Source organism: Chiloscyllium plagiosum, unplaced genomic scaffold (assembly GCF_037043375.1).
Source record: "Chiloscyllium plagiosum isolate Xiang-an unplaced genomic scaffold, Cpla_swu_hap1 HiC_scaffold_1, whole genome shotgun sequence".
NCBI classification, from domain to species: Eukaryota; Metazoa; Chordata; class Chondrichthyes; order Orectolobiformes; family Hemiscylliidae; genus Chiloscyllium; species Chiloscyllium plagiosum.
Window position 1 is genome coordinate 109987769 of NW_028270139.1, and position 266542 is coordinate 110254310.

General features: G+C 41.9%; 2 protein-coding genes and 1 long non-coding RNA gene across 5 annotated transcripts; 2 read left to right on the plus strand and 1 right to left on the minus strand.

Annotated features, from left to right (window-relative positions):
• The first annotated feature begins 7115 nt into the window (after positions 1-7115).
• Positions 7116-116649, plus strand: LOC122548496 (carbonic anhydrase 9). Of its 2 annotated transcripts, XM_043687227.2 has the most exons (12): positions 7116-7366; positions 35636-35665; positions 40190-40357; positions 53325-53467; positions 58399-58491; positions 59986-60049; positions 70837-70994; positions 78175-78304; positions 87402-87446; positions 95361-95384; positions 101905-101992; positions 115926-116649. In XM_043687227.2, exons 1-12 carry the CDS (start codon positions 7273-7275, stop codon positions 115984-115986), a joined length of 1098 nt encoding a protein of 365 aa, XP_043543162.1. In that variant the 5' UTR covers positions 7116-7272; the 3' UTR covers positions 115987-116649. The 2 variants fall into 2 exon arrangements, with proteins under 2 accessions (XP_043543162.1, XP_043543172.1); XM_043687237.2 differs by lacking the exon at positions 58399-58491.
• Positions 116650-136262: 19613 nt separating this feature from the next.
• LOC122548508 (gamma-secretase subunit Aph-1b-like) lies at positions 136263-247037 on the minus strand. Of its 2 annotated transcripts, XM_043687253.2 has the most exons (7): positions 246684-247035; positions 224992-225162; positions 202428-202501; positions 182498-182620; positions 151512-151639; positions 147430-147553; positions 136263-136842 (listed from the first exon to the last, which is right to left on the minus strand). In XM_043687253.2, the coding sequence occupies exons 1-7, from the start codon at positions 246794-246796 to the stop codon at positions 136826-136828; spliced, it is 750 nt and encodes a 249-aa protein (XP_043543188.1). In that variant the 5' UTR covers positions 246797-247035; the 3' UTR covers positions 136263-136825. The 2 variants fall into 2 exon arrangements, with proteins under 2 accessions (XP_043543188.1, XP_043543197.1); XM_043687262.2 differs by lacking the exon at positions 224992-225162 and having other exon boundaries at positions 246684-247037.
• A 169-nt stretch (positions 247038-247206) lies between these two features.
• LOC148152188 (uncharacterized) lies at positions 247207-265943 on the plus strand. The gene is made up of 4 exons (XR_015759177.1): positions 247207-247384; positions 255394-255450; positions 261109-261160; positions 264685-265943. It is a non-coding gene; the product is annotated as an uncharacterized LOC148152188 (long non-coding RNA).
• Positions 265944-266542: the final 599 nt, after the last annotated feature.

The following is a 266542-nucleotide window of genomic DNA, read 5'->3' on the forward strand; positions in this document are numbered from 1 at the left end:
TTCAGTAAAGTCCGGTTTTGTTTATTTCAGATTGACAGGATCCACAGCTCTTTGTTTTATTTTAGAGAACAGGTTGTCCTAGGTTGAGTATTATGTAATAAGACATGGATAATTGGCAATGAGCAACCATAATATGATAGAATTCCTCTTGAAAATGGAGAGTTGATGTAGCTGATTCTGAGACTAGGGTCCTGAATATAACCAGAGGAATCTACGATGGTATGGGGTGTGGGTTGGCTATGATAGATTAGGCATGTTACTTGAAGGAATGATGACAGAAAGACAATGGCAAGCATTCAACTTGCACATGGGTTAGCGGTAACAATTGATCATTCCTGCCTGGCAAGAAAGCAATAGTGGAAAGTTGGTCAACATCGCTTGCAAGGGAAATTGAGATAATGTTAGATCCAAGGAAGAGGCACACACAAAAAAACAACACGCCTTCGGAATAGGAGCAGTTTAAAATTCGGCATTGGAGGACAAAGTGATTGATTAAGATAAAGAAATTAGAGTACAAGAATAAACTTGTGGGGAACAAAAAAGACAGTAAAAGCTTTTATAGTTGTGTGAAGAAGAAAAGATTGTTGAAGACAAATGTAGATCTCTAACAGTCAGAAACTGGGCAATTTCTAATGGGGAGCAAAGAAATGGCTGACCAACTGAATAAATACTTTGGTTCTGTGCCAAAGGAGGACACAAAGAACATAGCAGAGATAAAACAAAGAACTGTGGACGCTGAAGATCAAGAATGATGGGGAACACAGGATTTAATGAGAGTGAGGAACTGACAGTAATCAGTATATTAGTAGTAGAGAAATGGTTGTGAAAATCCCCACACCCTGACAATAATTTCCCAGAGTTGTTAAGAAATTGTGGATGTATTGGTGGTCATCTTCAAAGATTCTTCAGACTGTGGAACAGTTCCTTCAGGTTGGATGGTGACTAATATAACCCCGCTATTTAAAAGGAAAGTAGAGAGAAAACAAGGAATTATAGACCAGTGAGTCTGACGTTGGTAGTGTCATAATCATAGAGTCATGCAGCCTGGAAACAGACCCTTCAGTCCAGCTAGTCCATGCTGACCAAGTTTCCCAAACTAAACTAATCCCACTTGCCAGTTTTGGCCCATATCCCTCTAACCTTTCCAATTCATGTACCTATCCAAATGTATTTTAAATGTTGAGTCTGGTGTAGGTTGTAGGGAAGATGCTAAAATCCATTATCAAGGATTTTATAGCACAGCACTTAGCAAACAGTGGTAGAATCAGACACAGTCAGCATGGATTTACCAAAGAGAAATCATGATTGACAAATCTACTGGAATTCTTCGAGGATCTAACTAGGTAGAGTTGAATAGGGGAAGTCAGTGTATTTGGTTTAATTGGACTTTCAAAAAAATTTCATCAAAATCCCACATTCCAAAATGTAAGCACATGGGATTGGATTTGGGATATTGAGATGGATGGAAACCTGGATAGGAGACAGCAAACAAATAGTTGAAATAAATGGATACTTTTTCTGAATGGCATACATGGTTAATGGGGTACCAGAGAGATCAGTGCTGGAATGCCAGCTATTCACAAAATATATTAATGATTTGGAGGAGGAAACCAAATGTAATATGTCCTAATGGGTAGATGACTCAAAGCCGGGTGGAAGGGTGAGCTGTCAGGAGGACACAGAAATGTTGCAGTGTGATTTGGACAGGCTGAGTGAGTGAACAAATGTATGGCAGATGCAGTACATTGCAGATAAATGTGAGATTATCTACTTTGGTAGCAAAAACAGAAATGCAGATTATTATCTGATTGGCTATAAATTTAGAGAGGTGATTGTGCATACAGGTATAGCAGGTATATAGGTACAGCAGGCAGTAAAGAAGGCATATGGTATATGGGCTTTCACATCAAAAGGATTTGAGTGCAGAGCAGGCAGATTCTGCTTCCATCCAGGATGCGGATGTGCTGGTGTTGAACTGGGGTGGACAAAGCCAGAAGTTACATGGCACCAGGTTATAGTCCATCAGCTTTATCTAAAATCATAAGCCTTTGGAGTCCTGTTCCTTCCTCGGATGGAGTGAAGAGAAAGACACAGGCACAGAATGTATGGGCAGAGAGATCGGAAGATCATACAAATGGTGTAAGTGAGCGTCGACAGGCCAAGTAACAAGTCTCTGAAGGTGATCAAAAATGTCAAACGGTGTGAGTAAAACATCAACAGCTGAATTGCCAGTGAAGGCATGAGCTAAAATTCGATTAACTGAGACAGAGAGATAATCATAAAAAAGTTTAAAATAAGGTGGTGCTGGAAACAAACCAAACGGCTTGAATAACATGATAGGTATAAGAATCGCATGCCGAGAGTCTAACCAAAATAACAAGCGAACCAAAACGTAGAACGCAGAACATTACAGCACAGTACAGATCCTTCGGCCCTCAATGTTGCACCGACCTATGGAAACAATCTGAAGCTTATCTATCCTACACTATTCCATTTTCATCTATATGTTTATCCAATGTTTATTTAAATGCCCTTAAAGTTGGTGAGTCTACTACTGTTGCAGGCAGTGCGTTGCATGCCACTACTACTCTCTGAGTAAAGAAACTACCTCTGACGTCTGTCCTAAATCTATCACCCCCAGTTTAAAGCTATGTCCTCTCGTGCTAGCCAACAGCATCTGAGGAAAAAAGCTGTCATTGTCCACCCTAACTCTCTGATTATCTTATATGTCTCAATTAAGTCACCTCTCAACCTTCTTCTAGCAAAAACAGCCTCAAGTCCCTCAGCCTTTCCTCAAAAGACCTTCCCTCAATACCAGGCAACATCCTAGTAAATCTCCTCTGAACCCTTTCCAAAACTTCTAAATCCTTCCTATAATGCGGTGACAAGAACTGTACACAATATTCCAAGTGCGGCCGCATCAGAGTTTTGTACAGCTGCAACATGACCTCATGGCTCTGAAACTCAATCCCTCTACCAATGCACACTGGATGCCTTCTTAACAACCCTATCAGCTTGGGTGGCAACTTTCAGGGATCTATGTGCATGGACACCAAGATCTTTCTGTTCATCTATACTACCATATATCTTACCATTAGCCCAGTACTCTGCATTTCTGTTGCTCCTTCCAAAATGAATCACCTCACACTTTCCCGCATTGAACGCCATTTGCCACCTCTCAGCCCAGCCCTGCTGCTTACCTATGTCCCTCTGTAACCTGCAACATTCTTCAGCACTATCCACAACTCCACTGATCTTATGTCATCCGCAAATTTACTAACCCCATCCTTCTACACCCAGGTCATCCAGGTCATTTATAAAAATGACAAACAGCAGTGGACCCAAAACAGGTCCTTGCAGTACACCACTAGTAACTCAACTCCAGGGTGAACATTTCCCATCAACCACCACCCTCTGTCTTCTTTCAGCTAGCAAATTTCTGATCCAAACTACTAAATCTCCCTCAATCCCATGCCTCCGTATTTTTTGCTAAAGCCTACTGTGGTGAACCTTATCAAATCCATATACATCAACCACTTTACCCTCAGTGACCTGTTAGGTCACCATCTTAAAGAACTCAATAAGGTTTGTGAGGCACGACCTACCCTTCACAAAACCGTGCTGACTATCCCTAATCAACTTGTTCCTCTCAAGATGATTATAAGTCATATCTCTTATAACCTTTTCCAACACTTCATCCACAACCAAGGTAAGGCTCACTGGCCTGTAATTACCAGGGTTGTCTGTATTCCCCTTCTTGAACAAGGGGACAACATTTGCTATCCTCCAGTCTTCTGGCACTATTCCTGTAGACAATGACAACATAAAGATCAAAGCCAAAGGTTCTGCAATCTCCCCTGACTTCCCAGAGAATTCTTGGATAAATCCCAATCGGCCCAGAGGACTTATTTATTTTCACACTTTCCAGAATTGCTAACACTTCCTCCTTGTGAACCTCAATCCCGTCTAGTTTAGTAGCACTGTATCTCAGTATTCTCCTCGACAACATTTTCTTTATTGAATGTGAATACTGATGAAAATATTCATTTAGCACTTCCCTTATATCCTTGGACTCCATGCACAACTTTCCACTACTATCTACTATACAAAATCTGTACAAACTAATTAAGGTAGAGACATTATTAAGGTGACATGTGTCAAGACAGGATAGTAAGGAAGATTTTAGAAATACAGAACAGTATGATGGGGATTACATGTAGCACGACGTGGTTCCAAGATCACAGTTGAGGTGATCTTCATGGTATGGAACTTGGCTATCAGTTCCTGCTCAGTGATTCTGCGTTAGACCATATGATCTTAAGATATAGGAGTGGAAGTAAGGCCACTCAGCCCATCGACTCCACTCTGCCATTCAATCATGGCTGGTGGGCATTTCAACGCCACTTACCCACACTCTCCCGGTATCCCTTATTTCCTTGCGAGATTAAGAATTTATCAATCTCTGCCTTGAAGACATTTAACGTCCCGGCCTCTGCTCCACTCCAAGGCAATAAATTCCCCAGGTCGACCACTCTCTGGCTGAAGAAATGTCTCCTCATTTCGTTTTAAATTGACCCTCTCTAATTCTAAGGCTGTGCCCACGGGTCCTAGTATCCCCACCTGACAGAAACAAATTCCCAATGTCCACCCTTTCTAAGCCATGCGTTATCTTGTAAGTTTCTATTAGATCTACCCTCAACCTTCTGAACTCTAATAAATATAATCCAAGGATCCTTAGCAGTTCATCGTACGTTCAGCTTACCATTCCAGGGATCATCTGTGTGAATCTCCTCTGGACATGCTCCAGTGCCAATATGTCCTTCCTGAGGTGTGGGGCCCAAAATGGGACACAGTATTCTAAATGGGGCCTAATCAGAGCTTTATAAAGTCTCAGTAGCGCATCGCTGCTTTTACATTCCAACCTCTTGAGATAAATGACAAAATTACATTTGCTTTCTTAATCACGGACTCAGCTGCAAGTTAACCTTTAGAGAATCCTGTACTAGCAGTGCCAGATCCCTTTGTACTTTGTTTTTTTTTAATTTTCTCACTGTTAAGAAAATAGTCCATGCTTGTATGTTTTTTGCCAAAGTGCAAGACCTCGCATTTGCTCACATTGAATTTCATCAGCCATTTCTTGCACTACTCTCCTAAACTGTCTAAATCTTTCTGCTGTCTTCCCAGCTCCTCGTTGTTGTGTATTTTGAAGGCTGCCTTGGAGGGTACTTACTAAAAATTGGGAACTGAATGTCCTTGACCACTGAAATGTTCCCAGATTGGGAGTAAGCATCCTGCCTGGTGATTGTTGCACAGTGTCCATTCATCTGTTGCTGTAGTGACAGCATGGTCTCACCAATATACCATGCCTCAGGGCATTCTTTCCTACAGCATACGAGGTAGACAACATTGGCCAAGTCACACGAATATCCACCATGTATGTGGTGGGTGGTGTTGCTACATGTGATGGTAGTATCTATGTCGATCTGGCATGACTTGCAGAGATTGCTAGGTGGCAGGGTTGTGTGATGTGGTCGACGTTGGCCGGAAGGCTGGGTAGTTTGCTGCAAATGATGGCCTATTTAAGGTTTGGCAGTTTTTTGAACAGCCTTATACAGGGCCTTGGTGAGACCACACCGAGAATATGTGGGCAGCTTTGCTAAAGAGGGAGGACAGTAAAGGTTTACTAGACTGATTTCTGTGATGGCAGGCCTGGCATATAAGGAGAGATTTTATTGATTAGGATTGTTGGATTCAGAAGAATGAGGGGAATCTGATAGAAACCTATGAAATTTTAACAGGACTGGACAGGTTAGATGCAGGAAGGATATTCCTGATGGTGAGGGAGTCCAAAGCCAGGGGACATAGTTTAAGATTAAAGAGTAAACCCTTTAGGACTGAGATGTGGAGAGATTTCCTTACCCAGAGAGTGGTGAGTCTGTGGAATTCACTACCACAGAAAATGTATTCAGAAAAAGACCTACTTGTTCCAATTAATTGTTTCCTGTCTGCGAACCAGATTTCCATCCATTTCTATATCCCACCTCCAATCCCATGTACTTTAATTTTACACATTAGTGTGTAATGTGGGATTTTGTTGAAAGTCTTTTGAAAGGCCAAATAAACCAAATCCACTGGCTCCCCCTCATCAACTCTATTGGTTACACCCTCAAAGAATTCCATTAGATTTAGCAAGCATGATTTCACCTTGGTAAATCCATGCTGACTGTGTCTGATTCTATCACTGTTTTTGCAGCTTTAAAATCATTGATAATGGACTATAACGTTTTCCCCACAACTGACACCAGACTCACTGGTCTATAATTCTCTGTTTTCTCTCTACATCCCTATTTAAATAGTGGGGTTACATTAGCTACCCTCCAATCTGTGGGAACTGTTCCACATCACAGTCTGAAGAATCTTGGAGGATAATCACCGATGCATCTACTGCTTCTAGAACCACTTCCTTAAATACTGTGGATTGCTGATTATCAGGATCTGGGGACTTAATGACTTTAAAAGTCATCAATTTCCCACAACGCAATTTCAGTTCCTGCCTCTCACTAAACCATGTTCCCCATCATTTCTGATCTTCAGCAACTGCAGTTCTTTGTTTTATTTCTGCAACTCTTCTCCTATTCTTCTCCACCGTTTTCTTCCTGTTAAAGAATATTCACCGTTGGCTGAGGTTTCATCCTCCTATTTATACCCTCCTTTGATCTATGCTTTTCCACTGTGAAACCACTGGGATTTATTTTGTCCAGTAAAAGTATTCAAATGCCATGTTTTGAAACTAATTGGTATAACACTGTTTCCTAGTAACACATTAATGTAGAAATTTAAAAATATAAATAGAATTAGTAAACAGGACAAGAAAATCTGCTGTTCCTCTTTAAAACACCCTAAAAAACATTACCTTTAATCCTGCACTTTGTTCCTACTATTGTATCAGTGTTGCACACTGTGTGGAATCGCATTACAGGCTGTAACTCTCAGCAAAGACTTATTTTTTGCCTGCCAAAATAATGCAATGTGGACACAAGGACGAAATATCACCTTTAATTGTTGTTAGGTATTTAAGACAGCATGCCTTTCACTTGACGTTTAACACAGAAAGCATTGGAGAAGGCAGAGCCACAGAAACAGAGATCACTCAGTGCTTAATGCTAGTGAGACCGTAAATTAGCTGAATAGATTTGAGACAGCCTTCAGAGTTGATTGCAAGCTCAATTCAGGCTTTTTAAGTGAAGGCATAATAGTAGAACGCTTTATATAATGCGCAGATTATTGTTTCTGATACTGACTCAGCTGTTAGCAACTGGTACATGTGATATAAGCCCAGGTCCTGAGCAAGAAGGAAAGCATGAAGGTAAGACAATTTGTTCCTAAGTCAGGAAATGTTTTATTTCAATTGATTTGAACAGTTGTACGAAGGGGAACAAATTGATTTCCTGTATTTGTTTCTGCAATCTCAGAAATGTACTTTCAGCAAATAGCTGTTAACAATGTCAAATTCTTTTTGATAAGAAAAGGAATAAAAGTTTAAAGATTTGTATAAGTTTAAATTATGTGTTGGAATTTTCGTTAAATTTTAACAAGAGGTGTGTGGAACTCAGTTACCGAGCCACCCAGTCAAATGTTTCAAAGGCAGACTGATACCTTAAAAGTATAAAACAATCTGACAGGACTTTTGTATATAGCTTCTGTACAGTGCAATCACTTCAGTTTGTGAAGGCTCAAGACTGCTCGAGAATTTAAATTGACCCTGTAAGTGCAAATGTATTTATTCACCTCCAAGTGATCATTTGTTGTTCGTATTGGTTACTAGCTGTTGCTGAATGTATACAATATGTTCTACTGTTTCCATATAATCAATTTTTTTCACTGATCAATTTATCTTGCATGGTCCTTGTAATAACATGCACAAATAAGAATCTACACAAGTACTTAAATAATCAGACATTTCAAAGAGTATAGGAGTTGGGATGTCCTGTTCTGCCTGTGCAGGACATTGGTTAGGCCATTTATGGAATACTTTGTTCAATTCTGGTCTCCCTGCTATAGGAAAGATGTTGTTAAACTTGCTAAAGTTCAGAAAAGATTTACAAGGAGTTTGCTGGGGTTGGAGGGTTTGAACTATAGAGAGAGGCTAAATAGGCTGGGGCTATTTTCTCTAGAGTGTTGAAGGATGATGGGTGACCTTATAGAGGTTTATAAAATCATGAGGGGCATGGATAGGATAAATAGCCAAGGTCCAAAACTAGAGGGCATAGGTTTAAGGTGAGAGGGAAATACTTAAAAGGGACCTGAGGAGTAAGCAGAAGCTGATGCGTGTATGGAATGAGCTGCCAGAGGAACTGGTGGAGGCTGATACAATTGCAACATTTAAAAGGCATCTGGATGGGTATATGAATAGGAAGGGTTTAGAGGGATATGGGCTAAATCCTAGAAACAGATTAATCTAGGATATCTGGTTGGCATGAACGAGTTGGACCGAAGGGTCTATTTCCGTGCTGTACATCTCTATGACTCTGACTTTCGTCATGGGTGTTCGTGTGCGCATGTATAGGAAAATGTATGAAAAGTAGTCAATTAAAGCAAATATAGAAAGAATAAACTCTTTTAAGCTATGGAAAATAATGCAGATGATCACCTGGCTTTGTACATCAAGATATCATCAACTATATTTTTAAAAATATTGCAAACCATTTTGGGGGGTATGAACATATGGACATTTTACCATATCAGGTAGATTTAAAAGATCCCACTGTTATTTGGAGAAGAGCAATCAAATTTTCCTGGTATCCTGGCCAACGTCACTCAGATTTCCTGGTTTGGTCTCATTGTCACTTATGGGATCTTGCTATGCTTGAGTAATCTGCCATGCTTCCTTACATTTTCACAATATGACCACTATACAGTAATAACTAGTTGTGAATAATTTTGAGGTTTTGAGGTAATGAAAATTCTGTATAAATATAGATAAGTATATATAGTGACACTGTGTAGCGCACACACACAACTATTTTGTCTTTAAGTTTAAATTCATACTTAATGCTTTTTTTTTGTTTTGTCTGTGTTGTAATCTCTTTCTCTACTCCTCTCTCTATGTTCTTCCTTCCTTGTTTGGATCTCATTTCAATTCAAGGCCTAAAATTGGTTAGGATAAAAAAAAAGCATCAACTGAAAATAGCCACTAACTGTCTTGGTGAATCTGAGAGCTTTTTGATATTGCGCGCTCTTAGTAGCTGTTTTGAAACCTGATCGGACAGTCATTTAAACTTTAAAGGGTTCTTTTCCACTTCTCTTTCTTCACTTGTCTTTCTCTTGAGTATATTAACTTGTGTTGATAGTTGAATGCTGGTGTGTTAACATGGAGTGGTTGAATTTAAATGGGTGCATTTAGCGGGAAGCAGAGATGAAATGCAGGACATAAACCGCTGAGGGGAGCTCTGTGTAAGGTAGGGCCATTTTACCTTGTGTCTTGCTTGAATAAAACAGGGCAGATTCCCACACACCCTTCTGGTAAGAGTGACATTATGGGTGGCAGACAGGGAAAACATTCCAGGCATAAAGGAATGATTCCTGACGTAAAATAAGCACTAGGGTGGGCAACTGGGAGCCAATCCATTTCCATGCTTCTGTGATGCTATTGCCAGGAGAGAAGACCAAGATTAGGGACATGTCCGGATAACTTGCAGATCCGGGTAAGGCCTTCCAGTTCCTCCCCATTCAGGAGGTTTCCAATGCAAATTAAATCCAGTTCACTAATCTTTCTCCAATCTCTCAGACAGCTGCCATGGTTCAGCTGTCCTGGTTGACACTTCAGTTGGCCTTCTGATTCTAAAAGTCAAAAACCTATGGCCGTGCTCATTAGACTGGGCTTCCAGGTTTGCAGAAGGGCCCAGCCACCTTTCCTGGTCTCCGATATATTAAGAAAGCTGTGGTGTGAGGATTTGGAGGCAATATTTGGGAGCAGTGGAAACAATCAAGGAAAGAAATTGCTCTGTTTTAAGAAGATCTTAAAATCTACTTGAGAGTTTCAAGGTATAAAGGGCAATTGCGAATTTAATAACCTGCCAAAATTAAAAACGTCAAAATCTGTAACAAATTTTGTCCTGTCCTAAGCCCACAAGACATAAGAGCAGAATAGACAATTCAGCCCATTGAGTCTGCTTGGCCGTTCAATGAGATCATGGCTGATCTGATAATCCTCAACTCCACTTTCCTGCCTTGGCCCATAACCCATGATGTCCTTATTGATTAAAAATCTGTCCACCTCAGCCCTGAGTATACCTGATAACCCAGCCTCTACAGTAATTAATTCCACAGATTGACTGCTCTCAGGAGAAATAATTCCTCCTCATGTCTGTCTTAAATGGGCCACTCCTAAATTCTGAATATCCAGTAGAATTGCATTTTTCTTGTGCTTAAAATGGGTCTTTATGAGGAATTAATTAATTCTTCAGAACACGCTTGGGTTTGTTATTGAAGCATCAAATATAGTTATCCCATCATAGGACTTGTGCAGTAATGAGCAGTGACCGCAGTCAGATCAAAGGCACCATACTGACAGCAGACTGCAGTACTCCATTGGCTGTAGGGTGCTTTGAGAACATCATGAATTTATGAAAGGCAATAAATAAATGCAATTTTTTTTTAAGTCTTTGCCTGAGACTGGTAGATGCTGAGTGACAAGTGATGGTTCAACCAACCCACCATAGAAAATGTTGTTGACTTTGGACTGAGAAGCACTTGCAGGAGAGTTATGAGATGCTTAATGGAGGAATTTCCATGAAAAGCTGCATGAGATTGGCTTTAGAGTGGCTAATCACACGCATAACCTGCCAGTGGTCATATAGCTGTAATTTCAGAACAAAGGGTCAGAAACTAATCCCAAAGAAAAGGTTTAGGCCTCCTCTCCCTCAGCTGAATACAAAAGATTATTACTCAGTGGTCTCCTTCTACCCTTGCCAGTTGGCCTTTCCTTGCATCAGTCTTCATGGTGGAAGACATGAGTGAATCTGGGGGCAGAGGTGTATTTGGTAGCCATTACCAAGGAGAAGGTGCTAGAAAAACTGAATGGTCTGAAAGTGGATAAATTACCTGGATCAAATGGACTACACCCAGTGTTCTAAGGATATAGCTGAAGAGATAATGGAGGCGTTAGTGGTGATCTTTCAGGAATCACTAAAGTCAGGGAGCATCCCAGAGGACTGGAAAATTGCTAATGTTACTCTCCTATTAAAGAAGGGAGTGGGGCAGAACATAGGAAATTACAGGCCAATCAGCTTAACCTTGGTCATTAGTAAGAAGGATGAGCTTTCTGAATACTTGGAAATGTATTGTAAAATAGGAGAAAGCTGAAAATGTGTTGCTGGAAAAGCGCAGCAGGTCAGGCAGCATCCAAGGAGCAGGAAAATCGACGTTTCGGGCATGAGCCCTTCTTCAGGAATGAGGAAAGTGTGCCAAGCAGGCTAAGATAAAAGGTAGGGAGGAGGGACTTGGGGGAGGGGTGTTGGAAATGCGATAGGTGGAAGGAGGTTAAGGTGAGGGTGATAAGGTGAGGGTGATAGGCCGGAGTGGGGGTGGGGGTGGAGAGGTCAGGAAGAAGATTGCAGGTTAGGAAGGTGGTACTGAGTTTGAGGGTTGGGACTGAGACAAGGTGGGGGGAGGGGAAATGAGGAAACTGGAGAAATCTGAGTCCATCCCTTGTGGTTGGAGGGTTCCTAGGCGGAAGATGAGGCGCTCTTCCTCCAGCCGTCATGTTGCTATGGTCTGGCGATGGAGGAGTCCAAGGACCTGCATGGGAGGGGGAGTTGAAGTGTTGAGCCACGGGTTGGTTGGGTTGGTTGGTCCAGGTGTCCCAGAGGTGTTCTCTGAAACGTTCCGCAAGTAGGCGGCCTGTCTCCCTCCAATCACAAGGGATGAACTCAGATTTCTCCAGTTTCCTCATTTCCCCTCCTCCCACCTTGTCTCAGTCCCAACCCTCGAACTCAGCACCACCTTCCTAACCTGCAATCTTCTTCCTGACCTCTCCACCCCCACCCCCACTCCGGCCTATCACCCTCACCTTATCACCCTCACCTTAACCTCCTTCCACCTATCGCATTTCCAATACCCCTCCCCCAAGTCCCTCCTCCCTACCTTTTATCTTAGCCTGCTTGGCACACTCTCCTCATTCCTGAAGAAGGGCTCATGCCCGAAACGTCGATTCTCCTGCTCCTTGGATGCTGCCTGACCTGCTGCGCTTTTCCAGCAACACATTTTCAGCTCTGATCTCCAGCATCTGCAGTCCTCACTTTCTCCTAAAATAGGAGAAAGTCAGCATGGTTTCATCCAGGGGAGGTCATGCCTGACAAATCTGTTAGAGTTCTTTGAGGAAGTAATAAGCAAGTTAGACAAAGGAGAGCCAATAGATGTTATCTACTTGGACTTCCAGAAGGCCTTTGACAAGGTGCTGTACAGGCAGTTGCTGAGTAAGATAAGGACCTATGGTTTCAGAGGCAAGGTGCTAGCATGGATAGAGGCTTGGCTGTCTGGCAGAAGGTAGAAAGTGGGAATAAATGGGTTCCTCTCAAGATGGCAATCAGTGACTAGAGGTGTTCCACAAGGCTCAATGTTGGAACCATAACTTTTTACTTCATACATTAATGATCTGGATGAAGGAACTGAGGGTATCCTGACTATATTTGCAGACGATACAAAGATAGGTGAAGGGGCAGGTAGTATCGAGGAGGCAGGGAGGCTGCAGAAGGATTTGGAGAGGTTAGGAGAGTTGACAAAGAAGTGGCAGATGGAGTACAACGTGGAAAAGTGTGAGGTCATGCACTTTGGTAGGAAGAATAAAGTGTAGACTATTTTCTAAATAGGGAGAAAATTCAGAAATCTGAAGTGCCAAGGATTTGGAAGTCCTAGTCCAGGATTCTCTTAAGGTTAGCTCTTGGTTGAGTCGATAGTTAGGAAATACGATGTTGGTATTTATTTGAGAGGACTTGAATATAAAAGCAAGGATGTACTTCTGAGGCTCTATAAGGCTCTGGTCAGGCCACATTTGGAGTATTATGTGCAGTTTTGGGCCCCATATCTCAGGAAGGATCTACTGCCCCCGAATCAGGTCCAGAGGATGTTCACAAGAATTATCTCAGGAATGAAAGGCTTATCATATGAGGAATATTTGAGGACTCTGGATCTATACCAAATGGAGGTTAAAAGGATGCTGGGGGATTGAATTGAAATTTTCAGAATACTGAAAGGCTTGGATAGAATGGCCATTGGAAAAATGTTTCCATTGGTGGGAGAGAGTAGGACCCGAGGGCACAGCCTTAGAGTAAAGGGAAAACCCTTTAGAATGGAGACAAGGAGAAAATTCTACAGCCAGAGCGTGCTGAATCTCTGGGATTCATTGCCTCAGAAGGCTGTGGAGGCCAGGTCATTGAGTATATTTAAGACAGAGATAGGGGTTCAAAGGTTACAGGGAGAAGGCAGGAGAATGGGGTTGAGAAACACATGAGTCATGATAGAATGGCAGAGCAAATTCGATGGGCCAAATGGCCTAATTTCTGTCCCTATGTCTTATGGTTTTCCTATGGTGCCAGAATGGGAAGCTGACTGAGTATTTGCATAAGTTCTGAATGATAAAACCTCCTGTACCTCACACAAGTGACGTTAGAATGGTTTGCTGGTTGCTTCTGCATGTGCAGGGCTGACTTCCACCTGGAGTTAAAAATGGGCTTTATCCAATTGATGCAAATTAGAATAAATCATGACCCGTAATAATTAAAGGCAATGCCAACCATGCATTGACCCACCAATTAACTGAATCAATTATAAAATAACAGCAGAAAATGCTGAAACAAAAACAGGTGTTGATGGAATAGCTCAGCAGGTCTGGCAGCATATATGGAGAGAAATCGCTCTGTTTCGGGTCCAATGACCCTTCTTCTGATCTAATAGAAAAGACTGGATTCGCTCAGGAGGCTGCCTTCATCTGTGGCAACAGGAAAGCAAATGTTTAAAATTGGAAATGCCTCTAAGCAAAGTGAGGAAACGGGGGGACCAGAGGATACATTATGATGCCTTGTGGTATTTTTGGGTTGATGGTGCAAAAAGTGATGGTCGATTACTTCAAAAACAATGTCTGGTCGAGGTGTAACTGGAATGTGTAGAGTCACCACCAAGCATTGCTAGGGGCTCAGTGCTGACTCTGGAAAGCTGTAAAATGCCCATTTAAAAGATCTTGTGTTGAGATTATTAGAACAGTTTAGAAAACCATGTTCAGACACATCAGACTAGTAGTGGAGTGAAGAATAAAAATGATGGGCTATTGGATGCTTTGGTCATTGCTTGAGGACTGAATGAGTGACTGCTTGACAGAACATCTCCAATGTGCATTTATGCCTGCTGCTAAACCATGCTCAACCAAATCTTGTGCTTGGACTCAAATCATGCTATTATAAAGTGCGCCTGACATAAAATATACAACAACATTGAGATTATGCTTGGTTTCCCCCCAGAGTAGAGTTAGCTCCGAATGCAGTATTGTAAGTTAAAAGACCGAGAACTCAACCACCGTTTATTTGGAAGGACTAGTTGGCACCTCGAATGCTGAGAGGGAAGGACGTAAAAGAGCAGATGCTGCACCTCCTGTGTTTCCACGGAAGGATGCAATGGGGAGGTGTAGATAGGTTTGGGGGAATGATAATAGCAGACATGTGGGAAATGGAACAGAAATAGTTGAGGGCCCTATGGTGAGGATAATCCTCTGTTAAGAAAAGGGAAGGTTTAGTATAGTAAACTGCACGACCAAAACAATTGGGAGAATGGAGTATAGTCCTTTTTGGGAAGCCAGACAGGAGGAACATTGGAAAATGAGAAAGGAAACCAAGCATAATCTCAATGTTGCTGTATATTTTATGCCAGGCGCACTTTATAATAGCATGATTTGAGTCCAAGCACAAGATTTGGTTGAGCATGGTTTAGCAGCAGGCATAAAAGCTATATTTTAGGAACAAATTTTGACTTAATGGAGATGAGAGATGTGGAAAGGCAAAGATGTTTAGGCAAGGAATTCCAGGGTTTAGTGCCTCAGCAGCTGGTCAACACGAAAGCCATTTGCCATATGCCAAGACCTCTGGTTCTGCAATTAATGGTTCAGTTTTTTAAACTTCTCACGCAGAAGCAGGCTTATAAGCAACATGGTCTGGATATTTTAAAAAGGCTTAACAGGCAGGAGAAAGTATGTGAAGTGTCATATCTCAGATTCAGTCAGACCCTTTGGATTGATTACAGAATGTGGCCCTACAGCTGCATAAACATTTCAGTGTTTTTGTCTTTTCTAATGGGAAGTGATGCAAAGGAATAAGAAAGAAGGAAGAGAAGCAAAATAGATACCTAAAGAAAGAATGAAAGACTGGTGAACCTGTCTCAGGATAGTCGAAAGCATCCCATCACTCTGTATCTCTTTAGTAGCCTCGTTAAGAAATAATATGTAAAGTACGATTTTCTCTTTTGGGGAGAGGAAGTTTATCACTTAGATTTTGTCACTTGTGAAGTATGAAGTTTTCAACAGTAACTTGATATAGTTGTATTCTACAGTAGCCATTATTATTCATCAACAGTAGAATTAAAATCATATTTCAAGGATCCTGATTTAAGATTTTCAGGCATTGATCAATTCAAGCAAGACTTCATCAAAAACAATAGATCTTCCTGTTTTGTTTCATCCATGGGTATCTGGCTGTGTTCTGCGGGAATAAACAGCTATCACTTGACCTGTTGACTTTAACAGATGGAACAGATGTACTACTAAGACTTTATAAAGCTCTGGTTAGGCCCCATTTGGAGTACTGTGTCCAGTTTTGGTCCCCACACCTCAGGAAGGACATACTGGCACTGGAACATGTCCAGCGGAGATTCACACGGATGATCCCTGGAATGACAGGTCTAACATATGAGGAACGGCTGAGGATACTGGGATTGTATTCGTTGGAGTTTAGAAGATTAAGGGGAGACTTAATAGAGACGTACAAAATAATACATGGCTTGGAAAAGGTGGATGCTAGGAAATTGTTTCAGTTAAACGAGGAGACTAGGACCCGTGGACACAGCCTTAGAATTAGAGGGGGTCATTTCAGAACAGAAATGCGGAGACATTTCTTCAGCCAGAGAGTGGTGGGCCTGTGGAATTCATTGCCACGGAGTGCAGTGGAAGCCGGGACGCTAAATGTCTTCAAGGCCGAGATTGATAGATTCTTGTTGTCTCGAGGAATTAAGGGCTACGGGGAGAACGCTGGTAAGTGGAGCTGAAATGCGCATCAGCCATGATTGAATGGCGGAGTGGACTCGATGGGCCGAATGGCCTTACTTCCACTCCTATGTCTTATGGTCTTATGGTCTTATGGACCAAAGCAGACTGTTCACATAATTGTCTTCTTTCTGCATTCTATGGTTTTATGGCTAGCATTCGCAAAACTATGCACATGAAGTGACAAGAATACAGAACATGCTACCACGTGGAGAGGTTGATGTGATTGGGCACCAATTCATCCAGGATGTCTCTTGATGAAATGAGAGGGAGAAGGGGTTACAGAAGAAGTCGTTGGAGAAGGAAGGATGGAATTATTCACTCGGGGCTTTGCAAAGCCCCTGTCCATGGCCTTGTGAGCTGACAGAGCTTCATGGTGGCAGGCTACGCAAAGCCCCCTCCCCTACTGCCAGCCCCACCTCCATACCAACAGTCGCCATGGCAACAAGGCCATAGTGCAGCTGTAGGCCTCCTTGAGGAGGTGCTCCCTCCTCTACAATAGTGGTCTGGGAGCCCTGGCAATTTTGATTTTACCCATTTTATGAATTGGTGCTGAGAATCTTTCTCTTGCCTGCCCACCAAGCTGTCAGTGCCTCAGGGCTACAGAAACTTGTATTACCCCGCCAACATCCAGGCAGGCCAAGTCACCATAATTGCTCAGGGAGTACATCCTCTAACCATTTGTCGGATCATATAAAAATCGGGTGCAGGACCACGTCTGACATTATGTAGTCAGGAATCATATTTGATTCCAAAATTGGGTCTTGGTCTCAAAACAAAAATGCTGCCTCTAAAATTTTATAACATTTAAACCTTCAAAACAGTACCATCAGTCTAACCTCAAACTTGGCACCACATCCACACAATATTTCATGAGTACAGCCTTTTTGGAATGTGAATGCCTTCTAAAATTTTATTACAGAATTATTAGATTAGATTAGATTCCCTACAGTGTGGAAACAGGCCCTTCGGCCCAACAAGTCCACACCGACCCTCCGAAGAGTAACCCACCCAGACCCATTTCCCTCTGACTAACACACCTAACCTATTGGCAATTTAGCATGGCCAATTCACCTGACCTGCACATCCTTTGGACTGTGGGAGGAAACCGGAGCACCCGGAGGAAACCCACGCAGACACGGGGAGAATGTGCAAACTCCACACAGACAGTTGCCTACCGGAAGCAGTATACTTGCTTAGAATTTGTTCAATGAATCTTTGTCAACAAGCAATGAGGTCTGTCTCAAGATTACCCATGTAATCACACCCAATATTCTTGTGGGGGAAGCCTGGAATGAGGGAAAGGTGCTTTGGGATAGCATGGTGGCTCAGTGGTCAGCACTGCTGCCTCGCTTCACCAGGAGCCTGAGTTCGATTCCACCCTCGGGTGACTCTATGTGGAGTTCGCATATTCTCCCCGTGTCTGGGTGGGTTTCCTCCAAATGCTCTGGTTTACACCCACAGTCCAACGATGTGGAGCTTAGGTTGATTGGCCACACTAGATTACCCTGTAGTGCTGGAGGATGTGCAGGCTAGGTGGGTTAGCATGGAAAATACAGGGTTACAGGGATAGGGTGGGTCTGAGTGGGATGCTCTTCAGAGAGTTGGTGCGGACATGATAGGCCATACAGCCTGTTTCCACACTGTATAGGGATTCTATGATGCTGAGTGGTGTCCTCCAGTTGGGAAAGTAAAACATACAATAGTTTCGCTGTTACTTTCTGAAAAATCTAAAGGAGAAATCATGCTCAAAAGTATCTCCCCAAATATCACCACAAAATAATTAACACGCATATTAAGAACAAGTTTTAAAGTCTCAGGAGTTGATTGAATAGCTGATAGTGCTATTACTGTTGCTGAGCATTATTCCTTTGTTATCTTTTAACCATGCTGTCAAATGTAAAATTTACATACATCACAACAAAGGGTAAAGAACACTTTTACTGAATTAGAAACCTGTTACTGAATATTGGGACTTAATCATCTTCAAAATGCATCTGGTATTTCTTGATATATAAAACTGTAAAGTTGTAGATAATTGCCAATTCTGCACTATTGGATTCTGGGCAATACTGCCCTTGAAGGTGGTGGTGAACTGCCTCATTGAATTGAAGTCCATCGGGTGTAGGTAAATCCACATGCTTTTAGGGAAGGATTCTGATCCAGTGACAATGAGGAGTGGCAATAGAATGCTGAGTGGCTTGGACAGGAATCAGCTGGTGATGCTGTTATGAATATGCTGCCCTTATCCTTGCAGAGGATATGGGTTTGGAAGGTGTGTTTGGGAGGTGGGGGGGAACTGTGATGAGTTGCTGTGGTATAACTTGCAGATGATAAGGACTACTGGTACTTTGCATTGGTAAAGCAGTGATTGTTGAAAGTGGCTGGTGGAATGCCACTGTGGACTGCTTTGTCTTGGATAGTATTGAATTGTGTTATTGAAGCCGTAAATGAAGTGCATTCTACTGCATTCCTGAATTATGCTTTATGAATAATGGTCAGCGACTGGCAACTGAGATGAGTTTTTAATGTAACTATTATGCTTAATCATAAAACTTAGAACATAGAACATTACAGCGCAGTACAGGACCTTCAGCCCTCGATATTGCGCTGACCTGCGGTACCAATCTGAAGCCCATCTAACCTACACTATTCCATTTTCATCCATGTGTCTATACAATGACCATTTAAATGGCCTTAATGTTGATGGGTGTACCACTGTTGCAGGCAGGACATTCCATGCCCCCATTACTCTCCATGTAAAGAAACTACCTCTGACATCTGTCCTGTATCTATCACCCCTCAATTTAAAGCTATGTGTCTTCGTGTTAGCCATCACCATCTGAGGGAAAAGGCTCTCAATGTCCATCCTATCAAACACGCTGATTATCTTATATGGCTCAATTAAGTCACCTCTCAACCTTCTTCTCTTTAACGAAAACAGCCTCAAGTCCCTCAGCCTTTCTTCATAGGACCTTCCCTCCATACCAAGCAACATCCTAGTAAATAGGTGAAAGTGAGGACTGCAAATGCTGGAGATTAGAATCGAGAATGTGAAGCTGGAAAAGCACAGCAGGTCAGGCAGCATCCGAGGAGCTGGAGAATCGACATTTCAGGCAAAAGTCCTTCATCAGGAGCATCTTAGTAAATCTCCTCTGAACCTTTCCAAAGCGTCCACATCCTTCCTATAATGCAGTGACCAGAACTGTGAAGAAAGTATTTATTGCATGGGGTAGAATACATTCTGGTCTAAAAAAATTGCCCTGTGTCTAAGCATCAACATACTTTTTTCCCCTTTGGCAGGATTTAATTTTTCATTTCACATTTTTATGGAATTAGGAAGCTGGGTGTGTAATTCAGTCTAGTGCAAATAGAGAAGGCACAGAAATTGGCAATTAGTTTGCAATAGACAATGACTAACAGATAAAAACAATGACTGCAGATGCTGGAAACCAGATTCTGGATTAGTGGTGCTGGAAGAGCACAGCAGTTCAGGCAGCATCCAAGGAGCAGTAAAATCGATGTTTCGGGCAAAAGCCCTTGGGAAAAAAGTATACTTAGACACAGGGCAATTTTTTAGACCAGAATGTATTCTACTCCATGCAATAAATACTTTCTTCACAGTTCTGGTCACCGCATTATAGGAAGGATGTGGACGCTTTGGAAAGGTTCAGAGGAGATTTACTAAGATGCTCCTGATGAAGGACTTTTGCCTGAAACATCGATTCTCCAGCTCCTTGGATGCTGCCTGAACTGCTGTGCTCTTCCAGCACCACTAATCCAGAATGACTAACAGATAATAGATCACTTGTCCTTTGATTTTCATTGGGAACAGATAGTCTCTATGCTTGCTTGTAGTGTGATCCATGCAGACCATTAGGAATTGTCCTCATACAAGAATCTAATGTGTGAGTAAAACATATGTCAATTCAAGTGCATCAAAACTGTAGAGAAAGAATGTCTTTTTATTGCATTTTCATGGCATCATGCCATCATAAAATGTTTGCAAATCAATGATTTACTTTAAAAGCAGTCTGTGTTGAAATGCAAGGCAACTAAAACAGCTCCAAATTTTCTCAAAACAACATCTCACAAGAAACAATGAAGTTAAGTGAGCAGATAACCTGTTTTAGTTTGTTGATTTAAAGGATAAATATTAGCAAGGCAACTTAGCTTTTCTTCAAATTGCAACTTAGAATTTCTTTTTTTGATATCCATCTGTTAGTTGAGATTGCACGTGTTTTTTTTATGGGGAGGGAGTGGAATGTGGTTGGGTAGTGGTGAAAAAAATGACAGCAAAAGTAATTGCATTGGATTGGCTGTCCAATGAGTTCCCATCTCTGACTTTTTTTTTCAAACTAAAACATTCAAATTGGTGACTGCAATCTACCCATAAGTAGCTGGAATTCAGTTTAAGGCCAATTTAGAGGCAGTTTAACCTCCAGCCCCCCAACGTGAGGGAAGGTGAGAGCAACAGGCCTCTGACCATCTGGAGACAAATGCTTGCAATCGTTTGCTCATCACTCACTGAGAGAGAGAGAGAAAGGGCATGAGGAACTGGCTGCCAGACCCATCAGTAGTGTAGTACCTCTGCCTGTGCCTCTTCTCCTTTCACCTTAGCAGCATGTATCATTCACACTGGGTCACCCAGACACTCTGCTTTGGCCCTGCCCCTGTTCTCAGACCATTCCAGTTCCCAAGCACTTGTCGAAACGGCTTCTTTATTTGCATCTTCTAGGGGAGATCATTCCCAATATCGTGTTGTATTCAAATTCTGTTTGTGAATTGAAAAGGAAAGTTCAGCCCAATTGTCTCTGTTTAACACTTCACCAAAAGGCGTAATCTCCAACCTCACCAAAAGGCGTAATCTCCAACCTCACCAAAAGGCGTAATCTCCAACCTCACCAAAAGGCGTAATCTCCAACCTCACCAAAAGGCGTAATCTCCAATAGTGCAACATTTCCTCAGCATTGCTCTGAAATGTCAGTCTGGATTAGATGCTTGGATTTCAAGAGTAGGATTTCAAACTACTCCTTTGAGGTGGGTGTGTCACCCCTGAGCCAACACATACCTTTTGAACCTGAAGTAGACCTATGAAAACTCGGGTATAGTTTTCTAATTAAATTCAATACTCTATCAATCACAAACGCCAACCTTCCATCTAAAGAATCCATCTACCAGGCCTGCTGTCAAGGAAAGGCCACCAGCATTCTTAAAGATCCATCCCACCCTGGCAATGCTTTTCTTCAACCTCTACCATCGGGGAGAAGGTACAGAAGCCTGAACACATGCACCGGCCGGTTTCGTAACAGTTTCTACCCTGCTGTTGTTAGAATACTGAATGGACTCACAAACTCTTAACATTCACCTGTACCTGTGTTTTCGTTTTTGCCGCTGTTTACCTATTATTTACTGTCTATGCTACTTAACTCTGTGATCTGCCTGTATTGCTCACAAGACAAAGCTTTTCACTGTGCCTTGGTACACGTGACAATAAATTCAATTCAATTCATTTCAATCCAGTCAAGTAAGGGAATATTATGGTTGTTTAGCCACTGCTTAGCATTGTAAAATTGAGATTGCATTATGAAGTACTTCATTATGAAATTGTTTAGTTTCCTAGATTTGACAAGAGATTAAAGTGTTAATATCTTTATTAAAATATGTATAGAGAAATTACAATCTTGTGCCTTGAAGGTATGTTTTACCAATAGCTCACAGCAAACTTTCAACATAATGTTGACAAAAAGATGGTAGTCAGGAAAGTACTAGCACATAAAAGTAAGCCATTAATATTCATATTTGAACAATTTGTTCTACACAGATTAATTCTGATAAACTCTGCACATTGTTGGCATTCATGTAGCCAGTGGTGAGAGCGCTAAGAAATTCCCAGCTATGCAATGGATTCAGAAATCCAAATGGCCATATCCAGAACCATTTGTTCAAAATTTCTCCAGTGTTGTTCAGCTGCATTTATGGTAGTAAACCTTTTGCTAATATACCAAGACTTGCGTCATTAAGGATTGTTGCACATGGTTGATGTGAATCATGATACTGATCAAAATGGGCTACAATTATTAACTTATTTTCATGGACCATTAATAATCTGTTTTCAACTATTACTATAAAAGCTTAAAAATCATTCTTTAAATGTATTAACTGGAGTGAGGAACAAAATAACCAGCATAGAAAATCAACATGAGTGACTTTTGCACCAGTTCAATAGTATAGTTGTTGCAAATACTTTGAGAATTAATCTCCAAACATTATTGTACTTCAATGACATCAATCAATTGTCTGAAAGGAACATTCAATAACACTAATTCAAAAAATGGAATTCAAAAATCAATCTGCCTGGTTTAGATTTAAATAACTTATAGTTAACTTCCAGATTTTAGAGAATGCATCTCATTGATTAATTCTCTATGGTACACATCTATCAATCAAAGTAAAAAATTGCACAGCACCACGTTATAGACCAACAGGTTTATTTGGAAGCACTGCTTTTGGAGCACTGCTCCTTCTGAAAGCTAGTGCTTCCAAATAAACCTGTTGGACTACAACCTGGTGTTGTGTGATTTTTAACTTTGTCCCCCCGAGTCCAACACCGGTACCTCTAAGTCATCTAAAAATCAGTCTACTTGACAACCAATAAGCACTCTCTTCTCATACAGTACGAAATGTTATTTTCCCCAATGACTTTGATATCTTTTGTGCCACTTCAAAAGTATCCATTTTAACCCTTAGTAAGTATAATTTAGCAAGTTAGCTTGGGATGGCACAGTGGCTCAGTGGTTAGTGCTGCTGCCTCACAGTACTAGTGTCCCAGGTTCAATTCCAGCCTTGGGCAACTGTCTGTGTGGAGTCTGCACATTCTCCCTGTGTCTGTGTGGGTTTCCTCCCACAGTCTAAAGATGTGCAGGTTAGGTGAATTGGCCATGCTAAATTGACCATACTGTTAGGTGCATTAGTGAGAGGAAAATGGGTCTGGGTGGGTTACTCTTCAGAGAGTTGGTGTGGACTTGTTGGGCCGAAGGGCCTGTTTCCATACTGTAGGGCAACTAATAACACCATCAGCTAAGTGCACTTTTATACACAATCGGGCATTTGTTCAGCTTCTGATTTAGATCTAACTTGGAAGTTAATCTGTATGTCAGAACTTGGTGACCAATTCTGTGCTCCATTTGATTTATCTCTGCAAAGAAGTCTTCCTGCCAGTACTGGGATGATGCCATATCTGAATGTGATCATAATCTTTTGAGAAAACAACATATCTCATTTCTCAGCTGCTGTACTTTGCTAATGCCTTAGACAGTTTAGACATTACCTTGAAGGTAAAATGGAAGATTCCTGTGCTTCACAGCTTTTTACAACTTCTCTGTATGAATTCCATTGCTTGCAGCTTTAATAAACAGTTCCTCCATTAATCATAGTTTTACTGAATAGTTCTTGTACCTCATGGTTTAAGTGAATGATTCTTACCTTTTCATGGCAGCTTTAATAAAGGATCACTCATTTTCCAAAGCCTGAATTGTCTCCCAAATTTTCTATTCCAGTTATGGCAGGTCTGCTTAAGCTTTTAATCTGCCTAACTTTGCATAAAATCTAAAGAACCAGGCAATTTTCTGGGGACTTTGGTTCAAATCCAACCAAATGGTGAAATTTGAATTTTTAAAATCTAATGATCACCACGAAACCATTGTTGCAGCATTTACATCAACCTTTTCCTAGTTACAAACTATTCTGAAGAATGGTCATTGGACCTGAAGCATTGATTCATTTTCACTTGACTATGCTGAATATCTGCTGCAATTTCTGTTTTTAGTTTCACGAGACATTTTTGTAGAAGGTCATCTGGTTCACTAAAGTCCATTAAAAAAGAATTTCTGCCATCTAGTCTAGTCCCACAGCAATATGATTGACTCCTAACTGCCCTCTGAAATGGCCTAGCAAGCCACTCAGTGGTATAAACTGCTTAAAACATTTCAAAAAGGAATTAAAGCAGATGCAACAGCCAACAATGAGGAAGACACCAGAAATGACTTTGACAAATACAGTTCTGTTGACCCACTAAAGCCTCTTTACTAACTTCTGGGGGCTTGAGCCAAAGTTGGGAGAGCTGTCTCTCAGACTAGTCAAGTAACAGTACAACAGTCATACTCTTGGAATCAAACCAGAGAAACATTGCCTGAGATACTGCCATCACCTGGATATGCCCTGTCCCACTGGTGAGTGACACTGGGAGTGTACAGTCAGAAGGAAGTTATCCTAGGAGTCATCAACATCAAGTCCAAACCCCTTTTAAATGTAATGGCTTAAGGTCCTTTACAAGTGGGGGTGGGTGAGGGCACAGGGGTCAGGTACGTCCTGTTGTTTATAGTGTACCATTCTCCCATGGCTGATGAATTCATAGTCCTCCATGCATGAAGCACTGAGGATGACAAAGGCATAGAATGGACTTTGGGTGGGGATTTCAACGTCCACTACAAAGAGTGGCTTGGCACCACTACAACTGACTGAGCTGGTCAAGCTGCTTGACTGGGTGTATCACAAACGGTGAGGGAATCTGAGGGAAAAATATACTTGGCCTCAGCTTTACTGATCCGCCTGCCACACTGAATCTATCCATGACAGCATCAGTACGAGTGACCACAGCACAGGCTTCATGGAGATGAGGTTCTGTCTCCACTTTAAGAATGTTTTCCATGTTGTGTAGCACACCACCATGCTAAACAGGATAAATTTCAAACAGATTGAGCAACTCCAGACTGGGCTTCCATGAGGCGCCAGGGCCATCAATAGCAGTAGAATTGTACTTAAACACAATCTGAAATCTTATGGTCCAGCATATCTACCACACTATTATTACCAACAAACCAAAGAATCCACACAGTGGGGAAACAGGACCTTTGGTCCAATAAGTTCACAGTGACGCTCGGAAAAGTAACCCACCCAGACCCATTCCCCTACCCTCTATTTACCCTTAACTAATGTACCTAACCAAACATCTCTCAATGCTATGGGCAATTTAGCACATTTTTAGATAGTGGGAGGAAACCCATGCAGACGTGGGGAAACTGTGCAAACTTCACACAGATAGTCACTTGAGGTTAGAATCAAACTCAGGTCCTTGGTGCTGTGAGGCAGCAGTGCTAGCCACTGAGCCACCGTGCTGTTCCATGCTTCAATGGAAAATGTAGGAGGGTATGTCACTCCAGGTAAACCCAAATGTGAGGTAGGGTGAAGCTATAAAATAAACAACTGTGCGCCAAGCAGTAAGTCCGGAGTGGTAGAGAGAGAGCAAAGCAATTCCACAATCAATCTGATCTGGTGTGCTGCCACTGGTAAGGGATGTGAATGATGGTGAGACCACTTCAATGGCCAATTAATTACGGTCTCTTCCCACCATTGTTGCCTCTGTATCACTGGCACTTGGGCCCTCTGCTGTGTGGTGAGAGCCCCTCTGTGACCTGTGGCAATGCCAACCTGCCAACCCTCCATATTAACAATGACTTTCTGCCCATAACCACCAATATCAGCCAGCCCCACATCCAGCCTTTGTTGGGTCCTGCCTGACTGCCCCTTGTCTGGTGGTGAGACTGACATTCATCAATGTGTGTCTATCTGCTGGGTCCAGGCCAAATTTTTGTGGCACCACTGGGATTGCACTTGCCCAGCAACATTTGGAGGTGGCCTCTCATCCCATTTTTAAAAGGACAAGAGGCTTGACACAACTCTTTCGCCGCAGGTTGGGGAGGTGACATTGGCACAAAGGTCATTGGAGAGGCTGGAACAGTGTTGTCTGGCTGCCCTGAGAAAATGCAGCCCTTTGACTGACATTTACAGCCAGACAACATTGCCCATTGCTCACAAAACTCGACTGTTCCTCAACTCTGAAACAAAATCATCAAGTTCTTCATTTAATATCTTATGTGCCATTCAATTTTCCAGAATGTCATTGAACTGCTGTCTAACTGAAGCCTGGCACAGCTTTCATGGCAGCTTAAAGTGGATGAGTATTGATTTCTTATAAAGGAGAGAATAGGAATGTTCCCTAGTTTCATCGAGCATGCGGCCCTTCAGATTCCAGCTGGTCACTAGAAGCTGAACAATGTTCTGGTAAACATAGTATTGGTGCAGTCAATGTTGTTACCTTGAATGCAGGAACCAATTATGCTCAAAATCCTAGAAGCAGTCTTGAGGCAATGCCTAAGTTCTGCTTTTGGGCTCAACCATACAATATTTGAAATTTTTTTACATTCATTCAGTGTCAGCATCGCTGGCTAGGCCAGCATTTATTGCCCAACTCTTATTATTCAGAGGGTAGTTAGGAGTCAACCACATTGCTATGGGTAACGGGTAGGCTAGACCAGGTGAGGATGGCAGGTTCCTTCCCTAAAGGACATTACTGAATCAGATGGGCGAGAGATCCATCAACAGAGCCAAGATGATTCCAAGTGTAAAAGACTGGTTGCAAGCATTAAGGTACTGGGGTGTAGAGTTCACAAGGAGGTCACCTGAAGTCTGTGACATGAAGGCAGTGGGAGTAGCAATTTTTAGCTTATGGGAAGTGGGATTTAAATAGGTTTAATTCTCTATAAATAGAAGAAAGACAGACTAAAATCAACCCAGTGCATCACAGTCTACATGTTGATTAAAAATAACTGGAAGGGATCTGAACTTGTGATTAACACGACAAATTTTGGATATGAAGCCATACAGTATACAAAGTTGTTCCTCACCCACATTTTGTCTGCAATTGGAAAAATCATAGAGACAATTGGAAAATTACTGCTGAGATTTACCCCTCGTGACTACACTCTGAAAACAGCAGTTAAACATGAAGCAAGCACATCATGTTGTGTAACTTCGGGCACAGATCATCGCTACAAGGCCAATAAAAACACTGCCTATTGTGATCACAAGCAAAGGTTAGGACCAAGTCTAACAGGTAAGGTGCAAACACATTTTTAAAATAAAAGAATTCACAGGAAAGTTTCTATACAGGTCTTTCCAGTGGAAGGTGTAATGGACACATGGACTATTAATTCTGATCAATCTCCTGTGGTCTTGCATGAGAATATGGCAGGCACTGTCTTTTGGTGAATATTTGACAGGATTGATGGGGCTAGGAGTCTGAGCTATTTTAATGATAGGCTTTCATTCAAGTGGGTTTGGAAAACTATTGAAACTGATGCACCATTCACCAATAGCTTGCTGATGAATGCTTGTGTGGAAAATATCCTCCCACTCTTCCTTAAATCTTTTCTGCAACACACTTTTTATCCTCATCACATCTGTGATGTAGTAAATTTCATGTAAATTGTGACGCTGTAATTGATCACATGACTCCAACATCAATAAAGTAAAGTCCCCATTGTCCTACTACACTGTAGGGCTGTTCTCTTATCAGAGAGAGGTGATTGGTGGTGGTTTAACCTGAGGGTCACCAATGCCTCAGGTGAGGGGAAGAGGTTTAGAAGGAGAATTGAGCCCATGCTGTCGGCATCATCCTGTGTAACAAATCAGCCAACTAAGCTAACCAACCCCATGCAGCATCAGTAAGAGAAGACTGGAATGAAAATGTGAGCATCTGAGAACCTATCGTGAAGAAATATAAATGAAGTAGTGCAACTGTATATGGGTGTTGAAGCTTTATTTACTGATAAGGAGCAAGGAGCTTCAAGATAAAGCAATATTTTCTGTCACCTCATCCTCCCTTTATCTCCTTCCTTTCCTAACACTACTTCTTTCCCACCATTACCAAACCCACCTTTCAACCACCAACTTACTTCCTATATTTTGCCCTCCTCAGCTCATCTCACAATCAACTCCCCAATCATTCTTTTCAAGCCCTCCATCCCCCAACTCAAAATATCTGCTGTCTCTTTCTCTCGCAAAGGATATCTCCCCATTAATCTCTTTCTCTCCCTTTAGCTTCTCTTAGCCTGATTCCTCCAAAGAATCTTGACCAAGCAGTGGAGGTTCAAGCTGACAGTGGAGATAACAGACAAAGTGAGATTCAATATTATTATGTACGCTCATGTGGAATCAAAAAGCTAGTAAGTTAAGCAGAATTTGCTCAAGACTTTGCTGAGGCTATGATTACAATACTGGCTGCAAATAAACCAGTTTATTGACCGTACAATACTTGCAGTTTTGTGCAGCTACCAAAGATCAGTTTTAATCCAGAACCTTTCACTAGAAGTCAGAGGCAATAATATTTTTTCTAACAAAGTGTAAAAGGATAATAATAAAGCTATTCTGAGGTCTGGACCTCCCAAATGAAATGAATGGCCTCTTATTGTGGTGTGACCTCAACAATTCTATGAAATGGATAATACTTGTGCACAAATCAAAGCTGTTTTCCTGACTGTAGGTTTTTTATTTAAAAATAAGAGTATATTAAACAAAAGTGCAGTGAAGTCTGCTTAAGGCAAAAGAGACCAATCATAGTTTCCATGCAATCCACTTCAGTTCACCTGTTTGAACCCTCTAGGTCAGTTTAATGTATTGTGCCCTCAGTGTGGATTTATTTGTGTGCATTTGAAATACGTTATTGTAAGTCCTATGGGGCATGCATTTTCCACCCATTAAAATTCATGAATGTAAATTTGCGCAAGATATACTGAACACAATGTCATATCAGGAGTGCAAATTTGCATTGCCGTTAATGTTGTATGAATTATCCAGCATATTTCCATAGCTGTCAATTTACTAAAGCTATCAGATCTGGCTATTTAGAAATATTATTGATGAAGTACTTATTTCTTCTTATACTTTCTTGATGCTATCAGAATCCTTCTGATGCCTTGTAATGTACACAGCATACTCTCTGTCAAGGATCTGATATCTGACATGGTTTGTTTTAGTTTCTGGTTGAATTATCAATTTAATCTTTTTTTTAATGTGGTCACATTCATTCCACATATATTCTTTGGTATTTCAATCAAACATGCCAGCAAAAGTTTATTTACGCATCTGATTTGGAGCAAACAATATTAAAGATGTATGTTTCAAAGTCTCCTTGATCTCTTTCATGTGGCACTATGGTGATTTTATAATGACAAATTTCATTATTTTCAGTTATGCTCTCATTGTTTCCGATATATCTGCATCAAGCCAATGTAGTTATCTCAGCATACTGTCATGGTGAGATTTGAACAACTGGTGAGCTCAAATCCCACCATGGCAGTTTAAGAATTTTACTTAAGTTAGGGACCTTCCTTTGTTTCAAACACCTCTACTTTATACTCAAAACTCTCTACCTACCTTTATTTAAGCTAATATTATACTTTAAAAACTGTTTTAAAAACAAAAGACTCTGCAGATATCTTTTAGTCATTGGCTGTTTCCGTTAGGACCATATCATGTTTTGAACTCCACAGACTGAGAGTGTGTGTGTGTGTGAAAACAATTATTCTCATGATGATTCAGGTTGCTGTGGGAGAAGTGTGAAGATTCTATTTAGCAGAGGTTGCAGATGTGATGTGTACACAAATAGAATCCAAAAAACCGCCTGACGATTTTTATAATGTCTCCCATCTCCATCGGCTAATGACTTGTGACTCCTCGCAATACTTGGAGAAAACACTGATATCAAGAAACAGTTGGAGGTACTGGATACTGAAGGCTGTGGGGCCCTAACAACATTCCAACAACTGAACTGAAGACTTGTGCTTCAGAACTTGCCACTCCCTCAGCCAAGCTGTTCCAGTACAGTTACAAACTGACATTTGCACTACGATGTGGAAAAGTGCCCAACTGCCCTGACCATAAAAAACAGGACAATCCCAACCCGGCCAATTACCGCCCCAACTATCTACCCTTAATCATCAGTAAAAAGATGGAATGTGTCATCAAAAATGCTTTCAAGCAGCACCTGTTCAGCACTAGCCTGCTCAGTGACGCCCTATTTGGGTTCCACCAGGGCCACTCAGCTCCTGACCTCATTACAGCCTTGGATTAAGCATGGACAAAAGAGTTGAATTGGAAGTGATTACACCATATGTCATGGCAGGATTCAAACCGGGGTCCTCAGAATATTACCTGGGTCTCTGGATTAAAAATACCACTAGACTATCACCCCGCTGTGTAATCCAGTTGAAACCTAGAAGATCTTGGTGACTGGAAAAATTGTATATCTGGAGGATATTTCTACTGTAAAGGAGACTAAATCTTGAGGACATAGTTTTACAATAAAATATTTCCCTTTTTAAGATGGATGAGCAGAATTTTTTTGTTGTTTTTAGCTTGAGCAATTCTCTTCTCCAGAGCTTAGTGGCAGCAGTGCCTTTAATTCCCTTACAAGGCTGAGTTACATTTCTGGTAGACAAGGGAGTTTGGTGGGGGGAGAGCAGACAGAAAAGTGAAGTTGGGACCACAGATTAGCTGTGATCTTTTATTAAATGGCGGAAGTATCTCAAAGAGCCAGATGTTTACGTCTGCTTCTACATTCTGTTTTGAGCAATAACGATGTTAATGTAATGCTAACCTTGCTGACCCCACATTGCAACTTTGTTTTAACTATTCTTGTTGCAGATGGTACCATGCTCTGAGACTGATCTTTGCTGACCAGATGTGTCCTTTGTAATTCCTTGTGGTCTCTGTGGGTTTATGTGTTTTCTCAGGACCTTGCACTAGGGGCTGAGAACAAAGGTTCATGACATTGCCACACTAGTCTGTTTCTATATGGAGTTACATGGATGTAAGAGTTTTAAAAATATTTTTAGAACTACTTCTCTCAAACTCAAAATAATGCTCGATATAGTTGAACAAAAGATGCACTTGGATAGTCAACATATTAAGTGAGGGGAATTGCACATTGATAAGATAAAAGAAAGATGCTGGAGATCTGGAACTAAAATAAACTTAGCAGATCTGGCAGTATTGGGGAAGAGCAAAATGGAGTTGATATATTGAATTCAATGTCACTTACATTGGTAAGAGACATATTTTCCAAATGTTGAAAATTATTGAAGGAATTGGTGATTTCTTCTCCTTCTGCTTCTACATGAATCAGCAAAAGTATAGATAATCCTGGAGACACACTCAAAATAACTTATTTTGTGCCAAAGTCTACCCCATCAGTTATATCCTCAACTGTAATAAATTTGTCAATGATTTATGTTAAGTAATACTATGCTAATAAGGAACTTGGAAGGAATGCCGACTGGAGTAATGCCACAGATTCTGTTCTGAATGAGGAAGCTTCGATGTCCAATGGAACAAAGTGTGTATTACTATCTGAGTCCACAGCCATCAACATCCTGATGGTTATGATCAGCTAGGAACTAAACTGGGAAGCCATATAAATACTGTAGCTGCACTGCAGGTCCACAGAGGATGAGAATTGTGTAGTAAGTGACTCAATGCCTGACTCCCCAAAGCTCATCAAAATACATAGTGGGAATGTGATGGAATACTCTCCCCTTGTCTAGATGAGCATTGCCCCAAAACCACAAGTGTGATGCCATTCCAGCAAAAGCACCAGTTTGATTGGCACTCCATCCATCACCTGAAACATTCACTCTCTCCTTCACCAAAATGCAGTGACACCAATATATATCATATACAAGATGTACCACTGTAATTTTATCAAGGCTTCTTTCACAGCAATATACAAAACCTGGTGACCCCCTACCACTTAGAAGAGCAACAGAATTCCACCACCTGCAAGTTCCCTTCTAAGCCATGCATCATCTTGAGTTAAATATATACCCTATAACCTCCACAGTCCAAAAACCAATTGCTCAAAATACTAATTTGTCCAGAAATTTCTTGAGCGAACCCTGGCAAGGTACAACATCATTTTTGTGCTTTAGGGAGCAGAACATATAGTATTTGGATAACTAAAATTATGTTAATTACTGCTTTATTGTATTTTATCACTGCTTGATGCTGCAGGTAATCTGTTTTCTGCTTCACAAACGTTTGGTTAGGCATTCTAACATCCTTCCTTCTGTAATCCATACATTTGTAAAATTGCAATGACTAACCCCAAAAATTTCAAACTGGAAAAAGTTGTAGAGGTGGCAGTGGTGGGTGAACCCACTGCAGAAATAATCAGGGGATGCAAATTTGCAGAAACTTTACAAGTGGGAGAGACAGCAACTGCTGGTGGAATCACGAGCTGTTTCTCTCCCATCTAAGCCTCACAGTGAATAACAGTGGTGATTGGAGGGGCAGCAAGCAGTTGGGAAGCTAAGTGGCAGTGGTGAGTAGATCATAGGGGTGTGACAGTGGGTGCTGGAGGGATAGAGAGAGGCTTTGACTGGGCAGAGGCTGCTGTTGTCTTGGGCTGGGGTGAGTGGATGATGAAATTGTCCATCACAGCTGAGGTGGGGGTGTTGGGGGCAGCTAGGTTCCAGGGCTGGTGGGGCTGCTGGCCCTGGGACTGCCCACTAGGGGGCAATTGTCTGGTTCAGAGGGATTCTACTGGTGAATTTTAAGGGGGATAGAGACTGTAAAGGTGGGAGAGGGAGCCTCCAAGGTGGTTTGGAGGGAAGCTACAGAAGTGGTTGGATTGCAGGGGTGAGGGGTAGAAGGAGGCTGCAAATACCCTACCAACAAGGGATTACTACCTTCCTGTAACCAAGGCTAACTGTAAACCAAGAAAACCTGATTTCACTGCGGTAATAAATTCCTTAAAAATGCATGCAAGAATCTCCAGCTCTCTTGCCTATGTTCAGGAACTATAATTTGGAGGGAAGAATGCAGCAATACTTTAGAATAGAAAACACTGTCAATTATTAAATTTTAAATTTGAAACTAGGAGCTGAGATGGAGTAAAAAGTGTAGTCACAACAGGAATGATGTCCTGCAGCTTTATTCAGAAGTGACGCAAGGCATTAGGTGTGATGTCATCAGTCCCCAAAAGGGATGTTCAGGTGATTTTTTTTCTCAGTTTTTTTTGTTAATAGAAACTTTTTACTTATTCCTGTTGCACTAATTTAATCTGTTGGTGAGAAAATTAGTGCTTTTCTTAGATGTTCTGGCTTTATTTTCAATGGAGGATTCATAATTATTCAAGATATTGATGAATTTTTCCATCTCTGCTTCTGTCTGAGTGCCATTGCCCCATATGTTGAGATGAATAAAGGCATGTTGTGACGAATTACTGAGAATAAAAAAGAGACGCCCAAATACCAAAAAGATGCCCTTGAAACTCAAGAGGATCCATCTTAAAATGATTTTTGCCCCCAGTGCATCAGCATTTGTCCTATGTCACAAAGGTCAAAATTGTGGAACTCTAACCCTTACAGCACTGTGTAGGTCCACTTAAACCACCTTCTCCAAAGCATTGCATGACCAACCTCATGATGGCTTTGTTGTGAATGCTTGGTTCAGCTCCAAAACTAATGAAGTGACTCTACCCAGGAGCTGATTGTTTACTCAGCTGCAAAGGAACTGTCTTTGCTCTGTTTGACAGCTTTGAGCTTGCAATAACTTGTCTCTCCTTCAAGCTGTTTTCCAATGTCGTTGCGTCCACTTGGACACAAATTAAGAGGAATTAATTGGATTTTAAAAATTTTTCAGTGGGACATCCTCTGGTGGTGTTTGTTTTTTCTACAATATCAAAGGGGCTTTCTTTCAAGGGAATGTTGAAAGGGAATGTTAACTCCTTTCTCCTTAACTCTTCTTGAGCATTTCAAAGTTTGTTTCTGAACATAAAAACTGAAAGAACTGTGGCTGCTGTAAATCAGAACCAAAAACAGAAGTTCCTGGAAAAACTCAGCAGGTCTGGCAGCATCTGTGCAGAGAAATCAGAATTAACATTTTAGATCAGGTGACCCTTCCTCAGAAGGGGGAGAGTTACCGGACCTGTTATGTAAACTCCGATTTCTCTTCACTGATGCTGCGAGACTTGCTGAGCTTTTCCAGCAACGTCTTATTTTGTTTCTGAACATGGTGGGAGGATGCAAGGGATGCACACAAGAGGATTTGGAGGACACATAGGAGATATGAGGAAGATGTAGGCGCATGGGGAAATAAAATGAGATGCAAAGATTATGGAGTTGGCAGAAGATGAGATTTACTGTTCTGGAAGAGCATGAATGGAACTGGGGCAGTGCCCAAATAAACAGACTGGGCCTTTTTACTTCACTGGCTACACTATCAGCCTACCTGCATTACAGGCTTGGGAGGTATCAGGCCCCCTCTCAAGCTTGCAGCAACTCCCAGGGGAACAAAATACCTGGTGAGTGAGTTCAATTTTAGAAATCCGGAATGGGACATCAAGAAGCAGCCTGCCCATAATTTCGGAGCGGTGGACAAAGCATTTCAGAATTTATCCTGAATTTCAGAACTATGGACTTCTATCTAGATTCGTTGGGTGTCAGGAACACCTAAATGGATAAAGTTTTTCACAGCACCATGAAAAATTATATCATGAAATATTATCACTTATGGACCATAAAACGTAAATTTTGGTACCACAGAAACCTAGCCATTCCTTTTAATGAAATCAGAAAGACGTTGACCTTGTCATCAACTCTGTTTCTACTTCAAAGTTAGGAATGCAAACTAGGGAACAAATATGCCTTTGGAGTCCTGTGGTCTATTTCTATTTACAGAAACATATTTTCCTAAAGTTTTCATTTATTAGTGTATGGTAAATCCTTTGGGTCAAAAATCCCACAGTGCCAATGCACCACGATTTCCAAAGTTTGGGTTATTTAAACAATTGCATTGGTAGGCCGGGCCTGTAGGGGAGGTCCACCCTGCTGAGAGAACCGTAACTCCAAGTAACTGATCCTTCTACAATTGTTTTCTCTTTGCCTTTCGGATTAGAGGCTTCAATGTAAATCCATGTGGTGACCAGGTCTGCTTTCAGCAGCTGTTGGTCAGAGGATTTTAGGGGAGAATTCACTGCGTAGTCTGTGAGTGACCTCCTGGAGACATCCTGAACATGCCGCATAAATAATGGTATATGGCAGAAATGTTTTCCCCATAAGGTAATTTGAATAGTGTAAAAGGAGCAGAAACTCTCCAATATGAATTTCCTTTGTTTTTGAACTCTGTTGCATTAGGATCATCCCAAAGAGTATCAAACATGCACTTTATGATCAGAATCAATTACATGCACTCAGCAGTAGGTCTTTTTCAAGCCCTAGATGTTTATCCCAAACGATAAACAAAAAGACTAGGACAGTAATAACATTTGTTTTATCGTGTAAAATGGCCTGTTTTGGCCTGATAGGTCTTACCGCTAAATGCTGATAGGACTTTTAAAAATTGCTGTTTGTAACTACTCTTCAAATTTGTTATCTTTCTTGGTAAACAGCTGTTGACATGCTAACAATTCTTTTTCTGTTTTCTTCCCCCAAGGTAAAACGCTTGCCCATTGGAATTATGAAGGTAATCTCAGCTGTCTGGATATGTAATCTGATTCGATGTTAATCTTAACAGTTAAATCAAAGGTTAATAATTGATGGACAGCAGCTGCTTGTTTAACATGAGCTGATGTTGTCTCTTAACTGCATGAGTCAAACAACTAAGCAGCTATACTGGGGAGTTTTCTTTTACTCACTCGTAGGATGTGGGCATCAGTAGCTGCCCAGCATTTATTGCCATTCCCAATTGCCTTTGAGAAGGTGGTGAAGAGCTGACTTCTTGAACCACTGCAGTCCATGTGATGTTATTTGACCCCCAATACATTTGGCAGGAAATTCCTGATATTGACCCATTTCCTGATGGGCCTCTCAATTGGCCTGTAACACCTTGACTGGATGGCACAAAATCCTGTTCAGATTTTTTCCATCAATGTTATGCTTGCTAATGGTAGGAAATTCCCAATGTAAGCTCTGTCTTGCTAAGCCACTTCTGATGTCTGAAATGTTGTTTGTTGTTGTAGAGAAGGTATCTTCATTTAAAAAAAAGTTAGCACCATCAAAACAGGCATGAGGGCATATTTACCACTGGGGTGGGAATACGTTGGCTCTGTAGCCTTAATGACAACTCGTGTAAGGTCAGTTTGCAGAGATGTGAAAGTGAAGTGATACTTCAAATAATTCATTTTTGACTTTTTTTTGGCAATGATCAAATCAATAGGGGTATATGTAGACAATAAGGTGATTGACAGTCAAGCTGCTAACTGCCTCGAGTAAGGGGCAGAGACTTTAGGGATCAGGTCGTCTCATCGAGCTCATCTTTCTAACACCACTTTTTGAGTCAGGAATACATGGTATCTTCATCAGAAGAAATGTCCTATCCAACCTTTAAGAATGTTCTAAAATTCAATGAGGTTACCTCATTCTTAGATTCTAGGGAACAGATAAAACAATCTCACCCAACCCCAGGATTAGTCTGGGATGAACCACTGTTGCATTCTTACTGGAGTAGGTAGATTGGGAGACCAAACTATATGCCAGTTAAAAACAAAATACTGTGGATGCTGGAAATCTGAAAAAAAACCAGAATATGCTGAAGAAACTTGGCAGGTCTTGCAGTATCTTTGGAGAGACAAACAATTAATGTTTTGAGTCCAGTGTGATTCTTCAACAAAACTGTATTCAGTATTGCAGGAATAATCTTACCAAGGCTGTATCTAATTGGAGCAACACATCTTATTTTTGGAGAAAGTGAGGACTGCAGATGCTGTAGATCAGAGCCGAAAAGTGTGGTGCTGGAAAAACACAGCAGGTCAGGCAGCATCTGAGGAGCAGGAGAGTCGATGTTCCGAGCATAAGCTCTTCATCAGATTCTTGATGAAGACCGTATGCTTGAAAGGTCAACTCTCCTGCTCCTCAGATGCTGCCTGACCTGCTGTGTTTTTCCAGCACCACACTTGTTGACATCTTTCATTTTGACCATCATAGTTAGGGTATTGAAGTACAATGTAGTACATACTGCCTTTATTGATGTTGTTTCACCTTCATGGTAGCTTTTGTTGACTTGAAGTTGGACATTCAGGCCCCTTTGAATATCAACACTTCCCAAACCCTCGTTTTTCTGTCAGGCAAGTCAGAAAGTTTCACAAGTTGAGCTATTTGCCTCTGGACAAATTCTAACATTTCATTTGCAGAGCTTTAATAAAAAATCGATTGGCAGTGATTAATAATAAGTAAAAACAATGACTGCAGATGCTGGAAACCAGATTCTGGATTAGTGGTGCTGGAAGAGCACAGCAGTTCAGGCAGCATCCGAGGAGCAGTAAAATCGACGTTTCGGGCAAAAGCCCTTCATCCTCCCACTTCCTCCACACCAAAGGGGTAGCCATGGGCACACGTATGGGCCCCAGCTATGCCTGTCTCTTTGTTGGCTACGTAGAGCAGTTGATCTTCCCTAATTACACCAGCACCACTCCCCACCTCTTCCTCCGCTACATTGATGACTGCATTGGCGCCACCTCGTGCTCCCGCAAGGAGGTTGAGCAATTCATCAACTTCATCAACAGATTCCACCCTGACCTTAAATTTACCTGGACCATCTCTGACACCTCCCTCCCCTTTCTGGACCTCTCCATCTCAATTAATGACGACCGACTTGACACTGACATTTTTTACAAACCCACTGACTCCCACAGCTACCTGGATTACACCTCTTCCCACCCTACCTCTTGCAAAAATGCCATCCCATATTCCCAATTCCTCCGCCTCCGCCGTATCTGCTCTCAGGAGGACCAGTTCCACCACAGAACACACCAGATGGCCTCCTTCGTTAGAGACCGCAATTTCCCTTCCCACGTGGTTAAAGATGCCCTCCAATGCATCTCGTCCACATCCCGCACCTCCGCCCTCAGACCCCACCCCTCCAACCGTAACAAGGACAGAACACCCCTCGTGCTCACCTTCACCCTACCAACCTTCGCATAAACCAAACTATCCCCCGACATTTCTGCCACCCCCAAACAGACAGACCCCACAACCAGGGATATATTTCCCTCCCCATCCCTTTCCACCTTCCGCAAAAACTGTTCCCTCCATGACTACCTGGTCAGGTCCACGCCCCCCCCTACAACCCACCCTCCCATCCTGGCACCTTCCCCTGCCACTGCAGGAACTGTAAAACCTGCGCCCACACCTCCTCCCTCACCTCCATCCAAGGCCCTAAAGGAGCCTTCCACGTCCAACAAAGTTTTACCTGCACATCCTCTAATATCATTTATTGTATCCGTCGCTCCCGATGCGGTCTCCTCTACACTGGGGAGACTGGACGCCTCCTAGCAGAGCGCTTTAGGGAACATCTCCGGGACACCCGCACCAATCAACCACACCGCCCCGTGGCCCAACATTTCAACTCCCCCTCCCACTCTGCCGAGGACATAGAGGTCCTGGGCCTCCTTCACCGCCACTCCCTCACCACCAGACGCCTGGAGGAAGAACGCCTCATCTTCCGCCTCGGAACACTTCAACCCCAGGGTATCAATGTGGACTTCAACAGTTTCCTCATTTCCCCTTCCCCCACCTCACCCTCGTTCCAAACTTCCAGCTCAGCACTGTCCCCATGACTTGTCCTGCCTGCCTATCTCCTTTTCCACCTATCCACTCCACCCTCCTCCCTGACCTATCACCTTCATCCCCTCCCCACTCACCTATTGTACTCTATGCTACTTTCTCCCCACCCCCACCCTCATCGAGCTTATCTCTCCACGCTTCAGGCTCACTGCCTTTATTCCTGATGAAGGGCTTTTGCCCGAAACGTCGATTTTACTGCTCCTCAGATGCTGCCTGAACTGCTGTGCTCTTCCAGCACCACTAATCCAGAAAGTGATTAATAATAATTAATATATTGTGAAAAGAAACTCTTGACAGCAGACCTAAATTTAATCAAATATGCATTGACATTAAATGTTTTCAAATAGGCGTATGGTGTCACTTCCATCAAGCTCTAGCTATCTGTAGTGAATGTAGTACAATCTAATCAACAAGCACTGTAACTCCACACCATTCAACCCATAAAGGTCCCAGAATTGGTCTGTGGTCTGTTCCAACTGTGCTGATCTTAGCTAAAATGTGTTTAGTTGGTCTTTGTGCCTCTAGTTTAGGGAAAGGAACTCTTCCTGTTTTAGATCTGCTAGCCCAATTGGAGATGTGGATATCAGATGAGGGTTGAAACTTGCTCAGCTGTGATGGTCTCTATGTTTTTAAATAACCTGTTGCATTAAGGAATCACATACCATGAAGAGAATGTACCATTTTGACATAGAGTCAGAGGGCACCCATGGGAATGGTGACAATGTTTTGGCAAACAATTAGCCAATGTTGGCTAAGATCTTGTATTGCAAAATAACACAGCTCCTGCCTGCAATTTCCCACCCATTAACTTTAATAGAGGGGTTATATAGGGCAAGGCAATATTTTCTTGATGGGCATGAAGGGCATCACGTTGGAATTTTATTTCCATATTCCAGTTGAGTCAACACCTATGGGATGGGAAGGAAGGGGAACAGGATGTTTGTGGTAAAGCTACTAAAATATACAGTAGTAGGAAAAATGCTTGCTTTAAAAATATCAACAGATTGACAAATCTAAGTCAAAGTTGTTAAAGTTGATAATAATAGTACATTATGTTTTAGTGTAATTTGGTCTACTGTTTACTGAAGTAAGATTAATTATGGTCTATTTAATGTAATAGCTCTTGGGAATATGGGTGGTCATGTTGATGTGCCAAATGTTAATATATTTCTTAATCTGAAAAGAGTATTCGTCATCTGGTTAGAAGTTGTTCAATTACATCAATAGCTGTGTAAATTAGAATGTAGTGTAAATGTGTTAAGCTTTTGTATAACAACTGTTCCAATTGGAATTTTTACCCTATGAATTCATTGTGTACACTTTAACCTCCAAAAATACACATAATAATAAGAATACATTTGCAGCCCATCTATTAATTTTAAGGAATCATACCCAATGGTGGTTTGTGCTTTTGTTTTCCTTTTAGATCAAGACTGGGTCAAAGGCTATCCATATTGTAATGGGGATGCACAGTCTCCTATTAATATCGACACTCGAAAAACCATAGTCAACAAAGAACTTCCTTCAATCACTCTTGAAGGATACAATCTAAAAGAAACTGAACAGCTTGATTTATCTAATAATGGGCACACCGGTAAGTGTGAAATCATGGTTTTCATCTTTGCATATCATTTAAATTCATCATAGAACATGAGTAAATGGAGATGGGGTGCATAAAAGGCATTGAAGTGTTCGATCAGCCTGATCATATTGAATGGTGGGGCAGACTTCACAAGCTGAATGGTCTACCCCTGCATTAGATTATTTTGACAATAAAATCTAAATCTTAAAATCTAATACCCACGGTGGCTGTTCCATTATTTAATAGGCTTATGGTTAATATAAGACCTCAACTCCAATTGACCCCCTTTCTCCATATCTGGAGTTTATAAGTCATTGTCTTGAATATCATCAACTACAGATTATCCACAGCTCTCTGGGATGGAGAGTAAAGATTTCCAAATCTTTCAGCAACAATATTTCTCCACATCTCAGTCCTAAATAGTCAATGCTAATCCTGAGATTATCACAAAAAGTAACAAAGAACTGTGGATGCTGGAAATCAAAAATAAAAACCAAAATTGCAGAGAAAACTCAGCAGGTCTGACAGCCTCTGTGGAGAGAAAGCAGAGTTCACGTTTTGAGTCCAGTGACCCACCTTCAGAACAATTCTGAGATTATCACCTCTAGTTCTAGAGGGAAACAGCTTACCATCAACCAATCTGTCCCATCCTGTAATAATTTTATGTATTTCAATAGCATTGCCTCATATTCTGCTAAATTCCTGAGAATGTAAGCCAATTCTATTGAATCTTTCCTCAAAGGACAAACGTCTCATCCCATGAATCATTCAAGATAAGATTATGCACAGTGGGGGTGATATATTGTGAAATCCAATCATATCCTATGAGGTGCAAGTACATAGCTCCTTGAAGATGGTGTCACAGGTTGACAGCGTACTGAAGAAGGCATTTGGTATGCTTGCCTTTATTGGACAGAGCATTGAGTATAGGAGTTGGGAGGTCATGTTGCAGCTGTACAGGACATTGGTTAGGCCGCTTTTGGAATATTGGGTGCAATTCTGGTCTCCTTCTTATTGGAAGGATGTTGTGACACTTGAAAGGGTTCAGAAAAGATTTACCAGGATGTTGTCAGAATTGGAGCGTTTGAGCTATAGGGAGAGGCTGAATGGGCTAGGGCTGTTTTCCCTGGAGCGCAGAGCTGAGGAGTGACTTTAAGAGGTTTATAAAATCTTGACGATCATGGATAGGGTCTTTTCCCTGGGGTGGGGGAGTCCAGAGCTAGAGAGCATAGGTTTAGGGTGAGAGGGGAAAGATTTAAAAAGGACCTAAGGGGCAGCTTTTTCACACAGAAGGTGGTACATGTTTGGAATGAGCTGCCAGAGGAAATGGTATATTTACAACATTTAAAAAGGCATCTGGATGGGTATATGAATAGGAAGAGTTTACAGGGATATGGATCAAGTGCTGACAAATGGGACTAGATTAAGTTAGGATATCTGGTCAGCATGGAAGAGTTGGACCAAAGAGTCTGTTTCCGTGCTATACATCTCTGACTCTATATCCCTCATGCTTCAGATAGAAGTAATACTGATGATATTTTGGGAAATATCATTGATTGTTTTGACCAGGCAGGTCTCTCGTATTTACCTAGATTATAATAAAAATGGTGGCTGGCAGGTTTGCGTTCGGACTACTCTCAAAACCCACTGTTGCCTTTATAACAATATGACTTCTGGCTCATGAACGATACCACGGAAGATGCTATACCTAACACACATTGCATATCATGCTGATTGTTCCCCATTATAAAATTGATACACTATGTTTCCTCAGCAGGGTTACAATTTCAGATTAAGAAAAGCAAATTGTAACTGAGCAAATATGGAGTGCACACATCAACATGTAGCAAGCAGTAATCTATAATTTCTGAAAGCTCAACAGCAAGGAGCACATGAAGCATCGATTTTAAAATTGCTCAAAAGTCAGCTGACAACTCCTTTTTTATAATTATCTAGTGTCAGAAGTAAGATTTATAAATCAATAAGGACAATAAGCAAATATTATGAGCATCTGATTATATCATAATACTGTGTCTTAATGTTTCTGATGTTCTCCATCAGAGTTCAGTTTTTGAGCCTTTCCAAAGCCTTCACTCATGAAGAAACTAATACAATAATAGGCACAGCTTAAGCATCCATCAATGTCTGAAATCACAGGGTTCAAAAACGATGAATATTAATGTTGGCCAGAATTTTATCACACCATTTGTTTGTTCATTGAGAAAGATGAGCTGAAGAAACTCGTAGGATTTGATCTTTATTTCTCTCTGTGGAAAAAGTGTCAAAAAAGCATGAATCATAGGCTTTGGAACTTAGCTGAGGTAACATGCAAAAGAATTGGAACCTGTTAAAAATCCATACTGTCTGCTTTATCAGGAACGGGGTGACCTGTTTCAACTGATAGGAATTCTGCTTTCCACAAAGATGTATACCTGACTCCAAGTACCCAGCCTTTGGAATAATCTGCATAATATTTCCAGGTTCCCAGGGATTAAGGGTAGCAAGTGGCTAAAGCAAGCCTTGGTGACCATCCACAGCCAAAGCTTACTGCTAACCTCAACGTAAGTTCACAAACAGAGAAAAAACTTGTGTGCATGAATCCAAGCAAAATAGAACCACTGAATACCAAGGCTAATCAAACAGTACCTTACATTTTAGTTTTATTATGGTTATAATGGGCAGATATTATACTGGATGACATATTTCCCTTAATATTGCTGCAAGGGCACAATCACCAACAGATGTATGCACGTATGAAATAGGAGCACAAGTAGACCATTTTGCTCCTCTGATGCTCTGTCTATTAATAAGATCATAGTTCATCTATTGTATTTTCAATTCTACATTCCTGTCTACCCACAATTTCCCCTGACCAGCTAGAATCTATTTGGCTCTATCTTAAATATGCATTGACCCTTCCTCTATCCTCTTTGGAAACAGAGGGCTTCAGGGTTACATAAATCTCAGAATTTCTCCTCAACTCCATTCTTAAAGAATGGTATGAAATTTTATACAGTGCTTCCTAGTTCTGGACTGACCAATACCAGGAAACATCATCATCTACTTGTAAAGACCATTCATGATCTTATATATTTCAGAGAAGTCACCCTTCACTCCTGTAAACTCCAAAGGAATCAAGCCCAACATGACCAACAACCCATCTTAAATATCAAATTTGTAAATTTCCTCTGAACTATTTCTAATGCATTTCCATCATTCCTTAAAGAAGACCAAAAGCACACCCAGTATTAAGGATGTGGTCTCACCAATATCCTTTAAAATGGAGAATCACAGCCTTACTTTCACGTTCAATTATGTTCTTCATAATCAAGAAGACTAGGGGAAGGTTGATGTTTTGAGTTATACCTGCAGACTAGGTTTTTCTGACACACCCACCAGAACATCGAAATCCCTCTGGAGCTCAGAATTCTGTAGCTGTCCTAAGTTTTCCTAATACTCCACATGTTTATTCTTCCTGCAAAAGTGAACAACTTCACATTTGCCAATTTTGACAGTATTAGGCAAGAACTTTCAAAAGTTGAATGGAGACAGATGTTCACAGATAAAGAGACGGCTGGAAAATGGAAAGCCATCATAAAAGAGATAGCGTGAGTCCAGAGGCAGTCCTGTTAGGGTGAAAGGAAAGGCTGGTAGGTGTAGGGAATGCTGGATGACTAGAGAAATTGAGGTTTTCATTAAGAAAAAGAAGGAAGCATATGTCAGGTAGAGACAGCAAACATCGAGTGACTCCTTAGAAGAGTGTAAAGGCAGTAGGAGGATACTTAAGAGGGAAGTCAGGAAGACAAAAAAGGGACATGAGATAGCTTTGGCAAATAGGGTTAAGGAGAATCCAAAGAAATTTTATAATACATTAAAGACAAAAAGATAGCTAGGAAGAGAATAAAGCCCCTTAGAGATCAGCAAGGTAGCCCATGTGTGGAACCACAGGAGATGGGAGAGATACTAAACAAATATTTTGTATCAGTACTTACTGTGGAAAAAGATATGGAAGATATAGACTGTAAGGATATAGATGGTGACATCTTGAAAAATGTCCATATTACAGAAAAGTAAGTACAGGATGTCTTGAAACACATAAAAGTGGATAAATCCCCAGGACCTGATCAGGTGTACCCAAGAACTCTGTGGGAAGCTAGAGAAGTGATTGTGGGCCCCTTACTGAGATATTTGTATCATCAATAGTCACAGGTGAGGTGCCAGAAGACTGGAGGTTGGCTAACGTGGTGCCACTGTTCAAGAAAGATGGTAAGGAAAAGTCAGGGAACTATAAACCAATGAGCCTGACCTCGGTGGTGGGCAAGTTGTTGGAGGAAATCCTGAGGGACAGGAATTATATGTATTTGGAAAGGCAAGGACTGATTAGGGATAGTCAACATGGCTTTGTGCGTGAGAAATTATGTGACACAAACTTGATTGAGATTTTTGAAGAAGTAACGAAGAGGATTGATGGGGCAGAGTGGTGGACGTGATCAATATGGACTTCAGTAAGGCATTCGACAAGGTTCCCCATTGGAGACTGGTTAGCAAGGTTAGAGCACATGGAATACAGGGAGAACTAGCCATTTGGATATAGAACTGGCTTGAAAGTAGGAGACAGAGGGTGGTGGTGGAGGGTTGCTTTTCAGACTGGAGGCCTGTGACCAGTGGTATGCCACAGGGATCAGTGCTGGGTCCACTACTTTTTGTCATTTATATAAATGATTTGGATGCGAACATAGGAGGTATAGTTAGTAAGTTTGTAGATGACACCAAAATTGGAGGTGTAGTGGACAGCGAAGAAGGCTACCTCTGAGCACAATGGATCTTGACCAGATGGGCCAATGGGCCAAGAAATGGCAGATGGAGTTTAATTTAGATAAATATAAGGTGATGCATTTTGGAAAGGCAAATCAGGGCAGGACTGATACACTTAATTGTAAGGTCCTAGGGAGTGTTGCTGAACAAAGAGATCTTGGAGTGCAGGTTTATAGCTCTTTGAAAATAGAGTTGCAGGTAGATAGCATAGTGAAGAAGGCGTTTGATATGCTTTCCTTTATTGGTCAGGGCATTGAGTATAGGAGTTGGGAGGTCATGTTGCGGCTATACAGGACATTGGTTAGGTCACTGTTGGAATATTGTATGCAATTCTGGTCTCCCTGCTAAGTAAAGGTGCTGTGAAATTTGAGGGGTTCAGAAAAGATTTACGAAGATGTTGCCAAGGTTGGAGGATTTGAGCTATCAGGAGAGGCTGAACAGGCTGGGGCTGTTATCCCTGGAGTGTCAGAGGTTTATAAAATCATGAGGGGCATGGATAGGGTAAATAGACAAGGTTTTTCCCTGGGGTGAGGGAGCCCAGAACTAGAGGACATAGGTTTAGAGTGAGAGCAGAACGATTTAAAAGGAATCTAAAGGGGCAACTTTTTCATGCAGAGGGTGGTGCATGTATGGAATGAGCTGCCAGAGGAAGTGGTGGAGGCTGGTACAATTACAGCATTTAAAAGGCATCTGGATGGGTATATGAATCGGAAGGATTTATGGTCCAAGTGCTGGCAAATGGGACTAGATTAGGTCAGATGATTAGATTAGATTCCCTACAATATGGAAACAGGTCCTTCGGCCCAAAAAGTCCACACCAACCCTCCGAAGAGTGACCCACCCACGCCCTGTATTTACCCTGACTAATGCACCTAACACATGGCCAATTCACCTAACTTACATAACTTTGGACTGTGGGAGAAAACCGGAGCACCTGGAGGAAAACCACACAGACACAGGGAGAATGTGCAAACTCCACACAGGCAGTTGCCTGAGGCAGGAATCGAACTTGGGTCCCTAGTGCTGTGAAGCAGCTTTTACCTAGCAATGCTAACCACTGAGCCACAGTGCTGCCCCAAGATCAGCCTGGATGAGTTGGACTGAAGGGTCGGTTTTCGTGCTGTACATCTCTAACTCCATGACTCTACCTGCTAGATGTTTGCCCACTCACTGCATCTGTCTATATCTGTCTACAATGTTCTTATGCCTTCTTCTCAAAATACATTTCTAACTATTTTGGTATTGTATGCAAGTTTTAGCTCCCAGTACCTTCACCCACCTCATCAAAGTCATTGATGTAAATTTGAAAAAGGTGAGGTGCCAGCAAAGAACACATGGGACTCTACTCATCACGTCCTGCCAATCAGACAAAGATCCATTTATGCATATTTTGTTTTCTACCAGCCAGTCAATCCCCTATCCACATCAGTATATGACTCCCTACACCGTAAGCTTTTAATTTCTGCAATAAGTTATGTTGTGGCACATTATCAAATACCTCTGGAAATCCAAGGTTAGCACATTGACAGGATCCCCTTTCTGCACGCCATGTGTTACTACTTCAAAGGATGCCAACAAATTGGAAAAATAAGGTTTTTCTTTGATAAACCCATGGATTCTTGATTAGTGGTGCTGGAAGAGCACAGCAGTTCAGGCAGCATCCAAGGAGCTTCGAAATCAACGTTTCGGACAAAAGCCCTTCATCAGGAATAAAGGCAGTGAGCCTGAAGCGTGGAGAGATAAGCTAGAGGAGGGTGGGGGTGGGGATAGAGTAGCATAGAGTACAATGGGAGAGTGGGGGAGGGGATGAAGGTGATAGGTCAGGGAAGAGAGGGTGGAGTGGATAGGTGGAAAAGGAGATAGGCAGGTAGGACAAACCCATGCTGACTCTCCCAGGTTACTTTAAGTATGCAGCTGTAATTCCCCATGACAGAGGTCAAGCTAATTGGTTTGTAGCTTCTTGTCTTCTGTCCCCCCCCCCCCCCCCCCCACCCCCCCTTTACTGAATGATGTAACTCTGCCAATTCCAGTGTCAGGCAATGCATCCACTGGAAGTACATTTGCCATCCAAATTTATCGTAGTCAAGCAGAGGAGATGATAGAACTATTGTCTAGTTCCTCCTTTTAAAACAATTTAGACAACTCCAACTAGAGTATTTATGAACGAATTTACCCAGGCATCCCACAATACTGAATCCGTCAAATCAGTATGAACACAAGCTAGTACTGATGCAAAACAACCCCAACTTTATTAGGAAACAGTGCTATCTCTAATCTTGTTCAGCCGTTTAAGTTTACAATACTTCCCAAGTCTCTGGGACACCCACACCAATCAACCACACCGCCCCGTGGCCCAACATTTCAACTACCCTTCCCACTCTGCCGAGGACATGGAGGTCCTGGGCCTCCTTCACCACCACTCCCTCACCACCCGACTCTGGAGGAAGAACGCCTCATCTTCCGCCTCAGAACACTTCAACCCCAGGGCATCAATGTGGACTTCAACAGTTTCCTCATTTCCTCTTCCCCCACCTCACCCCAGTTCCAAACTTGCAGCTCAGCACTGTCCCCATAACTTGCCGTATCTGCCGATCTTCTTTTCCACCTATCCATTCCCCCTCCTCCCGCCCCCGACCTATCACCTTCATCCCCTCCCCCACTCACCTATTGTACTCTATGCTACTTGCTCCCCACCCCCACCCTCCTCTCATTTATCTCTCCACTCTTCAGGCTCTCTGCCTGTATTCCTGATGAAGGGCTTTTGCCTGAAACGTCGATTTTACTGCTCCTCGGGTGCTGCCTGAACTGCTGTGTTTTTCCAGCACCACTAATCCAGAATACTTCCCAAGTCTCTTGTAGATTTGCACAGTTGTGCTCTCTCTGTCTCTGTAGGACTGCAAAGCCTCACATTCCCTCATGCTCTCTCTCTACACACAGTCAGTGGGTCTCTGCCTTTAGTCATGCTGGTTTCCTCAGGAGGCCCAAGAGGATCCAAGAGAGAAGTCTGCAGGTGAACCCTGTTTTTACAGCTTTTTGGATAGTTTTCTGGGTCTTTCTATAGTTCTGACCAATCAGGGAGACTCCCCTATTTGTTTGAAACATATCAGTCATTTAAATGGCATGTTTGTGTAGCAAGACCCAGTGCCTTTCTGTCTGTACTCACCTTTAGTGGATAAGTTATTGGAGATATATCTGCCCAGGATAATACTTGCTTTTTACATAATGCTAATATCATTAGCACCTGGCTATTGAGTTTGCACTGTGTCTGGTGTGAGAGCTTTTGTGATATCAGATTTTCACTTAGTCAATGTACACAGCATCCCTTGCTGTTTGGCCAAGTTAGCAATCTCTCTGTTTTAACAATGAATAGGCTGCTACATAATGCATTCACAAAGTAAGACACTACGTTTTAAGAGAATGCTGGTTTGGCAAATATAAGGGGGTAATAGTTCTGGAAGGGCTGTGTCATTATTCAACTTAGAGGGTATAAATTAATGTATAAATAAAATGAATTTAGATGTATTACTTTAAACAGAGTATTTTGATAACTTTTGCACAGATATTTGGTTAATGAAAAGGTAAGATTCAAATTAGTTTGTTCTTCTTAGATCGACATATGAACAGAAATAGCTCTTCAATCTCTTGAGCTTCTTTCATTATTCAATTACCGAATGCCAAAACTTACATTTTTTTCCCCAAGGCCTTCATACACTTCATACACTTAGCTAACAAATATCTAATAGCCTTTTACATGCCCATTGGTACTTCATGGTTGTGAATTAAAATTCATACTCTGAGCAAATGTGATGCGCGCTTATTTGATTGTTGTAGGTCAGCAGTTTGTTTTTATGAAGAAGCTATTTGTTTAAATGATTTTCAAGTCCCTCCAAAGTGGCAGACAGGAACAGGAAATTCCAAGTGCATTACTCGTTATGAGAGTCAGTGCCATTTCCTTTCCACTGCTATACAAATGGCAGATAGAACAAGTATCTTTCTTAATAAGTGTCCAATTGATACTGTAGCCAGCAGTAATCGATTGGCTTTGGCGGAAACCTCTTTGTGGCTGAATAAATAGAAACATTTTAACTGCATCCATCAGATTTACCTATTTTAAAAAGTGAAACAAAAGCAAACAGTTCTCAAGAAGAGTTACTGGTTCTCAAATGTTAACTCTGCTTTCTCTCCACAGATGCTACCAGACCTGCTGAGTCTCTCCAGCAATTTCTGTTTTTGTTTCAGATTCTTCTACTTAAATATGGTGGAGAAATTTAGAGACATTTTTGTCATTTTAGTGCAAAAACATGAGCTATTATTCAGATCATTCGTCTGGTTACTTTGTAAAGTGAAAAGTGCATGGTCTTCTCACACTCCACTAAGCATTTCCAAATCCCTCCCCTATTAGCGCCATCACATGAGCAGTTTTAGTCATAGTCATAGAGATGTACAGCATGGAAATAGACCCTCCATTCCAACCTGTTCAAGCCGACTAGATATCCTAGCCTAATCTAGTCTCATTTGTCAGCACTTGGCCCATATCCCTCTAAACCCTTCCTATTCATATACCCACCTAGATGCCTCTTAAATGTTGCATTGTACCAGCCTCCACCATTTCCTCTAGCAGTTCATTCCATACACGCACCACCCTCTGTGTGAAAAGGTTGCCCCTTGGGTCCCTTTTATATCTTTCCCCTCTCACCCTAAACCTATGCCCTCTAGTTCTGGACTCCCGAACCCCAGGGAAAAGACTTTGTCTATTTATCCTATCCATGCCCCTCATAATTTTGTAAACCTCTATAAGGTCATCTCTCAGCCTCTGACGTTCCAGGGAAAACAGCCCCAGCCTATTCAGCCTCTCCCTATAGCTCAAACCCTCCAACCCTGGCAAAAACAACCTGTATGAAACTAAACTGCCAACTGCATAAGTTTGAAACTGCTTCATACACAAGATTAATCAAAATATGACTCCATAATCAAGCCAGCTCTTAAAATGACATAAAACAATTACTTGAACAGAAAAGCAAAACAATTAACTATTTTGACAAATGATGTGGTTATATCACAGTAAAATTGCATTCAAATGTAACTTTGCCATTATGATGGTCTAACTGTGGTGTGTATGAGGGAACCAAATGATTGTATGTATCTACCTCTGGTAGATAAAGAACACTTTTTTTTCCAAACCACTTAAAATTCTAACTGCACCAATTCTGAGCTCATCTCTTAAAAACACCTTTCCACTTAATTTCAATATTGATGTCCCTTTCTCTACTAATCCTCACAATTTCCCTATTTCTGCAGCAGTGAAACCTCCAATTTATCATGAGCACCAGGTTATAAAATCAATAATTTCATGTGGGACATGTTGAGAAAAAACAATAATTCATAATGTATTGAAAATCTTATTTTTGTGAATATCTGTGCTGGCTGGAAAATCTTATTACTTGTTTTTAACTTTACCCCTTCTACAATTAGGGGAAGCTTTGTGGTATTATCATGGACTGTTAATCCAGAGGCTGAATATTATAGCATGGGGACCTGGATTTAAAATGCTGCCATGGCATAAGTTGGAATTTGAATTCAATGTTTTAAAAATCTGGAATTAAGAGTCTTATGATGACTGTGAATAGATTGTCAGAGAAAGACCCATTTGGTTCACTCATGTTCTTTTGGGAAGGAAACTGCAATCATTACCCAGTCGAGACTACATGTGACTCCAGACCTACAGCAATGTGGTTTACTCTTAACTGCCCTCTGGGAAATTAGGGATGGGCAATAAATGCTGCCTAACCAGTGACACCTTCATCCTGTGAATGGATTTTGTTCTTTAAAATCCGATCTTCGTGTGTACAGTAGGTCTAGCAGCAGCTGTGGAGAGAAAGCAGAGTCAACATTTGACATCCAAAGACTCTTCTTCAGGTTGTTAATTCTGCTTTCTCTCCACAGATGCTGTCAGACCTGCTGAGTTTCTCCAGATATTTGTTTTTAGTTTCAAATTTCTAGCAGCCAAATGAAATAGTTCAATAAAGGCCAGTGACCCCATCACCAAATCACTCTTTATTTACATGTGCCTTGTACATTGACAGCACAGTTCTCTTGTTCCTTGTCTAAGTTTATAGTGAGAGCTGTTGTAAATGAGTCAAAATATTGTACAGTGTGATAGCTGAACTAAAAATGGGGAAATGGCATTCCTTGATTCAATAAGCCCTTGCTTCACCTGAAGCAACCGTAAATAAGATTTAACAGAGTATTGAGTCAGAGTATTGAGTACAGGAGTTGGGAGGTCATGTTGTGGCTGTACAGGGCATTGGTTAGGCCATTGTTGGAATATTGCATGCAATTCTGGTCTCCTTCCTATCGGAAAGATGTTGTGAAACTTAAATGGGTTCAGGAAAGATTTACAAGGATGTTGCCAGGGTTGGAGGATTTGAGCTATAGGGAGGGGCTGAACAGGCTGGGGCTGTTTTCCCTGGAGCATCGGAGGTTGAGGGGTGACTGTATAGAGGTTTACAAAATTGTGAGGGGCATGGATAGGATAAATAGACAAAGTCTTTTCCCTGTGGTTGGGAGTCCAGAATGAGAGGGCATAAGTTTAGGATGAGAGGGGAAAGATATAAAAGAGACCTAAGGGGCAACTTTTTCACGCAGAAGGTGTATGGAATGAGCAGCCAGAGGAAGTGGTGGAGGCTGGTACAATTGCAACATTTAAGAGGCATTTGGATGGGTATATGAATAGGAAGGGTTTGGAGGTTTATGGGCTGGGTGCTGGCAGATGGGACTAGATTGGGTTGGGATATCTGGTCGGCATGGACGGGTTGGACCAAAGGGTCTGTTTCCATGCTGTACATCTCTATGACTCTATTTAACAATCATCTGTTTTGTATATCTCAGATTCTGAAGTATAAATTTATTTCACTGCATATAAAGTTGTGTACAGTGTTATAAAAACTAATATCTTCAAAAGTGTGAGAAGGCTGATATTAAAGAATAAAAAAGACCATTGAAACATTACAGCATGACAGAAGTGTTAGCATGGGAGCAAAGAGGTTTATTGAAATGACAAGCCACGGTTATTCCTGCAGTTAGAATGGAGGTCTGAGTCACCCAGTCTGCATTTAGCTGCACCAATGTAAAAGAGATCACATTGTGAGCTGCAAATGTAATAGACTAGGTAGAAAGAAGTCCAAGGGAAATGCTGTGTATTTGGGGTCTTGGACAGTGAGGAGAGAGGGGGCTAACAGATATGTGTGACACCACCTTCTGCGATTTTACATGGGTAGGTGCCATGTAACACTTCTTCCTCGGCCCAGTGGAGTGTTCACAAATGAAGAACATCACAAGTTCGAAGAGCAACATCTCATTTCCATTTAGGCACTTTATAGCTTTGAGGTCTCAACAGTGAATTCACTAACTTCAGAAACTAATCATTTTACGTCTGCCCTCTATTTTTCTCATTTATTCTCCCCCACTACTACCATCCCTCACAGCCATTTCATGTTTGTATCTTAATTAGTTTATGCTTAGTAGAAAGGACAAATTCTCTCCCTTTCACACCATAATTTACATCCTTTTTTACTTTTCTCTGCACTTTTAACAATCCCTTGGTCTTTTGCATTAGTCCTCTTGGTCCTCCCCAGCCCCTATCAAATGTTTAGAAAATAATTTATTTTCTAGCATCTTTCCATTCTGAAGAAGAGTCATACAAGACTTGAAAGATGAACTGTTTCTCTCTCCACAGATGCTGCCAGACTGGCTGAGTTTCTCCAGCATTCTGTGTATTTGTTTCTGCAGTATTTTACTTGATAAAATTATCTTGTTGGGCTAGACTGCCTGTTTCTGGGCTCGAACCTCTAACCTTTATGTAAGAATTTGCTAATGACTCCTAAACATGAGAATGAATTGTTTGTGAATATTTTCTAAGTTCTGGGAAATATTCTTTATTTCAACATAGCAATTACCTTGTTCATGACTTTTTTTTTGATTACAAAGACTCACCATCCCAAAATACCTGTGATACTAAGGTGGACCTGTGTGGAATATAACGCGCGGCACCGGTTTGTGCTGCTTAGTAATGTTGATTGAAATTGTAAGAGAACATTCACGTGATTCCATCTGGTTTAATATAAAAGGACAGTAACATTGTTGCACTTTTTGTTTTTTTCTCAAGTTCAACTTTCACTCCCAGATTCAATGAGCATAAGCGGTGGTTTCACACAGAAATATCTCGCATCTCAGCTGCATTTTCATTGGGGATCAGAGAGCACTCCAGGATCTGAGCACACAGTGGATGGTACCCAGTATGCTGCTGAGGTAATACTGTTGGCCTTTGTTGATTTTACTATGCAAAAATTGGTGATTATTTTGTTGATTCATTACAGTTTCAGTAATTATTTTTCATTTGGATTCATTTTAAAGAAAAACGTCTTAAAAATTTAATATTTTTTTTTAGTTATGGGCTATACCACAACTGGATAAATGAAAGAAAACCATTGCAGCATGATGTTGTCATAGAATCCACATTGAGGCTCACTGCCTTTATTCCTGATGAAGGGCTTTTGCCCAAAACGTCGATTTCAAAGCTCCTTGGATGCTGCCTGAACTGCTGTGCTCTTCCAGCACCACTAATCCAGAATCTGGTTTCCAGCATCTGCAGTCATTGTTTTTACCTCATCTTTAGACTGTGTTGGAGGAAACTGCAGCACCCAAAGGAAACCCATGCAGATTTAGGGAGAACATTTCCTGAGGCTGGAATCTAACGTGAGTTCCTGGTGCTGTGAGGCAGTAGTGCTGGCAGCATGATGTGTGGGTGGCACGGTAACTCAATGGTTAGCACTGCTGCCTCATAGCACCAGGGACCTGGGTTTGATTCCCATCTTGGGCAACTATTTGTGTGGAGTTTGCACATTCTCCCAGTGTCTGCATGGGTTTCCTCCCACAATCCAAAGGTGTGCAGGTCAGGTAAATTGGCCATGCTAAATTGCTCATAGTTTTAAGTGCATTAGTCAGGGGTAAATATAGGGTTGGGGAATGGGTCTGATGGCTTTTTGGGCCAAAAGGTCTGTTTCCATATTGTGTGGAATCTAATCTAACCACTGAGCCACAGTGCCAACTGCATCTTCCAAAGATGATGGTCTTTGAAAGATGTTATTTCTGTGCCAAGTGCCCTTTGCCAGTTGTAAGATGCACCGTAGTTGCTACCATGGCCAATGGTCATTGAAAATTGATAGTTAATATTGGAATAATTCCTCATTGACCATTTTAACAGGTGCTCAAAGTTACAGTCTGGAATATGACAATTAATTACATTCAACCTTGCTTTAGCTAACAACATCCTACTGCACAGGGCACATTAATCTGAAGCCCAACATCATACAGCATGTGCAGGGAATCTGTAGGGCAAGTCTGAATTCCATGTTCTTGTTCTGTGATGTGATTTTCTGAAAGAACTCAAGGTGTCACAAACAAGAAGAATATAGGTCTTGTTTCCCCCTTGATTGTCAAGATGGCTAACCTCAATATGAAGTAAGCAACAGGTTCTAACTGGGAGGAATGGTTTGTGTGCATTTTTTGTTAAAACGTTATTTTTTGCATGTGCAAACTGCAATTTAAGAAATTGATCTATAACTGAATTCAACATTCAGTGAAGTATTGCTTACTATTTTATGCTGAATGTCATTTAGTTTTTTTGAAATTTAGGAACTTTTTAAAAAGCACTATTTGAAATTTATTTGTCTTGCATGCATTTAAGACAGTTCACAAGAATACCAGACGTACATTTTTTATATTGCATGAGAAGAGTGTGCGAATGAGCTGGCAGGCTGACTCTGGCAGAGTATTGCCATAGAGAATGGTCTGTATTTAATTCTGTAATGAGAGTGAATCTAAACAGAAGAAATGACAATGGTACGAGAAGCGTTGGCTATAGATTGGGGAGCATTACTAAAAGGGATGACCATGAAAAGGCAATGGCAAACATTCAAAGAGCGTGAGTAACCTACAAAACGTGTTCACTCCTCCCTGGTCCAAAGCCTGTAAGGTAGCCAAACCATGGTTTTCAAGAGAAATTAGAAAGTATTAGACCTAACGAAGAGGAATCCACATTGGCCAGAAAAAAAACAGACCTGAGAAGTGGGAGCAGTTTAGAATTTGAGAGAGCAGGATAAAGGAGGGATTGAGAGAGGGAAAATAGAGTATGAGAGTAAGGCTGCGGGGAGCAAAACAAAACTGCCTGTAAAAGTTTTCTTGTGAGAAGAAAAAAGATTGGTGAAGACAAAAGTAGGCCCTTTATGGTCAAGCAGGGGAATTTCTAATAGGGAACAAAGAAATGGCTGACCAACTAAATAGATTTGGTTCTGTGTTCACAAAGGAGGACACATATAATATACCAGAAATATTGGAGAACGCAGGGTTTAGTGAGCGAGGTGTTAAAGGAAATCAGGATTAGTAGGTAAATGGTGAAGGGAAATTTAGATTGAAGCCTGAATTCCCAGGCCCTGATAATCTACATCTCAGAGTATTTAAGGAAGTGATCTTAAAAATAGTGAATGCATTGGTGGTCATCTTTTAAGATTCTATAAACTCTGGAAAATTTCCTTTCGCTTGGAGGTTAGCTAATACAACCCCACTTTTTAAAGAGTGAGGTAGAGAGAAAACTGGGAATTATAGGTCAGTGGGTCTGAAATTTATAGTGGGGAAAAATGCTAGTGTCTATTATTAAAGATTTAATAACAGAGCATTTTCGGGGGGAGGAAGTGGCAGGATCAGACTGAGTTGGCATGAATTTGTGAAAGAGAAATAATGCTTGACAACTTTATTGGAACCCTTTGTGGATGTAACTAGTAGGGTTGATAAAGGGAAATCTCTGGATATGGTTTATTGGACTTCCAAAAGACTTTTGACAAAGTCCCACATAACAGACTAATGTATAAAATGTAAAGCACACATGCTTGGGTTGGTATATTGAGATGGATAAAAAACTGGTTGGCAGACAGGAAACAAAGTGTAGGAATAGACAGGTCTTTTTCAAGTGACAGGTAGTGACTAGTAGGTACTGTGGGAATGTAGGCAAGGACCCCAGCTAATCTCAATATATATTAATGATTTAGATGAGAAAAATGTAATATTTCAAGTTGTAGATGCTGGGTGGGAGGGTGAGCTGTGAGGATAAGGCAGGAATGCTTTAAGGTGATTTGGATAAGCTTAGCAAGTGGGTAAATAGATGCAGTGTAATGTGGATAAATGTGAAGTTATCCACTTTAGTGGAGGAAGGCAGGTTATTATCTGAGAGAGAGAAATGTGCCCATGTACCCTAGTCACTGAAGGTAAGCACACAGATGCAGCAGTCAGTAAAGAAGGCAAATGGTATGTTGACCTTCATAGAAAGAAGACTCAAGTACAGGAGCGGAGATGGCTTGCTGCAATTATACAGGGTCTTGGTGAGACCCCACCCAGAATATTGTGTTCAGGTTTGACCTCCTTTATCTGAGGAAGGATATTCTTGCTTTGGAGGCATGCAGTGGAGATGTATGAGTTTGTACTGGCTAGGTTTCTTTCACTAAAGTTCAGAAGAATAGGTGGTGGCGCCTAGAAATCTATAAAGTTCCAGAAGGCTATGCAGGGGGGGATGCTGAAAGGATGCTCACAATGATGGTGGGTAGTTCAGAAGCAGGGGTCACTATCTAAGGATACAGTATAAACCATTTAGGACTAAGATCAAGCAATATTTCTTCACCCAGAGTGAGTCTGTAGAATTCACTACCAGAGACAGCAGTCAAGGTGAAATATTGTATGATTTTAAAAAGGAGTTGGATATAGTTCTTGGAGCAAAAGGGATCAAAGGATAAGGGGGAAATGTAGGAACATAACTTCATAATAATGGCAGAGCAAGTTCAAAGGGCCTATTCCTGCTATTTTCTGTTTCTATGAATCAGTTACAGAATGCCTGAATGACAGTTAACTGCCAAGCGTTGTTTAAGTTTAAACCAGGTGTGTTGACCCTGTTGGGTTAAAGAATTACCCTGAAGAAGAACCAAGCAGCATGGGTGCCACCATTTTTAGTTTTCCAGGTATTTTGGCCTTCATTGCAAGAGAGTTTGAGTTCAGAAATGGAGACCTTTCAGTCCAGTTATACAGGCCCTTGCTGAGACTACATCTGGAGGAGAAAGTGAGGTCTGCAGACGCTGGAGATCAAAGCTGAAACTTTATTGCTGGAACAGCACAGCAGGTCAGGCAGCATCTAGGGAACAGAAGATTCGACGTTTCGGGCACATGCCCTTCTTCAGGAGTATTGCATGCTGTTTTGCATACCCAAGAAAGGATATACTTGCCATAGAGGGAGTGCAGCAGATGTTCACTAGACTGATACCAGGGATGGCACAATTGTCCTATGAGGAGAGATTGATTTACTTGCATTGCTGTTCATTGGAGTTTAGAGGAATGAGAGGGGATCTGATTGAAACATATAAAGCTGTAACAAACTGGGTAGACAAAATACAGTGAGATATTTTCCCTGTTTGAGGGGGGAGCTAGAACCAGGAACTACAGTCTCAGGATATATATTCTCCACGTACTCCCCTGTGTTTTTTTTCTACCACAAAAGACTATGGAGGCCAAGTCACATGAATATATTCAAAAAAGAGCCAGTTTTTGATTTCTAAAGGCACCTTAGAGAATTGGCAGAAAGTGGGAATATGCCATTGAAATAGACAATCAGTCATTGGGTGGCACGGGGGCTCAGTGGTTAGCACTACCACCTCACAGCGCCAAGGACCTGGGTTCAATTCCAGCCTTGGGTGACTGTCTGTGTGGAGTTTGCACATTCTCTCTGTGTCCACGAGAGTCCCTTCTGGGTGGTCTGGTTCCCTCCCACAATCCAAAGATGTGCATGTTAGGTGAATTGGACGAGCTAAATTGCCCATAGTGTTCAGGGATGTGTAGGTTAGCTGCATTGGTCATTTAGGGTCTGATTGGGATACTCTTTGGAGGGTCGGTTTGGACTTAGTGGGCCTAGTGGCCTGTTTCCACATTGTAGGGATTCTACTATGATAATCCTATTGAATGGTGGAGCAGGCTCGATAGGTCGACCAGCCTACTCCTGCTCCTAGTTTAAGTTTCTGTGAAATGTCCTGGATCAAACTCTCACTGTAAAGTAAAGACAATACACGCCAGTAGCTAGAATCATTACAGTGGGGCTGAATTGCCTACTCCTATTCCTAGTTCTTATGTACTTCTTATTGCTGCAGATGCACATTGTTCACTTTGCTGCCAAGTATGAAAGTTTGGTCAATGCATCACAGAAAGCAGATGGTCTCGCTGTTCTGGCAGTATTTCTTCAGGTAAAGTGCTATCAAGATGAGGTTTGTTAATTTTCTTTGGGAGATCACTTTTTAACAAGAAATATCCCTTTCAATTCAGTTTCTTTGTACATAGCAGTTTCTTTGTACATATTTTGTCTTTTTCCTGCAATGTTTGAAAGCTATGATCGTCTGTTAATGCTGACATAATTTCTCCTATTTTTGTTGTGCAATTCCACCTTCAGTGAGCCCTTGTTCATCTTGCATCATCACAATTCAACCTGAAATACCACCTAAGTTTTTAACTACTTTGATTCGGCTCATGCCTGTATAACAGGTCCTCAACTTTGCTTCCTCAATTGTAAAGGTTTTCAAGCCTTTCCTCCATCCTCAAACAATGCAGCTCCCACACACTGAGGCTTTGGAACCATGTTCCTCTAAAAGTTGTGGAGCAGAGTCCGAGTATTGGGTGGATCTGTTCTTAGTATGCAAGTGGGAAATAGATAATTGTAGTATGTGGCATTGAGTTGCCATCAACTTAGCCATGATTAGCCATTAAATGGCAATGCAGGCCAAATGGTCTATTCTTGGTTCTAATTCATAAGTTCATACATAACAGAAAATCAGGAGCAGCAGCCAGCCTCAAAAGCAGGTGTCAACAATAATAACTTCCATTAAAAATATTTTTCAAATTTAATATCCCAAGGCATTTCATCAGAGGCATCATAAAAAATGGGCCAAATGCTGACAAAAGGAACGAGATCAGTTGAAGATAACTGGTCAGCATAGACGAGTTGGACCGAAGGATATGTTTCCATGACTCTAAGTCATGTTAACTCTTCACATACAACCTACTCTTAAAGTGTATTTTATTGTCCTTACTAGAAGTTTCAATTAACTTTTCATAATGTTTTTTCTCATTTGGGACCATTTTGCATTAGGAATATTTTTTTAAAAATATGAAATCAAATGTAAAACTTACAAAATATGCATTTTTAGGTGAAGAAATTGTTCCAGGTTTTGCTGCTCCATCTCACAAATGGGTATTTTCTGTAGTATCAGTAGTTGATGTCTATTTAACTGCAGCAAAAATAACATTCGCAGTGTTCTGTCTGACAGGGTCTGATAATTGTGGTTAGATAGTGAGCTGACAGATTGGGGAGGTCGGGGACAATACCTTGTTTAGCCTGATGAAAACAATCCTGCCCTCCTAGCCTTCAGCAGTGCTATGGAGATAGTTTACATGTTGATGCAAACTTTCCTGCTTCCATTTAGGCTGCTAACATTCCCACGACCTAGAAAAATCAGCCACCTACACTTAAAAATGGGCTGATGATCAAAATGGACTGGCAATCAAAATGAAGGTGAATGACCTTTTGGTAATAATTAGCCAAGCTAGTCCCCAGAATTAGGTTCAGTATTCACGCTGTGTAGCACTTCACACTGGAAAAGAGCTGGCTCAAGGTGAGTATACCTTAGCTTTTTTTTGTTATGTAACCTCTGACATTTTCCTAACCTAATGTGTTTATCTTGCAGGTTGGAACACAACATAATAAAAACTATGATCACATATTTGATAAACTTCAAGATATTGCTGAAGGTAATTGGTCAGTGCAAAATACAATTGGCCTGCCATATGTGCAATCAAAAGTATTTGTCTTTTTATATTTGAGGAACAAAATTCGAATTATTGTTTTATTGCTGTCAATTTAACTCATCACATTGAGCTGACGTTGAGTCCAAGTCATTCTGAGGTCACAAGACACCAATGACTTTCTTGAGCTTTTTGTCGCTGCCAGGTATCTGACGATAAGAGCCTAATTTCAATTCAGTCAATTATTTCCCTTGGCCAGAAGTGGTCCTACCAGCAGCTTGTCACATCCCTACACTGAGTCCATGTTTTATCTGATTGGCACCAATTTTCCAACTCATTGTGTACATTCAAAATGCAAAGTATTGCAGATGTTTCAATTGTAGAAACACTCTGCAGGTTACACAGCATCAGCAGGGTGAATTTTCAAGTTTGATATTTCAGGTTTGGAGACTTCCTCTGAACTGGAAGATATTTTGGATGAACAGCATTGTAAAAATGATGAGCACAAGTGGAAGGAGATTCTTCTGGCACCTAACCACCCTAAACCTAGCTGCTGGCTACCTTGTTAATTGTTGCTTTTAGTCTTTGTTCCCATATTTACTTACATTTTTTCCACATGTATCTCTGTTGCCTCTATCTTTAGGGCCGTTGCCAAGGTTTTTGTTGCTGACACTGATCCTATCAGTTAATTATGGAGCTAGTTAGCAATATCTTATCAGAAGCATACAATAGAGTTGTGGGAGACCACTTTAGAACTGACGTTCTCTAATGTTAGTAAGGGAAGGGAACACAGCCAATTTGGGTTTTAAAAGTCCATCCAGACTGGAAGTACAAATACTGTTGTTAGACTGAAAGTGTTCCAAATGATTTTTAGTTGTTCATTGTAATGCTTTGGGCCTTAGATGTTGTACTGGGACAAATGGTTTTTCTTTTGATTTGAAAGGTTAGATTGAAACACCAATTATCTGATGTCCCCATTTTCCTCCTTTTTGAAAACATCGATTTTGTTGATGGGTCATAAACATCAGATTTTTCCACTCTTTTCATAGTTTCATGTACTAACTCAGGTGAACTGGTTTATCTGTGTGTGTGTAAATGATCACTCGGCGTCTGTTGCTGTGACAACAGCACTTTTTACCTGTTGTTGTATGGAGTGATGGATAGTGATCAGTAGAGGCTTTCTCATTGTTTTCCATCACATACCTGACCAGAAATCTTCCTTTGTGCTTGTTACCTGTCTTTGGCATCTGGTGGATGCATTTACCTGCTTGGCCAAATCACTTTGGCCGTCAAGTCCTGGAGTGGAACTTGTATGTGGAACTTGTGACTCAGAGGCAAGGATGTCATCCCCTGTGTTAAAGGACCATCTTATGAGCTATATTGAAAACTACATTGACTTTTTTCTTCCAAAGGGAAGAATAGTGGCTACTATTATGATTTTATGATATTATGATACAGATGGTTGTGCTCACAGCCCAGATCATCATGGAAGCCAACCTTCGATCCATTGACTCCATTTATATGGCATACTGCTGCAGAAAGGCAGCCAACAAAGACCCATCACCCTAGTAATGATCTCCTCCAACCTCTTCCATCAGGCAAAAGATACAGAAATTGAACACATGCACCAGCAGATTCAGGAACCGTTTCTTTCTTCCAGGTTGTTATTAGACTGTTGAATGAACTCTCTATCCTCAAATAATGCTGGTCTTGCTAATGTTGATCTTGCCAAGTGCAAACCCTGTGCGATGTAACCTGCATGCCTCTGTCCAAGAGTTTTTTTCACCATATGATTTGTATGTCCTTGCTTACTGTACAGCGCGTAAACCAAGGTACATGTGGCAATAAATCAAATCCAATTTTAAAAAACATATACAGCTGGTCCTTGATGATCAACTGCAGCCAGCTTCCTGAAATCTCTCTGCAATCCACAAACACCAATAATGTTGGAGTTCTGAAGCTTGCTTCAACTGTACAGAAGTCTGGTGGGACCTCACCAAGAGTACTGTATGAAGTTTGAGTCTCCTCAATCTCAGGAATGATCTTATTTCCTCAGAGGGAATCCACCAATAGTTAACAAGACTTCATTCTGGGTTGATAGAACTGTCCTGTGAAGAGAATTTTCACAAAAGGAGCCTTTATTCTGGAGAGTTTTAACAAATTAGTGGTAATCTTATTGACATTTACAAAAGTCTTTCAAGGAATAGACAGGGTAAATGCTTCATCTCGAACCAGGGTGTACAATTTTAAAAAGGGAATGTCATTTGGGTCCAAGCTGAGGAGAAATAATTTTACTCTGAGGGTTTGGAGGTAAATTCTGTAAGTGATGAGACATTGGGTATAAATGGGCTGCAGTCAAGGCCCCTGGGTAAGGATAGTGCAGTTGCCAGAGGGTTAGGATTAGGGCTCTGTTGAAGTGAACTCAGGTGACGACATTTGATGCACAGCCTACAGAAGAATACTAACCAATGTGCACAGCAAAACACTGGGTGCATTGGGAAGCTGATCAGAAAGCTATGGTCCAGCACTAACTTCAGAGTATGGACTGCACCGTTTCCAGCCAGGATGTGGTGAATAACTCTGTTTACATACTTTTGGATTCAAGCATGATGCAGGGTCTGGCTGATGTGACATCCCCAATTCCAGCAACTGCAACTCAATGTCTAAATGTTGCATTGGAATAGCTGGCTGCTGCTGTCTTGACTCTGGATTACAGTGTTATAAAGGCCCCCACAGACTGTCCCAACAATTTATCAGTCAGTCCGCGAACAGGTCACTTAGGTCCTCCCAAAGAAGAATGGCTTCATGGAGCATGCCCCTGCTGTCCCTTCTCAGGATGACAGTGCTCATTCTCCCACCCCTTCCATTCCAATGCCCCCATATTTATATTGCCCTTCAGCTAACCAGTCCCAAATGCTGTCACCCCTGATAAGATGGTACAGGCTACAAACAGGCCTTCCAAGTTCACAGCTACATGAAATCCCCCTCCATTACCATCTGCAGTCTGCCCCTGTGAAAATCAGCAACATTTCACCAGCCTTACTACAGCTATTGTGGTAACACTGCATAGCAGGAAGGCAGCTCACCACCACCTTCTCAGTGGCAAATAGGATCAGGAAACAAAATACTGGCCAGCCAGCAATCCACACCCTACAAGTGAATTTAAGAACGAGACCAGGACAGGCAGAAAACAAGAACTAAGGAAATGCACAAGGTTGATTACTGACCTCCAAGTATAATATCGCATGTTATCATTTATACACACAGTTTGGAACACTTGTTTTGCTGATGGTTTTATTTTTGTAATTTTGGCCAGCTGGATGGTGACATAATGGGAGCAAGGTGAGGCACTACTCCTGAATTTGGAATTGGAGCTGTAATTCCTCACATCATATTTTCTTTTGCTCTTTCACAGGATTGGCTAATACTGGCCATACCCACAATTATTGCCTGTCCCTAATTGCAATTGACCGGAGTGGCTTAATGCCCATTTTAGAGTTCAGAGTCGTGTGTTTGACTCTGAACCTGGAGTCAACCGTCAGTCAGTCCAATTAAGGACAGCGATTAAAATTACCATTTCAATGTGGGGAAAGCTCTTAACAGGAATAGAGTTGGTCTCCTGTGTTCGCTTTTTGAGCTATGGGCTGTGTAAACAAATGAATCCCATAAGGTGAGACTTACTGGAGAAGATAGCAGACCACAACGAGTGAGACTCCCTCTGGAGAGTAAAGAAGTTGACAACCAATCAGACTTCTGATGTTGTGTGGTCATTTTGGAGGTTGAAGAGAAGATCTGAGGAAGATTGCTGCAAGATGAAGGAGTCTTGGAAGGTGCCTGGAAGGTGAGCACATACATAATTGTAGTTGCAGAGGAGTTGAGGATTAGAATTCTTTCCTGTGCAAGGATCTCATTATCTGGTGCAGAGCCTTGATGTGCACATCAAAATAATTTCTCCAGTATGTGGGGGAGTCCAGCATTGATGGTCCAATGTGCCGTGACCTTCATAAGTCCATGCATTCACAACTCTTACACAGAGAGTTGTGAATGCATGGAATGCGTTGCCAGCAGTGGTGGTGGAAGCAGAATCATTAGGGGCATTTAAGTGACTGCTGGACATGTACATGGACAGCAGTGAATTGAGGGGTGCATAGGTTAAGTTATTTTATTTTACAATAGGATTAATCCTCGGCACAACTTCGTGAGCCAAAAGGCCTGTTCTGTGCTGTACTTTTCTATGTTCTATGTCTGTCTTCATTTGAATGTGCTGTCCAGCTCTTTTCAAAGTGTATTGCCCAGTGAGATGCAAGATGGCATGTAGTTATTTGCACAATACCACAAATGTCTGCATTTGATGCTTGGAACATATGAGAAATAAAGAAGGTGTGAGCTATAATGAACTGGAAGGCTATAAACCGTGCATGGCGAGAAGGTTTTAGAATCATAGAATCCCTACAGTGTGAAAACAGTCCACACCGACCCTCAGACCCATTCCCCTCCCCTATTATTCTACATTTCTCCTGACTAATGCACCTAGCCTGCACATCCCTGAACACTACAGGCAATTTAGCACGACCAATCCACCTAACCTGAACATCTTTGGATTGTGGGAGGAAATCAGAGCACCCAGAGAAACCCACACAGACATGGAGAATGTGCAAACTTCACACACACAGTCATCCTGGGCTGGAATCGAACCCAGGTCCCTGAGCCACCATGCCGCTGATTGTGGTGTGAGATCTTTGGTGATGAGGGCACAGATGGCTGCTGTCATCCAGCTGGGTAGTTACTTTGTTGTGGCGATATGGGGGTATGGGCTGCCAGCTGGAGAAACCTGTAAGATCCCATGTTGGCTGTCTTTGAGATGGCTCCCATCCTGTATCCCTATCAGGTTAGTGACAGGCTTTTCTCCATGGATCAAGGATCCCTCAGAAGGAGGTCCTGCCCTCTGAGAGCCACTGGCTAATCAAAGGTTGGCTGCACTCCTGTATTCAGCAGTACTTCCAGAAGCTGTGGTTTCTGCTAGTACTAGTTCCATCTGAGAGCTTTGATTGTGGAGGGATCGAAGCACAGCCAAGTTATTGGTTAGGAGGGTGTTGTGGAGTGGTGGGTTACAGGGAAGGAAGTTGACAACAAGGGGAGGACTGAGGAATATTAAAAGTACTCTGACAGCCATTTTCCTCATACACACCTGCCATTGTAAATCCACTGGGTTTATGGCTCCATTCAGTATCCAAGCACTAAGGACTCATTGTCTCTGCCAACTTGCGTAGTACTGAGCTCTCATATTCCCAAGGTCTGTAATGCTGCCCTCTAATGTCTTAACAGTTCTTGCCTCTACCAACTTCTTTCAAGTTGAGAGTTTCAGATGCACACAACCCTCTGGGTGATAAAACATTTCCTCAAATCCCCTCTAAACCTCCTGCTCCTTAGCTTTTAAACTGTGCCCCCTGGGTAGTGACCCTCTACAAAAGGGATTAGTTTCTCCCTATCTACCAAGTCTATACCCCTCAGAACTTTTGTACACTGCAGTCTGATCCCCCCTTTAGGCTTCTCTGCTCTATGTAAAACCACCACAATCTATCTAGTCTCTAGCCCATAAGTGCAATTCCATAAAATTGTATTTCCATTAATTACAACATAAAGTTACAATGGGAATTTAAGGCAAGTAATTATTTTTCAGCTATTGATGCTAATTCCCCTGGACGTTTTGCTGATCTTTCACCAACATTAATCCAGGGATCTGTAGAAAGCCCCATGGAAATTCAAAGCAATCATTTCAGCAAGGCCTGTACATTTCTGCACCTCAGTGCATTGACCTGTTTCAGTGCACTGGCTGCTCCTTCCCACAGATGAAGTCATTTATATGAATTTGACAAGATTACCTTGGTGCTGATATGATTAAGTGACAAATCATTTTCTGAGGCCCTAAATAAGCAGGAGGATAAAACGATGTGTAGGTTACAAGACTGTGCACTCCAAAAACAGAATTTCTCTCTCAAACTCTGGCCAACCAACAGACTTGGAAATCCTATCCATGAAAGACAGTTTCCCAATCAGTTGAAGAAGTGAGGAGTTACTGTCAGGCCTTACTGTCAGGTCTTACTGTCAGTAATAGGCCAAACTAGTTCAAAATGGACAGAACGTCTGACCGAGGGAAAAGGTTGGAGAAGGGAACTAAACTTGCTGTGGTTTGTTTTGTTTACATGCCAATACACTGACAGTTTTTGAGTCAAACGTCTATTCTTTTGCTAGTGTTCCTCATGCACCACTGCCTGTGTGTCTCAGCAGTTTGATGTTAAGTGTATTGTAGTTCAGAATGCTGATGGTAAACGCCAGCATTGCTGCTCTGATAACATGACAGATAACACATTAACCTGCACGTAAAGAACTTTGAGATAAGGGCATTGAGTTTCCATAAAGATCATTTTTTTCTCTCTCTGGTTCAGATACTTGCTGGTTATTTTATCAATTCCTTAGTGAGTAGACTTAAGGATTCCAGCTCAGCCTCCAGCTAAATATGACTCTAGTCAAAATTTACAAGTGTGCTGTTGCATGCTGTCCATCACGACGTCATTCTAAACATGTTGTGTTTGTACAGGTACACCTAGTCTGTTGTAATCGCCATTTGCACCCTGCCCCTCCCCAATTGTCTGTAAATCATCAGCCATCATCTTCAGTATCTCAAAATTTCCCCAGTTCTCTACAGTAGGTTTTCCATAACCACTGACTCCATCTGTCCCCTTGGCAACTCTGAGACTAAATCAGTCTGCTTCCTGTCATGTTAACGGTTTAATAATCAAATGTTTGTCAAGGATTAATTAACTCTGTGAGTTAGTTTATTTACAACAGTAAAACTAATTACAAGGCTAACAAAATCGATTGATTTGCGTGTGCAGCTTTCAGACTCTAAGGAGACTGACAGGAAAATTCACAAGTTTGTATAAGCACAGTAAAGTTCTAGAGTCCTTAACAGGAGAGCTTTCTTAAAGGCAAAGTGCACACCTAACATTTAGTGGTAGGTTTGACTGAGATGCTCATTGGCCAAATACCCACACCATTATTGAGACTACCCATTTGTACCTTTGTAACATCGCTCAACTTTACCCTCATCTCAACTCATTTGCTCATCACCTCTAAAGATAAAAATTCCAATAGACACTCAGCCCTCAGTAAATTTGACATTATCCAAATTCTGCCACACATGTCCTACCTTGCAGCAAGTTCCATTCACTTATATATCTGTTGATCTGTACTGGATTTGGTTAAGAAATGCTTCAATTTTAAAAGTCTCAAACTCATCGCCTATTTCTTCCATGCCACCTTTCCTATCTCTAATCTTCTCTCATTGTGACCTGTTAACCCAGTTGTTAGCCATATTTCAGCTGGCAAGGCTCTGAGATCTGGAATCCTCTGTACAGACCTGTTTGCCTGTCACCCCAATTTCTTTAAGATGGTCCTTAATACTGTTTCCAACTAGGCTTTTGCTCATTTATCCTGATCTCTCATCATGTGTGTTGGTGTCATAAAAGTGAACAATGGAGATACATGGGTGTTTTTCTGGTTGGTGATCAGAGGCTTGTGGTGTTCCTCGGATCAGTGTTGGGACACCATTTAATTAGATAATGTGGAGTTGTGGACCAAGTGTAGTGTGTCAAAGTTTGCATGTGACACTAAGATGAGTGGTAGAGCTAAGTGTGCAGAGGACACAAAGTCTGCAGAGGGATATAGATAGATTAAATGAGTGTGCAAGGAGGGTCTGGGAGATGGGGCACAATGTTGGAAAATGTAAGGTCATCTATTCTGGACGGAATAACAGCAAATGGACCATTATTTAAATAATGAAAAAAATGCAGCATGTTGCTGTACAGAGGGACCTGGGTGTCTTTGAGCATGAATCACAGAAGGTTGGTCTGTCAGTGCCACAGGTAATCAAGAAGGAAAATGGAATATTGTCCTTCATTGCTAAAGGGATGGAGCTTAAAAATAAGGAGGTTAAGCTACAGCTGTACAGGGTGCTGGTGAGGCCACACCTTTCATACTGTGGACAGTTTTGACCTTCTTACTTGAAAAAGAATGTACTGGCACAGGAGTGGGTACAGAGGAGGTTCACTAGGTGGATTCCAGAATTGAGAGTTGGCTTATGAGGAAAGACTGAGTAGACTGTGACTGTACTCAGTGGAATTTAGAAGAATGAGTGGGGATCCTTATAGAAACATATAAAATTATGAAGGGAATAGATAAGATAGAAGCAGGGAAGTTGTTTCCACTGGTGAGTGAAACAAGAACTAGGAGGCAGAGCCTCAAAATAAGGGGGTGCAGATGTAGAAGTGGAACTTCCTCTCCCCAAGGGTTGTGAACCTGTGGAACTCCCCGCTCAATGAAGTGGTTGAGGTGACCTCAGTGAATGTTTTTAAGGCAAAGATAGAATTTTTGAACAGTAAAGGAATTAAGGGTTATGGTGAGTGGGCGAGTAATCACTCATCTTGGTGTCATCTGCAAACTTTGACACACTACACTTGGTCCACAACTCCACATTATTTAATTAAACGGAGTCCCAACACTGCTCTCAGGAACATCACTAACATCTAATTGCCAACCAGAAAAACACCAATTTAACCCCACTCTTTGCTTTTATGACACCTGTACACATGATGAGAGATCAGGACAAATGAGTCCATGAAATGATCAGCCATGATCTTATTAAATGGCAGAGCAGGCTCGATGTGCCAGATGGCCTACTCCTGCTCCTAACTCTTATGTCCTATAACACTCCTGCAATGTTCCTTGGGACTTAAAGATGCTATAAATCCAAGTTGTGATTATTATTGAAATATGCAGTATATATTGTGTATTTAACTCCTATATCAAGAACCTGGAAATAGAGTGGTGCTGGAAAAGCACAGCAGTTCAGGCAGCATCCAAGGATCAGGAAAATCGACGTTTCAGGCAAAAGCCCTTCATCAGGAATACAGGCAGAGTGCCTGAAGGGAGGAGAGATAAATGAGAGGAGGGTGGGGGTGGGGAGAAAGTAGCATAGAGTACAATAGGTGAATGGGGGAGGGGATGAAGGTGATAGGTCAGGGAGGAGGGTGGACTGGATAGGTGGAAAAGAAGATAGGCAGGTAGGACAAGTCATGGGGACAGTGCTGAGCTGGAAGTTTGGAACTGGGGTGAGGTGGGGGAAGGGGAAATGAGGAAACTGTTGAAGTCCACATTGATGCCCTGGGGTTGAAGTGTTCCGAGGCGGAAGATGAGGCGTTCTTCCTCCAGGCGTCTGGTGGTGAGGGAGCGGCGGTGAAGGAGGCCCAGGACCTCCATGTCCTCGGCAGAGTGGGAGGGGGAGTTGAAATGTTGGGCCATGGGGCGGTGTGGTTGATTGGTGCGGGTGTCCCGGAGATGTTCCCTAAAGTGCTCTGCTAGGAGGCGTCCAGTCTCCCCAATGTCGAGGAGACCGCATCTGGAGCAACGGATACAATTAATGATATTAGTGGATGTGCAGGTGAAACTTTGATGGATGTGGAAGGCTCCTTTAGGGCCTTGGATGGAGGTGAGGGAGGTGGTGTGGGCTCAGGTTTTGCAATTCCTACGGTGGCAGGGGAAGGTGCCAGGATGGGAGGGTGGGTTGTAGCGGGACGTGGACCTGACCAGATAGTCACGGAGGGAACGGTCTTTGCGGAAAGCAGAAAAGGGGTGGGGAGGGAAATATATCCCTGGTGGTGGGGTCCGTTTAGAGGTGGCGGAAATGTCGGCGGATGCTTTTACCTTCTTATATCAAGAGCTCTGGCTGGAATCTGTTTCTACATTATGGCTTTAAGCCACCTCTGAGTAACTGTTGAGAATGTATTTAAGTTGTTAAATCCCTAGAGTGTGGAAAGAAGCCAATCGGCCCACTGAGTCCACACTGATCCTCCAAGGACCATCCCACCCCTATCCTATCCTGTAACCCTGCATTTCTCATGGCCAATCCACCCAGGATCTTTAGAATGTGGGAGGAAATCAGAGCACCCAGAGGAAACCCACATAAACTCAAGAAGGTAGTTGCCTGAGGGTGGAATTGAACCAGGATCCCTGATGCTGTGAGGCAGCAGAACTAACCACTGAGTCACTGTCCTGCCCCACGGCATGACTGATTCTCTTGTGATTCTTGTGAAGAAAGCTAACACTTCATCTTCTTTTTTCTGTCTCTTCTTCCTAGATCTCTGTTCCCATTCTTGCTCATTTAACTTGCTTCTCCTGTTTGTTCCTGAGTGGTCTCTCACCCCCTCCTTGCAGAAATCCAATTAATGAGCAATATTTTGGGCGAAAGCAGAGTTCTGTGGATGTATCTCTGTTTAAATCTCAAGAGTTACATTCTCCCATTCAGCACATGCCATAGCTGCTCAGAAACCTGGCAGGGATAAAGTTGATATAATGGTATGTGGTTTGGATAAAAGATGTTACCACATCAGACCAATGTGGTGTACCTCACCAGACTGCAATTTATTTTAGTCCTTTTCAAAGGTTTATTTCACAGTTTTTTAAAAATGTGACTGAGGTGGCATTCATTTAAATTAATATTTTAAAACATTTCAAATAGATGAAATTAATTTGTGTAACTTAAAAATAGGTTTAACATGAATTGTTTTGAGGTTGAAGTCAACATTTTAAAGTATTTATGAAGACAAACTTACAGTAGTAAAATAAATGCATATCTTTGACTTGATCTCAGATTTTTATAGTCCGTTTCTGACATTTAGATCTTTCTTGTATGCTCTCTACATAGAACACATTGTTTTGCTTTGATTCCTTTGTAGGTGCCACAATAAAAATTCCTGGTTTTGACATAAGCACACTGTTACCCAGTCAGCTACACCACTTTTTCCGCTATACTGGATCTTTGACAACGCCGCCCTGCTTTCAGACAGTTACCTGGACCGTATTCAACGAGGTTGTCCTAATTTCTCAAGTACAGGTACTTCTGCAACTACCAAAGTTAGTTTAGCTAATAGTGAAATAGCATCAAAGTTAGTGTGTCAGCCAATGCCTCTTATTTTTCACCCATTATTACCTGAAGTTATGTGCACAGCTTGCATTTAGCAGTTGAAAGATCTGATACAAGTTCCTACCTCATGGTTACAAATCAAAAAAACCCATAATGGAATAGACTGAGGAACCATATAGCTTACTTCTGCTCCTTATTGCCTCAATGAGACCTGCTTTCTCCTTTACTATCTGTCAATGTTGTACAGTTGTCTTTTAAGATTTAGTTTAGCATCAATAAGTAATGCTAATGTAATAGTACTTAACACCATCGCAAAATAACTCTTACAATGTTTAAGTTAATCAGTTGTAATAGCAGAGTTAATTTAGCAGATTCAGGGACAGGATTTAATGCTCCATCTCAGATGGTGCAGGGAACAAGTTAAATCCAGTAGGTGGTCTACCATGACCTACCCGTCTGCTCCCGCCTTCACCACATCTATACTAGCTGCAGGGTAACCTGCGCATTAATGAATCATCAAATCAGCCATGATCTCATTGAATGGTGGAAAAGACTTAATAGGCTGAATGGCCTACTTTGCTTCTATGTCTTTTGGTCCTATGGACATGGGACAATTGAAAGTGGATCTTCCAGTTGTTAGTGGCATGTAACCTAAGGCAGGAGAGACCACACAATGCAGGCAAACTATACAGCATGGACTGGCGTGAGAGGGCTCACCTTTTGACACCTCCATCCACCCAGTGACTATTCTTCCTGATGATGTCTGAAAACCCAACCTAGCTAACCTCACTGACACCTCCTCCCCACCCCCCAAGCACTACCGTGACCCCTCGCCCCCCCCCCCCCCCCCTCCCCCCACCATCATGTGCAAAGTTCCAAACAAAGGCAGCTTGCCACCTTGTTGTCCAGGCGCAATCCTGGCAATGACCTGTAGCCCTGTCAGCACAATTGGGCAATGACAGCTATACTATTGATTGGCGGATATTCTCAGTTGGCCATTAAATGAGCGTAGGGCTTTCTGAGTGAGATTCATACTGACCCTATAAGTGGAGGTTCAGGTGGGGACCACCATACCCTGGATAATGTCTTTTTCATTACTTTAATGGCAACAATGCTTTGGCCTAGACTGTTGTCTTGATGCAGAGCACTCCTGGTCTGGCATGGATACCAGAAGAAATTGGGAATCCAAAATTTCATGCCTCAATCCAGCATTTTTCATTATTGCAGGGGCAGGATTGTGGTCATTTAAATAATTTTCTTCCTCTGCTGAAATTAGATTTTGGATTCCTGTTTTCCCCTTGAACATATAATGTAATGGTTAGATGAGCGATGAGCTGGTCTGCTTACAGTGTACTTCATTTGTATTGCCAGGGTGTCCTTTTGGAGAGCTGAGATTCCCCCATTGATATGGTCCTGGCACCATAGACATATGGACAGGAATTCTCTTGGCAGGAATGGGATTAGCCATCCTTTTGAGGTTGGGGATCAGGAATCCTTTGGGGGGATTGTGCAAATGCCCTTTGGGGCTAAACTGTGGAGCTGATTGTGCATAATCCCCTTGGAACTGTCCAACTTGTCAAGACCTTATAAGAGTTGCCTTGAAGTGTCAACCTGTCAAGAAGTATCAAAGTGTTTTTATGAATGGGAATTTTTTTTCAGAAGTGCAATATAGAATGTTAAATTAATCTTTTTGTTCCCATATGCATGGGCATATGAATACTGAATTCATTAGATGGTCAGTGAAGGGTGGAAAGGGTGGTAGATGGAATGCACTAAATTTCCATAAGAATGTGAGGGGCCAAGGGAATGAGTAGAGGACATGGTGTTATGAAGGTTTATGAGGGAAGAGGGCATTAGGTTCAATGGGTTGACATGGTAGGGTATGGGGTCTGTCTAAGGGAGAGGGGTGAGCAGGAACAAAGCTTTATTATCATGTCTATTCTTAAACATTGAGTACAGCACTGGAGCCCTGAAGTAGGTTTTCTGCCCTTTGCCTGAAACATCCATTTTCCTGCTCCTCAGATGCTGCCTGACCTGCTGTGCCTTTCCAGCACCACCCTAATCTTGACTTTCTGCCAGTCCAGTTAGTCTGTTTCTCCAGATCAGCAGATCGAAATCCAGCCTGCCTTTCCACCCGGAGTAAATATCCAGACTCATGAAAGAAATTGGGGGAACTAATGAAGTCCATGTGACTCCTGTGCTAGATTCCCAGCTGTTTTAAGCTGGGAAACCAATAATCAGAATGGGGTGGATTTTTCATGGAGACAAATCAGCCTCCAACAACCTCAATTAGTTAGGACACTGCCAATCAGAATTCTGGCTGCCCCACTGTGATCTCTCTCTCACATGGCTCTTATGGCACAGTGGGAGTGTCCCTACTTCTGAACCAGGAAATCTGAGTTCAAGTCCCACCTGCTCCAGAGGTGTGTAATAACATCTCTGAACAGGTTATCTTTTTTAAAAATTGGCTCAAAATGGGGCATGTGCCCCCAACATGGAAGAAAATCTTGTCCTAGAAAGCTGCTATGCAATCTGATTGGCTGGCAGCCTCTGAAAGCCCAATAGTGCCAAAACAGAGTGGTGGCCACTGCTGGAACTACAACTGGTCCCAAAGAAGAAGAGAAGATGTCACCCATAGTTTAAATAAGTCACATAATTTTGAGCAGACTCTGCTGGGAGACCAAAATGATGGAAGAGTGGCATGAGGGGATCAGAGTGATGACAGGATCGAGGGTGTATGATTAGAGGAGGCTTTGAAGGAGGGAGTGGAGAAAAGCTTCCTGATGGGTGCAGTGTTATGGTTAAAAGCTTGTTTCATTTTTCCCCATAGTCTTAAAAAAAATTGCAGCAGAGATGGATTAAATTTCTCACAGGCAAGTTAATTACCCTCTTAAGGGACTCAATAGACCTGAGGATGATGGCAGTGGAATTGAACCATAGGATTTGCACCCAGATTGATATCTTCTCAATTACAAACCTAGTTCACAATAAGGGGAAATTATGATCCAACTATCAGGGCTGGATTCTATCCCATGACCTAACTGGAACCTGATTCTCCAGAAAACTTGAACAATTAGACACACCAGCACTGTCTAAAATGCTGATAGAAGGAACAATTGCATTGTGTGTGAAGCTCATCAATAGTTATAGAAGGGCTACAAGTACAGAAAGAGGCCATTTGGCCCCTCATGTCTACATTAGCTCAATACAAAAGCAATTCACCTGTGCCGGATCCCTGCCTGTTCCCCTAGCCTGAAAAATACTTTAGCTTATTATCCAATTCTCATTTGACAGCCATGATTGAATCTGCCTGTGTCATACTCTCAGACAGAGCATTACATCATCTCTTAGCCACTCACTATGTGAAAACCTATTTTCACTGCCCTGCTTGTATTCCACAAACACTGCTGGAAAGTCACTTCCAATTCTCTATGGAGTTCAAACCTGGAGGGTATAATTTTAAGGTAAGAGAAGAAAGATTAAAAGGGACCTGAGGGTCCCTTTTCTCTCTCTGAACGTGGCTCATTGGTGGAAAAAACTAATGACGAAATGGTAGATGCAGGTACAGTTACAACATGTTAAAAGACATTTAGACAGGTACATGAATAGAAATTGTTTACAGGGATATGTTTACAGGAAAATGGATTAGTTTAATTTGGGAAACTTGGTCGGCAAGGATGAGTTGGGCCAAAGGGCCTGTTTCCATGCTCTGACTCTGTAACTGTATCTGCACCTACCATCAGCTGTACAATTTCTCAAACTCAATTGATCAGGCTTAAAAATGGATTTACCTAAACTGCATGATTTCTTCTATTCGAGGGTGGGTAGGCCATGGTTTAGTAATAAGGTTGTTGCATTATGTGACAATACTGCTCCTTTAACATGGTTATGTTGTCCATTTTTTTTCCAGTGAGGTTGCAAATGACACCGGCTCTGAAAATTCCAGGTTTGAAGGGTTTTAGGGCCAATTTGGTTATAGCTAACAGATACTGCCTCCAAAAAAAAGCTTTCAAATTTAAAAAAAAAACTTATACAATGAAAAGGGAGTGGCCAGTTCTCCCAGCTCAGCTTTTCTCTGCTTTTAGTGAATAGCCAGACCAATCATGCAGCTGTGAAGCTGCTAGACCCAAAGAAGCTGAACCTCTCTCTCTCTCTGACTTCTCTCCTGTAAGAGCCTGGGTTTGATTTTACCTTTTGTGCCAAGGGGTGTTTATGGGGATTGTTGCAAGTATTTGGAACAGCATCATTAAGTGGGGATGATCTGTTGGGTTTTCGGATAGGCTAAGTTATTCAGTATTCTGTTCCCTTTTGTTTGTGCTTCATTCAGTGACTCTTGTAAATAAATTCTGTTTTGCTTAAAACTAAGTGGTTTGACCAACTGCACCACTCCTGGAATATCCGCATTATATCTGTTTAAAACAATGACCAAAGTTAGGGTCTGGGCTACTGAAATGTTTTGAGGGGGTCTGACCTGGTCCATAACAATTAGCAATACAGAAACTCAGATTAATGTTCTGGGCTCATGGATTGGAATATAAAGCTAGCCTAACAATGGCAGTGTTGGGAAAATAAATGATCCGCTAATTTCCTTCCTCTCAGGGAAGCAAATCTGCCATCTTTACTTCGTCTGGCCTATATGCAACTCCAGACCAATAGTAATGTTAATGGCCTTTTGAAATAGCTTGGAAAGCCCCTCCATTGTGTCAGACAACTACAATGTCTAAAGAAAGTGACAAAATTGAATGGACCACCCAGCATTGATCTAGGTATCAGAAATGATATTGGCAAAAACAGCCTTGACGTGCCTTCCATACCAATATCTGGGGTCAATGCCAAAATAGGAATAGCTTTCTCTCAGACTAATCAAGAATCAACCTGACTAAATTAAAGTTGTTAAAACATATTATACAGACACTGTCCCAGACAGCACCAATAAGACCCTTTGGAAAAACCCGTCCAAGCAGTGTTAGTGATGGTACAATGGTATACAATCAGGAGGGTTTGCCCTGGAGTCTTCAACATTTGACTCTGGATCCCATGAAATCTCATGGTACCAGGTCAAATATAGGCAAGGAAACCTCCTCCTATTACTGCTTACCACCTCCCTTCAACTGATGAATCAGAACTCTTCCACATTGGACACCAATTGGATGAAACACTGAAGATGACAAGACACATAGAATCGTCTGAAAGGGAGATCTCCATGCACCATTAGGAGTGGCTTGCCAGCAGCACTACTGATCAAGCTAGTTAAATCCTAAAGGACACAGCTGCTAGACAAAGTCTGCAGCAGTTGAAGGAATTAACAGGAAAAATATACCTCACTTGCCCTCACCAGTATGTCTGCTGCAGATGTGTTTATCCATGACAGTGTATCGTAGAATCCTTACAGTATGGAAACAGGTCATTAGCCCAACAAGTCCACACCGACCTTCTGAAGAGTATCCTAACCAGACCCATTCCCCTACATTTCCCCTGACTAATGCACCTAACCACACATCTCTGAACACTGTGGGCAATTTAGCATAGCCACTTCACCTAGTCTGCACATCTTTGGACTGTGGGAGGAAACTGGAGCATCTGGAGTAAATCCACGCAGACACGGGGAAAATGTGCAAACTCTTTAGATTACTTTCAGTGTGGAAACAGGCCCTTCGGCCCAACAAGTCCACACCGACCCATTGAAGCGCAACACACCCAGACGCATTACCATATATGTACCCCTTCACCTAACACTATGGGCAATTTAGCATGGCCAATTCACCTAACCTGCACATTTTTGGACTGTGGGAGGAAACCGGAGCACCCAGAGGAAACCCACGCAGACACGGGGAGAATGTGCAAACTCCACACAGTCAGTCGCCTGAGGCGGGAATTGAACCCGGGTCTCTGGCGCTGAGAGGCAGCAGTGCTAACCATTGTGCCACCGTGCCGCACTATTTTTTATTTTCAACATCCAACAAACTAGGCTCTAATGGTGTAGTGGTAGTGTCCCTATCTCTGATCCAGCAGGCCCTGGTTCCGGTCCCACACAGACAGTTACCCAAGGCTGGAATCAAACCCAGGTTCTTGGTGCTGTGAGACAGTAGTGCTAACCACTGAGCCGCTGTAGGTAAGAGCATAGCACAGACCTTGTGGACTCTTCTTATCATGTTGTGTAGCACTATCAGCGAGAGGTAAATGGAAGAAACTTCAAGCAGATCTAACAACTCAAAACTGGGCTTCTGTGATAGTTGTGGGCTAGCAAAGAATTGTGTTCAACCACAATTGATAACTCATGGTCTGGAATGTACCCTCACAAGCCCACAAGTTTGCTTGATGATGCCCCTAGCTATCATGACATACTTTCAACCTGGTGAAGATACAGTAGAGGACTTAGTAAGCTTCATGGCAGAACTAGCATTTGATAGATAAGACTAAGCAATCTTACAATCATTTGGATCAGATTTCACCTGTACAGTCCTGCCATCTCCAGTCATGAAAAGTAGTGGACAGTTAAACAACAAACAGGAGGAGGAAGCTCCACAAATATCCCCACCCGTAATCATGGGGGATCCCAACACATCAGGTCAAAAGACAAGGCTGAAACATTTGCATTCATCTTCACCTAGAGGTACCAAGTGGAGGTCCATCTTGACCTCCTCCTCAAAAATAATATCCTGGAACTCTCTTCCTAACAACACCAAACCTGGGAGTCCCTACACCCAAAGACTGCAGTGGGTCTTGAAGGCAACTTCCTCTAGGGCAAACTGGGAATGGGTAATAAATGCTGGCCTAGTTAGTGTTGCTCACATCCCTTGAACCAATTTTTAAAAGGTTAAATATGAGATCGCCTTCATTAAACTCAAATGGGTGAACATAGATGAGGTTGATTTTGAGATTTTAAATTTTCCACCTCTCATCTGACTGCAATTAAACTGCTTTTCAGTGTTAAAATTACTCCCGTGGAATCCACAATAAGATTAATGTATTCTCTCACAGTTCTATAAACTTAAGACTATATAATATTGGAGCATTGCATGTGAAGTTTAACTATGAACTATTATAGGGATAATTGTAATAACTTACTGATTCTACACAGATTCTAAATACATTTTCTATCAATTTATCTGAAAATGGTTACTGAAACTGTACCCTGTCCTTTCTGCAGCTGGAAAAATTGAAGACCAGTTTAAAGGCTAACCATCACACGTTGGATTCAAACTTTAGACAGGTTCAGCCACTCAACAGAAGGAGTGTATTTGCTTCCTTTTCATCACTAACATCATCACGAAGCATAGGTAAACAAGTAACTAGTTAATGATTACATCTTTTGCTTTTCAGCTCTTTCTATTTGCCTTTCAGTGCTGATCATTTCCAGGTCAGTTGAAACTCACTCACTGAAAAATATGAGAGATAGAAACTAGTCACTTCTGATAAAGAATTCAAAAGGATTTCCTCCTAACTGCCATTTTACAGTTATTTCTGACTCACTGAGGGGAGGTTTTCTGACCCTGATAATTTAGACATTGCGTCAAATTTGAGGAGTTGTGGAAATGACTAGCACTTTTTTTTTGAGTCAAAACAAATGTTGCAATCTATTACAGATTGAGAAAGATAGAGCTCAATGGACTATATTTGCTGACAATTTATCTGAATATATATCTGCTGTTATATAGTGAGTGTGAGTAAAATTCTGAATATTGCAAACTATTTTTATATTAAGTTATAGGTGTAGTTTGTATACTTGAATTACCTGGTTTAAAAGAATTGTAACAATCCCTGAAGAGAACAGTTACATTTTTAAAAAAGAAATTTGAGCTTCCAGTTTGAAAAGATGACAAGACCAGATTTAATGTTTTTAAGACTTTTGAGTAACAATGACTTAAGTTTTACATGTTTTGCAGCTTGAACTTTAAACTAAACTATTGAACAAAACTTTCCCCTTTTACATTTTAACCCAAACCATCTCACGTGTGTGCTCTCCAACACATCCCTGACATAGTGATTCAGTTTTCCTGGAACCAGTCCAAAGTGATTGCAGAAGGGCAGGAGATACATGGAAACACATTTCCCTCCAAGCTACTCACCACCCTCACTTGGAAATATATCGCCATTCCTTCACTGTTGCTGATCCGAATCCAGGAATTCCCACCCCAAGAGCATTGTGGGTTAACTCATAGTAGGTGGACTGCAGCTCAACATCACCTCCTCAAGGGCAACTAGGGATGGGCAATAAAATGCAGGCCAGCAGTAACACCCACATCCCTCGAGTGAATAAAAAATATTGATTCTTAGGTCCTACAAGTTTACTTCCTTTTTTTGATGAACTTTAACTCCAGAACGCTCTCACAGTGAGGGTTTTTCTCTAGAATTTTTCCCTTTAGTTCAGTCTGGGTGAATCTTCCAGCCTCTCTTTCTTGATTTTTTAAATTCTCATTAATTTGGTCTTCCCTGAGCATGAGCTCTCACCAATGTTCCAGCATGGTCGTCCCCCCCCACCCCAGGCGCATCAAGTTATCTTTGTAGTAGTTATATTAGATATTTACAAATTATTTCTTTTTTATATCTTTTACATCTCAATACTGTTTGAACGTTCATGTTAGTCATTCCCAGCCTGAGTTTGAGACAGGTGAGCTCTGAGGCCTCTGTACCATTCTGTAACTACAATGATTCAGACACTGTGTCTAATGATTTTCAGAGTACACAGCCAACTCCAAAACTAATATCAAGGAAATGTCGGTGGGGTTTGCTATGCAATTTCAGCTGCATTGTGTCAATGACCTATCCCAGACATGGATTTTAACACCATTACAGATATTAAGACAATTGTGTGGCTTCATACCTGGAACAATCACATTTCAGTCCGGCACAAAATAATAGGTTGAATGTTTCACTAACGATTACTGAAAAGAGGCAACCTGTTCTGGGTCTCAAGTGATACATCAGCTTATTATTTAAATCAGATTCAAGTTGAATCTTCTGAACGGCCTTATTTTACCTGACTCTGTAAATCTTTCTTGGGCTAGTAAGACAATATTGGGAAGCTGAAAACTTGTATGTAGAATCATAGAATCCCTACAATGTGAAGTGGACCATTCAGCCCATTGAGTCCACAATGATGCTCTGAAGAGCAGCACACCCAGACTCAGCCCCTACCCTGTCACCCTACATTTCCCATGGCTAATCCACCTACCCTGCACATCCTGGACACTATGGACAAATTTAGCAGGGCCAATCCACCGAGTTTTTTTTCCCCCATATTTTTGGATTGTAGAAGAAATCGGAGCACCTGGAGGAAACCCACACAGACAAGGGGAAAATGTCTGTCTGTGTGGAGTTTGCACAGTCGTCTTAGAGTGGAATAGAACCTGCATTTCCCTATCAATTCATCGAACCTCTGACACACTTCTTTTTAATCCTTTAGTTGCTGGATCTAGCAGTATTCATTTGGAACAGCACTAGTTTGAAGTTAATGTAACAAACATCTACTGCAATTTACTACGTTATAAATGCAAATCGTTGTTAATATGTCTGTGTCATTTATAGCTTGAGGATTGATCTAGCCCATGAAAGGTATATCTGTCCCTTAACATTTCATCCAGTAAATATGAGGAAACAGAAATCTGTTTCGACATAATGTCATGCGCAGTCAATGCAGAAAAAACCTAAAACACAATACCTAATGAACAGCAGCCACAAGTATGGAGTAAAGCATTAAATACTTGGATGTCTCTTTTTCCGTTGGCATCATGCATGTTTTTTAAGCATATATGTGCTCTGAAACCCCTGATCCAATTACGGCTCTCTCCCCCTCACACTCTGATGGATTGCTCTGAGACACAAGGCCTCTTTACATAGTCTCATCCGTTTTGACACATTGATTCAGTTGAAATGTAATATTATTGCAGTTTCTTCTCTTTCTCTCCAGAAGTTACCAGAAGGCAGAACTCATGGAGTTCCCAGGAGCAAATGCTCTAAGAAGAAAGCTGAAATATTTATGGTGCCTCCTCCCTCTCCTCCAAATGGAGAAAGATGTCTTTTCACTAACATTAGCAAATATCAACATTTAATTCCCTGGATAAGATCATGATGTTTTTGATTGTCCCAAAGCATTTCACAGCCCAATTATCTCTGAAGTGCAGTTACATGCAGCTGCTATTTTATTTGGCTGTAGACCTGAAACGTCAACTTCTCCAACTCCTGATGCTGCCTGGTTTGCTGTGTTCATCCAGCCTCCTGCCTGTCCATTTTGGATTCCAGCATCTGCAGTTTTTATGTCTCTAAACAATTTTATTTGGCTGGGCAGGGCCTCGGGATAAAGTTAAGAATTCTGCTCAGAAAGCATGGCTGAATTTTCCTTCCTGATCTCAGGGTTGATGAAGCTAATTATAGCAACTCAATTAATTGTTGTCAGCCAAGAACTGGACTTTGCTCATCAAGCCTCTATGATTTAAGCCATTCGTTTCCCTTGAGCCACGAGTTCATATAATGAATCATACAATGGTTGCAGCCAGGAGGAGGCTCATCACACAGTTAAAATCAGGCCTTTACCTCAATGTTGGTTAATGCCTTTAGTCTGAGTATCAGTGTGACTGTTTTTACTGTTATAGCTGAGAGTAACTTCAGTTTAGTCATTGGCCAATTATCATTTTTAATGTGGTATAGACAATTGGTAATACTGCAATTTATCAGTTAGGAAACTACTTATGGCCCTTAATGGGTACCGTTTTGTTCAGTCAGTAGCTAAAAATGATAATTTAATTGATTTATAGCATCAGTAATAAAGGAAAATTGATAATTTTTATAGTTACACTCAAGTATTGCTAAACAGACGTTTTGAGAAAATATTGTGACTTGCAGTCATTTGGATAATTCACAAGAAATATCAGTGTAAAGGGAAAACACATTTTGTACAGTATATGAGAAGAGTAGCAAATTTTAATTCCATATTAAGGCACTATATCATTTCCACACCCTGAAAATCCTCGACTTACGAGCACAGGTTAATACATAAATGAGAGAATGACTCATTGGTTCTTACACCTTTTACAAATCTATGACTCACAATCAATAAGTTTTATAATGACTATAGGGACCTGACCTTCAACTTGAAATAACTGGGTGTGTTGCCTGATATATATACTGTGGCAATAGACTGAGTTAAACTTCCATCCCATGCACTTTGGGTTAGGCTCCTAATTATTAAAGGAAAATGTGACACTACATAGATTTATTACTTCAGTTATTATCTACTTGTATGGAATTTTCCAGCCTTTATTGGGAATCATTTTTCCATCATCATTTGCAGGAAACTTGTTTTTGCTTTGCTTTGTATCGCTCCAGTGTATCCCTCCAGACTTGGATGCCTGAAGCCATAAAGATTTACATATCCCTTCATGGTGCCATGTTTCCCCAACAAGGCTAGTGCCAGTTTAGGACCTGACCATAGAACCATAGAAATGAAACAGCACAGAAGAGGACCATTTGGTCCATCTTATCCATGCCAACCCAAAGACACCCAGATGACCTTTCAAATTCCATCTTCCTGCACACGGCCTTTAGTCACAGCACTTAAGGAGAACCAGGATCTGTACCTTGAGGGTCTTTGCCTCTATTACCAGCTCAGGAAGTGAATTCCAGACACACCCACCCTCTGCGTAAAAATATTTTTCCTCCCGTCCTCTCTAATCTTTCTGCCACTTAGCTTGAATCTGTAATCTCTGTTTTTATAAACCTCTCTTCCAAGGGAAATAGGTTTGTCCTGTCTGTTCTGTCTCCACCCCTCACAATGTTATGTACCTCAGTCATGTCACCCCTCCGCCTTCTCTGTTCCAAAAAACACAATTCCAATTTCTCCTCATAGCTACAATCCTCCAGTCCTAGCAACATTCTTGTAAATCTGCTCTGCATTACCTCCTGAGCAATTGTATCCTTCCACTAATGTGGTGACCACAACTACACCTAGTACTCCAGTTGTGGCCTCCTCAGTGTCTTTAACAGTTTCATCACATCCCTGATTTTGTATTCTATATCTCTGCTAACGAAGGAGAGCATTCCATATGCCATTTTTACCACCTTATCTACCTGTACTGTCACCTTTAGCCACCTGTGCACTTGCACACCAAGAATTCTCACTTTGTGTATCCCTCTCAGTAAATTGCTTTTTTTTGTGTATTCCCTTTTGTGTATTCTGTGACCTCCCTAAATGCATTATCTTGTTAGAGTTTAATTCTTTCCTGCCCACTCCTCCAACCTTTGTTTCTCATTTTGGAGCTTACAGCTATTCTCTACAATTTCCTCAGACCCCCATATTCAGTCTAGATTTTTAATGTATCAAACTGACAGCCAGGGTCCCAACACTGAGCCCTGAAAAACACCACTTTTGAAACAGCCTTCTATTTGTAAGGTCAGCCATCAATCATTACTCTTTGTTTCTTATCACGAAGCCAACTTTTGGATCCAATTTAACACATTACCCTGTATGCCATGGACTTTTACTTCTTTAATGTGGCTGCCATGTGGGACCTTGTCCATGTGGATTTTAGTAAGTTATTTGACAACATCCACTGCACTACCCTCGTCGATCCTCCTTCTCTCTTCCCTAAAGAACCCAATAACATTGTTAAAACATGATCTTTCCTTAACAAAGCCGATGTAATATTAAATTAGAATCAGGATCTAATTTGACACAAGAAATGCAAAACTCAGTGAGGGCCTTGGTGTTGAGAAGTGGCTTTGCTGGCTGGACAAACACACTTGCCAAAATTATCATGGGGTCATGTACTTGCATACGGTTGAACAAGCTATTTCCACAAGCACTGAGTTCAAATTGAGCCTAATGTTTTTGGATATTTACACCAGATCGTCCATGAACTATACATTCTCTGAACCAGAAAATACTCTAATCTGTCTCTCTTCAAGGAAAATACAGTGAGACTCTATGGTTGGACAGATATCCTCAGTAACTGTATTTTTACCTTGAGATTACTAGCACATAGTAGGCTTCTCCATCTCCACTGGAGAATTGAACCAGATTGGGGGTGCTTTTGCTGCCTTACTACTAAATAAAAATAGTATCATTTACCCGAGCATGAAGCTGCCTTGTCTCCAGCTGTAATGTTAAGTGCTTAAGCATATCGGGCAAAGTGCAGTTCTGACTATAATGAATTGAAACCCAGTCCAGTTGTAACTACACAACTTCTAAACTGCAGAATGTTCAGAGAAAACTCCCGAATCACAATTCTATACAGATGGGATGCTTGACTAGGAGGAGGTGTTGAGCAAAGTCATAACTGTGTGACACTTAAGTGAGACTGGAAGATGAATGTATCTTTGAGAATCTTTGAAATGTTTCCAGCTGTTACATTTCTTGTTTGCAACTTTACCCCATGTTGTCCATTCCACACCCTCTTTATTTATTGCCCATATAACTATACAAGTTTCAGAATGACTCACTGTTACGGTTTTATACTGTGGTTTATAATAGGTTATTCACCTTGAAAATGCACTAAACACAGTTGCAGATTATTACAGCTACTTTGTTTCAGTAAACAATTCTTTTTAAACTTGATAGGCTCTTTGGAAGAGTTGCTTGATGCCTTTGTTTGATTTAGTTACAAGAATTGAAATGCAACGACAAAGAAATATTTAAACAACTTGTTTTTTTTAAAGCATTAAAGGAAACCTATGCTTTAAAATGTTTATAATCAAAGTGAAGACTGTGATTCATCCCTATTTAGGTTCAAATTTTGCTGCAAGACTTTTTAACACCATTTGTTTAATATATTTTGGAATATATTTATAACCCCTGAGGTGAATTCAATATGTTATCACAACAGGAATTTGAACTACCACTCATGTGTAATTTTTATAACTGGGGCCTTGGAGGGCTTCTTTCATTTTATTCAAAATCAAGTAAATACAAGATTATACAATGGTTTGAGTAAGTATTATAAAATTTCAGTGTGTTCCTGTGTCACAGACAGTGCTTTTATACTTGGTGATTTTCTTATTTCTCATTCTCCTCTTACATAACACAATGAAGTGCAGTCACTACAAAATTACTATTGAAGAGGAGAGAGAGAGAGAGAGAGAGCGAACATTCGGGGACATTTTGACTTTCATTGAATTTCCGGTGGTCTGTGACAAGTCAATGTATTCCCATCCATTGTGACAGAAGCTTCCAAACGTTTAACAGGCCATGCTTCATGAACAGGGTGCCACTTGATTCCCTGATGAAAGGTTTGCTGGAATTGGCAATCCCTTGAAAGCTTTGGGGATAGAAGTGGGTGAAGGGATCTGTACAGAAGGGTCTCAGGGAGGAAAGGGGTGTCCAGGATTGGAGAGACCTGAATTTGTTAGTGTGAGTGCCAGGGAACCACTCCTACACCTTCAGCTCAACAAGCAAATCCCAGATCCCACCCTATTTGGAAGTTTTTCCTACTTTGCAACAGGTTTTAGCCAGTGTTCATCTGGTGGGACAGCTGTCTGCTCAGGCTGGAGTTAAAATTATATTGGGACGTAATTGACTCCTGCATCTCTCTATTCAAAGAAGAGTTCTTTTGGTTTTGGACAGAGCTAGAAGTCAAAGTAGAGGCCATCGCTGGTGGGATCATAATGGCTTTCTGCTGTAAATGTGGTGGCATGGGCTTAACTGTCAGGTTTAAAATAGACACATTCATTTTCTGATATCCAACATGAATTTAATGCAGCTTTTTAAAAAAAAAAATATCAGCATCCATGATTGTACATCGTTCATGTTGGTCCGTGCAGAGCAGTAGTAATGCCAGATACTTGTGGATCCATTGTCAAAGAGTAACTTCAGTAAAGGTAGAAAAGGAGCAAAGAACATTAGCAAATAATGCAGTTTTTTTGAGTTATTAGTACTATCTGCTCTTGAACTGCGCACCATGGTTTTAGAAAGCCTGACTAACCACAAGAAGTAAAGATTAGTACCTCATCTGGGACTTTCTGCTTTGGTGATACCTGTTGTAATAGTAGCAATGGTGAGCTTTGCTCTCTGCCCACTGGCTCTGACCTATGTGGCATTCCTGGATGCCAGCTTATTAATATGTCCCTGTCAGCAAGACTGTATGCAGTGACGTTAGGCAGGCCGGCAGCTGCAGAAAGTGGATATAAACTTGTTAAATGGGCAATAATACAGAACACTGGAGAAACTCCGCATACCTGGCAGCATCTGTAGAGAGAAGTACAGTAAATGTTCCAAGTCTGGTATGACTCGTCTTCAGACAATATGCTAAATGGGCAATTGGCAGCAAACCTCCAGGGACAGTGCGATCTAGATTGTGTCAGACCAGCCCGATATTTTCAGAATCAGATAAGTCAAATGAGATGGCTATAAAGTGGGAGGTCAGGGCAGCATGAAATCACAAAGCAATCTGACCATGCAATAATGCAAGCACCATCATGTAGGCACTGCCACACTGGTTATTACATGGGGAAGTGCCCTTCACAGGACAGCCTGTGACTGCAGCTGTGTGCCATTGACCCCTGCTGTGCTGGGATTGGATTTAAAGGAGGCCAGACTTGGCCCCTCCCTCCAACACTGAGGGTCCAGGTTTCTGCTGGACTCTGGACTCTGGCCAAACCAGGGAACCCATCACCATCAAGGAGATCACAACAGTATTGTCAATTTACCCCCAGGTAGTCTCTTTAATACCTGTTTGGGCAAGTACCTGATGCTGGACTCATCCCATCTTTACTGACAGACATTTCATTAAATTCACTGTCCTCCCATCTCCATGTGACTGACTGAGATTCTATCCCAAGTCTGGAAAATTTAACACCTAGTGTCACTATATTGCAGACTAATTTTAATCTTTCCAACATATTTGGATGAGTAAGTTCATGAGCACTATGTCTTCAGGCACAAAACCCCGTTGTGGCAGCATCAATTTTCCCAGTTAATCTTCCACCTCTGCCTGATCCAGGGCCATCACAAGACTGGAGCCAAATACACTAGAATGTATTTCCTGTGGTCTTTGGAAGGGGTCAAGTGACCTTTTCCATTTTACACTTTCTTAATTCCACACAGGACAGCATCAATTGTAATAGAGAAATTCACTTTATTAGATTCTGTTTTAAATCAAATGCATGAGGGTCATAAAGTTAAAATGCAGATTTTATATCATTCTGTTAGTTTGCTTCAATTGTTTTAACTGGTTGATCATAGGCCATCAAGATTTAGCTAATAATTAGCCAAAAGAGAAAGTGTCAGTGACCAAATTGAGCCTGTGCTTATAAAATTGCTGATTAATTACATGTTTTGTTTTGATTATATATTCAGCTCATTTAATCAGATTTTACTAGTCAAGTACAAAATTAGAGAGACCCATCCAGCACTTTGAATAATGCAGTGTCTTTTTACATCCACAGTTCCAAACGTTGGTTTTACTGAGTCTGATGGCAATGACAATTCAGGTATAGTAATTTCTAGATTTATTCATGAGTCGAACAGAAATTGTTATAGTTAAATTATGCTTCCCTTGAATTTTTTCTGGAATTATCTTCTATGTTAACATAACCTGTAAGAAAGATGCATTGCAATTCAATATCATTGTGGATGTTTTGTTTCACACATCCAATCAGCTCTGGTGAAATAATGCGACCAGGTTTTTAGAGATGGCTACTATCAATTTATAGCATCATAGAGAGAGGAGTCATAGAGCATGGAAACAGACCTTTCGGACCAACCAGTCCATGCCGACCATAATCTCAAACTAAACAAGTCCCACCTGCTTGCACTTGGCCAGATTCCTGCAAACGTTTCCTATTCATGGATTTATCAAAATGTCTTTTAAACCTTGTATCTGTATCCATCACTTCCTCTGGAAGTTCATTTCATACACGAACTACCCTGTGTTTTAAAAAAAGAAATAGTTTTGTTCTGCTCAGTTACTTCTGTTTCTCATCCTCTATGTATCGCTTCATGTTTGTTAACTTCAAGTGACTGGAGGTCAAAATGTTATTTCATTTAAAAGCACTTCTTTTTGATTCATTAATGTTAACCCATTTAGAATCCCGATGTCACTTTGCATGCCCTTAGCTCACAGGACATATTTTTGAGAAAAATGTGGTACTTCAGCAAAGAACAGCATGAATCCTCACGGCTGCCCAGGATTCTATTGGGAACTGAGAACAACTTCCCAGGCAGGAAAACCATCAAAATTAATTAAACACAGTAACGCATTTTAGATGCAAAACGTTTGAGGCTCCACAATGGTGCATGTGATTGCAGGGTATGTGCTGTCTTTTGATTAATAAGATCAACTTATTGTTTTGACATTTGAAAAAACATGTTGTTTATTTGTATAAAACATCAGAATTATTAGATAAAACTGTTCCTATTAGCAGAAGGGTTGAGAACTGGAGAACCCTGTTACAAGGTGATTGGCAAATGGCTCGACAGTGACATAAGTGGAAATATTTTGCTCAGTGAGTATTAAGGATCTGGAGTACACTGTGTTAGAGGTTGTTGGAGGCAGATTCAAACAATGCTTTCAAAAGGGAATTGAATCAGAACCTGAAGAGAACATTTGGAGGCCGGTGGGAAGAGGGTAGCAAAGTGGAACTAGATTGTGGATTTTTTTTGAGAGAGAACTGGCCTAGATGTAGAGGATAGATTGGCCTCTTCATGTGCTGAATGATCCTATGAGGCTCCTTTATCACTCAACTCCTAATCATGTCAACAACAAACTGGTACCTAAAACCATCTTATTTTGAAATGTTGTCTCACTGTATAGGGGAATAAGGCAGTCACTTGAGCACACTGGTTGGTTGAATGACCTTATTCAACTTCACATAAAAGCTTAACAAGGGAGAAATATTAACCAGGATACCAGGACAATTCTCAACTCGTATGCAGATCGTCTGAATGATAGAAACAAGAAATTTGAGCCCATTGCCTCTGAGTTAGACGTGAATAAACAGTAAAACTTACAGCAAATTTTAAGATCATAAATGGTATGTGCTCTAATCTTAATGTACAGCAATAAATAGTCTTGTAGCGTTGTAATGAACTCCTTCAAAATATACATTGAGCAGAGAGGTGGCAGTCTTTTGTTGAAGTATTTATTGTTCTTCTGAGTCATGTGTTTACCCAGAGATGCTCTGGTACAAGGCCAAAGGGTTGAGGAGAGAGCAGGCTGAGATGAATAGTTTTTTACATGTAAGTTATTGAATGTATTTAGTTTGCTTGCTGCTCCATAGGCTGACATGAATTGGATGTCATATAAATTAACTATGGCAGTAAACCTTACCTTGAACTTTGCCTCAAGTCCAAACAAGAGGATGAAAATGTTATAATAAATCTACTGTAGTTTCCTGTAGCCCTTTTCTTCTGGTTTAGTTCTGAAGCTAATTCATCAAGTCAAAGTTAATTAACCGAAGAGAGAGAAATTGGTGAGCAAGGGTGAGTGATTAAGCAAGATTTTCCATACAGGTGGGGATGGGCCAAGGAGCGATCTGCTGTGGCTTCAGAATCAGATACTGTTCCAAAATAAAATATTTCCACCCCTATTTAGTTGGGTCGATACAAATGATGTTGCATATATGACATGAACATTGCTAAAGGGGCAGATGACATTAGGGAAAGCACCAGATAAAGCAGTTATTTTCAAAAAAATTTTACTGTTACTCTGCCAGTCACATGACTCAGCGTGTGACTAACGCCAGATGCAAATTTTTTCCTCCCTCACCGAAAGACAGGCTATCCTGTATAGTTATGAATACTGTCAGCAAAACATCCTGATTATGTACATGAATGATGAATCAGGGTGATATGAGTAGGCTTGGCCTATGATATGTGGCATTCCGACTGGATAAAAAAGCCCCGCCATTTTGGTGGGTGTTCTAATCTGCCAAATTGCAATAGTTGGGTGAATGGTTTTTAACGTTGAAACTGATTGTTTTCAAAGCTCCTTTGCTGTTCAGTGTATTCCCTAACACTTTTTTGATAATGCATATGTTTGCAGACTGAATCTGGTGAATCATATGACAGAGTCAAAGCCCATGAGAGAATTTTAATATTATTAGAGAATCTGAAGGACAATATTAATTATAGTTGATCTGCAATATTCACAATTGTCTTACTAGGAAAAAGGATGTATAAGAAGTATATGGAGGCCAAATTTCCCTTGGCTGATCTACTGGACTTCAGTGATTAAAGGGTTTTGAAAAGATTTACAAGGATGTTGCCAGGGTTGGAGAGTTTGAACTATAGGGAGAGGCTGAATAGGCTGGGGCTGCTTTCCCTGGAGCATTGGAAGCTGAGAGGCAACCTTCCAGGTTTATAAAATCATGAGGGACATGGATAGGGTAAACAGCTAAAGTCTTTTCCCCAGGGTAGGGAAGTCCAAAACTAGGGGCATAGGTTTAAGATGAGAGGGGAAAGATTTAAAAGGGACCTGAGGGGCAATATTTTCATGCGGAGGATGGTGCATAAATGGAATGAGTTGCCAGAGGAAGTGTTGGAGGCTGGTGCAATTACAACATTTAAAAGGCATCCGGATGGGTATATGAATAGAGGGATATGGGCCAAGTGCTGGCAAAAGGGACTAAATTAACTTAGGATATTTGGTCAGCATAGACGAGTTGGACAGAAGTTTATGTTTCCGTGTTATACAACTCTATAACTCTGAATTTGTAGCACCAAGTTGGTGGAGTTGCAGATGGTGAGGAGGATTGTTAAAGGTTTCTGTGGAATATAGAATGCAGATTTGGACAGAGAAATAGCAGATGGAGTTTAATCTGAACAAATACGAGGTGTTGCATTATAGAAGATCAAATTCAGGTGTAAGTTATACAATAAATGGCTGAACTCTTAGGAACATTGACATACAGATGGATCTGGGTGTGCAGGTCCACAGATCCCTGAAAGTAGCAACACAGGTGGGTAAGGTGGTCAAGACACATACAGCATGCTCACCTTCATTGGCCTGAGCATCGGATATCAAAGTTGTCAAGTTGTCACAATTGTATAAAACTTTAGTTAGGCTGCCTTTGGGATATTGCGTGCAGTTCTGGTTGCATGGCGACCAGAAAGATGTGGATGCGTTGGAGAGGATGCAGAGAAGTTTTCCCAGGATGTTGTCTGGTGTGGAGGGTTTTAGGTATGAGGAGACGTTGGATAAACTCAGATTGTTATCACTGGAAAGACAGAGGCTGAGAGAGATCTACAAAATTGAGGGCCGTAGATAGGGTGGATAGTCAGAGCCTTTAAACTCAGGATGGAAAGGTCAACTACAAGAGGGCACAGGTTCAAGGTGAGAGGGGAAAGTTTTAGGGGAGAATTGCAGGGAAAATGTTTCACACCGAGAATGGTGGGTGTCTGGAATGCACTGCCAGTGGAGGTATTTAAGGCGTACCTTCATAGACACATAAACAGGAGACTAACAGAGGGATAGTAGCCACTTATGGGCAATAAGTAGCAGGTTTAAATAAGGACTCGGGATCAGGCAGGCTTGGTGGACCGAAGGGTTTGTTCCTTGTTCGTTTTTTTCTTTTAAAGTACAATGGTAGTTTACCAGAGTGACTTGAATAAACATTGTCACTTGGATAAGTAACCTTCTATCCTTGGTTGGGAGAAGCTTGACCCTTTAGAAGGGCATGGATATGGTTGCATGGGCTGGAGGCGGGCCTTCCCACTTGCTTAGCCTTCAAGGGAGCTGGAGTAACACTGGAGGCCAGTAGAGGTGAGAAAGTTTATCATGACCTCGAGGAGGTGCATTGAGTGGTGTGGAGGAAGGGGAGGATGATTGTGAACTCAAGATACTTGTTTAGATACTTATTTCTTTAAATTTGATATATATTAGACAAATCCTAGCAAGCACTGGAAAGTGCCAGTCTGGCATAACTGCCAAGAGTTTTCAGGACTTAGTGTCTGAAAGTTGTTAATCTATTTAACCAAATCATCTCTCTCTAATTAGACAGCTATATTTTATTGAGATAAACTGACTTTGCCACTGGGAAATAAAATTAATGCAAATTTTCTCCCTCTCTAACTTGCTGAGAACAAGTAGCCAGTACAGGTAAAGGACTGAAGCTGGAGTCACCTTGTCAACATAGTTTAGGAAAACTCCAGGTTATGTCCAAAATATTTCTTTCAGGAAATCATCATTCATAATTTGACTAGACCTTCAGAATGCTAATAATTTAAATACACTCAGCTAATTTAGGTAGTGTACATCACTGTTAAAGCAATTAGCAAACATTAAGTTTGATGAGCTGAACATAGTGATACTTCTGTTAGTAACACTGAGGTAATGAGGCAAAGATGTTGGTGGGTTTTGCAGTCTTGGTGTCGGCTTTCTGGAATGATGATTATGTCTGTACGTAGTTTTATTGTGGTCGCTGTTATCAGGTTGGGTGCAGCTTTGTAACTATTTCAAACAAGAACTTTGTGAGTCATGAATGCTGCTCTTTCTGACTGGATACTCTCAATGTCAGGTCATGTGGTGATTTAATTTCAGTGACCCTCAACTGAATGTATTCGATTGGATGTTGTAGACTGACAGACTGCTGTCCTGAAATATCTTTTAATCACAGCAGAACATTTCCCGTAGGCTTCCCTCTGGCACTCACTAATCCTTCAGACTAGGTAAATTGGTTCATTGCAGCCTAGAGACAAAATAGATTTGCAACATTTTTACCTCCAGTTTTAACTTCAAACTTCTCCCTTTACACATCTCTCTTTAATTGGCCAACTCTGACTGTAGTATATTTACATAAATGGAGATTTACACAAGACCTCACCCAGTTTGGGTTGAACAGTGAAATATACATATTCTGTCATGGCTACACAAATGGTTTGAAATGATTGGTAGACTGAAGCCAATTGGCTTTCAAGGATTAATTCATTGTTAGAATTTTGCACAGCCTCAGGTGCAGAATTTCATGTACAAAGGAAGGTGAAAGTAGTCCATAAGTGGGATTTATGGAAAGTAAGCAAAGTCAAATATACAAATCAAGCAGATGGATGAACTACTAACTCCATGGGATGAACAATTGATATGAACAACAAATAGCAACATAAGGGAATGGGTCTGGGTAGGTCACTCTTCAGAGGGTTGGTGTGGACTTGTTAGACTGAATGGCCTGTTTCCACACCATAGGGGTTCTTGATCTATGATATGAGTCCAGACCTACAGCAATGTGGTTGACTCTGAACTGCCCTCTGGGCAATTAGGGATGGTGCCTGGATAGTGACGTCCTCATCCTGTAGTGGATAAAGAAAAACAAAACTCCCCATTTACAACTGCAGTTTCTCATTACCTTTCCCACTTACCTGGATGGGTGCAGCTCCAACGACGCTCATGAAGGTTGACACCATCCAGGACAAAGCCCACTTGATTGGCATCATATCCACCAACACTCAGCAACAGTGTGTACCATCTACAAGAGGAACTGCAGAAACTCACCAAAATCCTTAGACAACACTTTCTAAATGCATGACCAGTTCCATCTAGAAGGACATGGGTGGCATATACATAGGAACACCACCCGCCTGCAAGATCCCCTCCAAGCCATTCGCCATCCTGACTTGGAAATACATCGCTGTTACTGGAGTGTTGCTGGGTCAAAATTCTGCAATTCCCTCCTAAAGGGAAATTTGCATCTATTTGGGTGTGGACTGTAGTGGTTTTAGAATGCAACTCACCACTAGCTTCTCAAGGGCAAACTAGGGACCGGCAATTGAAAAATGCTGGCCAGCCAGCAACAACCATTTCCCATGAGTGAATGGCTTGCATCACTAAATTATTGGACACCCTACATTTAAATAATCCTTAAATCAAGTGACCACCTTTTATGAGAAGAAAGTTTGTCTGCCACAGTCCACTAGCCATGGGTAAATTGAGAGTGTGACACAGTGAGCAGAGATCTGACACATCTCCACAAACTACTCTGATCAGGATCACTTGATGTGTCGATGAAATCCTCATCAAAAAGTCTGAGATGGAATGTCAGTGGACCATGAAAGAAGAGTCAAAGCTATCCTCAACAAGGATTATCAATCATTTTCTTTTAGGGAATACCGGAACAGAGAACCTAGGCATGTTTTTTTCTAAGTGCTTTCACAGTGTTAATATCCTCAAGGCCTCATTGGTGAAGTGCAGCATTCTCACAGACACCTGAGATTCATTGACCCAAGACCGTACAAAATGGAGGAGGCGCATCCGGGAATATGTCAAGCACCTCGAGACTTGCAGTTGAGGGAGAAAATGGAAGCCAGGCAAAACCAGCGTAAAGAGCACACTGCCATACCAATGCCCCACCCACTGTGACCACCAACGGAGCCTCTCGTAGCTGCATCAGTCTGTACAGCCACCTCTAGATTCCCCCTGAGAGTGGAAGAGAGTCATTCTCGTCTGCAAGGGGCTGCCAGTGACGATGAATATCCTCAACAGCTGAAGTTGGGAGCAAATAGCTCAACGTAGGCCAATAAGAGAAACTGGGGCTGCTTTCTTTCAAATAGCTAAGCCCACGCTCTTATATCTTTATCCAGCGGTATCAGTTTTATATATTTATGCATTTATTTGTAAAATAATAGCCCATATCTCAGATAATATTCAATTCTTAAAACATTGCTATTGATATCTGACAACTTGATAAAGCAACTGGAAAATTTACCTTTTTAAGGATTTCAAAATACATATCTAACTTGGGAACCTGTCAACTTGGACAGGAAAAAGCTGCTTATTTTTTACTGATTCCTGACAGGGGCGGGACTTTCAGCTTGGTACCGGATTCCAAAACATACCAGATCCACAATGTTCGAAATTACGTCAGTTATTTATAATCTGTCATTAACTGACAAGATGTAGATATTTTCTTTCTTTCCCAGAAATTGATGTGTTAAGAGGTATTTTCAAAGGTAAAAGCTTGACAAATTGTTTCTTGGCAATGTTTATTAAATGGTGTATTACCATGATACCATTTATACTCAAGTAAAATTTGAATTTCTAAACTCATTCTTTGGGTCAAAATGTAAAGTGTCGACTTGTACATAAGCTAGATTTTGGTGAGTTTGAAATCTACTGTGTCCCATTGCTAATGTAGAGTTTTGCCAACCCCACCCCCAAAATTAGTACAATTGGAGCCAAAAGATTTTTATTCTTGACTGAACAGCCATTGTCAATGGTCTGCTCGTCTATGGTTTTATCAGTCAGGGGTTTACAGCAGGGGGTGGGTTTGACTTAATCACCGAGCTGATGGTAAGTGCAAAGTGTTTGAATTTAAAAATTGGAGATTAAATTATTATACACGAGATCGACCGTTTTACATGTGTATATGCAGCAATTTAATTGTGTGTAACTTCTATTTCTCTTTTCAATTCAGCAAACGGCAACCATTTCACTTTAGGTATGTATTTTGAAATTCAGTGCTTTTATTCTAAAGAATTTTTGGACGGTAAATAATTTTTTTAACTGGTAGTTCTAACTCAATGGTGCAGGTTCTTATTTGACTAAATGCTTCATGTTAGCAGATGTCTCTCTTCTGCTAGGATAATATTTACTTTGTGAAATATTAACTAAAGGATCTAAGTTTCATAAATGTGTGCAGTCTTTCAAGTTTGTAGCAATAAAGAAAGATTTATAGCAAGATGGAATTTTTTTTTGTTCCAACAGTCAAACATAAAACAAGCATTTTCAATTTCCTCCAACAACAAAATATTATATCTAAAATATTATTCTGCACTTTTCAAAATACAATTATCCCAATGCAATTCAAAATTGGAATAAACATCAAACCATTGGGGAAAGAGTTTGGGAGAGAGCTGATCTGATGTAAAAGAAAGATTTAGAATTTTTTTTAGAATCCCTACAGTGTGAAAACAGGCGCTTCGGCCCAACAAGTCCACACCAACCCTCCAAAGAGTAACCCAACCAGACCCATTCCCCCTACCCTATATTTACCCCTGACTAATACACCTAACTCTCACATACCTGAACACTATGGGCAATTTAGCATGGCCAATTCACCTACTCTGCACATCTTTGGACTGAGAGAGGAAACCAGAGCATCCAGAGGAAACCCATGCAGACACAGGGAGGATGTGCAAACTCCACACAGACAGTCGCATGAGGATGGAATCGAACCTGGTTTCCTGGTGCTGTAAGGCAGCAGTGCTAACCACTGAGCCACCGTGCCACCCCAAACTTAACAAGGGAAGTGGAGAAAAAATGTGAAAGGTATCATCTACAATGAAGTTGGCATCATTATTTCAGGATGCCAGCTATGGGTGCGACAGTTGATATGACAAAGCCTGTCTTCACATGCACCTGCTTGCTGAGACCAGAATATGGGCTGAAAATGTGTTGCTGGAAAAGCGCAGCAGGTCAGGCAGCATCCAGGGAACAGGAGAATCGACGTTTCGGGCATAAGCCCTTCTTCAGCCCTTCGTCGATTCTCCTGTTCCCTGGATGCTGCCTGACCTGCTGCGCTTTTCCAGCAACACATTTTCAGCCCATATTCTGGTCTCCGCAAGCAGGTGCATGTGAAGACAGGCTTTGTCATATCAACTGTCGCACCCTTCTTCAGATTTCCTGAGGAAGGGCTTATGCCCGAAACGTCGATTCTCCTGTTCCCTGGATGCTGCCTGACCTGCTGCGCTTTTACAGCAACACATTTTCAGCTCTGATCTCCAGCATCTGCAGACCTCACTTTCTCCTCAAAGAGACCAGAATATGTCCTTCTCTCCTTTTAGATGCATCAAGTGATTGTTCCTGAGGTGATGAAGCAATCCATTCTGCAAATTAATATCTGCAGCATGTTCCTCCTTTTTAGTTTGTACAGTCATTTTCAACTTATGACTGTTGTAGTGTTATTGACATTATTTTCTTTGGCTTGAGTGTCAGATTTGTGATTTGTTGAGTTAGAAAATAGAGAAATACCAATATTGAGAAAGTAGTTGCCAATCTCAGATCTTTAAAAGTGAGAATTCAGAAAAACCACAGAAGTAATTACGGGGAACACACATCTTGCAAATCCATCTCACTAAAGTTCACTTTGTGGTTGGGAGGGGGTGCATCCATGGCACCCCTAACAGTGATACCAGAAACTCCATCAGGAGTTGGCTGATCGGACACAGTGCCAGATAAGGGGTGGCACGGTGGCTCAGTGGTCAGCACTGCTGCCTCACAGACCCGGGTTCAATCCCCAGCTTTGGGTGACTGTCTGTGTGGAGTTTGCACATCCTCCCCGTGTCCGTGTAGGTTTCCTCCGGGTGCGCCGGTTTCCTCCCACATCCCATGTGCAGGTTAGGTGGATGAGCCATGCTAAATTGCCATAGTGATAAGTGCATTAGTTAGGGGAATGGGTCTGGGTGGGTTACTCTTCGGAGGGAATCTAAACTAATCAACTCCTGGTAAAATAGTGCCCTGAGACTCCATTACAGAAGAGACTTCCCTAAAAAGTAGTTTTGACTCCCTGTTTCTTACCTTTTGCCTTTGGTACCTTGATCCATATCTTGAATCTCTAAATGGGCTTGATTTTAGTTTGAACAAGGCACAAACCCATGCCACTACAATCCCGCATCCTGACTAAGCAGCTAGAATAGGAGCTAGGATAAAGTGAGGACTGCAGATGCTGCACAGTCAGAGTCGAAAATCGTGGTGATGGAAATGCACAGCAGGTCAGGCAGCATCTGAGGAATGGGATACTTGATGTTTTGGGTGTAAGCCTTACATCAGGAATGTGTGGGTGGGGATAGGGGGAAAGTAACTGGGAAGGCAATAGGTGAGTGCAGGTGGGGGGTAATTGTGATAGGGGAGGATGGAGTGGATAGGTGGAGGGGAAGGGAGATTTGGAAACTGGTGAAATTGATGTTGATGCCATATGGTTGAAGGGTCCTGCGACATTCTTCCTCTAGTTGTCGGTTGGTTTTGATTTGGCGATGGAGGAGGCCTAGGACTTGCATATCCTTGGGGGAGTTGAATTGGTCAGCCACAGGGTGGTGGGGCTGTTTGGTACATGTGTCCCAGAGATGTTCCCTGAAACACTCCACGAGTTGGTTTCCTGTCTAGAATAAGAGTGCCTGACCTAGAGATTCCCAATTGTATCATCTCTTATTGAGTGTGGGCTCCAGACTGGGATCTCTTTCCAGAATACATATCCACTTGAAGGTCAAATGTAGCAAGTCCAGACCTTAATGTTTGTGGCATACGTTAATAATTTAATGAAGATGTCAGAGATATTATCAAGCAGTTTGCAGATGACCCAGTAATTGATGGTGGAAGTGAGGACTGCAGATGCTGAATTAGAGTCAAGATTAGAGTGGTGCACCGCAGGTCAGGCAGCATCTGAGAAGCAGGAAAATCGATGTTTTGGGCAGGAGCCCTTCATCGGGGGTGGAGAGATAAATGGGAGGGGGTGGGGCTGGGGAGAAAGTAGCTGAGAGTGCAATAGGTGGATGGAGGAAGGGGTAAAAGTGATAGGTCGGAGAGGAGGGTGGAGCGGATAGGTGGGAAGGAAGATTGGCAGGTAGGACAGGTCATGAGGATGGTGCTGAGCTGGAAGTTTGGAACTGGGGTAAGGTGGGAGGAGTAGAAATGAGGAAACTGGTGGTCCATATTGATGCCCTGGGGTTGAGGGTTCCAAAGCGGAAGGTGAGGCTTCTTCCTCCAGGTGTCTGGTGGTGAGGGAGCGGTGATGGAGGAGGCCTAGGACCGGCATGTCCTCAGCAGAGTGGGAGGGCGAGTTGAAATATTGGGCCACGGGGCGGTGGGGTTGATTGGTGCGGGTGTCTCAGAGATGTTCCCTAAAGCGCTCTGCGAGAAGGCATTGAGTCTCCCCAATGTAGAGGAGACTGCATCGGGAGCAACAGATACAATAAATAACATTTGTGGAAGTACAGGTGATACTTTAATGGATGTGGAAGGCTCCTTTGGGGCCTTGGATGGAAGTGAGGGGGGGAAGTGCGGTGGCAGGGGAACGTGCCAGGAGGGGAGGATGGATTGTCACAGAGGGAACAGTCTTTGCGGAAAGTGTATAGGGATGGGGAGGAAAATATATCCCTGGTGGTGGGATCTGTTTGTAGGTGATGGAAATGTTGGCGGATGATGCAGTTTATTAGATTACTTACTTACTTAGATTAGATTACTTACAGTGTGGAAACAGGCCCTTCGGCCCGACAAGTCCACACCGACCCTCCGAAGAGCAACCCACCCAGACCCATTCCCCTACATTTACCCAATACTACGGGCAATTTAGCACGGCCAATTCACCTAACCTGCACATTTTTGGACTGTGGGAGGAAACCGGAGCACCCGGAGCAAACCCACACAGACACGGGGAGAATGTGCAAACTCCACACAGACAGTTGCCTGAGGCAGGAATTGAATCCGGGTCTCTGGCGCTGTGAGGCAGCCGTGCTAACCACTGTGCCACCGTGCCGCCCAGTTTATGTGGAGATTAGTGGAGTGGAAGGTGAGGACCAGGAGTTCTGTCCTTGTTACGGTTGGAGGGGTGGGGTTTGAGGGCGGAGATGCGGGACGTGGATGAGATGCATTGGAGGGCAACTTTAACCACATGGGAAGGGAAATTAGGGTCTTTAAAAAAGGAGGCCATCTGGTGTGTTCTGTGGTGGAACTGGTCCTCCTGGGAGCAGATATGGTGGAGGAATTGGGAATTCGGGATGGCACTTTTGCAGGAGGTAGGGTGGGAAGAGGTGTAATCCAGGTAGCTGTGGGAGTTGGTGGGTTTGTAAAAAAGTTTGGAGTTGAGTTGGTCATCGTTGATGGAGATGGAAAGGTCCAGGAAGGGGAGGGAGGTGTCAGATAGTTCATATGAATTTAAGGTCAGGGTGGAATGTGTTGGTGAAGTTGATGAATTGCTCAACCCATGGCACCAATGCAGTCATCAATGTAGCGGAGGAAAAGGTGGGGAGTGGTGCCGGTGTAACTATGGAAGATGGACTGTTCTACGTAGCCAACAAGAGACAGGCATAGCTGGGGCCTTTACGGGGGCCCATGGCTATCTCTGGAAGAAGTGGGAGGATTCGAAAGATAAATTGTTGAGGGTGAGGACCAGTTCAGCCAAATGAATGAGTGCCAGTGGAAGGGTACTGGTGAGGACATCGGGAGAGGAAGAAATGGAGGGCTTGGAGGCCCTGGTCATGGCAGATGGAGGTGTAGAGGGACTGAATGTCCATAGTGAAGATGAGGCATTGGGGGCCAGGGAAACAAAATCTTGGAGGAGGTGGAGGGCGTGGGTGGTATCCCGAACGTATGTGGGGAGTTCCTGGACTAGGGGGGATAGGACAGTGTCGAGGTAGGTGGAGGTGAGTTCGGTGGGGCAGAGAATAATGAGGAGGATAGCTGTAAACAGCAGGAAGAGGTCAACAGATTGGTCAGCTGCGCAGAACACTGGCAAATGAAATTCAACCCAAAAATGTCAGGTAATACCCCTAGGGAGAGCTAATAAGGCAAAGAATTGCACTATGAATGGTGGGAACCTGGAAAATACTGAAGATCAGTGTGACCATGGTGTACGTATCCACAGATCCCTGAGGGTAACAGAACAGAGATGAGATAGTTTAGACGACATATAGATCCTTGCCTTTATTAGCCGGGTTATAGAATGCAAGAGCAAGGAGATAGGAAACATTATGAAACTGAATGAAACACTGTATATAATTGGAGAGCTGGGTGCAGTTCTGGTCACCACATTGTCAGAGGGATTGTGATTGCACTAGAGACGGGGTGCAGACGAGATTTGCCAGGCTGCTGCCCATTCTGGAAGGTCTCCACTCTAATGAAAGTCTAGATAGTCTGAGGTTATTTTCCTTGGAGCAATGAGGATTGAGAGAGGACCTGATAAAGATGAAAGAGACTATAAAGGGCATCAATAAGGTGGATAGGAAAATAAATCTTACCATGAGTAGACAAATTAATAACCAAGGCATGAAGAGAAGGCTAACAGGAAAGATGAGGAGAAACCTTTTTCACTCAGAGTTTCACTAGAACTCACTGTCTGAGAGACTGGTTGAGTCACAAACCCTTGTAACATTTAAGCCATATTTAAATGTAGTCTCCATGGCTTTAGTCTAAAGGCTGAAAAATTGAATTTGTGTAATCAGAATTTTATTGACGACATGATGGACTGAATGCCCCCCTCCTATGCTGTAAATACCTGAGTCACCTATGAGACTCCTGCCAGACCCTCTGGTATGTGTCTATTTGAATGACCAACTAATTCTGGGACTTAAATCCTCAGAGAGCTCAATATGTCTGCTACCTCAATAGGATCTGTACCAGACCTCTGCCTGTTCTCCGCCTCCCCGGCCTCCCACCCTTCTGCAGTTGGGGGTGGGGGTGGGGCAATCAAAAGTCTGTTGTGAAAAAGAGGTATGTATGTGTTACAAGGAAGTTTCACTAACCCTCAAATAGTCCACTCTGTCACATTATAGCAAAGTAGAAACTAGTGACCATCTGTGAGCAAGGAATCGAGGCCTTGCTGCTAGAGTTTTCATAGTCGGATGAAATAGGCTGAATCCATCAATTGCCTGTTTCAATATTAGAGAGTTTGAATGGTGTTAGAGGGTCAAGAAGAAAAATGATGTGAGTTTAAAGCTGACAGGTCTGACTAAAAGAAAGAGACAATATCCAGTTGTACAACTTATGGTATGGCCTTTATCATTTATCATCAGGAGTGTTCTAGGCCATCAGGACAGCCTGTAGCAGTTTTCTGAGCCCCACCTACTCTGCTGTACTGACACTTGCTCATGGTCAGGACGCAGAACAGCAGCTGACGGAGAACATCTCTCGAAAGAGCTCTCCCTCAACACCTACCCCCAACCTAAGATGCATTGTCTTTGAGGAAGGTCAGGGCCTTTTGTCTTGAAACAGAAGTTCTGATCTTATATGTCTGTTATATTCTGTAGGTGATACGCTGGCTGTTATATTTGGGACCTTATTCGGATGTACTGCTTTGGCATTTGCGGTTTATGTGCTGAAACAAAAAAAACAAAGGTGAGAAGAGTGGATGCTTTTTATAAATTTCCGAAATTTGTAGAAACCTCGGTATGATTTAGTACCACCAATTAATCTATTCAAACGTAAAGGGGACATTTTTTTAACAAGTGTATAAAGAAGCAATAAGAATAAAAATGATGGCTTACCACTGGCTGATTCATGAGGAGTAGAAAGGCACTCATTGTCAGACAATTATGATCCCAGTCAATCTAATACTGGACAAGTCTGATCCCAAAGACAAATCTGGCTTTGTGGATGGTAAGTTTTATTCTTTTGCAATTTCTTTAACATGGAGTACAGTCACTGTTCACACAAAGCTGCCATTATACATTTAACAAAGTACTTTAGTCTGTTGTACAAATAGCTGACAATTTTGAAAGATCTTCTCATAAACAGCATCATAACAATGATTTAACCCTTTTTCTAAGAAATGTCCTTCAGTAAAGTGAACTATCACTTCTATCTTTGGTTGAGTAAGAAATGTCAATATGACAAATTCACAAGCATTTCCTTTGGCAACTGTCTGCATGTATGGCCCTCTCCATCTCTCCATGGGACACACAGACAAGGGGACACACAGACAAGCTAACACATTGACCTTTTCATCCCTAGAATCTGAGAGAAACTCGGGGCTTTTCTAGCCCTACCTAATTTTTAATTTTATTTACTCTTGAGCATTTATTGCCTGTCCCTAGTTACCCCTGAGAAGGTGGTGGTGAGCTGCCACCTTGAACCGTTGTAGTCCATCTGCTTTGGGTTGACCCACAATACCATTAGGGAGGCAATTCCAAGATTTTGACCCAGAAACAGTGAAGGAGTGGTGATAGCAGGTGGTGGTGTTCCCATATATCTGCAACCCTTGTCCTTCTAAATGGAAGTGGCTGTGGGTTTGGAAGGTGCTATCTGTGGATCTTTGCTGAATTTCTACAGAGCATCTTGCAGATAGCATACACTACAGCTACTGAGTGTTAGTGGTGGAGGGAATGGATGCAGTGCTAATTCAAGGGATTGCTTTGTCCTGGGTGATGGAAAGTTTGTGTTGTTGGAGCTGCAGCCATCCAGGTATATGGAGAGTATTTCTTCACACTCCTGACTTGTCCCTAGTAGATGGTGAAGAGGGTTTGAGAGTCAGGAGGTGAGTTCCTCACCACTGTATTCCTAACCACTGACCTGCTCTTGTAGCCATTGTTTATGGAGCAAGTTTTGAGAAGGTTTGTAGCTCAGGTTGAGGTTTTGGATGTAGGTTTGCTCATTGAGCTGGAAGGTTCATTTCTAGATGTTTCATCACGCTACTAGGGAACATGTTCAGGGAATGGGTCTGGGTGGGTCGCTCTTCAGAGGGTCATGTGGATGTTGGGCCAAAGGGCCTGTTTCCACACTGTAAGTAATCTAATCTAAACCTCATGCAAAGCAATGCTGAAAATTCTTGTTTTCTATTTATATGTTTGGGTTTTTTTGGGGGGGGTTGGTGATGTCATTTCCTGTGGTGATGTTATTTCCTGTGGTGAAGTCACTTCCTGTTCCTTTTCTCAGGGGGTCGTAGATGGAGGTCTAACTTGATGTATTTGTTGATAGAGTTCTGGTTGGATAGCCATGCTTCTAGGAATTCTTGTGCGTGTCTTTATTTGGCTTGTCCTAGGATGGATGTGTTGTCCTAGTCAAAGTGGTGTCCTTCCTCATCCATATGTGAGGGTACTATTGAGAGAGGATCATGTCTTTTTGTGGCTAGTTGGTGTTCATGTATCCTGGTGGCTAGTTTTCTGCCTGTTTGTCCAATGTAGTGTTTGTTACAGTCCTTGCACAGTATTTTGTAAATGACGTTAGTTTTGCTCATTGTCTGTATAGGGTCTTTCAAGTTCATTAGCTGCTGATTTAGTGTGTTGGTGGGTTTGTGGGCTACCATGATGCCAAGGGGTCTGAGTAGTCTGGCAGTCATTTCCAAGATGTCTTTGATGTAGGGGAGAGTGGCTAGGGTTTCTGGACATGTTTTGTTTTGTTTTGTTTTGGTTTGTTGCTGAGAAACCAGCGGATAGTATTCATTGGGTACCCATTCGTGGAGCAAGTCTTGTTGAATTTCTGGTCAATGGTAACCCCCAGGATGTTGATATGGGGGATTCAATGATGGTAACACCATTAGATGTCAAGGAGCAGTGGTTCGACTGTCTCTTATTGGAATTGATCATTTGTGTGGTGTGAATGTTCCTTCCACTTGTCAGCTCAAACCTGGATATTGTCCTCCTCTTGTATATTTGAATATGGACTGTTTCAGTATCTGAGGAGTCACCAGTTGTGTTACAGTATCATTTCAGCTTTGGTGGCAACAGAGATATCAAAACTGAAACTACCCTTTTGCTAGTGTGTTTCTTTTCATTATACTGAACAGAACCTGCTTGTAGACTCTAACCTCTCTCTTTTTCCATAAGTTGTAAAAACTTGATTTAGTAAACACTTTGACCACTATCTCCCCAAGTAGCTTATCTAGTCATTTAGCTTAAGTCACATACTTTTAGATTAAATTCCCTACTGTGTGGAAACAGGCCCTTTGGCCCAACAAGTCCACACCAACCCCCCGAAGAGTAACCCATCCAGAGCAATTTCCCTCTAATTAATGCACCTAACACTATGGGCAATTCAGCATGGCCAAATCACCTGATTTGCACATCTTTAGACTGTAGGAGGAAACTGGAGCACCCAGAGGAAACCCACATAAACACAGGGAGAATGTGAAAACTCCACACAGTCTCCTGAGGCCGGGATCAAACCCAGGTCCCTGGCGCTGTGAGGTAGCAGTGCTAACCACGGAGCCACAGTGCCGCCTTTCTTGGGGATTCTGGTTGAACTCACTGTACAGCGTTACTCTCTTACCTTTTGATCTTTTAAAAGACAAGCCACCTGCACAGAATCAAAGCCAAAAACTCATTGGCCTCTATCTTGTAAAACAAAAAGTCCCAAATAATAGAACAGTTAGAACATTACAGTGCTGTACAGGCCCTTCAGCCCTCTATGTTGCGCCGCCCTGTCATACTAATCTGAAGCCCATCCCACCTACACTATTCCATGTACATCCATATGCCTGTCCAATGACAACTTAAATGCACTTAAACTTGGCGAATCTACTACCGATTCAGGCAAAGCATTCCATACCCTTACTACTCTGAGTAAAGAAACTACCTCTGACATCTGTCTTATACCTATCTCCCCTCACTTTAAAGTTGTGTCCCCTTGTGTTTGCTGTCCCCATACTTGGAAAAAGGCTCTCCCTGTCCACCCTATCTAACCCTCTGATTATCTTGTATGTCTCTATTAAGTCACCTCTCAACCTTCTTCTCTCTAACAAGAACAGCCTCAAGGCCCTCAGCCTTTCCTCAGAAGACCTTCCCTCCATCCCAGGCAACATCCCTAGTAAATCTCCTCTGCACCCTTTCCAAAGCTTCCACATCCTTCTTATAATGCGGGGTGACCAGAACTGTACACAATACTCCAAGTGTGGCCGTACCAGAGCTTTGTGCAGCTGCAGCATAACCTCCTGGTTCCAGAACTCAATCCCTCTATTAATAAAGGCCAAAACACTGTATGCCTTCTTAACAACCCTGTCAATCTGGATGGCAACTTTCAGGGATCTGTGTACATGGACACAGATCTCTCTGCTCATCTGTACTCCCAAGAATCTTACCGTTAGCCCAGTACTTTGCATTCTGATTACTCCGGCCAAAGTGTATCACCTCACACTTGTCCACATTAAACTCCATTTGCCACCTCTCAGCCCAGCTCTGCAGCTTATCTATGTCTCTCTGCAACCTACTACATCCTTTGTCACTATCCACAACTCCACCGATCTTAGTGTCGTCCGCAAATTTACTAACCCACCCTTCTAAGCCCTCATCCAGGTCATTTATAAAAATGACCAACAGCAGTGGACCCAACACCGACCCTTGCGGTACGCCGCTAATAACTGGACACCAAGATGAACATGTTCCATCAACTACAACCCTCTGTTTTCTTTCAGCAAGCCAATTACTGATCCAAACTGCTATGTCTCCCACAATCCCATTCCTCCACATTTTATATAATAGCCTACTGTGGGGAACCTTATTGAACACCTTGCTGAAATCCATTTACACCACATCAACCAGTTTACTCTCATCTACCTGTTTGGTCACTTTGTCAAAAAACTCAATAAGATTCGTTAGGCACGACCTACCCTTCACAAAACCATGCTGACTGTCCCTGATCAGATTATTCTTTTCTAGATGGTTATAAATCCTATCTTTTATAACCTTTTCCAACTCATTACCAACAACTGAAGTGAGACTCACTGGTCTGTAATTACTAGGGTTGTCTCTACCACCCTTCTTGAACAAGGGAACCACATTTGCTATCCTCCAGTCCTCAGGCACTATTCCTGTTGACGATGACGATTTAAAGATCAATGCCAAAGGCTCGGCAATCTCCTCCCTGGCTTCCCAGAGGATCCTAGGATAGATCCCATCCAGCCCAGGGGACTTGTCTATTTTCACACTCTGCAGTATTTCTAATACCTCTTCCTTGTGAACCTCAATCTCTTCTAGTCTAGATGCAAGTATCTCTGTATCTTCCTTGCCAACATTTTCATTTTCTATAGTGAACACTGTCGAAAAATATTTTAGTGCTTCCCCTATCTCCTCTGACTCCATACACAACTTCCCACTATTATCCTTGATTGGCCCTAATTTAACACTCGTCATTCTTTTATTCCTGACATACCTATGGGTTAATCCTGATCCTATATAATGATATAATATATACCTTCATCTCAATATGCAATTTAAGCTATGCTCTCAGTAGAGTTTAATACCTGAAATAAGGTCTCACAGTATCACACAGGAGTATGTTCTTTGAACCTTTGGATGTGGGTGTTGCTGGCTGGGCCAGCATTTATTGTCCATCCCTAGTTGCCCTTGAGAAGATGGTGGTGAGCTGTCTTCTTTATTCGCTGCAGTCCACATGCTGTGGGTTGACCCAATGCCAATTGGGAGGGAACTCCAGGATTTTTGACGCAGCGACAGTAAAGGAACTGCAATGTATTTCCAAGTCAGGATGGGGAGTGGCTTGGAGGGGAACTTGAAGATAGTGGTTTTCCCATATAGCTGCTGCCCTTGTCCTCCTAGATGGAAATGGGTGGGTTTGGAAGGTGCTACCTGAGGATCTTTGGTGAATTTCTGCAGTGCATTTTGTAAGTAGTACACACTGCTCCTACAGAAATTTGATGGAGGGAATGGATGCTTTTGAATGCTGTGCCAAGCAAGCGGGCTGCTTGTTCTTGGTGGTGTCAAGTTTCTTGAAAGTTGTTGGAGCTGCACTCATTCAGGCAAGTGGGGAATATTCTATCACCCTGCACATTCTGAAGCAGAAGTCTTCAGGACTTTTGCTGGAACATTGTCCGAGTTTGTAGCTTTTGCCGTATCCATTGTCTCCAACAGTTTCTTGGTGCCACGTGGAGTAAATCAAATTGACTGAAGGCTGGTATCTGCAATGCTGGGGACCACAGGAAGAGGCGAAGGTGGATTATCCACTCGGCTCTTCAGGCTGAAGATTGCTGTGAATGTTTCAGCCTTATCTTTTGCTCTGATGTGCTGGGCTCTTCCATCATTGAGGCTGGGAACATTTGTGGAGCCTCCTCTTCCAGTGAGTTGTTTAATCACCCACCAGCATTCACAACTGGATGTGGCAGGACTGTAGCCCTTACGTGTGATTCATTGGTTGTGGGATTGCTTAGCTCTGTCTATCACTTGTTGCTTACCTCACCTTCAGGTATGCCTGGTGCTGCTTCTGGCATGCCCTCCTGCACTCTCCATTGAACCGGGGTTGATCCCCTAGCCTTATGGTAATGGTTGAGTGGGGGATATGCAGGGCCGTGAGATTACAGATTGTGCTGGAGTACAGCTCTGCTGCTGATGGCCTGCAGTGCCTCATGGATGCCCAGTCTTGAATGCCAGATCTGTTCAAATTTTGTCCCATTTTGCATGGGGGTAGTGCCACGCAACACGATGGAGGTTATTCTCAATGTGAAGGCGTACATCATCTCCACAAGGACTATGCATTGGTGACTCTTACTGATACCGTCATAGCCAGATGCAACTGCAGCTTGGTAGGTATGAGGTCAAGTATGTTTTTCCCTCTTGTTGGTGACCTCCCCACCTGCCACAGACCATGCCGAACAGCTCTGTCCTTTAGGACCTGACCAGTTCAATCACTATTACTGCTGCTGAGCCAGTCTTGGTGGTGGACAATTTGTGCTCTTGCCACCCTCAGTACTTCCTCTAAGTGTTGCTCAACATGGAGGAGTACTGATTCATCAGCTGAGGGAAGATGGTACTCAGCAGGAGGTTTCCTTATATTTAACCTGGAGCCACAACACTTCGTGGGGTCAATGTTGAGGACGCTCAGAGCAACTCCCTCCCAACTGTATACCACTCTACCGCCACGTCTGCTGGGTCTGTCCTGCTGGTGGGACAGGACATAGTCATACTCATGAAATCACACTTTACAGACACCTCTCCCAATGTTAGCATTCGCCCTCAGATGTTAGTAAGGAGGATTTTGCAAGGTTGACAGGACTGTTTCTGCTTTCTTTTTCTGGTGTCGAGGTTGATGCCAGGTGTTCCATCCAGTTTCATCTATCTTGCGACTTTGTAGCGATTGTAGTGACTTGTGAGACCATTTCAGAGGGCAACTGCAGGTCAACCACATTGCTGTGGGTCTGGAGTCACATGTATGCCGGACCAGGTGAGGATGGCTGATATCATTCCCTGGAGAATATTAGTGAATCAGATATGATTTTCTGACAACCACCAATTGATTTCATGATCATTAGATCCTTAATTCCATATTTTCTTATTGACCTCACCATCTGCCATTGTGGGGTTTGAACCTGGGTTGCCAGAACATTATTTGGGTCTCTGGATAAATAGTCTAATGGTAATGCCATTAGGCCATCATCCTTCAACCAAATTGCACAGGAGCAATCTTAGACTTGGACTTAATCTGCCTCCAGTCCCTGAAATATTTTCAGAACCCTTAGGCTGAATTGCACAAGTCATGGTGGTGGGGCTAGGGCAGGTGCTAATTGATGACATTGAGGGTGGAATTAGGAGAGATTTCTTTGCTCTCACTGCTGCCCATGCCTCCTCTTTGATGTTTGCCAACAGCCTGGTGGAAGTCACTTCCCTGAGGGTCCAACCCCATCCAACTCCCTCAAAGCTGGAGGCACAGGCATCAAAAGAAACCGCCCGAGTGAGGATTTTCCCGAAATCTGTCTATCTCCCTTTGGAGCTGCTGAGGTAGCAGCTGCTGGATCTCTCTCTGATCCAGAAACATTGGGGTGTCTCTCACACTACCTTCTTTATTAGAATTAATATTCGGAGAAAGCCAACTCGGAGACTGCCCCCACACACATCGCTGTGATGGTCTCGCTTCTGGCAAATGAGACCACCGCTTGTTCCAGATATTTGGGTCTCAAAATCTGTAGACAAATGCCTTTGATGGTTTTGTTATTCACTTCCATCAAATGGAATCCTTTCCTTCCTTCATGGTGTAGAAAGCCAACTGAATGAAATGAATTAAACATCCCTAGGGCAGCTGCCCACACATTTTAATGTGCTTTGAGCTAGAGGTCAGCTTCCAAGTAGAAATTAGTTCTCCACTTATTATGTCAGGTCAAAGGCAAAACATTTCATGTCAAAGCTATTACTTTTGAGACAACTGCCTTCCTTACTGGAAGGCCAACCACTATAGATAGCAATTTTTATCAGCTTTCTTTAGTAACCCTGTAGGTTTTTGAAAACCTGATGCATTTTACCAAACAATCTTGATTTTGAAATAGTTAGCATAATTGCTCTCCTTTGGGCCAAGGTTCGACAGGTTCCCCACTGTAGACTGGTTAGCAAGGTTAGATCAGATGGAATATAGGGAGAACTAGCCACTTGGATACAGAATTGGGCTTGAAGGTAGAAGACAGAGGGTGGTGGTGGAGGGTTGCCTTTCAGACTGGAGACCTGTGACCAGTCGTGTGTCAGAACGATCATTGCTGGGTCCACAGCTTTCCATCATTTATATAAATAATTTGGATGTGAACATAGAACATATGACACCAAAATTAGAGGTGTAGTGAATAGTGAAGTGGGTTACTTTAGAGTGCAACAGGATCTAGATCAGATGGGCCAACGAGCCAAGGAGTGGCTGATGAAGTTTAATTTAATCAATGTGAAGTATTGCATTTTGGAAAGGCATATCAGAACAAAATGTATACACTTAATGGGAAGGTCCTAGGGAGTGTTGCTGAACAAAGAGACGTTGGAGTGCAGGTTCATAGTTCCTTGAAAGTGGATTCCCAGATAGATAGGATAGTGAAGAAAGCATTTGACATGCTTGCCTTTATTGGTTGGTGCATTGAGTATAGGAGCTGAGACATGTTGCAGCTGTACAGGACATTGGTTAGGCCACTTTTGGAATATTGTGTGCAATTCTGGTCTCCCTGCTATAGGAAGGATGTTGTGAAACTTGTAAATGATGATGAAATCATTCCTGATGAAGGGCTTATAACCGAAACGTCGATTCTCCTGCTCTCAGATGCTGCTTGACCTGTTGTGCTTTTCCAGCACCAGTCTTGACTCTGATTTCCAGCATCTGCAGTCCTCACTTTCTCCTAATCTCTTCTGAACCCTTTCAAGGATGTTGCCAGGTTTGGAAAGTTTGAGCAAAGGGAGAGGCTGAACAGGCTGGGGCTATTTTCTCTGGAGCATAGGAGGCTGAGGGGTGACCTTATCAGAGTTTATAAACCCATGAGCAGCACGGATAGGGTGAACAGGCAAGGTCTTTTCCCTGGGGTGGCAGAGTCCAAAATTAGAGGGTATAGATTTAAGATGAGAGGGGAAAGATTTTAAAAAGGACCTAAGGGGCAACTTTTACACACAGAGGATGGTACATGTATGGAATGAGCTGCCAGAGGGTGGGACATTTACAATATCTAAAAAGCATCTGGATGGGTATATGAATTGGAAGGGTTTAGAGAGATATGGGTCAAATGCTGGCAAATGGGACTGTATTTATTTAGGATATGTGGTCGGCATGGGCAAGTTGGACCAAAGGGTCTGTTTCCATTTTTAAAGTTATTTATTCATTTTATGGGATGTGGGTGTTGCTGGCTGGCCAGCATTTTTATTCCACACTGTACATCTCTCTGACTCTGACTTTTTAATGGCACTACCAAACCAATCCTTTCACAGTCAGTTAGGGATGAGTTCCAAATGGCAGCATCACCCTGAGCTCTACAAATGTTTTAAATAAAAATGAATTAATCCTTAAGTGTCAGCAAACAACAGAGTTTCTTTCTTCAGTGAACAGATTGCGTCCCTCTGACAATGATGTTTTTGACAGTAAACCACCTTCACACATATAAAGCAAGTACAAAGTCAACAAAGAAATTAGTGCCTGTATTTTCCCAGCCCCATGAACAGTGGGATTGGAGCTGCCCCGGGACTGGGTGAAAGGTGGCACCATGTTAGGTCAGATCGCCGATGTATTTGAATCCTGTTTAACATTCCCATGCTTTAAACTCTGGAGTTCAAACTTTGAGGAACAGCAATTGATTGATCAGTGAGTGGCCTCCTAGTGGCCACATTCAGATTGCAAACAGCATTACAAAATAAAACCGGCTTCTTTAAACTCTGGAGAGGTTTCCCCTCTGCTCTGTTCTGAGGGACCCACCAACTCCAGCCCCACGTAATATTTTATTTCCATCCATATCTCTGGTGGCAACTCAAATGGAGGCAGCCTCATGATCTGCCTCGTTTGGGCCCAATTCTCCTGCTCGAGCTTCGAGAGCTGAGGTTCTAATTGGTCCTGCAATGTCAGGAGCCTGCCTGTGTCCCCCTTCACTAGAGCAGGCAGCGTAGGAGAACTGCTCCTGGCTGATTGCACCAACTCTTTTGCTGCTGCCAAGCATGCGATTGGGACCCGCAGTGTCATGGTCACAAGGTCTTTAGTACAACCCAAACCCAAAATTGAGTTTATTTTGTAATAGACAATAGGTGCAGGAGTAGGCCATTCTGCCCTTCGAGCCTGCACCACCATTCAATATGATCATGGCTGATCATCCTTAGTCAGTATCCTGTTCCTGCCTTATCTCCATAACCCTTGATTCCACTATCCTTGAGAGCTCTATTCAACTCTTTCTTAAATGAATACAGAGACTGGGCCTCCACTGCCCTCTGGGGCAGAGAATTCCACACAGCAGCCACTCTCTGGGTGAAGAAGTTTCTCCTCATCTCTGTCCTAAATGGTCTACCCCGTATTTTTAAGCTGTGCCCTCTGGTTCGGCACTCACTCATCAGCGGAAACATGTTTCCTGCTGCCAGAGTGACCAATCCTTTCATAATCTTATGTCTCAATCAGATCCCCTCTCAGTCTTCTAAACTCAAGGGTATACAAGCTCAGTCGCTCCAGTCTTTCAGCGTAAGGTAGTCCCACCATTCCAGGAATTGACCTCATGAACCTACGCTGCACTCCCTCAATAGCCAGAATGTCTTTCCTCAAATGCTGTAATGCTGTCTGCAATCTGAATGCTAGGTGAAAGTGAGGACTGCAGATGCTGGAGATTAGAGTCGAGATTGCTGGAAAAGCACAGCAGGTCAGGCAGCATCCAAGGAGCAGGGAAATCAACATTTCGGGCTAAAGCCCTTTATCAGGCTTGAGGCTGGGAGCCTCAGGAGTGGCGAGATAAATGGGAGGGAGGTGGGGTAAATGGGAGAAAAGATTCCTCATTCCTCATGAAGGGCTTTTGCCCGAAATATTGATTTTTCCTGCTCTTCGGTTGCTGCCTGACCTGCTGTGCTTTTCCAGTACCACACTCTCGACTGTAATCTGAATGCTGCCCCTAGGAGGTCATTCACTGTTAGCTGAGGTAAATGGGATCATAAGATGTATCTCACGCTGATCAGTCAATTGCTGTTCCTCGAAGTTGGCTAAGTCTGCAGGACTGTTTTGTAAACAACTATTAAAGCTATTAACACTGATACAAACTTTTTTTTAAGATCTATCCAAATGTTCAAACCTAAACTGAAGTGACAGGCAGTTCTCATGCTGTCATTCCTACCCAGCACTCTTTCAACATCATTATATAAACTGAGTTTCACGCGGAAGGGGAAATTAGACTCGCTGGTTATTTGTGAAAACTGCATGTGCTCGAACATGACAAATGAAACACAGGGCAGTCAGGTCCAGGAATTGAAGGATGATCATCTTCTAAAACTCAACTTATACTGACGTCTAAGTTCCTTATTCACACTTCCTGGCTTTTGTTTTGTGCTTATTTTTATTCATTAATGGGGGTATTGCTGGCAGTTATTATTGCTCTAGGGAAAGCAGTGGTGTCAGGGCCCATAGTCTTGCAGTATCCAGTGCCTCCAACCATTTGTTCATATCATGTGGATTGAACCGAACTGGCTGAAGACTAGCATCTATGATGCTGGGGACTTCAGGAGGAGGTCATGATAGATCAGCCACTTGGCGCTCTGGCTGAAGATTGTTGCTTAATCTTTTGCACTGATGTGCTGGGCTCTCCTGTCATGGAAGATGGGGAATGTTTGGGACCCGCCTCCTCCAGTGAGTTGTTTAATTGTAGTCCTGCCACTCACAACCGGATGTGGCAGGACTACAGAGTTTAGATCTGATCCATTGGTTGTAGAATCGCCTTTCTTTACTGGTTTCTATGTATGCTGTTTGGCAAGGAAAATGTCCTATATTGTAGCTTTCCCAAATTGACACCTCCATTTTAGCTATGCCTGGTGTTGCTCCTGGCATTCCCTACTGCACTCTCCATTGAACTAAAGTTGATGGTTTGATGGTAACTAGAGTGAGAGATATGCTGGGCCATGAGGTTTCAGATTGTGTTGGAGTATGATTCGACATTGGCTGAAGGCCTACAGTGCCTCATGGATGCCCAGTCTTGAGTTCGTTTAGAAACAAAAACAGAAATTGCAGGAAAAACTCAGAAGGTCTGGCAGCATCTGTGGTCAGAAATTAGAGTTAATGTACCAGGTCAAGTGACTCTTCCTTAGAACTGAGTCCTTGAGTTCTGAGGAAGGGCCACTGGACCCGAAACGTTAACTCTGATTTCTCTCCACTGATACTGCCAGATCTGCTGAGCTTTTCCAGCAATTTCTGTTTCTGTTTCTGATTTCCAGCATCCACAGTTCTTTCAGTTTTATTTATTTCTTTTAGATCTGTTTGAAATCTATCCTATTTAGCACGATGGTGGTGCCACACAGCACATTGGAGGGTATCTTTACTCTGAAGATGAGACTTCATCTCCACAATGTCAGTGTGACAGTCATGTCTAACAATACTGTCATGAACATGTGCATCGGCCACAGGTGGATTGGTGAGGACAAGGTCAAATATGATCTTTTCCCTCTTGTTAGTTTCCTCCCCAATTGTAGCAGACCTAGTCTACCAACAATATCCTTGAGGTTTTGGTCTATAGTGGAGCTACTGAGTCACTCTTGGTGATGGACAATGAAATTTCCACTTGCCTGGATGGATGCAGCCCCAACAACGTTCAAGCTTGACACCATCCAGAACAAAGCAGGCCTCCAGCATCTACTCCGCCCTGCACCACCAGCACTCAGTGGCAGCAATGTGTGCCATCTATATGATGCACTGCAGAAAATCAGGCTTCTTTGACAACAACTTCCAAACCCATGACCACTACCACCTAGAAAGTCAGCATCTATGTGGGAACACCACCATCTTTCCAAATCTCTCACCAACTTGATCCAAACATATTGCTTTCCTTCAATGTCATGGGGACAAAATCCTAAAACTCCTTCCCTAATGACGTCTGAGTGTCCCGGCACCACACAGTCTGTCGTGCCTCCAGGAGGCCACTCCAATGGCAATAAATGCTGGCCCAGCCAGTGAATCCCACACATCCCAGGAATCAAGAAGAGAAAAGCCCAGATTAGGTACTGTACCCTGTGACACCCTGTAGTCAGTATTCAAAATGCAGAAGATTCCTCAGCTGGAGAGTGGGCAGTGAATTGGTTAACAAGAGATTTTTTTTGCCCATGTTTGACCCAATATCATGAGACTTTATGGGATTCAGAGTCAACGTTAAGGGCTCCCCACCTGTAAACCATTGTGTCAATCCCTCTGTTGGGTCTGGCCTGTCAGTGGAGATGGTGATGGTGGCTGGGGCATCATTTGTTTGTAAGATATGATTCTGTGGATATGACTGTCCAACAGTTTCTTTTACTAGTCTGAGACAGTTCGCTTAATTTTGGCATGAGTCTGTAGATGTTAGTAAGGAGTATTCTTGCCAGGTTCAATAGGGCTATGTTATGTGTTGTAATTTCCAGTGCCTTAGTTGGTGCCATATGGGCCATCCAGTTTCATTCCTATTGCAGAATTTCGAAAGTGTCTGGTACATTGATCAAATTAGTTTTATTTCCATATGAGTGTAGAAATTGAATGTCAACAGCCACTTTTTATAATGAGCATGAGTAAATCATGTTCAAGGTCTCACATAACATAGCATGTGAACAGAATGAAGCAAGCTCTTTTACTGATTGTCTCCTTTTCTTAGCCCAAAGACACAGACATTATTTGTCTATAAGTGCTGATTCAGCTGTCACACAAGGTGATTTAGCATAGACCCAGAAATTAACGTCCTTCTGATGTGCATGTCTGAGGCATTTATGTATTAATATCCATTGATGCAGATAACTCTTATCTATTGAAAGTATTGTTAAAGAGAAAGAGCAACCAAATTAAAAAATTGAACTTCAACCTTTTGTTGAATCTGTATACCTTGTAAAACAATGCATCAGTTTTCTTCTCTTTGATTCCTTTCACAGCAATGTTCACTTCTTATTGCAAACTTTGTTTTTAACAGATCAAACACTGAAAGAGGACAGAAAGTAATCTACAAACCTGCTGCTACAATGGAAGCGTGAGAACTCAGCAAATCTGTTTACCAGCAGAAAACCTGGAATCAAACTTGGATGTTAGAGCAGAAGTTAATGATTCCTCAAGAACAAATTACCTGTTTGTTATTTGTCCTGTTCAGAACTTTAGCTTAATGCAGTTGAAACTATTTCTGAATAACAATTATTCTGTACAGTTCTAGAAAGGGGTCATGCTTTAATAAAATTCTGCATTGTAATATGTCACGATCTGAATACAATGTAAAGAAATGCAGTACTTAAAGAGTAGAGCTGTACAGCACCAGGGCAACTTCACTGAGGCTATTGATTGTTCAGATACTAGGAGACTGGTAAACAATTTTGATCAGTTGTGTAAGACAGTTAACTTTACGTTCATTATTGTGTGCTTATTTTTTATATGCAATGTGATATACAAGGGCACAAGTTTATTTACTGTATGACACAGGATATCACATACACTTTCGGTGGTGGTGGAGGATAATGTTCAGTGCTTGGGTATATTTAATTAACAAAATTGCAGAAACAGAGTTGAACTGTATATCTGTTTAGTGAAGTATAATTTTGGGAGGAAAGAGATGTGCACAAAAATGTATTTGTATCTTTTCCTTAGTTTGACCTGACGACTCTGTAAAGTGATATAAAGTCAGTAATAACCTCTACTGGAAGAAATTGCATGATGGCTTTGAGAAATCCTTTAAAAAGCATTATTGTAAACCATAACTGACAGCAATGACTGTCTAAAACAAGATTTTTGTTGGAGTAAAGGAAACTATAATCACAAATCAAGAGATCACCCTCAGGACAGTAAGACTATAACTTGCATTTTCATAGTATGGTTTATGACAAAGTCCCAGGGGCTTCACTAATTCAGCTAGACAGGGAAATATCTTCCAAGAAAAGAAAATTTAGAAAAGTTGATCACTAGCAAGATAATAAAAATGGGTTTGCAGAGGCATGGAAAGGGAGAAATGGTCTAATGAATGATTTTCGGGAGGGCGTTTGAAGTTTTTATTCATTCACATTGTTGTTTTTGACACGACCAGCAGTTATTGTGTATCCCTAAGCCAGAACATAGTAGTGAGTGACCTTCAAAAACCACTGCACTCTGTATGGTTTGGAGGGAGAGTTTCAGGGATTTGACACAGAACAAACAATTACATTGTTTTAAGTCAGGATGGTATGTGACCTGGATGGGTATTGCTTGTTCAAATGTGGGGTCTTCATAGGTGTTAGAAGTTACAGGTTTGCAATGTACTGTCAAGAAAGCTTGGCAAGTTGTTGCAATGAATCTTGTAACTGCTCCTGTGCAATGGTGCAGGGAGTGAATGTTGAAGGTAGTGGATGTGGTGCCAATCAAATAGCTATGTTATCCAGGATGATGTCAGGTCTCTTGAATCTTATTGGAGCTGCACTCAGCCAGGGAAGCGTGGGGTATTCCATTACATTCCTGACTTGTGTCCTGTAGATAAGTTTTGAGGAATCAAGAGTTGAGTTTCTTGCCACAGAATGTCTAGCCTCTGACCGGCTCTTGTGTTTGAGGCTGGTCTAGTATTTTTAGTTAATAGAACCAGGATGTTGTTCGTTAATTATCCGTAATGATAATCACCATGAAAGACAAGAGCAGATGATTGGATTATGTTTTATTGGAGATGGTCATTACCTGGAACTTCTGTGGCATACATGTTGTCTGTTGTTGAATTTTCAGAGTTGGCACAGATTTCTTCAGTAATTGGGAAGTTTTGAAAGAACTGAACATGGTCAGTGAACATCCCTAATTCTAACCGTGTATTAGATTGTTTGAAGCAGCTGAAGATGGTTGGCCATAGGACAATATCCTGAGGAATTTCCAACATTAGTCATGGGAAATACACGATTTTGGGGCAGCACGATGACTCTGGTTAACACTGCTGCTTCATAGTATCAGGAGCCTGAGGTCAATTCCACCCTCGGACGACTGTCTGTGTGGAGTTTGCACATGCTCCCTGTGTCTGCGTGGGTTTTTTCCGGGTGCTCTGGTTTCCTCCTGTAGTCCAAAGATGTGTAGGTTAGGTGAACTGGCAATACTAAATTGTCCATTGTGTACAAGGATGTATAGGTTAGATAGATTAGCCATGGGAAATATGGGTTTCAGCAATAGGAAAGGGATGTGAGTCTGGGTGAGATGCTCTTTGGAGAGTCAATGTGGACTTGTTTGGCTGAATCCCCTGTTTCCACTGTAGGGATTTTAATTCTAACTCCATTTTGATTTAGGCCCCTCTCCCTCTTCCTCACCTTTGATAGTCTGCATTGCCTTGGACAGGCTTTGCATGTAAATTAGTCAATTGGAAAACACGGGTGATTTTGTGAGGGAAAGAAAACTATTTAGTTCCGTGGATCCAAAGAAAAAGGGAAAAAAATATCCTGTGGAAATGAGGGCTCTTGAACTACAGTGGTAGTGTGGACTCACATTCCAACTGCTTCAGATGTGTGCATGACATATCCGATCAGGTTGATTGGAAAAAATATCTCCCCTGGGAAAACCCTACAGTAATGTCCTGCGGATGATGAATCATTGGTGTTAGGTGTGACTCCAACCAATGGAGGGCTTTCCTCCTGATTCACATTGATGTTGATTTTTCATGGGGCCCCTTAATGCGAGTCAACAGTAGCATTCTCAACACACCTCTGGGATTTAGCCCTTTTGATTTTGTTTGGACCAAGCATGGATGAGGTCTAAATTCAGATGGCTTCAAAGCCCTTCTACCAATAAAGATGCAAAGAAACAGAAGATTGTGCAAAAGAGCTGAGTCAGAGGATTGTAAAGGATGTGTGAATGGATGCAAGGCTGAAGGAGGCTGCGTGGTAAAGTTAGACAAGGTGTGCCAGGATACAGATGAGTTCATTGCCAGGAAACAGACAAGGAGTTTATAGTTTTAATATTGGGTGGAGCCAGTACAGGGCAACAGAAATCAGGGTGATAGGCTGAATTTGGAGAATAAGCCAACTATTTGGCTTTTAAGTGACTTTTTAAAGGAATTGTTTTGAGCACTACTTCAAAAGTGAACAAAGCATTTTGAGATATGAGGTGGTTCATGTCAATGTTAGAGACTGTGGGTAAATACCATTTGTTTTCATTGTTCGGACCCTAAGGTTGAGGAATTGGTTTGGAGAAAGTGAGGACTGCAGATGCTGGAGATCAGAGCTGAAAATGTGTTGCTGGAAAAGCGCAACAGGTCAGGCAGCATCCAAGGAGCAGGAGAATCGACGTTTCGGGCATAAGCCCTTCTTCAGGCAATCCTGAAGAAGGGCTCATGCCCGAAATGTCGATTCTCCTGCTCCTTGGATGCTGCCTGACCTGAGGAATTGGGTTGTCATGCTAAGGTTGTTCAGCACCTTGGTGAGGTCTCTGCTGTCACCCTGTTGTAGGAAGGATATTATTAAACTGGAGGAAGGTCAGAAAAGGTTTATCAGGATGTTGCCAGGAATGGAGGGTTTTAGATATAAAAATAGACTGGAAAGACTGGGATTTTTTCCACTGGAGTGTAGGTGGGTGAGGGGTGACCTTATTGAGGTTTCTAAAATTATGAGGGGCATAAATAAAGTGAATAAGAAGGATCTTTTCCCTAAGGTGGGAGAGTTCAAAACCAGGAATTATATTTTTAAGGTGAGAAGAAAGATTTAAAAAGGACACGAGTGGGAAACTTTTTACACTGAGACTAATTCGTGTGTGGAATGAACTGCCAGAAAAATTAATGGTTGCAGATGTTGTTACAATGTTTAAAAGACATTTAGCTAAGTCCGTGAATAGGAAATGGATAGAGGGATATGGGCCAAACGCAGGCAGGTGGGTGGGACTAGTTTAGTTTGGGAACATTGGTGGCATGGACTAGTTGGACTGAAGGGTCTGTTTCCATGCTATACGAATCAACTAATAAAGTTCTGTTCCTGACAAGTGCCTTCAAGTTATTAATTTTTGCTTGCAAGTTTACATTTGCCTCTTATTGTAGAGTTAAAAATCACACAACATCAGGTTATAGTCCAACAGGTTTATTTGGAAATACTAGCTTTCGGAGCGCTGCTCCTTCATCAACTGCATTTTACTTTGGTGGAGAGCTTCAGATTAGGAAAGGCTGCAGAGAGGGCGGGGGTTTAAAACTGGGACAAATTACAGTACATCGGGGACTCAGTGGGGGGGCAAGCATTTAACTCCAGTGCACTAGGCCATAAGCACACAATTCTCCTGAGAGAGAGCAGGATGCCAATGATCATTTTGCTAACCACTTCAGATTGGAATGTTAAATGATGCCTATCTCACTGGTTACTCTCAGAAGGTAGGCACTCTGGGTGGCCTACAGCTTCACCTCCTTTAGGTTTACCGTGGACTCCTCCAATTTCTCTAATTGTGGTGAGTCCGCTTTTAAGATCAATAATTCTCCTGTTGATCAACAGCCACAGGGTGCATCATCAGTGTCCAGGGATTGAACTCTCTAATCCAGACTATCCAGTATCTATGGAGAGAAGACAGAATCATGTTCCAAGTCCAGTGACCCTTCATCAGAACTTGCTTCTGACCATCATTGGCCTTCCGCTTTCTCTTCACAGACGCTGTAAAACCTGAACAGTTCCTCCATCAATTTCCGTTTTTATTTAAAATTTCTAGTTCTAGATATCCACAGTTGTTGGATTTATTATTTTGGATTCTCCAGTGTTATTCCTTATCTCCTTGTTAATCCTTTCTCACTTGTAAAGTGTGAGCCAGCAGATTCAAAGCCTTACCAGTCCCATCAAGTATCTGAGCTGAAAATGTGTTGCTGGAAAAGCGCAGCAGGTCAGGCAGCATCCAGGGAACAGGAGAATCGACGTTTCGGGCATAAGCCCTTCTTCAGGAAGAAGGGCTTATGCCCGAAACGTCGATTCTCCTGTTCCCTGGATGCTGCCTGACCTGCTGCGCTTTTTCAGCAACACATTTTCAGCTCTGATCTCCAGCATCTGCAGACCTCACTTTTTTCATCAAGTATCTGACCTACCTGTGTGCTGTGTCAGTGCACATTCAGGAGAACTCCACACCTCGACAAACCAGATTTAGCCATTCTTGCTGCACATGGCAAGGGCCTAGGGTAGATTCTTTTTCAAACAAAAAGAATTTGTGAGACAAGATAAGAATCTTTATGATAAAAGTGTTCATATTCTACACACTTTTTATTTTGTTGTTTCACCCGTTGGCTAGGATCATCCTATCCCTCCCTCTCTGACATCCAGGACCTACACTGCACTAACTTTATTCAGCTCCATTGTCTCTCCACCTCTACAGATGTCAGTTGTGTGTTCTATAGAGGACCAACCGCCCCCGCCACCTCACCCGCAGTTCTCTGCCTGCCCTGAGTGAGCTGTGTACTCAAATCTTGCTAAGTGAAGAGATGCAGAAAGGCAAGCATTCATTGAGTGGATAGATGAAATTGATGAGTGTGCCGATGAGAGAGAGATAGGACATAGGACATAGGTTGCCATTGTGTGCTGCATACTGAGCTGAGGAAGTACATAGATGGGGAGGGATGGGAACAACTACAGCTAAATTAGGTGATGACGATGGAAAAGATTGAACAGGCAGAGAGTGTGTTCGAACTCACCTTTAACCTTCCAGATTGATGCCTTGCCCCAGAACTGACAAAAAGTCACCAACCTGAAACTTAAACTCTGTTTCTCTCTTCCATAAATCTGCTACGTATTTCAAACATTTCCCTTCTTTGAATTTTTGATCTCCAGCATCTGTAATATTTCACAATGGACCCTTGTAGGTCTGCTCATTAAAACCCAGCACACATTTTGCAGTCTTTACGGAGCAGGAAGAATTCCTTTATCTGACCAAAATAAGATGGACTTAGCAACAAAAAAAAAGAGATGCAATCAGTTCAACTTGCTGCTGGTTTTCAAGCTAATTCCCCACTGTAATACTGCAGAAAACTGTAGGAGAGTGAACTTCTTGTGGACATTGTCTCAACTGTTTGCTATATTAAACCAGTAAATTGTTGAGATACAATTCAACCATAAACCAACTGAATAGTGGAACAAATTTGAGGGGCTGAGAGGCCTGCTCCTGTGCCTGTGAGGAATACGTGCTGGAGGCTCACCTGCACTTTTCATGGTGTGTTTGCAATATTTATGCTGCACTGTCACAAAACTATGGCTCACAAATCAAGCCCAATACCTTTTAACAGAAGGACCATTAACTTCTGATTTGCTGTGGGTCGGTCTGCCACTGATTGCATTGAGAAGGAAATATATTTCAAGATGTTTACGATGCATTTTTCTGGTACTGGAGTTGGTATTTGCTGCCAGGATAGAGGGCATAGAAGCATTAGCGATAACACAGAATGCCAGCCTTTATCACTCACTCACCATCTGCTATTGCCACTGGTGCTCCCCATGGTTAATGGAAGCCTGTTATTCTTGCCCTGGTAATCCATTCTCTCTAATGCAATCAGGGCCCCTGAGTCAACCAAAAATCAGTGCCCTTTAGGTTCATAGTGAAATTATTCCATCTGAAGCAGCATAAAACATCACCATTCTCTAATGGAATTTGTCATTTCTAACAATTTGCATTTACTTTGACTGAAGTTTCACAATTCTCTAAAATATTAAAATGTTTTTCCGTTGATTTTATTATTCATAATTATTTTCTAACACTTTCTGATCCTTCACTAGTGAAACAGAATGGTGTAGGTGGCATTGGTTCACAGTTGTATCAGCAATATTGTTTGAGATGTTGATAACAAATTTAAAAGCTAAAGGAGGATTGCTGCTTCTCTGCTTTATCTGGGATGAACTAAATGGTGGGAACAGATGGTGCATACTCCAAACCACTTGTAGTTTAGTTTAATCTCCCACAGAGGACGCAGGCTGGAGGTACTCTCAATATGGTTTTACTTCCTGATTTTCAGGTTTTATACTCTTCCTAAAGACAGGAAGGAAATGAGTGTGAAATAACTTCAATCAAATATGTGTTTTCACAGATCAAAAATAAAACAGTGTGTTCATAAACAGTAAACGTCACATTAGATTGCACTCAATGGTAGGGCATTCGGAAATTGTACCGGCTCTATAACCTTACTATTTCTTAGCAAGCGAGGAGCCTTCACCTTATACTTGACAGTTTATACTGTAGTCGCATATGGACACGGCAGCCAATTTGCACACATTAAGATCCTACAAACAGCAATGGGATACATGACTAGACAATCTGCTTGTTGAGGGATAAATGTTGACCTGTTTACTGGAAGAATTCCTTGCTCTTGTTCAAACAGTACCATGTTATTTTCACATCCATTGAAACAGAAGACAACTGCAACAATGAACAAGGGGCTGCCCAGGAGAGAACAGTGAAGGAAGAAGATAGTTGTTAAAGGAGGTTACACAGTCTGGGAAACATTCGAAAGTCATCATTGTGAACCCCACACAGTTTGATACTTGTGTGATGCCAAGATAAAGAACATCACTTACTGGATGCAGAATATCAGGGAAGAGAGAATGAGACAAAGGTGGTGGCCCACATTAGTAGCAATGAATAGAAAGAGTAAGCATAATGGCCCTTGGATCAAAGGATCAGACTTTCAAGATGTAGAGAAGAAATTATAAAGTAGACAATAAAATATCGGAGCAGAATTAGGCTATTCAGACCATCGATTGTCCTCTGCCATTCGATCATGGCTGATACATTTTTCAACTCAATTCTCCTGCCCTCTTCCTGTAAGCTTTGATCCCCTAACTAGTCAAAAAGCTAAGCAGGACATTGAAAATAGATATCTCTGGATTACTCTTAGTGCCACATGTTAGTAATAGCAGCAATAAGAAAGTAGAGAGGGTCAATGCATAGCATGAGACATTGAGGGAATAGGCACATAATAGAAATGGGCAGGTTGCACCCTACCAGGACTGGAGCCTAGCATCTTCATGGGGGAGGTCCACTATAGTTGGTAAGGGTTAAGCTGAATTAGCAGGGGTTGAGGAGCAGCATTTAGAAAATGACATGAATAAGATGCATAAAGTAAGAGCATTGGTGAGAATAAGCTTGTAATCCTTGATAGGAACAGACTAAGAAGGCTTATGAAGAACACAAGTCAAAGAGCTGAATGTAAAAGGAGGAAAGTTTTGCTACAACTATTTAGTGTATTACTGTAGCTGGACCTGGAGTACTTTGTACAGTTCTGGTCAACTTACTTCACGAGGGATACACTTGCTTGGATTCATTTAGCTAATTCTTGGGTGAAAGGCTTGACCTTGGTTGAAAGTTGAGTGGGATGGGCCTTTCTCTATTGGAGTTTAGAAGGTCAAAGGTTAATCCTTTTCAAACACCCACAATTCAGATGTTTGACAGGCTGAGAGGATGTTTCTTCTTATGGGAGAACTGAGAATATAAGAGATACAGTATAAAAATAATGGGTCTTCCATTAAAGATGGAGAGGAGAAGAAGTTTCTTCTTTCCGAGGGTCTTTTCTCTTTGGAATTCTTTCTCCACACACAGCAGTGGAGGCTGGATCATAGTCAAAACAAGGTAGACTTTTTTTATTGACAAAACAAAAGGTTACGGATAACAGCAGGTCTGATGGGCCAAATGGTCTGTTCCTGCTTCCTTTTTTGTTACATCGGAGAGGTCTACAAAACATGCACTTGTGCTTGCGGCTCATCAAACATATTATTTGATAATGCATACAACTGTGGGAATATGATGTAGTGACAATAACTGAAAAATGGCTTAAATGACGAGGATTGAGCAATTAACATATGAGAAGATCAACCATTCATAAAAGGTGAAGGCAGCAAAAGGCAGATAAGATGGCAGTATTGGTGAGAAGGTACATTGTGGTATTGGGTAGAGAGGATTTCCTCAAGGGGGCAATAACAGCTGAGAAGAAAGAAAAATATAATCATGCCGCTGGGTCATGAAGGTAAGGGCATGAAGCTGTATAATGCATACTAGATTAATCTCTCAAATAAAATAAATTGATTTGGGGAGTGAAGCAGAAAATTATACCCGCAAAGAGAGGAATTTATCATAAAAAGAAACCCAAATATCTTTTAACGTGTGTGCAGTAGTAAGGTTGGGATGAGCCCCTATTGGGACAAATAAGGTAATTTCTGCTTAGAGGTCACAGAATCACTCCTTGGACCCAATGGGACACATCCTAGGATTTTAAAGGAAGTGCGAGCAGCAGCGAAGGTAAGACCGTTTGGTTTTAAAAGTACTTACCGGTAGCGGGCAGCTGTGTTTTTTTTTCTCTTTCACTCTCTCTTCACAGAAAGAGCGGGAGCACCAGGGGGAAGTGACGACGACCAGAGGGGCAGCCGGGAAGGAAAGCGGTGAGTATTTATACTCACCCTTCGAAGCCGTCGGTCATTTCCAGTGCGAGCAGCAGCGAAGGTAAGACCGTTTGGTTTTAAAAGTACTTACCGGTAGCGGGCAGCGGTGTTTTTTTTTCTCTTTCACTCTCTCTTCACAGAAAGAGCGGGAGCACCAGGGGGAAGTGACGACGACCAGAGGGGCAGCCGAGACCCGGAAGCAGTTAGTGTAAGCTTACCTGGGTAGGTTTTTTCCCCCTTTAAAAGCGCGAAGGAGCTCCTCCAAGACCATGTTAGGGAACTGGAGCTGGAGTTGGATGAACTTCGGATCATTCGGGAGGCAGAGGGGGTCATAGATCAGAGTTATAGGGAAGTAGTAACTCCAAAGATGGCAGATAGATGGGTGACAGTGAGGGGGACTGGGAGGAAGCAGCCAGTGCAGGGACCCCCAGCGGCCGTTCCCCTCAAGAACAAGTATACCGTTTTGGATACTTGTGGGGGGGGTGACTTACCAGGGGTAAGTAACGGGGCTCAGGTCTCTGGCACGGAGCCTGTCCCCGTTACTCAGAAGGGAAGGGTGAAGAAGAGCAGAGCAGTAGTAATTGGGGACTCGATAGTTCGGGGCACAGATAGGCGGTTTTGTGGGAACGAGAGAGACTCACGTTTGGTATGTTGCCTGCCAGGTGCAAGGGTACGTGATGTCTCTGATCGTGTTTTCCGGGTCCTGGAGGGGGAGGGGGAGCAGCCCGAAGTCGTGGTCCATATTGGCACCAACGACATAGGTAGGAGGAGTGCCGAGGATGTTAGACAGGCTTTCAGGGAGCTAGGTTGGAAGCTCAGAGTTAGAACGAACAGAGTTGTTGTCTCTGGTTTGTTACCCGTGCCACGTGATAGAGATTCGAGGAATAGGGAAAGAGAACACTTAAATGCGTGGCTACAGGGATGGTGCAGGAGGGAGGGATTCCGGTTTTTGGATAACTGGGGTTCTTTCTGGGGACGGTGGGACCTCTATAAACAGGATGGTCTACACCTGAACCTGAGGGGCACCAGTATCCTTGGGGGGAGGTTTGCTAGTGCTCTTGGGGGGGGTTTAAACTAACTCTGCAGGGGCATGGGAACCCAGATTGTAGCTTCAGGGTGCAGGGCCTGGAGTGTAGGGAGGTTAGGAACATGGCATCAATTTCAAAGGAGGGTGTCTGTAAACAGGAAAGTGGCTTGAAGTGTGTATACTTCAATGCAAGAAGTATACGAAATAAGGTAGGTGAACTTGCAGCGTGGGTTGGTACCTGGGACTTCGATGTTGTGGCTATTACAGAGACATGGCTAGAACAGGGACAGGATTGGCTGTTGCAGGTTCCAGGATTTAAATGTTTTAGTAGGGTCAGAGGTGGGGGTAAAAGAGGGGGAGGTGTGGCATTGCTTGTCAAAGATAGTATTACAGTGGTGGAAAGGACGATGGATGAGGACTTGCCATCTGAGGTAGTTTGGGCTGAGGTTAGGAATAGGAAAGGTGAGGTCACCCTGTTAGGAGTCTTTTACAGGCCTCCTAATAGTCCTAGAATCATTGAAGAAAGGATAGGGAAGGTGATTCAGGAGATGAGTGACAGTAATAGGGTGGTTGTTATGGGGGACTTTAACTTTCCTGATATTGATTGGGAAAGCTATAGCTCAAGTTCGTTAGATGGGTCAGTGTTTGTTCAATGTGTGCAGGAGAGTTTCCTGACACAATATGTAGACAGGCCAACAAGAGGTGAGGCCATACTGGATTTGGTTCTGGGTAACGAACCAGGCCAGGTGTTAGAATTAGAGGTAGGTGAGCACTTTGGGGATAGTGACCATAATTCGGTGATTTTTACTCTCGTGATGGAGAGGGATAAGTGTGTACTACAGGGCAAGAGTTATAGCTGGGGTCAGGGAAATTATGATGCGGTGAGGCATGACTTAGGATGTGTGGCTTGGAAAAGTAGACTCCAAGGCAAGAGTGTAAATGATATGTGGAGCTTGTTCAAGGAGCAACTATTGAGTGTCCTTGATAATTATGTACCTGTCAGGCAAGGAGGAAAGGGTCGTGCGAGGGAGCCGTGGTTTAATAAGGAATTGGAATCCCTTGTTAAATGGAAGAGGGCGGCCTATCTCAAGATGAGACGTGAAGGTTCAATTGGGGCGATTGAGAGTTATAGGGTAGCCAGGAAGGACCTGAAGAGAGAGCTAAGAGCAGCAAGGAGGGGACATGAAAGGTACTTAGTCGGTAGGATTAGGGAAAACCCTAAGGCTTTCTATAGGTATGTTAGGAATAAAAGAATGACTAGGGTAGGAATAGGTCCAGTCAAGGATAGTAGTGGGAAGTTGCGTGTGGAGGCGGAAGAGATTGAGGAGACACTGAATGAATACTTTTCTTCAGTATTTACTCAGGAACAGGGCATTGTCTTCGATGTGAATACTGAGTCACAAATAAGTAGAATGGATGGCTTTGAGGTATGTAGAGAAGAGGTGTTGGAAATCCTGGAAAAGGTGAAAATAGATAAGTCCCCTGGGCCTGATGGCATTTATCCTAGGATTCTCTGGGAAGCAAGGGAGGAGATTGCAGAGCCATTGGCCTTGATTTTTATGTCCTCTTTGTCTACAGGAGTAGTGCCAGAAGACTGGAGGATAGCAAATGTGGTTCCCTTGTTCAAAAAGGGGAGTAGGGATAACCCTAGTAACTATAGGCCGGTGAGTCTCACTTCTGTTGTGGGCAAAGTCTTAGAGAGAATTGTAAGGGATAGGATTTATGCACATCTGGATAGGAATAATGTGATCAAGGATAGTCAGCATGGTTTTGTGAAGTGCAGGTCGTGCCTCACAAACCTTATTGAATTCTTTGAAAAGGTGACGAAGGAGGTTAATGAGGGGAAAGCGGTAGATGTTGTATATATGGATTTTAGTAAGGCGTTTGATAAGGTTCCCCATGGTAGGCTACTGCAGAAAATACGGAGATATGGCATTGAGGGTGAGTTGGAGGTTTGGATTAGGAATTGGCTGGATGGAAGAAGACAGAGGGTAGTAGTTGATGGCAAAGTTTCTTCATGGAGTGCTGTCACTAGCGGTGTTCCGCAAGGATCTGTTTTGGGACCATTGCTGTTTGTCATTTTTATAAATGACCTGGAAGAGGGGTTAGAAGGTTGGGTGAGCAAGTTTGCGGATGATACGAAAGTCGGAGGAGTTGTTGACAGTGAGGAAGGATGTGGCAGGTTACAGCAGGATATAGTGAAGCTGCAGAGCTGGGCAGAAAGGTGGCAAATGGAATTCAATGTAGCTAAGTGTGAGGTGATTCACTTTGGGAAGAATAACAAAAAGATGGGGTACTGGGCTAATGGTCGGATACTTGGTAGTGTGGATGAGCAGAGGGATCTTGGTGTCCATGTACACAGATCTCTGAAAGTTGCCACCCAGGTAAATAGTGCGGTGAGGAAGGCATATGGCGTACTGGCTTTTATTGGTAGAGGAATTGAGTTCCGGAGTCCTGAGGTCATGATGCAGTTGTATAAGACTCTGGTGCGGCCGCATCTGGAATATTGTGTGCAGTTTTGGTCGCCATACTATAGGAAGGATGTGGAGGCACTGGAACGGGTGCAGAGGAGGTTTACCAGGATGTTGCCTGGTATGGAAGGAAGATCGTATGAGGAAAGACTGAGACACTTGGGGCTGTTTTCATTAGAGAAAAGAAGGTTTAGGGGTGACTTGATTGAGGTGTACAAGATGATTAGGGGGTTAGATAGGGTTGACAGTGTGAACCTTTTCCCGCGTATGGAGTCGGGTATTACAAGGGGGCATAGCTTTAAATTAAGGGGGGGTAGATTAGATTAGATTAGATTAGATTACATACAGTGTGGAAACAGGCCCTTCGGCCCAACAAGTCCACACCGCCCCGCCGAAGCGCAACCCACCCATACCTCTACATTTACCCCTTACCTAACACTACGGGCAATTTAGCATGGCCAATTCACCTGACCTGCACATCTTTGGACTGTGGGAGGAAACCGGAGCACCCGGAGGAAACCCACGCAGACACGGGGAGAACTGAAGTTAGGGGTAGGTTCTTCACTCACTCAGCGAGTCGTAAGTTCATGGACAGAGGTCAGAGTCGAGTTAGGTGGGCTTGGATCGGCGCAACATCGAGGGCCAAAGGGCCTGTACTGTGCTGTATTCTTCTAGCTACAGAGGTAGTCGATGCACTGATAGTAATCTCCCAGACCTTTAGGTTCTGGAAATGTTTCAGAGGATGAGAAAACTGTCAATGTAATACCGTCATTCAAAACCAGACAGAAAAAGCAAGTAACTATAGTTCAGTTAGCTTGACATCTCTCATTGGGAAAATCTCAAGAGTTTATTACAAAGTATGTATATAGCAGAGCATTTATAAATTCATAATAAAATCATAATAAAGTCAGCATGGTTTCATGAACAAAGAAACTTTACAGCGCAGGAACAAGCCCTTCGGCCCTCCAAGCCTGAGCCGATCCAAATCCACTGTCTAAACCTGTCGCTCAATTCCTAAGCATCTGTATCCCTCTGCTCCGCACCTACTCATGCACCTAACCAGACACATCTTAAATCTACTTTGCCTACCTCTACTACCTCTGCTGGCAACGTGTTCCAGGCACCTACCACCCTCTGTGTAAAGTACTTGCCACGTGTATCCCCCTTAAATATTTCACCTTTCACCTTGAAAATGTGATCCCTCGTTATTAAATCCTTTATCCTGGGAAAAAGCTTGTCTCTATCTACCCTATATATACCCTTCATGATTTTGTAAACCTCAATCAGGTCCCCTCTCAATCCCCTTTTTTCTAATGAAAATAAACCTAACGTACTCAACCTCTCTTCACAGCTGGCACCTTCCATCCCAGGCAACATCCTTGTAAATCTTCTCTGCACCCTCTCCAAAGCATCCACATCCTTTTGGTAATATGGCGACCAGGACTGTACGTAGTATTCTAAATGCAGCCGAACCAATGTCTTGTACAATTTTAACATGACCTGCAAGTTCTTATACTCAATACCCAGTCCAATGAAGGCAAGCATACTATATGCCTTCTTGACCACTCTATCCACCTGTGCAGCAACCTTCAGGGTACATTGGACCTGAACTCCCAGATCTCTCTGCTCATCAACTTTTCCCAAGGCTCTTTAGTTTACTGTATAATTCGCTCTAGAATTAGACTTGCCTAAATGCATCACTTCACATTTGCCTGGATTGAACTCCATCTACCACTTCTCTGTCCAACTCTCCAGTCTATCTATATTCTCCTGTATTCTTTGACAGTCCCCTATGCTTTCTGATACTCCACCAATCTTTGTGTCATCTGCAAACTTGCTGATCATACTAACAGTGCCCTCTTCCAGATCATTTATGTATATTACAAACAACAGTGGCCCCAACACTGATCCCTGTGGAACACCACTGGTCACTTTTCTCCATTTCGAGAAACTCCCTTCAACTACTACTCTCTGTCTCCTGTTGCTCAACCAGTTCTTTATCCACCTAGCTAGAACACCCTGCACACCATGTGACTTCACTTTCTCCATTAGTTAGTCGAAGGTGAAGGTGAAATCATATCTGAGAAATTTATCATACTTCTTTGACAGGGTACCAGGTGGGAGATATAAAGAAAAACCAGTAACTGCAATATATTTGGATTTCCAAAAGGCCATTCAATAAGGTAAAACACATAAAGCTTTTTGAGGTAGTATATTAGTATGGATAGAGGATTAGCTAGATAGATGGAATAAATTCAGAAAATATTTACAAGGATGTTGCCAGTGTTGGAGGATTTGAGCTATATGGAGAGGCTGAACAGGCTGGGGCTGTTTTCCCTGGAGCATGGGAGGCTGAGGTGTTACCTTGTAGAGGTTTACAAAATTATGAGGGGCATGGATAGGATAAATAGACAAAGTCTTTTCCCTGGGGTGGGGGATTCCAGAACTAGAGGGGATAGGTTTAGGGTGAGAGGGGAAAGATATAAAAGAGACCTAAAGGGCAACTTTTCACGCAGAGGGTGGTACGGGTATGGAATGAGCTGCCAGACGGAGTGTTGGAGGCTGGTACAATTGCAACATTTAAAAGACATTTGGATGGGCATATGAATAGGAAGGGATTGGAGGGATTTAGGACGGGTGCTGGCAGGTGGGACTAGATTGGTTTGAGATATCTGGCCAGCATGGACAGGTTGGACCGAAGGGTCTGCTTCCATGCTGTACATCTCTATGACTCTAAGGGGGACATTTTCAGGAAGGCAACCTGCAACTAGTGGACTGTCACAGTAATCAGTGCTGGAGTCACAATTATTTACAATATATATTAATGACTAGGATAATGAGTGAATGTGCTACTGCCAAGTTTATGCATAACACAAAAATAGGTGTGAAGACATATAGTGAGGGTAGTTGTCAAAAACTTCAAATGAAATACAATGTGAGAAAATATGAGGTTAAGCACTTTGCAAAACTGCTGGTTTCTGAATAATAAGTAGTTCTGCAGCGAGACTTCTGTTTCTGGTGGAAATCCTGCTTCCTATTTATTAACAACCAATAGATCAGCAAATGTGTGTAGGACAGCCTGCGTGCCCCAAGGGTTAATATCCTGACCCAGCTCCATTACTTTTCAGCCAGGAACAAGGAAGCCAGCATCTCATAATTCAGCCCATTCCTCATCCCTATGTATTTTTGAAGCCCACACCCAAGGTGATTTTCTGCCATCGTCACTGTGATACTATTTAAACTCTTCAGGCCAAAATGTTTCCTAACATTACACTCAACAAATTGCAAGGTTCTATTCTTTGCCTTCACACTTCCATGTTAAACTAATTTCTCTATTCGTATTTGTCTTCAATTTCATCTTGTTCCAATTAACCAAGACACCTTCAGAATTTTGATAAGTCCAGTTACCCTATTGCTCTCCTCAGTAATTACAACTTGCCAATTTGTGTATTTGAAAATTTCTATGGCATTTGGTTTAAAGCTGAGGCACGTTGTTAGTTAGTTCACTGTCTGAATTGATTACTGTTGATTAGTGCAGTTCTCTAACATTCTACATTAGACCAGAACTGGGGTGGCATGGTGGCTCAGTGGTTAGCACTGCTACCTTGCAGCACTAAGGACCCAGGTTCAATTCCAGCCTTGGGTGACTTTCTATGTGGTATTCTCCCTGTGTCTACGTAAGTTTCCTCCCACAATCCAAAGATGTGCAGGTTAGGTGAATTGGCTGTGCTAAACTGCCCATAGTGTTCAGCAATGTGTAGGTTATGTGCCTGAGTCAGAGGGGAATGGGTCTGGATGGGATATTCTTTGGTGGGTTGGTGTGAAGGGCCTGTTCCTACTCAGTAGGAGTTCTAAGCCATATCAACCAGCTCTTCCTAATTGATTGCTGTTGAAACAAGTTGTGTTTCTCCTGCTATTATACTTCAGGGCTTCAAATACACCATGATACATCTCTTACCCATGTGAGTGATTTGATTTATTTTTTGATCAGTTTTACCTAATAACATGCTCAAGTCAAAGGTCCAGCTGTATTCATTATTCTGAAATTTGGAATTTCAGGTCTCGGATAATTTTATACAGGCTGTTGAGAGAAGCCTGGGAACTATAGACTGACAACACTGACATCAGTGATGGATACGTTATTGGGACAGATAGGATTAACAGGCATTTGGAGAGGCATGGACTCATTAGGTATAGTCAATACGGCTGTGTATGTGAGAAGTCATGTCTCGCCAACTTGACTGAGGTTTTGAGGACGTAACTACTGAAGGTTGTTTTCCAGACTGAATGCCTGTGACCGGTGGTGTTCCACAGAGATCAGTGCTGGGGGCACTGTTGTTTGCCATTTATATAAAGGAGTTGGATGAGAGTTTAGGAGGCATGGTGAATAAGTTTGTGGATGACACCAAAATTTGTGGAATATTCGAAAGTGAGGAAGATTATCTCAGATTACAAAAAGATCTTAATCAATTGGGCCAATGGGCTGAGGAGTAGTCAATGGAGTTTAATTTGGATAAATGCAACTTATTTCATTTTGATAAAACAAACCAGGGCAGGACTTATATGGTTAATGGCAGGACCCTGGGTAGTGTTGTAGAACAGAGGCACCTTAAGGTTCAGGTACATAGTTCTTTGAATGTTGTGTCACAGGTAGACAGGATGGTTAATAGTGCATTTAGCATGCTTGCCTCCATTGTTCAGACCACACCGAGTATGGAGCTTGAATGTTGAGCTTTTGCACAACATTGGGGAGGGCACATTTGGAGTACTGTGTAAAGTTCTGGTCGCTCTGCTATAGGAAAGATATTGCTAAATTGGACAGGGTTCAGAAAACATATACCAGGATGTTGCCAGGACTGGAGAGTTCGAGTTATAAACAGAGACTAGGTAGAGTCATAGAGATGTACAGCATGGAAGCAGACCCTTCGATCCAACCTGTCCATGCCGTCCAGATATCCCAACCCAATCTAGTCCCATCTGCCAGCAACCGGCCCATATACCTCCAAACCCTTCCTATTCCCATCCAAATGCCTCTTAAACGTTGCAATTGTATCAGTACTCACCACATCCTCTGGCAGCTCATTCCATACACGTACCATCCTCTTTGTGAAAAAGTTGCCCCTTAGGTCTTTTTTATATCTTTCCCCTCTCATCCTAAACCTATGCCCTCTAGTTCTGGACTCCCTAACCCCAGGGAAAAGAATTTGTCTATTTATCCTATCCATGCCCCTCATAATTTTGTAAACCTCTATAAGGTCACCCCTCAGCCTCCGATGCTCCAGAGAAAACAGCCCCAGCCTGTTCAGCCTCTCCCTATAGCTCAAATCCTCCAACCCTGACAACATCCTTGTAAATCTTTTCTGAACCCTTTCAAGTTTCACAACATCCTTCCGTTAGGAAGGAGACCAGATTTGTACGCAATATTCCAACAATGGCCTAACCAATGTCCTGTACAGCCGCAACATGACCTCCCAACTCCTGTACTCAATACTCTGAACAATAAAGGAAAGTATACCTTCTTCACTATCCTATCTACCTGCGACTCAAGGAGCTATGAACCTGCACTCCAAGGTCCCTTTGTTCAGCCACACTCCCAAGGACCTTACCATAAGTCCTACTAAGATTTGCTTTCCCAAAATGCAGCACCTTGCATTTATCTGAATTAAACTCCATCTGCCACTTCTCAGCCCATTGGCCCATCTGGTCAAGATCCTGTTGTAATCAGAGGTAAACTTCTTTGCTGTCCACTACACCTCCAATTTTGGTATCATCTGTAAACTTACTAACTGTACCTCTTATGCTCACATCCAAATCATTTATGTGAATGACAAAAAGTAGAGGACCGAGCACCGATCCTTGTGGCACTCCACTGATCGCAGGCCTCCAGTCTGAAAAACAACCCTCCACCACCATCCTGTCTTCTACCTTTGAGCCAGTTCTGTATCCAAATGGCTAGTCCTCCCTGTATTCCATGAGATCTAACCTTGCTAATCAGTCTCCCATGGGGAACCTTGTCGAACGCCTTACTGAAGTCCATATAGACTGGGATTTCTTTCCACTAGAGCATGGAAGGTTGAGGGGAGACCTTACTGAGGCTAGTAAAATGTTGTGGGGGATAGATAAGGTAAGTAGCAAAGATCTTTCCCTTGGGTGGGATGATGAGTTCAGAATTAGGGGGCATTCTTTTAATGTGAGAGGAGAAAGATTTAAAAGGGATCTAAGGGGCAACACTTTCATACAGAGGATGGTTCATACATGGAATGAACTACCAGAGAAAGTGACAGATGCAGGTAGTTACCATATTTAAAATATATATGGATAAGAAAATGAATAAGAAAGGTTTAAAGGGATACTGGCCAAATGCAGGTAGGTAAGACTAGTTTAATTTGGGAAACTTGGTCAGCATTGCCAAGTTGGACCAAAGAGTCTGTTTCCATGCTGCATGAGTCTATTTCTTGTTTTTGGATACTGTGGTCATGTGCATTACCAACCTGAATTAGATTCATTCAATTTTGTACTTAACATCCTGAATACTGAGCTATATCAAGTTTGCTACAAACTGTTCTGTCATTCATTTTGACAATCACTGTTCATCATCATCCAGGAAAAGGAAAAAGAAACTGCAAATCCTGCAAATGTACAGGTCAGTTATCCTCCGTAATGGGAAAAGGCAGGTAGTGCTATTTTATGTACATATCCTTCATCATGTTGAATGATGAGATAAGCAGTCAATCAAATGCTAAATAGAGAAGCTGTATGAAAAGATAATCAGTGAAATAACAGACATAAAAATGACAAGTGAGACAGCGGAACAATGAAAAGTGCCTGAAAAAGCCAGTGACAATCTCTATAAAATAATGGAACTGGAAAAGGTTCTGTATAATATGATTTATCCAAACAAGCTATTTTCAATGGGCAGAGGTACTTCTACCCAAATATCATGGTCTGAATTTTAGGGAAGGGCTAGGACATGGCTTGGAGAGGGGGGTTGCTGTAATGTACTGAGGAAGATGTATTGGTAAGCAGCCATCATTTCCTCACAATTACTTCTGCATCAGCAGTGGAGAAGATCAAGGACAGCATCCACAGGCCAACACAGTCACAAATTAAAGGCCTCTTCACGCTGGCAACACACTGAGACCTGTCTGACTGGCTTGGGGCACTCACCTGGATGGCAGGGCAGATGTGGCATCCTCATCTACTGGGCACAGACCCAATTCCAGTGATGCTGCCGAGCAAACTCCAGTCCCAAGAATGTAGCATGATATCTAAAGTTTGATAATAATGTTGGCATTTAGACCAATCTCAAAATCTACTTAGGCTCCAGGAGCATTGGGCCAAGAACAAAGCTCAATGTTTGCCCTCCCCCACACAGCCAGATGTCTGTAATCTTTCCAACAGTTTCAGGTAGCAAATAAACACCAATAATAATCCAGCAAAGGTCCACTCAAAAATAGTATTTCATTATCAGACTTTATTATTTAATGCATTGATAAACATGACTCATGATAATGTCAAAATAAATGACTTCAAAGGAAACTGTAATAAAACCCTGGTGTATGAATTGTTCCAGATCCACAATACACCTTATACATTTACCCTGGGATACTGAGCACTGCATAAACAATTTTCAGAGAGTACCATTTCCAGGTTGTATAAGAATTACATTTCTAATTTATAAAAAGCAAAAGCCCATCAGTTACCACAAAACCTAAAATTTCCCATCCCCAATCACTGTGCAATGCTTTGTAATTGCAAACTTTTCTGTTCAGTAAAAAAAGTTTTCTTCCAACTACCCACACAGAAGCATACGGGCAGTCCCACAAGTGTTGAATAGAAGAACAATGGATTCCTGTCTTCTGTTTAGAATTGTTCCCTGTAAATAAAATTTGCAATGGTATTGCTTCAACTGTTTTCAAGGCTGCTGTTAGTATTCCAGCACTGTGCAGTTTCTGGCAAGATCACATCCTGGAACAGTGGTATGTGTTTCTATCAGGAGCCAGCCTGTGTCGCAATACTATTTGTTTTCCTTACCTGAAGCAAAGGAGAGAAAAAGAATGTTATCATATTCCTAGCAACAAAAATGCCAGCTCGCTTCAGCGGCAGCATCACCTTCAGAGTTAGAAGGTTGTTGGCTCCACCTCCATGTGAACATAGTGTATTTCATTGAATATCATTATACAAAAGGATGGCTACATTCTTCAAAGTGTCATTTTTCAGATGCAATTTTACTTTGTAAAAATCAAGTGCCTGTTTGTAGGTGGATGTAAATGAGATGAAAGTATTTGGAGAACAGGTGTTGTTTTCCTGTGTCCTTAGTCGACATCACTAAGATACATCACCAGATCATTTAAATCAGTATATTTTATTGCACACCTTGATGTCTGCAAACTTGTAACAGCTTCTGCCTACAAACCAAAGTAGCCACCTTTCAAATGTAATGTACTGACCACATAATTTGCCTTGTCCTCAGAACATGTAAGGTGTTATAAAAAGATTTTACTCTCTCCCTTTTCTTTGATACTGAGAGGATAGCTTCTAGATTTTCATCTAAACTCTTCACTAGCTTCCATTCAAATGTGAAAAGCAGGCCTTTCTCACTTTCTGCTCAGGCATGAGCAATCAAGCTTGTCAGCTGGAGCAAACTACATTAACAGAACATTGTCGATCAACAACATATCATACCATCCAAGGACAGGGTATAATAAGAGTCAAGAGGGTCTGGTGAAAATGGGGCCCTTAGAAAAACTAACCATAATGCAGAAAGACTCCATACAATAAATGGATCAGTTCTATTTAAGCACTGCCTATTGTGATAAAATGTATTTAATTGTTACTGTAATGTTAAAATTCGGTTGGTTGATTTCTTCATATACTTCAATTATCATTTTCCTTTGGATGGATCAGAGATGGGGGGGACAACACTGTTCTTCCATATTAGCCAGGTTTCCCCATTACATTTATTGGTGCCGAATTTTATCCACCCATCTCATCACTCTCCTTACAACTTGCTTTCCAGCCACATAATAATCCACTATGCCTCCTACCTTAATATTGTCTACCATCCAAACCAGTTCCATATCGAAATCACAGATGTACACAATGAATAACAGTTCCAGAAACAAAGTGAGTCGAACACCAGTGCCCATGTAACATACACCACAATAAACACAGTAGCATGGTAGTTGTGTTATTGGACTAGTAATCTAGATGTCTAGACTAAATATCTGGAGATGCGAGTTCAAATCAAATTGGGGAATTTGAAACCAGATTGTTAAATAAATCTGGAATAATTAAAAAAGCTAGCATCATTAATGGCGAGCAGGAAACTGCAAATTATCAGATAAACCCATCTCATTCATTAATGCCCTTTAGGGAAGAAAATCACAATTGTTACAGCACAGGAACAGACCATTCAGCCTGCTGCCTCTCAGCTTTCCAGATGAGAAAAGCATCTTGCAGCACCCCGCCTTCTCACCATAACCATGTACATTCATCCCTTTCAGATAATGATTCAATTTCGAATGCCTCGGGTAAACATGCCCCTTCCACAGCTCAGGCAGTGCACTGAAGATCTTAACCACTTGTTGTGTAAAAGGTTTATTTCATGTTGCTTCTTTTGCCAATTAACCTAAAATGCATGCCCACTTTTTCTTGAATCTTCCCCAAGCTGGAACAGGTTTTCTCTAACTTCTCTGTCCAGATCCATCATGATTTGAATACCTCTATCAAAACTTCGCTTACACTTCTCCAATTAATACTGCCCTAATTTCTTAAATATATCTACATTATTAAAGGCCCTTATCCCTGGAACCATTTATTCTTCTTGAATATTACTAATTTTATAGTTAATTATATATCATTACTGTATCAATGTAAGCTCACATTTTTAAAAAGTCTGTGATCCATAATGTGACAACTCACTCACCTCATTTATCTCACTATTCATCTTTCTAAAACCTGCCCTATTTAAATCTAGTGCTCAGTTATCACAACTTTCACTTTCTATTTATACCATAACCCTCATCACATAATCAACACTTAAGAATACTCATCAACATGTAACTCATTAATTAATGCATTTCTTACATTTAGATCTTATCCCATTCATGACTTGCAGAACTACAAATATATTACTTAAGGAAGATGCTCTGCATGGATCTTAAGAATTCAACTGCCATCCAACATTTACTCATCCATTATCCATCAATGAATGGATAATTTGTGTTTACAGACTACGTCCCCAGACTATCAACAAATTTCCTTTTTGTTTTTAAAACTTCCTTCTCATAATTAGACAGCAAAGATATAACTGTGAGGAAGAAAGACCCAGGAAGAGGATAAACCATTCAGGGTTAACCAAGTAAAGGAATATACCAAATTGAAAGAGAAAACATACAACGTGTAGAGTTTCACAAAGGTGGTCTTTTTTTCTAATAGCTATTCCTTTTCTCAAGGATACCGTGTCCTTGATTTTCTTTCAAAGGAGTCCTAAAACATACCGGCTCCAAATTGGCTGGGTTTGGTACAGAGATGAAAGGGTATTGGGAGGCCTTTTTGTTTATATGTAAACAGATGAGACTTTCGGTTAGAGTTTATGTTTTAGAAGTGACCTGTATAATGAAAGTGAATGGTCAGTTCTGGAAGTTAAAGTCTTGGCTGAGTCAGTTCAGCAGTGGGCTGTGTGGAAACAGGCTGCTAGACTCTCTCTCCTTCTGCCCTTCTAACTTTGACCTGTAAGCTTCTGTTTCAGTTTTACTCTATGTTTAAGGGTTTGTTTATTGGGACGGTTATGTATTTTATGAAGAGCATAATTAATTATAGTTTGGCTAGACTGGGTTCTGTGGGCATTCTATATTCTGTTGCTTGTGTTTCATTCCATGATTTTGTGAACAAATTTTTGTCTTGTTTTAAAACCTGGTAGTCAAACTAGCTAACTGGGTCTAGGTAATTTTCACTGCATATTTACTGAAACAAATTGCAAAGTTACAGTCTGGGCTGCCTGCTTAAGAATGTTTTGATTGCTCTGGCTGAGTCCATAACAAGAGTCATATAATCATACAGTCATACAGCACAGAAACAGACCCTTCGATCCAACTCATCCATGCCGACTAAGTTTCCCTAACTAAACTAGTCCCACTTGCCTGCCTTTGGCCTTTATCCATTACAAAGGATGTAATAGCAGAATATTTATAAATATGTAATAAAATCAAGCATAGTCAGCATGACAACAGAATGGGGAAATCATGACAGTAAAATTTATTCCAGTTGTTTGAGGTGGTAATAAGCAGGACAGATAATGGACAAGTCGGTATAATCTTTCAAATTTCCAAAATGTTCAATAAAGTACTGTACATAAAGTTATTTAATAAGAGCCCATCATTTTGAGGGTAATGGTTTAGTACATTGCTGGATACAGTACACAGTTATATCTTTGCTGTCTAATTATGAGAAGAAAGTTTTAAAAATAAAAAGGAAATTTGTTGATAGTCTGGGGACATAGTCTGTAAACGTAACAAATTATCCATTGTTCCTGCTCTTAAAAAGAAGAGAAAGGGCATTGGGTGATTATTTGGAAAGAAATGGTATGCACCATGGGAAAAAGGCAGGAATTTAGAAACAAGGCAATAGAACTGGTACAGGCAAGATGGGCTGAATGTCCTCCTTCTGTACTGTAACAATTTTGAGATTCTGTAAATAACATAGTTAGAGGATTGTCTGAATAACAAAACACAAAGTTGGTATAAAGGTGGTATTTTCAGGATAGCAATCTGTAACTAGTGATGTGCCTCAGGGATCAGTGCTGGGGCCACAATTATTTACAACACGTATTAATTACTTTGATCACGCACATCACCAAGTTTGTGGATGATACAAAAATAGTTGGGAAGGCCAGAAGACAAAGAATCTACAGAGGCATACAGACTGGTGAAGTCAGTGGGCAAAAACTTAGTAAGTGAAATGCAATGTGAGCTTATGCACTTTGGCAGGAGGAGTAGAAGAGCTGAATACTGCTGCAGCATGGAGGGCTTTGGAGATCCTTGTACATGAAACATCAAAACCTAGTATAGAAGTTCAGTAGGCAATTCAGAAGGCATGTAGAACATTGACTTTTATTTCAAAGGGAATGGAGTATAAAATAGGTATATCTTGTAAAGCTATACAAGGAATACATCAGGTATACTGTAAACAGTTTTGGTCCCTTTATCTGAGGAAAGATATACTGTCAATGCAGGCAGTCCAAAAAATGTTCACTAGATTGATCCCAGGCATGGAAGAATTTCTTAGGAAAAGCTGAGTAGGTTAGACTTATAGTCACTGGAGTTATGAGGTTCTTAGGTGGCTTGACAGGATTAAGGCAAAATTGTTTCCCTTGTTAGAGTATCGAGGATCAGAGGGTATAAATCAAAATATGGAGTTAAGACAGAGATGAGTATTTTTTTTCTCTCAGCTAGGGAGTCATGAATTCTTTATCACAGTGGGCTATTGAGGCTGGTATGTTTAGTATATCAGAGGCTGAGACAGACAAATTTCTAAGCATTGAGATAATCAAGCTTATTGGAGAAGGTAGGAGAGTTGAGGATTATCAGATCAGCCAGACAGGACAGACTCGAAGGGCCAAACAGCCTACTTCTGTTCCTACATCTTATGGTGTTATCGAGCATCAGTACTGCAACCCAACTAGATTAACAATCCCTTTTGCCAACCCATCCTTTTTTATATAATCATAAGTACTCTATAAACAACATATTGCTACCTTTTCTGATATTGCTACTCCTGGCTTTTTTTTCCAGATCCTTTCGATACTGATACTATTAGAGTCAATAATAAAGGGGCATGATCTTAAGGTGAAAGGAAGGAGGTTTACAGGAGATTTGAGGAAAACAGTTTTCACCCAGAGGGTGGTGAGAGACTGGAATGCACTGCCTGGGAGGGTAGTTGAGATGGAAAATGTACTTAGACGAGCACATAAAATGTCATAACGTTCAAGGTTATGAGCCATGTGCTAGTAAGTGGCTCTAGTGTAGATTTAGAGTAGTTTTGTCAGTATATACTCAACGGGCTAAAGAGCATCTTCTGTATTCTATGATTCTATAAACTGACCAATTCTTTTTTCACACCTACCAAATTTATAGCCAAGCCTTAGTCCTAACAAAATTGTGATATAATTGCTTTCTCACACTCTGACCACCAAGATAAAGGTTCTCTGTCTATTCCGTCTGTATACAATGTCACTTTTCCTTTGAATGTTTGTTCACACTAAAATTGAATTCCTTTGTTTGTCTTTTCCCTGAAGCCCATTGCAATGTTCCAACTGATATTAGTTTAAGATTAAAACCTTTAACAAGTTCAGAACAGATTCAATAACATATATTGACCTAATAAGCTGTTGGAGATATTTTCATTTTGAAAAAATATGCAAGACAGTGAAGTTATTAAATATGGGGGACTTCAGCTATGGGGATAGATTGAGGGAACGGTGATTGTTTTCCTTGGAGGAGATTGAAGGGAGATTTGAAAGGAACACTAAAAATCACAAAATATTTTGACAGAATAAAGAGTGAGAAACAGTTCCTTTTGAAGTAAAGGATGAGAATCAGTAGACAGGGATTGAGACTTAGTGTTATCCTTACAGAGAGGGGTATGAACACAATGGGTCAAATGGCCACCATCTATGCTGTAAACAATCCACAATTCCATACCCAACTGTGAAGTACTTGAGCAGTGAGGCAATATGGACAGAGCTCAGAAATAGGAAGGGTAGGATAACAATGTTGGGGCTGTACTGCAGGCCTCCCAACAGCGAGCATGAGATAGAGGTACAAATATGTAAACAGATAATGGAAAGATGTAGGAGCAACAGGATGGTGGTGATCAGAGATTTTAATTTTCCCAACATTGACTGGGATTCACTTAGTGTTAGAGATCTAGACAGAGCCGAATTTGTAAGGAGCATTCAGGAGGGTTTTCTAGAGCAGTATGTAAATAGTCCAACTCAGGAAGGGGCCAACTCATGTTGGGGAATGAGCCCGGCCATGTGGGTGACATTTCAGTTGGGGATTATTTTGGGAATATTGATCACAATTCCTTAAGTTTTAGAATACTCATGGACAAAGATGAGAGTGGTCCTAAAGGAAGACTGCTAAATTGGGGGAAGGCCAACTATAGCAAAGTTCAGCAGGAGTTGGGGAATGTGGATTGGGACAGCTGTTTGAAGGTAAATCTACATTTGATATGTGGAAGGCTTTTAAAGAAAGGTTGATCAGAGTGCAGGACAGACATGTCCCTGTGAAAATGAGGGATAGAAATGGCAAGATTAGGGAATGACAGGTGAAATTGAGAGACTAGCTGAAAGGAAGCATACATAAGGTCTAGGCGACTGAAAACAGACAAAGCTTTGGAAGAACATTGGAAAATAGGACCAATCTGAAACGAGGAATGAAGAGAGCAAAACGGGGTCATGAAGTATCTTTAGCAAACAGGGTTAAGGACAACCACAAAGCCTTTTATTCATATAAGGAGCAAGAGGGTAACGAGAGAAAGGTTGGCCCACTCAAGGACAAAGGAGGAAAATTATGCGTGGAGTCAGAGAAAATGGGTGAAATTTTTAATGAGTACTCTGCCTCGATATTCATCAAGGAGAGGGACATGATGGATGTTGAGGTTAGGGACAGATGTTTGATTATTCTAGGTCAACTTGACATAAGGAAGGAGGAAGTGTTTGGTCTTCTAAAAGGCATTCAGGTGGACAAGAACCCAGGTCCAGATGGGATCTATCCTAGGTTACTGAGGGAAGCAAGAGAGGAAATAGCTCGTGCCTTAACAGATATCTTTTCAGCATCATTGAACACGGGTGAGGTCGCAGAGGACTGGAGAATTGCAATGTTGTCCCCTTGTTTAAGGAGTATAGCAGGAATAATTCAGGCTATTATAGACCAGTGAGCCTGATGTCAGTGGTAGGGAAGCTGCTGGAGAAGATACTGGGGGATAAGATCTATTTACATTTGAAAGAAAATGGGTTCATCAGTAATAGACAACATGGTTTTGTCTTACCATCTTAATAAAATTCTTTGATGAAGTGACAAAATTGATTGATTAAGGAAGGGCTGTGGATGTCATATACATGGACTTCAGTAAGGCATTTGTTAAGGTTACCCATGGTAGGCTTACAGAGAAATTAAAGTCACATGGGGTCCAGGGTGTACTAGCTAGATGGATAGAGAACTGGCTGGGCAGCAAGACATAGAGCAGAAGTGGAAGGGAGTTTTTCAAAAAGGAGAACTGTGACCAGTGGTGTTCCACAGGGATCACTGTTGTTTCTGATATACATAAATAATCTGGAGGAAGGCATAGGTGGTCTGATTAGCAAGTTTGCAGATGACATTACGATTACTGGAGTAGCAGATAGTAAAGGGGACTGACAGACAATGCAGCAGAATATAGATACATTGGAGAGTTGGGATGAGAAATGACAGATGGAATTCATTCTGGGCAATTTCGAGATGATGCATTTTGTAAGATCCAATTCAAGAGCAAACTATACAGTAAATGGAAAGGCCCTGGGGAAAGCTGATGTACAGAGAGGTCTGGGTGTTCAGGTCCACTGTATCCTGAAAGTGACAACGCAGGTCGATAGATTGGTCAAGAAGGCATATGGCATGCTTCATCGGACAGGGCACTGACTAAAAGAGTTGACAAGTCATGTTACAGTTGTATAGGACTTTGGTTTGGCCACATTTGGAATACTCCATACAGTTCTGGTTGCCACATTACCAAAGGATGTGAATGCTTTGGAGAGGGCACACAGGAGGTTCACCAGGATGTTACCTTGTGTAGAGGGTCCTAGCTCTGAAGAGAAATTGAGTAGATTAGCATTATTTTCATTAGAAAGACGGAGGTTGAAAGGAGACATGATTGAAGGTCTACAAATTCATGACCGGTATAAACAGGGTGGATAGCAAGAAGCTTCCCCCCCCCACCAGAGTGGGGGACTCAATTACTAGGGGGGTCACAAGTTCAAGGTGAGGGGGGAAAAATTGAAGGGAAATATGCATGGAAAGTTTTTTAGGCAGAGAGTGGAGGAAGCCTGGAACGTGTTGCCAGCAGAGGTAGTACAGGCAGGCACGATAGCATCATTTAAGATTAATCTAGACAGATACATAAATGGGCAGGGAGCAGAGGAATATAGATCCTTAGAAAATAGGCGAGAGGTTTAGGTAGAGGATCTGGATCGGTGCAGGCTTGGAGGCCTATTCCTGTGCAGCAATTTTCTTTGTACTTACTACTTCATTTTATTTTTACTTGCATCCATCAATACTAAATAAATCTTCCATTTTTCTACCTAATTATATTTTTATCTGACATATCTAATTTAGATAATTTGCATTGAAACCTCTGATCACTTGAATCCTTTGAATATAAACCATTTACATAAAAGAAAAAAGGGGAAGAGGTACCAACACCAAGAATCAAGATATTACTTAATCCCAATCCCCTGCCTATATACGTCCTCCATTGGGTACAGCTGCTAAGGCACCAAACTCTGGAGTTGCCTCTAAACGACCCGCCCTTTCTACTTCTTACTCTTCCTTCAAAACAATCCTTAAAATCTACCTCTATCAGAGTCTTGGTCATCTATCCAAATATCTCCTTACATACATTGGTGTTAATTTTTTTTCCCATAGTGCTCCTACGATCTATTCTGCTAAAGGCACTGCACAAATGCAAATTCTTGTTTTGCACCCTTCAGTCCATTTCTTAGTTATTTCTAGGGTTTACCAAGAATCCTTATAGTTAAGGGCTTTGCTAATGGCCATTGGCATGGAATTTCATCCAATGCCTTTTGGAAATGGAGGTGCACCAGGTTTGCAATCTGCTGCGTGCAACTGGTTTCGCTTTACCTCAAAGAAGTCAAGGAAATATGCTCAGGTAAAATCTTCCTTTTCTGAAGCCATGATGACTACTGCTTATGTTAGTTTGCAAGATCATTTCTAATAACTAGAATGGAAGCAAGATGAATGGGTCTTTAGTTGTTTTGTGGTTGTCTTCCTCCATTTTTTGAACTTCCAGTCAACCAATAGCTTTCTCGTATCCAGTGACAGTTTCAGAATGGTATCAATGTACCAATACCTAAGTCTCCTCCAAAGCATTTCAACATTTCAAGATAAGAGTATTATATTCTTAGAGTCAGGGTTTAAAGGCTTAGATTTAATCTAAGATTTCAATCTCATTTACATAACTGGTCAAACAGAGCCTGTATTCTCTGGAATTTTGAAGAATGAGAGGTGGCCTCAATGGAAACTAGGAATACACAGAGTAGATGCAGGTAAGGTGTTTCCCCAAGTTGGAGAGCCTAGAACCAGGGGCCAAAATGTAAAAGTAAGGGGAATGCATTTATGCCCCAGATGAGGATTTTGTTTTCCACACAGAAAGTGGTAATCTTTGGAATTTTCTATCCCAGAGGGTGGAAATAGCTTAGTTTTTGAGTATATTTAAAATGAAATTTAATAAATATTTGATTACAATGGAGTAAAGGGTAATGGGGATAGTGTGAATAAAAGGCAATGAAGTGTTTGATCAGCCATGATTACATTAAATCATGGAGCAGATTCAATGGGCTGAATGCCCTACTCCTAGTGCTAGGTCATGACTGACTTTGCTTAGCTTACATCTATTTAGGGATGGGATGTTGTGAATATCTGATGGAAGCAATCGTTCAGAATATTGACTTTTGGGTTTGTCTTCATTTTCAAACACATCTGTCATTTATTTTCACTTCTTCTCTAATTACCATGCTTTCACTTTTACACATGTCTACACTTTCATCATTGCAAATAACTGTCGCGGCTGCACTATTCCTAGATATCTCTTTATCTCTCTGTTCATTCCTTTAGAAAGTCTTTGTAATTATTATCGACAGTGAACTTATTCTTCCTCTTCCTCAGAATTTGTATACACTATACTTCCTCTTTATTTCATCTTTGTCTTGTTTAAGCTCAAGTTTATCCACTTTGACCTTGGTCATTCGAGGAATGTATTTATCATTACACCCAGCATTATTTATTTAAAGATATTCCATACGCCTAGATGACGTACAGTGATGGATAGCAAATTGCACACAAAGTGAGAGCTCATTTATCTTACTTTGGAAGCATCTTCTCAAATAAAGCTTAGTGACCAATACTGCATCTAAGTGTGGTCTTACTATTGAATTATAATGGAATCTAAGTAATATTTAGAAAATCAGGTTCCACTATTTTGGTAATGTCGATCAATATTCACCCTGCAGTGTTTTTTAAATCTGTTTTGACAAAAAGTGATAAAACCACTTGGTTTCCAAGTTAATTCTGTATTGCTTTCTACTTTACAAGCACCTAACGTACAAATTTTCATACGTCATCAACAAATATATTTTTCCAAAAGACTGTACAACTGACCTAAAACTTTTTACATCCCTTTGCTCCCTACTTTAGCTTCTCGTGCAAAAGTTGAAACATTTTTCTGTAAAATGCTTCTAAATGGTTGCTATTATATAAAAATGAAGACCTTTATTAAAACTAACATGGGTATTTCTGATAGGATTATAATCGTTAATACAAAATTTAAATAAGATGGACTTACACATGAAGAAGTGTTGAAGATTTTGCAATGATCCACCTGCTGTAAAGTAAGCCCAAGTGGCCATAAAAGCCATAATCATGTATGCTGGAATAAGGCTGCCTTCATAGATTGGATTCAGAAACGTCTGTAGGATTGCAAAGAACAAACACTGTAGTCTGATATGCCGTGTACAGTTATGTCTACTGGTTAGGCTGAAATTGTAGTATAAAATAACAATTATGTTGCTGAACAGCAAACGACATGTTTGGCTTTAAAATTAGACGAATACATGGACAAACGGATCTTGAACATTGTGGAATTTTTTAAAGAGAATCTCAAGGACACATTTTCTAAAACAGCATAGGGTGTAGATGCAAGCTATAAAATTTGAGAGCATGGTAACTTTAAATTCAGTTTATATTTAAATTATTTTACTAAAATTTAGGTTTGCATGACCACAGCAATTGTTTACATGCAACAATGCTTGCAAGGAACATTCCAGTAAAATAACTCATACCAACAGGGACATTCCCTCCATGACACTCTAGTCCGCTGCTCCTCCACTCCCAACCCCTAGACCATAAGATCTAGAAGCAGAACGAGGCCATTCAACCCATCAAGTCTGCTCTGCCATTCGATCAGTCTGATATGTTTCTCAACCCCCATTCTCCTGCCTTTTCCCCATAACCTTTAGTCCCCTTACTAATCTAGAACCTATTTATCTATGCCTTAAATACACTCAATGACTTAGCCTCCATGGCCCTCTGCAACAATGATTTCCAGATTCACCATCCTCTGGCACAAGAAACTCTTCCTTATCTCAGAGCTGAAGAGTTGGCCCTTCGCTCGGGTCCTATTCTCTCCTACTAGTAGAAACATCTTCTCCACATCCACTTTATCTAGGCCTCTTAAGTTTCAATTAGATCCCCTTTATTCTTCTAAACTCTATTGAGTACACACCCAACGTCCTCAACCATTTGTCAATAGCCAAGCCTTTCCTTCCCAGGATCAGTCTTGTGGATCTCCTCTGAATCCCTTACAAGGCCAGCACGCTCTTCCTTTCATACGGGGCCCAAAGCTGCTCACAATACTTCAAATGCAGTCTGTCCAGAACCTTATACAGCCTCAGTAGTTTATCCCTGCAACTGTTTCTAGCCCTCTTGAAATGAATACTAATGTTGTATTTGCCTTCCTAATTGCCAACCAAACCTGCGTGTTAACCTTAGGACAACCCTGAACTAGGGTTCCTAAGTCCCTTTAAGTTTCAGATTCCCAAAGCTTTTCCTCATTTAGAAAACAATCAATGCCTCTATCTTCTCACCAAAGTGCATAAACTCACATTGTATTCCATCTGCCCATTGTTTGCCCATTCTCCTAGTCTTTCTGAAGTCTCCCCACTTCTTCAACACTATTTGTCCCGCCACCTATCTTTGTATCCTACCTCCTACCTCCTCACATTCCTGCCGCACCTTCCCATTCAATCACAAAAGGTCCAGAATTTGCCTGTTTACCTACTACCTCCTCACTACCCAAGGTTTCAGACATCTGGGTAAATCAATGATTTACCTGCACTTCATTTAAATTAGTCTACCATATCTGCTGATCACAATGTGTTTTCCTCTAGATTGGGAAGACGAAACACAGACTGCTTTGTTAGGTACCTATGCTCTGTACATGAAAATAATTCCAAGCTTTCAACAGCCTGTAACTTCAACACACCACTGCATGCCCTGGCCAGCGTCTCTGTCTTAGGCCTGTGGCAGTGCTCCAGCAAAGCTCAGCACCAGCTGGAGGAACACCCCACTTTGCACCTAGGTGCCTTACAGCCCTCGGGACTCAATATGGAGTTTAACAATTTCAGAGCATGAACACTTTCTTCCATGTTCGTTACCCCACTATCCCAGTGGCTGTTCTGTACGAGTTGCTCCCAATCTATTTTCAACTATTCCCAGTCCCTATTAGCAGCCATCCAGCATTTCTCATTTTCCTGGCTTATCATCAGCAATCCTTTTATTTGCCTCTTCTTTTTCCTCTCTCTCTGGGCACCATCTTCATCTATTCAACTCAATTCTTGTGCGTGGTAGATGGTGGGAGATTTTGAGGAGACAGGAAGCAAATTACTTGCTTCAGGATTTCCAATCTCTGAATTGTTCTTGTAGTCACTGTGCTTATATGGCTGGTACAATTCCATTTGTGGATGACGGTGATACCAAAAATATCCCTGGGACGAGGGGCTTAGTCTAAAAATTAGAATTAAATCTTTCAGCAATGAAATTTGTAAATAATTCCAACACATAAGAAAGTAGTTTAGAAATATAAATTCATGTTTTCAGAAGCATTAAGACAGACAAACTTAATTTTTCCTAACAAAAGTCTGTCATGGTAAATATTAAAGGTGTTAAGAAATATAAAGATATCACAGATCAGCCGTAATCTCAATCAATGAAAGAGCGGTTTGAGCAGCCAAATTACCTATTCCTGTTTCTATATTCCTATGGGAATTCTCAATTTATAATGGTACTTCAGTACTAGCTATTCAAAATATAATGTCATTTAAATGATAGGAATTTAATCCTTGATTTTAATCGAGTTCACTAATAACAAAGTGTGGCAAAGAAATAATGTAATAGACCATGTGATTAAGGAAGAATTCTGCTAGAGTTCCCACTCAATTTTCAAGTGACCTTTTGACAACGCTAGTCGGACTATGGGCCTTTGCAGATGCAACAATCTCTTCTCTCCTCCCCTCCCAAACACCCAGTGAAAATTCCCGTGCAATTCCACGTACACTAATTGTGCTGTAGTCTATTCTTTCTGTAGTAGACCTTCCCTGTAGCATTGTGTATGTACTTAGAGTCATAAAGATGTACAGCATGGAAACAGTCCCTTCGGTCCAACCTGTCCACGCCGACCAGATATCCCAACCCCAATCTAGTCCCACCTGCCAGCACCCGGCCCATATCCCTCCAAACCTTTCTTATTCATTTACCCATCCAAATGCCTCTTAAATATTGCTATTGTACCAGCCTCCACCACATCCTCTGGCAGCTCATTCCATATACGTACCACCCTCTGCGTGAAAAGGTTGCCCCTTAGGTCTCTTTTATATCTTTCCCCTCTCACCTTAAACCTATGCCCTCTTGTTCTGGACTCCGCCACCCCAGGGAAAAGACTTTGTCTATTTATCCTATCCATGCCCCTCATAATTTTGTAAACCTCTATAAGATCACCCCTTAGCCTCCGACGCTCCAGGGAAAACAGCCCCAGCCTGTTCAGCCTCTTTCTATAGCTCAAATCCTCCAACCTTAGCAACATCCTTGTAAATCTTTTCTGAACCCTTTCAAGTTTCACAACATCTTTCCGATAGGAAGGAGACCAGAATTGTATGCAATATTCCAACAGTGGCCTAACCAATGTCCTGTACAGCCGCAACATGACCTCAACTCCTGTACTCAATACTCTGACCAATAAAGGAAAGCATACCAAACTCCTTCTTCACTATCCTATCTACCTGTGACTCCACTTTCAAGGAGCTATGAACCTGCACTCCAAGATCTCTTTGTTCAGCAACACTCCCTAGGACCTTACCATTAAGTGTATAAGTCCTGCCAAGATTTGCTTTCCCAAAATGCAGCACCTCGCATTTATCTGAATTAAACTCCATCTGCCACTTCTCAGCCCATTGGCCCATCTGGTCAAGATCCTGTTGCAATCTGAGGTAACCCTCTTCGCTGTCCACTACACCTCCAATTTTGGTGTCATCTGCAAACTTACTAATTGTACCTCTTATGCTTGCATCCAAATCATTATCAAAAGAACTGCAGCAAATAAGCAGACAGCTCATCACAACCTTCATGAGAGCAATAAATGCTAGCCTGGTCAGTAATGCTCATAACCAAAAATAATATCAAATAAAATATTTAACAGTAAGATCGTTCACACTTTTCCATTATTGCAAAACAATTCTGAGATCATGTGATAATGAATACTCAACACAGAAACCACCAAATGACACATCATACAGAAACAGTTCTGGCACAAATATATATGTTTCAGACAATGTGCACATTAAATTAAAATATATTTAAGAGTAGACATCTCACCAGTCCTGATACTAGCAAGTGTGTTCCAATAACTGATACCACAGCGAACCATCGTTTCTTCTCAAATCCATCAAAGAATATTACACTCCAGAAAGTATGCAGCAAGATGATGGCCATGGTCATAAAAGCTGCAATAAAAAGAAAGTAAATTGAAACAGTGAACTGCAGAAAAACATATTGCAAGAGAGCATCTCAAATGTATAAACATGTATCCTGTTAACACTTTTCTGGCAGTGAATAATGCGAGGAAGAATTTGCACATTTTACAGTAATAAGACATTCTATTAGGATAAATTCAGTCATAAAACAGAAGGTGGAGAAGAGACAAAATGGAATATCTATTCCCAATACATTAAAGATGGCATCTAAACCATTTGCTCATCTGCAACCAACTTCCCTGACACAGTGTATGCCTCAATCTGACTGCTGTTCAAATTGCTTCTAGGGCTGTATGTTCTAAGACAAACTGGTGCGACTTGGTTTGATGTTGGTTTATAGGTGCTCAGACTTGCAGTTGTGATGTTTCGCCATGACCAGTGCCTCATTCCAATTAAAATGCAACTGTCATAGATATTTGCCTCTATGGTACTGTTTGCCTCTGATGATTCTCTTGCGCCATTTTAAACTGAAGAATGGGGAATAGATATGGATTGACTTCTTCCACTTTCTGGCAGGATCACATTTTAAAGTTGCTTTAATGGTCACCCTGTTGCAGCCTCTAAGGAAGGCTGGTGTGATCTTGCACATGTACATGTAGCGCTCCACCTAGTGGTAGCATTGCTACAATTAGATTTTAGATTTTATCGTCATGTACTCAAGTACATAAGTACAGTGAAAAGTGTATAATGTTGCCACAAATGGTGCCATCTTAGGTACCAAGGTACCTACAAAAAGCTTAGTACAAAGTAGTAAGAGAAATGAGAGTTAAAAAGTTAAGCATTACTTCATAGAATAGCAGAAAAATAAAGAAATAGTTAATAAATAACATTAAGTCTTTCGTAGTTTAAACTAGGAAAATTAAGGAATAAGTTGAACATCTTTGAGTTCTCCACCTGTCTCACTCTGCTGTCTGTTCTCGATGTTGTGGCTGCAGATACCATCGCTGCTGTAGCGACAGTCACCTCTCCAATCTCCCCCAGTGCCTCGGGAACATACCCAATCCAGAATCCACTTGCACACTGAGCCAAAACACCATGAGCTGCTGAAAGACCAGCCGACAAACTGCCTAGAAATCAGGCTGAGAGCCACCAAGACACCAGGCTGGGACCTGCCATGAACTGCTGACAGACCAGGCTGGGACTCGCAGGGAGAAGAGGCTGAGAGCCACCCAGAGACCAAAGTGGGAAGAAAAGACAGTAAAAAAAGAGAAGGATCTCTAGTTAGAGCATCCTACTCTGCTACCATCTTCACCGGATGCTTGCAGACAAGGTAAAATTGGGTTTGATAATGTAAAGATCGTATAATTTTATATTCCTGTATTTTTGACTGAAATAGGCAAGGACAGTTTTAAACAAAACAAGGATCGTGGAAGATATTGATACACTTTTAAAAAGCAAGTTACCAACAGTAACTGTAAGTTATGCTTACATTGTTGTTTGTTCAACCAGTGGGAGAAGTTTAATTGCAGAAAAACTGGCGTTAGCGACTGTGTACAAATGGCATTCGATTAGATTAGATTAGATTCCCTAAAGTGTGGAAACAGGCCCTTCGACCCAACTAGTCCACACCGACCCTCCGAAGAGTAACCCACCAGACCCATTCCCCATATTTACCCCTGACTAATGCACCTAACTCTATGGACAAATTAGCATGACCAATTCACCTAACCTGCACATTTTTGGACTGGAGGAGGAAACCGGAGCACCCAGAGGAAGCCCACGCAGATACAGGGAGACTGTCCGTGTGGAGTTTGCACAGTCTCCCGAGGCTGGAATCGAACCCGGGTCCCTGGCACTGTGAGGCAGCGTGCCACCCCATTCAACCAACAAGTAGCTGATTGACAATTGATCACTCCAAACATCAATGTCAAAGGCCTTCTCTGCCTGTCAATGACTATATGATTGGCTCCCAGATGACTAAATAGCCTGTTGGTGCGAATGGGACAGCTGAAGCCTTCAGACCTCCTGAAAGGAAGGTGCTGTATTAAATACCTTAGAAAGCCAACTTAGTTTCCCCCTACCAATTGCTATAAGCTGTTGCTTTTAGTCAATGAATCAGTGAGTGACTTTATAATTTGTGAACCAGTTGCTTTGAACCTCCTGCAAGGAAATGGAATACATTTGCAGAAGAGAAGAATCAATGAACAGCAAGTCCTGACATGCAAGAGGATTATCTCAGTGAACACTGTGAAACTGAGTTCCAAGATTTTCCTTCCAATCATAGTACCAATTATGTGTCTATCTACAGGTGTGTCAAGGGGTGGGGGGAGTCAACATTTCATAACTGCTTAATTCTTGCTGTACACACTTTGTGCTGTGCACCCAAGTCTAAATTGAGGAATTTGGTATACTTTTATAAAATCTTTTAGATACTACGAATAGCTAGATTTCCAGTATGCTACTCCAGTGAGATTTGACAACTGCACCTGTTGTTTGGGTGTCACGTTGTCTCTTAATGTTCTGAAATGTTTCCCCCACAGTGCACCCTTCACTTTTGGCATGAATCCGGCTGAATGCCATATTAGTGTAAGATCATGAATACTCAACATCTGCCAAAAATATGATGCCAACCACGCTATGGATCTGGAGATACATACGTCACACAGGAGAGGTATGGAATGTTTTTTTACCCCAAAGGATATTAGTGAACTAGTTTGGTTTTTAGAATAATCTAGTGGCTTCGTGATCACTATTACTTATAATAACTTTTTGTCCCAGATTTATAATCCTCAACTATTGTGGTGAAAGATGAATTTATGACACTGCACTATTAATCTAATCTCTTACTTGCTAACCAGAGTCGAAAAGTGCAGTGCTGGAAAAGCACAGGTGGTCAGGCAGCATGCGAGGAGCAGGAGAATCGACGTTTCCTGCATAGACCCTTCATCAGGAATTGATGAAGGGCTTATACCCTAAACTTCGACTCTCCTGCTCCTCTTGATGCTGCCTGACCGGCTGTGCTTTTTCCAGCACTGCACTTTTTGACTTCCATTTCCAGCATCTATAGTCCTCACTTTCTCCGTAATTGCTAACTGGTAAATTAAACATTATGGTACCATCCAGAACAAAGCAGCCTGCTTGATTGGCACCACATCCACAAACATTAAGTCCCTCCACCACTGACACACTAAAGCAGCACTGAGCATTATCTACCAGATCCAATGCAGAAATTCACACAAGTCCTTCTAAATCCACAATCATTACCATTTAAAAGAACCAGGGCAGCAAATTCCTCTCCAAGCCACTCACCATCTTGATTTGAAAATATATTGGCATTCCATCAGTGTCACTGGGTCAAAATCCTGAAACTCTCTCCCTCATGGCATTGTTGGCCTACCTACAGTGCACAGACTGCAGCAGTTAAAGAATTCAGCTCACCACTTTGGAAGGCCATTTGTAGATGGGCAGTAAATTCTGGCCCAGTCAGCACACCCACATCCCATGACTGAATTAAAAAAAAACTCAGTCACTATTGGTTACGTAGCTCAGTAGACATCATGAGCAGTGCTTTCAGCTGAACACCAACACAGTAGCCCGTTGGCATGGAGTAACGATTGTTCTGCCTGAACTAATCTGTGAGCATGTGCTGAGCAGGTCGCAAGAGTCACGGTGACATGCCATGTGCTGCACAACCTTGACATCCTGACAGAACAGCTTTTGCCATTAGCTGTCAAACAAGAAGCTGAGGAGCAGGAGAATAAGGAAGTAGCGGTGGCAGAGAAGAGGCAGAAAACATGTACAGGGAAGGCATCCTGCAATCTGGGCAGATCCACTCCAGCATGAGGCTTTCTGTAGACAACCAATTCAAATGAAATACCGTAGCACCTCGACATACAAACGACCCCGTTCACGAACAAATCGGTTTACGAACAGGATTGTACGTAAAATTTTGCTTCAACGTACGTACGAAATTCAAGGTATGAACGAAGGTACGAACGCAAAAAGCCCTTGTGCGACCACGTGGTTTCATTGTTCTGCTTTGCTATGTGCTTGTTGAATGCAAAAGCTCTCGGGCCCCGCGTGATCTCATTCAGTTTGTCTTTGGCGCGTGTGCTGTGAACAGCGTTCGTTGCTACGTCCAAGCATTCTTAAGCTACCCGAACAACGGGAAAAATTGATTCAGTTTGCAAACTTTTCGGTTCGCGAACCGGGTCCCGGAACGGATTAAGTTCGTAAGTCAAGGCGCTACTGTACCAGTAATCAGTAAAGGCAATAAATGCTGACCAGTCAGCAACATTCCTCGCCCAATAACGAATTCAAAAACCTCAATGACAATTTCTCATGCATCAACCAACCTAAGCCCATATGTTAGCTCAGGCACCAACTAGTACATTATTCTCTTTCCCAAAATGTAAAGATTACAAACCACCATAAAATATATATTCTAATTCCAATTTAAAAGCGAAATCATGCCACCTAAAAATAAACAAATCACCATTATGCATTCCCAAACACCTTCCTTCCACGTGCCTGCTTTTACACAGTGCTACTCCAGAGGCAGCAATATGGCTGGTGGGAAGTTGCTGTCTTTCATTACAGGGAGATGGCAGATGATTTTGAAGGTCAACATCAAGTACCTCTGAGTTGACCACACTTCCACGGTGGAATGGATGGGTTTCAATCTCTAGTAGGCTTTATGGCACTGTGTATTTTGGTATGTGCACCCCAGTCAACCGAGAGACTGACTCCACTGAATTTTCCATCTGAGTCCTTTGCAGCAGAACTAATGCAAACGCCTAGCTCATTGGCAAATGTTGCTGTCCTTTTTTCCCCTCGCTGGTAGCTTCACACTTGTGCCCAGAAGTTGAATTTCAGACTGTAACAAATTAGCAGCAATTTGGGCTGGCTGGTCAGGGGCATTAACCAGGTGGGTAGGGACCTTAGCGTGACTGCCATCATCTGAAAGATGGCAAAACTTTGGTTTCCACGGAGCACTGCCCACTCTTCCAGTGCAGCTCCTAGGTACTCCTTGCTGGAGGATAGGTTACTACACTGATATGGCACTCTGAAAGCCCCTTTGAACACAGAGGTTTAATGATGGTAAAAGCCTGAGCTTCCTTTCAGCAAAGTCACATCGTATACCTTCAGCTTTTCAAAAAGCGGAATTTTTTGCAGCTGCTGTATTTGTTATCTAAACAGCTCTACATATCTTTTTCCCCATCATCATTCAGGTTATGCCGCACAATGGAAGTGAAGACCATCAGCCAATAGGCACTGCATCACAGTTGGTTCCACAGTATGCACATGGAGTTGACCACTCTTCCACGGTGGAATGGATGGGTTTCAATCTCTAGTAGGCTTTATGGCACTGTGTATTTTGGTATGTGCACCCCAGTCAACCGAGAGACTGACTCCACTGAATTTTCCATCTGAGTCCTTTGCAGCAGAACTAATGCAAACGCCTAGCTCATTGGCAAATGTTGCTGTCCTTTTTTCCCCTCGCTGGTAGCTTCACACTTGTGCCCAGTGTTGCAAGATGCGCAGAGCCCTTCACAATGCACTCTTCTAAATTATGGGCTGTGGAAGCAAACTGATGGATACAAGAGTGAATTCATGTGCCTTTGCCTTTTGCATTCTGATCTGCCTGGACAAGTTACAGCTTATCATATTTGAAAAGGAAAAAAACAAATTAATGATTAGATTCAATACTTCATCTGAGCTGCATGTGCCCAGCAAATTAGAATATAGCATGTATGGCAGAAGGCTATGGAGGCCAAGTCACCAAGTGTCTTTAGGACAGTGATTAGTTCTTGATTAGTAACAGGATCAAGAGTTACAGGGAGAATGCAGGAGATTGGGGTTGAGAATCACATTAGTGCTTTGAATACCAGTGGAAACATGATGGGTCAAATGGCCTGTATCCTATGGTGCTATAAATAGACTACACGACCAAATGCTCCTTGTGAGGTCTATAATCATCCAACAAATTTAAATGCACTATGCAGGATAACAAATAGGTCACACACAGCCACTATAAATTAGAGGGAACAACAGTTCCATGTAGTTAGGAAAGCAGAGACATTAAGTGGTATATGTTTACATCATCTGCAACTTATAAGCCAAAACAGTTAGGGATGAGGGAGAACTGATTAGGCAAGAGAATATCATCCTCAGTATCTACAGCCCTCCACTAGAAGTCACATCATCAGCAAGGGTCCTGTTAATGGCCAATAGCCTCTTTTCCATAGAGAATTCTAATCTCCAGTCACACTCTTCCACCTCTAGTTTGTTCCTGTTGGCACTAACTGAATGCCAACTTTTCTTGCGAGAGAGAGGGGAATGTGTTGGTGATATTCTGAAACTTGCTTGTGGCTGCCATATGCTTGCCATGGTTGGACAGCTGACAGTAAGTGGAAGCTGACAGATGTGGGCGTGACAAACAGAAATGCAAGGAGATGAGATAAAGATTAAAAACATTTGGCATGAGTTTCTTTATTTTCTAATAGGATCACCGGCCTGGTCTGCTATTGTTACGCATCCCCATTTGCTCTAAACTGTGTGGTTTGACACAGTTAAGAGTCAACCACATTGCTGTACGTCTGCAGTCACATATAGGCTAGACCAGGTAAGGATGACAGATTTTCTTCCCTCAGGATAGTAATAAACCAAATGAGTTTTGACAACAATTAAGTAAAATTTCATGGACATCTCAAGTGAAAGCAGCTTTATATTCTCAAATTATTAGCTGAATTTAAATTCCAGTACCTGACAATTATGGGACCCCAACCTCACTATCAAACCAGCAGACAAGGGAGGCGCGGTAGTAGTTTGGCGCACCGACCTTTCCACTGCTGAGGCCAAACGCCAGCTCGCAGATACCTCCTCCTACTGTCCCCTTGACCATGACCCCACCACCAAACCATCATCTCCCAGACCATCCATAACCTCATCACCTCAGGGGATCTCCCATCCACCGCCTCCAACCTCATAGTACCACAACCCCACACCTCCCGCTTCTACCTCCTGCCCAAAATCCACAAACCTGACTGCCCCGGCCGACCCATTGTCTCAGTCTGATCCTGCCCCACCAAACTCATCTCTGCATACCTCGACACGGTCCTGTCCCCCTTAGTCCAAGAACTCCCCACCTACGTTCGGGACACCACCCACGCCCTCCACCTCCTCCATGATTTTCGCTTCCCCGGTCCCCAACGCCTTATCTTCACCATGGACATCCAGTCCCTGTACACCTCCATCCCCCATCACGAAGGACTCAAAGCCCTCCGCTTCTTCCTTTCCCACCGTACCAACCAGTACCCTTCCACTGACACCCTCCTTCGACTGACTGAACTGGTCCTCACCCTGAACAACTTCTCTTTCCAATCCTCCCACTTCCTCCAAACGAAAGGAGTAGCCATGGGCACCCGCATGGGCCCCAGCTATGCCTGCCTCTTCGTAGGATATGTGGAACAGTCCATCTTCCGCAACTACACTGGCCCCACCCCCCACCTTTTCCTCCGCTACATCGATGACTGTATCGGCGCCGCCTCGTGCTCCCACGAGGAGGTTGAACAGTTCATCTACTTCACCAACACCTTCCACCCCAACCTCAAATTCACCTGGACAGTCTCAGGTTCCTCCCTCCCCTTCCTCGATCTTTCTATTTCTATCTCAGGCGACCGAATCAACACGGACATCTACTACAAACCGACCAACTCCCACAGCTACCTGGACTACACCTCCTCCCACCCTGCCCCCTGTAAAAACACCATCCCATTCTCCCAATTCCTTCCTCTCCGCCGCATCTGCTCCCAGGAGGACCAGTTCCAAAAACGTACAACCCAGATGGCCTCCTTCTTCAAGGACCGCAATTTCCCCCCCGACTTGGTCGACGATGCCCTCCACTGCATCTCTTTCACTTCCCGCTCCTCCTGAGCCCCGCCCCTCCAACCGCCACCAGGACAGAACCCCACTGGTCCTCACCTACCACCCCACGAATCTCCATGTACAGCATATCATCCGCCGTCATTTCCGCCACCTCCAAACGGACCCCACCACCAAGGATATATTTCCCTCTCCTCCCCTATCAGCGTTCCGTAAAGACCACTCACTCCGTGACTCCCTCGTCAGATCCACACCCCCCACCAACCCAACCTCCACTCCCGGCACCTTCCCCTGCAACCGCAGGAGGTGCAAGACTTGCACCCACACCTCCCCCCTCACCTCCTCCAAGGCCCCAAAGGAAACTTCCATATCCGCCACAAATTCACCTGCACCTCCACACACATCATCTATTGCATCCGCTGCACCCGATGTGGCCTCCTCTATATTGGGGAGACAGGCCGCCTACTTGCGGAGCGTTTCAGAGAACACCTCTGGGACACCTGGACCAACCAACCCAACCACCCTGTGGCTCACCCTCCCACTCCACCAAGGATATGCTGGTCTTTGGACTCCTCCATCGCCAGACCACATCAACACGACGGTTGGAGGAAGAGCGCCTCATCTTCCGCCTAGGAACCCTCCAACCACAAGGGATGAACTCGGATTTCACCAGTTTCCTCATTTCCCCTCCCCCCACCTTGTCTCAGTCAAATCCCTCGAACTCAGCACCGCCTTCCTAACCTGCAATCTTCTTCCTGACCTCTCCGCCCCACCCCACTCTGACCTATCACCCTCACCTTGACCTCTTTCCACCTATCGCATTTCCAACGCCCCTCCCCCAAGTCCCTCCTCCCTATCTTTTATCTTAGCCTGCTGGACACACTTTCCTCATTCCTGAAGAAGGGCTTTTGCCCGAAACGTCGATTCTCCTGTTCCCTGGATGCTGCCTGACCTGCTGCGCTGTTCCAGCAACACATTTTCCATTATGGGACTTGAACTTGCATCCCTCAAAAATTATCCTGGACTTTTGGATTATGGATTACATTATGTCTGCACCATATCTCCTCCTGACTGTAGGCAGGTGAACAATTGGGGGCATGGTAAATTAAACAGTAGCTGAGGTTAATGGTACAGTTGTTAAAAATAGAGCACTTGAAGATGTATACACTGACTTGTCCACCTATGTGAGATCATAAAACATCCAACGGCATTGCCACAAGGTCCTCAACGCTACACTCTGATGCTACCCTGGTGTTAACTCTGCAATTATCTGTACCTAATCCTCTCATACAGGGCCTCCTGCCCTGTGTATATAGAAAGTTGGGAAAAGCACAGCAGGTCAGCAGCATCCGAGGAGCAGGAGAGTCAACGTTTCGAGCATAAGCTCTTCATCAGGAATTTGGTGGGGGGGGGTACCCAAGGGAGCTGAGATAAATGGGAGGGGGTTGGATCTGGGGGGCGGGGAAGGTAGCTGGGAATGCGCTAGGGAGATAAAGTTGGAGGTGAAGGTGGTAGGTTGGAGGGGAAGGTGGTTGAAACTTTATTGCTGGAACAGCACAGCAGGTCAGGCAGCATCCAGGGAACAGGAGATTCGACGTTTCGGGCACAGGCCCTTCTTCAGGAATGAGCAGAGAGTGTTCAGCAGGAGAAGATAAAAGGTAGGGAGGAGGGACTTGGAGGAGGGGCGTTGGAAATTTGATAGGTGGAAAGAGGTCAAGGTGAGGGTGATAGGTCGGAGTAGGATGGAGGCGGAGAGGTCAAGAAGAAGACTGCAGGTCAGGAAGGCGGTGCCGGGCTGGAGGGATCCGGCTGAGACAAGGTGGGGGGAGGGGGGATGAAGAAACTGGTGAAGTCCAAGTTCATCCCCTGCGGTTGGAGGGTTCCCAGTCGGAAGATAAGACGCTCCTCCTCCGACCGTCGGGTTGTTGTGGTTTGGCGGTGGATGAGTCCAATGACCTGCATATCCTCGGTGGAGTGGGAGGGGGAGTTGAAATGCTGTGCTACAGGTTGGTTGGGTTGGTTCGTCCGGGTGGCCCAGAGGTGCTCTCTGAATCGCTCCGCAAGTAGGCGGCCTGTCTCCCCAATATAGAGGAGGCCACACCGGCTGCAGCGGATGCAGTAGATGATGTGGGTGGAGGTGCAGGTGAATCTGTGGCGGATATGGAATTTTCCTTTGGGGCCTTGGAGAGAAGTGAGGGGGGAGGTGTGGGCACAAGTGTTGCACCTCCTGCGGTTGCAAGGGAAGGTGCCGGGAGTGGAGGTTGGGTCGGTGGGGGGTGTGGATCTGACAAGGGAGTCGCGGAGGGAGTGGTCTCTACGGAAAGCTGATAGGGGAGGGGAGGGAAATATATCCTTGGTGCTGGGGTCTGTTTGGAGGTGGCGGAAGTGACGGCGGATGATGCGCTGTACATGGAGATTGGTGGGGTGGTAGGTGAGGACCAGTGGGGTTCTGTCCTGGTGGCGGTTGGAGGGGCGGGGCTCAAGGGCGGAGGAGCGGGAAGTGGAGGAGATGCGGTGGAGGGCACTGTCGACCACGTCGGGGGGGAAATTGCGGTCCTTGAAGAAGGAGGCCATCTGTGTTGTACGTATTTTGAACTGGTCCTCCTGGGAGCAGATGCGGCGGAGACGAAGGAATTGGGAGAATGGGATGGCGTTTTTACAGGGGGCAGGATGGGAGGAGGTGTAGTCCAGGTAGCTGTGGGAGTCGGTTGGTTTGTAGTGGGAGCAGATAGATGGAAAGGAAGATGGACAGGTAAGACAGGTCAAGAGGGTGGTGCCGAGTTGGAAGGTTGTATCTGGGATAAGGTGGGGGGAGGGGAGGGGAAATGAGGAAACTGGTGAAATCAACATTGATCCCATTTGGTTGGAGAGTCCCAAGGTGGAAGATGGGGTTGTTTCACGCATGTGTCCTGGAGATGTTCTCTGAAGTGTGCGGCAAGTAGGCATCCTGTCTCCCCAACATAGAGGAGACCACATCAGGAGCAACAGATACAGCAGATAATGTGTGTGGACGTACAGGTAAATCTCTGACAGGTGTGTAAGGCTTCTGTGGGGCCTTGGAGAGGAGTAAGGGGGGAGGTATGGGTGCAAGTTTTGCAATGCTTGCCGTAGCAGAGGAAGGTGCCCAGAGGGAGGGTGGATTGGTGAGGCGCATTGACCTAACGTGGGAGTCGCGGATGGAATGGTCTTTATGAAATGTGGATAGGGGTGGGGAGGGAAATATATCCCCTGGATGGGTCTGTTTGTAGGTGGCAGAAAGGGTGGAGGATGCAATGTAAACAGAGGTTGGTGGGGTGGAAGGTAAGGGCTTGAGGGGGAGGGGGGGAGATCCTCCTTGTTGTGGTTAGAGGCGTGGGGTTAGAGGCCGGAGTTGCGGGAAGTGGATTAGATGTGCTGGAGGGCATCATCAACTACATGGGAGGGGAAATTGCGAAGGAGGCCTTCTGGTGGGTTCTGTGGTGGAATTAGTCACTCTGGGAGCAGATGCGAGAGGGGCGAAGGAATTGGGAATAGGGATAGCATTTTTAGAGGAGGCAGGGTGGGAGGAGACATAGTCCAGGTAGCTGGAGGAGTCAGTTGGTGTGTAGTAGATGTCCATTTTAATTCGGTCACCGTTGATGAAGATGGAGAGGTCCAGTAAGGGGAGGGAGGTGTCCGAGATGGTGCAGGTGAACTTAAGGTTGAGTGGAATGTGTTCGTGAAGTTGATGAACTGTTCAGCCTCCTTGTGGAAGCACAAAGTGGCGCCGGTACAGTCATCGATGTAGTGGATGAAAAGGTGGGGAATAGTGCTGGTGGAGCTTTAGAAGATGGACTGTTCCACGTGGCTTCAACTTGTGTTGCAAGTTGTGACAATCTATCGCTATCAAAAAGAGAAAGATCCTTTAGAGACAAAAGATAAATCTGATAGCTAAAGCGATTTAGGAAATTAAAAATTACAGTAAGAATGAAGGGTTTCAGACACCTAGCATATAAATGAATTTTCAGAATTTTATTTAAGTAAATCTGAATAGGAATTAAGGAATTCTCCCACCCTTAAGAACTACCCCCTTCCCATCTTCAAGGGCACCAGCCAAATCTACAAATCTGTAACAACTGGAAGGCTAAAGGCAGCAGACCCATGGCAAACTTGTTGCCTGCAAATTATTTTCTAAACTACAAACCATCTTGATATGGAAACAAGCACCATTCTGCAGGGCCAAGATCCTGCAACTGTTCCCATGGATGTGCCTATATCACTTGTACTGTTATTCTGGTATAAGTTAATTACCTATACTTTGGTGCACTGGCACAATTTCAACATCCAATCAGATCAGATGATCTGATCCTTCCAGGTATTATGTACCACGTGGAAGATACAATACAGAACTGGAATGGGAGGACAAGTGGCATATAAAATTTTATGTGGAGATGTATGAAGTAATTCACTTTGGTAGGAAGAACGTGGAAAGGCAATATAAAAGGGTCAATTCTTAAGTGGCTACAGGAGCAAATGGACCTGGAATGTATATGCAGAAATCACTGAAGATGGCAGGACAGGTTGAGAAAGCAGTTAGTAAAGCATGCAGCATCATTCGTTTAAAAACATGAGGCTATGCACCATGGTAGGTGCAAAATGTTTCTTAAATTGTGAGGTTGGAAATGTCTAAAGGGTCATGGGTGTCCTTTGAATTGTCTCTAAAGGCTAACATACACTTGCAGCGAGCTATTAGGACGGCTAATAGTATGTTAGACTTTATCATAAACGGAAATCTAGTGTCAAATGAGGCTTTCAAAAAGGAACTGGATTATCGTGAATTTGAGAAGTAGGTAGGGTATGGGGAAAAGGCAAGTGGGTAAATTTCCAGCACAAACATGATAGGCCAAATGACTTCCTTCTGTGCTGTAGCCATTGAGATTCCGAAACAGCACACATATTAAAATGCATCATGGTTGGCCTGAAAACTCCTCTAGGTTGGAGAGACTGCTGCATGGTGGCATTGACTGGGAAAAAAAAAAAGAACACAAATTGCTGAGGCAGATGTTACGGTGCCAGCAAGAGTGGGAAACGTGGTGTTCAGGGTGATGGGATTAAGTGGGATACAGAATGTTGGTTTGCTGACAGCAGGTTGAGATGCAGAGGTAAAGTCAGCAGACAATCTATGGCACATTGAGCCTCACGCTGGCCTGCAGTAGATTTGTATTCAAAGCATTTGCATGTTATGATTACTCACTAACATAGACATTGTCTTTAATAAAGTCCTAACTTCAAATGGGCACAAAAATCCCACTCAGATCACATCTGTACGAGTGGTACGTCCGAGATTAGCGGTTTTCCTGGTTTAATTCTACAATGCAAAAAGAGAGAAGTAAAAGAATGGCAGGCTCAGGATCAAAAACAGTGAGTCAATGGTACAGTTGAGAGCACAGGCAGTGGAACAGGGATTCATGGGAGGAAAGAGGGTGGGTCAGGGAAAGAGGGTGGGTCAGGGTCACAGAGGTCAGAAGTGGGAAGGGCCCTGGTCCTGGATGTGGTGGGGCAGTTCAGCTGGTAAGAAAATGAGGGCTTTAAGTCTAATGCCAATACTGTCTAAATGCATGCCAATCTCAGGTTGCTGGCTGGAAGAAGTTTTACAGTTCGCCTACTTATTTCAATTATCCCACCAAGAATGATCTCGGAAAGACAATGTCCTTTACAATGCACAGAAAGGGGGGCCAGCTGAGCACATTCAGCCATGTCCCTTGGAATGATGAACACAACACAACACTCAGAGTGTTCATTCAAGAACATTCAATAAAGAGTGAAACCAACCCACAACAGTGTTTTTTCCACAGTGAAGGACAACTTCCCTGTAACCATCAATGCATGTCAGTATATTTAGCAGTCTGACTAAGATAGTCTCAATAAATAAGGATGGTGCACACATAAATAAAGTGAAACCAATATGATGTGATATATTTACAGTGAAATTTAAATTGAAAAACACCCATATCACTTTTGTGCTCTAAATTAGTCTTAGTTTAATAGCAATAGAACTGGGCAGGAACGTTTGGATCATGACATAGAGCATCTCCTGATTTGGCCAGGAAATTCTTCTACTAGTGACTGGCAGCTGCAGCGTCATTAGCTTATGGCAGGTTTCACTGTGGAAAAGCATTCCCATGCAGTCACGTGCAAGATTCAATGCAAACAAAGCTGAGCAATCATATACCACTGACAAATTTGAGTATCACTTTGAGTCAAAACTTGTGACGAAAGAGGAATGTAATTTATTTAAACATAAGACTATAACTTTGATGATGGGTATAGCTACATATTCTATTTGTCATAAGTCTATATGCTTCTTGATGCATTCTGTATTATCTAGACCTGTAATATTTCAGATGAAATTCTTGTATCTAAGTAACGAGCAGTCTCCATTTGCTAGATTTGAAAATTGCTGATTGGTAATGATTATGTGAGGTTCAAGACTGAGATATAGTCTCATTGACTATAGAGGTTTCACTTATTTAAGAGGAGTTGTTTGTGAAATAGGCGGTGTGTATGCACAACCTTTTTGAGAAAGCCAGATCAATGACAAGCACGATATTTTGGACAAGTCTGCCTGTATCTTGTCCAGATATCATAATTCTTCAAAGGCACTAAACTTTCTATCTTAGGAGGAAAAGACTGCTAACCCATGATGTCTTTATAAGCCATTCAATTTGTTCCACTCCTCTGTCCTTTCTCCAAAGCTCTGCCTAGATTTTTTCCGAAGACATATTCAATTCCCTTTTCAAGACTTACTTTTTATCTGCTTCCATGTTTTCAAGCAATACATTCCAGAACACAGCAAAATGCTGCAGACAAATCTCTATTGCCCTTAAATTACAAACTTCAGGGTTATAACAAATGATTTTAACGTTTTGGAACAGTCCATTTAATTTTGGGTAAACTGGAACAGTACAGGGAGTGCTGTTGTGAATTATGCTTTAAGGCCCAGATTGATTTACATCAAGGAAGGTACAGGTTATTACCACCTTTGAATAGGTGCCAGTGGGTGGGTGTGTGTGCAGTGGGAGATACAGATGGGTGTAAGGGCAAGAGAGAGTGGAGACAGAAAGAAATGAGCATGTGAGAAGGGAGAGAGAGGGGAGGAGACTAGGGAATGGGGGTGGGAAGGGGAGAGGGACAGATATCAGGTGATGGGAGAGACACAGGAAAGATATGGTGTAGAATACAGGAGCAGGAAAGTCTTGTTGAAACTTTAGAGCATTGGTTAGTCTGCAAATGGAACACAGTTTGATGACTAGAATTGCACACATTCAGAAGGATGTGAATGCATGGAAAAAGGTGCAGAGGGAATTCATTAAGATGTTGCCTGAGTTGGAAAGTCTCAATTATAAGAAGCATCACTGAATAGGATGTCTTGAAGCAAAAAAACGCATGCCAGGAAAATTAGACAGCACTGGAGCAGCATTACCTGAATTTACTATTTTGGGATCAATCTTATTTGAAGGCACATGTACTTAGCTATGAATGCACCAAAGTGATTCTGCAAATTCACAATGAGTAAACTTGTAACATCCGTAATTAGCATTCACAATAAGGATGATCATTTCAGTGGTAATTAAAATCATTTCCATTGTCAACCTCTGCTTTCATTTCTTTCCAGGCTTGACATAAGGATTACTGCCATATCAGACAATATGCTCCTTGCTTATATGTCAAAAACGCGATGCTGCCCAGTTCAGCACAATCCACAGTATTATTTCAAAATGAATGCTAACAGTAGGGTGACCACACAGTTGTATTTCCAAAAGCAGATATGACAGCCAACACCTATCAGTAGTTGATCTAGATGGCCATCCATGCATCATGTGTTCAAGTACATGCATAAGATGGATTAGACTTGTTGATTATAATTGACAGCTGCATGACCTTGAGTAAGTCCTGTGATGGGTGACTCACATTCCTGTATGTGCCAAAGATGGCACAAGCAACTTGTTTTTAAGAATGTGTGTTTCATTTTGAATCATTGGACTTCCCTTCAGACCGGGATCGCGAATGGTGCCAGGAACAAACCTAAGACTCCAGACCAGCCAGTGATTGATGAATCCCCGATGGGCAGAAGGGCGAGAGGATTATTGTTTCTTCCCTTTCTCTCTCATCTCTATTTACTTAATAAATGTTCATATTTAAGTACATTTACAATGTTGAGTCTTCTCTTAACTACATTTAACTGAATCTGAAGAACCATTTGGATACACTTTGTGAACCAAGATAATATAATGACCTTATGTTCTTTACAGATTTAAGTGTGCAAGGATGGCACAGGCAGCTTGAGTAATTGGTATGATGAAAAAAGGGTGCAAGAATAGCACAACATTAAACATTGACAGGCAACATTGACATGCAGAATTGGATCATACACCTAGCAAACAGCACTGCTGGTTAGGCTTACCTTGGCAACTTTGTTGTAGCCACCCTCAACCAATTGTCTGTATGCAGATAGTATAAAGCACTGATAGCAACTGCATTGCTATCCTTACAGATGTAGCATGATTGCACACGCTACATGCAACCACATACAAACCATCAAACAAGGTATTTATCAAAGCCTGTACCCTTCTTAGATGCAAGATTTTTGCTTTGTAAATTTATTTTGCCAGCCTCTTTTTTTTCCTGCCTTACATCCTTTGTAAACACTTAAATCATGTTTCAAGTATTTACACTTATAAAGTCTGTTAAGGACAGCAATGGTTTTCCCTATAAGTAATCACTAACCTTTTAAATTCATGCAGTTGCCCTTGCTTATCCAGACTAACTTCGCTTTTTATCTCATAACTCTTACTATCTCATGCCTAATAATATTTAAATGACTATAGATGGACGGATAACAAACTGAAATATTCCCAGCCACAGCTTAGTAGTGGATGCTGCTGTGACTACAGGCAGAACAATGAGGAACACAACAATAGATCCTCAAGCAGGATAAGTCTGGGTGATTGGCAGGGACAGTTTGGGATTTTATGGAGGGGAATGGGAGGGGCCCTAGTCAAGCATTAGAATACACTACATTAAAAACAAACTGGTCAGCTGAACTAACATTCCTCTATTTGGAACAGTTGATTTTTAAAAAATCATTCATGAACCGTGTGTGTCACATGTATTGCCCATCCCTAGTTATCCCAGAGGTGGTGGTGATGAGGCACCTTCTTGGTCAGCTGTGGTCCATTTGGTACAGCTACCACAATGCCCTTAAGATGGAGTTCCAGGATTCTGAACCAGCAACACTGAAGCAATGGTGATATGTTTCAAAGTCAGAATGATGAGCTGATTGGAGGGGAATTTGCAGATTCATGTATCTGCTGCCCTTCATCTACAGTGTAGTGATTGTGGGTCATAGAGTCATAGAGATGTACAGTATGGAAACAGACCTTTCGGTCCAACTCGCCCATGCCGACCAGATATGCCAACCCAATCTAGTCCCACCTGCCAGCATCCGGCCCATATCATTCCAAACCCTTCCTATTCATACACCCATCCAAATGCCTCTTAAATGTTGCAGTTGTACCAGCCTCCACCACTTCCTCTGGCGGCTCATTCCATACACGTACCATCCACTGTGTGAAAATGTTGCCCCTTAGGTCTCTTTTATATGTTTTCCCTCTTATCCTAAACCTATGCCCTCTAGTTCTGGACTCCCTGACCCCAGGGAAAAGACTTTGTCTATTTATCCTATCCATGCCCCTCATAATTTGTAAACTTCTATATGGTCACCCCTCAGCCTCCGACGCTCCAGGGACAACAGCCCCAGCCTGTTCAGCCTCTCCCTATAGCTCAAATCCTCCAACACTGGCAACATTCTTGTAAATCTTTTCTGAACCCTTTCAAATTTCACATCTTTCCAATAGGAAAGAGATCAGAATTGCACGCAATATTCTAACAGTGGCCTAACCAAAGTCCTGTACAGCCACATGACCTCCCATCTCCTGTAATCAATACTCTAACCAATAAAGGAAAACATACCAAACGCCTTCTTCACTATCCTATCTACCTGCGCCTCCACTTTCAAGGAGTTATGAATCCGCACTCCAAGGTCTCTCTGTTCAGCAACACTCCCTAGGACCTTACCATTGAGTGAATAAGTCCTGCTAAGATTTGTTTTCCCAAAATGCAGCACCTCGCATTTATCTGAATTACGAAGGCCATCACCAAGGAGAAAGTGTTAGAAAAATGGAAAGGTCTGAGTGTGAATAAGTCACCTGGATCAGATGGACGACAGCCTAGAGTTCTGAAGGAGATAACTGAAGACATAGTTGTGGCTTTAGTAGTGATCTTTAACATATCACTGAAGTCCAGGAGGGTCCCAGAGACTGGAAAATCACCAATGTAACATCCTCCCACCCCCGTTTAAGAAGGGAATAAGGCAAAAGATGGGAAATTATAGGCTGATTAGCTTAGCCTGACCTCAGTCATTGGTAAGATTGTGGAGCCCATTGTGAAGGATGAGATTTCTGAGTACTTGGGAAGTGCATGGTACAATAGGGCATAGTCAGCATGGTTACATCAAGGGGTGGTCATGCCTGACATAGCTGTTAGAGTTCTTTGAGGAAGTAACAAACAGGTTAGACCAAGAAGATCCAATGGACGTCATCTATCTGGACTTCCAGTAGGCCTTTAATAAGGTACTGCTCAGGACACTGCTGAGTATGATGACGGCCCATGGTGTTAGAGGCAAGGTACTAGAGTGGATCAAAGATTGGCTGTCTGACAGAAGGCAGAGAGTGGGGATAAAGGGTCTTTCTCAGGATGGAAACCGGTGACTACTGGTGTTCCACAAGGGTCAGTGTTGTGACCATAACTTTTCACTTTATACATTAATGATCTGGATGAAGGAACTGAGGGCATTCTGACTAGGTTTGCAGATGATACAAAGATAGGTGAAGGGGCAGGTAGTATTAAAGAGGCAGGGAGGCTACAGAAAGATTTAGACAGCTTAGAAGAGTGGGCAAAGAAGTAGCAGATGAATTACGTGGGAAAGTGTGAGGTCATGCACGTTGATAAGAATAGAGGCATAGACTACTTTCTAAATGGGGATAAAGTGCATAAATCTAAAGTGAAAAGGGACTTGGGAGTAATCTGGGAGGCCCAGGAAAAATTCATCCCGAAGAAAAAGAAACATACTAAAGGGGTGTTTATACTTGGAGTTGGGAAAGATGAGTGAGATCTGATTGAAACTTACAGAATACTGAACGGCCTGACAGAGAGGATGTTGGGAAGATGTTTCCCTTGACAGGAGAAATGAGTCGTCGAGAGTGTGGTGCTGGTAAAGCACAGCAGGTCAGGCAGCATCCAAGGAGAAGAGTCAACATTTCAGGCAAAAAGGAAGGGCTTTTGCCAGACTCTCCTGCTCCTCAGATGCTGCCTGACCTGCTGTGCTTTTCCAGCACCACACTCTTGACTGATCTCCAGCATCTGCAGTCCTCACTTTCGCCTAGGAGAAACGAGGAGGCAAGGGCACAGCCTTAAGGTAAAAGGAAGACCATTTAGAATGGAGATAAGGAGAAACTTCTTTAGCCAGAGGGTGGTGAATCTGTAGAATTCATTGTCACAGACATAAACTGTAAGTTTACCTTAAGAGAAATCTGGACAAAGACTCCCAATTCCCTTTGCACTTCAGATTTCTGAATTTTCTCCACATTTAGAAAATAGTCCATGCCTCTATTCTTCCTACCTCACACATTGTATTCCATCTGCCACTTCTCTGCCCATTCTCCTAACCTGTCTAAATCTTTCCACAGCCTTCCTGCCTCCTCAATACGAATTGCCCTTCCACTTATCTTTGTATCATCTGCAAACTTAGCCAACATGCCCTCACTTCCTTCATCCAGATCATGAATGTGGAGGCCAGGTCATTGAGTATATTAAATTTTTGACTGCCATGGGATCTAAGGCCAAAGGGAGAAAGCAGGAAAATGGGGTTGAGAAACCAGTCAAGATTGAATGGCAGAGCAGACTTGATGGGCTGAATGGCCTAATTTCTGCTCCTCTGTCTAATGGTCTTAAATACAAGTAGATAAAAAGAAATACGATTGCTGGAAACACTCAACAGGTCAGAAGAGGACAGGATATGATTAATATTTCAGGTGGCCTTTTGTCAGAATTCTGATTTGGACAGTGTGAACACAGGTTCAAAATAGAGACAGTTCGTGTCAATAGTACTCTATTGTTTCTATAATCTTATATCAAACTTTCAAGCATTATATGACTGCTTAAACAGTGCTTATTAGCTCCATACAAAAGACTTACTTTAAATAGTATTTGCAATGTGGGACTGCTGTTGTGACCATTCTGCATACTCAAGACATCAAAAGGATGTGGAACCAAGAGGTGCAGTAATGTACCCTAGATCAACATGAAAGCCAAAAGCCACTATCATAGAGTCACAGAGATGTGCAGCACAGAAAGAGACCCTTCAGTCCAACTCGTCCATGCCGACCAGATATCACAACCCAATCTAGTTCCACCTGCCAGCAACCGGCCCATATCCCTCCAAACCCTTCCTATTCATATACCCATTCTAATGCCTCTTAAATGTTGCAATTGTACCAGCCTCCACCACCTCCTCTGGCAGGTCATTCCAAACACATACCACCCTCTGCGTGAAAAAGTTGACCCTTAGGTCTCTTATCTCTTTCCCCTCTCACTCTAAACCTATGCCCTCGAGTTCTGGACTACCCCATCTTAGGGAAAAGACTTTGCCTATTTATCCTACCCATGCCCTCATGATTTTGTAAACCTCTATAAGGTCATCCCTCAGCCTCCGACGCTCCAGGGAAAACAGCCCCAGTACATTCAACCTCTCCCTACAGCTCAAATCCTCCAACTTTGGCAACAGCCTTGTAAATATTTTCTGAACCCTTTCAAGTTTCACAACATCTTTCCAATAGGAAGAAGGTCAGAATTGCACGCAATATTCCAACAGTGCCCTACTAATGACCTGTACAGCTGCAACATGACCTCCCAACTCCTGTACTCAATACTCTGACCAATAAAGGAAAGCATACCAAACACTTTCTTCACTATCCTATCTACCTGCGACTCTGCTTTCAAGGAGCTATGAACCTGCATTCCAAGAGCTCTTTCTCCAGCAACACTCCTTACCATTAAGTGTATAAATCCTGCTAAGATTTGCTTTCCCAAAATGCAGCACCTCACATTTATCTGAATTAAACTCCATCTGCCACTTCTCAGCCCATTGGCCCTCTGATCAAGGTCCCGTTGTAATTAGATTAGATTACTTACAGAGTTGAAACAGGCCTTTCGGCCCAACAAGTCCACACCGCCCCGCCGAAGCGCAACCCACCCATACCCCTACCCCTACATTTACCCCTTACCTAACACTATGGGCAATTTAGCATGGCCAATTCACCTGACCTGCACATCTTTTGGATTGTGGGAGGAAACCGGAGGACCCGGAGGAAACCCACGCAGACACGGGGAGAATGTGCAAACTCCACACAGTCAGTCGCCTGAGGCGGGAATTGAACCCGGGTCTCTGACGCTGTGAGGCAGCAGTGCTAACCACTGTGCCACCGTGCCGTCCAGTAATCTGAGGTATCCCTCTTCGCTGCCCACTACACCTCCAGTTTTGGTGCCATCTGCAAACTTACGAACTATACCTCTTACGCTCGCATCCAAATCATTTATATAAATGACAGAGTAGTGGACCCAGCACCTTGTAGCACTCCACTGGTCACAGGCCTCCAGTCTGAAAAACAACCCTCCATCTTCTACCTTTGAGCCAGTTCTGTATCCAAATAGCAAGTTCACCCTGTATTCTATGAGATCTAACTTTGCTAAGCAGTCTCCCATGGAGAATCTTGTTGAATGCTTTACTAAAGTCCATAAAGATCACATCCACCACTCTGCCCTCATCAATTCTTTGTTACTTTTCAAAAATCTCAAGCAAGTTTGCGAGACATTATTTCCCATGCACAAAGCCATGCTGACTATCTCTAATCAGTCATTGCCTTTCCAAATACATGAAAATCCTGTCCCTCAGGATTCCCTTCATCAATTTGCCCACCACAGAGGTCAGGCTCACTGGTGTACAGCTCCCTAGCTTGTCCTTACTACCCCTATTAAACAGTGGCATGACATTAGCCAACCTCTAGTCTTCTGCCACCTCACCATAACTCCACGCAATATTCCTATGACTATCGATGATACAAATATCTCAGCAAGGGGCCCAGCAATCACTTCCCTAGCTTCCCACAGAGTTCCAGGGTACATCAGATCAGGTCCTGGGGATTTATCCACTTTTATGTGTTTCAAGACATCCAGCACTTCCTCCTCTGTAATATGGACATTTTTTGCAAGATGTCACCATTATTTCCCTACAGTCTATATCTTCCAGATCTTTTTCCACAGTGAACACTGATGCAAAATACTCGTTTAGTATCTCCCCCATCTCTACGGCTTCCCACAAAGGCTGCCTTGCTGATCCCTATTTTCTCCCTAGTTACCCATTTATCCTTAATGTATTTGTAACAACCCGTTAGATTCTCCTTAACTCTATTTGCCAAAGCTATCTCATGTCTGCTTTTTGCCCTCCCAATTTCCCTCTTAAGTAGATTAATACTCTAAGGATTCATTCGATCTATCTTGTCTAAACCTGACCTATGCTTCCTTCTTTTTCTTAACTCAACCCTCAATTTCTTTAGTCATCCAGCATTCCCTATACCTACCAGCCTTTCCTTTCATCCTATATTGTCTCTGCATTCTCATTATTTCAGTTCTGAAGGCTTCCCATTTTCCAGCCGCCCCTTTACCTGCAAACATCTGCCCCCAATCAGCTTTCGAAAGTTCTTGCCTAATACTGTCAAAAATGGCCTTTCTCCAATTTCGAACTTCAACTTTTAGATCTGGTCTATCCTTTCCCATCACTATTTTAAATCTAATATGGGTGGCACTGCTGCCTCACAGCGCCTGCGACCCGGGTTCAATTCCCGCCTCAGGCGACTGACTGTGTGGAGTTTGCACGTTCTCCCTGTGTCTGCATGGGTTTCCTCCGGGTGCTCCGGTTTCCTCCCACAGTCCAAAGATGTGCAGGTCAGGTGAATTGGCCATGCTAAATTGCCCGTAGTGTTAGGTAAGGGGAATATATGTGCATGGGTGGGTTGCGCTTCGGCGGGTCGGTGTGGACTTGTTGGGCCGAAGGGGCTGTTTCCACGCTGTAATGTAATGTAATCTAATCTAATCTAACAGAATTATGGTCACTGGCCCCAAAGTGCTCCTCCACTGACACCTCAGTCACGTGCCCTGCCTTATTTCCCAAGAGTAGGTCAAGTTTTGCACCTTCTCTAGTAGGTATATCCACATACTGAATCAGAAAATTTTCTTGTACACACTTAACAAATTCCTCTCCATCTAAACCCATCTAAATTCCTCTCCATCTAGCCAGTCCCAGGCTATGTTTGGAAAGCTAAAATTCCCTACCATAACCACCGTATTAGTCTTACAGACAGCTGAGATCTCCTTACAAGTTTGTTTACCAATTACTCTCTGACTATTACGGGGTCTATAATACAATCCTCAGGTAGAATGCAACATAAAATGGAAACATACAATCATCAATTTCTTATTTCTCAGTTCCATGTAAATAACTTCACTGGATGTATTTCCAGGAATACCCTCCCTCAGCATAGCTGTAATGCAATCCCTTATCAAAAACGCACTCACCCTCCTCTCTTGCCTCCCTTTCTATCCTTCCTGTAGTATTTATATTCTGGAACATTAAGCTGCCAGTCCTGCCCATCCCTGAGGCATGTTTCTGTAATTGCTATGATATCCCAGTCCCATGTTCCTCACCATGCCCTGAGTTCATCTGCCTTCCCCTTGCATTGAAATAAATGCAGTTTAATTTATTAGTCCTACCTTGTCCCTGCCTGCCCTGACTGTTTGACTCGCTTCTGTTCTCAACTGTACCAGTCTCAGATTGATCTCTTTCCTTACTATCTCCCTGGGTCCCATCCTCCCCACCTTACTAGTTTAAATCCTCCCGAGCAGCTCTAGCAAATTTCCCTGCCAGTATATTAGTCCCCTTCCACTTTAGGTGCAAACTGTTGTGAGAAACAAAGCTCACACACTTCAATAATTGCAGTCCGAGACAAAATCTGAATCAGTAGTGTCCTTTATTTTTACACTTGCAAGTGGGTGCGATGTCCAGTGCCAAGCAAGGCAGAGGACAAAACACACCAAATTCAACAAACTCTTGATATTTATATAATTTGGTTCCTATTTTTTTTTCTTATTTCATTGTTTTTCCCCCTGTTTACATCCTCCATTTCCCTAAGACTCGTCCCACCGCTCCTGTTATCTCTTATCTTATCCGGCCTTGTCTGTGACAAAATTTCAGGCCTCACAAGGCCGTTTGACCTCATCCCACTGGTCAAACAGGTCATTGTTAGGCATATTCTTTCTTCATCAGTATCTACTCTTTCCATCTGGGCTTCTCCCGAGACCACTCTAATCTTTATGACCTCTTTAATTAGGGTTTGTTCCTGTGTCTCTGTAAAAGTGGGAGACCTACTTTTTGTACAGGCTTTCTAGCTTGACCGCATCCCCTCACAACATCTTATCTATTTGCCCATAATAGCTACCATTGTTTTGCAATCACGTTTCATGCTGACATACAGTTTTTAGCTAATACAAAAACAATTATATATTTCCTCCACATGTTTCCATTCTTGTTGACTCAGCTCATGGCTAAAACAATTACACACTGGTGTGAGTTCATTCACCTTGTATCAGAAATTATAATTGCAGAATTGCAGAAGAAACATTAATTTACCTATATCCCACACCGTCCTTCTTGTACAGGTCACTTCTACCCCAAAAGAGATTCCAATGGTCCAAAAATGTGAATCCTTCTCCCATACACCAGTTCTGTGGGTGTGGAAAGTCCTTTCTAGGGAGCCTTGATCATGCCTTGCTACTAAGCATACTGCAGATGAATGTGGTCCAATCAAGTGGGCTCTTTTGTCCTGGCTGGCATCAAGCCTCTGGAGTGTTGCTGGAGCTCCACTTATCCAGGCAAGTGGGAAGTATTCCATCACATTCTTGACTTGTTCCTTATAGATGGTGGACAGGATTTGCAAAGTCATGAGATTAGTTACTCACTGCAGATTTCCTAGTCTGTAACCAGCTCTTGTAGCCACAGATTTTATATTGGTTAATCTGGTTCAGTTTCTTATCAATGGTAACCCCAGAATGCTGATAGTAGAGGAATCAATGAAAGGAATGTCATGGGATGATAATTACGATTCTGTCTTCTTGGAAGTGGTAATTGTCTGCCACTTGTGTGATTCAAATGTTACTTGCCAGCTCAAGAACTTACATATTAACATGTTCATGCTGCATTTGGACACAGATTTTCTTCTAGTATTTGAGGAGTGCGAGTGGTGATGTACGTTATGCACTCATCAGCAAACATCCCCATTTCGGACTTTATGCTGAGGGAAAGTCATTGATAAATAGCTGATGATTGAGCCTTGGATATTATTCCAAGGAACTCCTGTAGAGATGTCCTGGAACTAAGATGGCTGATCTCCACAAACACGACCACATTTCCTTGCGAGTATCAGTATGTTAACTACTTGAGTATGCCTGTCCATTGAAATTTAGTTTAAAACTGGGAAAATTTCTATGTTGTAACACCCTTAAAAATATACAATTTCACTTAAACTATGCCATTTGTGCAAAAGTCATTAGTTCCTCATCTAGCTAGAAAACCAAGCAAAACCTATATGCGCTAAAACCCTGGCTGTGGTAAACAGAGAATGAAGCAGCTCAAAGTGCTGCCACATTGTCAGCATTTTAACATTTGTTTCGATATTTGGGTTGATATAAATCCTAGTAGCGAAAAGTACTGTTGTATAGATAAGGCTTCTGCCAGTTCAAGTGCAGAAAGGAATTCAATGGTATCATTGATACAAGGATGACTGATCACTAGCAGTTTATGCTGCAACCCAATCCAACCACCAATCAGAATTCAGGGGGTAGTCACTCAGTGATATTTAAAGGAATCATCATCTTCCTGGAAGAGATTGGGAAAGAATTTGTCCCCAGTAATACCATAAAAGGGACAGCATTCATCAGCCTCACTTAATATACAGTATCATTATATAACCAATAGTGAATTCAGCACTGCCTGTTTAGTGCTATTACCAGAAACAAATTTTTGCTCCAGCCTGCCATTTATTTTGTAAAGTTCACTTTAATGAGTTTGCTGTGAGATGTGTAGGTTATAAATTTGCACTGCCAAAAGCAATGTTTTGCTTCTCTCTGCTCCTGATGAAATTCTCTTCTGCATTCAAGTTCTTGCTGCAATTCCTTGAGAAGCAGCCACACTGCCTGATTTTGTGCGTCCCAAGTTGGTGCACTGCCATTAGGAGGTACTTTGCACTCTTGCATCATATTAACCAGGTGTTAATGAAAATTTCACAAGTATCCCCATTGTTTCTGCCCATTTTCCACATGGGTACACAATCATTCTAAAGATATTGGGATTTGGATAGATAGATAGTTAAAAGCCAATCCAATCCCAGGTAGAATGCAACATAAAATGGAAACATACAGACTTGCAAAATGTCGACAAAAATACTCCGGAAACTTCGAGAAATTCAAGGTGCTCTTGTAGAATAGTACAAAATTACAGAACAACTTCACAGATTGAATGCTGAATGGCTGTTTCCCCAACAAAACAATCTGAAAGGACTCAAGTCCAAATTTTGCCTTTGAAGCCATAATCATGATGCAGGCCATTTCCAGGCATGATGATCTCATCTCCTGCCTGGCAATGCCTAACTACGCAGCCTTCGTGGAGGAGTGGTTGAGCAATCCAGAGTCATGGCTGCCAGCTTCAGCAGGCCAGAGATGGTAACAGGCAGCAAGGCTAACCTCTATTCATCAGGGCATTGGTCTAGTTCTGTGTTAAGGATACTGGAGAAACTCAGTTTTGGCAGCATCTATGGAAAGGTAAACAGTTAATATTTTGAGTCCAATATGAATTATCTTCAGAACCAGTTCTGAACCTGTAATAGGCACATTCAACTTTGCCTCTCGTTTCCTGCCCACCCACTCATTTCCTCACCCTATCACCCACTGCCTCCACACCCCCAAACTACCCACCCCATGCCCACTCACCCAGTATCTAGAATTAAGAGAATTCATGACCTTTACAGTGACATTAGAAAGTCTTTGGAAAACCAAAATAACTGTCAAAAATGACCAAATATCCTTTTATAAATTTCTTCATTCTCCTGTGTTAGGAGCGTACACAACTGTCAAACAAAACAAAGCTTATACTCCTTGACAGTTGTGACAGCAACCTCTGTTGTGCTGAGTCCATTACTTGAGCTTGAAGCTTCGTCAAATGCTCATAATGAGATTCTAATCCTAGCTATATAAACAAAGCTAAATATATTAAAGCTTTAAAAATTGTTAAATGAAATGGCATCTTCTACACCTTTTCAAAGGCTGAAACATGCCTTCTGCTGTTAATCAATGTTTGTTACAACAAAGGATCCATGTGACACATTAAAATCTGACAAATCTTCAGAAAAGCATTTTATCCAGTGTATGCTGTACTGTAATGCAACTGAGCACTTTCACAATGCTGGTTAATTCAATTGCCACTTAAGGAAAAAATCACTATCAGTTCATTAAGAACATATTTAAATTATTATACTACATCTAATTATGACAAGACGTGGACAACTTTTAAAGACAATGTTAAAAGATTTTTGACTGCACAACAGAATTCCTACGTTATTCAGTACACTTCTGACCCGATATAGAGTCATAGAGATGTACAGCAAGAAAACAGACCCTTCTGTCCAATTCATAATGGCAGATAGTTGAAATGAGATTGCAATTTGGAATTCTCCATTTCTCCTTTTCCCTGCCTGATGTGGGTTTGTAGAAAAGGATATTTCTCGGAAATAGGTTGAATCTTTATTTTGTATGTTTATGTCAAAATCTTTAATTGCGTGATAACTTCTTGTTTGGTATCATGAACTTGTTCACAAAAGGCTGCCAAATTAAAATATGTTGTGACTGATGACATCAATGAAAATAAAGTGTTATTTCTGTATTGCACACCATAATTCCCTTGGCAAGGTGTTGGATATGCATTTTCGGCACATAAGTATGCCCAGCAAACATCTCTCTTTTTTCTGTATTAGCCAAAAATGTAGTGTAAAACTATTCTGACAGCCCTCAGTACATAGAGAAAAGATGTCATACTGTTGACAGGCGGCACAACAGCATTGGGGACACTTAGTTATGCTCCACCATATATTAAAGTCAGAGTGAATTACAGCAGTCCAAAATGTGAACACTTGGGATTATTTAACAAGTGGTCATCCAGCCCAGACTTGCAATACTTGAAGCATAACATCTAACGTGGGAAGGGATTATGCAATTGGACAACACTTGCTATGAATTATACAACAGCCAATTGAGTATTATCAGTAATAGTCGCAATGTAGTTCATTTACATTTGCTAGAATCTACATTCAGAGACTGGGACATCACCCCCCAACCATAATACGTGTCACAAACACATACCTTCAAACTTAAACTCAGTTCCAGTTAACTTTATATGTGTACCATAAGTGAATCCACAGTTAACATCCACCATTTGAACACATTTAAGTACTCAATTACCATAAAATGAACAAGGATGCTGAGGAACATCCATTTAGTAATGTTCCATTACGAATAAGTCACCATCAAACTACAGGCATGAAATGGAATTGTATTGTGAAAAAGGAAAGGTAAATGGATAGAACTAGGGTTGCCAACTCAGATGTTTCATCACTTGATTCTTTATCTGCAGCTGCCCTGCCCCCACACTTCCATTACTGTTTCACAAATCACTCCTTTCTCACTTCAATTTAAACCTAAGAAGACTTTTTGCTTATCTTACAGAGGATTCTTGACTATCAATGACATCATTATATAGTCCAGATGAAACAAAAATTTACCATATAAAATTAAAAATAGATGGGATTCTGGGAAGCATACTTACTGCTGGTCAGCAGACAAGAAACAAAGAAAAGGAATAAACAAATCATTTTCCAAATGGCACGTAGTGATTTGTGAAATACTGCAGGGATCAGTGCTTGGACCTCAGCTACTCGCAATATATATTAATGATTTAGATGAGGGAATTAAATGCAATACAGGCAGTCCCCCAGGTTGCGACAAGTTTCCATGCTTGATTCAGTTTGTACATATGTTGGAACAATGCAGGATCTGTAAAATGGCTGTAAGTACGTACAGGAAACAATTATATGTCAGATCTTTAAAATTACATCCTGCAAATTAGTGATCCCCTGCATCTCCAAGCTTGCAGATGACACAAAGCTGGATAACAGTGTAAACTGAAGGGAGGACTAAGAAATACTTCAGTGTAATTTAGACAGATTGCATGAATGGGCAAACGTATGGCAAATGAAGTATAATGTCAATAAATCTGAGAGTATCCACTTTGGGAGTAAAAACAGATTATTATCAGATGGTGATTGATTGGGAAAGGGGGAGGTGCAACGGGACCAGGGTGTCCTTGTGCACTAGTCAAAGTAGGTATGTATGTGCAACAGGTAGTAAAGGCGGCAAATGGTATGTTGGCCTTCATAGCAGTAGGATTTGATACAGGAACAGGCACACCTGGAGTATGAGTAGTTTTAGTCTCTTTACTGGAGGGAAGATATTCAATGGAAGGAAAGAAAATTTACCAAAGATGAATCCTGGGACTCACACATGAGAGGGGCTAAATCGATTAGGACTTTATTCACTGAAATTTAGAAGACTGAAGGAGGTTCTCATAGAAACTCTAACAGGACTGGATAAGATAAATGCAGGAAAGACATTCCTGATGAGTAGAGAGTCCAGAACTAAAGGTCACAGTCAAGGAATACAGGGAAGGACATTTATGGTTGAGGGGAAGAGAAATTTCTTCTCCCAGAGAGTGGTGCACCCGGAATTGAGGACACAAAATTAAATGTTTGCAAGGAGTCAAGACATCTTTCTTAGAACTAAATGAATCAAAAAGATAAGTGGATAAGTGGGAACAGGCCACTGAGTTGGATGATAAACTGCCATATTGATTGGCAGATCGGGCTCAAAGGGCCGAATGGCTGATTCTTGCTCCCTTTTCTATGTTTGTACAAGAAAACTGTTTAAATGACACTAAAAACAAACATTTTTAATGCCTTATGTCACCCCTTATTAACACTGGTCCCTGGAGATGTTAGGGCAATCCTAATGAGTTGATAACCCTAAACAGATCAGATGTAACTGCACAGGAGAAATAACCATAGAGTTAACTTAAAATCCGTCAGGAGTTTGTAACCTGAAAGTGCTAATGCAAATCAAACCACAAAGGCCCAAACAAGTAAAATGTGAATCATCATGGTTAGAGGTCAAGTCTTCATGTCTACTGACCGGAGATATTAGCAACAGCAATATAATCACATCCAGCCTTATCGTGCCATGTGCACAATATCAAAGATAAAAATGTAGAGAACAAATAAGTAACCTGACACTCCACTGATTTGGAAACAATTACAGATAATAACAGGGGTGTGCAAAGACCTACCACACTCAGAACAAACTCTTCTAACACAAATCAGATTAGTCAATGCCTAAAGTATGCAACAGGCAGAAGAGATTCCTTTTGGTGGTTTACATTTGTAAAATCAGCCCAACTAAACACTGCTGCAATTTTCAGCACCAGCAGTATGAAATCAGAGCCCTGTCTACAACTATATTGAATGATATTTCAAGGACTCTCTCATTCAAGTGAAAAAAAATAAATTACCAAATATATTTTACTAAAACATTCAACCAGACCTTTTAAATATAACTTTCTAACAATCAGTTAATTAACTTATTTATTTTGTTAGAAAGCTAATATTTGATAAAAAAAATTTGTATAGCAAACTAAAGCTTTGGTTTTGCAGGGAATACCTGATGTGAGGAAGTAATACTGAGAATCACGGAAGATTCCCACAGTTCCTGGTCCCACCGAGCCTGCAAGTATGTTGACCACAGAGAAAGCTCCACTCATTATTCCAAATCCGAGTCCTGCCACTGAAAATATAGAATGATTTAAATTTTAAAACACTTGATTATGAAAATGGACAAATTACTTTCTTGTGAGTCAAACACACATCAAAACAAAACATGAATCTTATTTCTCAATACGTCGTAACCACCCTTACAATGACTATAGTCTCTGGTTGCACTGTTGCCTTTCCTGTGACATGCACATCCAAGAAATTGTAATAGAAATTTTTAAGCAGGATAATGTTTCCTATTTTTCTTGGCTAATCATTACTTTGTAGTTTTCCTTTTTTTTCAAGGAACAATTTGAGTCATTTAGTTTTGCTCCAAACAAAAACCTTATGTAGGAAATGATGGGCAATAGTTATCTTTGTAATCTTTATGACTGACAACTACAAGATACCCATTTCCCTGACTCAAATAATGCTGCTACATGATCAGTTATCATACAATCTGATCTATAAAGAAACATCTGGAGTCTAACCGATACCTCCACTTTATTGCTGCTAATAATTAAGTTAGTGTTCGAAGCTGAAGATCGTCAATACATTTTTTTCAGTCAATGGCTAGACATTCGAAATTTTAATATGCTACAATCACCGCAGTCCTTCAAACGATGATTCAAAAATAAAGAAACGTGACCTGATCAGATCAGAAAACTCTTGTACACATCGATCACCTATCATGGCCTCATGATGTCCTCTAGCAAATTGTTACAAGTTATTTTGAAGTACAGTCACCACTGTAATGTAGGAAACGTGACAGCCAATCGGCATAGTGAGTCACACAAACAACAATAAATAAATGACTAGATTATTTATACTTGAATTTTAAGACAAATCTTGCCAAAAACACTAAAAGACTGTTATTGTACTACCATTGCTCCAAGCTTGACATTTAAACAAGAAGAAAACTCTCTCTTTCCACTTTATGTAATTTAAGTATAGACGATAGTGGAAGCAATGGCATTGTGGTAATTTCAGTAGACTAATAATTCAGGGGTGCAAACTAATATTCTGGAGACACAGGCAGCTGGCAGCATCTAAATTCAATAAATAAATCTGGAATATAAAGCTAGTCTCAATAATGTTAACCTGAAACTATCAATTGGTATAAAAGTCCACCTAAATCACCATTAGCTCTTAGGAAAGGAAATTTGCCACTCCTACCGGGATGCTTACATATGACTCCCAATCCATATCAATGTGACTGGCTTTTAACTATCTTATGAAACGGTTTAGCTATCCATTGTGTTCAAGGCTAAATTAGGGTGAGTGGTGCCCATGTCCCAAAAAAGAATAGAATAAAACAATAAAGGATGTATATTTGTGCTTCCCTTTTCACTGTCACATTAATGTGCAATTTGAGAGAAAAGATCCATGCCAAACATTCTTTTGAACTAAAGCATAAAGAAAAACAAATAACAAAGTTTAAAAAGATATTTGGCCAAACGCAGTCTATTCTTTTTAAGCTGCTTATAAAAAACCAACATGCCTTTTAATAGTCATGATTTTATTCAGTTCACTTGCACTTTTCAAAAATTAAAACGACATGAAGTCACCATTTGTAAATAGCTCAAAACTGTTCAGCAAGAAATTCCCATTTTAAGCTGAATGACTTGCGTCAATAGGAAGTGTTCAAATTATGTCTCACTGTTAGCCTTCAGTTAAACATGTGGCTTGTCACACAAATATTAAAAAAAAACAATGTTTGCAAATTGAGCAACTGCCCCAAAACTGGGATTAACTTAGTAAACAGTGATAAATGCATCAGCAGAAAATGCAAAACATAGAACAGAGAACAGTATAGACCCTTCAGCCCTTGTTGTTGTGCTGATCTTTTATCCTACTCTAAGATCAAACTAACCTACATAACCCTTCATTTTACTATCATTCAGGTGCCTATCCAAGAGTCACTTAAATGTCCCTAATGTATCTGACTCTACTATCACAGCTGGCAGTGCACTCCACACACCCACCAATCTCTGCGCAACCGAACCTATCTCTGACCTCTCTCCTATACTTTCCTCCAATCACCTTAAAATTATGCCACGTTGTGATAGACATTTCTGCCTTGAAAAAAAAATCTGACTATTCACTCCATCTATGCCTCTCATATTCTTATATATTTCTATCAAGTTGCCTCTCACCCTCCTTCGCTCCAACGAGAAACGCCTCAGCTCCCTCAACCTGTCTTCATAAGACACGCACTCCAGTCCAGGCAACATACTGGTAAATCTCCTCTGCACCCTCTCTAAAGCTTTCACCTCCTTCCTATAATGAGGAACTGTACACAATATTCCAAGTGTGGTCTAACTAGGGCTCTACAGAGCTGCAGCATAACTTTGCTGCTCTTAAATTCAATTCCCCTGCTAACGAAAGCCAACACACCATTTGCCTTGTTTACAACCCTATCAACTTGGGTGACAACTTTGAGGGGTCTGTGGACATAAACCCCAAGATCCCTCTGTTCCTCCACACTGCCAAGAATCCTGCCTTTAACCTTGTGTTCTGCATTCAAATTTGACCTTCCAAAATGAATGATTTCATGCTTTTCCAGTTCGAACACCATCTGCCACTTATCTGCCAAGTTCTGCATCCTGTCAATGTCCCATTGCAACTTACAACAGCCCTCCACACTATCCACAGCTCCACCAACCTTCGTGTCATTGGCAAACTTACTAACCCACTCTTCCACTTTCTCATCCAAGTCATTTATAAAAATTAAAAAGAGCAGAGGTCCCAGAACAGATCCCTGCTGACCACCACTGGTCACCAAGCTACAGGCTGAATACTTTCCACCTGCTACCACCCTCTGTCTGCTACAGACCAGCCAATTCTGTATCTAGAGAGCCAAATATCCCTGTATCCCATGCCCCTTTACTTTCTCAATGAGCTTACCATGGGGAACCTTATCAAATGACTTGCTAAAATCCATGTACACCACATCCACTGCTCTTACTTTAATGTGTTTTGTCATATCCTCAAAGAACATGTGAACTAGGAGCACAAATGGGGAATTCAGCCCCTCAAGGCTGCTCCATCATTTAATATGATCATGGCTGATCTCACCTTAGCCTCAATTCTACTTTCCTACCCGCTCCACATAACCTTCAACCCATTACACTAGTAAAAAGTCTGTCTCTTTCCTCAAACTGATTCAGTGCCTCTGTGTCCACCGGGCTCTGAGGTCGTGAATCCCACAGTTTCGTGAACCTTTGAGAGAAGGAATTCTTCTTCTGTTTTAAATCTGCCAATCTATTGCCTAAAACGTCTCATTTTAGATTGCATCAGAAGGGGAAACAATCATCTTTAGCATCTTAAATGCCTCACTTAAATCCCCTCTCATTCTTCTAAACTCCAGCAAGTAAAAATCTAAACTGCTCAATCTCTCTTCATAAAACAAATCTTTCATTCCAGGAATTAATCTAGAGAATCTTCTCTGAACTGTCAAAACATTTCTTTTGCGTTGGAGACAAGCACAAAATTTGAAATATTTAAATGTTACATAATAAATTAGATAGCTTTTTGTTTAATAAAGATTTGACCTTAGTCAATGAGTGTGTGTTGGCTGGATGTGATTGTAGCTCAACTTGATAAAATCAGGCTTTTCTACAATGCAATAGATTTTCTTCTACAAGTACATAACAGGCTGGCGATTAGGCTCCAATAGACTGCCAGTGTCTACACTAGAGCTTATAGTTTATAGTTAGCTTGCTGGGATAAGAGGAAACATTCTCAAACCACAGAGAGCACCGTAAAGGTAGGTACTTCATGGATCTAGCCTTTCCTGCCTCATTTCATATGCCAGGCTTCCTGAAATTCACCACTCAGCACAAGTTAAAAGCAGAAACAATTTTATGTGGAGGAACACATGCACACAAAAAAGTTTAACCAAATTATTCAAGTCCCAAATGCAGACCTGTCAATCAATCCTAGTCCTGCTTCTCTCAAATCGAAAGGTTGATCTAAAGTGGAAATGTTTTAGTTTGTCTTCCCATTAAACTCAAACCCATCTGATCTGGGGTTTAAATATTATGTTTAGCAATGCTTCAAATAAATCTTTGAGGTTATTGGCAATTTAAAATGTACAGAGGTCAGTTTAGTATAGCCTTAAAATCAAAAACACCCAGAAACCTTCCTCTTAATATTTCACAACGTTTCTCATTTTTTGAGAAATTAAGATGGACAAAAAATTTAAAACTGATAATTTATTTTAAACTTACAATGTAAAAGAAATTGAAGAATTAGTGTGATCTGCCAATCTTCAAAGCTGTAAATCCAGAGTTCATAGCTGCTGTCTTTACCATTGCCATTATCTACAGACTTTATATTTCAATCCAGATACATTTAGTCACAAGACTGCACATTACATGGAGCAGTGGCAGGTAAATAAGCAATGATCCATCATTTCCATAGCAGGATATCAAACAATGTGTGCTGGCCTCTACATAGGCTTGCCCTTGCATGCTTACATTTTTCAAACTTTTGTGTTGGACATTGCCAAAGGTACAAGCTGACAACATCACCGTAACAGTAAACATGACTCTAGGATATTACTGAACCAGACAGGTAACTGTCTAGCTTTAATAAATCAGATTGTGAAATGAACAGTACAGGGTACAGAGAATGTACTGCCAGTTACAGTGGACAAATTCAATGTCAGTACCTGTACTTAAAGACAAAATAAGAAAACGAAAAGGCTGGATAAAGAGAAGGAGAAAAAGATTATTACAAAGGAAAATGAAAAAAACTTGCATACTAATAGTTCAAATAATAATTCAAACCTCAAGGAATGAGTTTGCACAATTGTAGTATTTTATTTCAGTATTGTAGAGGTTCGCTAGCAAATAATCATCATATCATGTCTTGGAATCAGAGAGTCCATGGAAACAGACCCTTTGGTTCAAGTTGTCCATGCTGACAAGATATCCCAAAATAATCTAGTCCAATTTGCCAGCACTTGGCCCATATCTCTCTGAACCATTCCTACTCATATACCCATCCGGATGCCTTTTAAATGTTGCAATTGTACCAGCTTCCACTGTCATTAGAAGTGCAGTCAAACTGATAACATAGGGTGAAATTAATTGGCAATTACCATGCAAATACAATACATACATGTTCAACATATTTCAGTGGTGAAGCAGATAGTAAGAAGCCAGTTTTGCAAGGTAATGGAACATTTCAGACGAACACTTGGATTTCTATGTTGAATTTCATATTTACACTATCCTAAAGTTGCTGTAGCATTTGCACCTAAATAACAGTTAGCACTATTAGCCTCACTATGAATTAACAGTGTTACTGGCCACATTTTTGAAAACTGAATTCCAAGTTTTATTATTTAACCTATTCCATGGAAAGTACATGCAGAGAAACCTCGAATATCCGGCAAGACTGCAAGGTCCCGATGCTTGGCTAAACTATGTTATCCGGAATTCGTTTAATCAAACGAAATGCTCCCCGCCCGTGTCCTTTAAATAATCGAGGTTCCTCTGTATCTGCATTTCAAACAAACATCAAAGTGCTGCGGACTTTGCAGTATCAGCACATAGTTGTGATTTTATTCAGCAAGACTGTAAGTAGTGTTCAGCAATAAGTTTGAAAAGTGTGGGAACAACAAAGACATCTACTCAAAAAGTAATAAGTTAAAGCACAAATAAAATGCAATAGCCTTTATCAAACAACAGCTTAAATACGATTTCAGAAGTCGTCAATGTCATCCCCTCTGTTCCTGCCTCAAGGAAAATGGCCCAGAGTCAGACATACCAGCCAGCAGTGGGATATTACAGGTCCGCCTGCCTCTGCAACTGAATTAAAATTCTACCCACCTTCTCAGTTTCTCTCAGAACAGATACTGCAAGACCAGCTTATTATTTCCTGCAAATTTTTATTTTTATTTGGTGTGTCACAATCTCCACAGAGACCAATAAATTATTTGAATTTCCAGAGACTGGCTGGAAAGATCACACAATAAGATCTCACGTTTTAAAACTTTTACAGAAACTAACATACTTAAAGTAACAGACTCCCAACACGTTTTTGTAGGCAACCCAATTCTCTAACAAAGAAAATAAAGTTCTCATTTAATTTTTAGAATGACTGAAAATTACCTGCCATGGTTATATTTTACACTGTTCCTCAACTGCATACTTCATTCTCTCAGAATAAGTCCAAAAATATTCTCCGCTCCCAATGGTCTGCTTCCTTTTTCCTTTCCCAACCAGTCAACTTTAAACCCCAGAACTAACCGCTATGGTGAGTTTACAGTGAAGATCTGTTCCCTTTAGCTCAAGATCACTCAACCTGAACGTTAACGGATTTCTCTCCGCAGACACTGCCAGACCTTCTCAGCTTTTCCAGCAATTTGTGTTTTTACACACGATTACGGCCTCCTTTAAGTCTTCAAAAACTTTTACAATATACAGCCTGAGCTCCCACCCACATTGTGCATATTGAATAACAGGCCAGCATTTTGTCTGCTTCACGAACAAGACTCACTATCTTTTTAATCCTGCTTCTTGATAGCAGTTTGACTTGAGTTGTGAGGTTGCCACTCAGGTGGATAGAGCTTGTAAGGAGGCCTATGATGAATGAGCGTTCATTAGCAGAGGGATTGAATTCAAGAGTCGTGAAGTGATGTTGCAACTGTACAGGACTTTGGTTAGGCCACATTTGGAGTACTGTGTGCAGTTCTGGTCGCCTCACTTTAGGAAAGATGTGGAAGCTTTGGAGAGGGTGCAGAGAAGATTTACCAGGATGTTGCCTGGAATGGAGAATAGGTCGTACGGGGATAGGTTGAGAATGCTAGGCCTTTTCTCGTTGGAATGGCGAAGGATGAGGGGTGACTTGATAGAGGTTTATAAGATGATCAGAGGAATAGATAGAGTAGACAATCAGAAACTTTTTCCCCGGGTACAACAGAGCGTTACAAGGGGACATAAATTTAAGGTGAAGGGTGGAAGGTATAGGGGAGATGTCAGGGGGAAGTTCTTTACCCAGAGAGTGGTGGGGGCATGGAATGCGCTGCCTGTGAGAGTGGTAGAGTCAGAATCTTTGGTGACCTTTAAACAGCAATTGGATAGGTACATGGATGGGTGCTTAAGCTATGACAAATGTTCGGCACAACATCGTGGGCCGAAGGGCCTGTTCTGAGCTGTATTGTTCTATGTTCTATGATATCTTAGGAAACCTGATAATCTGATATATTATACAAAAAGTGCTAGGGAAATTCATCAGGCTGGCACCATCAGTGGAAAGAGGAACAGTTAACATTTCAAATCCAATATGATTCTGTTTCAGAATTGAAGGCAGCAGCTGGAAAATGATGGGTTTTACACTGTTGAAAAAGAAGATAGGAAGAGCAAGTTGAACAGATGGTAAAAGTGTCCTCGAGCAAAAGATAAAAGAGAGCACTAATATTAGTAAAGATGAAGGCCGAGTATTAATGATTGAAGCTAGTTGCCTTGGAGAAAGTAAGACATGGGAGAAATTGTTTAAAATAAGAACAAGCTCAGCCAGATAAAGGGTAGTGTTGGTGTATGGGACTGTTCAGGCCGCAGTTCAAGATCTGAAAGAACCCTCAGACTATCCAGATGGAAGGGATAGAGGTGTAAAAGGATTGCATATCCATTGCATGGAAATTTTATAGTTGATATAAACCATCTGAAGAATCGTGAATGTGGATAGATGAGATTGGATAATATACATCATGGCTTTCACCTGACCTTCTTTTGCAAAGCCTAACACCAGGGTAATGTGAAAGACATGGGCCTGTGTCCAGGTACAAATATTAATTCTCTATCTTTTAAAATTACGACTCCACTCTATCTTGGGTTTACGCAATCAATTCAATGAACGATTTTTAAAACCTGATTGTCTATGAGACTTGGAGGCAAACAGTCTATCCACTGTCAGCACAGATAATACAATCAATCTCCACGGATTTGAACATTTTGGCACTCTACCAATAAGTCTCTTGACATGTTCCCCTCTTACACTACAGCAGCCAAGCCACAGGGATGCTTTTGGGTAGAAAAGACAGCAGGCCACATTGCGTCATCACTCCTCCATTTTACTTTATATAGTAAGACTGTAGAAATTGAAATGGGAGTCAACCAGTCAGCCTTTCAGCCCCTCAAGCCTTCGCCACCATTCAATAGGATCATAGCCAGTCTGACATGCCTCACATCCACTTTCTTGCCCTTTCCTCAGTACTCTCGATTCCCCTATTAATCAAATCCATCTTTATCAACCTTAACTATAAACAAGGACTCTACCCTCACACATCTCTGTGGCAAGCAGTTCCAAAGACTCTTAATTCTCTCAGAAGAAATTTGTCCATGTTTCAATCTTAAATTGGTGTCCCCTTATTATGCCCTCTGGTACTAGAATCTCCCAGGAGAGCAAACATCATCTCAGCACGTACCCTTTCAAGCCCCTTCCGAATCCTATATGTTTCAAAGACACCAACTCTCATTCTTCTAAACTCCAATGAGTCCCAAACCTGTTTAATCTTCATTCATAAGACAATCCCTCCATTCTGGGATCATCCTCGTGAACCTTTTCTGAACTGTCTCCATTGAAAGGATTTATTTCCTTAAATACGGAGACCAAAACTGTCCACAGTACAACAGATCTAGACTCACCAGCATCTTGTACAGTTGCAACAGGACTTCCCTATTCTTATACTCCAAGAGACAGTCACAAAAAATAATCTAAAAACTTCTGTATTTGTAACTGATACCGAAACAGGTAGGAATTTCAAGAAATTCGTCACAAATTCAGTCAGTGGTCAGGGACAGCAGGGTGTGACTGCAAGTGAGGTAGTAAAAGGATCCAGGTAGAGGAGCCTCAGCTATTGATCTTATCCAACAGGTACGAGGTACTTGCTCCCTGTGTAGAGGAGGAACAGAGCTGTAGGAAGGATGAACCAGCTAACCATGGCACCATGGTACAGGCCATTCAAGAGGCGGGGAGTTGTAGGGGATTCCATAATTAGGGGAATAGATAGTAGCCTTTCTAAGTAAGATTGAGAGTCCCGCATGGTATATTGCCATCTCTGACTGATTTGAATTGATATTGGAGAAGGTGGGGGAGCATCCAGTTGTTGTGGTCGGGACAAACAATATAGGCAAGATTAGGAAAGAGGACCTGTTTAAGGATTATCAGGAACTTGGTATAAAATTAAAGCACAGGTTCTCAAGGGTTATAATGTCTGGATTACTGCCCGAGCCATGTGAAAGTTAGCATAAGGACGTGAGAATAAGGGAAGGAAACATATGGCTAAAGAGGGGCAAAGAAGGGTTCCTTTTCATTGGGCACTGGCATCAGTATTGGAACAGGAGGAAACTGTACTATTGGGACATTGTCCACCTGAAGTGACTGGTACCAATGTTCTAGCAAAAAGGGTAAATAGGGTGGTCACAGGGCTTTAGACTAGAAAGTGGGTGGGGGGGGGGGGGGGGGGGGGGGGGGGGGGGAAAGGGACCTTCAATAAGTATAATGACCAATGGGAAGCAAAGCTGCAGGTTAACATCTGTGGAGGAGGATCCAATTGCATTGAAAAATATGAAAATAAAGGAGAACTCAGGAGAGGTTATTAAAGTCTCCAGCAGACAAAATAGAACAGTGGTCAGAAAGGGTAAGGAATCAAACTTCAAACACACTGGATAAATGAATAACAATGACCGAGAGACGGTCAATACAAGGCTGAAGGTATTGTATCTGAATGCCCGCAGTATTCGAAATAAGGTGAATGAGCTTGTGGCACAGATCGAAATCGGCAGGTATAATATGGTGGGCATCACAGAGACATGGGTGCAAGGGGATCGGGACTGGGAAAAGATGGGTAGGTGGGCAGAGGGGGTGGGATTGCCTGGTTAGTAATAAATGAAATTAAATCAATTGCAGCTAACGAAGTAAGGTAGGATGATGTAGAATCTGTGTGGATGGAGTTAAGGAACCACAAAGGTAGAAAACCATAATGAGAGTTATCTACAGGCCTCCAAACACTAGTCCACAGAAAAGGTGTGTAAGAAAGGCAAAGTTACAGTGACCATGGGGAAGTTCAATATGCAGGTGGACTGGGAAAATCAGGTTGGTAGTGGATTGCAAGAAAAGGAATTTGTGGTATATCTACGAGATGGCTTTTTGGAGCAGCTTGTGGTGGAGCCCATGGGGAAACAGGCCACACTGGAATTAGTGTTGTGCAATGAGGCAGACTCAATAAGGGAGCTTAGGGTGAAGGAACCTTTAGGAGGCAGTGACCATAATATGATAGAATGAACTCTGCAATTTGAGAGGAAAACGGTGGAATCAGACGTGACAGTATTACAGTTGGAGAAAAGCAACTACAGAGGCATGAGGGAAGTGACCAGAATTGACTGGGAGAGGAGCCTAGCAGGAAAGATAGTGAACCAGCAATGGCTGTAATCCTGGAGGCACAGCAAAAATTCATCCCATGGAAAAAGAAACATACAAAAGGGGTGGCACAATGGCTCAGTGGTTAGCACTGCTGCCTCCCAGTGCCAGGGACCCGGATTTGATTCCAACCTTGGGCAACTGTCTGTGTGAAGTTCGCACATTCTACCCGCGACTATCTGGGTTTCCTCCACATACGCCAGTTTTCTCCCACAATCCAAAGACGTGCAGTTTAGGTGAACTGACCATGCTAAATTGCCCATAGCATTCAGGGAAGTGTAGGCTTGGTGCATTTGTCAGGGGTAAACATAGGACAATAGAGTTGGGGAATGGGTCTGGATGGGTTACTCTTTGGAGGGTCAGTGTGGACTTGTTGGGCCAAAGGGCCTGTTTCCACATTGCGGGGAATTCTATGATAGCTGACTAGGGAAATCAGGGACGGCATCAAACCAAAAGAGGAAGCATATAATGAGATGAAGGGCAGTGGGAAGCCAGAGGATAAAGACAACAAGGACAACAAAGAAAGAAAGAAAGAAGGGAGAAGATTAAATATGAAGGTAAACTAGTCAATAATATTAGGAAAGATTGAGAGAGATTCTTTGGATATATAAAGGGCTAAAGAGAGGCAAAAGTGGACATTGGCCCACTGGAAAATGAGGCGAGAGAAGTAGTAATAAGGAACAAAGAAATAGCTGAGGAACTGAATAAGTACTTTGCATCAGTCTTCACAGTGGAAGACACGAGTTACATCCCAAACATTTGAGCGTGTTGGGGAGGACAGAGATGAGTATGGTGGCCATCACCAAGGAGAAAGTGTTAGAAAAATGGAAAGGTCTGAGTATGAATAAGTCACCTGGATCAGATGGACGACAGCCTAGAGTTCTGAAGGAGATAACTGAAGACATAGTTGTGGCTTTAGTAGTGATCTTTAACATATCACTGAAGTCCGGGAGGGTCCCAGAGACTGGAAAATCACCAATGTAACATCCTCCCACCCCCGTTTAAGAAGGGAATAAGGCAAAAGATGGGAAATTATAGGCTGATTAGCTTAGCCTGACCTCAGTCATTGGTAAGATTGTGGAGCCCATTGTGAAGGATGAGATTTCTGAGTACTTGGGAAGTGCATGGTACAATAGGGCATAGTCAGCATGGTTACATCAAGGGGTGGTCATGCCTGACATAGCTGTTAGAGTTCTTTGAGGAAGTAACAAACTGGTTAGACCAAGAAGATCCAATGGATGTCATTTATCTGGACTTCCAGTAGGCCTTTAATAAGGTACTGCACAGGACACTGCTGAGTATGATGACGCTCCATGGTGTTAGAGGCAAGGTACTAGAGTGGATCAAAGATTGGCTGTCTGACAGAAGGCAGAGAGTGGGGATAAAGGGTCTTTCTCAGGATGGAAACCGGTGACTAGTGGTGTTCCACAAAGGTCAGTGTTGTGACCATAACTTTTCACTTTATACATTAATGATCTGGATGTAGGAACTGAGGACATTCTGACTAGGCTTGCAGATGATACAAAGATAGGTGAAGGGGCAGGTAGTATTAAAGAGGCAGGGGGGGCTACAGAAAGATTTAGACAGGTTAGAAGAGTGGGCAAAGAAGTAGCAGATGAATTACGTGGGAAAGTGTGAGGCCATGCACGTTGATAAGAATAGAGGCATAGACTACTTTCTAAATGGGGATAAAGTGCATAAATCTAAAGTGAAAAGGGACTTGCGAGTAATCTGGGAGGCCCAGGAAAAATTCATCCCGAAGAAAAAGAAACATACTAAAGGGGTGTTTATACTTGGAGTTGGAAAAGATGAGTGAGATCTGATTGAAACTTACAGAATACTGAACGGCCTGACAGAGAGGATGTTGGAAAGATGTTTCCATTGACAGGAGAAATGAGTCGTCGAGAGTGTGGTGCTGGTAAAGCACAGCAGGTCAGGCAGCATCCAAGGAGAAGAGTCGACATTTCAGGCAAAAAGGAAGGGCTTTTGCCAGACACTCCTGCTCCTCAGATGCAGCCTGACCTGCTGTGCTTTTCCAGCACCACACTCTTGACTGATCTCCAGCATCTGCAGTCCTCACTTTCGCCTAGGAGAAACGAGGAGGCAAGGGCACAGCCTTAAGGTAAAAGGAAGACCATTTAGAATGGAGATAAGGAGAAACTTCTTTAGCCAGAGGGTGGTGAATCTGTAGAATTCATTGTCACAGGCATAAACTGTAAGTTTACCTTAAGAGAAATCTGGACAAAGACTCCCAATTCCCTTTGCACTTCAGATTTCTGAATTTTTTCCACATTTAGAAAATAGTCCATGCCTCTATTCTTCCTACCTCACACATTGTACTCCATCTGCCACTTCTCTGCCCATTCTCCTAACCTGTCTAAATCTTTCTGCCTCCTCAATATGAACTGCCCTTCCACCAGTGGGCGGCACAGTGGCACAGTGGTTAGCACTGCTGCCTCACAGCGCCAGAGATCCGGGTTCAATTCCCGCCTCAGGCGACTGACTGTGTGGAGTTTGCACGTTCTCCCCGTGTCTGCGTGAGTTTCCTCCGGGTGCTCCGGTTTCCTCCCACAGTCCAAAGATGTGCAGGTCAGGTGAATTGGCCATGCTAAATTGCCCATAGTGTTAGGCAAGGGGTAAATGTAGGGGTATGGGTGGGTTGCGCTTCGGCAGGGCGGTGTGGACTTGATGGGCCGAAGGGCCTGTTTCCACACTGTAAGTAATCTAATCTAATCTAATCTAATCTAATCTAATCTTATCTTTGTATCATCTGCAAACTTAGCCAACATGCCCTCACTTCCTTCATCAAGATCATGAATGTGGAGGCCAGGTCATTGAGTATATTAAATTTTTAATTGCCATGGGATCTAAGGCTACAGGGAGAAAGCAGGAAAATGGGGTTGAGAAACCAGTCAAGATTGAATGGCAGAGCAGACTTGATGGGCTGAATGGCCTAATTTCTGCTCCTCTGTCTAATGGTCTTAAATACAAGTAGATAATAAGAAATACAATTGCTGGAAACACTCAACAGGTCAGAAGAGGACAGGATAGGATTAATATTTCAGGTGGCGTTTTGTCAGAATTCTGATTTGGACAGTGTGAACACAGGTTCAAAATAGAGACAGTTCGTGTCAATAGTACTCTATTGTTTCTATAATCTTATATCAAACTTTCAAGCATTATATGACTGCTTAAACAGTGCTTATTAGCCCCATACAAAAGACTTACTTTAAATAGTATTTGCAATGTGGGACTGCTGTTGTGACCATTCTGCATGCTCAAGACATCAAAAGGATGTGGAACCAAGAGGTGCAGTAATGTACCCTAGATCAACATGAAAGCCAAAAGCCACTATCATAGAGTCACAGAGATGTGCAGCACAGAAATAGACCCTTCAGTCCAACTCGTCCATGCCGACCAGATATCACAACCCAATCTAGTTCCACCTGCCAGCAACCGGCCCATATCCCTCCAAACCCTTCCTATTCATATACCCATTCTAATGCCTCTTAAATGTTGCAATTGTACCAGCCTCCACCACTTCCTCTGGCAGCTCATTCCAAACACATACCACCCTCTGCGTGAAAAAGTTGACCCTTAGGTCTCTTATCTCTTTCCCCTCTCACCCTAAACCTATGCCCTCGAGTTCTGGACTACCCCATCTTAGGGAAAAGACTTTGCCTATTTATCCTACCCATGCCCTCATGATTTTGTAAACCTCTATCAGGTCATCCCTCAGCCTCCGACGCTCCAGGGAAAACAGCCCCAGTACATTCAGCCTCTCCCTACAGCTCAAATCCTTTAACTTTGGCAACATCCTTGTAAATATTTTCTGAACCCTTTCAAGTTTCACAACATCTTTCCAATAGGAAGGAGGTCAGAATTGCACACAATATTCCAAGTGGCCTAACCAATGACCTGTACAGCTGCAACATGACCTCCCAACTCCTGTACTCAATACACTGAACAATAAAGGAAAGCATACCAAACACTTTCTTCACTATCCTATCTACCTGCAACTCTACTTTCAAGGAGCTATGAACCTGCATTCCAAGAGCTCTTTGTCCAGCAACACTCCCTAGGTCCTTATCATTAAGTGTATAAGTCCTGCTAAGATTTGCTTTCCCAAAATGCAGCACCTCACATTTATCTGAATTAAACTCCATCTGCCACTTCTCAGCCCATTGGCCCATCTGATCAAGATCCCGTTGTAATCTGAGGTAACCCTCTTCGCTGCCCACTACACCTCCAGTTTTGGTGCCATCTGCAAACCTACGAACTATACCTCTTACGCTCGCATCCAAATCATTTATATAAATGACAGAGTAGTGGACCCAGCACCGATCCTTGTAGCACTCCACTGGTCACAAGCCTCCAGTCTGAAAAACAATCCTCCATCACCACCCTCTGTCTTCTACCTTTGAGCCAGTTCTGTATCCAAATAGCGAGTTCACCCTGTATTCCATGAGTTCTAACTTTGCTAAGCAGTCTCCTATGGAGAATCTTGTTGAATGCCTTACTAAAGTCGACAAAGATCACATCCACCACTCTGCCCTCATCAATTCTTTGTTACTTTTTCAAAAATATCAAGCAAGTTTGCGAGACATTATTTCCCATGCACAAAGCCATGCTGACTATCTCTAATCAGTCATTGCCTTTCCAAATAAATGAAAATCCTGTCCCTCAGGATTCCCTTCAACAATTTGCCCACCACAGAGGTCAGGCTCACTGGCGTACAGCTCCCTAGCTTGTCCTTACTACCCCTATTAAACAGTGGCATGACATTAGCCAACCTCTAGTCTTCTGCCACCTCACCATAACTCCACGCAATATTCCTATGACTATCGATGATACAAATATCTCAGCAAGGGGCCCAGCAATCACTTCCCTAGCTTCCCACAGAGTTCCAGGGTACATCAGATCAGGTCCTGGGGATTTATCCACTTTTATGTGTTTCAAGACATCCAGCACTTCCTCCTCTGTAATATGGACATTTTTTGCAAGATGTCACCATTATTTCCCTACAGTCTATATCTTCCAGATCTTTTTCCACAGTGAACACTGATGCAAAATACTCGTTTTGTATCTCCCTCATCTCTACGGCTTCCCACAAAGGCTGCCTTGCTGATCTTTGAGGGGTCCTATTTTCTCCCTCGTTACCCATTTATCCTTAATGTATTTGTAACAACCCTTTAGATTCTCCTTAACTCTATTTGCCAAAGCTATCTCATGTCTGCTTTTTGCCCTCCTGATTTCCCTCTTAAGTATCCTTAATACTCTCAGGATTCATTCGATCTCTCTTGTCTAAACCTGACCTGTGCTTTCTTCTTTTTCTTAACTAAACCCTCAATTTCTTTAGTCATCCAGCATTCCCTATACCTACCAGCCTTTCCTTTCACCCTTTCACCCTATATTGTCTCTGCATTCTCATTATTTCAATTCTGAAGGCTTCCCATTTTCCAGCTGTCCCTTTACCTGCAAACATCTTCACCCAATCAGCTTTCGAAAGTTCTTGCCTCATACCCTCAAAGTTAGCCTTCATCAAATTTCGAACTTCAACTTTTAGATCTGGTCTATCCTTTTCCATCAATTTTTTAAAACTAATAGAATTATCGTTGCTGGCCCCAAAGTGCTTCCCCACTGACACCTCAGTCACCTGCCCTGCCTTACTTCCCAAGCGTAGGTCAAGTTGTGCAGCTTCTCTAGTAAGTACATTCACATACTTAATCAGAAAATTTTCTTGTACACACTTAACAAATTCCTCTCCATCTAAACCCTTAATACTATGGCAGTCCCAGTCTATGTTTGGAAAGTTAAAATCCCCTACCATAACCACCGTTTTATTTTTACAGATAACTGAGATCTCCTTACAAGTTTGTTTCTCAATTACTCTCTATTAGGGGGTCTAGAATACAAGCTGAAAATGTGTTGCTGGAAAAGCGCAGCAGATCAGACAGCATCCAGGGAACAGGAGAATCGACGTTTCGGGCATAAGCCCTTCTTCAGGAATGAGGAAAGTTTGTCCAGCAGGCAAAGATAAAAGGTAGGGAGGAGGGACTTGGGGGAGGGGCGTCGGAAATGCGATAGGTGGAAAGAGGTCAAGGTGAGGGTGATAGGTCAGACTGGGAGGGGGCGGTGGGGGCAAATCCCTCCTCCCTACCTTTTATCTTAGTCTGCTGGACAAACTTTCCTCATTCCTGAAGAAGGGCTTATGCCCGAAACGTCAATTCTCCTGTTCTCTGGATGCTGCCTGACCTGCTGCGCTTTTCCAGCAACACATTTTCAGCTCTGATCTCCAGCATCTGCAGACCTCACTTTCTCCTCAAAGAGGTCTATAATACAATCCCAATAAGCTGATCATCACTTTCTTATTTCTCAGTTCCACCCAAATAACTTCCCTGGATGTATTTCCAGGAATATCCTCCCTCAGCACAGCTGTAATGCTATCCATTATCAAAAATGTCACACCCCTCCTCTCTTGCCTCCCTTTCTATCCTTCCTGTAGCATTTGTATCCTGGAACATTAAGCTGCCAGTCCTGCCCAACCCTGAGCCACGTTTCTGTAATTGCTATTATATCCCAGTCCCAGGTTCCTGACCATGCCCTGAGTTCATCTGCCTTCCCTGTTAGGCCCCTTGCATTAAAATAAATGCAGTTTAATTTATCAGCCAACCGTGTTTGCTGCTTTGTCCCTGCCTGTTTGACTCGCTTTTTTCCCCAACTGTACCAGTTTCAGACTGATCTCTTTCCTCTGTCTCCCTGGGTCCCACCCCCCACGAACAGCCAAGTTTCTGGCATTGAGACTGGCTCCAAGGCAACGAGGGGTACGTCGGCTTCCAAGAGATCAATTATGTTAGGGGATTCTGTAGTCTGTGGCCGCAGCGAAAAATCAGAATGGTGTGTTGCTTCCCTGGTGCCAGGATCAAGGATATCTCAGAGAGGGTGCAGAATATTCTCAAGGGGGAAAGGGGCCAGCAAGAGGTCAATGACATAAGAAGGGAAAAGGTCGAGATTCTGAAGGGAGATTACAGAGAGTTAGGTAGAAATTTAAAAAGGCGGTCGTCGAGAGTAGTAATATCTGGATTACTCCCAGTGCTACAAGCTAGTCAGGGCAGGAATAGGAGGATAGAGCAGATGAATGCATGGCTGAGGAGCTGGTGTATGGGAGAAGGATTCACATTTTTGGATCATTGGAAGCTATTTTGGGGTATAAGTGACCTGTACAAGAAGGACGGATTGCACCTAAATTGGGAGGGGACTAATATACTGGCAGGGTAATTTGCTAGAGCTGCTTGGGAGGATTTAAACTAGTACGGTGGGGGGTGGGACCCAGGGAGATAGTGAGGAAAGAGATCAATCTGAGATTGATACAGTGGAGAATAGGAGAAAGTCAAACAGTCAGGACACTCAGGGACAAGGCAGGACTAATAAATTAAACTGCATTTATTGTGATGCAAGATGAACTCAGGACATGGTTAGGAACATGAGACTGGGATATCATAGCAATTACAGAAACGTGGCTCAGGGTTGGGCAGGACTGGCAGCTTAATGTTCCAGAATACAAATGCTATAGGAAGGATAGAAAGGGAGGCAATGATCTCCTGGTCCCTTTCCCCCGTGAGAACATTCTGCACCCTCTGAAACCTCCTTGACCCTGGCACCAGGGAGACAACACACTATTCTGAATTTTCACGACTGGCCACAGAAACATCTGTCTGTGCCTCCGACTAGAGAGTCCCTTGGAACCCAATATACTCCTCATTACAATAGAGCCATTCTCAATACCAGAAACTTGGCGGTTCTTGCTACATTGCCCTGACAATCCATCACCCCTTCATTTTCCAAAAGAGCATACTTCTTTGAAATGGGGATAACCACAGAAGACTCTTGCACTACCTGCCTACTCTCTTACCTTTCCTGGAGTTAACCCATCCATGTGACTGTATGTGCAACTTTTCTCTCTTCCTATAACTGCCATCTATCACATTCCTTTGCTCTTGTAAATTCCTTAGTGCCTCTAACTGTCGCTGCAACCAATCCATTCGATCTGATAGGATTCGCAACCAATGGCATTTATTGCAGATATAATCGTCAGTAACACATAAACTCTCCCTAAACTCCCACATCTGACAAGAAGAGCATATCACTTTTCTAAAGGCGATTTTTCGTCTTCCAATTACAGACTCAGGAAATAGCACTGTCTTATTCCTCTCCAAAACACAGCTCCAGGCTAACTTAATACTTATGGCTTATATTTTTAAGTTTAATCAGGAGACATATCTCAATAAAACATAAGCAAGAAATAATCCACTTTACTCACTACTGCAGACTGACTCTAAGGCCACATTTAAAAATATTCACTTAACTGTTTCTGTGCTGTGACCTCTCCCAAACAGGTTCCTCTAATATTAGTTGTGAATTTCATGTTTGGAATGTCTCTTGGAAAATTAACAACGTCCAGCGATACATGAATTCAAACTGCAAAGGCAGTAACTGCGCAGGTTCACTGCTATGTCAGTTAGCAGCGTGGGTTTCTTTTTCTCTCTAATACACTGACCTCACCTGCTTTTGCCTGTTCCTCCCCCTTTCAAAAGTGCAGTTGTTTTGACTTCTTTTTTCTCCAAAAGTTCCAAAACAATGCAATAGCATATAAAACAGTCATTGCTGCTCCTGGAATTTGAGGAAATCACCTCCAACACCTAAAATACCTCAAAATAGGAGCAGCTTGTTCCAGCCAGAGATTTTTCCTGTACTCCATCATGGATTACCCAGAATCCACAACCAATCACCGGCATTCTTCCTTTCAACTGCTTCTTCAACACTCCCATCCTGATCACTATCTTGAGGCTTCCATTAACAAATTCAATGGTGAAAACTGCTCAAACAGCTGAATGACCCAGTCCTATTCTATACTCATTTTTCTTAATTTCCACTTCTTTACTGTTCCATTGCATAGCATGCTATTTGAGGCTATACTTTAACTCAGAGCCCCCTAAAGAGTTCTACTCTTGTGCTAGAAAATCTTATCACATACTTACTTATTTTTATTCACTCATGGGACATGGGCATTGGTGGCTGGCCAGCATTTATTACTTGTCCCTAGCTGCCTTTGAATTGAGTGGCGTACCAGACCATTACAGAGTATAGTTGAGAGCCAACTACTTTGCAGTGGGTCTGGGGACACATTAAAGGAAATAAATCATTTCACTGGAGACTGTTCAGAGACGGTTCACTCTGGTGATTTACAGAAGCACAATTTTAAAAGAAACAAAAAAAATTAAACTCATTGCCATCTTGCGTGTTTGGGTTATAAGACCCAGCTCAATATGTATGCTTTGCTGCAAAAAACTGTTGTGAAACATATCTACAGCACACAATACAATGAATTTTACAATAAAATTCTGTCTCACCATAGGCCATTTGCTGGACTGATAGGGGTGACTTCCCATCTTCATTTAGTGCTGCTAAGCCTTCATTTGCCTTTCTAAAAGAATAAAAATGTTACTTATTAAACATTCTTAAGAGGTGAATTATTATGTTACTACAGAAGTAGGCTAACAAATAAAACATAGCATTTGAATTTTCATTGATAGTGTTCAGATTTCTCAAGTCAAACACTGTATCGTACCGAGTAAGCTTGAGTAACTTAAAATTTGAACCATACTTTGCAATCTAATATAAATCATGCGTGCTTCAGAATTTTTATGAAGCAAATAATTGATCCAAGATCAAAAAATTCCAAGGAAATAAAGTATACAACTGATTATGCAAAAAAAGTCAAATATCGAGCACATTGAGTGTTTTTCTCACTTCAGCTTTTCATAAACTAATGTTGTCCTGAGACAATGCCAAAAGGCCTAATGCTGTTCCATCATCTAATTCAAACAGCAAGATTCCACATTTGAACTAAGACAAAATGTGCCTGCAAGATACTAGATGATAAGGAGCACAATAGACCTTACCTGATATCTATACACCGAATTGTAGCATGAGCATGACAGCAATTGAAGGTGAGGGTCATGCCGGAGTACAGAATTCAGTAATATGATCTGGAATGACTAATGCCGATTTTGTCTTATTGCCTTCAGTTTATAGCATTACAAGACAGAACATGGAGTGCTTTATCACTGTCTAAATTACATTATAAGTAAAATTGCATGTTTCAATCTAAAGCCATATGAAAAAAAAAGCTACATTTTCATCCCTGTGTATCACTAACAACAGATCAGATATCTGAAAACTTCGTAGAAAACTAAGAAATTCACATTCTATAGATTTCAAAAAGATTTTGCCCTCATATCCTGCCTGTATACAGAGGAACCTCGATTATCCAAATGAGATGGGCAGGCACTATTTTGTTCAGATAATTGATTATTCGGTTAATCGATTCAATGCCTTTCCTCTGAGGGTCGGAGCTTTCCATTAAGCCTGCTCCCCGTTCAGAAAACTGAAGCACACTGTGTGCGACGCCCCACCCCCAGTCCCCGCATGCCCACACCACCTCTCCAGGACAGCTGGAGTGGACACCAACAAGACTGCTGCTGCTGTGTTTTGGGGATGGGGGGGGTGGGAGTCTCCAAATCTCCCTCGCGCGCACGCACGCGCGCGCGCACGCACACACACACACACACGCACGCGCACGCACACACAAACTTACTGACAGTCTCCACATTTGCCCTGTACAGGACAAATGATGGAGAGATCATCTGGGGAAGGGGGGATTAAGGGTACACCCTGTGTAGAACTCCAAAAAAAGTATGGGGAGAGAGGGGGGGGTATGAGGTCAGTCATTTAGAGACGGTGCTTGTGCTACCATCAGTCCAGGACTGTACTTGGCAGCACTTTTAATCACTGTAAACAAAAGGCGTGATCAGTGTTGCACACACGTTTTTGATATAATGTTTCTGTCAGGACCTAGAGACCTCCTTTGGATAATCCGATTTTCAGATAATTGATAATCGAGGTTCCATTGTATTGAGAAAAGATCTATTGTGTTATATGGCACTATCTGTGGGAAAGACTTCGAGCAAATCTTGGAAACTCATTCTTGAGTTACATGAGGCACTGTGGGCCACCAACAGTAGCAGAATTGTACTTTAATACAATCTGCAGTCTCATGGCCCAGCATCTCCCCCACCCAATGCATCTTGTAGATAGTACACACTACTGCTACTGAGCCTCATTGGCAGGTGGATGGATATGGTGCCAATCAAGTGGGCTGCTTTGCCCTGGATGGTGTTAGGTTTCTTGACTGCCATTGGAATTGCATTCAACCAGGCAAAAGGGGAGTCGGAAGTGAGTTTTCGTTGCAGTATTCCTAGCTTTTGACCTACTCTTGCAGCAGGTATGTTTATGTGACGACTCCAGATGAGCTTCTGGTCAATGATAACCATCAGGATGTTGATAGTGGGAGATTCAATGATGGTAATGTGGTGGTCAGATTGTCTCTTTTCCGTAATGGTCATAGCCTGGCATTTGTGTGGCACAAATTTTACTAGCCACTTGTCAGTCCAAGCCTGGATATTGTCCAGATCTTGTTGTGTTTTGTTCCAACCTCATAACATCAGTGTTTTTCCTCAGATTTAGCCTTACTCAGGAAAGTGTTAATCACCATCTTGTTCTCTGACTTGGCCTTCTCCTGCCCACCATGACTCACACAGGGCACTGATACTGATGTCATTGTGCTGGAGTTCTAGGGCTTTGAGAGCAGTGAGCATTCAGTTCTGCTGTTCCAGGAGCTTTCCTGGAGGTACCTGATATCATGGGATAAGAGATCCATTAAAACTGATTAAGAAAAAGACTGCATGTCCATGTTTCTGGACAGACTCCCAGGAGCATGCAAAATAGCAAAGATCCATATAAAAAGCAAAGATGAAAAAATAGGCACAAAGATAAAATTAGAAATGAAATACTATTATTACTTTGCAGAATTATTGATAGATGCACGAGATCACAGGAAGAGAAACAGTGATATCGCACAATGTTACAACAATATCGTCGCAGAGAGAAAGTTAATCTGCAAGATTGTCAAATGGTGAGAATAGTGAGAATGATGGAGACTAAAACACAGGTAACAGCAAATGTAGTTAATTCACAAACTGATCCTCCTAATATCTGACTAGTCAGTACCAAAGTACTGAGGCAGTTCAACACTGCATTCTTGTACTTAAAAGAAGGATAATGGAAAGATCTAATGAGGTTATTTATGGATTTCAAATAAATCTGTAGATACACCTGTGTGCACAACTTTGGCCAAAAAATGATGTGGATATGGAGGAATCAGTATCAGTAAAACAACATCCCTATTGTTTAAGCCCAGAAAAACAAGCTCAATTGGAGCAGAGATTTGTACATCTTAGAAAACCACTTAATTCAACCTAGCCAAAACAGGTGCAGTCCTCCTTCTTAAATGTGACAAATTTGACAAGTCAACTAGATTTGGCACAGTGCATGCAGTATCATAAACAGATTTGTGCCAAATTTTTCAGTTAGAAGATTGTATTGATAGGGTTGGCTAGTCCCATTTATCTCAAGAGTAAAGAGGTATTAAGCTTTTATTGCACCAAATGGGTTGCATTGATGTTGAGTCATGTCATTCAGGTTTAAAATCATTCCAGCTACATTTCAAAGATTTAGGAACCAAGCTGTCACTATTCTATCCAAGTAAATCACACAATTGGATAATGCTTTAATATACTGTGCTGTAAAACTTGGGAAGAAAATATGAAACAAATGGAAGCCTAATTCAAACAGTTACAATCAGCTGACTGAGCAACACATCTTGCCAGTGAGTCTGAGAAAGCAAGTGTACATTACCCAGGACACAAAGGTCAAGAGGCAGTGTTATCAAGAACATTAAGAGCAAAGATAAAATTTCTGCTTCCGAAAGCAAAACAAGAAAATCATGAGATTCTTGGAGTTGTGTGGGTTTAAATGGTAATTTAATGCAATTTCAGCAGAACAGCTGCCTCCATCAGATTTTTTTTTACAAATAACAGGCAACGGTAATATGCAGAGAAGAATGCCAAACAGCTTTTGAGAAGCTTAAAGCAATCCTAAAGACTAAATCAGTGTTGGTCACCCCTGACATCAGTAAAACTTTTAAAATGGAGCATGTGCACCACCCTTTGCATGAAAAAGTTGCCACTTAGGTTCCTTTTAAATCTTTCCCCTCTCACCCTAAACCTATGCCCTCTAGTTCTTGACTCCCCTACCCTAGGGAAAAGACCTTGTCTATTTACCTTACCACTGACCCTCATAATTTTGTAAATCTCTAAGGTCACCCCTCAGCCTCCGACGCTCTAGGGAAAACAGCCCCAGCCTGTTCAAACCCTCCAAACCTAGCAACATCCTTGTAAATATTTTCTGAAACCTTTCAGGTTTCACAACATCCTTTCTATAGGAACGAGACCAGAATTGCACACAATATTCCAAACGTGACCTAACCAATGTCCTGTACAGCCGGAATGTGACCTCCCAACTCCTATACTCGATGCTCCGACCAATAAAGGAAAGCATACCAAAAGCGTTCTTCGCTATCCTATCCACCTGCGACTCCATTTTGAAGGAACTATGAACCTGCACTCCCAATGTCTCTTTGTTCAGCAACACTCTCCAGGACCTTAAGTGTATAAGTCCTGTCTTGATTTGACTTTCCAAAATGCAGCATCTCACATTTATCTAAATTAAACTCCATCTGCCATTCCTTGGCCCATCTGATCAAGCTCTCGTCATACTCGGAGGGTAACCTTTTTCACAGTCCACTACACCTCCAATTTTGGTGTCATCTGAAAACTTAATAAGTGTATCTCCTATGTTCATAGCCAAATCATTTATGCAAATGACAAAAAAACAGTGGACCCCATTTAAGCTGATAATAATCATTTGGCCTTTGTAGAAAAAATTGAAACTCAATGTTAGATTATTTTGTTGGAGCTTGTTCATTTAAACTTATAATAAAGGCATTGCTCATATCACTGGAAAAGATAATATAATTGCCACAAATGTAATATTGTAAAATAGTTTGAATATTAAAGGTAGCATTAACTGGCAGAAATCCTATATAGTGAGTGAATGACAATGAAATAATGTAACATTTGTTTTTTTTTGTATTTATCACATGTTACATTGTAAAGACAGACATTTCTTGTGGCGTTTCATCTCCCAAAGGAGATGAAATGCCACAAATGCAACATTCCCAAAGGAGAATGTTAGAAACGCACTTTTTATTGACTTCGAGATTTGGAATCTGGATTTGTTTGGACATTACTGGGTTGTAAAGTATTTACCATGTGATTGATTAGAACTGGAAAGTCAAAACAATAAAGACGACTGTCTACTGCTGCTTACAAAAAAAGTGACTTTGGAAAGCTGTGTCCAACAAAGTTTTCAGAGAGATAAGCATGGCGTTTACTGTTGTGGTTGAGTAGACAGACCTGAAACCGCTAATGGATTTATGTCAGCGTCACCGAACAACAGCCTGTAAACTGAGTGCTGGGTATACAAGTCTGGAAACTATGGGCAGTCAATGGAGGAGAGGACAAGCAGATCGGTCTTTCTCAGACAACAAAAATCAGACTTTCGGGCTAAAAGCAGCACCCTATGCACTTCTTTCAGCCAAATATTTTGAAACTTTATCAGGTTTGTTTCAAACTATCAGGATTCTCAATTGTTTTTCATCTAAATCTGAAATATGGTCTGAAGATTTTTGTTTATTTTGAGACTGTCAGCATTTGGAACTCATCGACAAGAATTCATCAACAAGGAACCGGAAGAAGTCAACCCATTTTGACGGCTTAATACATCCCTTGATCTTCCCTTTTTTGCATAATGTTTTTCACACCGATGATAACTCTGAAGAGTTGTGCATCTTTGTAGTATCTGGTAAAAATGTGTGCACATTTGGGATTAAGGGGATGTAGTTTAATTCACAATAGCTTGGATGATAGGCACAGTTTACCATTTATTGAGGAATAGGTTTGTCTGTAAAATGTATTTTTTTGTATTAATTGAAAGGTCTGATGAAAGTCTCTTTTGGATGTAGATTTGCTCACTGAGCTGGAAGGTTCATTTCCAGACGTTTCGTCACCCTACTAAGTTACATCTTCAGCGGGCCTCAGGCGAAGTACTGCTGAAAATTCTTGCTTTCTATCTATATGTTTGGGTTTCTTTGGGTTAGTGGTGCCATTTCCTGCGGTGATATCATTTCCTGTGGTGAAGTCACTTCCTTTTTTCTCAGGGGATGTAGATGGGATCGAAATCGATGTGTTTGTAGATAGAATTCCAGTTGGAATGCCATGCTTCTAGGAATTCTCGTGCATGTCTTTGTTTGATTTGTCCTAGGATGAATGTGTTGGCCCAGTGTCCTTCCTTATCTGTACATAAGGACACTAGAGAGAGAGGGTCATGTCGTTTTGTGGCTAGTTGGTGTTCATGTATCCTGGTGGCTAGTTTTCTGCCTGTTTGTCCAGGCAGATGAAATGAACCTTGCAGCTCAGTGAGCAAATCTACATCCAGAACCTCAACCTGAGCTACAAATCTTTTCAAAACTTGCTAAAGTCTCTTTTACTTAGCAGTAATAATGAGAAACAAATTGAACATTTTTGGTTACTGAAAACAACATTACACTTTTGTTACAGGTATGGAGTGAAGGGTTCAATATCCAGTGCACTCACCCTACCGGTACACAATTTACTGGAATTCTGTTAATTAGTAACCTACACTGGGGATGAAGGGGAATTAGTGGATGCACTGCAATTAGAAATCCACAAGGCATTTGATAATGTGCCATGCGAAAGTTTTTTTATGTGATGTGGGCATAACTGGCTGAGCCAGCATTTATTGCCCGAGTTGCCCTTGAAATTGTTGTGATGTGCTGTCTTTTTAAATAACTGAATCCAATTTGGTGGAAAATGAAGACTTATTCTGTAAGGGGCAACATAGTGGCAAGACGTTAAAGTAAGAGTTGGCATAAATTGGCCTTTTCCTAATGGGCCAGAGATAACAAGTAGCATACAACAGGGATCAGTGTGGAGCCTCAAGTCTTTACAATTTACCTTCATCCAAGTCATTTATGTACTCAAGGTATGGAGTAAATTTGCTGATGACACAGAAAGATGGAAAAATAACGTGTGAGCAAGACATAAGGAGATATCCTCACGCACAAATCACAGAAGTCTTGTTTGCAAGTACAAGAAGAAATTTAGTGAAACTAATAGAACGTTATAACTTATTCCAATGGAATTCAAATATAAAGTAACGGTAGTCCTGCTTCAATTATACAGTAAATGTAGGCCTCATTTGGTGTTCTGCATTTAGTGATCTTTTATTCCAAATATTAACACAAATACTGAAGGCATTGCTACTAGGTGACTATCACTTAATAAATTCGAGAGAATGAAAAAGAAACTTCTCAATACCAAGAATAACCCCCAAAAAATCAAAAGGTAACCCTCAAGAGTACTAAAAACATTTGTTTTGACCCCTGCTACAATTAATTAAAATAAACAAAGATAACAAAATCATAATTTTAATCTAACGGTTATAGTTTGGTGATATGGAAACATCTATGGAAACAAACATACATAACCTTCTTTGCACCTAACACTGTTTATTCAGCAAGCAATAATATTGTACAGTCCATCTCTATTGTAGTTACTGCAGGTATATCCACCTTGAAGAAATTCTGCCACGTGTAAACCTATTTTCATTTGCTAATGTTGTATTAAACTTAAGTTACTGGCCAGAATCATCCATATCCTCCTCAGCCAGTCTCAACACACAGATTGTAGTGAAGATGTTATAAGCGTACAAATTAGATGTTTTTACATTATATAATAGGTTTCAAGAACATTATTTGAAGAGATAAAAGGTGCAGATTACAAGTTTCTTGAACTTAATTCTACCTATTTCTGAAACTATTTGTCTTACAATAGCACAATGGCAGCTTGTAGAATAATGTTCATAATGGAAAAAAATGTTTGCAAAGAACTATTAAAAAAACTGCAAGTTTTCAAAATCAATTGACATTCATAAAGCCTGTTTTGCAAAATGGAACAGTCTAGTGTCATCCTCTACTCCATGACTTCTGCGATACCCTTTACTGCAATGATGGTGTGGATGAAATGTTTTATCACACGAATGAAACAATCATATTGTAGTCATAACAAAAATACATAAAGTGAATTCCATGTTTTATGCCACAATAACGAAATCTGCTTAAAATGAGCTCCTAATTTTCGCAAACAAAAAATGGTGAGACTCAAATTATCCTATGAATCTAGCACTACTATACTGAACAATTCAGGAGGATCTACACAGACCAACTCAGATATAAGGATTAACAGAAATTCAACCCAAGTCTGACTGAAAGATGAAGGAGCAAGGGAGAAGGTGAGTGTGCAAGTGAGTGAAGACAGCTCAATATCTGTATTAAGTTGGCAAGTAGATACATTTTATTTCTGAAAACAAAATCTGCAAAGAACTCAGCTTAGCAAAGAGCCCTGTTGAAACACTGGACAAGCAGAGAAAAAAGTAAGACCAGTGTCAAAGATGAAACATTGATCAGAAAAAAAGTACATACTGTGACTAACAATCATCTTCATGCTACAATCTTTAAATAGCAAGAGAAACATTACAGCATCACGTAAGTTGTAATGCACAAAGACTGAAAATCTGTCTGTCATGACCTAGAACTGAGGAATGTTTTGTGACAGCTAACACAAACAGCATGTAATAAAAAATGCACGAATAATTAAGTACAATTTATGTAACTTAAAAAGGAACTAAAACTATGTTCAATTGAAATGTTGCTTTTCTTGTTTTCTATTGAACAAGATACCATACCAACTATGGTGAACACGTGACAAACTTTTACAGTGACACTAAAGAGGCTTGTATTAATTAAATTGTTACAACATGGGATAAACTCTCCTGCTTAATTTAAAACCAGCAACACAGAAAAGATTTTCCCGTGCAGTAATCTGTGAGGCCAAGAATTATTTAAAGTAAAAATTAACAACTTTATTTCTTAAAGTATAACAGAGAATAATTAACTAACAACTATTTACAATTCCTTACTCTAACCTATCTATTACCTTCCCTTCTATAATACTAGTCTGATAAAGCTCCCAATTAAGATTTAGAAAACAACACTTCTTGTCTCAAAACCAGACAGCTTTCAATTTATCTATTTAGATGTTCCTGTGTCTTTTTTTTCTTCTTTTTAGGAATTTCTGTTTCACAAGTACTGATCAAAAAAGGTACTTTTTAGAGAGCTATTTTTCAGGTAGTCTTTTACCTCCTGGTACTTGACAATTCTGGAACAATGGTGGATATTTCTGTGTATAATGCAGAAGTTGCAGGATCAGTTCATTCCTAAAAGCAAGAAAGATCCCAGGAGGAGGCATGGGCGGCCGTGGCTGACGAGGGAAGTAAAGAAACATATAAAGTTAAAAGAGAAAAAGTATAACATAGCTAAGATAAGTGGGAAAACAGAGGACTGGGAAACTTTTAAAGAGCAACAGAGGATTACTAAGAAGGAAATACGCAGAGGAAAAAGGAGGTACGAAGGTAAACTGGCCAAGAATATTAAGGAGGATAGTAAAAGCTTTTTTAGGTATGTGCAAGGCAAAAAAATGGTTAGGACAAAAATTGAGCCCTTGAAGACAGAAACAGGGGAATATATTACTAGGAACAAAGAAATGGCAGAGGAATTAAATGGGTACTTCAGATCTGTGTTCACTGGGGAAGACACAAGCAATCTCCCTGAGGTAACAGTGGCTGAAGGACCTGAACTTAAGGGAATTTATATTTGCCAGGATTTGGTGTTGGAGAGACTGTTAGGTCTGAAGGTTGATAAGTCTCCGGGGCCTGATGGTCTGCATCCCAGGGTACTGAAGGAGGTGGCTCGGGAAATCGTGGATGCGTTGGTGATTATTTTCCAGAGTTCAAAAGATTCGGGGTCGGTTCCTGAGGATTGGAGGGTGGCTAATGTTATACCACTTTTTAAGAAAGGTGGGAGAGAGAAAGCAGGAAATTATAGACCAGTTAGTCTGACCTCAGTGGTGGGAAAGATGCTGGAGTCTATTATAAAGGATGAAATTACTGCACATTTGGATAATAGTAACAGGATAGGACAGAGTCAGCATGGATTTATGAAGGGGAAATCATGCTTGACTAATCTTCTGGAATTTTTTGAGGATGTAACTATGAAGTTGGACGAGGGAAATCCAGTAGATGTAGTGTACCTAGACTATAAGAAAGCTTTTGATAAAGTCCCACACATGAGGTTAGTGAGTAAAATTAGGGCGCATGGTATTGGGGGCAAAGTACTAGATTGTATTGAAAATTAGTTGGCTAATAGGAAACAAAGGGTAGTGATAAACGGCTCTATTTCGGAATGGCAGGCAGTGACCAGTGGGCTACCGCAGGGATCCGTGCTGGGACCACAGCTTTTTACAATATATGTTAATGATATAGAAGATGGTATCAGCAATAACATTAGCAAATTTGCTGATGATACAAAGCTGGGTGGCAGGGTGAAATGTGATGAGGATGTTAGGAGATTACAGGGTGACCTGGACAAGTTAGGTGAGTGGGCAGATGCAGTTTAATGTGGATAAATGTATGGTTATCCACTTAGGTAGCAAGAACAGGAAGGCAGACTACTACCTCAATGGAATCAATTTATGTAAAGGGGCAGTACAGAGAGATCTGGGTGTTCTTGTACACCAGTCAATGAAGGCAAGCATGCAGGTACAGCAGGTAGTGAAGAAGGCTAATAGCATTCTGGCCTTCATAACAAGAGGAATTGAGTACAGAAGCAAAGAGGTGCTTCTGCAGCTGTACAGGGCCCTGGTGAGACCACACCTGGAGTACTGTGTGCAGTTCTGGTCTCCAAATTTGAGGAAAGACATTCTGGCTATTGAGGGAGTGCAGCGTAGGTTCACGAGGTCAATTCCTGGAATGGCAGGATTACCTTACACTGAAAGACTGAAGCGACTGGGCTTGTATACCCTTGAGTTTCGAAGATTGAGAGGGGATCTGATTGAGACGTATAAGATTATGAAAGGATTGGACACTCTGGCAACAGGAAACAGGTTTCCACTGATGGGTGAGTACCGAACCAGAGGACACAGCTTAAAAATATGGGGTAGACCATTTAGGACAGAGCTCAGGAGAAACTTCTTCACCCAGAGAGTGGTGGCTGTGTGGAATGCACTGCCCCAGAGGACAGTGGAGGCCCAGTCTCTGGATTCATTTAAGAGTTGGATAGAGCTGGGCGGCACGGTGGCACAGTGGTTAGCACTGCTGCCTCACAGCGCCAGAGACCCGGGTTCAATTCCCGACTCAGGCGACTGACTGTGTGGAGTTTGCACATTCTCCCCGTGTCTGCGTGGGTTTCCTCCGGGTGCTCCGGTTTCCTCCCACAGTCACAAAGATGTGCGGGTCAGGTGGATTGGCCATGCTAAATTGCCCGTAGTGTTAGGTTAAAGGGGTAAATGTAGGGATATGGGTGGGTTGCGCTTCGGCGGGTCGGTGTGGACTTGTTGGGCCGAAGGGCCTGTTTCCACACTAAGTAATCTGTAAGTAATCTGTAAGCTCTCAAAGATAGTGGAATCAAGGGTTATGGAGATAAGGCAGGAACAGGATACTGATTAGGAATGATCAGCCATGATTATATTGAATGGCGGTGCAGGCTCGAAGGGCTGAATGGCCTACTCCTGCGTCTATTGTCTAATTCTCCTCTCAACTGTTCAATTTTCCCCCTTTTTATATCCCCAAAACATCGGATTGTGTCATTGAATTTAGTATATTGACAATTTTAAAAGCCAAACTGGATTGGAGTTTGGTATTTTTCAGGGTATAATTTAAACCGATTGGCCAAATTCGAATTTGTTTTTGTCTCCAGGCAATGAGCTAATCGAGTTGTTCGACCATGTGTTACCTTATTGAGAACACTTGGTGCTGTGTCCAGTAGTTCTGCTGCTTTTAACTCTCAAAGTACACCCACATCTTCATAAAGTTCAATTGTACATAAAAACAAAATCAATAAGAAAAGGCCTGACTCTGAATAATATTCATGCGCTTTGCTGATGGAAGATTCCATTTTTAATTTTTGATGCTAGATGAACTTGCAATCAAGCATGTCAAAGCCTTCAAAGTGTCAGTAAAGTGTAGTCATTTTATTTGGAACTTGTTTCTTTCACAATATCATTCTACATAAAGGTTCTCACAGATGGAGGACAACATAATCAAAAATTTTTAGGCAGACACTCAAGTATTCATTAATGTCTGTTATTATAGCAATCATCTATTCATAAAATTCTTTATTACTGTTTACTTAGTGCTGAAAACAAACTGTGCCATTAAATAAAACAATGCATATCATGCAGCAAATAAATAGCTTATGAATACTATTTTAAACATAGAAGATAGCAACAGGACTGGGAGATGTACTTCAGAGACTTGCTTACAGAACTGCTAAATGTCAAATGCTTGTTAGTAATATTTCAACCGTGGAGAATGTAAAACTGCAGAGTAAATATTTCAATTTTCAATGATAAATGATCACCTAAAAACAAGAAGATAAGCCAAGCGCATGTTGGGTTTCATAAACTGAACCATAATACAAGAATCAAAAGAGAAGGACAAATTTGCACAAGAAGTTGGTTAGGCCACAATTGGAGTAGTAGGTCCAGTGATTGGAATTGAACAGTAGAAAGGATGTAGAAGTTAGAGAATGCACAATCTAAACCTACTGCAATGTTATCAATGTTGAATAATTATAGTTATTAAAAAGTCTGAAATAATAAAAATGTAAGTTAGCTCACTGAACTGGAAAATTTATTTTCAGACATTTCGTCACCATACTAGATAACATCATCAATGAGAGGCTCTGGTGAAATGTTCCACCTCTCTATTTTAAGGTGTTGGTTTCTTAAGGTGGGTGATGTCATTTCTGTTTTTTTTCCCAAGGGAAGGTAGGTAGGATCTAAATTGATGTGTTTATTGATGGAGTTATGATTAGAATGCCATGCTTCTAAGAGTTCTTGTGCATGTCTTTGTTTCACCTGTCCAAGGACGAGTGTGTGGTGTCCCAGTCAAAATGGCGTCCTTCTTTGTCTGTATGTATGGAAACTAGTGATAGTAGTTAGTGTCTTTTGGTGGCTAGTTGGTGTTTGTGCATCCTGATGTCAAGATTCCTGCTTGTTTGTCCGATGTAGTGTTTTTTTTTTTACAGTTCTTGTATGGTATCTTGTAAATGACGTTAAGATTTGCTGGTAGTATCTAATAGATCCTTTAGTTTCATCAATCGCTGTTTAAGTGTGTTGGTAGGTTTGTGGCTGCTTGTTCAATGAGCTACGTCACACTGCAGCACCCAAGAACTACAAAAAGCAGAAGAAAAATATCTATACAACATTTTCAAATAAAACTGATACCCAATAAACACAATCCGCCGATTCCTCAGAATCAAACCCAAACAAGCAGACACAACGCAACCAAATACTATAGCCACATTACCTTACATCAAAGACATATCAGAAATGACTTCCAGACTACTCAGACCCAGGGTAGCCCACAAACCTACCAACACAAATAAATGTGGTTTCAGTGAGCGGATGCAGAAACAACCGAGAAAATGTTGATTTTTTGGAATAATTGGATTAAAAAAGAAAAGTTTAAATATAAATTAAGCCAAGCTGGGTGTGTTTGATGTTTAACAATTTTGGTTTGTTAAAATACTGGTTCAGAAAATCCTTTTAAGAACTGTTTTGCCTTGTTTGCCTTGTGGGCTGTGTAGTAGGACAGATTTTGTTTTTACATTGAAATTGTACAACATTATGTCCTTTTTAAAATTATCAAACATGTAATCTTAAAATTAATTGATTTGAGTGCCTTGAGCCCCCTAATTTGTTTGAAATTCTACAATGCCTGTTTTTAAAAAAAAAGTTGGGTCAGTGGTCATGCTGTAGCCAAATGAGAGTATTGTATTAAAATATCTTTGCTGAGTTTTAAATGCAGTGTGTTCACAAAAAGAAGAGTGCATTTTGAGTTTGATGTTTTGTTAAGATTTTCTAGAGAGTATTTGAACTTGAGACTGAGCTGCCTAAATTCTGTTAATTATTGTTCAGACATCTTTGGCCACCTTCATATTGCAAATTCATAGAATATTGATCTCTACCAAAGTTGCCACTGTAATTCCAACCACTTTATTTGGGAAGTTTCATTTGGAGAACATATTTTAAAATATTTAGCATTTGTTTCCCACGAGCATTTAAGATTTAAATCTGAACAGAAACTGCCTCTTTAATTGCTAAAGCACAGGAAACATTTTGTTGTTTCCTTGCTGTTCTAGATTTTTGAAATACTTTTCTCGATAGCTTTCACATTAGCCAAGTATCAATTTGTTAAAGGAAAATAATTTTTGATTAACCTGAATGGGGCCCCCGAGGGTTTGATTTTAGTACCATTCATTGTTGTTTGTGATTGACGGAATTGGTTTGACAGTACAATTTAGAAGTTTATGGATTGTATAAAACTTGATAATGTCATAAATAGTGAACAGACTAATCGACTTCAGGAATTCAAAGAATGTTGAAATAGGCAGACAATTCAGTGTAGTTAAATGTGTGACTGTCTTCATGCTGATAATGACCTTGGCAAGGAAGGAATGAGATAGAAAATGCAAAGATACTTTCAACAGCTAACATCTTCTCTAGAGTTTCTCCATTCACAGGTAAAGCACACCTTCAGACCTCCGCCCACCCCTCTTCAACCTGATCCAATGGATTCAATCAGCTCCCCAGTCATAAGCATGAAAGGTTAAGGTAACAATAGTGAAGAGGAGGTCAGTATGCTTTTTGTCAGTGGCCTTCCTACTGACATTAAACTACATGAGCTTTACCTTGTCTTTTGATCATTTAAAGGATATGAAGGTTCACTAATCAAGCTAAAATCACAACAGCCAGTTGGCTTTATCGCATATAACTGCTGCTTCTGCTCCTGCTCTGCTAAGAATGCTGCAGTCACCTAGTGTGCTGCTGCTCCACTGCACACTCAGATATGCTGGTATCCTCCATCTGAAGCATCTCTGCAAGGACGAACATCTCGTCAGTTTTGTGAAGTATTTAACTGCCCTTATGCAAGAATTCAGATTTCTCAGTGGAGTGATGCAAGAACAGACTGAATTTTGTTTTCAGGTTAGACTTTATTCAAAGAGATTTTGGTGAACTGGCTTGTTTCCACTCCACTTAAAATGGATGGAGTGGTCACTACAAACTGTGGATTTAAGAACCTTACTGGTGAATTTTTTTTTCCCACATGGGAGGATTCTTCAAACTCTAATTACTGTAATGGACTAATAATTTTTTGTTATAATCAAATACTGGCTGTCAGAGCCTTATGAAAGCTGTTAATGCCATTGGTTATCAAGGAGGGAATGAGGATGTTTAGAAGGTATAAGCTGGCTGGGAAAGAGTTAAGTTCTGAGTTTTGTGAAACAAGAGGTTCAGCCAAGCATGAGTCAGATCAGAGAAAAATTTACAGTTGACAACGGGGTGCTGGAGGCAAGGGTAATGGGTTGACAAAGTGGAAAAGCATTCTTTATGTAGAGCCATTTCACAATATTGGAAGCATGCAGCAAGGTCAGCTAACAAGGGGAAAAGTATCCATTGTATGAATCCAGTTAACAAGGTTAAGAACATTCATTGTATAACAGTAAACAGCTTGGTCTCTGCTATTGATACTCGTTGATTGTAACAGTCACCCAATTAATATGTATGTTGCCTTATCTGGCTGCTGCTCCCTGTAAAATGACTATATATTTCATTGAGAAACTGCTGCTCCAGAGGAGACCGTGAACTCATGTCTCTGAGTACATGGGCGAGCGTTCTCACTCCCTCCAGGGCCCGGAATAAAGATAGAGGAGGTAAAGCCACACTGTGTCTCTGAGCGTTTTGCTTCGACTCTGGGGGGAGCTGGACGACACCACTTTCACTAGTTTCCATATATATAGACAAGGAAGGACACCACTTTGACTGGGACAACACACACATCCTAGGACAGGCAAAACAAAGACACACACAAGAATTCTTAGAGGCATGGCATTCTAACGAGAACTCCAAGAATAAACACATCAATTTAGATCCTATCTACCTTCCCTTGAACAAAAAAGAACTGAAAATGACATCTTAAGAAACCAAGACTTATAAATAGAGGAGGGAAATACCACCAAAGCTTCACTGGGAACACTCACTGATGATGTTACCTAGTACAGTGACAAAACATCTGAAAAAGAATCTTCCACCTCAGCAAACTAACTTACATTAGGGGTTTAGATAGGGTCGACAGTGAGAATCTTTTTCCACGTATGGAGTCAGCTATTACAAGGGGGCATAGCTTTAAATTAAGGGGGGGTAGGTATAGGACAGATGTTAGGGGTAGATTCTTTACTCAGCGAGTCGTGAGTTCATGGAATGCCCTGCCAGTAGCAGTGGTGGACACTCCTTCATTATGGGCATTTAAACGTGCATTGGATAGGCATATGGAGGATAGTGGGCTAGTGTAGGTTAGGTGGGCTTGGATCGGCGCAACATCGAGGGCCAAAGGGCCTGTACTCCGCTGTATTCTTCTATGTTCTATGTTCTACATACTTATCATCAACCTGAGTTACAAATCTTCTCAAAAATCACTAATCTGAAATAATCAGATTCTCAGAATTATGAACAATTTCCTTTAATTGGGATGCAAGTGATAAGGAATCATCCATTCCACTCCCCACTCCATCCACAATTCAACAGTAGCTGAAACCCACATCTCCCCTCAGCTCAGCACTCCATAAGAAGCTAATCCTCATTCCATCCATTCCTAGATATTTTCACACACAGCCACTCACTCCCTCCTCCTATTGCTGGTCACACCCAAAGCCTCCAAATCCCACCCCACTAAGATATACTCACAACACTCCACTTCCCCTCTCATAAATGCTCCTACACAGCCCTGACCACACACTCCCCATTCTCCAGGCTGAACAATGCCACACTCATCTTCTCCACCCCATACACAAACACACATACACACAAAGCTCCAACCAAAATTCCTCCTGCTCCTCACTTGCAAAAAATGCTCACAATTCCTCCCTCTAGCAAGCTGCAATGTAGGTTAACTGCATCACCATCCGGAATCTGTCAGCTGCTGGCCAATGACAGAGGAATCAGCCATTTTGGGGTATTTGGTGGTTGAAGAAAATGAGCATTGTTCAGGGTGATGGGGAGAGGGAAGGAAAGGATGAGCATTGTTAGGAGCAAGAGCGGAGATTAACATAGTCAAGTGGGCGAGGGAGTTCGGGAGGCTGGTCAATATTGCCAAAGGAGAGTGAGAATTTTGGAGGTGATGAGGAACATTGGGGGCTGAGGAAGGGGCCAAGTATTGTCACAGGAGGTAAGGGAAGGGATCAGCATTGCTGGGAGTTAAGAAGATGCTGTGAAAAGCTATGGGTGACAAGCTTTTTAAAAACTCTGTAAATTGGTGGAAAGGCCATTCATACTATTGCTCTGCACCAGCTCTTCACATGACCCCATCATTACCGATAAGAGTCATAGAGCTGTACAGCATTGAAATAGACTTGTTGATCCAACTCGTCCATTTGCCAACATTTGGCACATATCCCTCCAAACCCTTCCCATTCATATATCCATCCAGGTGCCTTTTTAAATGTTCCAATTGTACTAGCTTCCACCACTTCCTCTGGCAGCTCATTCCATACTCGCACCACGTCCTATATGGACAAAGTTGCCCCTTAGGTCCTTTTTCATATCTCACCCTAAACCTGTGCCCTCTAGTTTTGGACTCCCACCCCAGGGCAAAGACCTTGACTATTCACCCTATCCATGCCCTTCATGGATTTTATAAACCTGTAATGTAAACCCTCAGCCTCCAACACTCCAGGGAAAACAGCCCAAGTCTATACAGCCACTCCCTATAGCTCAAACTCTCCACTCTGGCAACATCGTTACAATTGTTTTCTGAAACGTTGCAATTTTCACAACATCCTTCCTGTGGCAGGGAGACAAGAATTGCACATAGTATTCTAAAAATGGCCTAACCAATGTGCTGTACTGCTGCAACATGACCTCCTAACTCCTATACCCAATGCACTGGCCAATAAAGGCAAGCATACCAAATGCCTTCTTCACTATCCTATCTGTGACTCCACTTTCAGCAACTATGAACCTGCACTCCAAGGTCTCTTTGTTCAGCAGCACTGCCCAGAACATTACCATTAAGTGTATAAGTCCTGCCCTGATTTGCCTTTCCAAAATGCAGCACATTTATCTAAATTAAACTTCATCTGTCACTCCTTAATCCATTGGCCCATCTGATCAAGAACCTGTTGTAATCCGAGGTAGTCACCTTTGCTGTCCACTGTGCCTCCTACGTTCACATCCACAAACTCATTAACCATACCTCCTATGTTCACATCCAAATCATTTATATAAATGATGAAAAGCAGTGGACCCAGGACCGATCCTTGTGGCACAACGCTGGTCATAGGCCTCTAGTCTAAAAAACAACCCTCCACCATCACCCCTCTGTCTTCTACCTTTGAGCCAGTTCTGTATCCAAATGGCTAGTTCTCCTTGTACAGAGGAACCTTGATTATCCGAACACCAATTATCCGAAAATCGGATTATCCAAGGAGATCTCTAGGTCCCGATGGAAACATTACGTCAAAGACGTGTTTCCAACAGTGATCGTGTCTTTTGTTTACAGTGATTAAACAGGCAACTTCTCCAAATGGCTATCTGCCCGCGGTCTCTCTCTCCCCACACCTTCTCTGGAGTTTTACACAGGGGTCTACCCTAAACTCCCCCTTCCCCATATAATCTATCCAACATTGGAAGGCAAAGGTGGAATCTGTCAAAAAGCTGCAGTAAAAAGTTGTGTGTGTGTGTGTGTGTGTGTGTGTGTGTGTGTGTGTGTGTGTGTGTGTGTGTACGTGCGTGCACGCTATTTGGAGACTTACCCCTCAAAGGCAACTGCAGAAGTCTTGTTGTTGGTGTCCAGTCCAGCTGCCCCGGAGAGGGTCTGGGTAGCAGTGCTGGACGGGGACAGAGGGGTGTGCAGGGGCAATGTTGGATGGGATTGGGGGCAGGGTGCAGTGTTGGGGACGGGAGTGGTATTGAACAGGGTTGGGGACAGGGGGCAGTGTTAGATGAGGTTGGGGGCGGTGTTGGGGGTAGGGTCTCACGCACTGTGTGCTGCTGCAGTCTTCTGAACGGGGAGTAGATTTTTAAAACTCCAAACCTTAGAGGAAAGGCATTTGATCGGTTAACCGAATAATCAATTATCCAAATGAAATAGTGCCCGCCCATCACGTTCGGATAATCGAGGTTCCCCTGTATTCCATGAGATCTAATCTTGCTAACCAGTCTACCCTAAGGAATCTAACTGAAGTCCACATAGTTCACAGCCATCACTCTGTCTTCATCAATCCTCTTCATTACTTCAAAACAAAAAACTTAACTTAGTGAGACATAATTTCTTATGTACAAAGCCATTTGACTATCCCTAATCAGTCCTTGACTTACCAGGTAAACGTAAATCCTGTCCCTCAGGTTCCCCTCCAAAACCTTGGCCAGCACTGACGTCAGGCTCACCGGTCTATGGTTCCATGCTTTTCCTTACTTTTCTTAAATAGTGGCACCACATTAGTCAACCTCCAGTCTTCCAGCACCTCACCTGTGGATATCGATGATACAGGGAGCCCAGCAATCACTTCCCTAGCTTCCCACAGTTCTAGGCTACACTAAATCCAGTCCTCAGATTTATCTACCTTTATGCATTTTAAGATGTCCAACACCACCTCCTCTGCAACATGGATATTTTTCAAGACATTGCTATTTATTTCCCCTAGTTCTCTAGTTTCCATGTCTTTCTCCACAGTGAACATTGATGCAAAATACTCATTTAATATCTTCTCCCATCTCCTACAGTTCCACACATAGTTGGCCTTGTTAATCGTTAAGGGATTTTGCTCTCTTCCTAGTTACTCCTTTGTCCTTGATGTCCGTGTAGAATCCCTTTGGATTCTCCTTAACACGATTTGCCAAAGCGTGCCAAATTCTCGCTATTTTGCCTTACCCTAGCATATTATTTATTTCCAAAACGTTGCTCAATACCTTTTAGAATGCCTCAATTGAACACGTGTTCACCACACTTTCAGGTACTGCATTCAATAGTCCAACTGCTAGATGTGTGAAAATGATTTCTCTTGCATTCCATCTGTTCATTTTGCAAATCATTTTAAATACTTTCTTGGTTCTTGATAATTTCACTATCAAAAATAATTGTTATCTACTCTATCCACACCACTCATGACTTTGAAAACTATCAGATCTCCTCTTAGATTTCTTTTCTTTAAGGACAATAGCTCCAACCTCTTTCAATCCATCCCCATAACAAATTTCTCACGCCTGAAACCATCCTTCTAAATCGCTTTTATATTCTCTCCAATGTGTTTATAATCCTTGTGTCATGTAGAACTGTACATAATACATTGGTTAGGGTCTAACAAATATCTTAAACAAATTCAGCATCACCTCCTGGCTCTTGTACTCTATGCCCTTATTAATAAAACCAATATTATCTATTTTACTAATCGCTCTCTCAAACTGTCCTGCCACCTTCAATGTTCTATCAATATATGCATCCAGGCCCCTCTGCTCCTGCACAGCCTTTAGAATCATATCCCCAATGTTATATTGTCTTTCTATTTTCTTCCAACCAAAATGCATCACTTCACACTTCTTTGCATTGAACACTGTCTGCCACCTACCTGTCTATCCACACCAACAACTTGTCCATATCTTTTTGGAGTTCTACACTGACCTCCTCACAGATTACAATTCTTTCGAGTTTTGTGTCATCTGCAAATTTTGAATTTGTCCCCTGCAAGCAAAAAATCTTGATCATTAATATAAATCAGGAAGAGCAAAAGGTCCTGATACCAACCCTTGGTTAATGCTACTACAAACCTTCCGCCAGCCAAAAAATAACTATTGACAACTCTCTATCGTGAAGCCAATTTTGTATCCACATTGCTGCTGTCCCTTTTACTCCATAACATATTACATTCCTCACAATATTTTGTGTGGACTGTACCAAACACTTTCTAGAAGTTCACGTACAACACATCAACAGCATTGCTTTCATCTTTCTGTGAACTTTTCAAGAAAACTCTAGCAAGTTAAACACAAATCCCCTATTTAGAATTCCATGCTGACTCTTCCTAGTCAACACAAGCCTTTTTCCATAAGACTACTAATTCTATCTTAAATAATTCTTGCCAGAAGTTTCCCCACCAGTGGTTAAACTGACTGGTTTAATTGCTGGGCTTATCCTTAAAACCTTTCTTCAACAGGCCATAATGTTTGCCTGCCATTCCGAAGAAGGGTCACTGGGCCCGAAACGTAATTTATTTCTCTCCATAGATGTTGCCAGTCCTGCTGAGGTTTTCCAGCAATTTCTGACTTTGTGTCTGCAATTTTCCAGACTTCTCACATCTTCACCAAGTCTACTGTAGACTGAAAAATAATGACCAATGACCTTATGAGAAGCTTGATAGAAAAAAGGTGTATAAATCTCCACTGCTGTTAATGCTTCATATCTTGGCCTCACAACACTACTCTTTAAAAGGGAGCTGGAAGCAGACTGCCCTAAGGATCCAGCATGAAAGGATTAGTGGGCAGTTCAAATCTTATTAAAATGATAGGCATAGACTCTGCAGCTAACCAAAAGATCTGGATCACTGGGGTGGAGGGAGAAACCAGGAGGATTTGTTTTGGAATTTTAAAAATTCTTGCCCAGAATATGGAGAGTGGGTTGCCTTCTTAAATAAATCCCAACATCTACTGCTTTTGAAGAAGTCATACTTAAAATATTAACTGCTTTTCTCTCTATAAATGGTGTCAGGCCTGCGGAGTTTCTCCAGCACTGTCTGTGTGTGTTTCAAGCTACCCTTTCAAGCCAAATAGATTCAGTCACAGAACCATCTAGTACAGGCTACTTAAAACTGTGACATCATCTTTAGCTCATAATGCACACCTCCTCTTTTCCCTTCATTTTCATTGCTCAGTCCACAGCAATGAGGATCATTAAAAACCCAAACCTGGCCTTGTTTCAATCATGGCATATGATAGCAACTATGTCACAATGTTATGTACAATTCATTCCTGCAGCTTTGCAATTTTTTTATTAATTAAATTGTTCTCTGACATATATACAAGTTAATAATCCCATTACTTCTTTTCATTAACTAGTTCCTGTAATTTTGGAACTTTGCTAATTTTACCATCTTTAATATCTCTCCATCCTCCTATCTCATTTCTTCTCCTTTCTGACTTCTCGGCTCCAGCTAAATTAGTCTAAGCCCTCCTCTACAGTACAAGTTAAACTCAGAGAGAACATTGGTTCCAACTTTGTTCAGATATACGATCCAAGTTACAGTTTTGTGTTGCGCCAGAATATGTCATAATGCCCTAGGAATCTGACACCCACATTTATTCATCAATTACCTCATCCTAATGCAACACAGTACATAAATCTTATCATCACACTCAAGAGAAAAAACACTGCATCCATCAGGTGAATACATCACATTCATTCAGTAATCTATCAACACATGCAAGAAAAGTGCAAAAGGTAGTGGAGGAACCAGATCAGAGATGGACTAGCAAATACAGTTCCACTCACTCCAGATTGGATATACTACAACCAAGTGGTACAACTACATTTCTCAGTTAGAGATGGACAGGTAATGAGCTCTGATATCACTTCGTTCACTTGCAAACAGATGAGTATTCAGCTGGTGATTCACACCTCACAAGTGAACATAACCAGATCCTTATGGCAGAGAAGTTTATAATCCAGCAGATGGGAGTATTGAAGTGGTAATTTGTAAATTATACATACCTTAATAGTTTGTAGTAAGCAAACCGAAAAACTTCCTGCAGTAATACAGAGAACATCACACCAAAGATAATGAGAGATTTCTGGAGTTCTGCATCCTTCTCATTGCTGGCCTTTACAGCAATGAACCACACTAACGAAGACAGCAGCAAGGATAGTAACCAGAAAAATGCCCTGCAACGAAGATATCATTCAATTATTAAATGGCATAAATTAACAAATTCAATAGTATGTTAACTCGCAGACAATGATTTTGCCTGCAAGGCTCCAGGAAATATTTCAGTGTAGGAGGACAGCATGATGGTAAGTAACACCAGGCTGGTTTTTGGTTTAAGGCTTTTGCAGATGGTGTATAATGTAAAAATGAAAGTGCCATCAGAAAAACAAAGCAAAATTACTGATTAATGCTGAACGAAAAACATGATGTAAACGTGTTTCTAGTTTCTCAAAAGATATCTGTATCAAATTCAAAAGATAGTATTGTTAAATAACTGTTTAGCTCCATTCTGATGTACGTTCTAAGCTATTTAGCCTTCCACTGACTGTTTCATCTCCATATTCCCTCAATCCAGGGTTGAATTTACTTCTGCATTTACAATTCTATCTCAATACCATAAAACAAATACCAAGGTTTATAAAATTAAATAATTTGCTATTGAGAAATCATAATACAAACCCAGAACAATCATTCGCTTTCATTCAACTGGATACTAATTTGTTTTAATTATATCATCAGTCTTTTTCTTCCTACTAGTAATATTGATGATTTGTCAAAAAAATTGTTAAATTTTCTTACTGGATCTGAAAAAAATATTTTGACCTCAGATTTTCTTTACAAGATAGTTAGAACATAATAGATAATGTTGAAGTTATGAATAGAAATTCCTTACACATAAAAAGCTGCAAGTGAAAAGAACAAACGAATCACATGTAGTAGACAAAGCCAGTGGCCATTGTCACTTCTTGACAGAAAAGATTTCACCCAGACAAGTTTATCATACAAAATCTTAGAGAAATTGGAAAAATTGACATTTGTGTTTGGTCTTATTGTGGATTCAGTATAGAGTCATAGAGATGTACAGCACGGAAACAGACCTTTCAGTCCAACCCGTCCATGCCGACCAGATATCACAACCCAATCTAGTCCCACCTGCCAGCACCTGGCCCATATCCCTACAAACCTTCCTATTCATACACCCATCCAAATGCCTCTTAAAACACTGCAACTGTACCAGCCTCCACCATATCCTCTGACAGCTCATTCCATATACCTACCACCCTCTGCGTGAAAAGGTTGCCCCTTAAGTCTCTTTTATATCTTTCTCCTCTTACCCTAAACCTATGCCCTCTAGTTCTGGACTCCCCGATCCCAGGGAAAAGACTTTGTCTATTTATCCTATCCATGCCCCTCATGATTTTGTAAACCTTTATAAGGTCACCCCTCAGCCTCCGACGCTCCAAGGAAAACAGCCCCAGCCTGTTCAGCCTCTCCCTATAGCTCAGATCCTCCAACCCTGGCAACATCCTTGTAAAGCTTTTCTGAACCCTTTCAAGTTTCACAACATCTTTCCGATAGGAAGGAGACCAGAATTGTATGCAATATTCCAACAGTGGCCTAACTAATGTCCTGTACAGCCGCAACATGAGCTCACAACTCCTGTACTCAATACTCTGACCAATAAACGAAAGCATACCAAACGCCTTCTTCACTATCCTATCGACCTGCGACTCCACTTTCAAGGAGCTATGAACCTGCACTTCAAGGTCTCTTTGTTCAGCAACACTCCCTAGGACCTTACCATTAAGTGTATAGGTCCTGCTAAGATTTGCTTTCCCAAAATGCAGCACCTCGCATTTATCTGAATTAAACTCCATCTGCCACTTCTCAGTCCAATGGCCCATCTGGTCCAGATTCTGTTGTAATCTGAGGTAACCCTCTTCGCTATCCCCACTACACCTCCGATTTTGGTGTCATCTGCAAACTTACTAACTGTACCTCTTATGCTCGCATCCAAATCATTTATGTAAATGACAAAAAGTAGAGGGCCCAGCTCCGATTCTTGTGGCACTCCATTGTTCACAGGCCTCCAATCTGAAAAACAACCCTCCACCACCACCGTCTGTCTTCTACCTTTGAGAGAGTTCTGTATCCAAGTGGCTAGTTCTCCCTTTATTCCGTGAGATCTAACTTTGCCAGTCTCCAATGGGGAACCTTGTCAAATGCCTTACTGAAGTTCATATAGATCACATCTACTGCCCTAATCAACCTTCTTTGTTACTTCTTCAAAAAACTTAACCAAGTTTGTGAGACATGATTTCCCACGCACAAAGTCATGTTGACTATCCCTAATCAGTCCTTGCCTTTCCAAATACATATACATCCTGTCCCTCAGGATTCCCTCCAACAACTTGCCCACCACTGAGGTCAGACTCACCGGTCTATAGTTCCCTGGCTTGTCTTTACCGCCCTTCTTAAACAGTGGCACCACATTTGCCAACCTCCAATTTTCCGGCACCTCACCTATATCTATAACTTCAAGGAATATAGCAGACTAGGACGCCAGGCAAAGAAGTGAAAGGGGTTTAGAAAATAAAATGCTATCCATGGCATTGTCACAACATTAACTTCCTACTTCTCTTATACAAGATACAAGATAGAAAAATCCAGATCTAGAAGATGCTCCCAGAAGCAGATCTAACAGCCCCTCTGGGGCTGGGAAAACCAGTCAATTGCCGACATTCCTCCTGAAGCACCCCATCATGCCTGTGATCCAACAAATGAGCCCTTCATAAAGCAGCTCCAATAACGGAATGTCTTTGATGAATTTGGATAAATATGATGTTATGAATGTCTAAGGGGTACTGTACCTATAAGAGAGTTCAAAGCTAGCAAGGACTTAGGGAGGCAGAGAGAGTGCAGAACTAGGTAACAATATAATGCTTGGCCAGAACAGCTAGCACTGGCTGGGTTGCTATGAGACAAAAACAAATTCAAATTCAACCAATTTAAATTCTGCCCCAAGATACCAAACTCCAATCAATTTCGAATTTGGTATTTTGACAATATTAAAATCAATGAAACGATCCGATGCTTTAGGGTATAAAACCGGAAATAATTGAACAGGCGAGGGAGAACTGCCAAAAGACCAACAGATTGCTAGTAAGAACTCTCTTAGAGGTACCTGTTGAAGAGATGGAGTATGCACAGAAAAAAACATCACCAACCTGGACAGCAAATCTACAGAGGAAGACACAAAGTGAAGATTCGACAGCTGACTGGTTTTGAGATTTGAATTTTTTGGTAAATCTTAATTGGGAGTTTTAACAGACCAGTATTGTAGAGGGGAAAGTAATAGTTAGGTTTGGATAAGTGAGTTGTAAATAGTCGTTAGTTAATATTCTCTGTTAGATCTTAAAAAAAGTTGTTAATTTTTATTTTAAATAGTGACTTTTGGGATAGTTCTTTGCCTCTTGAATTTTCACAGATTACTGCAGGAGGTAAAACTTTTCTGTGTTGCTGGTTTAAATTAGCTGGGGGCTGGGGTTATGTCATAACAGTTTGGGGGCTTTCGTCCGAGGTTTAGACAGATTTGAATAGATTTGGGGTACAAAAACGCCCGGCAGATTTAAACACCTGCAGGTTAGTGTCCTAGATCTTTAAATAAAACGTAGGTGAGGAAGTTTGTTTAATTTCAGTTACTTGTGGTTGATTAAATTAAAAGTGAGAGACATGGCTCTTAAAATTGCTAAAGAGGTTCTGGGATTTGAAGATGATTCTCAAATTTGCCAAGAAAGTTTAGAAGGGAAAGAAAAAGGCCATACTTTTAGAATTAGCAAAAAATTTGGATTTGGGATTAACCAAGGACAAAAGTAAAGCTGAAAATCTAAGGGAGTTACTCAAACACTTTGGCGTGTCATCAGCATCCTGATGAAGGGTTTTTGCCCGAAACATCGATTTTTCCTGCTCCTTGGATGTTGCCTGAGCTGCTGTGCTTTTCCAGCACCACTCTAATCTTGACTCTAGTCAGATGAGGGATCAAGAGATTATGAAGAGGTTAAACAGGCTATTTTATGTGCTTATGAATTGGTGTTAGAAGCATATAGACAGCAGTTTAGAAACATAAAGAAGGAACCAGGTTAGACTTATGTTGAGTTCGAAAGATTTAAACTTGGTCATTTTGATAGATGGGTGCATGCTTTAAAAATAGGTTGGACCTTTGAGGCTCTAAGAGAGCTTATTCTGCTGGAGGAGTTTAAAAACCCGCTTGCAGGTGATAAGAATTCATGTGGAGGAACAGAAAGTTCAGGAAGTGAGAAGGGCAGCAGAATTAGCAGATGAATACAAGTTGGTGCATAAGACAAGCTTCCAGCCAGAACGTTGTTCTGTGAGGGATAGAAGTTGAGAGAAGGGGAGCTCCTACACTACTGAACCAAGAGTAGAGAACACTGGTAAGAGAGTGGAAAGGAGGTGAAAGGCCTCAGGTGTTTTCACTGTCATGGAGTGGGACACAGAAAATTACAGTGCTGGTGGTTTCAGAACGGCACTGGGAAAAGGTGTTTTCACTGCCAGAAAGTGGGACACGTAAAGTCACAGTGCTGGTCGTTAAAGAAAGGCACTATGGGACAAAATGTGCTGAAGGAAGCTAAGCCAGTGGCATTGGCGAAGGTAGTAAAGGAGACCTCCAGTACCAACTATTCAAGGAGTTATGGATAACTTGGGAATAAAGCAATTCAAATCTACTGTGTACCATCCGGAATCGCAGTGTGCACTAGAGAGATAGAATCAAACACTAAAGACCATGTTGAGGGCTTATGGTCAGGATTATCCAGATGATTGGGATAAGGGAGTTCCGTTTGTACTCTTTGCAATCAGAGATGCACCGAATGAATCCTCCAAATTCAGTCCATTTTGATTAATTTTTGGGCATGAAGTCAGAGGACCGTTAAAATTGATTAAGGAGAAATTAATAAGTCAGAATTCAGAGACCACGCATTTGGGAATATGTGTGAAATTTTAGAGAACGATTAAATAGAGCTGGAAAGTTGGCTAGACAGCATTTAAAAGTATCACAGTATACAATGAAACATGAAGTGGATAAGAAATCACAAATTCGCAATTTTGCAATTGGGGATAAGGTACTGGTGTTACTTCCAGTGACAGGTGAGCCTTTAAAAGCAAGGTTTAGTGGACCGTATCAAGTTGAGAGAAATTGAGTGAGGTGAACTACTTGATAAGTACTCCAGATAGGAAGAAGTGTCACAGTGTGCGTCATTTGAATATGCTCAAAAGGTATTTTGATAGGAAAGGAAAGCAGGAGGAGAAGGTGTGATTACAGCAAAGAAGGAAGAACAAAGTTCAGAGGATTCTGACTTGGACATTCCTCAAATCAAATTGGACAATGAGGAAGTTGTCAAAAATTGGAATAAATTACCTTCCATGAGAAAATCGAAATGACCTGAAAGAGTTATGACTATCACATGGGGAGATATGTGGGAATAAACTGGGACGTACTAACCTAATTGTGCATGATGTAGATATAGGAGATGCTGTTCCGATTAAGCAACATCCTTATGGGCATAATCCTTTAAAGTTGGCATGGGTTCAGTGCATGCTCCAAGATGGCAAAATCAAAGTGAGTTACAGTGACTGGAGCTCACCCATAGTCATGGTGCCAAAGCCAAATGGTACCCAACGGTTACATTAGATTACTTACAATGTGGAAACAGGCCCTTCGGCCCAACAAGTCCACACCGCCCCGCCGAAGCGCAACCCACCCATACCTTACATTTACCCCTTACCTAACACTACGGGCAATTTAGCATGGCCAATTCACCTGACCTGCACATTTATGGACTGTGGGAGGAAACCGGAGCACCCGGAGGAAACCCACGCAGACATGGGGAGAACGTGCAAACTCCACACAGTCAGTCGCCTGAGGCGGGAATTGAACCTGGGTCTCTGGCGCTGTGAGGCAGCAGTGCTAACCACTGTGCCACCGTGCCACCCACATGTGGACTATTGCAAAGTCAACGTCGTTACAAAGACTAAAGCATATCCAATTCCATGATTGGAAGACTGTGTCAAAAAAGTGGGACAAGCAACTTACATTTCTAAGTTGGACTTGCTCAGAGACTACTGGCAAATACCTCTGTCAGAGAGAGCAAAGGTGATTTCGTAACACCAAACGGACTATTATCAGTTCAAAGTCATGCCATTTGGTATGAATAACGCTCCAGTCACATTTCAGAGACTGACTAATAAAGTCATTGCTGGATTACCAACCGTGTGGTGTACATTGATTACCTGGTGGTTATTAGTCACTCACCGAAGGAACATTTACCGCATTTATCAGACTTGTTCGGTTGACTTCGGAAGCCAGGCTTGGTAGTAAACCTAGCTAAAAGTGAATTTGTCAAAGCCCAAGTCACCTTCCTGGGCCAGGTTATTGGACATGGACAAATGGCCCCAAGATATACAAAAACGAAAGTGAATGAAAAATTTCCCACACCATCCGCGAGAAAAAGCAGTAATATGGTTCTTTGGATTGAGTGGATTTTATCAAAAGTTTGTGCCAAACTTTAGCAGTGTGGCTGCTCCACTCGCCGAATTGTTAGAAAAGGGCAAGATGTTTCAGTGAACAGCGGACTGTCAAAAGGTATTTGACAGCCTAAAAACTTAACCACTGCCCCAGTATTAGCCACACCGGATTACACAAAACCTTTCAAGGTGACTATCAATGCCAGTGACGTGGGTGTCGGTGCAGTGCTCCTGCAGGAGGATGAAGAAGGGATAGAAAAACCCATCGGGTATTTTTCCAGGAGATTGAATGTTCATCAACAGAAATATTCAACGGTGGAGAAAGAGACTTTAAGCTTGGTGTTGACCTTACAACATTTCAGTGTTTATATTAGCAGCAATGCATCCTGAGATAATCGTATACACTGATCACATTGACATTTGTGGAAAATTTAGGGACAAAAATGCCAGACTGTTTGGAGCGTGTTGTTACAGCCATTCAATTTGACAATTGTGCATGTGGCAGGTCATGAAGATGTGATTGCCAATGTGTTATCGAGGCTCGAATGAGATACAGAGGCATTCGTTTGTGGGTGTACTGCAGCATGTGGTTGTGCATGTTTATAATTAGTATAGTGTGTATGTATGTTTAGACTACTAACCGAGTTTTGAAGGGTTAAAAATGAAGCCATCTTTTGGTATTGATGGATTTTTTAAAGGGGGAAGGTGTCACAAAGCTAGTCCCTATTTTTCTAAAAGCTGTTTCTTGGCGCAAGGACACTCCGTCCTTGATCTTTTTTTCAGACGGGTAATAAACCAAACCGGGCTCCAATCACTCTTATTTGGTACAGAGATGAAAAGGATTTTGAGAGGCCTTTTGTAAATAGATGAGACTTCAGGCCAAAGTGGTCATGTTTTAGAAGTGACCAGTATAGTGAAAGGGGACTGGTCAGTTCTCTAGCCGAGCAGTTTAGTTTAGTTCAGTTTTGAATTGGTGAGGAGTTGAACAGTGAGCTGTTGGAAACTCTCTTTCTCTTTCTGCCCTTCAACTTCAACCTGTAAGCATGCATTCCACTTATACTGGTTTTTAAAGGGACTTTGCTTATTGGGACCGTTGTGTATATCCGGAACAGCATGTTTAAGTCTAGTTTGGATAGACCGAGTTCTGCAGTGGTTCTTTATTCTGTTTTTTGTTTCATTGCGTAATTTTGTGAATAAATGTTTGTCTGTTTTAAAATCTGGTAGTGAATCTAGTTAACTTACTCTGGGTAACTGGATGTAGATTTGCTCGCTGAGCTGGAAGGTTCATTTCCAGACATTTCGTTACCTTACTAGGGAACATCTTCAGTGGGCCTCAGGTGAAGCACTGCTGAAAATTCCTGCTTTCTATTTATGTGTTTGGGTTTCTTTGGGTTGGTGATGTTATTTCCTGTGAAGTCACTTCCTGTTCCTTTTCTCAGGGGGTGGTAAATGGGGTCTAGCTCGATGTGTTAGACTTTCCAAACATAGACTGGGACTGCCATAGTGTTAAGGGTTTAGAGGGAGAGGAATTTGTTAAATGTGTACAAGAAAATTCTCTGATTCAATATGTGGATGTACCTACTAGAGAAGGTACAAAACTTGACTTACTCTTGGGAAATAAGGCAGGGCAGGTGACTGAGGTGTCAGAGCACTTTGGGGCCAGCGACCATAATTCTATTAGATTTAAAATAGTGATGGAAGAGGATAGATCAGACCTAAAAGTTGAAGTTCTAAATTGGGGAAAGGCCAATTTTGACGGTATTAGGCAAGAACTTTCAAAAGCTGATTGGGGGCAGATGTTTGCAGGTAAAGGGACGGCTGTAAAATGGGAAGCCTTCAGAAATAAGATAACGAGAATCCAGAGAAAGTATATTCTTGTTAGGGTGAAAGGAAAGGCTGGTAGATATAGGGAATGCTGGATGACTAAGAAATTGAGAGTTTGGTTAAGAAGGAAGCATATGTCAGGTATAGACAGGATAGATCGAGTGAATCCTTAGAGTATAAAGGAAGTAGGAGTATACTTAAGATGGAAATCAGGAGGACAAAAAGGGGGCGTGAAATAGCTTTGGCAAATAGAATTAAGGAGAATCCAAAGGGATTTTACAAATACATTAAGGACAAATGGGTAACTAGGGAGAGAATAGGGCCCCTCTATCACTTTTATGTACGTTGCTAGTAAGAACTCTGAGAGGTACCTGTCGAAGAGGGGGAGTTTGCACAGAAAAAAACCATTGACAGCAATCTGAAGAGCAAATCTATAGAGAAAGATACAAAGAGAAGATTCGACAGCTGGCTGGATTCTATTGGAAGTTTATTCCAAACTTTAGCAGTGTAGTGGCAATGTTAACCGATTCAAAACCTTTCAAATTTCCCATCGACCTAGTGATGAATTTTTCGGTAAATCTTAATCGGGGGTTTTATCGGGCCAGTATCGTAATGGGGAAGGTAATACACAGGGCAAGATAAATGAGTTGTAAATAGTTGTTAGTTAATATTCTCTGTTTCAAAGACATTTGGATAAGTACATGAATAAGAAAAGTCTGGAGGAATATGAGCCAAGCACAGGCAGGTGGGACTAGTTTAATTTGGGATTATGGTCAGCATGAACTAGTTGGACCGAAGGGTGACTAAGCCATGAGACATCAGCCCAAATTACATTGTAAAATTCGTTCTTATAGTATATTTATACCAACAATTAAACCATAAAATAGGAACAAGAGTAGGTCATAAGGTTCTTCGAGGCTGCTCTGCCACGTGTGCGAGCAAGCAGTCAATAAATACAACAGAACACCAGCAGTATTAAAAGAAAGCTCAAAATCAGGAACTGGAGTTATTGTCCAGGAACACAAACACCACCTGATACTTGAGAAACAGTTGTAGCTGATGAGAGTGCGCCATGAGCATGCAGGCCAATGCCCCTGACAAAGATTAGGCTTCAGGCTACAAAACGTACTTTCTGGCAGATGGCTCGATAGGCCAGTTACATTATGAAACTTAACACCACTAAAATCGCTAAAAATATTCCACATAAGATCTGTTTTAAAAAATATCCACCCCCAAACTAGCAAAGGAACTAATGAAAAGTAAACACCAATGAAAAATAAAATCCTGTAGAAGAAGCATTTAATCACAAAGTCTGAAACTGAAATATGCAAGCTCAACATTTGGGTCAGGTTTTCAACTATGCATCATAAAACCTGATGAAAAATGAATAAACATGCACAATCATTATCAACATGTGCATGTGTATTTTCATATAAATGCATTTGTGGGATCAAGTTCAGTTTTGATGTCTTCTGCATTCAAATAACTTGTTAATATCCACTTCCACAAGTAATGATCACTTGAGTGAGTTACCAAAAGGCACTAACACCTGGGAACTATTGCTCCTTAAGTTGTCAAGACAGGACAAATGACAGACAGGCAATAGCATTTAAAATGTTTCAAGAGGATCACTAAATATTTACTAGGATGTTGCCAAGACTGGAGGGTTTGAGTTATAAAGAGAGACTGGATAGCTTGGGACTTTGTTCCCTGAAGCATAGGCAGTTGAGGGTGACATTGTAGAGGTTTTAAAGTCATGAGGGGCATGGATAGGGTGAATAGCAAAGGTCTTTTCCCAAGGGTGTGGAAGTCCAAAATTAGTGAGCATATTTTAAGCCTTCAAGGAATTCTGTGGTGTGTCTCTGTATTGCCTATGCTAGGATGATTAAAAGGGATCTGAGGGTCAATGTTTTGGCACACAAGATTTTTAGTGTGTGGAATGGACTGCCAAAGAAAGTGGTACAGATACAGTTACAACATTCAAAAGATATTTCGACAGGGACATGAACAGAAAAATAGAGGAATTACCAAACGCAGGCAAATGAGGCTTGAGTTCTTGAGAAGATTTACAGCTCGGGTTGTGGATGAAGTTGTGGATTCATCGCTGAGCAGGTGTGTTTTTCTGCAAACTTTTCATCGCCTCGCAAGGTTACATCATCAGTACAGCTTTGATCAGGTGTTGGTGCACTGTCCTGCCTGGTGTTTATATGTCTCTGTTTGTTGGTACTTCTGGTTCTGTATCTGAATGGTTTGCATACAGGGTCAAGTTCAATGTGTCTATTGATCGAGTTCCAGTTGGAATGTCAGCCTTCAAGGAATTCTGTGGTGTGTCTCTGTGTTGCCTATGCTAGGATGGTTACATTAGGATGGGGCTAGATTAACTTAGGGACCAAAAGGACTGTTTCCATGCTGTATGGCTGTATGACTCTATGAAGCTGTGTAAATACAGTTGAGATACTAGTCACCCAAGATCTAGTTGAATGGCAGAAACAGAACTCAATAATTTCATTTTATTTCTGTGCACCATGGGTGAATGCAAAAAAAATCACATGGGATACTCTAATCTGAAATCAATATTTTTCCTGCAACCAACATCACAAAAGCGAATTATGTGGTCTTCATCTCACTGGTGAAATGTCATTTCCTGCGTATACATTAATGACACCCATCTCTTCTTTACCAATAGGTCTCTCAATTCCTTCACTGGTGCTAAAATGTTAACTGTTTGTCCAATGTTGAGTATTGGATGGGCAGAAATTTCCAACTAAACAATGGGAGGATTAAAGCCATCATCTGTAGCCCATCTACTTTGCTCCTGAGCCACCGGCTCAGTCCAAGCCCCTGACAACTAATGAAACTGTCTCTTTGTAATGTTTGCATCATAGTTGACCCCAAGATAAGCTTCTAACCATATATGCATTTAATCATCAGGACTTAATTCCAATTCCATAATGTCACCAGAATCCATTCCCATCTTAACTCATTTACTGTTAAAACCATCCTTCTTACTTTGTAACTTCCAGATTGGAGAATTCCAGTTTTGTAAGTTGATGGGATCCAAACTCAGCTATCCATCCCCCAATTAGGATCAAACCCTATAGCCCAACAGATTCTTGCTTGTTGACGGACATTGGCTCCTTGTCAAATGCCATCTCAATTTTCAAAATCTATCCTGGGTCGTGCTCTTCCCTCCAGGACCATTCTCTTTTTTTCCACCAATTCTGGCCTCTTCCTGAATTTGTTTGTTCCAGATTTGGTTCTAATTTCTGGAATTTCCTCCGAAACTCTTCTGCCTTACTTTCCTCATTTTAAAAAAACACCTTAACATCTGCCCCTTTGGCCAAGCATTTCATCTACCCTAATAGTCCAAATGACTTCCTGTCATCTTTTGTTTTCTAATGCTCCTGTGAACATTATATAATGTTAAAGGCACTGTATAAAATCTAAATGTCAATAGTCTAGTAGTGCATTTGTGGGACTTCATGGTGTGCAAATTGGCTACCACAATTTTGAACATTACAATACTTGAAAAATATATCACTGACTTAACATATTTTTACATTCTAAACACATCGAAACTTAGTGAAATTTCTGGGTCAGCATGTATGAGTTGAGTTCCTGATGACCATTACAAAAGGGAAGTCACGCAATTAAGCAATGTATTGCAACAGAGTTGCCTCAGTAATTAGAAACAAAGTGCATTTCAGGGTCTCAACCACACAAATGTAACTGGGAAAGATTTACTCAGATATATGACCCTCATGTGGTACAGTAGAAGTGTCCTTACCCCAGACCAGGAAGCCTGGGTTTGAGGCCACCTGCTCCAGGTATGTAATAACATCTCTGAACAGGCTGATTAGAAAAATAGGTTTTTTTTTGTTAAATCAGAGAGTACTAGAGACCCCCAGGTTCGATAGCCTCCAGTAGAAGAGAAATAATTTTTTTTAAAAGTCCTAAAATGGCTTCTTTAAAATTGATAGGCCACTCCAAATCTGGTGTCCTTAGGTGGCACATGGACTAAGCTCCACTGCTTTGTACCCAAATTTCTCTTTGAATTTTTCAATTGGTATGAAAAACAAATGTGCACATTTAAGAAATCAATCAACTGTCAGACAGGCATCAAATTAATATAAGTCTTAAACACAGAATTGTTACAACACAGAAGGCAGCCATTCAGCCCAATATCTCTAGGCTGGGTTTCTGAAGAAGAATCCCATCATCCCACTCCCCTGCCTTTTCTCCCACTGTCTTCAACTTTTTTTTCCCCTTTTCAGGTAATGGCCCAATTCCCATTTGGAAGCTTTGAATGAATCTGCCTCCACCACACTTGCAGACAGCACATTCCACACTTTTTTCAAGGCAATATAAGTAAAGGTTTCTAATTATCGCCATTGCTTATTTTAAACCTGTACCCCCTTGTTTTCAATCTTTCCACCAATAGTAAGTTTCACCTGATCGATTCTATCCAGATCCCTCAATTTTCAACAGCTCTATCAAATCTCATCTGAATTTTCTCTGATCCAAAAGATGCAGTTTCAACTTCTCCAAACTTTCTATCCACTTGAGATTCCTGACCCTGGGGCCATTTCAATGGATATTTTCAGCAATCTCGCTAATGCCTTCACATTTTTTCCCAAAGCGCAGTGGCCAGAACTGCAAGCAATTACCTAATTGTGGCCAAATCAATGTCTTCCTAAGGTGAGACATGATTTGGAGATGCCGGTATTAGATTAGATTAGATTAGATTAGATTAGATTACCTTACAGTGTGGAAACAGGCCCTTCGGCCCAACAAGTCCACACCGACCCGCCGAAGCATAACCCACCCATACCCCTACATTTACCCCTTACTTAACACTACGGGCAATTTAGCATGGCCAATTCACCTGACCTGCACATCTTTGGACTGTGGGAGGAAACCGGAGCACCCAGAGGAAACCCACGCAGACACAGGAAGAACATGCAAACTCCACACAGTCAGTCGCCTGAGGTGGGAATTGAACCCGGGTCTCTGGTGCTGTGAGGCAGCAGTGCTAACCACTGTGCCACTGGGGTGTACAAAGTTAAAAAATCACACAACACCAGGTTATAGTCCAACAGCTTTAATTGGAAGCACACTAGCTTTCGGAGCGACGCTCCTTCATCAGGTGATAGTGGAGGGCTCCCTGATGAAGGAGCATCGCTCCGAAAGCTAGTGTGCTTCCAATTAAACCTGTTGGACTATAACCTGGTGTTGTGTGATTTTTAACTAAGGTGAGACATATTGTTATGCTAATGCCACTGGACTCAATCTAGGGGTCCCAAACTTAGGTTTGGTGGGACACTGACATCAACTCCACTAAAGCACCTGCTAGAGTGTAAATTCAATTCTTCTGGAATTGGAAGTTAATCTCAGTAACGGCAATCATGACAATGATCATTCAATATCATAAAAATAAATCTGGTTCCCTTAGGAACCAACTTTACTGGGTCTGGCCAACTTGAGACTTAGTAGTGTTGTTGACCTTAAATGCCCTTTGAAATGGCTGAGCAAGCCATTCAGACGGGCAATCAATGCAGGCTTTAAAGCATAAAGAGGGAATAAAAATCAACATAACCTTCCTGCTCTTGTAAGCTATCTATCATCAATGCTAAGGATGGTATATACTTTATTCTCACCCTCTTAACCTGTCCTGTAACCTTAAATTACTATGTCCTTCTCTCTTTCATCCCATCTACAAATGTTCTCTATTTTTTACTGTCTGCTTGTACCTTCCTAGCAAAATGAATCACTCTACAGTTCTCTGTATCAAACATCATTGCCACCTGACTGTCCATTGCACCAACTGACAGTCTTTTTCAAGTTTTCAACCTCAGTGTTCGTAACATTTCAAGATTTCATATCATCCACAAATTTTAAATTTATGACTGGAGACTGAAATTTTTCACTGATATACATCAGGAAGAGCAATGGCTCTAACACTGACCCATGTGGAACTCCAATACAAACCTTTTTCCAGTCATAGAAACATTCACTAACAACTGCTCTCCAATTCTGGTCACTCACTCAATTTTTTAATCCATGTTGCTACTATCCCTTCATTTGATCATAATCAGACATGGCAGATCTTAACATAGACAAAATCAAAGCTTGCTTTAAAAACTCAGCAGATCTGGCAGCATCTGTGGAGGGAAAGTGGAGTTAACGTGTCAGGTCCAGTGACTTGTTCTGTACTGATTGCAGCAAGGAAAAGATTGGTATCTATGATAGAGAAAGGTTGGGGACTCACTGGACCCGAAACATTAACTCTGCTTTCTCTCCACAGTTTTTCCAGCAATTATTGACTTTGTTCCTGTTTTCCAGCATCCACAGTTCTTTGGTCCCTTTGTTCAGATCTCAACATGAAAATTGGGTCACAACTTGCATTTTACAAGTACAAGACAAAAAGCCTTGTGGTGAATATTTCCCCCTACTGCAATCTGTTTGCCCTCAACTGACCTTTGCGTAATTTACTTCTATTTCTGGAAACATAAGGTAGAATTGAAAACAATTTGGCATGCCATGCTTGCGCTGGCCTTCTAAAAGGGCAATCATGCAGGGCTGCGCACTCTTGCTTTTTGTCTGTTATAACTGAAGTTTCCCCTCAAGTAACTTTCAAAGTTTTTTTTTAAAATGGAATCAGCTTCCGCCACCAGTTCATGTGGAACATTCCTTAAGCCAACTACTCAATGAAAAAAATGTGCATATTTTCAATGACTTGACATCAACAACCTCAGATTATTAAATAACTTTGTGAGCAAATTATTTTATTTCCATTTTATCAAAACATCTCATCATTCTAACAAACTTTCAACCATCTATGTTCCAAGAACAGTCTGATTTCTTTCAACTTCCTCAAAAGTTGTTCATCCCAAGTAACAGCTTAATGAAACTACTGTATCTTTTCCAAGGCTTTTTATATTTTTCATTGAAGTGCCAAGCCAAAAACAATCCACAAGATTCCCAGATAATTTATGAAGTCCAAACATTAGTGCTACTTTTCTAATCTGTGACATTTTTATAAAGGAAAGTAACAACAATTCTGTGTGGAGTTGGCATCTCCCACAATCCAAAGATGTGCAGGTTAAGTAGATTGGCCATGGGAAGTGCAGAGTTACAGGGATAGGGACCATTTTTGGCATACTATCTTTCAATATTAATCCAGTGAAATGCAGATTTTCATACTCCATGTTCCTGTCCTATTGATCATTATGTCCATTATTATCAACCTGACACTGGAAACTATTTTCATGATTATCTTCTATGCAGTACTTTTTGCATCAGTGTTAAGACTTCAAAATGCTACTCTCAACATTCGAGTCCACATGCTTTATAAGATAATCCCTCCCCCATTTCCTCAATACTGATCTAACTTTCCTCCAGACCTCTGGTACAATGAGTATTGAAAGACTGTGATCAATATTTCGACGACTTCCCATTTTGGTTCTTTCAAAAACCCAGGAAAAATTCACCCAAGTGACATAACTTTCCTAATTTTAAGCATTTAATTATTACATCTTGCCCATATTTTTCCTGTGGGAGGTTTAAGTGTAACCTTCACGTCATATTTCTCAAATGTGAAGACGGATGTACTTATTTAATGCTTTCAACATACTCCGTGGTTCGTTAGAAAACTATTCACATTTTATACATTTGTTAATTCACTGATGACAGCAAAACATTTCTCAGATATCAAGATAGAAATTTAAGGATATGTTACTGGCCTATCAAAATATATCTACCGACTATCTACCAACCTGAATCTAATTAATGGAATCTATAATAGAATGACGCACAAGCTGAAGACAGTAAATTGGGGAACATTACTAAAAGGAATGTCAGTCGATAAGGAATGGCAAACATTAAAAAGTGCCTGGAGGAACTGCAACAATTGTTCATTCCTGTCTGGCACATTCTTGTCAAACGAAAACAGGAAAGGTGGCCTGACTGTAGTTAACAATGGAAATTAGGGATTGCATTATATCCAGGGAAGGGGTTTACAAAATGGTCAAAAGAAAACAACACATCTGAGGATTGGGAGTTTAGATTTTAGCTAAGAAAAATATAGGTATTGATTAAAATGGGGAAAATACTGATAAAGTACAAGAGGAAACTTGTGAGGAATGTAAAACCGACTGTTAAAGCTTCCATAGGTATGTGAAAAGACAATGATTAGTGAAGACAAATGTAGAACCTTTACAATCAGAAGCAGGGTAAGTTAAAATGGGGAACATGCCACAAAAATGTTGGGGAATGCAGGGTCTAGTGAGAGGAGGAACTATAGGAAATCAGCATTAGTGGGGAAATGGAGTTAGGAAAATTGATGGGACTAAAGGCCCATAAATCCACAGGGCCTAACAACCTAAATCCCAGCACAGCCAGAGAAATATTGGATGCTTTGGTAGTCATCCTTAAAAATTCTGCAGACTTTGAAACAGTTCCTCTGTATTGCAAGATAACTCATGTGACACTACTATTTTTCTTAAAAAGGGATAAAGAAAATAGGGAATTTATAGACTAGTTAGCCTAACATCAGTAGTAGGGAAGATGCTTCAGTCCATTATAAAAAATTTAAAAGCAGAGTACGTAGAAAACAGGAACAAGACTGGATAGAGTCGGCATGGATTTATGAAAGGGAAATCATGTTTGAGGATGCAACAAGTAGAAATGATAAGGGAGAGTCACTTGATGTGGTTTACTTGGACGTTCAAAGTTTTCAATAAAGTACCACATAAGAGATTGAAGAGCATAACATTGTGGGTAGTGTATGACTTGTAGAGAAAATGGATTGGCAGAAAGGGAACAGAGTAGAAATAAACAGGTAATTTTCCAAGTGGCAGTCTGTGACTAGTGGGGTACCCAGGGATCAGTGCTTGGATCCTGCTATTCACAATATATATTCAAGAACTTTAAATGTAATATTTCCAAGTTTGCAGACAACACAAAGCTGGGAGGGAGGATAAATTGTGAGGAGGATAGAGAGATGTTCAATATGATTTGTACAAGTTGAGAGGGAAAGTTCATGGCAGATGAGGTTTAATGTGAATCAATGTGAGGTTGTATACTTTGGGAGCAATAACAGGAGGCACATTGTTATCTAATTGATGATTAATTGATAAAGGGACATGTGTAATGAGCCCTAGGACTCCTTGTACACCAGTCACTGTAAGTAAATATGCAGGAGCATCAGGCAATGAATGCAAATGACATGTTGGCCTTCATAGTAACAGGGTTCGAGTACAAGAGCAGAGTGGTCTTGTTGCAATTATACAGATGCTTGATGAGATCACCTTTGGAGTATTGTATGCAGTTACAGTCTCCTTATCTGAAGGATAATCTGGCTATGGAGGGAGTGTAACAAAGGTTTGCCAGACTGATTCCTGGCATGGCAGGATGAAGACAGACTGGATTAATTAGGAAGACATTCACAGAGGATCACATAAAAACCTACTAAATTCTAATAGGACTAGATAGGAATAAATGCAGAAAGGATGTTCTTGATAACCTGGAAGCCCAGAACCAGGGGTCACAGTCTAAGCACATGGGGTCGGTCATTTAGGACTGAGATGAGAAATTTCTTCATCCAGAGAATGAGAGACTGTGAAATTCTCTGCAACAAGAAGCAGTGAGGCTAAAATGTTGAATATTTTCAAGAGGGAGTTACATGTAGTTCTTGGAGCTAGTTCAAAGCGTTTTGGGAGAAAGTAGAAAACAGAGTACTGAGTTGGATGATCAGCCCAGATGATATTGAATGCTCAAAAGGCTGAAAAGCCTACACCCGCTCCTAGTTTCTGTTCTCAATTGGAAACTACGAATGTGGCACTTTGAAGTTGGTGGGGGAGCATAGTTTATCAAGGGTACAATTACACAGTCAAGTTATGTCTTGTGTATTTTTATTCTAATCAACCCATAAGAAGACCAAAGGAAAACAATGCAACACTGCATGCTGTAGGACTTGTGCAAAGGCATGTCAATAGAATATTCTATGCATGTCTCACATCTATTAAAATGATGTGGCATATGTGGAAAATGGCAGCTGGAAACTTTTCTAACATATTTAACTGAAGAAATTTTTCTCTTAATGGTACTGCCTTTTTTGGTAAGATTGAACAATTTAAATTCGACCACATTATCTAAATAAAGCTTATTTGATTTCCACATTGTACTCATTCTGTTCAATAGAGATGGATGAGTGAGGCTCCACTCAGCTATTCTCCCATATGGATATTTCTTCAATTGATCAGATGATTTAATGAAAAAAGATCAATTAACTCATCTCTCCAGTTCTCTTACTGAAACTTCAGAGTAAGAAGTGCAGTTCTTTTTACATGCTCAATATTAATTAAAAGGGTATTAGTTTAATCTAAAGACTTCACCTCACCTCTTAACTTCATTTAATTTGGCTGCTCGACAAAAGAACAGAAGCATTTTCTTTTGGATTATATCAATTACATCTCACCTGACAAAAAATAATGAGGATTATCGTCATTACTAACATCATATACACCATTAATCTCAGATAACACACATCAAATCATAAGGTCCTGGAATGTTACATAGCCAACGGCTTTCAAAAGCTAGAAAAACTGAGCAGACCAGGTAGCAGCGGAGACAGAAACAAAGTTGATACTTCAGGCATTTGATCTCTAAACATTAGTGACAATGGGCGATAAGGCCTGGGAATTCCTTAAAGGCTGAACTGTTGCAAACGCTAAAATCAGAGCAACACATGTATTTAGTAATGTTCTAAAACACTTAGTTCAGCCTTGTTAACAAGTATTTCCAGATCGCCTCTGTATTGTACAGAAATACAATAACACCACTTCATCCACTGAGGTGGTATTTATAAATTGATCATTATCGTCCTTCAGAGAGTTTACCCTCAATATTTGTTCTACTGCCCCAACTCCAATTTCCATCAAGATCTCTGAACATGCTGTCACTTCCCAAAACTACCCACATCTCTCCCTGTACCCTATTTAAATCCATTTTATCAGCTTTCTGCTTTTGCCACAGCACCACGGATGGTCACGGATGACGCTCAACGTGACTATGAGCAAGTGTATATTATCCAGCCTAAAACTCTGCCAGTCAATTATTATGCCTCTTCTCCACTACCCAATGTGATAGGCAGTCTGCCTTCCATTCCATGGAGCTGAAGCCACAAGTTCTCCAGCAGAGGACTTATTTTGTCCACTTAATTTCAGACTTCCCCTAACAGTGTCTGCTCCCCACATATCCACTTCTTGCCATTCTGACATGATTCACTGACTGGGTCAGTATCCATATGTACTGAACTTCTTCACCAACTTTCAAGGCCAGTTGTTCAACATCCTTTTTTAAAGCTGATGTTTCCTTCGCTAAGCACTGAAGAATTACAGCATCATTATAGGACAAACTCTTGCCCACAGTCGGATCCCCCATTTCAGTCTCAGGCGGAATGAGCTTCTTTGCAGCTTCCTATTCCAACTGAGATTTTCCACCCTATGCCCACTCCATCAAAATGACTTACTTCCACATGCACATCATCATCCAGGTTTTCCTCTACCTTGTTCCATCTGCCATTGATATGCACATCCATGTCTTTGCTGGCAAGGCTTAGCTGCGCTGATGCTTTACTGACTGGTTATCCAATCTTCAGCGAACTTCAGCTTGCCCAAATGACACCTCTTCATATTTTAGCATGAACCAAGTCCCAATATTTACACTGCTCTATACTGGCTTCCATTCCCCTCATGTGGCAACATAAAAGTTCGCAATATTGGGTTTAAATTCCTCATGCTTTATTTTCCCTCTCAATCGTTCTAAACTCCAGTGATCTTACAATCACACCTCAAACTCTATTTCTATAACTCTGCTTCATGTACATCCTCACTTCCCTCTACATCACCTATGTTAGCTGTTGTGTTTTCTATAAATCCCTCAAGTTCCTTCCTTCCTATAGCTTCCTCCTCAAAATCTACCTTTACGACACTCCATTTGATTATGCCTTTCTACTTTCTCTTTTTTCAGTTCAGCTTCAATTTTCATGCTTATACCTTCAGGAAATGCCTCTGGGCATTATCCAGGTTAAATGTAAATGTATAAATGTAATCTGTTGCAGCACCAGCACTGCCAGGGGATGCAACAAGACAACTTTACATGACCAGCTTCCATTCCACTATGGAAATCTTATAATTCAAATGAAATCTATGACTTTTAAATGGGGAAGGAATAACATCTCTATCATCTGATCTAACTAAACATACATTCTAAGCTAGCTTCATGTGAAGACAACACTTGATCTTCTTTAAATAAGGAAAGAAAATCACAGTGGAATGATGAAGGGAGTGTGAAAGGCAAGAATTTCAAACAAAAATATTTTTCACTAGATTTTAGTTCTTCTTTAAATTTTCTAACATATCACTAGTTTTAAATTCTTTGTGAGCTAGCAAAGGTAGATGCTGGTTCTAAATCATACAGTTCAAGCATTCAAAGTTTAACAAGGAAGAAACAAAACAATAAATCACAGGAAGAGGCCAAAGATAGGTTGACATGAAACAACCTGGTAACTAGTGAACAATAGGAGGAAAAAAAACTACACAAACCCCTATAGAACTAGACAATGGGGAAAACAAAAGAGTTGGTGCAAATTGAAATCTGCCAGTAGTTCCCATGCCATTCTAACCTTTTCAACATGTTGGCCAGCCAAATCTCATTTTACAAACAAGGTCACGGTTTTTTTTAATACGAAACGATGTGTCAACTTGTTCTATCACACAGAAGTGGGGGAAAAAAACTGTCTGATTAATTACCACGCCAGAAAGTTCCAATCCCAGATGGAGAGCAAACAATCTCGATACAGAAAACTTGACTTTATTTTTTTTAAAAAAAAGGTGAATGACAGATTTTATAGACAATGTTAGCTGAAGTGACAGCCAGTCTGCTGGGAGTCTGGCCCGAACTCAAAATTCAGCTCCTTTTCTGAAGCTTCCGATGGACTTATCCACATTCAAGTTTCATGGGCAGCAATGGGACCATGGACTGGGTGCAGACAAGGAGCACCTCTGATTGGAAAAAGCTCCAGAAAGGGGGTCAGGAAAATAACGCAAGAAGTCACGTTCAGATGCAGCTTTGTATTTGTGCTGACGGCCGGACGGACAGATTGCTCGGCGCGAGATAAATAAAAGCACTCGCCGGTCGCAGTGTGCGGCGTTAAATAAAAAAGTACCCCCCGGTTGATTAAAGAGCAGTTCCAGAGCATCGATGAGAATGAATCTGAGGAGGGGACTGCGACAGAGGAGGGACGGCAGGCCGGCCCCTGCACCAAGCTTACCCGGCGATCAGGATTATAACTCGGAGCGGGTCCTTGGCGATGGTGAAGATGAACAGAGCCAAAGCGGGACCGAAGGCGATGAAAGTGCAACCGAAGAAAACAGCCACGGTCATCTCGTCAGCAGCGAGCCCGGGGGGCGCAGCTCCGATCCAGTACCCGGGACATGACAACCCGCTCCGCTGCTGAGGCCGGGCGAGGGTGTACGCTGCTGTCCGCACACGCTCCGAGGCTCAGCGCCAACACCGACAATGGACCTGCTCTCGCCTCCGGCCTCTCCCCGGGCTCCTTGTCCCTTCACCAGAAACAAAAGGCAATCCGCACACCAGCGGCCTGGACGGGGAGGGGGGGGAGGGGCGGCTGTGCCCCGCCTCCACTGCTCCGCCCGCATCACACCACCCCCCCGCCCCGCGTGGGAGTGACCCCCACATCTCGCGAGATCAACCCGCGAGGGGAGCAGGGCAGAGGTGGCGCGCCTGCGCACATCTCACATGATTTGGTACCTCTACTTCAAAATCAGCTTAAACTGCCTCTGGTGCAGCTATGTACAAGGCACGCTCAGCGTTGCGATGAAACGCTAGGCACTTGCTGAGATGGGTGTGGATTCCAGCAACATCAGCCAAGGGGAGTGTATGTTGGAGTAGTGGAAAGTAGACTGGGCACATCGTGTACATGACCATAGATCATTGAAGACAGCAGGACAGGTAGGTAGGGTGGTTAAGCAGGCATATGGGTAGTGTCAAGCCGTTGATGACCAGAGCAAGGAAGTTACGATGGAACTGTATCTAGCATTAATTAGGACACAGCTGTGTAGTTCTGGTTACTACACTATAGAAAGAATGTGATTGCACAGAGTTTGCAGAAGAGATTCACCAGGGTGGTTCCTGAGTGGGAGCAATTCAGCTATGAAAAGCAACTAGAAAGGCTGGTATTGTTTTATTTAGAACAGAGGAGCCTGAGGAGAAGTTTGATTTGAGGTGTACACGATTCTGAGAAGTATAGTTTAGGTAGTTTTAAGAGAAACTCTTCCTGTTAGTGTAGGGGTCAGTAACCAGGGGCCATATTTCAATTTAAGGAGCGCTATGTCTAGAGGGGATTTGAGAAACAGAGTCATAGAGATGGAAACAGACCCTTCGATCCAACTCGTCCATGTCGTCCAGATATCCCAATCCAATCTAGTCCCATCTGCCAGCACCTGGCCCATACCCTTCCAAACTTCCTATTCATTTACCCATCCAGATGCCTTTCAAATGTTGCAATTGTACTAGCCTCCACCATTTCCTCTGGCAGCACATTCTATACACGTATCACCCTCTAGAGAAAAGACCTTGTTTATTTACCCTAACCATGTCCCTCATGATTTTATAAACCTCTATAAGGTCACCCCTCAGCCTCCATCGCTCCAGGGAAAACTGCCGCAGCCTGTTCAACCTCTCCCTATAGCTCAAATGCTCCAACCCTGGCAACATCCTTGTAAATCTTTTCTGAAACCTTTCAGGTTTCACAACATCCATCCTTGATCAATAAAGGAAAGCATACCAAATGCCGCCTTCACTATCCTATCTACCTGTGACTCTACTTTCAAGGAGCTATGAACCTCCATTCCAAGGTCTCTTTGTCCAGCAACACTCCCACATTAAGTGTGTAAGTCCTGCTAAGATTTGCTTTCCCAAAATGCAGCACCTCGCATTTATCTGAATTAAACTCTATCTGCCACTTCTCAGCCCAATGGCACATCTGGTCAAGATCCTGTTGTAATCTGAGGTAACCTTCGTCGCTGTCCACTACACCTCCAATTTTGGTGTCATCTGCAAACTTACTAACTATATCTCTTATGCTCGCATCCAAATCATTTATAAAAATGATGAAAAGTAATGGACTCGGCACCGATCCTTGTGGCACTCCACTGGTCACAGGCCTCCAGTCTGAAAAACAACCCTTCACCACCACCCACTGTCTTCTACCTTCGAGCCAGTTCTGTATCCAAATGGCTAGTTCTCCCTGGATTCCATGAGATCTAACCTTGCTTATCAGTCTCCCACGGGGAACCTTGTCAGGCACCTTACTGAAGTCCATATAGATCACGTCCACCACTCTGCCCTCATCATTCTCTTTGTTACTTCAAAAAACTCAATCAAGTTCATGAGACATGATTTCCCACACACAAAGCCATATTGACTATCCCTAATCAGTCTTTGCCTTTCAAATGCATGTACATCCTGTCCCTGAGGATTCCCTCCAACAACTTGCCCACCACTGATGTGAGGGTTACCGGTCTTTCGTTACCTGGCTTGGCCTTACCACTTTTCTTAAATAGTGGCATATGTTAGCCATCCTCCAGTCTTCTGGCACCTCACCTGTGACTATCACTGATACAAATATCTCAGCAAGGGGCCTAGCAACCACTTCCCTAGCTTCCCACAGAGTTCTAGGTACACCTGATCAGGTCATAGGGATTTATCCACATTTATGTATTTGAAGACATCTAGCACTTCCTCCTCTGTAATATGGACATTTTTCAAGTTGTCACTATCTGTTTTCCTACATTCTATACCTTCCATGATTTCCCTACATTCCATATCTTCCATGAAGCTCAACCTTCTTGAGGGCAGCAGGACAGATAGGTAGGGTGGTTAAGCGGGCATGTCGGATTAGTCAAGACATTGAAGACCATAGCAAGGAAGTTTTGATGGAGCTGTATCTAACATTAATTAGGACATAGCTGAAGTACTGTGTGCAGTCTGGTCAGTACGCTATAGAAAGGACGTGATTGCACAGAGGTTGCCGAAGAGATTCACCAGGGTATTCCTGACAAAGCAACCCCATTAGTTTGGCACCTCTGTCCACCATTCACACCCTTTGCCCTTGACATGCACTACTAATAGCATGTACTTTCCACAAGATGCACTGCAGTAATGTACCCAGTCTCATCTGACAGCACCTTCCAAGCATTTGATATCAACTGCCAGGTTTAGCAATTCTTGGACACTTTGCCAGAAAAACAGGGGAGTATGTGGGATGGTATGGGTTTGGTGGCTCCCATCCTTATACTTCAGGTTTGCCTTGTAAGCTTAGCTCCCACCCTCCCTGCCTAACCTCATAAGCCTGCCAAGAGTCCCATAGAATAATAGAGTGATTCAGGACAGAAAGAGGCCTCGAGGCCAAATGTGTCCATGCCAGACATCAAACAGCCATCAGCTTGAATGCCACCTTCCTAGCACTTCACTCATAGCCTTGTTTGACGTGGTGTTTTCAAGGGTTCATCTAAATTGTTCTTAAACATCTTGAGAGTTCCTGCCTATATTACCCTTTCATGTAGAGAATTCTGGATACCTACCACCCTCTGGGTAAAATAATCTTTTTCTCAAATCCCCTCTAAATCTTCTAATCCTTAAAACTGTGCCCTCTGGTTATTGTTCCCTCTACTAATGGGAAACAACACTATACTTTTTAGTCTCTCTTCATAGCTGAATTGTGCCAGCCCTGGCAACAACATGCTGATGAATCTCTTCTGCACCTTCTTTCATCCTATATTGTGGTGACCAGAACTGCACACAGTATTCCAGTTGTGACCTACCTAATGTTGCTTACCAGTCCATTACAACCTCATGCTTGTGTATCAATGCCTTTACTAATTCCATATGCTCACTGAATCACCTTACCTACTTATTGTGCCTTCAAGGATATATGGACATGCACATTGAGGACCTTGTGTACTTCCTAAGGCCCTACCATTCAACATGTACTCTCTTGCCTTGTTAATTATCCAAAAATGCCTCACTTTGCATTCTTAAGGATTAAATTCCATTTTCCACTATTCTGCTCCTCTGACCAATGGAAGGATTGGACAAGCTCCAGCTGAATCGTTCTACTCTGCATTGTGGACCCCACTAGGGTCTCCCCCAGACTCAGATTCCCTCCAAGGTAAAAAGCCCCTGTAAAAACCAGACAGATGACAGTACTCGGAGAAAGTGAGGACTGCAGATGCTGGAGATTAGAGTCAAGATTAGAGTGGTGCTGGGAAATGCACATCAGGTCAGGCAGATCCGAGGAGCAGGAAAATCGATCTTTTGGACAGGAGCCCTTCATCAGGAATCCAAATGAGAGTGCTGGTTAGCTCTGCAGCTCCCTCATGCTTAAGTATCCGTGCATACATACTGTGCTACTCCTTCACTGCGCAAATCCCAAATAAGTTCAAGGAATGGGAAGAGAAGGCCTTAAGTAGTCAATCCCTCCTTACATAGAGAAGTATGGGACAAATAGCACACCAGGAATGCAAGAACTAAATTTCAGGACAATTCTGGAAAATTTACGATCACTTGTCAACCCATCTATCACCTAAGAGGACAAGAGCAACAAGTACATGGGAACACCACAACCTGCAAATTCCCCTCCAAGCCACAAACCATCCTGACTTGGAACTTTATCACCTTTTCTTCACTGTCACCAGGTCAGAATCCTGGAACTCAGCCTAACAGCCATGTGGATGTTTCAAAACTACGTAGACTGCAATGATTTGAAGATGTCAGTGTTGGACTGGGGTGTACAAAGTTAAAAATCACATAACACCAGGTTATAGTCCAACAGGTTTAATTGGAAGCACTAGCTTTCAGATCGATGCTCCTTCATCAGGAGATTGCAGCGCTCCAAAAGCTAGTGTGCTTCCAATTAAACCTGTTGGACTATAACCTGGTGTTGTGTGATTTATAACTTTAGACTGCAATGGTTCAAGAAACGACTCACCACTTTCTTAAGGGCAGTGAGGGGTGGGAATAACTGCTGCCCATCCAGTGACATTCATCACATTAACAATTTTTTTAAAACCCTGCTGGTAATAATATTAAAAACTTCCTAACTGTTTTTTAAAACACAAAAACAAAAGCAAACAATGCAGATGCTGCAAATCTGAAATAAGTCTTTAGACTTGAAATGTTAACTCTTTTTTTCTCTCCAGACTGCCAGATCTGCTGAGATTCTCCAGCATTTTCTGTTTTCATATTTTGTGAAACAATTTTCTTTTCCAAATCTGTGCTGATTCAGTCTGGATGTGTTATGACTCTCTGCTGCTATGTCTTTATTAATAGATCCTACCATTTCCCTACAATCAATGGTTGCCTATAATTCATAGCTTTCACTATCCTGCTTTTCTTGAATAGAGCAGTTATGTTTGCTACCTTCCAAACATTGGAATGTTCTAGAATCTGAGCAGGTTTGGAAAACCAAATTAATGCATCCATCATCATCAATCCAGATGGAAGCTGAAACGTTATTTCTCCCCTAATAATGCTGTGTGATCTGTTGGGTTTTTCCAGCTTTTCTTTCTGTATTTAAATTTATCCAATATCTCTTTTGTTGTATTATTTAAAGCCTTAGGATGTTTAGAATTAGGTCCAACAATTCCTTGATGATAAGTCATATTAATTTGTCCTGTACTCTAAATAATAATATTCCAAGTTCCTCAGTTTCACCAGACACTTCTTCCAGCAGTTTTTTTCTGTATCTTCTATCAGATGTTTTCAGTATCAGGGAATCAACAGGCAATGGGAATGAACAAGAAAGTATTCCTTTAACTCTGGCTCTTGTGCTCCCCTGGCTGTGCCGTTAGTATCTACAATTTAGAATTTCTTCTCTAAGTCTTCATCTTTTCCCTTTAATCCTTACAGTCCACCTTCATCATCAATCCTTTCAGACCAGATGGGCCAATGGGCTGAGAAGTGGCAGGTGGAGTTAAATTCAGATAAATGCGAGGTGCTGCATTTTGGGAAAGCAAATCTTAGCAGGATTTATACACTTAATGCTAAGGTCCTAGGGAGTGTTGCTGAACAAAGAGATCTTGGAGTGCAGGTTCATAGCTCCTTGAAAGTGGAGTCGCAGGTAGATAGGATAGTGAAGAAGGCGTTTGGTATGCTTTCATTTATTGGTCAGAGTATTGAGTACAGGAGTTTGGAGGTCATGTTGCGGCTGTATAGGACATTGGTTAAGCCACTGTTGGAATATTGCATGCAATTCTGGTGCCCTTCCTATCGGAAAGATGTTGTGAAACTTGAAAGGGTTCAGAAAAGATTTACAAGGATGTTGAAAAATGTGTTGCTGGAAAAGCGCAGCAGGTCAGGCAGCATCAAAGGAGCAGGAGAATCGACGTTTCGGGCATAAGCCCTTCTTCAGGAAACTTTCCTGAAGAAGGGCTTATGCCCGAAACGTCGATTCTCCTGCTCCTTTGATGCTGCCTGACCTGCTGCGCTTTTCCAGCAACACATTTTTCAGCTCTGATCTCCAGCATCTGCAGTTCTCACTTTCTCCTTTACAAGGATGTTGCCAGGGTTGGAGGATTTGAGCTATAGGAAGTGGATGAACAGCTGTTTTCCCTGGAGCGTTGGAGGCTGAGGGGTGACCTTATAGAGGTTTACAAAATTATGAGAAGTCGGGGTCGGGGAGTCCAGAACTAGAGGGCTTAGGTTTAGGGTGAGAGGGGAAAAATATCAAAGAGACCTAAGGGGCAACTTTTTCACACAGAGGGTGGTACGTGTATGGAATGAGCTGCCAAAGGATGTGGTGGAGGCTGGTACAATTGCAACATTTAAGAGGCATTTGGATGGGTATATGAATAGGAAGGGTTTGGAGGGATATGGACCGAGTGCTGGCAGGCGGGACTAGATTGGGTTGGGATATCTGGTTGGCATGGACAGTTTGGATGGAAAGGTCTGTTTCCCTGCTGTACATCTCTATGTCTCTATCTCTTTGCCTTGATGTCTCCTTTTTATTATTGATTGATTTTGGGATATTTTCTCCATTTGAAAGGTGCTTTTTAAATATATCTTGTTATTGTAGCAGTTCATTTTTATTTTTTATTCTGGCATGGGTTGTTGGCATCACTGGCAAGGCCAGTATTTGTTGCACAATCCCTAACTGCCCTTGAACCGATTGGCTCTCTAGGCCATTTCCAACAGCGTTTAAGAAACAACTACATTGCTTTGGGTCTGAAGTCACATATAGACCAGACCAATTAAGGTCGAAAGATTTCCTTCCTTAAGGCCAGTATTGAACCAGATGAAATTTTACAATGATTGACACGTGGTCAGCATTTAGGTTTTAATTCCAGATTTTATTGAATCATATGTCATGATTAGACAAGGTGGGTTTCAATCCCCTATTCCCAGAACATTAGCATGAGCTCTGGATTACTACAATGCTACCATTTCCTCCATTCTTGTGTTTCCTTCTGCTTCTCTGTATTGCAACAGTATATACCCCTCTAATTGATTAGATTGGCTGTAGGAACTCCTGAATCCATCAAATGTTCTCTCATTCTTCATTAGGTTTAGAGTTGCCTGTGTTTATTTTCTCACCCTTTAACCTGCTTCCAATCTGCTGCTATCTTACCAGTGTCCAGGGATTCCTCCTTTACAACAGTTGTCCTTCTCCAGTGTTTAAGTGCTTTACTGTGATTACTGTCTACTCCTGGAATTTATTTGTTTCAGTCTAGTTAGTCTTTCTGGAAGTCTCATCTGATTTGTAAGAATAATTGTTGGTTTCAGTTGAGATATTTTGTTTGCAAGGTAGAGGGTGTTCTTCACACGCTCTTAATAAATTCTTGGAGGAATTAGATTGTTTACTGTTTCAGCAGAACACACATTTGAAGTATTGCCGTTGGTTTAGTCATGATGTGGAGGAGCCGTTGTTGGACTGGGGTGGACAAAGTTAAAAATCACACAACACCAGGTTATAGTCCGGCAGTGCTCCGATAGCTAGTGCTTCTTAATAAACCTGTTGGACTATAATCTGCGTGATTTTTAACATTGGTTTAGTGGCAGTGCACTTGCTTTTGAGTCTGAAGTTCATGAGTTTGAGCCTCATTATAAAGACTTGAGTATTGAATCTAGGCTGAAACCTTAATGATGTACACTGAGAATGCTGCATTGTTGGAAGTGCTAGCTTTCAGGTTTTTTGACAAATGTACTTTGTGGCACGGTTGCTCAGTGGTTAACACCATTGCCAGCACAGCACCAGGGACCCAGTTTCAATTCCACCCACAGGTGACTGCCTGCTGAGGTTTCTTTTAGGTGCTGTGGATTTTTCCCACAGTCCAAAGATGTGCGGGTTAGGTGGATTGGCGATGCTAAATTACACGTTGTGTCCAAGGATGCGCAGGCTGAGTGGATTAAACAGTGGGAAATGCAAAGCTACAGTAGCTGCTCTTTGAAGGATTGGTGTGGACTTGACGGGCCAAATGGCCTGCTTCCACACTGTAGGGGTTCTATGATTTTGCCAAGAAAGATATCCTGAGTAAAACTTGTTCCTAAATATGATGGAATTTATAGCTGCTTTCCAGCATCCATTGCATATCGAGAGTACTGCTGAGTTCCACATGTTCTCACAGTCAATAATTACCTGTAATTAAGATGAATGATGAAAATTTAGTGAAATATGGATAAAGCAATTATGTGAGATACTGTGGGAGCCCTTGAACTCCACTAGCATTATAACATCTACCCATTGGTGGGACTGGAAGTCAATGACAATTAGTTGCTCACTTAATAATGGAAATTCTGTCAGGATGCCACTTAGAGGCATGACAGGTGATGTTGAAAATACAGAGTGCGCAAAATGCATACTGAATTTTAATTTGTTGCTGTCCTCTAACATCTTTCTTTAATTTAGCAAATAAAGTGTCATAATTAAAAAGTGGAATCACTGTGCATAAAACTTTTCACAGCAGAGAGCAGCGCGAGCTGGGTAGAAGTGAAGTTGGAGTGCAGAGCTAGTCGGGAAGGTAAGTGATTGATATTGAAGAACTTACCTCGACACCAACGGTCTTTTCACAGCAGAGAGCGGCGCGAGCTGGGCAGAAGTGAGGTTGGAGCGCAGAGCTAGTTGGGAAGGTAAGTGATTGATATTTGAGTGGTGTGTTCTAGACCCCAGGCCCTACATAGTAGGGCCTCCCTCCCATCCTCCTCCTCTAACCTAACTTTAAAGTCCACAGGTAAGCTACTCAGTGTTCTTGTTTTGGAGACGAAGTGTAGAGTAATGGCAGCGCAGGCAGTGGAATGTTCCTCCTGCAGGATGTTTGAGGTAGGGGTGACCACCGATACTCCTGCCGACTTCATCTGCAGGAAATGCAGTCAGATTCTGCTCCTCACAGAACGAGTTAGGGAACTGGAACTGGAGTTGGATGAACTGAGGATTATTCGAGAGGCTGAGAGAGTGATAAATAGAAGCTACAGGACATAGTTACGCCAGAGAACAGAGGTAGCTGGGTAACAGTTAGAGGTGGGAAGGGGAGGAAGCAGGCAGTGCAGGGATCCCCTGTGGTCGTTCCCCTCAACAATAAGTATACTGCTTTGGATACTGTTGGGGAGGACGGCCTAGCAGGGGTAAGCTGCAGTGACCGGGTCTCTGGCACGAGGTCCGGCTCTGAGGCTCAGAAGGGAAAGGGGGAGAGGAGGAGAGCGCTAGTTATAGGAGACTCTTTAGTTAGAGGGACGGACAGGCGGTTCTGTGGACATGGGCGAGACTCTCGGATGGTTTGTTGCCTCCCGGGTGCCAGGGTCCGAGACATCTCGGACCGTGTCTTCAGAATCCTTAAGGAGGAGGGTGTGCAGCCAGAAGTCGTGGTGCACGTTGGCACCAACGACATAGGTAGGAAGAGGGGTGAGGAGGTCATTCAGGAGCTCAGGGAGTTAGGCTGGAAGCTAAAAGCTAGGACGGACAGAGTCGCCATCTCTGGGTTGTTGCCGGTGCCACGTGACAGTGAGGCAAGGAATAGGGAGAGAGTGCAGTTGAACACGTGGCTGCAAGGATGGTGTAGGAGGGAGGGCTTCAGGTATTTGGACAATTGGACTGCATTCTGGGGAAGGTGGGACCTGTACAAGCAGGATGGGTTGCACCTGAACCAGAAGGGCACCAATATCCTGGGAAGTAGGTTTGCTAGCACTCTTTGGGGGGGTTTGAACTAATTTGGCAGGGGGATGGGATCCGGACTTGTAGTCCAGCAAGTAGGCTAGCTGTTTGTCAGGATGTCCAAGAATGTAGGGAGGCTGTGGAGAAGGTAGCACTGACAGGGAGTACTTGCGGACACAGAGATGGGCTCAAGTGTGCATACTTCAATGCAAGGAGTATCAGAAATAAGGTGGGTGAAATTAAGGCATGGATCGGTACCTGGGACTACGATGTTGTGGCCATCATGGAAACGTAGATAGAAGAGGGACAGGAATGGTTGTTGGAGGTTCCTGGTTACAGATGTTTCAGTAAGATTAGGGAGGGTGGTTGCTAATTAGAAATGGTATAACGGCTGCAGAAAGGCAGTTCGAAGGGGATCTGCCTTTGGAGGTAGTATGGGCTGAAGTCAGAAATAGGAAAGGTGCAATCACCTTGTTGGGTGTTTACTATAGGCCCCCCAATAGCAGCAGAGATGTGGAGAAACAGATTGGGAAACAGATTTTGGAAAGGTGCAGAAGCCACAGGGTAGTAGTCATGGGTGATTTCAACTTCCCAAACATTGATTGGAAGCTCTTTAGATCAAGTAGATTGGATGGGGCAGTGTTTGTGCAGTGTGTACAGGAAGCTTTTCTAACTCAGTATGTAGATTGCCCGACCAGAGGGGAGGCCATATTGGATTTGGTACTTGGTAACGAACCGGGACAAGTGATGGGCTTGTTAGTGGGTGAACATTTTGATAATGGTGACCACAATTCTGTGACTTTCACCTTGGTTATGGAGAGAGATAGGAGCATGCAACAGGGTAGGTTTTACAATTGGGGGAAGGGTAAATACGATGCTGTAAGACAGGATCTGAGGAGCATAAGTTGGGAGCACAGGCTGTCAGGGAAGGATGTCGTGGAAATGTGGAACTTTTTCAAGGAACAGATACGACGTGTCCTTGAAATGTATGTACCTGTCAGGCAGGAAAGAGATGGTCGTGTGAGGGAACCTTGGTTGACGAGGGAGGTTGAATGTCTTGTAAAGAGGAAGAAGGGGGCTTACATAATGTTGAGGAAACAAGGTTCAGAGAGAGCATTGGAGGGATACAGGATTGCCAGAAGGGAGTTGAAGAAAGGGATTAGGAGAGCTAAGAGAGGGCATGAAAAATCTTTGGCGGATAGGATCAAGGATAACCCCAAGGCATTTTATGCGTATGTGAGAAACATGAGAATGACGAGAACGAGGGTAGGTCCGATCAAGGACAGTAGTGGGAGACTGTGTATTGAGTCGGAAGAGATAAGTGAGGTCTTGAATGAGTACTTTTCTTCAGTATTTACAAATGAGAGGGACCGTATTGTTGAAGAGGAGAGTGTGAAATGGACTGGTAAGCTAGAGGAGATACTTATTAGGAAGGAAGATGTGTTGGACATTTTGAATAACTTGAGGATAGACAAGTCCCCTGGGCCTGACGGGATATATCCTAGGATTATGTGGGAAGCAAGAGAAGAAATTGCAGGGCCGTTGGTAATGATCTTTTCGTCTTCACTGTCAACAGGGATGGTACCAGGGGACTGGAGAGTGGCGAATGTTGTGCCCCTGTTCAAAAAAGGGAATAGGGATAACCCCCGGGAATTACAGGCCAGTTAGTCTTACTTCGGTGGTAGGCAAAGTAATGGAAAGGGTACTGAGGGATAGGATTTATGAGTATCTGGAAAGACACTGCTTGATTAGGGACAGCCAGCACGGATTTGTGAAGGGTAGGTCTTGCCTTACAAGTCTGATTGAATTCTTTGAGGAGGTGACCAAGCATGTGGATGAGGGTAGAGCAGTGGATGTAGTATACATGGATTTTAGTAAGGCACTTGATAAGGTTCCCATGGTAGGCTTATGCGGAACGTCTGGAGGCATGGGATAGAGGGAAATTTGGCCAGTTGGATAGAAAACTGGCTAACCGGTCGAAGTCAGAGAGTGGTGGTAGACGGTAAATATTCAGCCTGGAGCCCAGTTACAAGTGGAGTTCCGCAGAGATCAGTTCTGGGTCCTCTGCTGTTTGTAATTTTTATTAATGACTTGGAAGAGGGAGTCGAAGGGTGGGTCAGTAAATTTGCAGATGATACGAAGATTGGGGGAGTTGTGGATAGTGAGGAGGGCTGTTGTCGGCTGCAAAGGGACTTAGATATGATGCAGAGCTGGGCTGAGGAGTGGCAGATGGAGTTCAACCCTGCCAAGTGTGAGATTGTCCATTTTGGACGGACAAATAAGAATGCGGAATACAGGGTTAACGGTAGGGTTCTTAGTAAGGTGGAGGAGCAGAGGGATCTTGGGGTCTATGTTCATAGATCTTTGAAAGTTGCCACTCAGGTGGATAGAGCTTGTAAGAAGGCCTATGGTGTATTAGCGTTTATTAGCAGAGGGATTGAATTCAAGAGTCGTGAAGTGATGTTACAGCTGTACAGGACTTTGGTTAGGCCACATTTGGTTAGGCCACATTCGTGGGCGGCACGGTGGCACAGTGGTTAGCACTGTTGCCTCACAGCGCCAGAGACCCCGGTTCAATTCCCGACTCAGGCGACTGACTGTGTGGAGTTTGCACATTCTCCCCGTGTCTGCGTGGGTTTCCTCCGGGTGCTCCGGTTTCCTCCCACAGTCCAAAGATGTGCAGGTCAGGTGAATTGGCCATGCTAAATTGCCCATAGTGTTAGGTTAAAAGGGGTAAATGTGGGGGTATGGGTGGGTTGCGCTTCGGCGGGTCGGTGTGGACTTGTTGGGCCGAAGGGCCTGTTTCCACACTGTAAGTAATCTAATCTAATCTAACATTTGGAGTATTGTGTGCAGTTCTGGTCGCCTCACTTTAGGAAAGATGTGGAAGCTTTGGAGAGGGTGCAGAGAAGATTTACCAGGATGTTGCCTGGAATGGAGAATAGGTCGTACGAGGATAGGTTGAGCGTGCTAGGCCTTTTCTCATTGGAACGGAGAAGGATGAGGGGTGACTTGATAGAGGTGTATAAGATGATCAGGGGAATAGAGTAGACAGTCAGAGACTTTTTCGCCGGTTACAACAGAGTGTTACAAGGGGACATAAATTTAAGGTGAAGGGTGGAAGGTATAGGGGAGATGTCAGGGGTAGGTTCTTTACCCAGAGAGTGGTGGGGGCATGGAATGTGCTGCCTGTGGGAGTGGCAGAGTCAGAAGCATTGGCGAACTTTAAGTGGCAATTGGATAGGTACATGGATGGGTGCTTAAGCTAGGACAAATGTTCGGCACAACATCGTGGGCCGAAGGGCCTGTTCTGTGCTGTATTGTTCTATGTTCTATGTTAATCCTATTTGTGTGTGTGTGAATAAATGTTGAGCAAGTGAGTCATGCATCAGTCACACAAATGCATGTTAGTATATATTGCATGCTAAACTGCTGTGTTTCAACTTCCCATAGACCAACTAGCAGAAGAGGGAGGATTAACAGATGTGCCTGAAGCAAATCACATTTCACCGGCAATTATCAACTGCTCCCAACTGAACAAGTTATGACAAAGTTAGATTAAGTAATAGTGTCTTGATCTCGTGGTGTCCCAAACATTAATAATAAGAATACTTGCAGAATTTATATTTATGACATCAATGAGGCATGAAAATAGGCATCTAAAGTAATGCCTTGAAAGTTGTTAAACAAAAGGAGTCTTTTGCCTTTGCTTACAGGGTAATAACCTGGTTCAATGGAATAATGACGAGTGACATTCAATTTTGAGCTAACAGGTCATGCTTGTCAAATTACTGTCTAGACCACAGACAAAAGTCTAACCCAATTATTTTCAAAATAAGTTGCCTGAATAAAATTTGCACATGATATGGTTTACTCAACCATATCAGGATGATAGCCTCATAGGCTAGGCCAGCATTTATTGCCCATATTGCCCATATGGTATACTCGAGTAATAATCAAATTGTTTGACTATTTTTTAAGGTTAAATTTATGGGGTCGACTATTACATGGATATTATTTTTGGGGGCTGAAATTCATGCCCGCCAAAATTCATACCATATCATTGGCAGAAGCCCAACTGCTCTCTAAACGAATTTTTAAAAATGAATTATTGTAATTCTGAAAACCCGGAACAGAACTGCCAGCCAGTGGACTGGAAGACCGAGAGTGAAGCGGAACATGATAGCCAGCACACTGACTCATAAACTTTGATCTTTTATCTGTGAAGAACTAAGGTCCACTTTTACATGAGACATATGGAAAATCCCAGATTATTTGGACAAAAATAGGGGGTCAACATTTACATGAGATCGACTATTACACAAGTATATACGATAATTTCCAAACTTTATTCAATAGCCCATACCTCCTTAACAATTGAATATTCTTTAACTGCTAAAGTACAGCTCCCCAATCTATGGGAGACAAGAATTTTGCATTGTGAGCTCCAAGGCAGCAATGGATGTTTTGGAGTTTGGGATTTCCATCAGCTGTGACACCACCATTAATGGCTCACATTTTTATCTCATAGTGACATGTTGCCTACAGACTGATTGCTGCTGCAAAACAAAACCTGGGAAAAGGTAGGTGTTCACTTTCATTTTATAGTACACTTTTTTTAGGGAGGAATTCAGCTTTTTCAACAATTCCCCAAAGCTGACTTCTTCTTCTACCAGCCGCCTTAGTCAAGAATTGAAGTATCTCATCTGCTCAACAACCAAAAACTTTTCTCCTCCCCCCCACTGAGCAAGTGAAGCACTCCACCTCCACTCAAAAACCATAATACCCACCTGCCCAGATCTTCACTCAAGGGTCAGTTGAGGTCTGACACTTCAAAATGATCTCACGCCTGGAAAAGGTTTGAGAAGCACTAAGTCAGATTCACTCAGTGAATGATCCATCTGGGACTCCTCCAATGTCCCCAGCATTACAGATACCAGTCTTCAGCCAATTTGATTCACTCCATGTGATATCAAGAAATGGTTGGAGACAATGAATACTGCAAAGGCTGTGGGCCATGACAACATTCTGGCAATAGTACTGAAGACTTGTGCTCCAGAACTTACTGCTCCCCTAGCTAAGCTCTTCCAGTACATTTACAACACTGGCAACAATGTGGAAAATTGCCTAGCTATATCCTGTACATAAGAAGTAGGACAAATCCAACTCATCCATTTTTTTACAAAAAATTATTCACAGGATGATAGCCTCATAGGCTAGGCCAGCATTTATTGCCCATCCCAATTTTCCAGAGAGCGGTTAGGAGTCAACCACATTGCTGTGGGTCTGGAGTCCCATGTAGGCCAGACCAGGTAGGTCCTTCCCTAAAAGGCATTTATGAACCACATGGGCTCTTTCTGACAATCAGCAATGGATTCATGGTCATTGTTAGACTCTTAATTCCAGGTTTTTAAAATTGTGTTCAAATTCCACCTTCCTGCCATGGTGAGATTTGAACCCGGGTTTCCAGAATATACCTGGGTCTCTAAGCTTAAGATAATACCATGATGCCATCACTTCCCTCAATTACTATCCCATTAGTGTACTCTCAACCATCAGTAAGGTGATGGAAGGTGTCATCAACAGTGCTATCAAGTGGCACCTGCTCAGTGATGCCCAGTTTGGGTTCCACCAGGGCCACTCAGCTCCTGACCTTATTACAGACTTCATTCAAACATGGACACAATTGATTTCCAGAGGTGAGGGGAGAATGATACCCTTTGACATCTCGGCTACATTCAAGGAAGAGTGTCATCAAAAACCCTGAGCAAAACTAAAATCAGTGGGAATCAGGAGCAAACTCTCTGCTAGTGAAATCATACCTGGCACATAGGAATGGTTGTTCGACATCAGTTATCTCAGCCCCAGGACATCCCAGCAAGAGTTCCTCAGGGTAGTGTCCGAGGCCCGACCATCTTCAGTTGCTTTATCAATGACCTTCACTCCAACATAAGGTCAGAAGTGGGGATGTTTCCTGATGATTGCATAATGTTCAGCACTATTCGTGACTCCTCAGATACTGAAGCAGTTCACATTCAAATGAATCAGGATCTGGACAATATCCAGGCTTGAGCTGACAAGTAACATTTACACCACACAAATATCAGACAATGAGCATCTTCAATAAGAGACAATCTAACCACTGCCCCTTGACATTATATGGTGTCCCATCACTGAATTCCCCCACTATCAATATCCCAGGGGTTACCATTAATCATAAACTCAACTGGACTTGCCCTTCCCACAATCCAGCCCAAGCTTTGGGTCCACTATGTGGGGTGACACCTTTGTCACCATGAAACGCAACAAATTAAAAGAAATCCACAAACAGATAAACAATACCCTTACTGGTATAATGTTTACCAAAAAGGTGGGGAATAACAACAGACTCCCCTTCCTAGACATCACTGTAGAATGCAAAGCCAATGGAGAGCCGCACACACTGATCAGATACTCAACTACAGGAGCAATCACCACAACACCCACACATGGAGCTGCATCAGAACATTATTTAAATGAGCCACAACACACTACAGCACTCAGGAACTAAGAGAAGCCAAGCAAAAATTCCTGTGCAATGTATTCAGGAACAACAGGTACCCGATAGGCGCAATCCGCGGATTCCTACAAAACAGACATAAACAAGAAGATACAACATGCCCAGAAACTCTAGCCATCCTGCCATTCATTAAAGACAGCTTGGGGATGACACCAGACTACTCTGGCCCCTAAGCATCATGGTAGCCCACAAACCTACCATCACACTGAAACAGCTCCTGATGAATTAGCAGAACGACAGTCATATACAAAATACCCTGTAAGGACTGCAACAAACATTACATTGGACAGATGGGCAGGATATATGAGCACCAACTAGCCACCAAACGACATGACCAATTATCACTGGTGTCCATACACACAGATGAACTGGGACACCAGTCTGACTGGGACAATACACCCATCCTGGGACATGCTAAACAAAGACACGCACAGGAATTCCTAAAAGGCCTGGCATTCAAACTGGAATTCCATTAACAAACATATGCGAGGGAGGTTCTCGAAATGGAGAAAGGTGACCAGTAGTTTTCCACAGGGATCAGTGTTGGGGCCACTGCTGTTTGTGATATACATAGATGTGGAAGAGGGCATTGGTGATCTGATCAGTAAGTTTGCAGATGACATGAAGATTGGTGGAGTAGCAGAAAGCGTAAGGACTGTGAAAGAGTACAGGAGAATATAAATAGACAGGAGTGTTGAGTGGAGAAGTGGCAGATGGAGTTCAGTCCGGGCAAATGTGGGATGATGCATTTTGGAAGGTCTAATTCTAGAGCAAACTATACTGTAAACAGAGAGCCTTGGGAAAAATTAATGAGCAGAGAGATCTGGGAGTTCAGGTCCATTGTACCCTGAAGGTGGCTGCACAAGTGGATAGAATGGTCAGGAAGGCATATGGAATGCTTGCCTTCATCGGACGGAGTATTGAGTATAACAGCTGGCAGGTCATGTTAAAATTGTACATGAAATTGGTTCGGCTGCATTTAGAGTATTGTGTATAGTTCTGGTTGCCACATTACCAAAATGGTGTGAACGCTTTGGAGAGGGTGCAGAGAAGGTTTACGAGAATGTTGCCTGGTATGGAAGGTGCTAGCTATGAAGAGAGGTTGAGTAGGTTGTTTTCATTAGAAAAAAGGAGATTGAGGGTGGACCTGATTGAGGTCTACAAAATCATGAAGGGTATAGACAAGGGTTGATAGAGATAAGCTTTTTCCCAGAGTGAGGGATTCAATAAGGAGAGGTCATGAGTTCAAGGTGAGAGAAGAAAGGGGATACACGCAGAAATTACTTTACACAGAGAATAGTAGGTGTCTGGAATGTGTTGCTAGCAGAGGTAGTATAGACAGGCACAGTAGATTCATTTAAGGTGCATCTGAACAGATACATGAATAGGTGGGAGCAGAGGGTTACAGATCCTTAGGAATTGGGCGATAGGTTTAGACAGTGGATTTGGATCGGCACAGGCTTGGAGGGCCGTAGGGCCTGTTCCTGGGCTGTAAATTTTCTTTGTTTTTTTTTAAATTGATTTGGACCCTATTTATCAACCTCTCAGAAGAAGAGCCGGAAGTGATATCACCCAACACAACAGACCAAGACAGATAAATAGCAAGTGGAACAGAACACCAAAGCTTCACTGGAGATGATGATGTCACTAACATGGTGACGAAATGTCTGAGAACAAATCTACCAGCTCAGCGAGCAAACCTACAACCTGATCCACAAATTGAGCTTTAAATCTTCTCCAAAATCACAACCACTCAGTGTCAATTGACTAAAATGTTTCAAGAAAAGGACCACCATTGCATTTCAGTGCAACAACGGATGGTCTATAAATGTTGCTCCTTTGAACCATGGTCATATTCTTCTTTTTTGATTCTTTATAATTGTTGTGAAGAAAATTTATGCAAATTTTTAATTTTACAAAAATAGTTAAAATAGTAACATTGGTTTCTTTATTGTTTGGAAAGAAGAGAAGGTATTTCTTCACCCAGAGAGTGTTGAGCCTATGGAAATATTTGCCACAGACAGTGGTTGAGTCAAAACCTAGAAAGAAGACAACTATAGCTCTTAGGGCTAAAGGAATCAAAAGGTATGGGAAGAAAGCAGGAACAGGGTTCTGAGTTGGATTATCAGCCATGATCTTATTGAACAGATTCAAAGGGCAAAATAGTCTACTCTGATTCCTATATTGTGTGGTTGAGCAATAAGGAGAAAGTGAGAACTGCAGATGCTGGAGATCAGAGCTGAAAAATGTTTTGCTGGAATGTGTTCAGATTCCTGAAGAAGGGCTTATGCCCGAAACGTCGATTCTCCTGCTCCTTTGATGCGGCCTGACCTGCTGCGCTTTTCCAGCAACACACTTTTCAGCTCTGGTTGAGCAGTAAGCCAATGGGGTGATTTATAGAATCTATTTCTTGTAAGTTTCAAATTAAAAGGGTGGTTGGGAAACACTGTTGTTCAACAGCAATTTAGCTCAGTTTATTGTACTGTTTCCTCTTTGGTCTGTGGTTTATTGGGTGGGGAATTCGGATTGCAAAGTCATATGTTTTGTTTTGTCACAGTGTTGTGACACTTGTTTTACTTAGTTTGATCTTTTACACAACATGTAAAATTAGTATCAATCTCAAAACAATACTTTTCACTGTATCATGGCACATGTGACAATAATAAATCAAATCAAATACCATTAAGAGTAATATTCTAGCATCGGGTATCACTCCACACCAAGAACTGGCAAAGTCAGCAAGTACACTGTGCCAAGTATTGATAGGAAGTGGTGGTAAAATTTTATATGTAAGGGTGTAGGTTTGCTCGCTGAGCTGTAGGTTTGATATCCAGACGTTTCATTACCTGGCTAGGTAACATCATCAGTGGCGACCTCCAAGTGAAGCGAAGCTGTTGTCTCCTGCTTTCTATTTATATCTTTCACCTGGATGGGGTTCCTGGGGTTTGCGGTGATGTCATTTCCTGTTCATTTTCTGTGGGGTTGATAGATGACATCTAGATCTATGTGTTTGTTTATGGCGTTGTGGTTGGAGTGCCAAGCCTCTAGGAATTCTCTGGCATGTCTTTGCTTAGCCTGGCCCAGGATAGATGTGTTATCCCAGTCGAATTGGTGGCTTTTTTCATCCGTATGTAGGGCTACGAGGGAGCGAAGGTCGTGTCTTTTTGTGGCTAGCTGGTGTTCGTGTATCCTGGTGGCTAACTTTCTTCCAGTTTGTCCTATGTAGTGTTTGTGGCAGTCCTTGCATGGAATTTTGTAGATGACATTGGTGTTGTCCATGGGTTGTACTGAGTCTTTTAAAACATAAATTTAAAAGACACGACCCTCTCTACCTCGTAGCCCTACACACGGATGAAAAAAAACCCACCATTTCAACTGGGACAACACATCTATCCTGGGACAGGCT

Bases quoted from the DNA above. Each gene is read 5' to 3' on its own strand.
- LOC122548508 (XM_043687253.2), bottom strand. From the start codon at position 246,796: ATGACCGTGGCTGTTTTCTTCGGTTGCACTTTCATCGCCTTCGGTCCC. The intron at 225,163-246,683 runs GTAAGCTTGGTG...TCTTCGTTGCAG, and splicing joins GTTATAATCCTGATCGCCGG to GGCATTTTTCTGGTTACTAT. The intron at 147,554-151,511 runs GTGAGATGTCTA...GCAATCCTACAG, and splicing joins ACTTGCTAGTATCAGGACTG to ACGTTTCTGAATCCAATCTA.
- LOC122548496 (XM_043687227.2), top strand. From the start codon at position 7,273: ATGCGCAGATTATTGTTTCTGATACTGACTCAGCTGTTAGCAACTGGT. The intron at 78,305-87,401 runs GTAAACAAGTAA...TTACATCCACAG, and splicing joins AACATCATCACGAAGCATAG to TTCCAAACGTTGGTTTTACT. The intron at 87,447-95,360 runs GTATAGTAATTT...TTTTCAATTCAG, and splicing joins TGATGGCAATGACAATTCAG to CAAACGGCAACCATTTCACT.